Source organism: Triturus cristatus, chromosome 7 (genome assembly GCF_964204655.1).
Source record: "Triturus cristatus chromosome 7, aTriCri1.1, whole genome shotgun sequence".
NCBI classification, from domain to species: Eukaryota; Metazoa; Chordata; class Amphibia; order Caudata; family Salamandridae; genus Triturus; species Triturus cristatus.
In genome coordinates, this window is record NC_140590.1 from 167,173,812 (window position 1) to 167,462,169 (window position 288,358).

Sequence of the window (288,358 nt, forward strand, 5' to 3'; positions counted from 1 at the left end):
TTTCCTGCAGCCTTATCAGTATTGGATTACATTTGCATTATAATTAATGGCCCAGGCAGGGTTGGAGCACAGAATGCAGGCGGTTCGGACGGAAGTCAATTTGGGAAGGAGTCGGAAGAACACGGGGAGAAACTTTGTTTTTCGTTGACGTGTCTTTCCAGATCTCTGAGGGTATCCTGTGTTGAGGGAATATAACCTTTGACCCCTACCCTGAGATATTCTTTCTGTACCCGTACACTTTTGTTTCCCGCCTTGTTGATGCCTGAGGGTCGCACCTTCCACTCACCATTCTGGGGTTTCACACCTGGAGGGGCTGCCAGGACCCATGGAATCCCCCTAGGGCCCCACTGCTGGTAAGTCTCCAAGGCAGGTTGGCTTGGGACACTTTTTTCCACTGCTGATTTTACTTCCCACTCCGTCTAGACTCCTCCCTCTCACTTAACAGACCCTCCCTCTCTCTTCACAGACCCCTCCTCCTCTTCTCTCTTTACAGACCCCTCCCTCTCTCTTCACAGACCCCTCCCTTTCTCTCCACAGACCCCTCCCTCTCTTCACAGACCCCTCCCTTTCTGTTCACAGACCCATCACTCTCTCTTCACAGACCCCTCCTTTTCTCTTCACAGACCCCTCACTCTCTCTTCACAGACCCCTCCCTTTCTCTTCACAGACCCCTCACTCTCTCTTCACAGACCCCTTCCTCTCTCTTCACAGACCCCTCCCTCTTCCCCGCCCCAGATTCTCTATTCATTCCCTGCCTGCATGTCCAGAATTAACAAGCATTGGCATAGCCAATAGGTCTCGCCTTTGGGACTTTATAAGTGTATAGTTATCCAGCACAATATCCTTGGTGCAACAACATCAAGTGTGGCATGGCTAAACACTTATAAGGTCTCAAAGGCGAGACCTATTGGCTATGCCAATGCTTGTTAAGTTATTTGTATCTTTATTGTCATGCTGGTTTATTGTTGCACGTGTACCACATACGTTTGTCTGAGGAAAGCCTTCCTTCTTAATGCAAGTTACAAATGCTGATGGGGCGATTGATCACATAAACCAATCTACCTTTTGCAAGTCAGGTTTCTTAAGTCCACATCAAGAGCTCTGTGAATGTACTCTGCCTGTGTGCACCTGTGGGTGCGAGGCCTGCCTCTGTCATGGAGTAACATCCTTCCTTACATCTGGTCAGCAGTGGGGGACCCCCAGAAGGGATGGGGGCTTGGGGCTCCCTCTGCGCCTCAGGGGCCTGCTTTATGCCCTACCCTATGCTATGTGGCAGTGTGCTCTGTGAAAGTACTCTTCCTGTAACATCCTTCCTTACTTCTGGTCAGTTGTGGGGGGACCCCAGTAGGGTTGGAGACCCCTGAGCCTCATGAGGCCTCCGTTAAGCCCCTGCCCTCTGCTAGGTGGCAGCGTGCTCTGTGAGTGTACTCTTCCTGTGTGCTGCTGTGGGTGCAAGGCCTGCCTCGGTCACTGAGTAACATCCTCCCTTATTTCTGGTCAGCAGTGCGGGGCCCCAGTAGGGTTGGGGACCCCTGAGCCTCATGAGGCCTCTGTTAAGCCCCTGCCCTATGCTAGGTGGCAGTGTACTCTGTGAGTGTACTCTTCCTGTGTGCTGCTGTGGGTGCAAGACCTGCGTCTGTCAAGACCTGCTGGTCAGCAGTGGGGTTGGGGGCCCCAGCAGGGTTGGGGACCCCTGAGCCTCATGAGGCCTGTGTTAAGCCCCTGCCCTATGCTAGGTGGCAGTGTACTCTGTGAGTGTACTCTTCCTTTGTGCTGCTGTGGGTGCAAGACCTGCGTCTGTCAAGACCTGCTGGTCAGCAGTGGGGTTGGGGGCCCCAGTAGGGTTGGGTTCTCCTCCTGTGTGCTGCAGTGGCCTGCTTTGCGCCCTGTCATATGCTCTGTGTGTCTGCGGATGCAAGGCCTGCCTCGGTCATTGGGTAACATCCCTCCTCACTGCTAGTCAGCGGTGGGGGTCCCTTAGCGGGGATGGGGCCCCCCTGAGCCGCGTTACGTCCTCCCATATGCTTAGTGTCCGTGTGCGCCGTGAATGTTCTCTGCATGCGGATGCAAGGCCTGCCTCGGTCATTGTGCAACATCCCTCCTCAGTGCTGGTCAACGATGACATCAGCAGACTTCACTTCCTCAGTTTTAGCCGTCGAGCGGAGGAGCCGGACCTGGGCTAGAGAAAGAGAGCGAGATGAGAGAGAGAGACCTCAGCTGAGGAGACGGAGGCCCTGGAGGGCAGCGAGTGTTCTGACCGGACGGACGCGTTATATATATATATCCTGCACTCCATATCGGCACCTACAGAAACCCTCCAGAGGAAGGAACTATGGCGCGCGGCAGAGACACGGCCGTCACCTGCCTGCTGCTGTGCGTGCTGTGTGCGTGTGGTAAGTGCCTGCCCAACCCTGCACTCCCTGCCTGCTGCTTTCATGCCGTGTTCGTCTTTTACAGGTCACCAGCATAAGTTTTAGCACAGGGTTGTTAACTTTTTAACTCACAAAAACGATTGTGAAGTACAGAAAACACGCAGCACGACCCTGGTTGGGGGTGTAGGTCCAAACCTCCCTGCACCCAGCCACACTCCGGGGGTCAATGAGGTGAGAGAGTTTTACATGCATTGATGGCTGCCTTGCTGCTGGGTCAGTGCTGTCTGCTGGGAGCAGTGACCGGATTCATGCGTTCATTTTGTGATCAGTTGAGTACGAGAACAAGCTGCCGGCGGTGTAAACAGGGAAATGTGATTCACTGCCTTGCTTGTGATGGAAAGGAGAAGCAGAAGAAACAAGCACCACCAAAGCCAATAGGTCTGGGTATTTCACAACTGAGAGTGCTTCTTCTTTGACTGGTGAGCTTGTGGCCACATTGTCAAGAGCATCCATAGCTTATAAAAGGAGGCACACACCTAGCAAGCATTTGACAAATCAAGGTTTTACTGGAGTTCTTGTATTCCTTACTTTATTTTATTTCTGGTGTAATTAGGAGGAAATTGTGCAGGAAATGGAAAACTGATTTAGGTGGCAAAGTGAACAAGCACTGGCAAAGTCAATAGGCCTGGCCTTCACATGCTGGTGTCATAGTTCACTTTCTATTTTGCATTGCATTCATAGGCCACAATACTAAATGCAAGGTATAAAAGAACACCCGACCTTTCCTAAATTTGGTATTCATGGGCTTGCAAATAAAAAAATAACCCTAGCACATAATTGTAATAGATCAATGTGTGTGCTTCTTTAGAGGCATGTGAACATGGAATCCTTTTTAGTTTTAATCCATTAGAAATTACAATCCTTGTTGGTTCAAGGAAAATGTACTATTGTCTTTGGAATACTGTCACATGAAGATATATTTAAAACTCAAAAGAATAGCTAAAAAAGAAACCAAAATGACAAGACAAAAATACATTTATAATGTAGATTACAGGAACTCCTGTCCTGGCACTGGAGTGCACTTAATTTTAGGCAGATTTGCACGTGAGCAGGAAAAATGATGTCACACACTGCAAGTGAGTCAGTGGTTGACAAGGGTTGACCCTTTGCCAAATGTTGTGTGCTGTGGAGGGTGGAAACAAAATGTTAATGACAGTTGAACAGACCAATGAAAGACCAGGAGTGATGGAGAGCCCGTCTATGCCTGTCTGAATATACACATTTTAATTCATTACTTTTTATGACATGAGACTGGCGAGAGCGCTAATGCAGTCTCTAGGCCAGAAATGTGGATTGGCAGTTCAAATGACTGTTGCCTCACAGCTTTGCCCCATGCATTTCTGTTTCTTTCAGAAGGGCCTGACTCACCTATAAGAAAATAAACTTAACCACACTCCAAACTTGGGGTTGCTTTGGTGATTTCAGAAGCCATAGTGAAACATTAGATGGTATTTAGGCATAATATTGAGTTATAAAAATCAAGCAACACAAATATTGCAGAAATATAATCGACATGAATATCGATTTTTAGGTAAGTAATGTCTTTTGTAAGACTATCTGTGTTTTTAATATTGTTTGCAATAATATTGTTGTAAAAAAATCATTTTTAATTATTTATCTGTTTTAGTTCAAATTTTAATTGTATATGTTATATATACTGTTTTTATATATTGTTTGTATAATTATTGTTAATAATTTTAAATTATAGTTTTTAATTGTAAGTTTTTAAAATAATTTTTACTTGTTATTAGAACATTGGAATGTTGAGCGCTCCATTGAAGACAATGTAGTGCTCCGGGGTTCTAATGGCTGGTAGAAGCCTGGAGCATCAACATTCCAATGTTTGTTTACATCTCTTGCTGTGAACAACGGCCTCATGGAGCCTGAGGGGGTTGAATTCCCCTTGGTCTCCGTTAGGCCTTTGTTTTACAAACTAGAACATTCTGCCCTATAGGGGCAGAATTTTCTAATAGCCTTTATAAATTATTATTATAGCATTTGAGCCATTCATAGCAGGCTCTACTGGCCAGTAAAGGCCCGCTCCCTTCTCAAACGCTCAAGCTGGCCCATAGAACCCGCTACGTTGGGCTCTAAGGCTATAATAGTAATTTATAGTGTTGAAGTGGGCTGTGAAGTTTGCAGAGGTACAAGGTGGGAAGTTAATTAAGTATAATTAATTAATAATTATTATGAATCATTTAATTGATAATTATGTCATATAATATATTTTTAAGTGATATTTTAGGAGCAGGTTGTTTTGTTTGTAGGGGTATGGAGTGAGAAGTTAATTAAGTAATAATTGATACTTTATTCATCATTTATTTATTATTAGTTAGTTTAATTGATAATTGGGAAAATTTCACAGACTGGAGTGGGAATAGTACATTTTACCCCTCTGGTCTCCCAACGCTTTCCCTACTGTTGCACAGACTAGATTGGGAATAGTAAATTTTACCCCTTCGGCGTCCAACTCTTTCCCTACTGTTGCACAGACCTGAGTGGGAATATTACATTTTACACCACTGGAGTCCAATGCTTTCACTACTACTGCACAACTGAAATGTAAATAGTATGCCTGTTTTTAACAAAGTTTAATATATTTCTATTATTGTTTAAATGCATGTAATAATATTATTTATTTATGATTTCAATTTTATATTATCTGCATGTATATATAATATATATTATGGCTGTTTGCTGTCAATAAAATTAAATTAGCACTTACCTGAGGTCTGTGTCCTACGTTCGCTGATGTTTGGAGGATTCCTATAGTCTCGACGCGGTAAAAAAGATATATATAGATATATATGTATATATATATATTATCTACTGGCGGTCGCCAGTAGATAGTTATAGTTAGGACCGTGTTTCCATAGGAAATCTGAAAATTCTATTTTGAATAACTTTGGCGCCGGTTAACGAATCCTCGCGAACTTTTCAAAACTAATGGGGCGCTCCGCTCAGCTCCTACCCTGAAAGTCTCGGGGTGATTCGTCAAGCGGGGGCTGAGAAAAAAGGGGGGTCCCAAAACGCGTTTTCCCCATGCATTTTTCCATAGGACCTTTAGTTACAGCTACAGCCCGAACGGCTGAACAGAATTACTTGAAATTTGGCAGAGAGGTAGCCCTCAGGTCAGGGATGTGCCTTTTGAAGGTCTCGTGTAAATCTGTTCAGTATTTCCTGAGAAAATAGCATTTAAATCAATATAAATATCTATAGGCGCGCTCCGAGCGCGTACCGTAAGCTTACCGTACGCGCACGTCGCCGTGCACGAGCGCGATTCTGATTGGTTGTTAGATCTTAGTAAACATTCGAATCGGTCGAAACCAGGAAGTGTCAATCGCCATTTTGTCTCTCGCAGTCTGAGGGGGTGAAAAACAAAGGTGGATAACGTGAAAAGTGGGCAGGGTGGATAGTTCCTGACCCCTAGCCTTTGTCAGGGGGTCCCAGAAGGACCCCGAAGGGCAAAAATTAATTTTAATTTTTTTTCGAAAAATCGCGGAATGCGCGTAGCGTACGCGCACGGCGTAAACGGAAAAATTCCGCGAGAAAAATTCCGCGAACTTCGCGTAACTATTACGCGTACCGTACGCGCACGGCAAAAACATTTTTTCAAAAAGGAAAGCTTAAAAAAAAAAAAAAAAAAAAATTGTGAGGTAAGGTTGGCTCTTAAAAGAGCCGTTGGGTTAATACAGGGATAGAGGAAAAAAAGAATGGGAATATTATGAACGTCTACAAACGTGCTGGTCTATCTTATTGTTAATAAGGGAAACACTGGTCTCCCCAAAAACAATAAGACCACAACACGTTGTACACCTCATTGAAACCCTCCGAAATCGAGGGTTAATGTCCAGAGGAGCTGAAGAAGGTGATGCCCCCACCTCAGAGGAAGGGCTCAGCTGAGCTGCCGATGATGTACTCGGCTGAGCTTCTGAGGTTGGGCTCCGGTGACTTACTGAAGAGTTTTCTTCAGTATGTCGAGCAAAGGTCCTGGGATGTTTATCCCTAAGGTGTCTCATCATAGAGTGATTTCCAAAGGAATACTTCTTCCTTGGATCTCCTCTAGATAAAACACACTCACAAAGTCTGCAAGTGACCAATGGAGCATTGGTCACAGCGTGATATTTTAAAACTGTGCAAGTGGCTACTTTTTTAAAATTCATTGTGTGTTTTACCTGTTTCCTGACACTCACTTCATTGTTAACTCCCGCCCCGGTCCGCCGCGTCCATTCTGGGCGATTGATGCGGAGGGTGAGGAGGAGCCAGCACTTCCGGCTCGAGCGGCCAGGTTAGCGCTCTAGTGGTATTTTAAGGGAAGTGTATATAATTCTCTGTCTCTCGCAGTCGCGCTGTGGAGAAGAGTCTTGCCGGTGGCAGTGGCAGGCTCTATCCGCTCGCGCTGTGTCACTTTCGTATCTGTGAGTTTCACAATGCTAACGCTGCTTCACAGCGTGATATTTTAAAACTGTGCAAGTGGCTACTTTTTTAAAATTCATTGTGTGTTTTACCTGTTTCCTGACACTCACTTCATTGTTAACTCCCGCCCCGGTCCGCCGCGTCCATTCTGGGCGATTGATGCGGAGGGTGAGGAGGAGCCAGCACTTCCGGCTCGAGCGGCCAGGTTAGCGCTCTAGTGGTATTTTAAGGGAAGTGTATATAATTCTCTGTCTCTCGCAGTCGCGCTGTGGAGAAGAGTCTTGCCGGTGGCAGTGGCAGGCTCTATCCGCTCGCGCTGTGTCACTTTCGTATCTGTGAGTTTCACAATGCTAACGCTGCTTCACAGCGTGATATTTTAAAACTGTGCAAGTGGCTACTTTTTTAAAATTCATTGTGTGTTTTACCTGTCTCCTGACACTCACTTCATTGTTAACTCCCGCCCCGGTCCGCCGCGTCCATTCTGGGCGATTGATGCGGAGGGTGAGGAGGAGCCAGCACTTCCGGCTCGAGCGGCCAGGTTAGCGCTCTAGTGGTATTTTAAGGGAAGTGTATATAATTCTCTGTCTCTCGCAGTCGCGCTGTGGAGAAGAGTCTTGCCGGTGGCAGTGGCAGGCTCTATCCGCTCGCGCTGTGTCACTTTCGTATCTGTGAGTTTCACAATGCTAACGCTGCTTCACAGCGTGATATTTTAAAACTGTGCAAGTGGCTACTTTTTTAAAATTCATTGTGTGTTTTACCTGTTTCCTGACACTCACTTCATTGTTAACTCCCGCCCCGGTCCGCCGCGTCCATTCTGGGCGATTGATGCGGAGGGTGAGGAGGAGCCAGCACTTCCGGCTCGAGCGGCCAGGTTAGCGCTCTAGTGGTATTTTAAGGGAAGTGTATATAATTCTCTGTCTCTCGCAGTCGCGCTGTGGAGAAGAGTCTTGCCGGTGGCAGTGGCAGGCTCTATCCGCTCGCGCTGTGTCACTTTCGTATCTGTGAGTTTCACAATGCTAACGCTGCTTCACAGCGTGATATTTTAAAACTGTGCAAGTGGCTACTTTTTTAAAATTCATTGTGTGTTTTACCTGTCTCCTGACACTCACTTCATTGTTAACTCCCGCCCCGGTCCGCCGCGTCCATTCTGGGCGATTGATGCGGAGGGTGAGGAGGAGCCAGCACTTCCGGCTCGAGCGGCCAGGTTAGCGCTCTAGTGGCCCCTACTGCCTATAAATGTGTGTGGGCCAGCGACCGCGCAGCGGACGCGTGCAGCGGGCGCGCCGGAAGCGCGCCGAAGTCGAGCCAAAGTCAAGCCCGTCTGCGCCCGTCCGCGGCCGGACGGGGCACGGGGCCATACACCCTGGCCTACCTAATCCCCTCCACATACGGTATGATAAACAAACCTTGTTAAATCTCCGCCCCACTATACCATTACCATGCTTACATTCTATGCAGGCTTTATCACCACATAACTGCTCTATGTGCCCTTTTACTCTTGAAATGGGCTCCAAAACAGTCCCCCCAAAAAAATTGATAAAAGCCGCATTGCTTAACTGTAGGTCTCTCAGTAAGCACTGCAATCAGGTCTACAACCTACTTGAGGATGAGGCACTGGATATACTGCTGTTAACTGAGACCTGGCTTGGCGAATATTCTGACCCAGACATCATAGAGGCGTTGCCTCCAGGATATTCTCTCGCCAGGCTTGACAGGCAGGAAGGTAGGGGTGGTGGAATAGCTATTGCTGTTAGAGCCCCATTGGAGTGCTCCCTACTCCCCCTAACTATTGACCACTGCGAAGCTGCTTCGTTTAGTATTTCACTGGGGCCTCAACACTCCCTATCAGGCATTCTTATATATAGACCCCCAGGTAGACTATTTGATTTTACAGCTAGTCTAGTAGAGGCGACAGCACATCTCGCCTTGAGGAAATCCAAACTCCTGGTACTGGGCGACATGAACATTCATTTTGATGATGTCCAAGATAAGGATGCCTCCTATATAATGGATGAATTACTTTCCCTGCAGCTTACTCTTAAGAACCGAGAGCCTACTCACAGACAAGGTCATCTGATCGACCCCATATTTGGTAATTGGAATGGAGTAGAAACGCTTCCTCCAATACCTGTGCCTTGGTCAGACCATTTTGTCATTCCCTTACGAATTTGGCTGTCCGAGCCTGAAACTAGGAGTGATAGTACGCAGATGTACCAATGTCGTAAGTGGAAAAACTTCAACTTAGATACTTTCATCGACATTCTTGCTGCGGCTGGACCTCCTGGAGGGTCAGATTGTGAGGCTGCCTATTCATGCCTGAAGAACCATGTTATAACTGCCCTAGATAAGACTGCTCCTATCCGCAGATCACTAATCACTAGGCAAACCAGAAAACCTTCCCCATGGTTTACTTCGGAACTTCAGGTGGCAAAATCCGCTTGTAAAAAACTGGAACGAGAATGGCGCATTAACTTCTGCCCCAAAGCCAAGTCTCAATATAAAATAGCGCAAGCGGGATATTACAAACTTATTCGTTCCTCTAAAGCACGGTATTACAAGACCCGCATTGGAGAGGCTGAGAACTCCTCTAAGGAGCTCTTTAAAATCTTTAAAGAAATCTCGGTAGTATCTATTGAGAGTAATACCCAGAAGGACTCTGTTGAATCATGTAACGATATTGCTAGATATTTTGCTAGCAAAATTACTAACATCTATGCTAATTTTTCAAAGGATCTGCCCTCGGGCTCTGCTTTCGCTGAGAATTTGGAGATCACTCAAGATGAGGCATGCCTTGACTGCTTTACTGTTCCTTGTACTAATACCTTAATTAACATCTGTACAAGCATTAAGTCAGGGTCCCCTCGTGATCCTGCGCCTCCTAAGATCTTAGCAGCTAGCCTTACAGTCTTGGAACAACATTTCAGACATATTCTCCAACTCTCCTTTTCTACGGCCATCCTCCCCGTGGAGTGGAAGCAAGCCATTGTACTTCCTATAAAGAAGAAACCCAACTTAAGTCGGGATATCCTTGAAAACTTACGGCCTATCTCGCTGCTACCATATCTGGCGAAGGTGGCCGAAAAAATAGCTAACAGCCAACTCATGGCCCATCTAGAGTCGAATAAGGCCTTCCACAGCTCTCAATCTGGGTTCAGGGCAGGGTTTTCCACAGAAACCGCCCTTCTGAGAGCGACCGAAACTCTACGTGCAGGTGCGGATGAGGGCCAGACTATGGCTTTGATTATGCTTGACCTTAGTGCCGCGTTCGACACTGTGGCAATCTCCATCTTGCTGCAGTGTCTGAACAAAGCCGGGGTCACCCAGGAAGCGCTGGGCTGGCTTAAAGCCTTTCTCACCAACCGATGCTTCCAGGTTCAGAGAGGCATACATCGCTCTAATAGCATAACATTAGAACAGGGGGTACCTCAGGGCTCCGCCCTGAGCCCCACCCTGTTCAATCTCTATATGGCCCCTCTGGCGGAAGTGGTTGAATCGTACGGCATTGAATTAGTCTCATATGCCGACGATACCCAACTCCTGCTTTCTCTGTCTCAAGCACCCTCCACTGATGCTAACAATTTTAAAACCTGCATGCAGGCTCTAGCAGGCTGGATGACCCAGCATTGCCTGAAGCTTAATGGCTCAAAAACGGAGGTTCTGATAATTGGGGGAAGGGATGCGAGCTGGACCAAGGAGTGGTGGCCATCATGCCTGGGACCGCTACCTACTCCCTGCAAAGCAGCCAAGAATCTGGGCATCTGGGTTGATCCCAGACTTTCTTATGACAACCATGTACATAAAGTGGTTGGGAAATGCTTCGGGGTAATGAAGACCTTGAACCGCACCCTAGATCTTCTCCCTCTGGAAGCCAGGCGCATTATGACCCATGCTCTAGTGACCTCGAGGATAGACTATGGCAATGTGCTCCTGCTTGGAACCTCGCAAAAAAACTTCAGGAGACTTCAAGTACTCCAAAATACAGCAGCTCGCCTAGTCCTTAGACTTCCGAAAAGGTCAGCCTCTATGCCAGCCTTAGCCACTTTGCACTGGCTCCCCATAAAAAAGAGAGTCCTATTTAAAGCGCTGCTAACCTGCTATAGGATTATCTCTCACAAAGCTCCCTCTTATATGACAGATCTGGCTATTCCATACGAGCCTACTAGAATTCTTCGCTCGGGGGGAACTGGTTTGCTTAAAATTCCCCGCGTCAAGAAAGCCAGAATGGGCGGATGTTCCTTTCGTGTCATGGCTGCCAAAGCATGGAACTCTCTTCCCATGAATATCAGGCAAGCGGATTCAGAGCCCTTATTTAGGAAACTTTTAAAAACTTATCTGTTTTCCTCCTAAACTACCATATCTTGGCTCCGACTTTTCTCCACAGCGCGGGGACACGCCGAGATGGCGTCACCATGCGCTTTACAAGCTCCTTTATTATTATTATTATTATTGACCTTTTTCTGCCCCTCTGGAAAAGTAAAATACTCCCACACAAAAGAATCCTTTTGTTTCCTCCTTCTCTGTCTGATGATGGTGCTGCTAGGCTCACTCTCAGAAGAGGTCTGCTGCTCTGCCATTGTATCTCAATGTCAATTCAGCTCCTTCTCCTAGGGGATCTCAAGCAGTAATGAGGGGAATGGGTGTGGTGTGGGAAGTTTCTGGAACTGAAAGTACTTTCAACCAATGAAAAGTGTTCTTTGTGGATCACATGACCTACCGTGCGCGCTCCGTAAGCTTACGGTACGCGCTCGTAAACAAGTACGCATGCGCAAACGTGACGCTTACGGAGCGCTTACGGAGCGCGTACGTAGGACGCACTCGCGCATGCGCATTACACACCCCTGCGTAACCGCGACGTTGCTTCCGCGCAACGCGCATGCGTGTACGCGTACGTCACGTACGTATCACGTAAGCGCACCGTACTTATGACGTACGGAGCGCGTAGCGTCAGCTTACCGTACGCGCATCGTATCACGTAAGCGCACCGTACTTATGACGTACGGAGCGCGTAGCGTCAGCTTACCGTACGCGCACGGCAAAAAATGCATAAAAAAAAAAAATACAAGTTTCAAGAGTTGTAGAAGATAATAACTGTGATGTACAACTGTATGTAAACATTAATTTTTAAAAAATTAACCATTCCATAATGCAGGATATAGTACATATATTATTTTATACATAGGTTATTTATATATATATATCATGGGAGAGGGAGACAGGTAAAATCTGGATTTGAACATCACGCCATTGTCCCACTTAATAAGTATTATTTTATACATAGGTTGGATATTATTTTTTACCAAAAATCTCCCAAAAAAATTTGCGTTTAAAAAACCGTACAAATTCACTGAAAAAACCATAGGTTTCACACACGTTATAGTTAGGAATTAGCATTTAAAAAACCTTGCAAATTCACTGAAAAAACCATAGGTTTCACACATGTTATAGTTAGCAGGACATTTCACTCGTGAAAAACCAATGAAATTCCCCCGTTATAGTTAGTGCAGGCAACTATAACACACGCGACCGCAATCCTCTGCTGATGATGTCAAATATTACATCACTGATGACATATGTGTGTTTCTGAAAAAAAAATATTTGTAATATATGTATAGCTAAAAATTAATGGAAGAAGACATGGGTAAATAAGTGTCTAAATACAGTGATGTAATATTTGACATCATCAGCAGAGGATTGCGGTCGTGTGAGTTATAGTTGCCTGCACTAACTATAACGGGGGAAGTTCATTGGTTTTTCACGAGTGAAATGTCCTGCTAACTATAACTATAACATGTGTGAAACCTATGGTTTTTTCAGTGAATATATATATATGTATATATATATATTACCTACTGGCGGTCGCCAGTAGGTAGTTATAGTTAGGACCACGTTTCCATAGGAAATCCGCAACATTCTATTTTGAATAACTTTTGCGCCGGTCGACGAATCCTTGCGAATTTTTCAAAATAGGTGGAGCGCTACGCTCCGCTCCTACCCTGAAAGTCTCGGTGGGATTCGTCAAGCGGGGGCTGAGATAAAAGGGGGGTCCCAAAACGCGTTTTTCCCATGCATTTTTCCATAGGACCTTTAGACACAGCTACAGCCCGAACGGATGAACAGAATTACTTGAAATTTGGCAGAGAGGTAGTCCTCAGGTCAAGGAAGTGCCTTTTGTAGGTTTGGTGTAAATCTGTTCAGTAGATTCTGAGAAAATAGCCTTTAAATCAATATATGTATCTGAGCCAGCTTACGGTGCGCTTACGGTGTGCTCACCGTACGCGTACGGTGGCGTGCGCGAGCGCGATTCTGATTGGCCCTTAGATCTCAGTAAACATTCGAATCGGTCGAAACCAGGAAGCGGCGGCCGCCATTTTCTCTCTCGCACTCTGAGGGGGAGCTGATAAACAAATGCCAAAAACATATAAAGGGGCTGTTTAGACAGCGCCCATGCACATAACCATGTTAGTTGAGTCTTCAAAGATCCCCCAAGGCAAAAAACGGTAATTTTTAATTTTTCGAAAATTTCGCCGATTACGCTTACCGTACGCTTACGGTAAAAATTTAAAAAAAAAAAAAAAACACACTCTCTCCACCCCGTGTGCAAATGGTGGCCGAAGACCACCATTTGTGCATGGCATATAAGAGCACAGCATTTCCCCCAAAAATGTCAACAGATTACCTATCACAAGGAAGCGCATAATATGTCCTCCATGTGCGCACGGTGCGCGAAGCGCATCGCGCGTACATGGCCCATCTAGCATAACGTGGGCACGCGGTGCGCGTAGCGCACCGCGTGCCCACCGTGCGTGCACGGCACTAACTGCGTAAAGTGGGCGCGCGGTGCGCGAAGCGCACCGTGCGCGCACGGAACGAACTGCGTTAAGTGGGCGCGCACGCCACGAATGGCGTAAAGTAACTTAGCATTTAAAAAACCGTACAAATTCACTGAAAAAACCATAGGTTTCACACATGTTATAGTTAGGAATTAGCATTTAAAAAACCTTGCAAATTCACTGAAAAAAACATAGGTTTCACACATGTTATAGTTAGCGGAAATTTTACTGATAAAAAACCAATGAAATTCCCCCGTTATAGTTAGTGCAGAAAACTATAACTCACGCGACCGCAATCTTCTGCTGATGACATATGTGTCTTTATGGAAAAAAAATATTTGTAATATATGTATAGCTAAAAATTTATGGAAGAAGACATGGGCAAATAAGTGTCTAAATACAGTATTAGCATCAGCAGAAGATTGCGGTCGCGTGAGTTATATAGTTTCCTGCACTAACTATAACGGGGGAATTTCATTGGTTTTTTATCAGTAAAATTTCCGCTAACTATAACATGTGTGAAACCTATGGTTTTTTCAGTGAATATATATATATATATATATATACATATATATATATTCACTGAAAAAACCATAGGTTTCACACATGTTATAATTAGCTGGACATTTCGCTCGTAAAAAAACAATGAAATTCCCCCGTTATAGTTAGTTCAGCTAACTATAACTCGCGCGCCCGCAATCCACTGCTGATGACGTCACATATTACATCACTCATGACATGGTCAGTGACATCACTCATGACATCACTGATGACGTCATCCCTTGATTATGTGTTTCTGAACAATTTTAATATGTTTAATATATATAGGGAAAGGCCTGTTGAAGAATGAGTGGGTGTACAAGAGTGTAAATGGATGATTTTCTGTGGTGCGTAACTGACTCTATAAGTGAGTCATTAAATGTATCTTACTGCAGACTAGTGACTAAACTGTGTAAATGTTTGTATGTGTCTGTATGTTGGTGTATAAGTGGCTGCATGGTTTTGTGAACAGCTATATGAGTGTCTATATGGGTTATTGATTAGTTGTCTGAGTATCTGTATGGGTTCCTGAGTGTTTGTGTGGGTAGGGTGTGTGTGACTCTATGCATAGATGTGTGAGTGGGTGATTCTATGGGTGCATGGTTGTAAGAGTGCATCTGTGATGGACTGTATGGTTGAGTGAGTGTATGTATGAGTGTGTTAGGGATTGAATGTATATCTCAGTGGTACATTTGTGACTAACTACATATGTGAAAGGCAGTATATATGCGTGTAAGAGTATATAAGTGGGTAGATGTGATACTGTGTGATTGTGAGAGTGGCTGTATGGATGAGTGTGTGCTTGTATCAATGATTCTATAAGAGCGTAAGAATGTGATACTATTTTTATGAGTAAGTGAACTTGAGTGTGTATAACCGCATAGGTGAGTAAATGGGAGTGTAATTATTTGCATGACTGACTAGGTGTGAGAGTACCTCTATGGATGATTGGCGGTGTGTGAGTGTCTATATAGGTGTATAAATGCATATGATAGTTTTGTATGGAATGACTGTAAGTATGAGTGACTGTACATGTGAATGAGAGGAGGTGTATGTAGACCTAAGAGTTAATAAGTGGGTATGTAGTTATTGGTATTGTAGTATGTATGGTTTTGAGAATGGAACTCTTAAATTTTGAGTCGGTGTATCAAAGGTTATAATAGGGTGTGAGAAGATGTGGTAATTTATCACATGGATGACGTCATCAGTGATGTCATCAGTGATGTCATTTGAGATGTCATCAGTGATGTCATGAGTGATGTCACTGACCATGTCATGAGTGATGTAATATGTGACGTCATCAGCAGTGGATTGCGGGCGCGCGAGTTATAGTTAGCTGAACTAACTATAACGGGGGAATTTCATTGGTTTTTTGCGAGCGAAATGTCCAGCTAACTATAACATGTGTGAAACCTATAGTTTTTTCAGTGAATTTGCAAGGTTTTTTAAATGCTAATACTTAACTAGAATGTGTGTGAAACCTATGGTTTTTTCAGTGAATTTCAAAGGCTTTTTAAATGCTAATTCCTAACTATAACGTGTGTGAAACCTATGGTGTTTTCAGTGAAATTGCAAGGTTTTTAAAATGCTAATTCCTAACTATAACGTGTGTGAAACCTATGGTTTTTTTAGTGAATTTGCAAGGTTTTTTAAATGCTAATTTTTCATTCTTTTATTATATTTTTTATTTATTTATTTTACAATATGCTACCTATGTATATAATTATTGATTTACTGTATCCTGCAATATGGAATGGCTCAGCTTTTTTTAAAATTTTTAGATATAGTTGAACAGCATAGTTAATATCTTTTATAAATCTCGAAAAAAATACTAAAGGGTTTTTACAGTGCGCGCACCGTTCGCGTACGGTACGGTACGCGTACGGTGCGCGCACGTGGCTTGCTCCATGCTCCGTGTGCGCATGCGTACACGATTTACGTGTGCATGCGTACTTCGTTCGCGCATGCGCGCGTGTTCTTTTTGCGCATGCGCTCGTTCTCCGTACGCGCGTGCTCGGTACGCGCATGCGCGCGTGCTCCGAATGCGCATGCGCACGTGCGTCGTACGCGCGTGCTCCGTACGCGCATGCGTGCGTCTTACGTACGCACATGCGTACTTGTACTGTGCGCGCACCGTAAGCGTACGGTGCGCGCAAGGTAAGTCATGTGATCAAGAAACAACACTTTTCATTGGTTTATAGTAGTTTCAGTTCCAGAAACTTCCAACACCACACCCACTCCCCTCATTATTTCTTCTGATTCCCTGGGAGAAGGAGCTGAACTGTTTTTGTGATACAATGGCAGAGCAGCAGTCATCTTCTGGGAGTGAGCAGGAGACTCTTGTGAGACAGAGACAGAGGAAACAGAAAGATTCTTTTATCTGGCAATATTTCACATTTCCAGAGGGGCAGAAGAAGGTGAATGCTCCCAAAGTCACCTGCACTCTTTGTGGTCGTGTCTTATCTAGAGGAGATCCTAAAAAGAAGTACTCTTTTAGTATCTACACTATGATCAGGCACGTTAGGAATGTACATCCTGTGACTTATGCTCGAGCTACTAGAGAAAACCCTCCAGCAGCTCAGCCGAGCACATCCGCAGCAGCTCAGCCGAGTACATCATTGGCAGCTCAGCCGAGCACTTCATCTGCGGCGGCAGCTTCACCTTCTTCAACTCATCTGGATATACACCCTCTGTTTGAGAGGGTGCATATAAGGTGCAATACGTGTCATGCTCTTCTTGCTTTGTCGGAGACCAGCATTCCCCTAATACAGTGGTTCCCAAACTCTTGACTCCTGAGGACCCCCACTGAATCACTACTGGAGTCCGGGGACCCCCAAGCAATTTTTACAATTTAAATGTCAAAAAATTAAAACAGGCCGGCTTTAGTGCTGGTGGCGCCCTGTGCGACAATGTTTGTTGGCGCCCCATGACCACCTCCACCAGGGAGTCTCTCACTAGCACCCTTTAACAGTGACGAAGTCTCCATAACCACACTCCCTCAGATGCATTGAATTAGTTATATAGCGCCACTCATACTAGTGCAGGGTGTTCGAGCACTTTGCATCACACACACATTACACAGAGACAATCAATCATACGTGTGTAAATCAGTGTATAGGAAAGGTTACATAAGCCAAAAGACTAAAAGTGTAGGAGTCACATGTCATACATACTGGTAGGCAGTATAGTTTAAGAGTACTTGGTGTGGAGAAGCCCAAACTCAGAGTCGAAAAAGAAACTGCATAGTTGGGAGTTCTCTTTAATAATAAGAATCGATTTCTAGCCAAATTAATCCTTTTTGCAACATTAATCAATTTTCCAATAATGTATTCTTTGCAGTGTGTATGCAGTTCTGGGATGAAAGTCAATAGCTCACTATTCTATATTAGGAATTTAAGTTATAAATTGCAAGTAACAAAAGGAGGTTTCTTTTGAAAGCAGAAACCTGCTGATCTGTACATACGCACTCTGTAATCACTTGGTACACGTTCTTTGCAGAAGGCATATTAACCCTCTGCACTAACTTCACATAAGTCAAAACCTCAACTATGCAAAATGCTGATCTGTCTCGGACGATAATTGGGGAAAGAAACGCTGCAGCAGGTGCTTCAAAAGCGTAATAAACGTTCAAGCACGGCGCCCCCAGAAAGGTGGCACCGGTGGCACCACCCTAAAGCCGGCCCTGGCGCTCCATGCTTCTTAAAGTTATAAATTGCAAGTAATAAAAGGAGGTTTCTTTTGAAAGCAGTAACCTGCTGACCTGTACATACGCACTCTGTAATCACTTGGTACACGTTCTTTGCAGAAGGCATATTAACCCCCTTCACTAACTTCACATAAGTCAAAACCTCAACTATGCAAAATGCTAATCTCTCTCGGACGATAATTAATCACAGGAGTTATTGTGACATTTATGTGAGCCTGGTAATTGCCGGGGAAAGAAACGCTGCAGCAGGTGCTTCAAAAGCGTACTAAACGTTCAAGCACGGTGCCCCCAGGAAGGTGGCACCGGTCGCACCGCCCTAAAGCCGGCCCTGGCGCTCCATGCTTCTAACAGGTAAGAAAAACACGTGCATTTGCGTTTTAAATGTCCGATCCTGCAGCAACACACTTCCAAGGCCCATACGTGACAGTAACCCGATTCAAGGCCCCATTCTCCCGATTATTTTTACAGAATCGCCCACTTTGCTCTCCTGAAATGTTGGCATGTATGGGTAAGTACACCCGGCCTCAATAAACACGGCGTCCGAATTCCCTGGCCTGGCCTTACCCTTGCCCACTAGCTGTAAATGTAATTAAAAAATAAACACTCACATGCTCCTCGAGTGGTCCGAGATGCCGGAATGCGAAAGCAGAGACAGGGCGTTGGGTGGCAAAATGCTCCTGGGCTGGCCGCAAACGTGAGGGAAGACGCACTGCCGTGCGAACGTGCGCGCCTATAAAATAATAAGCCAATCACCCTTCAGCTTCCACCCCAAAGCTGAAATGGTGATTGGCCCGATTTTTTTTTGGTCCTGCGCTGTCATTCAGTGCTTGTAGCCGAAGTAGCGCATGGGCGCTTCAATATAATACGATCCAGCTCGCGGACCCCCTGGGAATGTGTCACGGACCCCTGGGGGTCCGCGGCCCACAGTTTGGGAAACGCTGCCCTAATAGACATCAAGATACAGCAGCACACGTGCGACACCCTATCATTTTTGCCATTCTTTCCTTCCTCTGTCCCTCAATTAACACAATGGCTCTTTTTAGAGCCACCTAATATCTAAACACTTTTCTTTTTTTTAACATCTTTTTTAAATTTTCTTCCCCAACGTGCGCGTACCCCTCGATTTTTTAAATAAAATACAGTTTTTTTCATCCTTCATGGTCCTTCAGGGACCTCCTGTCAAAAGGTAGGGGGTCAGGAACTCTGTACCTTGCTCCCTTTTCACGTTCTCCACTTTTTTGACTTCTGCCTGCTAGCATAGCATTAGATCATGTATCACTTGTGTGTGCAGAGACGTCAGAAGTTCAGCACATAATATTTCTAATCCAAAGAGCAAGAGTACATTTCACAGATGAAGGGAACATAGTCTTCCTTTTGATCTTTAGACTCTGCATAGATATTTACTTATAGGTACCAAAAAACACTCAATTAACACAATGGCTCTTTTTAGAGCCAACCAACATCCAAACACTTAAACTTTTTTATTATTTTTTTTTTTAACGATTTTTTTTTGTCGCATCTCTATGCTTCCCCTGTGCAGGCGTACAAACTGCAGCCATGCGCTGGCGCATGCTCCCTTGCACCATGGTACAAGGATGCCTGCGTTGTGGGGAGATTGTTCTTGTGCAGGAAGGGACACCTTCCTGCACAAAAATAATCACAAGAGGCTTTTTCCTCTTTCAATGCGTACTGTAGAATGGAGGACACACTAAAAGAGGAAAAAACGAGGAGAAATAAAAACATTTCTCCTCGTTGTGCCTCGCAACACCACCTCTAGGGTGGCGTAGCATTCACACGCATCTCCAGAGTTACGATTTCTCGTAAACCAGGAGATGTGTCTAGTTCTTTGTGTGTTAAGTGGGAACACCCACAACAACACCCATGGAACGCCCCTTCAACACACAGTGCTGCGTGTGAAGTGGCTGTATTTATGTGGAGAGGAAAAGTCACGCAGGGTGGCTTTTCCTCTCCTTGTAAATATGAAGGAGCTCCCTGCGCCACCAGTACGTTATGAAAAGTGACGTAGTGGTGGCGCAGAGGCCTTGTTAATCTGCTCCAGAGATGTTAAGGAAAATAAGGGTAAGACAGACAAAGGGAGAGAGACAGAAACAGAGAAAGAGAGCAAGGAACTGAGAAGGAGTAAGGCAGTTAGAATGACTGAGACACATGGAGACAGGGAGAGATACATGGTTGAAAAAGTAGTGATGGAGGCAGTAAACGTAGGGGAGTAGTATAGAAGGAGTAAGGGAGTTACGAAAGAGCAGTAAAGGAAGAAGGCAGAGAGAAGGGGAATGAGAAAAGCACAGTGAGGAGAACTGAAGAAAAGGGAGCATGAAAGTGAAGGGGTGAGAAATACAGATATTTCAAACTTACCTGACCAACAAAATAACTTAACTATCAATAAATGTTTTTTTTTAATTGCTAGAAAAAAGGATTACATTTCCTACATTTTCTTTCTCGATCTGAAAAAAAAGAAAAAAAGTATTAATATTTAAGAATACAATTTAGAATACAGTACACATATTTTCATATTTAACAAAGTAATGTTTTGCCCTTTTTTTGCTGTTTTCAGAATATATTGAATTTCACTACAAATTCTGAAATCAATTGCATTCATCACTTAACAGCGGGCAAAAAAATTAACAATCTGAAAGATTGTTTAAAAAAAACCCTGAATCTCTTCTCAGTAAAGCATACCTTGATAGAAATGTAACATATATATGAAAAATATCATCTAAGAACAATAACTATTTGCAATAAATAACGTCTAAATCTTATTGCTTAAGCTCATACACCAAAATAATATCTGTCAAAGAAGTCCACAATAGAAATTTTTACCTTTCCATGAGGCCAAATGATAATTTTAAAATTCTTTTTTGGTGAAATATCCAATGTTAATCCTATAAAATCGAAATAATGGTTTCTTCCGATACTGCAATTTGTATCTAAAATTTGGGTTTTAGAAAAATTAAGTAGGAATTTGGTAATTCTGCAGGCAAACGTTGCTTGAAAATCAATTTAGAATCATTACACAGTGTCCAGCCTCTTTCACATTTTAGATAAACTGTGTAATGACCAGAAGTTATAGAAGGTCCATCATGGAAAATTATTGCAACTGCAACAAAAGTTTTTCCTGATATTGATAATTGATGTCCTGTAAACTTCTTTATTAAAGTGTCCAATTTTGATCTATCAGCTCTACAACGTTGCATCATTAAAATTACATACTGTCCATATTTCTTTAAAAATAACGTTGATAACATGTCTGATTTACATTGAGAACATTCCAAGTTGTGATTTGCATCTTTAACTAATTTAGTAAAAGTCACTGATTTACTCTCTGGTAATGTTAAATATATGAACCTTTCAGAATCAACATTAGAGCTGCATGTGTTCAAACAGTTTTCACAACTATGCTCCCATTTATATGAGAGACCAAACATATTTTCTATTTCTACCCCTTCATCTTCCAGTACCATAAGCATATACATTAAGAATTCCTGTGCATCTTCCTGGACATTTTGAGTAAACTGTGTACATCCTAAACATACATCTAAAAGATTTCTAACATCAGAAGCACTTTCTATTTTAGTTTTATCATTACTCAGCTTCTCATAAAGAAAACTCAGCAGAGAACAGAATCTTTTTTCATGATTTAGTATTATCTGCTCTTGCAAACTTTCAAGATAAAATACAACATTCAGCACTACATTAGCGTAGCAGTTGACACCAGAGCTATTTTCAAAATGACAACCAACAACCTCTTCAACATTGTCCTTTTTCTTTTTGCATGGAATCACATCACTCTCCTTTTGTTTTCTCTTCTGTACATCCTCATTACAAATATTCTCAATTCTCCTTTTCTGACAAACAACACGTTTTTCAAACACAGGATACTGACCTAAATGAGGAGCAAGGCTTCTTCTTAATCTATTATATTCCTTTAAACAGTTTGCATCAGCACTAACTTTGGACTCATCAAAGTCTATCATGAATAAACCAGATATTTTTTTCACGCGTGACAAAGCAACATATGCCATACCTTCTTTAAACACAGTAGATCCAATGTTTACAAAAGCACTATCTACAGTTAATCCTTGTGATTTGTGAATAGTTACAGCATATGCTAGAGAAAACGGAAACTGCTTCCTACGTACATATAAGTCTTTCATAAGCAAGATACGAACTGAACAACGACTAATGTCTTTAACCTCTTCAATCTGATCAAATTATATCTTTAAAAATTCAATTCCAACTTTTTTCTGGTAATTAACAAAACCCACAACTTTACCCATAGCTCCATTCACTAAACCTTTTTCTACATCCAAATTACGTCTTAAAATTACTCGACAGTTCATACATACATAAAGATTCTTTTCTAAACCAGCTGTTTTCGAGATGTTTTTCTCTAGAGAATCCAATTTAGTTGTCAATTTGCTTGTCAATATAATAGTTATTCCTTCATGCTGTATTTTATCCACAGCTTCCAGTTTTATAATCTCTTCATTTTCCAATTTCAAAAGTTCTTGATTGAATATAGAGCATTCATGCAGTGTTGGCATTAAGCAGATTACAGTATCTTTTCCAGCAATTTTCTTGTATGTTTTCTCTGGAACTATTTGTTCTGTTGGAAACAAATTACATAGCATTCGACTCTGTAAAGCTTTTCTGCCATGTTCTGTGAGTAGTCCAATTCTGATATCTTTGAGAATACTTGCATAATCATCAGCATTTGCTTGCTGCATATTGGTAATGAGTTCTTTGTACTCAAAGTATGTCCAAATATTCACATTACCTATACTTCCTAACGACTTTTTCGTGTCTTCATGTGTAAAAGTATGAAATACTGGTTGTCCTTTAACTGGAGTGAGCTGCAGTAGATCCCCAAAAACTATAACATGTTTTCCTCCAAATAGCACGTCATAGTTTGTCTTTAGAATTTGCTGCATTCTTAAATGTACAAAGGCAAGCATTAAGTTTGATACCATGTTTACCTCATCAATAATGAGAACTTTCATTTTTTTCAATACTCTTGAAACTTCAAAACAAGCTTCTCCTGTTAGCTTGTGGTATTGTATTTTGTTCTCGTGCTCTACTGGTAACATTAGCAAACGATGGAGGGTAATTCCTTTTATGTTATATGCTGCTAACCCAGTTGGAGCAGTAACAACACAAGACAAAGTTGAATCCGTTTTTTTCTGTAGATAGCTTCTAATTACTTTAATCAAGAAACTTTTTCCGGTTCCAGCTTGTCCACTCACATACATTCTGATTGGTTCAAATGATGTGCATGAGCACTCTTTATTTTCATGTAGTAATCCATGATCAATTTGTTTTGTGACTTCTTCATAAATTTGTTGTTGTTCATCCTTCAGTTGCTGTTCCAAATTTGGTAAGTCTATTAAATCTTCCTGAGCTTGATTCATAGCTGTTTCCACTTCATTCATGGCTATTGCAGCTTCATTTTCTACGATTGGTTGTCCTAGGGGATCTTGACTGAGCGTCCCAGAGCTTTGACTGTCTTGAGAACTGTCTCTAGCTACTTCAGCTGCAATTGTTGCTTCTTGTTCAATTTCTTCATTTAACATTTGTACATAAGTTGTGAAAGTACTGCATTCAAAGGTATCTTTGCTTGCATTAAAGGAATCTTCACAGCTCTGAAAATGTCTAAGTAATTCATCCTCTGAGCGCCATGGTTTAAACAACTGTAAAAGTGCTAAGTGGTAAAATTCCTTCTTGTCAGTTGTGTCGCAACTCAGCTTCCTGTGATTAATCAAACTTCCTTTTGTTTGTTTTACCAAACATCTTTCCTCACCAATGACTTTATATTTTCCATTGTTGATGTCTTCTGTGGCATTCCATTTATAAATATAGTTCTGCAGCACTTCATAGAGACACATGTTCTCAAGATGATGACTTCTCTTTGGGTAATATGTGTCCAACATGTTTGTTCTTAAAATATCTGTACTTTCTGGTTCGTACTCTGCTAAATATTCAATTTCTCGAATTTCAGTACCCGATTTCGCATTCCTGCAAGGCCTAAACTTACCCAAATTATTCTTCTGGATTTGGAGTACAGACTTGCAGATGATAACCTATCTGAGCATTCGTAAGAGCCAATTTCTCGATGCGATAACATCTTTAAACTGAAACTGTATAGCTTTTTACTGACAGTCTTCTCGTGAGAAATCTCTTCCCACATTTCTTTCAATTCCGTTTTCTCAGATTTTGTGATGTAAGATGTGACATACTGAGCAACAGCAATAGAATTGTCAGCTAAGCTACATACTGAATATCCATGTTAGCATTCCACATGGATAAAATGACTGGGTTGTAGTCATTTATATATTTTGACTCTTCTTTTCTTCTTAGGTTGTAGGTATTCTTAGGTGATTTTCTTGTAATAGTATGTCGCACAGCTGACATAAAACTGTTTACTCTTCCTTTTGAACGAACAGGTCGTGGAAATCCAAATCGACATTTTGTGTAGAATTTATCTTTACTCCTGTACTTTCGTCGACAGTATTTTCCACACCGATGACTTTGGAAACGTAAATCTTGCTCTTTTAAGTTTTTTTCTTCTGTGCTTTTAGGTATAGCACATGTTGCATATTCTTCAATGAAAGATAAAACTGCATCATCAGAATCTGTTCTAAATTTTGGGGCATCCTTGATCCACAACAGCATATGAATATGTGGAGCACCTCTTGCTTGGTACTCTTTTCTCCAAAAGAAATCTACAACTTCTCCAAGAGGTGGATTTTTTTTATTGCAGATGAAGGACATCATAGCCTCAAATCTATGATTGAAATATCTGCAAACATTAACCGGATCCAATGAGCACAATTCTCCTGCTGTCTTGTATTGGATGTTTTCAATATTTGAATTTGCCTCTCAAAGAAAATCCAGTAAATCATCCCAAGCGTACTCTGCACAGCTTAGGGTAAGGAACCATGTAGGAGTTCCTAAATTCCGTAACATACATTTCAATTCTCCATGGCGTTGGTACCAATATTCATTAGTCCCACGCTGACAAGCCATGAGATTAATCAATTGAGATTCCAAATGATCATCTCGCTGTTACACTTTGTTCATAAAATCCTTTGCAGACACATTATGTAGATGTACTCCAGTTTTCAAAATGTGATTTACTGCATAAGATAAGGCTGATAAGTCACTTTCAAATAAAAGATGGAACAAATAAGGAATACTTTGACGAAATCTTGGATCTTCTGCATATAATCTTGTAGTCCGATACTCAGAAGCAGGAATCTGTACTGGACGTTCATCATATCGTCCACCTTTTCCTGTAAGAAACAGCTGGGGAAAACACCGAGCTTCCAAGCTCTCCTCTCATACACTCACGGGACTTCCTTTTGCTTTTTTCATCTGAAAGAGATCAATAGTGTTTCCCATAACTTCTTTAGAATGAAGAGGATGTATGCTGAAATGTTCATAAATTTCTTCTTCTTTTGACTTATCCACTTTTTCAATTTGCCCAGTTGGTATTTCTGAGTCTGCTAGTAAATCTTCTTCATCTTCTTCCATATAAATTGATTCATACCATTTATTATTTCTTTTCAAATATAAATTTGCTCTTTGTACTTTTTGTACATCCACCAGCTCCTGCCAAATTTTCTTGTTCTTTGTAGGTACACCATTAACCAGAATAACTAATGGTTCAATTTCCAAACTATCTGCATCAATTGTTTCAATATTTTTTTTCAAATCTAATGGCAAATAGACAACTCTTCCTTTTAAACCTCTTTGTAAATCTGTAGGAGGTAATTTGCCTGTTTTGGGCTCCATACGAACTATAGTCTGAAAAGGATGGACACATTGAATGAGTAGAGACTCATACGTATTTAAATCACTAAGTTCTGCAGGAATTTCAACCAATTCTAAATTATTATGTACAGCTCTAGCAGGCATTTTATTTTCTTCTAACTTGTTATAACAGTATTTACAAATACGGTGATATTCACCCAAATCAAAACAAATTTCCAAAAATAAATATGTAGCAAAATCCATCCACTTAGAATTAGTTTCTTTTTCACTTTTTTTATAGAGATCAACATTCCTTGTTTGATTTTTGTAATGGCTTCTCCAGCAACAAATACAAGTAATATTTGATCTTTCATTAGAGATGATAGTACATTTTGTCATTTGATCTTCAAATCTTTTACTAACAGTGAGTTCTACATTCTCTTCCACATTTTCTTCAATAACTGTGTCATTTCCTGCACTTTCTTGCTCTGGACCAAAGTAACAAAACTCAATATCCTCACAAACCTTCTTCACATCTGTTACAGATCCACGGAACAGAGCATTATTCAACTCATTTAACTTTAGTGCTGGACTTTCAGCAAAATACAATCTTCTCACAAACTTTCTCATTTCAGTATGATGAACAGCCAGCATCCTAAAATGGTGAAAAACACTTTGACAAACTTTCCTAGAAAGACAAGCCAGAGAATGTCCTTGCAAACCAGTATTCTCTCTCACTCTGCATGGATCTAGTCTTTGAAGCACCTTAATCTTCTGTTTAACACTTTTTTTTACTATATTCTCTTAGAAAATCACGAAATTTATCAATAGATTTCTGTCGTACAGTACAAATACTACTACAATTCCAAGTGTACACTGGGGCTTTAGGACGTCTCCCCATAACCTCATCAGCTAGCACTTCTTCCTCATTTCTTGGAACCATTTTCTCCTTTTCCATTACACAACCATCCTTAACTTCATAAGCTCGACCACTGGTGTCAACTGCATGCAGCAAACTATTACTTTGAAGATAACTCTCTTCATTAAAAAATGGTTCAGTACTTGAACTATGCTTCCATTCTCCTAAGAACACTTTACAAAAGTTTTTTTTTTTCACTTCTCTTTTTCTTTTGCAATTTGACTTCATTACATTCACTAATTTATCTAATGTACGGATCCTGTTCAAAATTAAAATGAATAGTTTTCTTTTAATTCCAAAGCCTTGCCAACAATTGATTCAATATGTTTTTTTTTCTTATAAAATTTGGCTTTCTTCCTATATTTTTTCACATCACTCTTCTCTCAAACATTTTTCTACAAATGTTTTTAAAATCTATTTTTCTTTTTAAGTCATTCTTTCTTACTGCTGTTTGTACATTAGCATTTAGTATATTCTGTCGATTGTCTTGTTGTTTTCTACTTGATACACTATTTCCAGTGGATATATTTTTTACATTTTTTCTTGGCTTGAGGATATTTTAAAAAAAATCCTTGGTCTGCTTACCAGAAGTCTTTTTCTTTTTTCCAACATGAGGTTCTTCAACTAATTTTTTTGGTCCAGTTGTTTTCAAATATAGATGTTGTTGCTGTTGTTTACTCTTTCTTGATTTTATAGGCATCTTTAATATATTTCAGTCTTGTTCAGCAATACCTGAAAGAAACTAAAAAAAAAATACCTTTATGTAATTTATATATATTACTATATTTTTTATGAGATTTTCAAAACATATCATATGAGCTATCCCTTTTTCTACGACTGCAAGTCTTACACAATAAAAGCTACACAAATTAAATCTCTGAAAACAATTCCTGTGTGCACACAGACTCATGGTGTGATTCTAGGCAGAAAACGATTTTTCATTTGCAATTTCAAAGCACATTTACCGCTGTGGTTTTGCAACTGATAATTACTGTAAGAGCCTGACACATGTTCCTTATAGTTTAGAGAGGCAGAAAAGAGCACATATCCTAACAGCTAATTGAGAGCATGAGCATGTGGAACCTCAGTGAGTGATTAGACTAGAGCAAAGGAAATGAGCCTTGCTGACATTGAATGTGTTAGCGTTACACACTACTATCTAAAATACCACACAGTGCTGAATACTTAGCATGGGAGTGCAGGAGAAGCTACTGCCTGTATGATAAGAGCGTGCTTCTGGAGACTGTGTATTGTCAGGTGCAAGAGAGATCTGCATGGACGCTTGCAGAACTGCATGAAGACTGCACAGATGTATGTAAGAGTACATGTGGGGTAAGGGTTAATTGCAGTTTTGAACATGTAGGATCTACCTCACCCATGGCAGGAGTGGAAGGAAAATCTACCCTGTTGTTTTCAAATGTGTTAGCATTTGCCTCTCATTTGTGTGATAGTGATTTCTACTGAATGCAAACCATCACAGTTCAAGAAAACAAGCTGCCCCTTTCCTACGAATGCAAGTCTTACAGAACCAGACCAACACAAATTAAATCTTGAAGACTGCACAGATGTATGTAAGAGTACATGTGGGGTAAGGGTTAATTGCAGTTTTGAACATGTAGGATCTACCTCACCCATGGCAGGAGTGGAAGGAAAATCTACCCTGTTGTTTTCAAATGTTTTAGCATTTGCCTCTCATTTGTGAGATAGTGATTTCTACTGAATGCAAACCATCACAGTTCAAGAAAACAAGCTGCCCCTTTCCTACGAATGCAAGTCTTACAGAACCAGACCAACACAAATTAAATCTCTGACAACAAATTCCTGTGTGCACACAGACTCATGGTGTGATTCTAGGCAGAAAACGATTTTTCATTGGCAATTTCAAAGCACTTTTACCACTGTGGTTTTGCAAGTGATAAATACTGTAAGAGCCTGACTCATTTTCCTTATAGTTTAGAGAGGCAGAAAAGAGCACATGTCCTAACAGCTACAGGAGAACATGAGCATGTGGAACCTGAGTGAGTGATTAGCCTAGAGCAAAGGAAATGAGCCTTGGTGACAGTGAATGTGTTACCGTTACACACTACTATCTAAAATACCACACAGTGCTGAATACTTAGCATGGGAGTGCAGGAGAAGCTACTACCTGTGTGATAAGAGCGTGCTTCTGGAGACTGTGTATTGTCAGGTGCAAGAGAGATCTGCATGGACGCTTGCAGCACTGCATGAAGACTGCATAGATGTATGTAAGAGCACATGTGGTAAGGGTTAATTGGGCTTTTGAACATGTAGGAACTACCTCACCCATGGCAGGAGTGGAAGGAAAATCTACCCTGTTGTTTTCAAATGTGTTACCATTTGCCTCTCATTTGTGAGATAGTGATTTCTCCTGAATGCAAACCATCACAGTTCAACAAAACAAGCTGCCCCTTTCCAACGAATGCAAGTCTTACAGAACCAGACCACCACGAATTAAATCTCTGACAACAATTCCTTTGTGCACACAGACTCATGGTTTGATTCTAGGCAGAAAAAAATATTCCTGGGTGATACCAGTACACCTTTACTTATGGTGAAGACATACTCCATAATATCTGACAACTTCAAGGCAGTTAAATATCTTCCAAAACATAAAATGTAAAACACAACTTTAAAACAAGAATCTCATGTTCATTTTTTTTTATCAAAATGAACCACATACATCCCCTCTCAAATTCATAACTCACCTTTAAAAGTAGTTAGTTGAGGAAGAAATGTGGCACTCACACAGCTGATTATCAGAGCCAGAATCTCTGAACTGTACACCTCTCAGCAGAACCAGTAAATGGCAATGTTTCTCTCTCTTTTTTCACACATATACATGTTAACTTCAAATCACAGTGCTTCCCACATTTTTTCAAATGGAAACACACATTTCTATTGGTTGCAAATTTCAACCCTTTCCAAATGATCCCTACCCCCAACATGACTTCTGCCTTCTACCATAGCAACAGGTCATGGAACACTGGTGTGAGCAGAGAGGTCAGAAGTTCAGCACACAATGTTTCTAATCCAAAGAGCAAGAGTGCTTGACTTTTCAAACCTAACAGCAAATCCAAAGTAATGTTCTGTGGAAACACATTTTTCTGAACCAATACAAAACATGCTTTTTGAAATTTAAACATACAGCCTAGTTTTTAGTGCAGAATGGTGTGAAACAGCCAATGAGTTCTTTTTATTAAAAAAACAGTATGTAAGCCTCCATTTTACAACTATCTTTGTTTTCATATTGCCATTCTACTGAAAGACACCTCTGAGTGCATCCAGATCTCCTTGAAAGATGTTCACAGTGTGGATTGTAGGTCATAGCTATGTCTTCTGGAGTGAAAAGTACGCAGAAAAAAGAGGTATTGTGAAAGACCTTGCTTTGCCAAATGTAGACATTAAATGGATTGATCAGAGAGGGTTAAAGTGGCACCAATTAATGCCTTTGGTGAAAACCTTTCCACATCTCCCACAGCAGGGGCGGCTGGTGACATTTGAAAGTGGTGAGGCGCAAACTTTGTGTCGGAGTGCACCGTGGCGAGCGAGTGGGTAAACGGTGCATTTTCAAGCAATTTTGAGAAGCAAGAAGGTTAATGAAGCAATTGTGAAAGTGCAGTTATGACATTAATAGACTAGACAACCACACTGCCAAAAGCATACTGTTGAGCAACTCTGGTACAAGGGACCAACCAACTCGCAGCAAATCTGGCTCTCATTCAAAACTGGCACTCCCAGGGGGCTGCAAATGTGAAGCACGCATCACCTGCACAATTTCCCTCCCCCACCCCGTCAGTCCCCCAGACCTTCAGCAACCAGAATAACCCCCACCCCCCAAAGTGCATTTCCACCTCCACCATTAAACACCACCAAGAGCAATGCAAAGGTCTCAGCGCATGCTCACGTCTGTCAGACACCAGTGGCATTCACGCTGCCGCCATTTACTTTGCACAGTCAATCTAGTGACGTACATGTGCGAATGTGTGTACTGCTAACACAGGCACACCACAAACTGACATGTACCCATACCCTGAAGAAATGTCTGCTTTACTTATTGCTGGCCTTGTTGCTTCACTATAAAACCTACACGTCTCTTAACATTCGAAAAATCCACATTACTAATTACGGACCAAAACAATTTCAAAGCTAAAACAAAAATTACATTTTTGCAGTCCTATATTATCACGATTTTTTGCAATTTTACTAAGGAACACAGCCTTTTAAAAAAACGTAAAACGTGTGAGTCAGAGGGCAAACATTTTATACACATGGGAATATTCATCTGCTAAATGCAAGCCTGTCCTACATACACACCAACCCCTGCACAGACCCTCCAAAGATGTGTGGAGGGGGTCTCGGTTACTTAATCGTGGGCCTGGTGTTGCGAACAATAAAGTTATTCCATTTGTTATTTATGATTGGCGAGCCCTCAAGCAACCTGTAAGATTATGCCTCCTGTAAAACCGAAACTTTGCCAGCAGCAAGCACATGCGATAATACCTGTGATCCAAAACCAAACTATAAACAAGCATTTGCAATGCAATAGGTCTCGCAGTTACGCGAGTTTCAGCTATTGACATTGTAAATAACAATGCCTTTTATTTATGTTTTTAAAACAAAAACAAAAATAACAGGCATTATTATTTGCAATGTGAATATCTCGCGTAAATGCGAGACTTATTGTATTGCAAATGCTTGTTTTTAAATAGCGCTTCATACCACACTTCTACACTTTCCAAGCAATGGAAATTCCCAATGTAATGGTAGACAATTTACCAACCACAAGAGGATGGAAAGCGCAGTCTGCCTTGCTAGGGATGTATACACGTATCTTTCAGGCCCCTGCTGAGGTCTACGGAGAGAATTATCTCTCGGGACACCGATTCACCAAACCAAGGGCCGCAGAAGGGAAATATCACACCTTCTAACTTGGGTTTGCATCACAATATGTGCCCAGCAGCCCGCTATTTCCTGCTGGGGGGGAGTCAGGGGAAGGGCATCGAGTGCAAACAACCGAAAGTAAACAGGGCTCACAGAGGCTGCTTCCTTTCTCTACTTGGTGCTCAATTGCTGTGGCAACGCCAGAAATGAAAGTGAATTTTGCTTCCCCACAGATTACAGTCAAGCCACGGCCCACGTGCTCTGAGATCCATTGTTCGCCTCTGAATATTTCAGCTGGTGCCTAAGCTTCAGTGCATATAAATCACTTCCTCACGAAAAGTTTCTCTTTCCGATGGGGTTTGCTATCTGTTTTCAAGTTGAAACATGATTTCATTGTCGCTTGGCGGTCTGGTATTTTCTTTCAGTCAGACACGGCAGGCTTCAATAACCCTACCTGTGTGACGAGTTCTATTGGATAGCCACGCTACCCCACTGAGAAGCGATATTAGAACTTGTGAAAGTATTAACACGCTTCGAAATCGCATATTTCTTTAATGATTCCTTTTTATTAGATAACCATGCTAATGTCGAAAGAAACGGCGGCAAGATATCAGATTTCTCAGAGCTGTGTTTTCCCTTAAGAGACTTTGAGACGCAGATAGCGCTTTCACATTAATAACTTTACAGAGTTGAGATTCGCGGAGGAGTCTATAAATCGCATTAACATCTCCATTAAAATGAATCGAAGATAAGAAACATACTTTGAAGACCATAAAACGGGCCGTCAAGAGTTGTAAAAAATGCAGGCAGAAGCAGTCGCAGCTTCCGGGGGGGGGGGGGGGGTTGGGGACGCGCACGGGGGGGGAAATGAAATATTTAATTAAAAAAAAAAATTACCTCACAGCCGGTCCCGTCCACGCCACCTCGCTCTCAGACCTCTGATCCCCTGGGCGCCTTCACTATTAACGGTACTGGAGGAGGGGCCTACCAACCCCTCTCAGCCAATCCTGGCGCTGCCAGCAGCGCCAGGATTGGCTGACGGCTCAGCTTACGCTACGCCCGCCGCCTGCCCATTAGGAGACCGAGGGGCTCCTAATGGGCATGCGCAAGGCAGTAAAATCACGAGTACGCAGGACTGGGCACGGAGTAAAAATTAATCTCCATGCCCACTCATGCGCACTTGTGCTGCCTTTCCCTAGCTTGTGACAATGCATGTCAGTCAACATGACGCCGGACCGCCCACGGTCCGACGTCATGCTGACTGACATGCATTGTCAGTTAGTTCTCCCCCACCCTCGGCGTCTCTGAACTTGCGGGCACGGGCAGGAGGGCTACGCCCCAACGCCCCAATGGACGATCCGCGCCTGTCCCACAGCCTGACCTTATAATTGTGCACTGTGGTGGAAATGACCTAGGCACTTTAACTGGGGTAGGTCTGGAAATGCTTGTTCAGGACACCTTTGTGCAATTGATGTCACTTTTTCCACAAACTACCTTTGTATTTTCTAATATATGCCAAAGGCAAAAGTGGAACTGGTCCAACCAATATTGTCCGCAGATTGACAAAGCAAGAAAGCACGTCAATAAGTCTGTTTCTGCTTTCCTCAGAGACTATGGTAAGAGTTCTATATACCACAACAACTTGCGTTACAACATGCAAGGCATTTATAGAGGAGACGGTGTTCATTTCACAGATGAAGGGAACAGAGTCTTCCTCTTGAACTTTAGACTCTGCATCGGTACTTACTTGTAGGTACCAAAAAACACTCAATGAACACAACGGGTCTTTATAGAGCCAACCAACATCTAAACACTTAGACTTGATTTTTTAATCTATTTTTTTAATGTTTTTTTTGCCACTGTGCACGCACCGTGCGCGCACCCTGCGATATTTTTTTTAAATTTTTTTTTTTTTAGACCTAAGAGGTCTTTCATGGTCCCCATGAGAAGGCCTAGGGGGTCAGGGACTCTCTCCCCTGCCCCCTTTTCACGTTCGCCACTTGCGTTTTTAGCTCTCTTCTACCTCTAAAACTCAAAATGGCGGCTGGGGGTGTGCGCACCGTGCGCGCACCCCGCGATTTTTTGAAAAAAAATAAAATGTTTTTTTCACCCTTCGGGGTCCTTCAGGGACCCCCTGACAAAGGCTAGGGGGGCAGGAACTCTCTACCCTGCCCCCTTTTCACGTTCTCCACCTTTCTTTTCCACTCTCGCACTGAAAACAAACAAAATGGCGGCCGACACTTCCTAATTTCGACCGATTCGAATGTTGACTGTCATGAATCCACCAATCAGAATTACGCTCGCGCACGTTAGGGTGCGTGCACCGTGCACGTACGGTGCGCAGACGGTGCACGCATATAGATATGTATGTGCTTTTAAATGCAATTTTCTCAGGAACTACTGAACAGATTGACACCATATATGCAAAAGGAACATGCCTGACCTGAGGACTACCTCTTTTCCAAATTTCAAGTAATTCTGTTCAGCCGTTCTGGCTGTACCTTCGACTAAAGGTCCTATGGGAAAATGCATGGGGAAAACGCATTTTGGGACCCCCTTTTTTTTGGCCCCCGCTTGACGAATCACCCCGAGACTTTCAGGGTAGGAGCTGAGCGGAGCACCCCATTAGTTTTGAAAATTTCGCGAGGATTCGTCAACCGGCGCCAAAGTTATTCAAAATAGAATTTTCAGATTTCCTATGGAAACACGGTCCTAACTATAACTATCTACTGGCGACCGCCAGTAGATAATATGTATATGTATGCATGTGTGTGTGTATAGTTTATTCTGTTAACATATTTAGTGATTGTGTTTTTTAATGTTTTTATTTGTTTTAATATTTTAATGTGTTATGTATTTATGTATATAGAAATATATATATTTATGTGTATATATGTTTTTATAATAATAAATGTAAAAGAAAACACAAAAAGTTAATATAATGTAAAATAGATATAGTTATTATTAGTTTTTTAGGTCTCGCCTGACCCAGCGCTTGCGCTGTCCTGGCGAGACTTTAAGTAAGGGCTTAGAAAAATGCTACCACCGGCCACAGCTTGCAGTGCATGTGCGCGGGCGCGCGCTTCACAAGAGGCGCCATATGGCGGCAGCACTCGCGCACATGCACTGCAAGCTGTGACAGGCGGTAGCATTTTTCCCCGCAATCACTTTCACTTTCCATAATCTTTCCATAATCACTTCTGACTCCACGTTATCCACAGTACTCTGTGAGCTAATTTAAAAAAATCTTTACGTCACACATTGATCCTGGACATCAGCGTTCGTCCCGCAGTTACACCAGCAACATGTGACTTCCGCCTCCCAGCTCAGGAGCAGTGACCTAAGGCTTTCCACTCTAAGGCATCTTTGTTCATGGCAGGTGGAAGTGAAGTCATTGCCATCGGCGCGTGCCGCACAAACTCACGCGGGGTCTGCAAATGGGAAGAGGTGATGTTCAGGAGGTCAAACCCACCCACGCGCATGCGCCTCTGACTTCACCCCAACAATTAGAATTAGGGAAATACGGTACTATCTCAGCACCCTGGCTTTCTGCTATCGACAGCTTATCTAAGAGCATGCAATAATATAATTGCAGTGTCAAAGTTCACAATATATTTTTTTCTGTGGTACCCACATCCTTCAGTTTGCAGTAAAAATTGTTTAAAATATTTTTTGAGCCAGCGTTCTCTGTACAATTGTAACGTCTGTGTCCATTGAATTATAGCATTTCAGTGTCTTTTTTGATAATTTGAAACTGTGGGAACCTAAAGTAATTTTTGTATCCAAGGTTTTCTTACCCAAAATAACCGCTTTCAGTTTTATGTCAATACTTTTTAAATATTTCCATCTATAGTTATAAATTGTTTGTCCATCTTGTCTGTATTTGTCCTATTTTTATTTTCCATAATTGATTTACGTGTTGTAAAAGATTGTCACTACTTACATAATTCCACTTTATTTAACCAGTAAACGTACGCGCACACTTACGCTGCCTGTTGTTCTGATTGCTAGGGTCATCTATATATAGCCCAATGCAACACTCACCTGAAAACATTACCGCAAACGTCCATGCAATCGCAGAAGCAGAACTAAAACAAGCCTTGGCATAGCCAATAGGTCTCGTATTTGGGACCTTATAAGTGTTTAGCCATGCAACAGTTGGTGTTGTTGAACCAAGGATATTTGCTGCATAACAAAATACTTATACGGTCCAAAAAGCAAGACCTATTGGCTATGCCAATGCTTGTTTTAGATATGTATATATGAACATACACACACGTTTTCATGTGTGTATATTTATGTTTAATATTAAATGTTACTTACATTGATATAATATAAATATTATAGTTAAATATTATAATGTTTGAGTTTTACTATTTTTTAAACTGTATATTTATTGAAAAACAATATTTTGTCATATTTATAATGATATTAGTATAAACTGCTGACTGTGATGGAGTGCAGGTCAGATATTAGATTTTACCTTCGCTGAGTCCAAGTCCATGGAGGTAGATGCAGCAGAGTATCACACTGACGGTCGATGTAAGGAGATTGTTGTTGGCGCACGGAAGAGATCAGGAGTCATAGACGGTCGCTGTTCGGTGCGAAGAGTCGGACGTGGCTGGAGCCTCACGTTAGTGCTCGACGCAGAATGCTGCGGCTGGTGCTTGTTTACGTAAAAAAATGCAAACAGCAAGTTGTTGCTTGAGATTTGCATCAGCGCCCATCGTGGTTGGTTCTTGGGCAATGCGAAGAGCCCAAAAACATCTAGATCTTCCCCTGGAACTCAGGACTTGTGATTTCGAGGCAGGAGGAGTACACTCTGGTGCCAGTCGTAGTTCAGGAACTGGAGGGGCACCTCTTGGGGATCAGGGCTCACTCTAGCAGAGCCCAGCAGCAGGGCTCAGGCAGATCCAGTTGGTGCTGGGCAGCTGGGCATATGCAGGGAGGCCTCTGGAAGCTTGTTGGGTCCCTGTAGCTCAAACAGAAGGTCAGCAAACTGACACTTGGATTCACTTCTGGAAAACCTGGGTTCAAGGCAAGAAGGTATTGTCTTTCTTCTTCAAACGGCACAACAGTCCATCTTTTGAATCTTCCCCAGGTTCAGGAGTGTTCTGATGAGATGTTCTAAAGGTGCCACCTTTATCCCCAGTGCCAGCATGTGGGTGATGGATGCTCCCTTTGTCTAACCCTCCCCATTTCTGGGTATGGATCCAAATTGTCTAGAGTAATAAGGGAAAAGCAGGCCTAGGTGTGAGCTGTATTTGTCAGTAGCATGGCAGCCCTTAGAAATCACAAAGGGGGTGGGCAAACCCAGAGTCTACTCTTTGAAGTTCAGGATGGCTGTGTAAACCCCCCAGGACATCCTGCTCAGGAGGTAAATATCCTCCACACACCAAGGTCCTTCTGTCCTCATGTCTGGAAGGAATACACAAACCAGCACATGAGCCATTTACAGTCATGTGACCCTGGACACTGACAGGAAGGCACATTTGGTTTAGGCAGAAAAATGCAACTTTCTAAAAGTGTCATTTTCAGAATATTCACTTAAATCCAACTATACAATTAAAGAGGATTTTAAATTATAGTTAATTTGAGTGGAAGCAACATTTTTCTATCTAATCCCAAATGGAAGTTATCACGTATTAAATGTAATAAGGTAACCCAGTGTTAGTCTATGGGAGAGATAACATTACAACAGTGAAAAACAACTTTAGGAGTTTTTCACTCTCAGGACATATAAAACTTAAACACACACGTTTCACCTTTTACATACCATACACCCTGCCATATGAGTCTTTAGGGCATACTTCCGGGTTGAATTCTGTGTATTAAAAAGATTAAAAAGGAAGGTTTAGGACTGACAAGAGGGTTAATGTTGCCGGATCTAAATGGTAGTTAAAACTGCACTCCAGGTTGCATTGGCAGGTCAAAGACATGTTTTGCAGTCTACTTTAGTGGGTGGCAAAATGGGTGCTGCTGCCCACTAGTAGCATTTAATTTACAGGCTCTGGTTACAGGTAGTACCACATACTATTGATTTACAAGTAAATTAAATGTACCATCCAGTGTATACCCACAGAGCAAGTTACTTACCTTTACTAACTCCTTATGCATATTCCTTAACTTAGAATTATTACCAGGCATCAAATTGGCTTGGAAACTGTTTCACAAGAAGTACCCCTGTCCACTGGTAGGTGGCATCGTTCAGCTTCACATGGTGTCAACCGCGCTGTGGGTGATGTGTGCAATGCCTGTATAAGCACCACTCCAGCCATCTGACGTCAGTTTCTTTTCGTGACTTTCCACGCCAGGAGCGTGGAGCAGGCGTGGCCGCTGCAGGTAAGAGCGGTTTGGCAGTGGGGCCTGGTGGGGGGAATTCGACAGACAATAATGAGGGAAAATTACATAAATAATTCATTTTCCCTTGTCATCGTCCATCGAAACCCCCCCACTGGGCCCTACCCCTCTTACCTGCAGCGGCCGTGGCTGGTGTGGAGCCACAAAGAATACTAACTACTGGTGTGGAAGACTACTGCCCTGAAGGGGGACAGCCATGACTATAGAAATCTGTTCACAAAGTGGGAAGGATGGGTGGGTCGGTAAGGAATCTGCGGCTAGATAGAGTCTCTAACAGATAAGGTGTTACCGAAGGTAAGTAACTTGTTCATCTGATAGAGACTTCTAGCCGCTGATTCCTTACCTTAGAATAGATACCCAAGCAATACCTCCCCGGAGGTGAGTGTGCATGACAAATTTACAGTAGAATGTCCTGCAGGACCGAACGGGCAAAGTGCTGATGGACCTGACTGTCCTGGCAGTAGTGCTTGGTTAACGTGTACAGAGAAGCCCACGTTGCTGCCTGGCAGATCTCCAGGATTGGAACTCCACGTGCTAACGCAGTGGTCGCAGCCTTAGCTCTGGTGGAGTTAGCAAACAAACCCACAGTGGTTTGCCCCTTGGCCAGTGTGTAGCAGAATTTATTGCAGAGGACGATCCATTGAGAGATGGTTCATTTCTGCACATTCTTCCGCTTTTTGGCTCCAACATACCCCACGAAGAGTAGGCCTTCCACCTAGAAATCTTTTGTGTAGTCAAGGTAGAATGACAATGCTCTTTTTGGGTCCAGTTGATGGAGTTGCTCCTCTTCCTTAGAGGGATGCTTCGGAGCATAAAGGTAGGTACGATGATGAACTAGCTTACATGAAAGGAAGTGACAACTTTCGGCAGAAAGGAAGTTCGAGTGCGAAGAACCAGCTTGTCTGGAAAGATGGTCAGGTATGGAGGCATAGATAGCAAAGCCTGAAGCTCACTGACCCTCCGGGCAGTTGTTATCACCACTAGGAAGGCCGTATTGGTGGTAAGGAGCCTGATAGGATAGTTATGTAGTGGCTCAAAGGGAGAGCACATAAGAAATCTAAGTACCAGATTGAGGTCCCACTAAGGCATGATAAAAGGTAAAGATGGAAATATATATTGGAGACCTTTCGAAAAACCTATTTACAACTGGAAATCTGAACAGGGATGACTGATCTGGCAACCGCAGAAAGGCTGAGATGGCAGAAAGATAACATTTTAAGAGCCCTGCTGGGCAAGAGAAAGAATAAACAAATGGACCTGAGTAAGGGTAGCAGAAAGAGGGTCCACATGCTTTTCTGCACACCATGCCACAAACTTGCCCCAGCGACAGGCATATGCTATCTTGGTGGAGGGACGTTTGGCTAACAAAATGACATTGCAGACTTCAGGCGGAAGGTCAAAAGCTGTCAACTGTCACCGCTGTATCTCCATGCACGAAGGCAAAGTGTTGGCAGGCTTCGATGGAAACCCTTCCAATGCTGCTGCAACAGAAGATCCTCCTTGAGAGGCAGCATGTGCGGATGATCGATGGTCATGCTCAACAGCTCATGATACCAAACTCTCCGAGCACAGTCCAGAACTACAAGGATGACTGAAGCCCAGTCATTCTTGATCTTCTTGGGAACTCTGGGCAGAAGTGGTATGGGCGGAAAGGCATACAGGAGAACTGAGTTCCACTCTAGACAAAAAGCGTCTCCAAGCGAGAGCTGCCTTGGAAACTCCAATGGGCAGAAGTTCTGATTTTGCGCATTCTCGGTGGTAGCAAACAGATCTAACAAAGGCTTTCCCCACTGCTGAAAGAGACCTTGCACCACCTCCAGATGGAGACACCATTTGTGATCCACTAGACACCTTAAGCTGAATTTGTTTGCCCCGCGTTCAGAGAGCCCACCAGGTGTTGAACCTCCAGGAAAATGCCCTGACATGACCAGACAGGTCCAGAGGCACAGCGCCTCCTGACAAAGGGTCCATGACCCCACCCCTCCTTGTTTGTTTCAGTACCACATGGCGGTGGTGTTGTCCTTGAACACCTGCACTAACCTCCCTTTGATGGAGGGTAGAAAGGTTTTCAATGGCAGCTGGATTGCTCAGAGCTCTGGTAGGTTGATGTGGAGTTCGAATCCTGCCGGAAACCAGAGGGCCTTTGCTCTCCACCTCTCCAAGATGTCCGTCTCATCCCAGGAGTGATGCATCTGTCACCACTGTCAGATCTGTTTGGGAGAGGGGTCTGCCGCTGACACAATCGCTGTTCTTTAACCACCACTGCAGATCTTTTGCAGTTCCCTCTGAGATCTGGACTATGTCGGAAAGATCCCCCTGGTGCTGCACCTCCTGGAAACTTCAGGTCCCACTACAGAGCCCGCAAATGCCAATGAGTAAGTGTCACAGGCAGTGTGCAGGAGGCCATGAGGCCCAGCAGCCTCACGAAAACCCAGGATAGTGGCTGAAACAACGTTATCATAGCCTGAATATCCTGGGCTCGCCTTTCGAGAGGATAAGCCCAAAACTGCACTGTGTCCAGAACAACTCACATGAAAGGGAGTGTCTCAGACGGAGTCAGGTGGGACTTGGGCACATTGATAGTGAACCCCAGTGAGTGTAGGAGGGTCATCATAGTCTGGAGGTGGGAGACAAATGCCTGGGGCAAGTCAGCCTCAAACAGCTAGTCATCGAGATAGGAAAAGACTGGTACCGCTGATTTCTGCAGATGAACTGCAACCACCACAATCACCTTGGTGAGCACCTGAGGGGCACTGGAAAGGCCAAAAGGGAGAATAGTGAACTGAAAGTGCTTGTGGCCCACCACGAACCGCAGGTAACATCTGTGTGCCCGTGGGATGGGAATGTGGAAATATGAGTCCTGCAAGTCCAATGCTACCATTCAGTCTTGCTGGTCCAGGGCAGGCAGGACTTGAGCGAGCTTAGCATTTCGAATTTCTCCTTTCTAAGGAAGAAATTAGGAGGGTGCAGCTCTAGGATAGGACAAAGACCTCCATCCTTTTTGGGTACCAGAAAGTAACGGGAATATTAATCAGAACCAACTTCTGGCGTCAGCAACCTTTCTAAGGGTCCCTTGGCCAAGAGAGTCGCCGACTAAGAAACCGCTCTGCCTTGCAAGTCGGTTGTATACAGTGCACAGCTGACCGTAAACTTGGCTGCATCTCTCCTGTCTGCCATACACTGGGGGAGTATGTGCAGCACCTGCGTAACCAAATCCCACAGTGCATGGGAGTAACAGTCCAAAAGCCACACGATGTTCATGGACCACAGGATCAGCTTGGTAGAAGAAAAAATGTCCTTATCTAAGGTGTCCAGCCTCTTGGATTCCCTATCAGGTGGGGTGGTAGAGAATGTGTCAGGTTTTACATGGGAAGTGGAGGCTTGGACCACTAAGCTCTCTGGGGTAGGGTATTGCATGAGGAAATTGGGGTCCTCGTGGGCAGAGTGAGGGTGGTGGGCAATTGTCCTGTTCACAGGAACCTCTCTGCATTGCTTGAACGCAAGCAGAACGCCCATAATGGCTTCATTAATTGGGAGAAGAGGTTTTTGCGGAGGTCACTCCTGGCTGAAGCCCATCTGTTAAGACTCACCTCTGGGTCTATGTCAGAGTTGGGGATGAGAATGTGCACGGCAGCATCGGAGGCTGCCGACTGCACTGGGAACTTCAACATTGGGACCAGCATCAGGGAAGGTCGAGGTGGTACGACCGGTGCCGGTCCAGATCCTTCCGTGGATCCAAGGAACCCGACTGGTGCCATGGGTGGGCACACTGGCAGGGAACCAGTAGGAGCCCCTCCCAAACCTGTTAGCTCCAAAAGTTGGTTGCTCAAATATGAGGTGGATGGCCTCATAAAACTTGTGGAGTTGGGCGGGAGTCCCTCTGGTTTCTGAAAACTAGGGAAGATTCGGAGCCGGCCCAGGCTCAACCGCAGAGCCAGACCTTGAATGATGATGCTTCCTTATCTCGTCGGAAGACTTTGATGGACGCGGTGAAGGCGAAGATCTCTTTTATTTCTTACTCCTATTGTGGGACTTACTAAAATGCCTGGATGACTTTGACTGTGACAAAGATCGATGGGTCCATGACTGATCCTGGGACCTTCCTCTGATTGGGATTGGGACAGTCGTGACGTTGCATGTTGAGTGGCAAGAAGCATGAGGGGCCACTCCCTCAATGTCTTGGGGTGCATGGCGCAGCAGTCGGCACATGTCTTCGCATCGTGGTCATGCTCAAGACACCAGAGGCAAACAAGATGGGGTTCCGTCCCCCACATCTGTCTGTGATAGGCCCTGCAGGGCTTTAAGTCAGCTTTCCTAGTGGAAATCCCTGCTACCCAGGAGAAAGATCTAAAAAAACTTCAACAAAAAGTCAAAAAAGGTCAGTCAAAAAATGACTGGAGGCAGCTCTCTCCAGATCTGCGCTGACTGGCATTGAAAGAAAAGAACTGATGTCAGTGCGTTGGGGTGGCATCTATATAAGCATCGCACATGTCACTTCCGGCACGGACAACGCCACAAGGAGCTAAACAATGCCATCTATCAGCGCGCAAGGTTACTGTTCACGGAAAAAAATCCTGATCCAATCTGATGCCTGGGATAATTCTATGGTAAGGAATTTGTGGCTAGAACTCTCTATCAGACTTACCATGTTTTTAAGGAAGGAAGAGCACAAACACGGATTCAGGCAGGCAAAAATCTGGGATCACCCTGCAGAATGCATCAGACCCAACACACAGTATACAACAAAAATGTAATTATTTCTTGACACTCAACAAGTGTTTATTACTCAATTATTACTCAATCAATCAAGTCGTATTACTACACCAATGAATGTTACTTAATTTATCACCCTCAAAGTGCAAGATTGAGTTACCCGTGCAATGACTGAAACCAATGCCTTATTGTTTTGAGCAGGTTTTTGCACTGTGTGAAAAACATACTCAGCTACCTTACTAGAAACTAAGCAATACCCTTTTATGATTTTGGCATCAAAAGATGATTTACATATCAGGAGTGTACTTTATAAGAGCATAAGAATAACCCCTTATAGAAGCACCGATTTTGCTCAGTAACAGGTTACATACATATGAACCTATGCCCAACTTCAAGTATACTTCCTACAGAGATGTAACTGAGCAGATGCAACAACACTGCAAGCTTCGCTCACCCACAGAACACACAGAATGGATGACCTGCAGACAATGTTTTCTTGAACACAACACAGATACATCACCAAATAGTTCAGATCCAAACTCTTCTTAAACACATATGCACATAAACAGTTATAGGTACAACATGAATGCTAATTTACCAAACCTCACATAAGCAGAACAGCACAGACAGAGGAACAAGACAGTTATTTTCCAACGCCAGCGTAAACCCCTAATTGTTCAGGGGTTGGAATTATAAGTTGTTATTAATGCATCCGATAATTATTGGATGTGTCAAATACCTCAACCTTTGTTACATTTCTGCGGGCAAACCTGCTGAAATTTAACACTGGAAAAGCATGCAGTATTTACTGTATCGTGCAGATTTTGGTGTGTTAAACACCAACAAATGCATTTTTTCCCCGGAAACTCGTAATATATGTTATTTATTGCATGCAATAAACATACCCCATAGAATTGTTATATATTAGGTGCGATACATATCACCAATACTCAGAATCAGGCCCTTGGTCAGACACAAAACAGGAACAGCACAAACAACAGGCACACCAGTTTCATGCATGTAAATAAGAATACAGGCAGCAGTACTGCAAGCTTCTCTCAAACATATAATAGATGAAGCTCGCCTAGCAACAGTGCAGGGTGCCATCACCACACGAAACAGCCACACTTCCGGCTACTACAATTCAGGTTTACACACATCAAATAATGCACCGGCTGTAACTGTGAAACTCCCTTTCTCTCTCTCTCTTTCAGTACTATCGCAGCAACCGAAATGCAAGCTTCCCTCACGCACAAACCAGGAACAGAAAATTTAACATGCCAAACCTACGATACCACGAGCAGAGTCAGCATAAGGGAAGCAGCTCTAGATTCAATCTCATCTTTCTCAGGAAGCCCTGCATGTGGCTGCGTGTTACTGAGACCTGGGCCCTGATGCTCGAAATTTCCATTAATAAAAAGTGGAAGCAAATTGCACACCAACTTTTTGCAAATGGAAATATGAACGAATAAGTCAGTACACGGAATTTCGAATCATACTGGGTTGTTATCCGACCTAACTCATCAATATTCATGAGGCAGGTCGCAAACTGCCACTCACTATGATTGGATGACATCATAGGGATATCTGTGATCACATTTAAATAAAGTAAGTATTCCCTATAGGGAACAGGACTGCATTTAAAAAGAAACGTTTAGTATTTTTAAAGTTTGTTTGACTGTTGGCAGTGATCCTACTCCCAAACAAACTTGCTTGGACCGTCACAAAGAGAACCTCCTTCCTTTTTGTGAATGTGTTAATACCCCAACTCTTGAGTCTGTAACTTTTTTTCTACTGGATGTTGTTTGTATTAAAACATTGGTACATCCCTTAATAAATCGCTTATTTGAATGACTTATTTGATAACACGCACAAGTCATCCCCACAGGCGTATCTTGGTGGATGGTCAGTACAACAGGTTGAAATAGAGTTTAAAGAGCATTGTTTTTAGTGCTTTGGTAAATTTATTGTAGTCAGGGCTAGGTCTGAAATGAAATGGCAGTTTGTTCCGAAGGGTTGGAGCCAGATAGGAGAAAGATCTCCCACCCCATCTGCCTCGTCGAATGCGGGGGGCTACCATTAGGTCCTTCTCACTGGAATGTAGGTTCCTTGTCCATCTAGGCTTTATAGGTTAAACAGCACATTTTGAACATCATCTTGCTTTTTTACTGGTAGCCAGTGAAGGGATTTTAGGAGGGGGTGCAGAAGCTGATCTGGATGGTTGATTACAGATCAACCACTGCTACTGTGTTTTGGATGGCCTGTAGTTTCGAGACTCATTTGCAGAGGCGAGTAACGCGTTTCTGTAATCCAGGCGACTCATTAAAAGAGCCTATGCCGAGAAGTCGGTCATATTCATTCTCCACGGTCCCCCCCCTGCGCCTGCCCAAGGGAGTAAAAATTCAACTCGGAAAGGACTAATTTAAATACCTGGGCATTCGCATCACTCCAAATCACACTCAATTCTACGAGCGTAACCTCATACCCCCTCTCAGGAGACTTAGAAGCGATGTGAAACATTGGCACTCACTACCCCTGACACTGTTGGTCCCTGTTTAAAATGATGGCCCTCCCAGGTTTTTGTATGCCCTCCACAACACTCCAATTCCAGTCCCCGACTCATATTTCAAATCCATCGAGGCGGAGGTGAGCCTCCTCCTCTGGAACGGACGATCCCCCCGCTTAGCAATGACCAAACTCACCAGGGGCTGGTACGATGGCGGAATTGCCCTGCCAAATGTACAATGGTACTATTGGGCCTCTCAAATTATAGTAGTGAATCGGTGGCTTCACGCCCCGCAGGAGGAACCAGCCCTACGACCCGACAGACACACCCTTGGCATGGACAGACTCTTGGGAGCAATCTATAGCAAGGCCAAGATACGCACACTGTTCGACCCCACAGTGCATACTTGGTTCACAGCACAGCGGGCGCTCGGATGGGAGGGAACACTCACCCAACACATGCCATTTTGGGACACTCCAAAATGGGGTATGCTTCGAAATAGCAAAGGTTTTGCTCTTTGGGACCTTATTGGAATCTCTAGGGTAGGGGACCTGTAGAAGAAGGGAGAGATTGTAAGATTTGCCCAACTGCGTAAAACATATCAAATAGCTGACTCGGAACAATTCCGATATCTGCAAATCAAGCACACACTCACCAAAGCCATACCCCGAGGTGACGACCTCCCCGAATCATCACCACTAGAGAACCGCCTCCTAACAGACCACCTCACCAAAAAAGCGATCTCTCTTACATATCGTAAACTGGTGAATAATCAGAAAGATCCCACACATACCCTCCAGCTAAGGATTCCGACCCAGATCTAAGTGACTAATTCACACAAGTTGTCACAGAGCCACAGGGGCAGCCTCAGAGCAGAAATTCTAAAATCTGTTGTTTGAGGAGTTGGAAGATCAATCATGTCTGTAATCTGTACCATTTAACACGCTGCCTTGTAACTGTACACAATAAGAATCGCAAATGTCATATGATAGCAGCAAGTTTGTCACTATATTTCAATAAAAAAATTTTAAAAAATTAAAAAAGAGCCTACGCCAGGGTCTTCCTAGAAGATAATGGAAGAAATTGAAAGACTGTTTTCAATAGACACACCATGTAGAAACACGTGCCCGTTGAAGACTGGACTTGATTTTTCATGTTGAGTTCCTGATCAATATTGATTCTTAGGTTTTTCACTACCTTGCTAGGGATGGAGGACCTTGCCTTGTTCTGGTGGCCACCAGACCGGGGTTCACAAGGATTGAGCTTTTCAAAACAGAGTAATCTCCTTTTTCCCAGGGTTAAGTTGTAGAATCTGATCTGACATCCACTTTACAATCACTTTCATGCCCTCCGAGAAGGGACCCTTTACTTTGTCAAAGCCCATGTCAAAGGACAAGACCAGCTGCATATTGTCTGTGTATGAGAGGATCTCAAAGCCATATGCTCTGATAACTTTTGCGAGGGGAACCATATAAATGTTAAACAGGTTGGGGCTCAAACATGACCCTTGAGGGACCCCTTTATCTGCCTGCCTGGGCTTGGCATGGAAGGTTTCCAGCGAGACGCACTGCATTCTGTCTTTCAGGAAGTCCTAGAACTTGGACAGGAAAGGCCCTTCAATCCCGACATCTTGGAGTCTTTGGAGTAGCTTAACATGGGACACAGTGTCAAATGCTGCGGATAGGTCTAAGAGCATGAGCATAGTAGGTGTACCCACATCTTGGGAGCACCTGATAATGTCTGTCATGGCCGCTAGTGCTGATTCTCTGCTCTAAGACCTGATTGTGAGGGATCCAAGATTTTGTTTACTTCCAGATAGTCAGTTGTTTATTGATTAGACTTTCCAACAGCTTGCCCAAGCACGGAAGGGGTAAAATGGGTCTGAGAGAATGGATGTGTACATAATGCTCTTTTTTTGGATTTTGGATTGGCGTGATCTGTGTCCATTTCCAGGGTAAGGGCAAAAATTCCTGACTTAATGGACAAATTGAATAGGGGGCATATGTATCAAGCGATTTTTTACTCGCAAACGCTGCGATTCGCAAAAAACAGCGCTTGCGAATAAAAAATCGCTAAACGGTATGTATGAGCCATTTTTCAGCGCAAATTTAAAGAATCGCTAATATTGCGATTTCCTAACTTTTCGTAAGCATTTAGGAAATCGCAAATTGCGATTTCTTAAATGAAATGTAACAGGCAACAAAGTTTTGCGAAAAATCCGTAAGAAATCGCAAATTACCACCAACTTCTAGTTGGTGGTAATTTGCGAAATCTTTTAAAAATGCACTATTTTTAATTTTAATAAGTGCCACGTGGCGCACATACATGCCCTTAGGGCATGTATGTGCGCCATATGTCCACACATGCTGATTTCAGGGGTGCATCAGGGTGTCATCTTGACACCCTTGCACCTTTGAAATTATTCTCAAATTGCGATTAGCAAATTGCGAATCGCAATTTGAGAATTACTTCCCATTCATTCCTATGGGTCTCCTGGCCCATAGAAATGAATGGGCAGGTATTCCTTAATTGCGATTTCGCAATTTGCTAATCGCAATTAAGGAATTTTAAGAAATCGCTAAATATTAGCGATATTTTAAATACATCCCATTTTGCGATTCTCAAATAGCGATTCTCAAAAAATCGCTATTTGAGATTCGCAAATTCGGGTTTTGATACTTATGCCCCTAGGGCACTAACTGCAGGAGCAATTTGTCTCGCCAGTAATGCTATAATCCTGAGTGGGCAGGGGTCCATTGGCGAACCGGATTTCACCCTTTCGAGCCCTTGTTGAACTTGTTCCAGAGTAAAGGTTTTGAAATTGTTCAGCCTGAAACCCTTGGTATTCGAAGAGGTTGTGCTGACGAATTCATCAGTGGATTGGAGGTTTGATGATAAACTCTTGATAGATCAGTTTGATCTTATTATCAAAGTAGTCTGCAATGAAGTCACATAATTCCTGCATTGCCTGAAGTGGCTGTGAGCAAGCAGAGAGATGAGTAAAATCTTTAAGGATTTTAAACAGTTCCTTAAATGAGTTATCTGCTTGATCAATTTGTTTGCAGATGTATTTTTTGCCGGCTTTTTAATGTTACGATGGTAACCAGAGAGTGCCTCCTTATAGGCAGGTTTGTCGTCTAATTCATAGTTGCGATGCCAGCCTCTCTCCAACCTTTTACATAAAGCTTTCTCGGCTTTCAGCTCTGCCGTATACCAGGGGTCCAAAGGTTGAAGGGGAGTGTTAGGCCACTTTCTTAGTGGTGCAATTTTATCCAAGGATAGGTTCATGGCAGACTGACAGTCTTCCAACGTTTGGTTGACTTCAGGGAGTTGCCTGATGGTGAGGATATGATTTTGGTAATGACCCAAGTCTCTAAGTCAGCTAACAGCTGGGACGTGTCTATTTCTAAAGGGTCATCAAATTCATAATTGAAGTCCCCTAAAAGAATAAACGTTTGAGCAGATTTCACATGGGTGGTGTTGCTTTCGGTAAGATGGTGACTAAAGTCTATTTTTGGCCCTGGAGAGCGGTAGATCAAGGCTCCTTTTCAGTGGTATGTTGCGAAGAATTCTACTTTGAAGACCCACATTTCTCCTCATTCTGAATTAAGGGAGTCTATGAGTGAGACTTTAATGGTGTCTTTAAACAGAATGGTAATGCCTCCCCCTAGTCTCCCTACTCGAGCTCCTTTGATCGCTCGATAGTTGTCTGGGAGAGCTTGCGTTATAGCAGGTGTAGAGCTAGGATTCAGCCAGGACCCACCTCAGGTCTGAGCGAAGAGAGAAGCACCCAGCATCCTGTGTCATGCTTTGGTAAGGACTTAACATTGCAGAGAAGATTGTTAATGACATGAGGGGACATTTGGAAGAGGCACCCTAAATACACCCCTTCTTTATGGGTTTCTAAACCCATTTGGGGGTTCGGTAACCCGCTTGGGATGTATTGTGGAAGGGAAGAGCCCATCTTAGAGAAAATCATCCTACTCAGTTCCCACAATCAGCTTATGCCTGTACGCTAACTAAACTGACTGCTCTTTTGAAGACACTGCAGTGATAAAAGGAGGGCAGCTCACTGGACAGCAAAAGGTAAGACAATCTGAACGTCATCATTAATTGCAGTGGGCTAGAGGAGAACAAGGGCAAAGCTGCTAACAACACAGACCTTACCATCAGTCACTGCTCCCATTCCCCTCTCCAGGAAAGACCTGGCAAAAGATGATGTGTATGTTTCAATAGAAATAGCAGAATAGCAGACAAACTGAAAAGAAATAAATATGGTCACAACCAATAGGTCTGTTTTTTTTATTTTTTGTGTTATATGTTTAAGATTATTGTTGAGAGAGCTTAATATGAGAACTGATTGAGTTATGGGAGGCTTGAGCTTTTTATGAATTTTAGTAAAGTTGCCTTTAAGATAATTTTTTGTCTTAGATTGTTAAATAGGCTGAGGATTTGTAATATTCTGTGAATCTTTTTTTTTTGTGTTGTGATATAATATCATGTGTTTACTCCGGCTGCAATAAATAAATAAATAAATAAATAAAAAAAATTAAAAAAAGAGAGAGCTTAATACGACCGAGAGAGGAATAAAATGATGCATTTTTATGTAGTTGCCAGTATTGCCAATAAGCAATTGGGGTTCAGCTGCACTTTTTCATTTAATAGGAATTTTCCTAATGCATTTGACCCTCATGGATGGATTTAAACAACATTTGGCAATCTTTTGGTGTAGTCAGCTAAGCCCCCACATGCCTTTTTCCATGTAGATCCGCGCAGAAGAAAAACAAAGTTAAAGGAGTGCGGTGAAAAAAGTTATGATTTCCCATTTCAGCTCACATAGGAAATTTGGTAGGCGCTTACCGCCAGCCCAAACTGCTGCACGGAGTCACACCACACTTGTCATGAAATTATAATTTGAACTTTACCAACAAGCATGCTTTTGTTGGTTTTGTGTAAATCTGTTGCTGAGCAGGCTTTAAAAAGTTTTATATCTGTGCTGTTTTGGATTCATGATAATTATTAAACTACTATACAAACCTGAGCATGTGTACAGCACATTAAGATGATTAGAGTATTGCCAGTGGGCTGTGACTAATTAATACAATTTATATGGAGAATAGCAGTAAATGTTATTTACACTTCTTAAAATGCCACAAAACATGTCAAGAAATAATAAACAATATATGTTCTAATGATTGCACACGGCACGCAACGGAGGACAAATAATAACACACATCCACGACATAGGGGCAGATTTATGAGGCCCGTTGCGCCATCGGAACGTCACTTTTTGTGACGTTCCGTGGCGCAGAAGCCTGCGTGATATTTATCAGGCAGCACTGAGCCACTTTTTGTGGCTTAATGATGCCTGATAAATATCAGTCCCTTTAACGCAGTGTTCTGCGTTAAAGGGACGTGCAATGGGTGTTGCTGGGGGCGTTCCCAGCAACATCCATGGCCTTTTGACACTGCCCCAGATTTACGAGAAATCGTAAATCTGAGGCAGCACCAAAAGCTTACGCCTCCCCAGGGCAGGCGTAAGGGAGGCGAACCGGGGAGAAATATCTTTATTTCTCCTCGTTTTTCCTTTTTCTAAAAGGAAAAACCTCTTGTGATTATTTTTGTACAGAAAGGTTTCCCTTCCTGTACAAAAATATTCATCTCCGCAACGCAGGCACCATGGTGCAGAGGTGCCTGCGTTGGCGCAGGCAGCCCATTGTGCGCCGGCGCAGGGGAAAAGGACAGGAATGCGCAGCATTTTATAGATATGGCGCATCCCTGCCCTTTTCTTTTGACGTAGGGAAGCGCAGCAGGAAGGCCTGCTGCGCTTCCCTACGGCAAAACCTCATAAATCTGCCCCATAATGTTTACCTGATCCTGTATAATACAACAGGTGCAAAGGAATATCTAAACTAGTTCAACATGAGAAAAATTGGGTTTAATACTTTTGATGCCACTTTAATGCAGTAACATCTAACAAACCAACATTCTTCGGCATGCAAAACCTTGTATTTATTTAATTCCTTTGCACACCAGATCAGGACTGTGTAGTCCCTACCAGACTTTGGTGGTCCCCGCTGGATCCATACTACTGATATAGGCAACCTACCCGCGCAAGAAGAACATAGCATGCACAGCAATACAATAAACACACAAGACATGTTTGTTAGGAAACATTTTGCTGCAGGTTTATTTCAAACAAGAAATATATGCCAACGTGGTGGGTTAATTTATGGGCGATCCAAGGGCAGGCAGTGGTGACTAACCTAAGCTATCCTGCCCATCTGATGAGCCAACAGCACTGTGGCCAACCCAACCGGTGCTACTATTTTGTGGGGAATATCCCCCTTAAAAACCGTGGACCACCAGTCCATTCCTTTACTCATGCCTTTTTAGGGGCGCAGCGTGTCCAGGCAAGCCCCCGGTTGCTCAGGCTTACAACCACCCGAAGGACTAGCGGGGTGCCGTCGCTTTCCTCCAGGGTTCTGCCGTAAAGACTCCTGGGGTTGTTTGGCTTCTGCACCCCTATTGTGCTCCTGAAGAGGGTACCCCTATGTACCATTCACCCTCTGGATCGCCCTGTAACTCCGCCTGCAACACAAATTAAAAAGTTAACATGTTCGCTCCCTGGCTGAGCACTCCAGCCAGCACGCCGGGTTTGCGGTAGGGAGGGAGACGGCGTGTGCATGAGGAACCAAAAGGATGGCCAGATGGGCGGGAGCAGGTATAAATACCTTGCCCCCCCCCTCCGCGAGCCGGAAGAGACGCGTAATCTGTGCCAGACTTCAGGGACTCCCCGGGGGCCCCACAGCTAGACGGGGGCTGTGCCTAATGTGGCACTAAGGTGGCCGCCCTATTGAGTGTGAACACTAAGGGGCAGATTTACTAGCCCCTTGAGCCACTTTTGCGTCACTTTTCCCATGTTAAAAGTGACACAAAAGTGGCGCAAGGGGCTTGTAAATCTGCCCCTAAGTGTGTTGCGGGCAGCCTCATTCCTCTTAATTAGATAATATATGGGAACAGCTAGCAGAGCAAATCATTTTTCATAAGGATGACAGAAAGAGTCTTGGTTTAAAGCTTTTCTAAATAAATGCAATTAGAAATACAGAAAGATGGACCATCAGAGTTGTCATAATTAAGCATTAAATAAATAAGCATATGGCTCAGAAAAGTTCAAAAACAAATCTAGCATAGATTCACCTCCATGGAATGGGGAAAGGGTCTCCTCCTTTCGTGGAGGATTCACATTCTCAAATAGAAATTTTGACAAAGACTTTACATATTAATTATATTAGCATAAAGCTCTCAGGCTTATAACCTGTTGTCCTTTTTGAAACCAATAGGAATCAAGCAAGAAGAAACAGTTGCAACAAAATACATTCAACAGTATCCTTGTGATTCAAATACAGGGGGTTTGAGTGTTCTCAGCATCTGTTCTCAGCAGACAAAAGGTTACTCAGTAAACCATACAGTCTGGGACAAGCTCTCTTGTCCTTGAATTGGTACATTCTTCTCATGCAGCTACTACAGTTTAATTCTCCAGCTAGTAAGATGTAGGAGCCTTTATTATGATACAGAATAGACAGAAGCTTGGATCACGTGTTAGACTGAGACATCACTGTAAAGATGGCTGCTAGGCCTAAATTATCCTAAGCCAGCAAACCACAGGTTATATTGCGAACAATATAAAATCAGAGCAGTTCTCCTGAGTCATCACAGAACTGCCGTCAACAGTCTCGGGCTCTTTGATTTGGACCCTTCCAGTTCTGTCATCCCAGTATAGAAATCCTATTGCAATGATCAGTTAGTTGTCCTAAGCTAGCATACCACAGGTGGTAATGTGAAAAATGTACAATCATAACAATACACGTCCACACTGATTAAAGATGACGCTCCTCAATGCACAGAAATCCTGCCAAAACTCAAATGAACATTGACTGTGATCCTGATGTGAAATAATTATGGGGCAGATTTACAAGCCCCTAGCGCTGCCAGTACGTCGCTTTTTGTGACGCACTGGCAGCGCCTTTCCCTGCCCCATATTTACAAGGACAGGAAAAGCCACCGTGCGTAGCTTTTCCTGTCCTTGTAAATACGGCCCCTTTACACGCAGTATTTTGCATGAAAGGGGCATTCCATGGGGGTTGCTGTGGATGTTCCCACGCAACACCCATGGAACCAGACACATTTCCAGATTTACGAGGAATCGTAAACCTGGAAATGCGTCAGTAGGCTATGCCACAGTAGGGGTTGCGTAGCGAGGCGCAACAAGGAGAAATGTTTTAATTTCTCGTCGCTGTTTTCCTCTTTCAATGTGTGCTGCCTTCAACAGCCCGCATTGAAAGAGGAAAATGCCTGTAGTGATTGTTTTCATGCAGGAAGGTGCCCTTTCCTGCACAAAAACAATCTCCCCATGACGCAGGCATCCTTGCACCAGTGACAGCGCCGGCGTATGGCAGTTGTTTGTGCACCAGTGCAGGGGAGAGCACAGGAATGCAACATATCATTGTAATATGTCGCATTCCTGTGCTCTGAAAGTGACGCAGCGTGGCCTAGCCAAAGGGCTAAATCTACCCCTAAATTTAAAGTAGTTAACTAAACAAACAGGATGAAGTACCAAAACCTTCGTAGTAGACACACATTAGAGAAACACACTAACGTATATTTAAAATAAGGAATTACTGCATTCCTAAGGGATTCAAACTCACACTTAATTCGAACTGATATTTACTGAACAAAAGAAAATCGCAGCACACCTGAAATTATCTGTGTCTAAGAACTGCTTGAAATGGAATGGCTCCAGTTGATCAGAAAACACAAAGAAAGAGGGAAAAAAGGTGCCAGCAACTCAGTTTAAGCGATGGTTATCGAAAAGTTTATTATTTTGAAGATGGCCACCACATCTCATCACACAATAACGCATTGTGTCCTCACTTTGACAGCCATCTTGATTGTAATGAAAACCTTGCTTTCTATACTTTTCTTACAGCTGCTGCGTTGTATTGCCAGGTTCTATCACGCAATGTGACAGCCATCTTGAAACTATAAAAAACAATGTTTTATATACTTTTCAGATGGTTGTCATGTTGCATCACACCCCGTGTTGCTATTTTGAAAGTATAGAAAACATTTTTTTCCTTAGTTTTAGAATGACTGGTTGTTAACATTGGCTTTGCCAATGCCGGCGAGGAGCAGCATTGGTAAAGTCATCGGTGAAGGCCACCAAGGGGGCAGGGGAGGGGAGGGAAAGAAGATGGGGACTCCAAGCGGGGCCGCAGGGAAGCATCAGAAAGCAAGCGGGAGGGGTAGTAGAAACAACAGAAGAGCTGGTGGGGGAAGCAACACTGAGAGCGAGAGGGATGGTGGAAGTGAAGCGGACTGCTGCTCAAATGGAAGAGAGCAAGAAACACTCCTATGAAGCAAGCAGTAGTAGCAGTGTAAGGAGACAAATCAAACAGTCAGAACAGAGAGCGACCAAAATCATTCTGGGAGTGACAAACAAAAGGATAGTGCGAAATACCATCAAATCTGAAGCAGGGAAGTGAGATAGACAACAATATCATTCAATCATGTACAAAGGGCTGACCGAATGCCCGCTCTGTAATTTGGAAGCAACAGTTCTGCCTAGCAGACAGCTAAAGCTGCCTGCAGCTGAGACATAAAAAGCATACACATCCTGTGCTTCTCAGACTCAGTCAAGGTCACAGCTGGCAGAGAAAATGGACAGATCTGACCTGCCTGTATTCTTTCCAATCCAGTTGTAAGGGGTCTCTACCAGTTGGGGTTCCACCTCACACTTACAAGGATTACACGCTATTAGGAAGGGAATCAAAGAAATGTTGGCCCACTGTTTTTGGCACCCCTTGGACCTTTGCATTCCTTGCGTGTTCTTACTAGCCTCAGACAGCATAGGTCTGCTCTTACAACCCTTTGTTGTAGCTTCAAACCTGATGTGAGGACTTAAGCTCTGGTCCTATTACCTTTTTTTTTAGTTTAAAGAAGTTTATTTGACACGAAAATAAGACGCAATTCAATAACCAAGAATTATACATATGCATAGAATGATACCATAAAAATAAGAGGGGGAAGGGAGAGGGTAGTAAAGAAAGGGGGGGGAGGAAAGAAAATAAGAGGAAGGGGATAGAGTATCCATATCAAGCATTATTAGTGAGAAAGCAGTACATTAAGTTGAAAAGTTTCTACTTACAATGAAATATACTATTACTGTAAGGTAAACTCAAATTAGCATAGTAATACATGTAAAATCAAGTAACACAATAGTAATTGCAGACTCAAGGGGGTTTGGGTACTTCTTCAACATAGGGGTCATGTGCAGATAACTCTGCTGAAGCATTTAAGAATTAAGTAACAGGCATCCAAAGTATCTCTCTTTTAATAGCAAGTGAGATTGGATGTACATAGGCTCTATCTAGTCTATGATTATAGCAAACGCTGCTTGATAGACATAGTAAAAGTATCTTTCCATTACTTAGTAATCTGCTGAAATGGGACATCTATGAGTAAATCAATAATTTGAAAATTGGGAGAAGAGGAGGACCAAGCATCAGAAATGTTACGTAGAAAAATATGTACAAAGGAAAAAGGAATGTGGGAATGACAGATGGAATTAATCTGCTGCCAGACTTTGGTCCAGAAAATATGTATTGCTGGGCAGTCAAAAAGGATATGTTTGAGATCCGCTAATGGAGAACTACATGACCAACAAGTAGGGGAAATGGTAGGGTCAATCTTATGTAGTTTATCTGGTGTGATTAGGAGTCTAGTGTAAATAAAAAATAAAGTTTGAGTAGTATTAGCTGCTCTAGAAGATTTCCTTATTTTAGCCCAGATTTTATTCCACATTTGAATAGGAAAATATTCACCCAAATCAGATTCCCAATTACATTCCACGTCAGATTTGTCGCGAGAAATAGGAATATCCATCAACTTTTTGGAAATTAGAGAGGCTGAAGGAGAGTCATTTAAAAAAGATGTGGTAAGGGAAGTTGAAGGGAAGGAAGTGTGAGAGGTGGATAAAGAATTGTAAGAATTCTGAGCAACTGTTATTAAAGATATATATTTAGAATAATATGAAGACGGAAGGGAAAAATGGGATTGTAATAGTGAGAAAGGTATGCAACTACCATCTTGAAAGAGTTGGTGAGTCCATTTATGACCATAGGATAACCACTCTTTCCAAAAGATATATTTATTATTAAGTTTAATATGTTTATTGTACCAAATTGATGAATTTAAAAATTGTTCACGCTCATCCAAAACAGATAAAAAAAAGAGGTTGAAAGAGTTTTTGAGCATTTTTAGGAATAGGGAGAGACAATGATGAGGGGACATGGGAAAGAAAAATATATTCTTCAAAGGAAAAATGGTCTTTCAACGTCTGCCTACAATGGGTAAAGCATAGACTCAGTCCCATTCTCAGACAATAAAAAGGAAGAGTGCTTAAGAAAAAATGAAGTGTGGTAAGAGTAAAAATCTGGAAAGTTAACACCACACATATGTTTACTTTTTATTATGCCATAAAAATTTGGAAAAATGCTATTTATAGTTTTATAGAAAGACTAAGGAATATTAATGGGAAGATTAGATAAGTAGAACAGTATCACAGGGACAAGCATCATTTGTATGGAGTCTAATCTACCCCACAAGGATAAAAATAAGGTATGTCAACGTGAAGTGGAAGCGGTTAAGGATGTTTGTAGTTCCTTTAGATTTAAAGCAACAGTCTCTTTAATAGAGGAAGTAAACCAAATCCCAAGATATTTTATTTTAACTGGATTCCAATGAAAAGTAGAAAATAAAAAGTCAGCATGAAAACAGAACTTGTTCAGAGGGAGAATCTCGCATTTGTCGGTATTGACTTTATACCCTGAAACAAGAGCGAATTCAGTTAATTCTGATAAGAACGCTGGTAAGGAAGATTGTGGATTGGAAATAAATATTAAAATGTCATCTGCGTATACTGAGAGTTTTAACTGATTAATTCCGTAAGAAATACCAGTAATGTCTGTGTTCGACCAAATTTTTTTATTAAAAAAGGCTCTAGGGAAAGGATAATTAAAAGTGGAGACAGAGGACAGCCTTGCCGAACTCCTCTATGAAGAGGGAAAGAAGGGGATACAAGACCATTAGCTAGTATAAAGGATTTAGGAGAGGAATAAAGGAAAGAAACATAATTATTACATTTTGGACCGAAACAGAACCAAAAAGGGTTGAAAAAATGAAGGACCAACTGACCCTATCAAAAGCCTTCTCGGCATCCAATGCGATTGCTGCTAACGATTTGTTATAAGATTTCAATTTACTTAAGACATTAAAAAACAATCTAGTATTGTCCGATAACTGATGTCCTTTAATAAAACCACATTGTTCCTTCCCAATCAATTGAGGTAAAAAAGAATCTAAACGAAGCACAAGGATATTTGCAAATATTTTATAATCTAAATTAATTAAAGAAATAGGTCTATAATTCTTACAGAGTGTGTGATCTTTGTCGTCTTTTGGGAGCAGACAAATCAACGCTTCTTGAAAGGATCTTTCCGATTTTTGATTTGAAGTAAAATGTGCAAATGATTGATGCAATTTGGGTGAAGGAGTTGGGAAAAGTGGGAATAAAATTCAATGGTAAAGCCATCAGGGCCGGGAGCTTTACCTTTCCTAATAGCTTGCATAGCAGTAAGAATATCAGTAGTTTGAATATCTTCTTCTAAAGAAGAAAAATCTACATTAAGAGATGAAGGTGGAGGGATAGAAGCTAAATATCAAGTAATATTAGACTGCTGAGAGGGAGATTCAGGAGTGTAAAGTTGTTGATAAAAGTTTGAAAGTTCTAAAAGAATATCATCATTCTTATGGTTTGGGCGGATGCCCTCTGCTTTTGAGCTACAAATGAAATATTGAAATCCCTAGAAGCAGCTTTGAAAGTGTCCCAAATAAGAGGAGGAGAGATATGAGGGGATTCATTTTCTAAAAAGAAAGTGCGTGCAAAATTTTTAAAAGCAGGATTGAAGTTAGGGTCTAATAGAAGGGCATTATTAAATCTTCATCTCCTAGTACCTTCAATGGGGGAAAGTAAGTCTAAGTCCAAGGTCACAGGGGCATGGTCTGAAATTAATATAGATCCTAAGTGTGAATGGGAAATATGTTGTGAAAGGGCTTTTGAAAAAAATAAATAATCTAAACGGGATTGTGAGGAGTGAACGGGTGAAAAGAACATATATTCTTGGAGAGTGGGGTGACATAGTCTCCAGGAATCAATAAGAGCTTTCTGATTTATAGTAGATGTAAATTGAGTGAGCATAGAGGAAGGGATACATTTAGATTTGGAGCATCTATCCAGGAAGGGGTCCATAAATATATTACAATCACCACCCAAAATTAAGTAATCCTCAGTGTATAACATCAATTTAGATAAAATCTGAGGCCAAAAAAAGCCTATCTGGAGCAGTAGGTGCATATAAATTAAAAATGGTCAAAGGAATTGTATTAACTAGTAACGAAACTGAAACCCATCTACCCTCAGAATCAGCATCTTGATGTATGAGTTGAATATCTAAACGCTTATGACAGAGGATGGGTACACCATTACGTTTACCTGAACCCGGTGATGCATAGACTTGACCCACCCATTGACGTTGAAGTTTGGAAATTTCTTTACTTGTTACGTGAATCTCTTGCAATAAAACGATATCACCTTTTAATCCAGCAAGTTGTCATAAAACCCCCTTACATTTTATGGGGAAGCCAAACCTTTAACATTCCAGGATATAACCTTTAATGACATTTATACAAATAATATGTTAGAGAAAAAACTTAATATGAAGTACAAATAATAAAATACAGCAATGCATCATAAATAAAGCGACCAATAAGAAGAACCCAAGCAGAAAAGCATTGTGCAGAGGAGAGAAAGGAAGTAGGAAAGAGTATCATAATGAGATAAAAAATAAGTAATAATAGAAGAAAAGAAGACAGCCAATCAATGAAATGAAGCGGAAAAGGTGGATGAGAAAAGAACTTAGGGGCATATTTACAACGAGGCGAAAAGCGGCGATAATTTTATCGCTATATTAGCAAGGTCACGCTAACGCGTGAAACCTTGCTTTAGCGTGGGGATTTCTAACACCCAGCTTTGCATCTCTAATGAGATGCAAAGTGGGCGTTCCTGACCTGACATGATAGGAGAAATGTCGCTAAGCGACATTTCTCCTATCATCAAGCCCCACGCTATGAAGCATAGCATCAGGAAAAGTAGCGATAACACCTGTTATCGCTACTTTCCTAACACCTGCTTCAGGACTGACTTAGCCATGATATCCTATGGAAGGAGGATATCATGGCTAAGTTTGTGAGTCCCTATCAACAAGCTAACGTGAGATTATCGCTGGGTTTCCAGCGATAATCTCACGTTGGCCAGTTAGCGCCAGGATTTTTATCGCTATTGAGATAAGCGTTGCTAATAGCACACTATCTCAGTGATAAAAATCGGCGCTAGCCGGCGATAATTATTCGAGCGCTAAGTGCGCTCAGCGATAATTATCGCCGGTTGTTGTTGATATGCCCCTTAGAATCTGTGTGAAAAGAGGTGAAAACATAGGAGAGGAGAAGACAAAGCAAAGAAGGAAGAGGAAATAATGGAAATACAATGGACAAAAGTCAATACAAAAAGAGAGTGATATGAAAACAGAAACAAAAAGACATACCACGAACATATAATGAATATTGGGGTAGTGGAACAACATGAGGAAGATGGTACGCTCCAGCGGGAAACTCCAAGACAAAGACGAGGAAGGGAGACACCTCCAGGTGTAAAAAGGGTAATCAAATAACGGAGGACCACGATAAACTGCACCTAACATTAAAGAAGAAAGAACTGATTATAAGAAACATAGCAACAGCAATAACAACAAAACATCAATACAAATGAAATGCATAAATGCAAATATGCAATAGATTACATGTAAAACCATCACAACATCGATGAACGAGGGATTTCCATGTTCTCTTCTCTATAGGTATCCAAGAACTGTTGCAGGCGAGCTGGATCCTCATAGGACGTGGTTTTGTTATTATAAGTTACTTTCATAAGGCAAGGATGGAACAGTCCATATCTTGCGTTCATGTTTCTAAGAGCGGGTCTCATGTCCAAAAATGTCCTACGTTGATCTACTGTTGCATTAGCATAGTCCTGAGCGAAGAACAGACTGCAACCTTGCCATGAGATTTTCCCTTTAAGTCTGGCAGCTTGTAGAATTTTAAGTAAGTCAGTGTATTCTAGAAAATATAAGATAACGCCTCTTGGTTTGGCTGAGGAAGATGATGATCTTGGGTTTGGACCCAAACGATGAGCTCTTTGAATATTTAATTTTGGAGTCTCAGGAAGACCCAGAAGATTCGGAAGGAAGGATTGGAAAAAGGAGAGGGGTTCTGTACCTTCAAGTCCTTCAGCAAGACAATAAATACACAGGTTATTGCGCCTATTACGGTTATCCAAATTCTCCAGTTGCTGTTTAAGGAGGGAAATTTCCAACTGTAAATAGGGGACTTGAGTAGTAACATTTTGAATAGAGTCCACCCGCTGTTCCAGATGAGTAATTTTCTGATCGGTGTCAGACCATTTATTCTCAAGACTTTGTAGACGGGTATTTGTGTCTTCCATATAAGGCTTGAGAGCACGTATTTCCTCCGAAAGCAATTCCATAGAAAGTGCAGTCAAAGAGTTGGAAGGAGAAGGTGGGTCTTTTTTGACACGTTTGCCTGTTACGGATGTTGAGGCAGCGGGTATTTTAGAGTTCTGTTTAGGTGTAGTGCGAGGCATAGTGGGCGTCATATTTTCGATAACTGCAGAGCTAGTATCTATTTCTTCCATATTTTCCTGTAAAATACTGAAGGGGTTATAATCCTCCAGCGAGGAAGAACTAGCAGAAATGACACCACCACGAGAAGAGCGCAATTTTTGCATATGATAAACCCAGCAGGAGCACTTTATATCAAAGGAGGCTGTTTGAGGTAAATAACACTGACCAAAATTGTCAGAAACTGGGAAGGAAAAATGCTCTGTGGAAAAATATTACTTCAGTAAGGCCAAGTGCTGTATAACATACATGGAAAAAGCACCTTGTGAAGGCATGCACAATGTTTATCAACCAGCAGAGGGCAGAAGGCACATTCCGACGGAGAAGTTTCAATAAAAATTAGTGCCAGAGGAGCTTGAGCGGTAAAAAGTAGATATGTGGCCTGAAAACAACATGAGGAGAAAGTCCGGTCGGCAATAATAAAACAAAATGGTGGCCGCGAGCATCAGAGCGGGCCGTCTGATGAGGTTAAAAGAATGCCAGCGCTCATGGTTTGTTTGAATAGAACTGCTCACAACATGCCGCTGGGATTCCTAAACAGGAATATGAAGTTGGAAGGTCCCGGGAGCAGGAAATACCGCCAGAGAAGAAATCATTTCCTCACATCATCGCAGAGTTCCACGACAGAGCGGCCATCATCACCGGCGCGTAAGCCATGCCCCCCGGTCCTATTACCTGAAAAAAAAAGACTTTTGCAGACCAGAAAGATCCTGACAACTATCTTCCGATTTGTCTTCTATCCCTACCTTTTTACTTCTTAGATAAATAAGTTAATAAGTCGCTTTTAGGGTATCTTGAAGGCAACTTTTTTCTTGAATTTTCAGCCAGCTTTCATCTCGCTCAGCTCTAGAGACTGCTGTGCTTTTCTTTGCTCCTGGACCAGGGTGGTTCAGCCTCCCTGGCTCTATTTGACCTTCCAGACATGATAACACTCTCTGTTTTTATTTTTTGCTTTTTATTTGTCAGAATCTGCAACCAAGCCCTTAAATGGCTGCGCGTCATTCTTTCAACAAGAACTCAAACCATCTCCCTCCCCCCTTTTCAGTCGTCTATAGAACATATTTCCTTTGCAGTGCCTCAGGATCCTGAGTCCAACTCTTTTTCATGTATATTTCTCCCTGACACAAAACCTGTTTGTTCTTTTGGCTTTGGATAATTTCCTATGCAGAAAATACTCAACTCATTGTCTTCATATAAACAAAAATCTGATACCCAAGCAATATTCAGTTTTTGCTCTGTAATTGACAAGGATTAAGTCGAAATGACTGAAGTTAAATAGCAACAAAACAGTATTTTTCATAAATGTCACTTTGTCTGCACTTATTCACCCTGATGGTGACCATCAGAGCTAGGACCTCGCCAGGCCCCTGTAACTTCTACCAAGAACTTAGGTGTTCTTCTTGTCTATCCATGACACAGTGACGTAATGAAACTTGAGAGGGTTCCCCTGTAAGGTGCAGGAAGGGCCCCCCACTGCGGATTTAATCAGGAGCTCTCAGGCCAGAGTACTCTGCTGAAGGGGCCCCCTGCAACTCAGACCACACCCACACCGCGGGGGCTGTGAGGGCCTGTGTTACAACACTGACATGACATGACACTCCACTCGGAGGATGCTGAGACCATCAAAAAAACGCCACGATTCAAGCGCACAGATATCTCCACTTCCCGCCCGCAACTGGGTCCATTCACTACCAAGATACCACAAGTCCACTACAGAACTGATTCTTCCTCTTGTTTCTGCAGTAATGCAGTCACACATAGGTCCTGATGAGGATCTCCACATGAAGGGGATCTGAAACGCGTCGACCTTTAGTCTGAGGCCAATCTTCGAGTTAAACTAAAATAGAGTTTTCCGTGATTGTTATTTATGTAGTATTGATGGCATTTACAATGTATTTTGTAATATTGAAATTTGTACAGATATGAGTGGTATGAATGGGTATGACTGACGTATTTAATGTTTTTTGTACAAAAAGTTCTTTGTTGCGTCTTCTCTAAAAAAAGTGAATTTTGTACACAAAAAATGTTTATCACTTTAAGTTGAGTCTTTTGTTTGGGGCACAATGTAGTGTTATGTGTGTTTTATAATTCAAATCATTGAAGATTAAATCTGACAGAAAAAGTAGTCATCAGTGTGATTTTTTATTGATCACACTTTGAATGTGAGTATGAGATAAATAATGGGCAGCACTGGCAGCTCTCTTTGTTTTGTTGAGACTATTACTCAGCACTTATTACCTCTCAACCTGATGACTGCAACTCCCCATACTTAGGAATCATGGCTTATCGTCTCCATTTGTAGGTACACAACTCAACGGCCCACCGTATACTCAATCTTTTGCGAGATGCTCAGATATCTTCACATCTTCAGGATTTGCACTGGCCCCCAATTCACACACTAGCACTTTTCAAGATCTTATGTTTTGCTCACAATGCCTTTTATGATCAAGTCTCACAATATCTGAAAAAGAAGCTATTGGACTACTGCTTTGCCCTTAACCTACGTTTTGGCTCTGTGCTGGCCACTGTTTACTGTATCCATCGATATTGCAGTGGTAGCTACTCTTTCTCATACTTCACAGCTAAAAATGTGAATGCTCTTTAATTTTACATATGTCAAAATACCAACTCCTCTCAGTTTAAAACGAAATTTAAAACCTGGTTCTTCCATCAGCCATGAACGTTTTATCAGTTATTATAGCAGAAGGACGTCTCCTTTTGGGGTATCATAACATAACACTGCCATTAAAATTAGTCAATTATAGTGAAAAAATAATATTATGAAAGGAAGGAATCAAGTTGGTATCAGAAAGGAAAAAACTGTGTTTTGGAATATGCTGTATGTTGGATCCCACCATATTAGATATAATTTAAAAGTAAAACCAGAGACACAGTGGTTGTCTTTGTAGTTGCACAAATAATTAATTTCAACAAAAAGGAGCATACACTCAAACCTGTCAATGTTCAGTATATATGCGCTTGCACGTTGCTTCTAAAGTATAAAAGGTAGCTTTATGTATTCAAAATGAGATGAATCAAAACAGTTACTAAGAGGCTTGGGTGTGCAGATACCTCATAATCCTAAAGCCATGGACTTAGAAGCAGTTCATTAGAAGAATGCATTCCTGTAAAAGGTTAGAGAGACCCTGAATCTGTTCCGGAGATTTTGATAACTTCTGCTAACCTTCAGCAGGTACACAGGGAATACGGATTTATTGTCAATGAGAAGAGGACGGGTAATCAAGAATCGTCCTTTAATGACACCACCTGTCACAAGTGACTTCAGTTCTGCATTATTTTTCTTGACTGAGATTAAGATGCAAAAAGACAGAAAACACACCAAGTTCAATTTTTTTTTTTTTACAGAAGTTCTATAGAATGTAGCTGAAAAACCCATCAATCTATGAGAAGATCCGTAACTATAAGAAAGAACATTATCAAAGTAAATAGCCTACTCTTCTAATAAACATTCCTTACTACTGCTTCCTCATTGTGAGATACTCTCCAAGCATCATCACATAATACGGAAGGATGAGGTTGTACAACAATCATGTATAAAGACACCTTTAAGAACAGTAGATCCGAACTGTTACCACATCATCTATACAAATGCACTGTCGTGCTTAACAAAGGTTTGGTGTGATCAGTTGACCAGTGGCTGCTTGTCAAGAGGATCAGCAGGGAGAAGCATTGATGTAGTAAGTGCCTTTATCTTAATTCTGATGGGACCGGTAGTTACGAAATCTGTGGTAACACCGCAGATCTCTTTACTTTCACCTGTAGATTTCAATTGGTGAAAACAGCTAAAATGTCACTATAAAAGTACTTGAGAAAATGAGGAATTACCAGAGGATTGGACCTAAAATTAACAAATCTTCCGGTATTTCCCCATTTCTAAGTGGTCCTTTAGGATCCAACTTGTACTGGATGAGCTTGTCCCCACCCCGGAGTTACCAGTAACTCCAGGTTGGTGAAAAATCTGGCCCATTTACCAGGCCACTCATATTGAGGGCCACGTTTTATTTTATTTTATTTGCAGTGATTTATAGAGCGCAAACTTGACCCGATTAGGGTATCAGAGCGCTTTACAGGGATCATAGCAGTGTACAACAGGCATTAGTGGGTGTTCAAGCCTCTTGGGGTTTTGTTCTACACGAACATGTCCTAATGGGCATCATCAGTCATTGGGCAAGGGATTCTTTTGTGTGGTTTGCCTCTTTGCTCCAAAAGAGTCAATGAACAACTGAGCATCTAGAATAAAGTACTGTATCCTCTATAAATAAAAGCTAAAGGCTGTAGCTGGATCAGGTCTGTGATGACCCTCTTCATTAATGGATGTGTCAGAGGAAAGAAGGGTGGAAGCATAAATATGATAAGTCGGATATCACCATTGAAACCAAAGCGAGCCTAACTCTCAAAACCACCATGGTCCTGTAGAAAGATGTGTATGGTGGGAAGTTAATTAACTTTTTTACTCAATCTCCTAGCATTTGCAATGGAAACTAAAGACTGGTTTTCATAGTAAGGAAGGGCAACACGCAAGTATGCACACCATAGATCTGGGAATTGTCGGTATAAGATCAAAATAGCATGAATGAACTGCAAAAGGTGTGAAAGGAAGTACGTTGTTTAGATGTTTGACACTTCCAGGCAATCAAATTGAGAAAGAAACCTTGACCCAAAGGACAAGTGAATGCTGAAATGGCAGACAAATAGGCCTTGACTGTAGAAACGTTGATGCCTTTTGTGGCTAATGAACACCACAAGGAGAAAACTTACCATATGTTAGAACATGCAGTTTTGCTAAAACGAAGTCAGGCTGCTGAAGCAATGTTTACAACATGACAAAGAAGGAAGTTTTCTATGAGAAATCTTCATTCAATTCACAGGATGTGTAAGTTTAGCACATTCATAGTTTTTTGCAGAATCATCTCCCATTGTTGTCTTATACGATTTCCATTAATTGCAGATGATGGCGATTCTCAACTGAACTGTAGATAATCTGGAAACCACAGCCTCCTCACCCATCCTCACTTGGGATGAAAGGTGTCTGAATTTCTGTACAATCATAAAAATCCAGTTGGTCACAAAAATATTTCTCAATGTTGCCTTCCTATTGCTCTTGCAATGAGTTCCACTTACGACAGTTCCCATACTACAAAGATGCGGCTTAGGCACGCTTGTCCTGCTTCCATTCATTACTTTCTGAATTTAGTCTGATCACTCCTCTTTTATGAGGATTTCGACCCTAGTGGGTGGACCGCCATCCATCAGCTGGGCATAGGTCAGCTTCACTGTCGCCTCGACAGGACTGTTAGCAGCCAAATTAAGAGCGCAGCGCTCGCCCTGCGGTGCTCTCTGTCGTCAAAAGAGCCAAACGAGCCACTGTGGCACTGAAAAGTTCCTGCATGGCTGCCTTTAAAGCAGCTGCGTACCATTTTTTTTCTTTTTTAGAAACAATGTCCCAAAGAGTTTTTTTCAGAAAAACAAACAAAATAATGACCCCACAATGTGAAGGAAAAAAGAAAGGTGGCATCAGACTATCTCCTCTAAATACGGTGGGCAGTAGGATGCCCTTACTTTGACTGCTGTTACTCCCACAGGCTGTTGGAGTAGGATTTCCGATGATGGAGCCGACAGGGGGACCGCCATAGGACAACTGACTGTCAGCTCAACTCATAGTTGAGTGGGCCCGCTGAGGATCTGGAGAACAGGATAGGTCATCATATTTGTGACGGAATACCCTGTCTGCCAAACTCTAAATTAGAAGTTATTAACAGGTGTGGACCTGTTTAAACTGTGCACTGTGCACTGGTGTTAATATTAACACCACAAATGTATCTAAATCATACTCTTCAAACAATTTTTCAAATAAATTGTATGACATTTACTTTACAGTCATGTTTGTCTTGTTACTTTTCAACATCAAATAAAGTTTCCCAAGTTAAACCATTCGAAAAAAACATACACATCAATTTTACATGTGTTCCATGTCAATTTACAAATATGTTAAAAGTTCACATAATTGCAGTGAAATTAGGAGTGCTTCCTTAACCTCATAACAATATTCAAAACTCTAAATTAGGCCTCTTCACTAGAAAAGCTGCTGACAGACCAATTTCTCTGTTTCTGCCCAAATTCATAGGGCAGGAGCCTTGGACCTAATATATCTTGGCCAATGCTCCATCCACCGTCTTCACCCTATAGTGGTAAAACGTGGCTGTCAGCGTGGAACAGATGGTGCTGGTGATGGCTTCATGCCAGTGAACCGCTGGGAGAGGTGGGTAGATGGTCCTTTCAGGGAAATACAGATGATCCAAGTTCTTACAGAATAGAGCCCGATCCTTAGTTGATGGCAATAAGGCGGGAGTGCATTCCCGTCTCTGACCATTAAGACTGAGGACACGTGACTGCCAGGCAAGGCAGGAGCGATGTCTGCAATGGACCATACATAGGTACGCTGGCACTTGAGTATGGGGTGATTGGCAATAGGTATCCAAAGAAACAAGACCAGATATAAGGTTATGTTAATATGTCCACTGAGGATAAAAATGAAGTAGGTTTATAAATAAATAAATGCAGTTGAAATAAAATGAAAGAAACAGGCTGCATCATTTTGCATCACATAAAATATGGATAGAAAGTATTTTGGAAAACCTAACTAGGGGGTGTTGCAGTAGTGTAAGTGGGACATAATTGTGGCCTGAATGATGCTTTTATGAAAGGATATGGGGAGAAAGAAAAGTGCCTTCAAGAGGTAAAAGCAGATGGATGTGATTTTGCTTATTTGTGAGAATGAAAATTAAAGCCCAAATTACAGGCAATCATGAGATTATGGGGAACAGAACCAAGGCCCGTAGGCCACCCGTCTATGACTGTGCCATTTGAATGATTGGAAGGGCCCCAGAGAGCAGTCATATCATAATTCAACCAGAGAGTCTGAGAGTTCTGATAAAAGACAGTATTTGAAGCACTTCTCTGTGGATGAGGTGTCTCTGCTCAAGCAAGCAACCGCAAGAGCTTTGTATAGAGAGGCAAGGCCATGACACTGGTTAAAGAAGTCAAGATTAGCCATCTAAGTAATGAAGAAGGAAGGCCTGGACTTTGCAGGGGATGGTGCTAAAGAGAATTTGAAAGGCAGTGGAAAATAGCCTAAGTGTGGTCTGTCTTAATTGAATGGAGCTCATTGAGAGCAGAGTGACTCCTTCCAGTCTCAAGGAGAAGTTCCATGAAGATGGAGTGGGACACCTAGTCCAAACCATGAGAGCTTCTACCGTTTCCTATCTAGCGTGAGACCAAGGAAGATGATGAGCTGGGGCCATATCTTACTCATGCTTCTGCTGCTGAGATGCGTTTTTGAACCTAAAGTGTTTCTATACTCCGGCTGATGTTCCACCAGGCTGCAGGTTTATACTGAAATGCAATTGTACATATAAATGCTTTTTTGCTTGTAAAGTTGAATTATGTGTTTCCATGCTCCTGGTGATGTGGCACAAAGGATGATTTGTTACTAGATGTGATAATACAATCCTGCATGCATTGCGTAAATTGTGATTTTTCACCTGAAAGTGGTTTTGCACATTATGCACATATTATTGTGAATAATTAGAATTGAAAAGTTTGAATTCTGAAAATATGAGACTGAAGTAAATATTAAAAAGGTCTGGGCAAGGGGAATTGTCCCAGTGATTCCTGCACCCCCTTCACAGCACTTTGATCTGCAGTCTCTCTCTCTCTGTTAGTCGCATCCTTTTTTCTCCCCACACATCTCTTTCAGCTATCCCTCTATTTGCATATTTCACACTCCATCTCTTTCCTCATCATCTCTGCATGTGCTTCCATATGTCTCCTCCTCTTCATCACAGTGCGTCTACGCATGGGCATGCTGGGCAGTTGCCCGGGGGCCCCAGGCAGGCCAGAATTTAACAGTAATGTTCTGTTAAATATTTGTATTCCTGGGAGTGAGCGGGTGTGTGGGCAGGGCCCAGTGCACTGCTTTGCCCAGGAGCCTATAATGCTGTGAAGAAGGCTCTGCTTCACCATCCTCTTCTTCCCTCCCTCGCTCTCTCATGCACAGATTCCGCTCACTGTGAACACCACAGTTTCTTTTCCTTTGGCTCATTCAACTTTTCAAAGGCTAAGTCTACCCCTTCACACACTTTCCCGTAGAGTGGTAAGTACAAGTGGTATACGTGCAACCATCCCTTTGTTCCTTCTGCAGGGAGGTCAAGGATTCCATGAGCATGAACTCTGAACAATTTATGACCCACTTTATAAAAAACTCACACTGCCCCCAGCCTTAACTCACGCCCTGTCAATCATGCACCTCAAGAACACCCACCCACAACCCAAACTCATTTAGGGGCATATCAGCGAGGGCTGGCGATAATTATCGCTCAACGCTCTTAGCGTAGCGTGAGGATAATTATCGCTGGCCAACTCTGAATTTTATCGCGGAGATAGCGTGCCACGCTTATCTCCAAAGCGCTAAAATTCAGAGCGCAAGCTGCCAATAGTGAGGTTATCGCTGGAAATACAGCGATAATCCCACAAGGTTTGGCAATAGCTTGCTGATAGGGATAGACATACTTAGCCATGATATCCACCTTACATAGGATATCATGGCTAAGTCAGAAAAATACCAGACGTAAAAAAGCAGCGTTAACCGTGGTTAGTGCTGCTTTTTTTTATCTCTAACAGGGTTAGCGATATCCTTGATAATAGGAGAAATGTCGCTTAATGACATTTCTCCTATTATTTTATTCTGGAACGCCCCCTTTGCATCTCATTAGAGATGCAAGGGGAAGCGTAGAGTAAAAGGGAGCTAACATGCAAATTTGCGTGTTAGCACCCTGTTGCTGATAGGGCGCTAGTTTATCTTAAAAGCCAAAAAAGCTGAGATAAAGCCCTTTTTGATATGCCCCTTAGACACCTAGAGCTGACGCAGTTACTCTATGCACAATACCAGAGTCATACGTTGTATGGAACACAAATGGACTAAAACACAGCCTGGAAACAGCAAGTACTCTTAGGGCAAACAAGGTGAAGGAAAACATGTGAAATGTACATAAGGATTATTCTGCTGACATGGATTGCTTTAAGGGTTTTTACAGTCATTGTTATACAGAGATCACTATCTTGCTTGACCCATTTCAAAGTCAGTTTTTAAGTACTACCTATGCAAGGCCACATCTTGCAGCGAGGACCAACTTTCCCGCGGAGTGTGGGAAGGTCAGAAAGAGTCCCGGTCACACAGAATAAGTGGAGGTGGGGTCCACTGGCACAAATACAGCATTATTTAAATGTAGCAATATGAGAAAATGTTTGTATGCCCTGGCTTGACAGCCCAGCAGTCTGCAGGAGTTACTGTTATCATGTGTTTAAATATACATAGAGAGGGATCTGGCTTCATCCCAAGGTGTACTTTCTTTCTCACCTCATGATATTGGCTGCTTGTTGCATTCTATGGAGTGTTTGCTTTGTAATGCACGAGGGCCTGTTTTACATCTGAAAAATATACTCAGTCATCACAAATTTAATTCTCAATCTCCTACATGATTTTTGTACAGAGAGCCATACCTTGTTATATTTGTTGACTGCAAGGGCTTTTTATGTGTTTGTCCTTCAATGCAGCCCTTATGGTTACTACTTTTACTACCACTACAGCTAAACACCACTACATCCAGCACCCCTACTTCTATTACTGCCACCACCAGCTTTACCACCACAACGCCTTCTGTGCATTTCACTGTTTGCATGTTTCACTGCATGAAAGTCGTGTCGACTGTCAATGCTTGTTTCTCCTTCCTCTCTCTCTTAAAATGCAGCATTGTGCAGGGTTCTCAGGTCTTACTTATACATTTCTATAGGATCTATGGTACACTCACTCGCTCAGCACTTTGGGCTGCACTGGCACTCGCTCGGCTGTTGAAGTATCTCAACAGCTTAGAAGTTGAAGGATGGGCTGCTTGCAACTGACCACTCTGGTCTAGCCAAGGCCAGCCTGCCCAGGTTACCCTCACAAAACCTCCAGGCTCACAACCTAGCATCGTTGATATGTCTCTGATACACCATGAACGGAATACCTAGAAAAATTGCTTTTGGCAGTTGGGGATTCTGATAAATATCTTCTAATTGTTTGGTAAAAGGATAGAAGACTGAAGACTGTCATCTGCATCACCTGAAGACAGATCAGAATCCACAGGATGGTTGGCAGAGGGGCAAAGAAATCCTCATTTGCTCAGAGATCTTTGCATTTTCTACTTGTCACGGCTTGGACCTGCACTGCGCCAGTGGTCCAGAACTCCAAAGGTCAGATTTCTAGGTGACTCCTGCCAAGCATGTTCCAACAAGAACCTTAGAACCACAGGCGAGATTATTCATATTCCAAACTCTGATGGGAACGGGCAACGTCCAAGCCCAGTTTACCTTTAATGGAATCCATCACCACTTTCTGTTTCTGGGGAGACACAGATAAAAAGAACCTACTCGCTTCGGGATTCCCTAAAAACTCCTCAAATTCCTGTTTGTTTGAAGCCGTCCGGGACCCGCACAGTCAGGGGATCAACAACAATAGTGGCTTCTTTGGTAAAAATCGAGGTATTCACACTCTGACATTCATTGTACTTAGAACATGTACACCAAAGGCAGCAGGCTTATAGGTTTGGCCCACACAGAACATAACCAGCAAGACCAGCAGGAGACCATGCATTCCTGCCGCAAAGAGCAGGGTGGGAAACAGGAACATGCCTAGTGGAGTCCACGACACGAAGAGCAGCTTTTTCTGCAGACTGCAGCAGTCCAAGCTTCTTCCACAGCAAAGCAGGTCAAATATCCCCCAAGAACACAAAACTGTTACACTGTTACAGTCCAGGAATGACCTGGCCTGGCAGTTTGGGCTGGAATGTACCTGTACTTCAGTTCCACACCCAAAGTGGAACGGGCATGCCCAGATGTGAGTCCCGTCCACACCATGCCACTGGAACCAAGCTACACCTGACTGATGAGCCCCACTAAGGGTGAGACCAGTCCTGGGTTGCTTGTGTTCCGGTTGAGGGAGGCCCTTGCCTGCTAGTTCAGGCTGGACAGTCCCTTTTGGAGCAAGGTCAAGCCGGATTTGTATATGGCTGGGTCCAAACTGAAGTGGCATGGTCTGCAAAATAACAGTGGACTGGGATGCAACCATAGTAATTACCAGTTGCATCACTTTTTTGTATACTTCAGTGCAATGCCATAAGTAGGACAGGTGTGCCCTGACATGGTTCCCTTACACACTTTGCAACTGGAACCAAGCTAAACTTAATGGAAGAGCCCTAATAAACATGAAACTAGTCTTTGGCTATTTGTGTTCCAACTTGGGGAGGACCTGGCCTGGCAGTTTGGTCTGGACTGTCTTTACTGAAGCATGATCAAGACTGATAGGCATATGAACGGGTTAAAACTGAGTTGGCATTGTGTGCAAAATAACAATGGACTAGGATGTGGCCCGAGTAATTGCCAGTGGCTGATATTAATTCAAGCATTCCATCCATCGCTTTATGTTTACTCCACCCACTATTCATACATGTATGCCCTACACTTAATCCACCCAACTCCACCACCTTTGATGCCACTATTATAGGATGCCCACATGCCATTGTCACTGCTCTCACTTTGAAGACGCCTGCAGCCCATGCCTTGATTGCCCATGCTATCCAGTGGAATGGTCTCTTAACCACAATGGCCCTCATTACAATGGGAGTCGGAAAGCCTCCGTCCTCAGGTTGGAGGCTTTCAGAGTCTCATTGCAGTTTCAGTTTCGGCCACCACTTTATGATGCAGGCGGTCAAAAGTGAAACTGTCCGGTCATTCTGGCTGGATTACGACAGGCTCTTTGAGCCCGTCAGCTAGTCGGACACCAGTATGTAATCCTATGGATGGCGTTTCCACCGTAGGGATTCTGATGTCAGGTTCCGATGTCGGTTTCTGAGAGGCTTTCCCCTTCAGCCAGTCGGACACCGGCATGTAATCCCTATGGATGGTGTTTCCACCTTAGGGATTCCTATGGCAGTTTCTGACAGGCTTTCCGACATGGAAAACCTGTCGGAATGACATTGGGGGCCCCTAGCAGGGCCCCCTTCACCCTGCAGCCTCCGGTTTGAGACCCTGAGGTGTCTGCCACGCGGTGCAGGGATGACCAGGTTCTTCCATTTGTCTATGTTGAGCTTGTGCTACGGCCGGTTTAAGGCCGCAGCACAAGCTCCCATAGACAAATGGGAGTATGTGCATTAGAATTGCTGTGTCTGTCGGACTTAAGTCTGCCTGACATCGTAATTAAGCCCAATATGTTTTAGGTTTCCAGTTACACTAGTGTCTGTGAAGTGATAGTAACATGAGCTAGTGCAGCATAGAGCCAAGAAAGGCTTCAACAGGGCACAGTGAACACCATAGAACATAATTTTGAGCTGAGACCAACAGGTTTGTTAGATAGTTAAAGAGTATTCCTTTTGGCAGGTCAGTGACCTCTTCATGTTAAAATTATGCAAGGGGACAGCAGCAGTTTTGAGCACGTCCTGAAGGGACAACACAAGGAGAGGTTAATTTAAAACAACTTGGAGGGAGAAGACAAGGCCAAAATGTTAATTCTTCTGGAAGTGTTAACTAACAAGCAGAGAGATCTGGCAAGATATGAAGATCCCTGAGGAGATAGATCCTGAAAAACTACACAATAGCATTTATTAGATAGAAACATTATTGTGTTCCAATCAGACATCATACAGAGTAGAGTGTATGTCCTTATCATACTTGAACACTTGTACATCAAAATTAGGTGCATCGATGTAAAATATGTGCCCTTGCGCAAAGGGCCTGTATTTACAAAAAGTATAATATATTTGAACATCCTCAAACACAATTTATTAAACATTTACAATGTGGAAATAATGGTTGGGCTTTGGACAGATAAATGAATTGGTAAATACAGCGCCTCTGAAGCCATCTTAAGGTGTAGGACTTGCAGACAGGAGTTAGACCTCACCCCAGCTGAATGCGAAAGTATCAACAGATCTGGTTCATGTGTTATTATGAGAATGGACTCTAAGCCACCGGCTGTGTGGTTTTCTAGAGCAGGAAGCAGCAGACCACACATCTAACAGCTTTCAAGGGCAGACTGCAGAAACAAGAAGAGATATATTTTATGGTGATTTGAACAGGATACATATTTCATGCCCTGGTCATTTCAAAGCACTATGCGAGACGGCAGTGAGCTAGATAGTACACTCAGATCCAACCCCAGATATTTGCAAAGGGTGCTGACAGAAGACCACTGGGGCCACCGAACCCCATGCCTTAAGAGATTCCATTTGGACTGGAGCTTGGTCTATCAGCTCTTATGACCCAGAGACCTATCTTGTAAATACAACAATGATAAAGAGCAAGTGGCTTGAGCATGAAGACAGTAGGTGAGGACCATACTTGTGAGATGCCTGCATCCGATCATGAGGGAGCAGATGAACCATCTTGAAACCTGTGGACAGAGTAGCGGTAGCGCTGCCCTTCAAATACTAGTCTGGGGGCTGTGAACGAGCTTGGAACCTGAGCAGGGGTCAATCCTGCAAAGTTCTTCTTGGTTCCAGGATATTTTCTATTTCGCAATCCCACACTTTTTTGGGACTGGAATATCCTACACCCGCCACAAATGCTGCTGTTCAGAACGCAGTTAAAGTAGGACCCAGTAACAGCCCATGGAAAGGTCTCTGTTAGGATAATGAATCTAAATGTGGCACCAAAGGCTAGATTGATCAATAATACAAGAAACACAGAAAGACATCTTGATGTGCTGAGTAAAATGGAGAGGGCATGAGCTCACCATATTTAACATTATATGGTGTATTCCTGTCCTCTTCTTGCACTGCCACACTTTTGGTTGCCTAGCTACAATGCAGGCACCATTGCATCATGGGGCAAGGGTGCCTGCCTACCTTCCTGCACAAAAACAATTCCTCTTTTTATGAGTGCTGCTGAATGCAGCCCATGTAGTAAGGGGGGAAAAAGAAGAGAAATAATGATATTTCTCCTCGTTACACCTCTCCTGAGAAGGCATAACATTTTGGCACATTCCCAGGTCTAGCACTCATGGTAAATCTGGGAATGCACCAAAATCCATGGGTGGATGCGTGGGAACAACCACACTCTACTGATGGAACACCTCCCCGGGGCAGAGTAACAGAAGGCCGTCACTTGCACTGCATTGTGTTACACCCAATTTGTCAAGCACTGCAAGGCCATGCAGGTGGACTTGCGTGGCTTGGTAAATCTGACTTTAGTGTCGCGCTGCACTTGTAGTACCTTGCGTGCCGCAAGGGCAACACAACACTTTGATAAATCTGTCCCCAAGTCTGTGATGGACAAGGTGTGACTTGCAAGGAGTCAATGGAGACTGCATATGACCGAGTCAATGGAGACTGTACTTGACCAAAGATTCTAGTATTGTCTAGTAATAAAGAGGTGTAATAGAATTTAACTTGTGAATAGATGTTAATGACTGCACGAGCTTCCACAAGGATTCTCTTGTGCTGTTTATTTCAGAAACATGTGCTTATGGGTAACTCTGAAGAAGTTTGTGGTAGTTTCATGGATGTATGAGACATGATTTGTTAGAAGAGTCAGGCTTCCTATTTATTGGCATATACATGTTATTCAGTTTCTAACCGTAAGTTGTCCATACAGTTGCAGAGGTTTGATTGCTTGGGTGGAATTTGTGCAACTTATAATTCAGGCGCACACAATTTTAAATTGGTATTTGCAAACAGGAAGGGGGGAGCTCAGTGCATCCAAAGACGATAGGCGTGTGTGGGTGGAAGTTGGGTGGTCCAGCACATGTCCCCCCTTTCTTTGCTCAATTATCTTTGCGAGTGTGCTGTTCTCTAGGTATATCAACAAGTCATTGGTGTTGATACTACAGGTCTAACACTGGAAGCATCCTCTTTAGGAGTCACATGCCCTCACCCACAGAAGTGGTTTGCATCATCATCAGGCCGTGCTCCTTGCTTGACGAGCGCTGTAATGCTCAGCGGGCTCCATCGAGGGTGCTCTTTGCAGAGATGTTTAGAATTCAAACTGCTCAGGAGGTAGATAGTTGAGTTAGGCCTAACTCTGAAAGGGATGTGGTAGATTGGGAGAGTAAAATAAAAGTAGAAATGCAGACACAGTAATCAAAGAGAAGAAATGAGTAGGGCCACTAAAGAGAAAGGTAGAAATATCACTGAGGACATCTGAGGAAAAAAAGAGTGAGGTCAGAGGATGGGACATTGAGAAAGGAATAGCAAGGAAGAAGAGAAGAAAACACCATCCTTATGGATGTCAATTTGGACTAGGTGAGTTTTGAGAGTTTTGAAAGCTACACCATGCAATAATTTGCCTGGAAGGCCTTGTCCAGGAAGATATTGAACCCCAGTATAAGATCCATAGGGCAGCAGAATGTGAAAGGGTGTACCCCTGAAACAGATTATCCACTACGTCAATCTTCCATTAGATGCCACTTACATTGAAATTACCACCAGTGAGCATGCTACTGCATCAAATGGAATTTGTAAGGGTGGGCATAAAAAGCTGTTAGGTTTAGGACTAAGGTAAGGAGTAGTGATGGGTGTAAGGTAAGGAGTAGTGATGGGTGTAAGGTAAGGAGTAGTGATGGGTGTAAGGTAAGGGGTAGGATTGGGGTTTGAATTAGGAATGGAGCTAGGCTCGAGGTTAGAGTTGGGTTTAAGGTTAGTATACATTCCTTTGTACTTGGCTTATATGATGCAGTTGTAGTGACATACAACATGTAACATCGTGTAAGTGGGGCGAGAGGTTATCTAGCGGGTGCATGTTGTAAGATTTCTCAAGGCTCATGATTCCAACAGGTAACAGTTCTAATATTCCAGAATAGGACATGCTGGTAGGAGATGATCTTTGGTATATATGTAAGGCAGGTAATAAACCATAGTGTGCCTGTAGGGCAGTATTGTCCTTGGGTACAGGGAAGAGGGGCAGTGTTGTCCTGGGGCACTGGGAAGAGGGCACACTCCTGTGTGTAGATGCTGAGTAAGAAATGTATCTCTGTATGTAATGTTGGAGCTTGTTGGAAGACAGAATCTGGCCACTCACCACAAAAATCTGAGACACTTAAATTGTGTGTCATGTGTAATATTAAAATGTGCTCTGACTGTAGCAACTCTTATGCAATAATATTGCAGAACCAGGGGAAGTTTCTAAAGTGAACAATATTCCATGGAAATAAGCACTCCTCTCTGCCAGACAGTATTACTCATTCAGTCAGTCACATACTTTTATTCGATAATTTAAGATCATAAAAAGACACAAATACAGTATTTATCACAATTGTACAAATCCATAATTAAAATAATACATTAAAATTTCCTTTAAAATCAATTCTACGTACTACACATAAAAGTAGTGAGCAATTCCATATACAATAAGCTAAAAATAAGTCACAGCAATAATCATAAACAAACTACAGCACCCATAGGGCCTGCTCTTTTCTTCGTATTATTAATCCGCATGGCTGCCACTAGGAAATTTGCAACATGAAAAATATTCCGGGCACTACTCAACAGTTGCAGATAAATAAGTGCCGGCCTAACCTGGACACACCCTGCTCCCCTTAAGACTGGGATCAAATACTTTTCCCTAATGTCTGCGTAATACTCGCAGAACATGACAAAATGCAGAGTATCTTGTATTGAAAAATTGTCAAACTTACAGGGCTCAGCATTATCTGGTATTCCCCATTTAGGGAAATCTCCCAATGTAAGGTGAATTATGTTAAATCGGAATCTGACTAACAGGTACCGATGAAAAGGGCGTGTGACTATCTTAAGGTAATGTTCCAATCCTGGTGAGCTCACTAGCCCATAATGCGATCTTACCATAGGTTTTTTCAGCTCTATTTCCTCCCTTTCAGTAAATAGGAGGTTTGCCATGGCAATTTTTATCAAATCTACATCTACTTTCTTAATAGTTTCCGGGGCCGAAAAAAGCCCAGGACGTCCCAGTTTTCTAACGGTAGATTCGATATATGCTCTCCATGGGATTTTACCTGCCTTATCTAGTGCTAGGCAGTCTTTTAAAATCATATGGTTCAATGTGATCTCCTGGTTAAGCCAGGTCTTAAGCCAACATATTAGCGGGGCTGTTTTCAATATATCAGAGACATAACCCAGCCCCGTCTCTGCATGGATCGAAAAAGTAGGGGTTGACTGTGGTACGGATAGCAAGGTTCTTAGAAATATATTTTCTACCACTTGAATTTGATGATCTTGTATTACTCATAAGTTAATACACGAGCCATGAACATTTCACACAAAGGCGTTGTAAATGTCACATTTAACTTGCACCTCAGTGGCTCTGTTAGTTCCCTCTTTCTGAGTCAGCATGTCTTCCTTTCTTGTGCTGATTTGAACTGCCAACTTCCTTCACAGAGGCACACTCAATGAGCAAAAATAGAATCCCAGTGCCAGTCATCAGGTAGAAGTGTGTATTTTGAAGGACGGTTGGGCAGGGCCGGGTCAGTCAGGTCTCAGACACATGTTTCTAAAATGATGATAGGTCTGTGAGGCTTGTAGGACTGAGTCTTTAGCAGAGTCTGTAACATTTTAGACATGTGCTTCTAGGTGGCCGTTAGGGTGAGACCTGTACCCACAAAAAACAGGTAGAGATGGTAATATTTAAGTCAAGTAAGGTTTGTTGCTCAATACATCTAGCAGGGATGAGCAGAGTGCTTAATATTCCAGGCTGGGCATCTAGATAGAAAGCAGAACTTCTACGTGTTCTTCTGACAGTCTGGAAAAGCCGGATAGGGTCAGTAAAACCTCATCCGTGGTACTATAAACAAGCATTTGCAATGCAATAGGTCTCGCATTATAAAAGTGTGAGCAGTTGGCATTGCTAATAATAATGCAACATTAGCTATTGGCATTGTAAATGATAATGACATTTATTTATGTGTTTGTTTTATAAAATAGATAAAAATGCATTGTCATGAACAATGCTAATAGCTTAAACTTTTGCAAATGCAAGACCTATTGCACTTGTTTCAGTACTGAAGGTTTTTTTAAAGTTTTAGTCACTACTCAAATTGAAATCCAGTTTATCAGCGTTGCCAGTGCTCCTTTATGTTTAATGCCATAAATGAAACACAGTGTTCTAAGCAGATTGCTAAATAGCATCTCCAGCCCCGATCACAATGTCTCACTTCATGCTGGACAGTGGGCACCCTGTTTACATGCAGCGCCAAGTCGGGGTGAACTAATGCACAGGCTGAAGTCTGTCAGCCTCCGAGGCTCAAAGCATTCCTTGCAACAGTCCGCTGTGTCAAGGTATTGCCATGTGTACAGCACACACTCTGCAACAGCAAGTGGTTTCAAAGTTGAGGGTGACTTCCTAAACTTTCCCGAGGTGTTCATCGTGTTTGGTGACAGCCTATTTATGCTGACAGCCCAAAAAACTGTTTGTGGTTGTGTGTTGTGTGTGTGTGTGGTTGTGTGTGGTTTTGTGCATGTGTGGTTGTGTGTGTGGTTGTGGTTGTGTGTGGTTGTTTGTGTGGTTGTTTGTGTGGTTATGTGGTTGTGTGTGTATGGTTGTGTGTGTGTGTGTGGTTGTGTGTGGTTGTGTGTGTGTGGTTGTGTGTGGTTGTGAGTGTGTGTGTGGTTGTGTGCATGTGTGGTTGTGTGTGGCTGTGGTTGTGTGTGTGTGTGGTTGTGTGTGTGGTTGTGTGTGTGGTTGTGTGTGTTTGGTTGTGTGTGTGTGGTTCTGTGTGAGTGTGGTTGTGTGTGGTTTGGTGTGGTTGGGTGTGATTGGGGGTGTGGTTGTGGTTGTGTTGTTGTGGTTGTGTGTGTGTGATTGGTTGTGTATGGTTGTGTGTGTGTGGTTGTGTGGTTGGCTATGTGTGTGGTTGTGTGTGTGGTTGTGTGTGGTTGTGTGGTTGGTTGTGTGTGTGGTTGTGTGGTTGGTTGTGGTTGGTTGTGGTTGGTTGTGTGTGTGGTTGTGTGTGTGGTTGTGTGTGTGGTTGTGTATGTGTGGTTGTGTGAGTGTGTGTGGTTGAGTGTGTGTGTTTGTGTGTGTGGTTGTGTGTGTGGTTGTATGTGTGGTTGTATGTATGGTTGTGTGCATGGTTGTGTGTGTGGTTGTGTGCTTGGTTGTGTGTGTGTTGTTGTGTGTTAGTTTGTGTGTTGTGTGGTTGTTTGTGTGATTGTGTGTGTGTTGTTGTGTGGTTGTTTGTGTGTGGTTGTGTGTGTGTGGTTGTGTGTGTGGTTGTGTGTGTGTTTGAGGTTGCGTTTAAGATTGTGTGTGTGGTTGTGTGTGTGTGTGTGTGGTTGTGTGTGTGTTTGGTTGTGTGTGTGATTGTGGTTGTGTGTGTGTGTGGTTGGGTGTGTGTGTGTGGTTGGGTGTGGTTGTGTGTGTGGTTGTGTGTGTGGTTGTATGTGTGGTTGTGTGTGTGTGGTTGGTTGTGGTTGGTTGTGGTTGGTTGTGTGTCTTGACCTTATTCTGGAGGACCATACTATGGTTAAGTGTTTCGTGGCAGCTAAAGATCTGGTAATTTACACAAACATTATGGGATGTAATACTTAACAAATTGCACTATTTTTACCAGACCTCTGCAGAATGGAAAGTAAATAGGACTGGGAACTTGGTGTGGTGAGATGATAGCACCAGCCAAAAGGGCATAATTAGAAATGATGCCTATTTGACTTGTCACTTATGCAGATTTTTGGGACTGGTGATATTTCAAGAGTATTTAAAGTGCCACATGATCTTTTTCCATAGTTAATAGCAAAAATGATCAATAGGTGAGGTGTCACAGTAGATTTTAACCGCAGATGCATCCCAAATGGTGACATGCATGTTTAGCCTAGATGTACCTAAAAGACAAGCCAAGTGGATGTGTGTATGAGCTAGTTGCCACAATATGCTATGCTTTCTATACGGATTTAAAGTGTGCCAGTGTATGAATGACTTGCAGAAGTATATTAAGTATGCAGAAGTAGGATTCAGTGCGGGGTGCAGTGTGCTATGGACAGTGCTTCAGATGTGTCAGTCTGATGGTTCAAGAGAACGAACAGTGGGGCTCTTGGTGTGTTGGTTTCACAACGGTAGTTTCTTAGAAATCTGATTTGGGTGCTACACAAATGTGAATCTGTTTATTTTGTTAATAAATAACAGAAATTAGTGCTACTGCGGAGCACTAATTTGTAGAGCTTCCTTGCGGCCATTTCAGACATCTTAACACATGGATACATTTTCAAAAGTAACGGGAAGAGCACGCATATAATGTGCTTATCCACAAGCAGTGAAGGCTACAGAATTCGCACAGGCCTCCTTTATTGCCATAATCACTCTTCCTTATCAGCCCTATCAGTGCCCACATGCAACAGTCAGACGTTTAGGCTCATGTTTCAGGGAAATTCTTGCAGCTGAAAACAGAGTACACATCTAGCATTTGATTGAAATGGCTCCCGTGAAACATCCATGGAGAGGGCTACAACAATAAAACCTGGTAGAGAGCTTTATCTAATGACCAGACTGGACTTGCATTTATTTTATTTTCAGCTATGAGGCATGTCTGTGGCCTGTTATCTTGGTGCCAAGTCTGATTCCGGGGCGAAGTGCACGCAATTTCTGTGGAAAAACGGCGCCCCCTTTAAATCGGCTTCTCTGTGCTGTGGACTGAGGGAAGAGTTGGATGTGCTGAGCTGGGAGTGAGCAGAGAGTGTTTCCAAGGGTCAGTGATCGGGACTGGCCAGAAACAGAACCGTTCTTGTAATTTGAAGTGCGCCCGAGTTTTTATTTATAAAGCTTTATATAGCGCTGGCGAGACCCGTGGGTATCAGAGCGCTTTGCAAACAAATAAAAGAGGGTGCGAAATGAAAGCACAAGGACAGACGAAAACTCAAGCATTCTTACACTTTAAATGTACTCGTGCTGCCTTTCACCATCACATTTCCCTAACTACGAAAGAGAAGAAAACAAAACAAGTGTATAACAAGCAATGGCCGAATGTGAAAGTAATTAGGCCTAATAAATAATTTGACTCAGGTACGGACACTGCATTAAAACATTGGAAGAAACGTCCATTATAGCACCTTAACTAGCTCAGAACAAAACATTCTTAAGTCACACGCCCTGCATTCTTTCCATTAGGAAAAGCCCTCTCCCCGGTCTCCCCCTGAAAGAAGGAAAACACGCAGGAAGATCGGCAAGAATGTGAAAAGAAAAGCATCAGATAGATCATCTTCCTCAACTCACAAACCAACAAATAAATAAGCTGCGAGGGGTTAGGGACGGAAAGCGATGCTATTCTGAAATGTCCAGGCTGCAGGAAAGCAAGGCTTCACTTGCAAAATAAAACAAGAAGACAAAGAAATAGAACAAGCTTTCGCCACTTTCCTTGGCCACGAAAGTGAAAGTGATCGCGATTGCGATCGCGTGCTGCCGAGGAAAGACACATGGCGCTGCGCGCGTGCACGTTCACGTGCACTGAGGCTTTAGGCCACGGCAGCACTTTGAAAATACCAACTATAAAATGTCTCTCCGAGCCAGCGCAAGCGCTGGGGCTCAGCGAGACCTAAAAGGCAAGGAGCACTGAGGCAGAGTGAATCACGTTAGCCTTCTGCCTCCTAAAACGAGCCATTCATTTGTTAGGTATGTGGCTCAGAAAAGTAGATACAAATTTGGCTAAGTGTTGCCTAAGTGAGCCACATTCTCCGTAAAAGTAGGCCGGGTTAAATGTTTGATTAAAGACAGGCAGGTTAGGCTTAGGCCTCTGAGGGTCTGTTAAAGCTGGAGAGGTTAAGTAGCAGCTCAGGTCTATGCTTCTAAGAGGCAGATCCGCATGTGGTTGACTCACTCAAGGCTATAAGGGCTGGACAGAGTCAGTAACTTCTAAGACGTATGCCTTTAAAATCCAGGTTGGAAACTAGGGGGCTAATTTACAAGCCCTGTGTGCTGCCGGAACGTCACATTTTTTGACATTCGGGACGTGCTGAATACAGAGCTGTGTGGCTTTTCATGGCCTCGTAGATATAGTGTAAGGCAAAGCAAAGTAAGTGGCTGTGTTGACTCACACTGCATCGTGAAGGCATGCCTTAGGCGTTGCATTGGGTGTTCCCACTCTTCGCCCATGGTATTTGACATATTCACAGATTTACAACACAGCGTACATCTGGGAATGTGTCAATACTGTGTGCCTCCCCAGTGGAGGTGTAACAAATATTTTTTTGCAGGAATATTCCCCTTCCTGCACGAAACAAATTATGCCAACATCGCAGACACCCTTGCACCATGGTGCAAGGGTGCCTGAGTTGGCGCTAGGCAGCCATTTGTGCACCTGCAAAGTGGAAGAGGACATTAATGAGCCGTATCTCAGAGATACAGAGCATTCCTGCCCTTTTCTTTTGACGCCTGGCAGCACAGCTCTTGTATCTTAATAATGGGTTGCCATCTCCACTGGATTCTAGATTGTGGATTCTAGTGGTCAGAGAGCAGGCAGTTGCTGAGGTCAGAGGATATGAACATGGGTTGTTGCTCTGCACTTAATAAACCTGCTGACATCCTTCTACTGCATTTGTGGCGACTTCAAAATGGTGACAAGGATGGGATCCTGATTGCAAGGAAATGTACTGCCAGGAGGATTTTGGAAGTGTTGGTGTTGATCTGCATTGATAATTGAACAACCCCTGGTTCTCGAATAGCTGTTGCCAGCTTAAGGAACAGACAGGACCTGAGGTGCTGCGGTCCTTTTGAAGTGAGTAGCCTGATAAGGAATGGTGGAAATCTGTGATCTGTTGTGCACTAGGAATCACAGAAGAGCGTTGCGTTCGGGCGGCAGGTTAGTGCATTAAGCGGAGGCAAGCATCGAGCCTCATCGCGAGGAGTCACGTCGGGCATGCCATAACCAGAGGCAAGCATCGAGCCTCAGTGCGAGGAGTCATACCATGCTATGTTGTGTTTGTTTTTTTAAATGTGCTAATGCGTGTCTAACCAAGGCAGTAGTTGTACCTCATTGATGTGCTGCACGAGGAACTTTTTCTTGCGTGCAACAGTGAGCACGGAAGTGTTCCAGCAGTCGGCTGGCGATCAAGGAGGGTGACGTACTGTGAGGCGCTGGCACATCGTGCGCTGTGTGTATGTGCTGGAGGTTTGGTTGATGTGGCAACCTGGAGCATAGTGAGCCTGTAATGTTATGTCTTACTCGTGTAGGTGATGGCTTGTGCTCCTTTCTCCATTCTGTTCTAGATGGTGTTATGCACGTGCCATCAACCATGTTATAAACATGTTTACAATTGAATACGGGCCCGTGGTGGTTTGTCTGTTTGCTGCCATCCGATCACCACTGTTAGAACAGTTGGACTCGGAATAGCAGCGAAGCAGGCCACACTCCTGTGGGCACTGAAGTCAATGAATTAAACCTGGATTTATTTCAACTTCATGTCTCTTGTTCGCATCATTTGGATGGTTGTATCAATCTTTCACATTTGGGGACGACTGGCATTATTTTTGCTTTCTGCTGCTCACCAAGATTTGTGCACGCCTCCTCCGCTCCACTTATCTTCTGGATTGACTGCCGGTTCTCATTGGTTCCTGGATTGCCTGTCTTCTTCCTACTACCGTTCGGCTTCGGAGCTTGGGGCATTTTAGATCGCTTTTCACACTTTCGGCACCTCCGCTTCTCCTTGCACCTCGTGCAGCCGGACGCGCATACACTCTTGTGCTGCCTGGCTGCACACGTGAATGCGTCATTTGTATCATTTGTATTTTGAATTGGTTTGCAAACACCAATTTAAGTGATTTGCACAACAACAACAAAAAGGATTGATTCTTACGACGACTTCGCCTGCCATTATCTGCAAATTGACCAAATCGGATCAGTTTTACTTCCTCCTTTAAGACATCCTCCTAACGGCCGCAGCCCCAAATTCATTGATAATCTCATCTCTCGCTACACTCCCCCACGAAACCTCCGCTCAGCCCAACTCCACCTCCTCCGCTCAGCCCAACTCCACCTTCTGACTGTGCCTACCTTCAAGCTGAAGTGCCAAGGGGGATGTAGGTTTGCAACCCAAGCCCCACGCTTGTGGAACTCCATCCCCCTGGAAATCAAACTAAGCACCAATCTACTAGACTTTAGAAAATCTCTCAAAACCTGGCTATTCACACAAGCTTCGAATGATCTGCTTTTGTCTGGCTACCCCCTAGTTATCTCAGCGCCAAGAAACCAACCGGCGTACAAGTGTTTTATTGTACCTTCCATTTTGGTTTCATTCAAATTTCAAGGCTTCTCTACAGCTAGTTTAACCTTTCCTTCAACTGTGCTATTTGTCTACTAAAGCAAGGTAATCAACCTGTAGTCTGGTAAGACTCTTCTTATTGTGTTCTACAATGGCTAACCTCATTTTCTACCATTACCTGGCAAGCTCAAGACTTCTTGGAGAATATGGTTCAGATCTTTTGAAAACTTTGTAGTTGCCATAGACGCAGAAAATTATTCTCCAAGAAGGAAACTGGCTCTTTTGTGAGGTTACCTGGGGTCTGAAGGACAACAGATCTTTGATAATTTGCCAGTCGTAATTCCACACCCAGGGAGACAGATTGTTGGAATGTGGATACCGAGGCTGTTCAAAGACTTAACAAAAAATTCTTGGAACAACTCTGCGTCATGTTAGAAAGGTTTAACTTTATGAAGAGAAAACAGGAGCCAGAGGAAACAGTAGAAGAATATATTTCTGCTTTGAGAAATTTAGCTGCAAATTGCAACTTTGGAGCTGCCTTAGATATCTACATTAGAGATCAATTTGTCTATAGCTGTAACTCAAAGAAGATTGAGGAGCGCATTTTGAGCTGTAGAGACCCATCTCTCTCAGATGTAATTAACATGGCTAAAAGCATAGAAAGGGCAATAGTTTCCTCCAAATGTATTTCACAAGACAAAGTTTCTGTTTCTGTTAATCTTGTGCATGATCAGGATGCCACTAATGCTGTTTCTGTTATAAACAAAGCTATTTAGCCCTTCAAAAAAAAAGGTTCTACCATATATTACAGATGTGTTCACGCACATATTTAGATAATAGCCCCTTTGGGTAAAAGGTGTGTCAAATGTCACAAAAATTGACATTTTCAATCTGTATGTAAAAGCAAAAGTATAGGTCAGGTCAGTAATGTACAGATGTATGAGTATTCTGACCATGATAGAATTCTTCCCATGATAGTATTCTTCATGAAGATCTTCAAAATGTAATTTTAGCTATAGATTCTGTTTCAGATGAACCCCAGTTTCCCAAAACCAAGGGACCTTTGTGTCAAGTCACCGTTGGCAATCTTGATTTGGAAATGATGGCTAATTCTGGGGCCACTGTAACCATTATTTCAGATCAAATTTATTCTATTCACTGGTCCCAAAATGTGGTACTCCGTTAGCCTGATATTATTACAAAGGCTTCTGGAGATAACGCCATAGACATGCTTGGATATTATTGGGAACATGTAACTTGTTTGGAAAGATGTATTCACACAAAGTTTATGCAGCAAAAAATATTGTTGGCTGGCAAAATTTGGCCAGAATGGGTCTCAAGCTTGTCCCTGGTGTGGATAACCCAATTCAGATCAATGATGTACCTATATCCTTAGTCTATAATGCTGAGGAAGAAAAAGACGTGCAACCTATTTTAGCAGCTTACCCGCAAGTCTTTAATGATAAAATTGGAAAAATCAGAAAATGTCAACATTGTATTAAGTTAAAAAAAATGCCATACCGGTAGCTCATAAACCCAGGCCCAGTCCATTGAGTGTAAGATCTGATTTAAAGAAACTTTTAGATGAATTGGTAACAGGAGGTATCATACAAACCACTGATTTACTGATTACTCAAAAAAGGTGTTTTGTTTGCTTGGCCCATGGAAGCTGACATTGCTTTTCAAGACATCAAGAAACTCATAATTGACTCGCCGGTATCGTCTTCTTTTAATCATGGACAAAAATGTTCACTGACAGTTGATGCCAGTCAACGTGGTCTAGGTGCTGTGCTTTTTCAATCGGTGTCGGGAAAATAAAACAGTATTGGTTTCTCATCCAGGTCTCTCAACAGTACCAAATGCAATTACAGTACTATTGAGAGAGAGAAGCCTTGGCTTGTACCTGGGCTGTGGAAAAATGTAAAACATTTCTTTGGGGAACCAACTTTGCCATTTTTATAGACCACAAACCATTGTTGCATCTCTTAAATGGAAATGGCACGGGAAAAGCCTCAGCCAGATTAGTTTGTATTCTCTCTCGATTGCATGAGTATAATTTGTCATCAAATATTTTGCAGGAGGTCGCAATGTTAGAGAAGATTGCCTTTCCAGACTTCCCTCACAGCACACTCCAGCTGAGGTTTCTCAAGATGAAGTTGTAATCAGCATGGAAACATGCCTCTGATAATGATGAAACCCTTCAGGCAGTGAAAAACATGGTTACCATTGGCTGGGCTAAAGAAAGACCACTTCCAGCCTCTCTAAGATCCTTTTCCCAGGTTGCTAGTCAGTTGTCCATTGTTGAAGGCACTCTTCTGTGCTGCTCATATCTTGTTATTGCACCTGCTTCTTTACGTAATGACCTTGTCAAAGTTGCCCATGAAGGACACCTATGCACTGGGGCAACTTGCAGAACACTTAAAGAACATTTCTGGTGGCTTGCCATGGACAGTAACAGACCTTATTGGTAATTGTCAAACTTGCTTCCTATCTGATAAACATTGGAGAACGGTGAAACCCCTGTTACATGTGGTTCCTTTTCCAGAGGAATCCTGGTCCAATCTTGCTTTAGATTTCTCTGGACCTTTTGATCTCCTTCCCAGAAACATGAGGTATATTATGGTCCTTATCGATTGTCACTCAAAATGGGTGGAGTTTGAGTTCTCTGATTCTCCCAACACATCAGCAGTGATCAACTTTCTAACTAAAATTTTTAACTCTGAAGGAAATCCTAAGGAGTTAGTAACAGATAATGGTACTCACTTTGTTTCCTATAAAATGAAAGAGTTTCTTTCTGCTCGACAAATTAAGCATCTCAGAGTTGCTTTGTATTCCCCTTCTTCTAATGGCCTGGTGGAAAGGATGAATACGTGTGTGAAAGAGGGGATACAATCAGCTCTGGCATGCAACCTAGATGTGTATGTTTTCTAATGCACGAAAATGTGGGCATATTTAACAACTCCTCATTGAACTACTGGAATATCTCCTTTTCACTTACTAAGGAAAAGAGATCCCAGGGGAAAGGTATTTCCTGATTGGTTAAGAGAGTTAAATGTCCCCAAAAATCCATGTGTTTCATGTCATGATAAAGAAAAGCTAAAAAGTTCAGTTTTGTCTCAACAAGGCCTTCAAATGAAATATTTTGATTCAAAGTGTAAACTGAGAGAACAAGATTTTGGTATTGGTGATTGGGTTTTAGTTAAAAAAAATCCCATGTTAGTCCAAAAGGGGTTGTCTAGATATTGTCTGCTAGTTCAAGTTCTTAAGGTATCCAATGGTTCTGTTTTCTTTGATAAAAAGGGGTGGTGGAACAGAAGAGCAGTTGTCAAGCTCACTAATAACCAGGCTCACATGATCTTGTCTTCTTCACACAATGCTGATGTTGACTCAGGTAATGTCTTTCAATTCTTAGATGTTTTCAGTTCCAGTGAAATGAGTGTTGGTTGTAATGTCTCTGTGAATTCCACTTCCAGAGATAATGTTAGTACTTGTGCTTCAGGTTTGCAGAGAAATCCAAAGGTTCCCTCCTCTGCTAGGGATGTGAACAGACTTTCACGCAATTGTACTTTACCTATAAAGTTCAGAGATTATTTTATGTACTAATTTTCTTTATGTAAATAGGGAGATGATGTAATGTTATGTCTCACTCGTGTAGATGATGGCGCGTGCTCCTTTGTCCATTCTGCTCTAGATGTTGTTAAGCACGTGCCATCAACCATGTTATAAACATGTTTACAATTGAATATGGGCCTGTGGTGGTTCCCCTGTTCACTGCTGTCTGATCTCCACTGTTAGGACAGTGTCTCGGAACAGCAGCGAAGCAGGTCACACTCCCGTGGGCACTGGAGTCATTGAAATAAACCTGGATTTATTTGAACTTCACGTCTCTTGTTCACATAATTTGGATGGTTGTATCAATCTTTCACGGAGCCACATATTGTTTCGTGCACATGCACGTGTGTTGCTCGTTGTGTGCGCGTATTTGGATAATTTTGTTGCAGTGGCAATTGAAGCGCATTAAACTTGGTTCTAGACACACGTTGTCATGGTGTCGGTAAGGCTGCATGGGGTCTGCTGGTTGTGTAGGGAACATATCGCCAAGTGGCACATTGTTGGAGAATACTGATGTTAGAATATAAATATTTTCGTTTATCTAGTATCATATGTAAGCATTTGCTGCACCATTTTCTACTTGGGCTCCATTTTGAATCGTGATAGAAACAAATTCATTGCTATTTCTGAGAAAAGGTCTTTGCTGAGTTGTGTTTCTCCAAGGTTGAGTTTTGCTTCACTAATTAATACCCTGTTCTTTTTCGCGCATACCTTTCCCACCAGATAGATGACTTCTCCCACTTGTCTAGTGGTAGGGACGGGCAGAACGACCTTGAATAGCAGATAATGTGTGCCCAGTCCTAGAATCAAAACTTACTCTTCCTATTTCACTGTTTAGCTACATCTGCTTGGAAAATTCCATGATGGGCGTGCCTTCATTGATTCTGAAATGTACATAATGTATCTTTATGCTTGCAGAAGTGAGTCCCTCTGCAACACTCCTAGCAACTGGGCAGTTCGGACTCCGCACTGAGTGTACTTTGAATAAACAGTTATTGGTTTATATTCTCTACTGTCTGACCGACTCTTCATTTTGTATGGAAGGCTTAGAGGTGGTCATTAGTGACACGGGTGACCCTAAATGGGTAACTTCCTGCACTGAGGACCAGCCATGAATCGGAAAGAAAAGTAGGAAGTGTCTCAAATTCCATGGAAGCACTTTGGGGGGGGAAGCTTTTGTAGAATCTTGCAAAGTAGAACTATTAAAGCATAATTTAGGTGTTGAGGGCAGGAAGGTTTTAAAAAACCTTACCCATGACCACAAGAGCCAACTCTAATAACCAAGGGGGAACGGTGAAGAACAGTCAGAGTTGGAGAAAGTAACGTCAGATGAGTATATGATTGTTATGATAGCACAATTATGGTAAGAAAACTAGCATAGTGGTTGAAAGGCATACATTCTTTTACAGGGCCCAATTGCCAGGTGTAGGAAAGCAGGATCTCAGCATCTGTACTCTCTCTCCCAAAATGTCTTTGGTAAGTACTTTTGTACTTTCACAATTGGCTACTGGGGTACCCTTATATGGTACTAAGGTACCCAGGGCATAGGTACCCCAGGGGTCTCCCATGGGCTGCAGCATGTATTGTGCCACCCATGTGAGTCCTCTTCAACTCAGGCTACAGGCATGCCATTCCAGCCTGTGTGAGGTGGTGCATTCACCTTTCACGACAGATATAAATTTCCTTATATCTGAGGTCACAACACTTAAAACACTTAAGACCTATAAGTCACCCCTCTGGTAGGCCCTTCAGTCATGAGAGCAGGGAGCTTGGTTGTATGTGTGAGGGTGCCCCCGCATGAGTAGGACACCCCTACAAACCCCGTAGTCAATTCTCCAGGCGTTGTAAGTGCGGTCAGCCATTTAAAGATATATAGTAGACATCAGTCATTACGAGATGTCTAACTATATAATGGCTGTGTCAAACCTGGTCATGTTTGGTATCAAACATTTTGGAATCATATCCTATTGGGGTGTAAGTTGTACTAGGATGTCCTTGGCGCTCATAAAATTATGTAATTCTGCTGAAAATAGGCCATGGTCCTCAGCGGTGCTAAAGGGGAGGGGAATCACTCTAACCCTCCAATCTCTGACCCTTAGGTCATTCCCAAAATTATGAACAATCCTCAGCACACGTAAATAGTAACACAGTAATACCATATAATCATTGCATAAGAAAGAGTAATTCGTTGTATTCTGTTCTTTGTCTTTATTTCACAACGCCCAGCCAAAATGTGTTTCGTCGATAGAGGATTACACCGCGACTTCTTCTTCTCTTGCTTCTCTTCACCTCTCCGCCAGTTCTACTTCTGACCCAGCTGAGTCTCAGTCCTCCTGAAATTGGAGTGAAGAGGCTCCTGTATTGTTATCCCCTGCTTAGAGGGCTGTGTGTACACCGACTGCCGTTCAGTCCGATGTGAGATGCTATTTCGTCACAAAATTTCCTGTCAATTCCTGTAAGCGAGAACGCTTGCAGACTCCAATTCATAAAGCGGCTGTGTCGTAACCGGATAGAAGGAGGATTGTAAATACCGTTGGAATCATACCCCAATTCGGATTCCGATGGTGGAGGTATGCTCACATGTACTGTGGGCCCCCTTAGGGGAGCCCTCTGTACTCCCAGTTACAGCCTTTGAGCGTCTGTCAGAAAGCTAGTGCTGCTGCTGACCACAGACACAATTTTGCCCTCCTGCTGCTGAGCTGAGCTTGAGGAGGTGAAGGTAGAACAATAGGTTTACTGTCACAGAGAGGTGTGACCATCTCCCAGACTGGACTTAGTGTATTGGGTTGATGTGGGGGGCACTAGCTAGTGCCACTCTTTGCATGCTCTGGTTTGAGCCAGTTCAGGAACCCTGGGTTCCCGCATTGGCACGAAACTGGACTAAAGGACAGGGAAGTATTCTCCCCTCTGTCCAGTCACTCCTCCGGAAAGGACCCCTGAGTCGTTCCAACCCTTTCCTTGGGTCTTTAAGTGCTCCCTGTAGGAAGGTGGAATCTGACTGCATGGTTGCCCCCACTTTTTTCCTGGTGTTTTGCCGGTTTTTGACTTAGTCTGGCTGGGATCCTACTATTTAGGACCCCAGCCTATCTGCTTTCTCCCTTAAATTGATTACAAGTACTTTAGGTGCACGCCAGATTGGATTCTGGGGTATCCTTATAAGTCCCTAGTATATGGTATACTATGTACCCAGGGCATAGGTACCCCAGAGGCCTACCAGGGGCTGCACAATGTATTATGCCACCCTTGGGAAGCCATCCAAAAGGAACCCACAGGACTGCTACAGCAGCCTGTGTAAGGTGGTGCACGCACCCCTTACTGAGATATGGGTTCACTATATCTCTCCATATCACTGCACATATAAACCTATCAGTCACCCCTATGGCAGGCCTTACTAATCCTGAAGGCAGGGTGTTGGGTTTTATGTGAGAGGGTGCCCATGCATGAGCAGAGCCCCTCTGCAGCCTTCAGAACCTTTATACCGGGGTTGTTTGTGATGCAGCCAAACCACATACTCTTAAGAGCATTATAACCTTGCGGTAAATGCTAACTTTGGGATGGCTGCACAGAAACATGTTGTATTTGGTGTCAAACACATTGGAATCATACCCCCAGTATGACCCCACCCTTCTAGAGGGAGAGACATGACAGCTCCACTATACCCGGTACCAGCTAACAGTGCCCTGGCATCACAAAATGGATGTTGCCAGCCACAGACACGAGTCTGGCCTCCTGCTGCTGACCGAAACTCCGGCAGGGGAGGCCTGGACAATAGGTTTCCTGTCACAGGGAGGTGTAACCACCTCCCAGACAGGATGATGTGTATTGGGGCTGGGTGGGAGCACTCTCAGAGTGCTTTGAAGTCCTGCACTGGGGGCACATTTGGTGTCCCTGTGCATAGTCCAGCTCAAACCGGTTCAGGGCCTTCCAGCCCCTGCTCTGGCATGAAACTGGACAAAGGAAATGGGTGTAGCCACCCCTCTTTCCAAACCCTCCCATAGGTGGGTCCCCAGAGCTAGTCTAACCCCTTCCTTAGGTATAAGTAAGGAACCCCTGGCAACAGGACTATAGATATCCCTGGATGAAACTCTGACGCTGAATCCTGGAACTTTGATGCTCTACTAAAGACTAGAGGTCTGAAGAAATCTCCCTTGGGGTCAAGGAGTAACTCCCCTGCTTGGCAGGCACCAACGAAACATTTTGCCGGTCTGCATCTCTGAAGCTCCCACCGGACTCCTAAGTATTTGCAGCCCACAAAGAGAATTTCCAGACATCTCAGAGGCCGATCCGAGTCCCCAGCAAAGCTGAGACCCGCAGCCCTTGTGAGTAGTGTCGAACCGGAACTCCTGGTCATCATGCACCTTTGCAAGTGCATTGACTTCTCAACGTCTCTTGAAGTCGTACTTGGGGTTACTTGTAGTCCCCACCTCGAGCACCATCTGCACTGAAGATTGTGGGCCTACACTCCACGAGTGTTCAGTAAGCCCACTTTCTGTATATCAGCTTGAGGCTCCTTCTCGATCCCTGGTTCGTCGACTGGTGGGTCCCTGTGAAGGCAACTTTGATTTTTCTTTGGCTTCCCTGGTTGCTCCAGACGTGCCCTGACTCCCCACTGTGTGGTGAGCCCCTCAGACCTTGCTGGTCTGCACCGAAGCATCTTTTTCTTTTCTGCGTGGGTTGCTATTGCCAAGGCTTGTTGTGTCCAATCCGGGCACCGACGCTGCAGCACTCGGCATCCTTTGTGGGACAGCTCAAATCCAGCTCCTGGTCATCCTCGACACCTCCCGGTCCTCGTGGCTGAAGAGTCAAGCTTCACCTTCTTCACCTGAAACACCCAACATCAGTGGGAATTTGTCTATCGTGCCCCTGGTCACTGGCAGGTGACCCAGAGTCTGTCCCCTCTGCTTTCAGGTTCTTCACATCGTCAATCCAGGCTTGGATCTCTTCGGACACTTCGCATCTTCCCGGCAGCAGTACTTCTTTGCCAGCTCCCATTGAAAACAACGACGCAACCCAACACCATTTGACACCTATGCACCCGGCTTCCCTGTGTGAGGTAACACGAGTACTCTGGTGCTCCCGTGGGTGTTGACCCTAGAACTTCCTAAGTCTCAAAGGGTTTGGTCCTGACTCATTTCTAAGTGTCCCTAATCTTTAAAAATCTAACCGAGACTTTCCCCCATAGAAGCTAACGGGAGCTCGCGGCTGTGTTCTCACACTGCACACGGCCCACTTGGCTCCCCTGTGTCACTACCTTGGGTGGTTCCTTGGGGTCCCAGCAATTCTACAGGCTCTAGGCTTTGCGACTAGTTAAGTCATGGTTCTTATACCAGTATTTTAGTAAATGGTTTGGCTCGCCCTTAGGGCCTGACGTGTATTTGTGCTATTTTACTGTAATATTTGAAGTGTAACTTATGTGTTTTGACCTCTAGCCTCAAGAAGAGACTAGGAGGGTGTGTTTAGAAATAAATACATATATTTTATATATATACCTGGTGTCGTTGTCTTTCATTTAGCCATTCAAGAGATTATAGACAGGTAAAACAAGCTGCTTTACATTCCTTCAAGACTTAGCCTGAAGGCTGCTCTCCATAGCTACCACTAGGATAGCTTTCAATAAAGGTTGTCTTTAACCTATCATCAATAAGGGGTTGTTTGGACTGGTACAAGGTGCCCACTATAATTAGTGGACAGCATATACCAGGGTAACTTCTCACATTGGTGTGCAGCATGTGGGATTCCAGATTGCTATTGTTTTACCAGATAATCTCAATTGAGTGACTAACTGAAAACCACTAAAGGTACCCTAGGTACATATAATACAATCTTTAGATTACAGTAAATTTGACTGAACTTAGAGTTGTGTGTTAAGGGCTTAGCACATGCATTCTACAACTCAAGAGAGTTTAGTAGGCCACACTAGAGTAGGTAGTACAATACACCACACCTCACTAGTAATGTCTTCAAGGTCAGGAACCAGTGGGTCCCTGCCAGAAGCCAATGGGCTTCTTCCCTCCAAGTATGATAACCTCCCATTCATGGAATTGAGAGCATTATGCACTACTAGGAAACTGAAGACAGGCAAAAGCCCAACCATCCAGCATCTCATAGAGTTACTCAGGCTGGATGATCTCAGAAGACCCATAGGGTCCGAAGGGGTAGGCAGAGTGGGTGGGACAGAATATGAGGAAGGGCCTACCGGTGAAATTCCCCATGACCTGACCAGGAAGATGACAATGATCTTGACCTGGAAAATCCAGCTCCCCTGGAAGATGAGGGGGAGGGCCATACTGGCCCCCTCTTTGTCCCCTAAGGAAGAGTTGGTGGTGGGCCTAGAAGGTCTAGATCTCCCTCAGTGGAGTCTAACCATTCTGGTTCATCTATAGGGACCTCTATTTCTTCTCATAGGATGGAAACCTCTCAGGAGAGGAGGGAGAGACTGCTGAAGTATGAGGAAGCACAGCTCAAAATCAGAAAGCAGCAGGTAGCCCTAGATAAGGAGGCCCTAGAGCTCTACAGAGCTAGGGAAAAGATGGGACTAGAGTGCCATGGTGGCAGCAACTTCCCTAGAGATAGGGAGAGGTCTCATGACCATAGAAAACTGAATAAGATTGTCCCTCCTACCAGAGTGGGGATAACATCCACAAATGGAAAACTGCACTGGAAAAGGCCTGTAAAGTTCAAAGGGTCCCCCAGGAGCAGTGGGCAGCAATCTTATGGCTCTCCTTTGCAGACAAAGGCAGAGATAAGTTCATCACTGTTAGAGAAGAGGAGGCAGATGATTATAACAGTCTGAAAAGTGCATTGTTTGAAGGGTTTGGCCTAACCACTGAGCAATACAGGTTAAAGTTCAGAGATACGCAAAAGGCACAGAATCAAGACTGGGTAGACTTTGTAGATTATGCTACTCTGGAGGGTTGGTTACTTGGCAGCATGACTTTCAAGGATTGTACAATTTGATTATGAGGGAGTAGATCCTTAATAACTGTCAAAATCAGCTGTTGCACCAGTACCTGGTGGACTCAGATCTGACCTCCATGAATTGGGAAAGAAGGCAGACAATGGGTCAGAACCAGGGTGAGGCAGAAGGTTCAGAACCAAGGTGGTGACCAGAAGAAGCAAGATCCTAAATACTCTAACAAGGGTGGGGAGTAGGGTAAAGACCAGAAGTCTACACAAGCTCCCCAAAAATCTTCTTCAGGGGGTGAATTCCAATCTAATAAAGGTAAAGGCCAAAAGAAACCATGGTGCAAAATCTGTAAAGAGAAGACTCATTGGACAAGTGATTGCACCAAGTCCAAAGACTCAACTCCAGCCACCATTGTTCCTAAGGCAACTGTTCCCCCTAGTACAGCTACAATTGGTGGTGGTAATGTTCAGAATAAGGGTGTAGTAGTGTTGACCCTGGGTTCTGAGATGGACTCTGGCCTAGTCAGAGTTCCAACTCAGGCTGTCCTGACCTGTAATGGGGGCATGGATATTTGTGAGTCCCAGTAACTTGGGAAAATACAGACAGCAGCCTTTGATAAATGGACATTCAGGGACACAGGAGCAAGTGTCACAATGGTGACAAAAGATCTTGTGGATCTTGGGTTAGATTATACTTGGTGAAATGTACCAAGTGACCAATGCTAGCAATGTCAGAACAGACCGTTCTCTGGCAGTTGTTAACTTCTCCTGGGGAGGGGTAACTGGCCTTAAGAAGGTTGTGGTAAGTTTAGACCTACCAGTAGAATGCTTGCTTGGCAATGATTTGGAAACGTCAGCTTGGGCTGAAGTGGAGCTCAGGACACATGCAGAAATGCTAGGGATACCTGCTCATGTCTTTGCTGTGACTAGGTCACAGGGAAAATTGTCTAACACTGGACAGGCCTTGGATTCCGAAGGAATAGACCAGGTGCCTCCCAAGAGAAGGAGCAGTAGGGTTAAGGCAGTGCCTTCCCCCCTGACTCAGAATGCAGATCAGCCTCCTAAGGGAGATGATCTTGAGCCTGAAGAAGGAACTGTCCCAGAAGAGCTTTAACCTGACCAGGTTGAGTTCTTGGGGACAGGGGGCCCTTCCAGGGAAGATCCAGGAACAGAAAACCTGCCCCTCTCTTGAACCCCTCAGAAAGCAAGCTGCTGATGAGGCTGCTGGGAATGCTAATGGCACCCATAAAATGTATTGGGATAATGGACTTTGTTTATTCAGAGTGTAGAGACCCCAAGCCTGGTGCTTCCAGGAGGTTGGTTATACCTCTGAAGTTTAGGGGCTTCCTATTGACACTAGCCCATGAGATTCCCCAAGCAGGACACCTGGGTCAGAACAAGACTTGGGACAGAATTGTCCCTCACTTTCAGTGGCCCCACATGTCTGAAGACACTAAGGAGTTTTGTCGCTCCTGTGTGACCTGCCAAGCCAGTGGCAAGGCAGGTGCAACTACAAAGGCCCCCCTGATACCACTACCTGTGGTGAGGATTCCCTTTGAGAGGGTTGGGATTGACATAGTTGGTCCCATGGAGCCTCAAACTGCATCTGGGCACAGAGTTATCCTGGTGGTAGTGGACCATGCCACTAGGTACCCAGAGGCCATTCCACTTAGGACCACTACAGCACCTGTGGTGGCAAGAGCCATCTTGGATGTATTTTCAAGAGTGGGCTTTCCTAAGGAGGTAGTATCTGACAGAGATGCAAACTTTAGAATTGTGAGTCTCCTGAGGCGGAAGCCGGGAGTGAACCCTACGCTTTTTAAAAAACTTGATTGTGTGTTTTTAACTAAAGACCTACTCACCCCTGCTCTTGAACAGCGTTCTCAGCGCTGCAACGATTCCTTCATCGCCATCACAGAGGGCGAGGCGCGTCCTTAGACACGCCTCCTCAGCTGGCCGCGCCCCCTGATATCACTTTAAATAGCGCGCACAGCTGACAGCGCGGCATTATAGAATTGTGAGTCTCCTGAGGCGGAAGCCGGGAGTGAACCCTACGCTTTTTAAAAAACTTGATTGTGTGTTTTTAACTAAAGACCTACTCACCCCTGCTCTTGAACAGCGTTCTCAGCGCTGCAACGATTCCTTCATCGCCATCACAGAGGGCGAGGCGCGTCCTTAGACACGCCCCCTCAGCTGGCCACGCCCCCTGATATCACTTTAAATAGCGCGCACAGCTGACAGCGCGGCATTATAGAATTGTGAGTCTCCTGAGGCGGAAGCCGGGAGTGAACCCTACGCTTTTTAAAAAACTTGATTGTGTGTTTTTAACTAAAGACCTACTCACCCCTGCTCTTGAACAGCGTTCTCAGCGCTGCAACGATTCCTTCATCGCCATCACAGAGGGCGAGGCGCGTCCTTAGACACGCCCCCTCAGCTGGCCACGCCCCCTGATATCACTTTAAATAGCGCGCACAGCTGACAGCGCGGCATTATAGAATTGTGAGTCTCCTGAGGCGGAAGCCGGGAGTGAACCCTACGCTTTTTAAAAAACTTGATTGTGTGTTTTTAACTAAAGACCTACTCACCCCTGCTCTTGAACAGCGTTCTCAGCGCTGCAACGATTCCTTCATCGCCATCACAGAGGGCGAGGCGCGTCCTTAGACACGCCCCTTCAGCTGGCCACGCCCCCTGATATCACTTTAAATAGCGCGCACAGCTGACAGCGCGGCATTATAGAATTGTGAGTCTCCTGAGGCGGAAGCCGGGAGTGAACCCTACGCTTTTTAAAAAACTTGATTGTGTGTTTTTAACTAAAGACCTACTCACCCCTGCTCTTGAACAGCGTTCTCAGCGCTGCAACGATTCCTTCATCGCCATCACAGAGGGCGAGGCGCGTCCTTAGACACGCCCCCTCAGCTGGCCACGCCCCCGTGACGCCCTCCCTCTTAGGTATAATTCATGTGCCTCGCCAGGAAGCGCAGCGGACGGGCGCAGCGGGCGCGCCGTCTGCGCGCCGAAGGCGCGCCAAAGGCAAGCCCGTCTGGGCCCGTCCGGGCCTGGACCGGGCCCAGGGCCTGTCCCCCTGTCCATGCTGCTGATTCCGCACGTATGTGCTGGACCAACTCCCAGCTCCACTCTCTTAATCCTTCCCTCTGTGCGGCCACTACCCCCTGCAACCCTATCCATCTTGAATCAGCTCCATTTCATTGCCCTCAATGCAACTTCACTCTCCCTCCCTTCCTTTCCCATTCGCTACCTTTTCCCATGCCGCAGCTCTCAACCCCTAATCATCGGACGCTGAAAGCAGGCTTAGTCAACTGCCGGTCTCTCCCCCGTCATGCCAACGACATCTGGTTGTTGATTTCCTCCGAGGAGTGGGACATTTTATTCCTCACTGAGTCTTGGATGACTGACTCCTCCTCTCCGGACATCTATTTAGCCATTCCATCAGGCTATGACATAAAATGTGTTAATCGTGCAGGGGGAAAATCGGGAGGCGGATTAGCAATCATCTTTAAATCTTATTTTCAGCTGACCATTACCAAACTTACCAACATTGGTATCATTGAAGCCCTCTATTTCTCAGTATCCGATTCCGCAGCTGTTATTCTTGCTGGATCTCTAGTCTACAACCCCCCCTCGGCGGCTTCTCTTTCTCTTACCGCTCTCACTCACCAGTTAGCTGATCTAGCCTTGAAACATCAATACTTTTTAGCTTTAGGTGATTTTAACCTTCATGTCGATAATTCCCTCTGCTCAAAAGCGAATAATTTACTGGAAATCATGGACAGCCTTAATTTTACTCAACTTGTCACTGGTCCTACTCATGTGGCGGGTCACACCCTGGACCTTATTTTCGCTAATTTCCCCACTATCACCGTCTCCCCCTCCCTTCCTCTTACCTGGTCCGATCATTACCTTATCCCTTTTTCTTTGGCCTTAGACCGTAAATCTATCCCTCCTGTGCCCAGGAAAGAGCTGGGAAGGAAGTGGCACAAAGTCACTTGCGCTTCCCTGGACCCGATCTTTCATTTCCAGACGGACCATCTATCCCCGGATATCGACTCTAATATCGCCAGGCTCAACTCCGCCCTCATCAACGCTATTGACCACATTGCCCCCCAGAAACTCATCACTTCCACTAGATCCCGTCCTTCCGCTCCCTGGTTCTCCACCTCCCTCCGCGAGGAAAAAAGTAGCTGTAAAGCACTTGAACGGAAGTGGAGACTAAATTACGATCTTGAAGCTAAGCTTGCCTATAAGGCGGCCTTGAAAAAATTTCTCAAACATAAAAAAACAGCCATGAAAGATCACTTTTCGCTCCAAATTACCAAAGCCAAAAACTCTTCAAAAACTCTCTTCTCCATCGTTAAAGATTTCATTACCCCTCCGGCCAGGACCACTCAGGTCGCAGCTAGCCAGAAACTATGTGAAGGACTCTCGGACTTTTTCCTCGATAAGATCAATAAACTCTGTGTTCCCTTCCCTAAAGGGCCAATGCCTCGGCCTCCTTCTACCGATCCCCCTACCTCTCCGTCCCTCCTTGCCTTCAATAAACTTGCCCAGGAGGATGCTATCAGACTACTCATTCATTGCAAGTCTGGTGCACCCTCTGACCCCGTTCCGGCCAAAATTATGGGTGAACTGGCCCCCCTGCTAGCCGACCCTTTCCTCTCCGTCTGGAATGCCTCTCTGCACCATGGCTTTTTCCCTACCACCTGGAAGGAAGCCTTGGTGATCCCAATTCTAAAAAAGGCAGATGCCGATCCCACTGTTTTCTCCAACTACCGCCCTATTTCCCTCCTCCCCAAACCTGCTAAGGTTTTGGAAAAAGCCGTGCAGTTGCAACTCTCGGAGTACTTGGAGAACAACTTACTACTGCACGACTCGCAATCTGGATTTCGGGCGGGATACAGTACGGAGACGGCTCTGCTGGAGGTCTCGGAGACCATTCGGGAGTGCGTGGACAGAGGCGAGGAGGCCATGTTGGTCCTCCTCGACCTGTCCGCGGCATTCGATACGGTATCCCACTCCATCCTCCTTGACCGACTACGGCATATGGGCATTGGCGGCACTGCCATCAGTTGGATCGAGTCCTTCCTCTCTGGAAGAAGTCAAAGGGTGCTGTTGCGACCTTTCAGATCGGAGGAAAAACCCTTATCTTGCGGTGTGCCACAGGGCTCGGCCCTCAGCCCTCTGTTTTTCAACATATATCTTGCCCCACTGGCCGGCGTGGTGGAGTCCTACGGAGTCAGGGTGGTCTCTTATGCTGATGATACTCAGCTAGTGTTCTCCTTTAGAGGCCACTCTGACTCCGCGTTCTCTAACTTCCGCCGGTGCCTTAACAACATCAGTGATTGGATGTCTGAAAACCATCTAAGACTCAACGCAGACAAAACAGAGGTGCTGTTTTTTAACCAGAAAAATTCCATCCCCTCCTCCTGGTGGTGGCCCACGGCACTCGTTCCCGCTCCCTTTCCCGTCCATTCGGCCCGTAACCTGGGCTTCCATTTCAATGACTCCCTATCATGTAAGACTCAGATTCAAAAAGTGACCTCTGCCTGCTTCCTGAAGCTACGCATGATCAGGAAAATCCTCCCCTACCTCCCTTTGGATTCCCGCCGGACAGTTACCCACGCTCTCATCACGTCCCACCTGGACTATGCTAATAGCCTCTATGCCGAAGCTCCCCAATACCTGATTGACCGGCTGCAGATTGTCCAGAATGCGGCGGCGAGGCTGATTGGCAATATTTCTTATCGTCAGCCAGTTGCCGCATATCGCAAGGAACTGCACTGGCTACCTGTGGCCAGCCGTATTCAGTTTAAGATCCTCACTCTGACTCACCGAGCCATTAATGATCGCGGACCAAACTACCTAAAAAAACGAGTTTCAATATCCCGGTCCATCAGATCTCTGAGATCCAATGACCTACGCCTTCTGATCTCTCCCCGCTTTAGACTATCTAGAATGGGTGGCAGAGGATTCAGTGTCATTGCTGCAAAACTATGGAACTCCCTGCCAGTCGATCTCAGATTCTGCCCTTCCGAATCCATCTTCCGGGCCAGACTCAAAACCTGGCTCTTTTCCAGACTCTGATTTATCATGCCACTTCCCCTGTTGTTCCTTCTCTCCCCTCTAAGACTCAGGTTCTAGCGCCGGGACACCCCTCCGGGGGTAGCTGTGCGCTTTATAAGCTACATAAATAAATAAATAAATAAGTTACTTAACTGCAATGTGGAAGGAGTGTAGAGTCAATTACAAATTCACCACACCCTATCACCCACAATGCAATGGTTTAGTTGAGAGATTCAACAAAACCTTAAAGGGCATGATCAAAGGTCTCCCAGAAAAGCTTAGGCGCAGATGGGACATCCTTTTGCCCTACCTTTTGTCTGCCTACAGGAAGGTGCCACAAAAGGGGGTTGGTTACAGCCCTTTTGAACTTTTGTTTGGCCATCCCGTTAGGGGTCCTTTGTGTCTGGTGAAGGAGGGATGGGAGCCACCTCTAAAACCCCCTAAACAGGACATAGTGGACTTTGTACTTGGTCTCTGCTCCAGGATGACTGAATACATGAAAAGGCAATTAAAAACCTTGAGGCTAGCCAAGAATTACAAAAGTCCTGGCATGACCAAAAGACTGTACTGACTGTTTACCAGCCAGGACAGAAAGTGTGGGTATTGGAGCCTGTGACCCCAGCAACCCTCCAGGACAAATGGAGTGGCCCCCATATAATTGTTGAACAGAAAGGGGGGGTAACCCACTTGGTAGACCTTGGAACCCCTAGGAGTCCCCATAGGGTACTTCATGTCAACAGACTTAAACCATATGTTGACAGGGCAGACATGGGCTTGCTCATGGCTACAGATGAGGGACAGGAGGAAGAGAGTGACCCACTCCCTGACCTGCTCTCTCAGAACCCTGATGATGGATCAGTAGATGGTGTAGCCTTGGCAGGCAGCCTCACTGTCCAGCAACAAACTGACTGCAGAAAACTTCTCAGCCAGTTTAGACATATGTTTTCTCTGACTCCAAGTCAGACCACCTGGTGCACTCATGAAGTGGACACTGGGGACAGTCTGCCTGTGAAGAATAAGATCTACAGGCAACCTGATCATGTCAGGGACTGTATAAGGACAGAAGTCCAAAAGATGTTGGATTTGGGAGTCATTGAAACCTCAGATAGCCCTTGGGCTAGTCCAGTAGTCCTGTACCTAAACCTCACCCCAAAGAAGGCAAGCGAGAGATGAGGTTTTGTGTGGATTACAGGGGTCTCAATGCAGTCACTAGGACTGATGCCCATCCCAAGGGCAGATGAGCTAATAGATACTTTGGCCTCAGCCAAATTTCTAAGCACATTTGACTTGACAGCTGGCTACTGGCAGATCAGACTAGCTAATGATGCAAAGCCAAAGACAGCATTTTCTACCCCTAGTGGGCACTATCAATTTGTGGTAATGCACTTTGGTTTGAAGAATGCACCTGCCACTTTCCAAAGGTTGGTGAATCAAGTCCTTACAGACCTGGAAGACTATGGTGCAGCATATCTAGGTGATATTGCTGTCTTTAGCTCCACCTGCGAGGATCACCTGGTCCACCTGAGGAATGTTTTGGAGGCCCTGCAAAAAGCAGACCTAACTATCAAGGCTATTAATTGCCAGATAGGGCAGAGTCAGGTTGTGTACCTGGACCACCTTGTAGGTGGAGGCCAGGTTCAACAATTGCAGAACAAAATCCAGACCATAATGGACTGGATTGCTCCCACTTCCCAGACTCAGGTGAGAGCCTTCTTAGGCCTGACTGGGTATTACAGAAGATTTGTCAAGGGGTATGGATCAATAGTGACACACCTGAATGACTTAACCTCTAAGAAAATGCCCAAAAAGGTTCAGTGGACAGTCAGCTGTCAAAAGGCATTTGATGACCTTAAGCAGGCCATGTGCACTGCTCCCATTCTGCAAAGTCCTGATTATTCCAAAAGGTTCAACGTACAAACAGATGCATCTGAGTTGGGGGTAGGGACTGTATTGTCACAGTTGAATGATGAAGGTCAGGATCAACCTGTAGCTTTCATAAGCAGAAGGTTGACCCCCAGAGGCAGGCCTTTGCTGTGGTTTGGGATCTGAAGAAGTTGAGACCATACATGTTTGGTACTCACTTCATTGTTCAGACAGACCATAAGCCCCTCTTATGGCTAAAACAGATGAAGGGTGAAAACCCCAAACTTCTCAGGTGGTCCATTTTCCTACAGGAGAGGGACTATACAGTGGAACACAGACCTGTGAGTAACCATGCCAATGCAGATGGACTCTCAAGATATTTCCACTTAGATCATGAAGATTCAACTGGCCAATGTTAGTTTAATGTCCCTGCGTGAGGGGGGGTTGTGTAGGAGAGTAGGATCAGCTTCACATGGTTACCCCCACGTTTCGCTGGTGTTTCACTGTTTTTCGACTTTAGTCTGGCTGGGACCCTGCTACTCAGGGCCCCAGCCTAGCTGCTTCCTCTCTAAATCGATTCCATGTACTTTAGGTACACTCCAGATTGGATTCTGGGGTACCCTTGTGAGTCCATAGTATATGGTATACTATGTAACCAGGGCATAGGTACCCCAGAGGCCTACCAGGGGCTGAAGCATGTATTATGCCACGCCTGGGAAGCCCTTCAAAATGACACCACAGGTTCGCTACTGCAGCCTGGGAAAGGTGGTGCATGCACACCTTACTGAGGTATAAGTTCACTATACCTCACCTATCATTACACATAGAAACCTATCAGTCACCCCTATGGCAGGCCTTATCAATCCTGAAGGCAGGGTGCTTGGTTATATGCAAGAGGGTGCCCAGCATGAGCTGAGCCCCTCTGCAGCCTTCGGAATCTCAGGTACAGCCTGACCATATACTCTTAAGTGCATTATAACAAAATGGTAAATGCTAACTTTGGTCTGGCTGCACGGAAACATGTCGTGTTTGGTGTCAAACACCTTGGAATCACACCAGTAACTGGTGTGGGAGTTATGATCCCACCCTTCTAGAGGGAGAGACGTGGCAGTACTGGTATACCCGGTAGAAACTTAACAGAGCCCTAGCATCACAAAATGGATGCTGCAGCCACAGACACGGGTTTGGCCTCCTGCTGCTGACCGAAACTCCGGCAGGGGAGGACTGAATAATAGGTTTCCTGTCACAGGGAGGTGTAACCACCTCCCAGACATGATGAAGTCCTGCACTGGGGGCACATTTGGTGTCCCTGCGCATAGTCCAGTGCAAACCGGTTCAGGTGTTTCCAGCCCCTGCTCTGGTGCGAAACTGGACAAAGGAAATGGGTGTAGCCACCTCTCTTTCCAAACCCTCCCATAGATGGGTCCCCAGAGCTAGTCCAACCCCTTCCTTAGGTATAAGTAAGGAACCCCTGGCAACAGGACTTTAGATATCCCTGGACAAAACTCTGAAGCTGAATCCTGGATCTTCGACACTCTGCTAAAGACTAGAGAACTAAATAAATCTCCCTTGGGGTCAAGGAGTGACTCCCCTGCTTGGCAGGCACCAATGAAGCTTTTTGCCGGTCTGCATCTCCGAAGCTCCCGCCAGACTCCAATGTATTTGCAGCCCAGGAAGGGGATTTCCAGACATCTCAGAGGCCGACCCAAGTCCCTTGCAAAGCTGAGACCCGCAGCCCTCGTGAGTAGCGGGGAACTGGAACGCCTGGTCACCGTGCACTTTTGCAAGTGCATTGACATCTCGACGTTTCTTGAAGTTGTGCTTGGGGATACTTGTAGCCCCCACCTCGAGCACCATCTGCACGAAAGATTGTGGGCCTACGCTCCATGAGTGTCCTGTGAGCTTGCATTCTGCATTTCAGCTCAAGGCTCCTTTGCGATCCCTGGTCCGTCGACTGGTGGGTCCCTGTGAAGGCAACTTTGATTTCCCTTGGGCTTCCCTGGTTGTTCTAGACGTGCCCTGACTCCCCACCACGTGGTGAGTCCCTCAGACCTTGCTGGTCTGCACCAAAGCATCTTTCTCCTTTCTGCGTGGGTTGCTCTTGCCAAGGTTTGTTGTGTCCAGTCTGGGCACCAACACTGCAGTACTTGACATCCTTCATGGTACAGCTCGAATTCAGCTCCTGGTTGTCCTCGACGCCTCCTGGTACTTGTGGCTGAAGAGTCAAGCTTTACCTTATTCACCTGAAACACCCGACATCGGTGGGCATTTGTCTATCGTGCCCCTGGTCACTGGCAAGTGACCGAGACTCTGCCCCCTCTGCTTTCAGGTTCTTCACATCTTTGATCCAGGCTTGGATCTCTTCGGACACTTCACATCTTCCCGGAAGCAGCACTTCTTTGCCAGCTCCCATTGAAAACGACGCGACCCGACACCATTTGACACCTATGCACCCAACTTCCCTGGGTGAGGTAACACGAGTACTTCGGTGCTCCCGTGGGTGTTGACCCTAGAACTTCCTAAGTCCCAATGGGTATGGTCCTGACTCATTTCTAAGTGTTCCTAATCTTTAAAAATCTAACCGCGACTTTCCCCATAGAAGCTAACGGGAGCTCGCAGCTGTGTTCTCACACTGCACACGGCCCCCGTGGGTCCCCTGTGTCACTACCTTGGGTGGTTCCTTGGGGTCCCAGCAATTCTACAGGCTATATGCCTTGTGTCTAGTTAAGTCGTGGTTCTTATACCACTATTTTAGTATATGGTTTGGTTCGCCCCTAGGGCCTGACGTGTGTTTGTGCTATTTTACTGTAATATTTGAAGAGTAACTTATGTGTTTTGACCTCTAGCCTCATGACGAGACTAGGAGGGTGTGTTTAGAAATAAATACATATATTTTATATATATACCTGGTGTGGTTGTCTTTCATTTAGCCATTCAAGAGAATATAGACTGGTAAAACAAGCTGCTTTACATTCCTTCAAGACTTAGCCTGAAGGCTGCTCTCCATAGCTACCACTAGGATAGCTTTCAATAGAGGTTGTCTTTAACCTATCATCAATAAGGGGTTGTTTGGATTGGTACAAGGTGCCCACTATAATTAGTGGACAGCATATACCAGGCCAACTTCTTACAACAAGAACGAGTGGTAGCATTTGCTCTGTGTACTCTTTAGGGAGCAGAAGCTACGTATTCTGTCATAGAAAGAGAAGCACTGGTGTGATGGTGGGGAGTTAGTTATTCTAAAATCTATGTGTGGGGGAATAATTTCAAATTGAGGACTGACCACAGACCTTTGGATGACAAGTTCCCAACCACGGGTGCAGGCATGACAAAGCCGAGAATCTCAAAGTGGTTATACCGTCTGCAAGGGTACAAATTTGTGTTAAAGTATATTCCAGGGAATAGGAACACAAATGCTGATTGCTTCTCTCACGTGCCATTGAAGGCACATGATGAGGACATTTAGGATAAGGACGGTGTGTGGGCGGTAGCCAATGTGGAGGAATCTTGTGTCAGGCCATAAGCGAGGAGGAGTGGAAACAAGCAGTTCTGGAGGACAATGTCATGAAGGAACAGTTATGTGGTTTGGCTATGTCTACTGGTACAGTTATGTGTGAGGAAGAATTATGGCAAATTCAGAACGGGGTGCTCAGAGCTTTCGGATGTGGATGATGTTGTGAGGAAAGATGGAAGACTAGTGGTGCCTGTGGGATTGCGAACCAGGTTACTTGAGCTACTGAACGAAGGGCACAGTGGAATGTCGGGCATAAAGAGGAGAGCAAGAGTAAATGTCTGGTGGCCGGGCATGGACAAAGAGGTTGAGAGGTGTGTGCGGAATTGTGTCAAGTTTATGTGCGGCAACAAGTCCCACCGTTCAGAAGAATCTCTCATTACTTCCACTAGGTTACCAGATAAACCATGTCAGAGGGTAGCTATGGACATCTGTGGGACGTTTTCCGCCAAAGGGATAGAGAACAAGTATGGCATTTTGATGGAAGATTATTTTTCCAAATGGCCAGAGGTAGCTTTTACCAGGGTGAAAAAGGCATCCAACATCATTGAGTTTTGTGATGAGGTACTCCGTAGAGAGGGATGCCCTGAATGTTTGGTCACAGACAATGGGCCTCAATTCATTGCAAGGGGAGTTTGAAAAGTATATGGGAAAAATGGGAGTGTCGCATCATACAAAATCAGTTTATCATCCTAGAGAAAATAGTTGAGACATTCAACCATGTGTTAAAGGAGTGTGTACAATCGTCTTATGAGAGTGGAATAGAGAGTAAGGAGGCGGTCAAGGAGATGTTATGAAGCTATCGTAGTACACCCCATTTGGTTATGCTGGAAAACTCCATTTAGACTCGTCAAAGGGAGACTAGCTGGTACAAAGGTTGCACCTCCATGGATGATCAAATCTGGCATGAGTGGTGTTAATGCGAAGGAGTTGGAACATAGGGTGAAGAAATATCAGGATGGATATGTGTGTAGGCACAACGACAAAATGAAGAACAAGAGGCACAAGTTTGTGTGTGGGGATTGGGTAAGGACATGTCTTATTGGTGCTCAGAAGGTGGGTATGTCCAAATGGTCCAAGCCCAAGCAAATTAAGAAAGTTTTGGGAAACAATGTTTGGTTGGACGATAGTAGGAGGTGGGACATACATACGGTAACTTTGTGCAATGATCTCGAACACAGTGTCTGGTTAAAAGATTCTGGTGGCAGTAACTGAGGTGTTCACCGGGCACCAGAAGCCATAAACAGCAAGGTTAAACAAATAAAACCTTGTTGGCAAAAAGGTTATATTTGCTCATCAAGTTTATAATTGCTCATAAAATGTGGGGTGTACCTAGTACATTCACATTACATTTTGAATTAATTCATTGTTGTTGTTATAATTTGTTTAGTGAAGCATTTACATGTAAAGTGTTTTGTAGCATTTGATGTGTTTTGCCTTAAGCATTTTACGCAATTTTAGGTGTCATGTTCTTGTAAAATTATAAAGAGGGGAGATGTGTTGTATCTTAGCAACTGGTTGCCATCTCCACTGGATTCTAGATTGAGGAATCCAGCAGTCAGAGAGCAGAAAGTTGCTGAGGTGAGAGGACATGAACCGGGGTTGTTGCTCTGCACTTAATAAACCTGCTTACATTCTTCTACTGCATTTTTGGTGACTTAAAAGCAGCAAAGTGACATGCAGCGCTTCCCAGCATGAAATTGTAGTAAAGGAGGCCCTATGGGGCTTATTTACAAGCCCTTTGTGCTGCCGGCACGTCACTTTTTTTGACGCCCTGGCGGCACAGAATGCAGACCCATATCTATGAGGCCACGCAAAGCCACTTAGCGTGGCTTTTCATGCCCTCATAGAAATGGAGTAAAGCAAAGCAGCACAGGTTGCTGCATTGCCTTACTATGGGCCAAAGAGGTGTTCAATGGGCCTGCAACACCCACAGATTTCGATGCTTTCCCAGATTGACAAGGACTTGTAAACCTGGGACTGTGCCAAAAGCCTACGACTCCCCAGGGGAGGCGTAACAAGGAGTAATAACTGTATTTCTCCTTGTTCTTTCCTCTTTCTCTGGGTGCTGCATTCTGCAAATGCCTCCATTGATTGTTTTTGCACAGGAAGATGTTTCTTCCTGCACAAAAACAATCATTCTTAAAACGCTGACACCCTTGCACCATGCATGCAGCTAAAATGGCACTAGTGCACTGGGAAAGGACAGGAATGCACTGTATATCAGAAATATAATGCATTCCTGCCCTTTACTTTTGACGCAGGACAGGGCAGCACAGCAAAGTGACTTACAGCGCTGCCCTGCGTCAAAAGCTTGTAATTGATGCCCAGGCCTCTCATTCATATCTATGAGGCGATGCAAAGCCGCCCTCCATGACCTTCCTTGGCCTCACAGACATGTGGTAGGCAAGGCAGTGCAAAGCGCTGTGTTGCCTTACTCTACATCAAGGAGGCGTTCAATGGGCATTGTTGTGGTCTTTCCCATACAACACAAAGAGACTTGTGCTGCTGTCCTACGCCAAAAAGAAGGAAATGAGGCCTTTGGACTGCAGCAGGGCCAGTCACACCGATGTGTGACAGGCTGCTAAGGGTGTATAAAGCCACTGGAGCTGCTACTTGGTGTAACGTGCTAGTCTTTCCCCCAAACAAGCGCCATCAGCCTCTTCTCCAAAGCCACCCATCTCCGTCCAGGTCTCAGTCTGACAGTTCTCATTGAGTTTTGTATTGGTCTTGTTTTGTTGTGTTCTATGTTTTCATGCTCCTGATGCTCAAATGAGTGTACCTGCCTCTTGCTCTAGCTGTGGGTGCCTGATTTCAGTTTCTTAATTCACAAAGCATGCGAACAGTCTCTGCTGGTCTATGGGTCTGGTAATCCAGGCCTTCCCAGGAGGCACCATCTTGCAGCGGATGGCTTGCATTTTGACTGAAGACTCAATTAAGATGCAGCTACTATCTGTGTGTAGATCTCAAGCTTGTTGAACTTCATCATTACTGAGCTTGGATTCTCAATCTTTGGAATATATTAACCATGTACCAATGCAGTAAGAAAGACCACTAGTGTCAGACAAATTATGAATGAAACCAGTTTCAGAGCTATCTAGACATACGTCCAGAGAGCCTAGTGTAAGTCTTGATTGCATGTCTTAACTCCACTCATCTCGTTTACCAATCTGGCTAATCCAAAACAGTCATTTCATATCTATAGTTTTACTCATCAATGATTAATGGAACAATATAAATTTTGCATGTTAGTGGTTTTCCAATACTTTCATTCACTAGGTGTTCAGAGCCAGGTGTTAGTGACGATGTAGATGTTGTTGTAACAACATTTCAAGCTTTAAATTTGTTACTGCTTGTTGATCTGTGCTAGAAGTTTTTTTAATTGTTTTTAACACAGCACGGTCTGGGCCCGAAAGTATTGGTGCGCTTTACATGACCACCACTTACATTACACAAGGACACATTCATTTTTGTATGCACAGGGATATAAGAGATTTGTCCAGAAACATGGGATGTTGAGTCGATGCCAAGGCTCGAACTTGGTTCCCCAACTCCAAAGTCGGGAGCTCTGGCCATTATGCCACATCCTTTCTCCACTTGGACCTGGTTGATTTTCATCTGGAGGGTGTTCCGACAGCAGCATGCTGTCACACTCTTTTCAATTGCACAGTTTGCGTTATTCCGAGCCGTTGCACCAGTGGACTGTACTGGATGGATCAATGGTGCAGCTTTACTGAGGTGATAGACACCTATGACAGCACTGCTGTTCTTGTTCCTATCATTGCTGTGACTATCACAGATACTCTGCAGGTGGGATCAAATCACTCTCTTTCTCCTAACTTCTAAGCCAAAAGTTCTCCAACCTTGGGCGACTAGCCAATTACAGCAAGCAATGTTGATGGTACTGCAGCTACTTGTGCATCATCCAAACTTTGCCATGTGAGCTGCAACTCCTGACAGATCAATGCATGATTGATCATAAGGATTATCCCCTCCTGGAAGATCAGGTGTATGCACATTTATCCTGAACAGCATCTCATAAAGTGTACGGTTCATCTGAACATGTCTTGCCGCATTATTCAGACCTCTCTGTGTGCTTTACAAGTTTTTTAGCAAAGGTGTATCATTGCTTAAGACCGTCACATTCAAGGCTTGTGTAGGAAAACTCTGACAAAATGAGCGGTGGCTGGATACTGCAGTCACACCCGTATAAACTGAGTACAGTAATCTGCAGCTACCAATATATATTTATGTTTATTTATTGGCTAAAGAGGACCGACGTGATTCAGATAATGGATTTGGAATGGTTGTGTTTTTTTCATCTGGAAGCCTGTGGTAGCCTCTGTAGGAAAGTGCCCCTTTTTGACATGTCACCGCCACTTTTTGCCTGGTAAATTATGTGATTTTGACCGAAAGTGCACTGGATTCCAGCTAACCAGGTCCCCAGTGCCAGAGTTCTTTCCCAAAACTGTACAATAGTTCCCCCAATTAGCAAAACCTTTAGCACCCCCTTAAAGTCCCTAGTAAATGGTACCCTGGTACCTAGGGCTTGAGGTACTAAAGAAGGTCCCTATGGGCTGCAGCACAAATTGTACCACCCTAAAAGACCCCTCTCTAAGCACATGAAAGACTGCCATTGCAGGCTGCGTGGCATGGTGCAAACAAAAAAAGTGAAAACACGACATGTCACACATTCCTGTGTGCCATCTCTCCTACCATTGCATGTGGTGCTTGTAAGTCACCCCTACAGCAGGTCTGACAGCCACAAAGCAGGATGCCTAGTACTACATGTGAAAGCATACCTGCATGAGCAGATATGCCCCAGTGCTGGTCAGTTCCATTAGTGTCAGTACAAGTGATCAGGGGAGCCATTTTAGAACAACTTCTGAACACTGGTGAAAACAAGTTCCCCAGCTGCATGATGTCTTCAATGAAAATAGGGATGTTTGGTATCAAACATCTCATATTGGTAAACCCACACTGATGCCAGTGTTGGATTTACCAATACATTCACTCGGAGGGCATCTTAGAGGTGCCCCCTGAAAATCTACCTTTTTCTGCCAGCCTGCCACCTGAGACACTGTTCTGACCTCTAAAGCCTTTGCTCTCAGGGGGACAAAGAACAAAAGCAGGCCTGGGAAGAGGGTATACCACCCCCTCTCACAGGATGACCTGCTGATTAGCCTCCTTTGCCGGTGAGCTGCAAAGACGCTGCTGCCTGTGGAATTCAAATCTGGGTCCCCTCAAAGGATAGGAACCCACCCCCGTCTAGAACCCTCTTGGCACCTAGTCAGGCATGAAAATTAGCTAGTCAGGTAGGTGTGCCACCTCCAGGCTAGTACCACCACTAAGGTGGGCTACAGTGAGGTGGACACAATTTTTCAGAATTAGACAGCTTTGTGATGGCATACTTAGGAATTTTGGGACAGGGTTATGCTCACTTCCCACAGGAAGTAGTCATATAGGCGGCGTAGTAACCCCAAGGGTCAGTAGCCCATTGACTACTACCCTACACTCCCCTAGAACGCATACATTAATTATTTAGGGGAGTCCCTGGAACCAGAGAAGCAGATCCTGATGACCTACAAAGAAGAAGGACACGAAGAGCCGCAAAAGCAGAAGACTGAAGAGAGCAACTGACGTGGCCCCAGCCTGACTGTCCTGTCAGCAATTCTCTGTCGACCCTTCACCAAAGGCGACTCATCCTGCATTTGTATGCCTCCAAAACCTGGGAGGACTGCCTGCCTTTAATAAAGACCAAGACCTCCCATTAACAGCAGACATGTTCCAAAGAACTACAAAGGAGAAGATTCTGAGGCCTCCAGAACAGCCAAAACCCGACACCTAAAGCAACCACTGCACCCGTCGCCTCCGGCCCTAGTTAAAGTGGACCATATGGTGCCAACACGGTTCCCCAGCCCTCCAGAGCTTGAGTCCATCGTGGCTTCACTCCTCGTGGACTCCCCAACATTGCCTGCGCCAACTGCACGCAGGTCCCCTCGACCAGGACTGCTCCCTGTAAGAGAAACTCGACACCTAAAAACACCTCTGCATCCGTTGTACCTAAGGGCTTGACATGTATCTGCTTTACTTTGAATACACTATCCGCGAGCACTTGCTCTATTGCTCCACATGCGTCAGAGCCCAATGCTTTGTGCCCACCAAAGGCTAGGCTAAACCATCCATATAAAAAAAGAGTCTGATATTCAGTCACTGCTTCTACTGAAGGGTGTCTGAAATTGCTAGGTGATATTGAAGGAATTCCAATGGTTTAGTGACAGGTCACACTGAAATACCAACTAGCATGACTCGCAACACATTGCACCCAGCAGATATGTATGCTTCTTGAATTCTATATAATTGTTTCAGTAGCTCCCTCCATTGATGGTATGGGCATCATCATTTTTTTGTGCTTAATTCATGCGACAGTCGTCATTGATGTGCTCTTCTGCTGTACAGTAAGTGATATGTGTGCAGTTGGTGTTGTCTGGACTTAACTGTACATCATGAAAGTAAATCCTGCCTGACTAGGGGCAATTTGTATTACTAGATTGAATGAGCACAATGTTTGTAATAATATCTATCTTTCAATCTATGAGGCTTTGAATGCTTTCTTCCTTCCAGCCTTTCCCTTTAATTGTATGGGTTACCAACTAGGGCAATGGCTTCACTCTCTCTGTATAATGTGGGCGATATAGTCATCTGAAATTGAAAAATCCCAATAATGCATGCAATATTTTGAGGGGCTCAGGGTCCAGTGTGCCACATTTCTCCAAGAACTCTAGTGTGAGGCTTTTCTTTTCACTGGATAGCTCATATCCTAAGGTAAGTTACATTCGAGTAGCAGAATATGGATTTTAAAAAACTTTTGTTTGTGATCTGCCTCTTCATCTACTTATGATTATTCTGTATCCATTTTGGAGGAAATTATCTAAGTCGTCATCAACAGTGTATATGTCCGCTACACAAGAGACCAACCAAAATCGTCCTGCGACAATTCAGTCCTGGGGACTGAGAAAACCTGGGCTATATTTGTTGTAAATAATAACTCCAAGCCGGTAGAGTACAGGAGAAGGAGTTTATTCCAACGGATCCTTCAGCCTCTCGTTCTCAACCCCAACATTCTAACCCAGGCTTCAGCCCCAACGTTCTACAGCTGGGCAATCCCATACGGCGAGGAAAGGAGGGGGGGAAGAAGGGAAAAGGAAAAAAAGGGAACGGGACAGGTTACAACACATCTCCCTGCTAGAAGGAGAAATTTAAAAAACATGCATAAATAGTTTTGGATAGACAATTCCAAATACCTAAAAGTATAAAACAAGAAATACAGGATAAACGCAATATCATAACATATCATATCACGGAGCAACCCTCCACAACGATAGAACATGAGCATAAAGGACAAAAGAATTGACTAGAGTTACACCTTGTAATCAGCTTGCCAACATGGGGGTCTACGTACCCTTGCAACTTTGTGCTTATCTCTAAGGGACGTTGTGATGCTTTGATCGTCTCCACTGGTGGGCTTGGATCCAGTGATGCTTGGACAACCAGCTATGTTGTCCATGCTCCACGTGCCTCCATCTTCTAACGTTACTGAATTGTTGTGAACACGAGTTATCCTCAGTGGTTTGGAAAATGAGGAGATCTTGGATTTAGACAGAGCGGGTTTCTTAACGACCACCCATTGGCCTTCTTTCCACCATTTTTTGGAAGCTCCCCAACGTCTGTCGTACCTGTGCTTGTATTCTTGTTGATGTTTTTGAGATTTCCCCAGCACAGAATCTCTGTCCACCCAAACAGGAGATCCACCATTTAGCCAGTTGGGAGTGAGTTTAGAACCAGGGTTCCTACCTTTGAGTGAAACAAATGGGGAAACTCCTGAGACAGCATTGGGAGTCGTATGATACGACCACAGCATTTTCCTAATGGCCTCCTCCACCGGTACCTGTGAGCTCGATGCAAGCTGAATAGTGTCTTTTATCACACTGTTTGCCCTTTCAACCAGTCGATTAGCTTTGGGGCAGTAGAGCGGGGACCTAAGATGTGTGATGGATAGTGTGGACATAAACTGCTTCATTTCTTCTGAGGCGAATTGGACCCCATTGTCAGTTATTATAACTCCTGGTATACCCTCTTTAGAAATGGTATCTCTCAAAAAGTTTATCAACGAAGCAGTAGTGATGGAAGATACCATTCTCGTTACAATCCAATGGGAATGGTAGTCAATGAGAAGGAACATGAACCTATGAGAATGGTTCAGAAGATTCAGGGGACCAATTATATCTAAACCCAATTTGTCCCAAGGTATGGTGGAGAATTCTACTGGGAAAAGTGGTGATTTGAGGACAACTTTGGTTTTGTCACTGGAACCACAGGCAACGCAACTCTTTACTTGATCCTCCACTAGTGAATCCATACCGGGGAACCAGTAGTTCTGCCTGATCTTGCTTTTCGTCATGCTTCTACCTGGGTGGCCCTCATGTGCGATCTGAATTATACGTTCATACATATTTTTTGGAGGAATGATTTTACTTCCTCTACAAATTAGGTCTTTTACAATGGACAATTCATCTTTCAAGGACCAGAATTGACAGATAGATTCCGGCACCTCAGACTTGTTTACTGGCCATCCTCTGCAAATCATGTTTCTTAATGCACCGAAGTCACTGTCTTCACTTAAGGATTTCTCCCATTCCTCACGATTGATGGCCGGAATTTCAACCAAAAGGATGGTCTCCTCCGGTGGGTTTTGCATAGGATCACCTCTGGTCACAGGTAGTCTCGAGAGACAATCAGCTATCCCATTGTCAATTCCTGGAACATATATCATGGAGTAGTTGAACCCTTGTAGACTCAGTACCCATTTAGATATGCGTGGAGTAGCATTTTCCAGGCGTTTAGTGGAGAATAACGGAAGTAATGGTTTGTGGTCCGTTCTCAAAGAAAATGGGATACCCCATAAGTAATACTTAAAGTGGTTTATAGCCCAATAGCAAGCCAAGGCTTCTTTTTCTATTGTAGAGTAGTTTAGTTCGGCATCTCTCAATGTTCTAGAAGCGAAAGCTATCACTGTTTCTTGTCCATTTGTTCTCTGCGTAAGTGAAGCTCCTAACCCCTTCATGCTAGCATCTTTGGTCAGAGTGGTTTTGGCATTGGGGTCAAAAGCACCCAGAATAGGTGCATCACCGATGGCCTCCTTGATGAGTTGGAAAGCTGATTGACACTGTTGATTCCACTCAAAATGAGATCCTTTCTTCAACAACTCTCTGAGAGGACGCACCTGATCCGCAAAGTTTTTGACGAATTTGGACATATATTCCGCTAAACCCAGAAATGATTTAAGCTCATCCTTGTTGTTGGGCGCTGGGGCTAGTTTAACAGAGTCCCCCAAATTGGATTTGGGTTTGATTCCCTCACTCTTGTGACCGAGATAGACCACAGATTCCACTCCGATTTTGCATTTGTCTTTCTGAGTGGTGAAACCAGCTTTGCTGAGTCTGGACAACACTGCTTCCAGAGTTTTATTATGCTCTTCTGCTGATGAACCATGAATCAGGATTTCGTCTTGGAAACAGAGTACTTTACCAAGACCTTGCAGTATGTGTTGCATGACGTGCTGGAATACTGCCGCCGCAGATGCCAGACCAAAAGGCAACCTGGAAAACTGATAAGCCCCGTGCGGGGTTATGAAAGAAGTGAGAGGTTTAGATTCCGGATGGAGAGCGACCTGGTGATATGCTGAGGATAGGTCTAGAACTGTAAAGACTTTAGCCCCATGGATGGCAGATAGCATTTCGTTGATGTTGGGGAGAGGGTGTCTGTCCACCCAAATATTAGAGTTCAAATCCCTAAGGTCAACACATAGACGGATACCTTCGCTACCACCCTTAGCGGCTACAACAATGGGTGCCAACCATTCTGAACTCTCAATTCTCTCTATGATACTGCCCTCTTCCAATCTGTCCAGCTCTTTCTTGAGTGGTTCTCTTATCAAAAGTGGGAAGGACCTTGGTTTGTGGACGATTGGTTTGGCATTATCTTTAAGTTTGATTTTGTGAAGGAAACCTTTTAGGAGTCCCAGTTTGTCTGTGAATACCTCTGGAAATTTATTGCAAATTTCCATCACAATGTTGGACCTGTCAATCAGGTGCACGGGTTCAGGTGCATTGGGGTCTAGTTTGATTCCTAAATCCTTTTGATGTTTCCATCCAAGTAGATTAGAACCATTTTTTGTGATGTAAACCTTCCCCACGGTCGATCTGTCTTTAAAGTCAATGTTCATGAGTAGCATCCCCAAAAGTGGTATGGGATCTTGATTATACCCCCCTGGTTTGATGTCTGGAGGCAAACTCAACTCAACAGCGCCAGGATTACAGGCTACGGAGTAGAATTTCCTCACAGGAGATGACGATCGCCGCCTCAAAACAGTCACAAAATAACTCGCACCCAGGGATCCCATCCTCGTCGCCAAAAAAAGATGTTGTAAATAATAACTCCAAGCCGGTAGAGTACAGGAGAAGGAGTTTATTCCAACGGATCCTTCAGCCTCTCGTTCTCAACCCCAACATTCTAACCCAGGCTTCAGCCCCAACGTTTTACAGCTGGGCAATCCCCTATGGCGAGAAAAGGAGGGGGGGAAGAAGGGAAAAGGGAAAAGGGGAACGGGACAGGTTACAACACTATTTATACCCTTGAGGTGATCGAGATAAACCATTTGGAATTGTTGCCTTGCTTTTACAAGGGAGGTTTGTGGTGGTATTTCACTATAGTGGAATGTGTTCTCTGATTCTAGGCCTTTTACTTGCACCACACAAACACAATGCCAAAGCACTGTTAAGCAAGCATTTTACTTTGGTTTTATCGGGCAATTGTATGTATTACAGTATTTCAGAGGAGGGGCTTGCCATTTTTGTATATAATATTTGAAGATTGAGCATTTGGCATTACCTTTTGTTGTATAAATTAGTGGGGACATATTTTCTCCTGTCGGCACCAAAGGAGTATTTTCTTAGTTTTATCTTTAACGGCAGCCATTTTGGGTGTAGAAGCAGCTTTACCTGGTCTGCTTGCTAGTTTCTTCTGTGCTCAATGTGCTGCCACGTCTATTCAAACCACTCTGCAGCGAATATGCGCAGTCTTTGATGGAAGGTCGGCTCTGTGTGTCTTTTATAGCATTTGAAAAAGTTTATGACTCACACACCTCTTTCATCAAGTTTGTCAAAGGTATTCATTAAGGAGAGCTATTATAGCATTTGCACATTATTTATCAAGGACTCTTATATGTATATAAGAGGGGGTTTCACATATGTATTGCACATTATTTGAGGATTATTTGAATTAGTGGGGTGCATACTTTCTTATGTGGTGGTAGTGTTGGCAACACAAGAGTATTTTATTTGTTTTCACTCTGTGCTGCCATTTCTATTCAAGCCACGCAACACCATGACCATATAACGCACATATATAACAGGTATGGACCAGAGAAGCCATGAATCCTAATGCTTCTAACCTTGTGGTGAAATTTATGGACATAGTCTTCGAATTCAGGACCTGAATCCATCCCTCAATTAAGATGAAGCCAATACCACAATGTCATAACATTCTCAAACTTGAATATTCTGGGTGACTTAAGTCAAAATTTAGAAATTCTCAAGTGCTCCTCTATTGCAATCCTGACTAACCATTTGGAAGATTTCTACAATGGGTTAATGACCCCACGCATGAAGCCAGCCACACTCTAGATTCGGTGTTTTCCAACTTAACTAATCATACAGTAGACTGACCTCTCCATCTTACATGGTCTGACCAATATACCATACCTATTTCCCTTTCTGTGTGCGTTTCCACCACCCTCAGTATTATGGCACCTGCCCTCGTGAGACATTGGTCTAAACTTATGCCCAAGAAGGGATACACTAGAGAATGGCAGTGTTTTAAAGGGGGGGTTGTCTCCTTTCCAAAGCTGCCCCTCCCATGATGATTGGTGCTCAGGGCAGAGTTATGCCCCCTGACACTGATTAAAAGTGAAAGTAGACCACACTATTAGCAAGTCTGCTTTCACGATTGTTGTGCTGTTATGTTATCACACTGTACGCACTTGCGTTACAGCAGAACAATAAATCTCACTCTGGAAGAGAGGGAAGCTGTTCCCCCACACCGATTTTGAAAAAGAAAATGCTCCATGTTGGAAATTGCCCTATCCGAAGAGTTACCCCCAAACATTTTGCCTTCCTCCTCCTCTTTTTCTGACCTTGTTTTTGCTGGCTTTTGGAATTTGGGCACTTTACCCCTGCTAATCAGTGCTAAAGTGCATGTGCTCTATGCTTGGGTTATTAACAATTGACATATTTGATGTACTATTAAGTCCCCAGTAAAGTGCACTACATGTGCCCAGGGCCTGTAAATCAAATGTTACTAGTGGGCATGCAGCACTGATTGTGCCACACACTTAAGGAGCCCTCTAAACATGGCTCTGGACTGCCACTGTGAAACCTGCGTGGGCAGTTTTAAACTGCCATGTTGACCAGGCAAGTAACCCTCTTGTCAGGCCCAAAACTTCCTTTTTAATACATATAAGTCACCTCTAAGATAATCCTTGGACAGCCCAAGAGCACGGTGCAGTATATTTTAAAAGTAGTACATGAACCTTTAGGTTTTATGTGTCCTATCCTAATAGTGGAAAACTCTTAAATTCCTTTTACACTTCTGCAAGGCCTATCTCTCCTGTAAGATAACATTGGGATTACCTTATTTCATTTTATGAGTTTCATTTCCAAATGGGAAGAAATGGAATCCCCAAATATAGTGTCTCCCAAATCACAATTTTAAAACACAACTTATGGTGAAGTTGAATTTCAAATTGCAATTCTAAAATTGCACTTTTGGAAAGTTGAAAAGGGATTCAGCTAAGACACTATCACAACGCAAGACTTATTGGATACGGTTCCTAGACACCCTTACTCCAAAAGGTTTAAATGACAAGGTAGAATTTTAATGTTTTCTATAACTTCATTACTACTCATCTTTTAGTCTCTGCAATGTTGTTGGCACATATAGAAATGTTCTTACGATTTTGACATCTCAATTTATTCATTTAAATTCTCTGTTTTGTAACATATTTGTTGACAAGTCCGCCACTGCTTTTCTCAAACTTGAGCAAATGTGTAAGTTGACATTGAAGATATATGTGTTTTTTATCTGTAATTTACATGCTACTATCAGATACTTCATTTTTGTATCAGTCATTGATTAGTTTCAGTCATTCAAGTGTGATAAGACTTATAGCATTATTACACTTATTTCATATAGCTCGAGTTTGTTACAATACCACTGCCTGCATAGTTGAACGTTTACTGTTAAGGCTATTCAGATGCGATTGTTGCATGTTTTCTGTTGCATTTTAATTTTGTATTGTAAACCTGCAACCATTACAAGACGCCTTGAGGCCTTTTTATGCGGTCACTTTTTCACTCACTTGCCCTGTTTTTGCTCTCCTAACTTTTTTCACTCACCTAACTTTATTGTTTTAGCTTGTCCGCACGGGCGTGTGGTGTTTTTTCTATTTCTTTCACAGAAGACGGTACTCTCAATAGTCCCATTTCTTTTTCTACAAAAGCCATTGGGCAGATGCCAATCTCGCCTAACGTACCATATCTTGGCACAGAGAGTTGTAGTTGGTGGTAACCGATATGACCAAATTCGGGTAAGCCAAAAGCTGTTGCAGATTTGGCCATATTTAGTGAGTTGGTTTTCAGTTGTGCGTACTTTGATCCATTTCTGTTTTTTTCCTTTTTTTGGGAAAGTTTGATCCTCGCTTCCATCGAGAACAGTGTGTCAATTTCCCGGGATTCTCCTTTGGTAAGACAGGTTTCATTTCTACTCTAGCTGGCAGGACACAGTATTAGTATCACTGTTTAAGTCTTTATTATGGTTGATTTGAAGAATTACAATCAGATGTATTGATATTGGCTGCTGGCGTTCACCACTGTTACTATGACAGTGCAGGAAAGCCTGTGAGGTATTTCTTCATACAGCAAACTTGAATATCCACGATTTATTCACAAATTAGCCTGGGCATTTACCCAGTTCATATTCAGGGAATGAGTTTTCTTACTTCTGGATTAACATTGCATGCTCATGGTTTATATTTTAGGAAATACGAGGTCAGTTTTTCACGATGGGTAACCTTTACCATTTTGGTTTGTTTGAATCACGAGCACGCACATCACCTCTTGATGGGATTTTGATTCCATGACCGATAATATTGTTTATCTTTGGGCACTTCTTTCCTTTTGGCTCTTACTCTGGGTGATGGGTATTCGTATCGAGGAATGTCCGTCAAGGCATGGGGCTGTGTGAGATTTCTTTTTAAATAATTCCCAATAATTGGTTACACAATTGTTGTACATATTTGTCCATAGATACCCCTGACGAAGGGATACCAATAGAGCCCGAAATGCATTGGGATTCAGCTTGAAGCTAGTTTTTGGATAATGACAAGACTAGCCGTCAAAACGACAATCAATTGAAGAATTGCTCTTTTGAGATTAAATTGATGTGATTTAAGTTGTTGTATTGTGTGATTCTAGATCCGGTGTTTTCCAACTTAACTAATCATACAGTACATCCCAGAACCAAAGTATCTCCAAGTACCTGTTTGCTTGCCTCCTGTTTCTGAAGTCTGAGGAATATCAAAGACTTCTCTCTTCAACCTGCAAACAGCACCTGGACTCTGTCTGTCCTGCTGTGCCAAGTGGTGCCAATCCAACCCTGGGCCCTTGGAAGTGAGCTCAAAGTGCTGCATCTGCCAGAACACATGCATTGACATCATTGTGCCGATCGGGACCGACGCATCCCTGCTGTTGCGGGAACCAGATGGTCGCCTTGCACTAGGAACTGCCACTTCGCCTCCAGAACCTCTGCATCGGAATCGCCACCACTATGTGGAGAAGATCGACACATCACTTCTACAACGTGGAGAAACCCAGTATATCGAATTTGGAAATGCTGCACCCCGGAACCGGCACATTGCTCTCAACTAGGATCAAGTTACGTTTGCTCAGCGGGCCATTGGTGGGTGCTCTATCCAGCCCGTGCTCCATTGAATTCGGCTTGATCTCTTGACTTTGTCCCGGTTCAGTCCAATCAATCACCTCATTAAGGGCTTACTGCTTCTAAGCGCGATTTTTGTATTTAAACTTTAAAAATTAATATCTCGACTTCTACGGATTGGATTTTGTTATTTGGTCTTGTTTTATTTAAACAAATAATCTCTATTTTTCCAACCTGGTGTGGAGCCTTTTTGTGGTGTTTTCACTGGGTTAATGTTTGAAGTGCTGCACAAATACTTTACACATTTCCTCGTATGTTAAGCCTTACTGCTCTGTGCCAAGCTACCAGAGGGTGAGCGCAGGTTAATTTAGTGTATGAATCTGACTTACCCTGGCTAGGATTGTGGTTCCTGCTTCGACAGGGTGCATACCTCTGACAAGCAGAAATCCAATTTCAAACACTTCTAATTTAAAACACTGAAGCATTTTCTTTTTCAGTTCTGAGGATGGCCTGTTGACATTGATAAAATGAAATACACCAAAGGGCAAATTTACTAAAAAGTCAGCAATGTTTTGTTGCATCAGAGGGGGAGAGCAGGACAGCACCTTTTCTGCTAAGATATAGTGCTGTTTCACTCGCCCTCTGCGCTGGTGAACTTTAGCTACCATGTGCCGCACACACATCCTTGCACCATAGTGTAAGGGTGTGTTTGTGTGTGAAGTTTAGCATAGGTAATTTTCCCAAAGGGTGCACTTCCAGTACTAAATATTATGCTTAGAAATAGATGAAAACTTTTCTCACTTTATATGTGTCTTGGGCAGTTAAAAAAAACGTTTTGTCAATTGTTACGCCTTCGATGAGGAAGCGAACATTGTAACGGCAAGGGCTGCACCATTTGTTACCTTTTTTTTAGTAGCTACAGCTTTTCATCAAAATTCATGAGTGGTTGCATGGGAACGCCCATGTAAAATGTCCCTTGACATACAGCAGGGCAGAGCACAGCTTTGCATTAATTTAGGGCTTCTTTCCAGCAAAAATGAAGATTTGCCCTGGAATGTAAATCTCAATTCAAGAATTTGTTCTGATTTGCATAACTTTTTGTGACACTACACCAGCACAAAGCCTTGATAAAGCTGGCCCTAATTTGCACAGATAGGTCTCCCACACTGGACTCTTTCCTTGTAATTCATTTATTTAGCCATCCCCTGGGAAGCCATGTCACACCTTCTGTCATCCATTCATGCTTTTTAAAAAACATTTATGAGCCCACACTCATTGCATGAAATTCTAAACTGCAAGTCCCAGTAGGAAGTGTTCTGCAATTTTACAAATCATTACTGGCTGAAACAACTACATATAAGATGGGGGCCACTTGACAGCTATGCACCACAGCAGCTGACTTGTCTTGTCATGACGTAGCATAACAAAACAAGCAGCCAACGTCATAGAATAGGAACTCCCTGCAGCACTAGTGAGTCCTCACAAGTCATCCTCACATCACTGTTATATCTTAATGTTTCTGTGTTGAGCACTAGCTCGTGACACCTCCGTTCCGTGTCGCTTGTGGCTGATAGTTAGGTTGAAAGGCTGTTGAGCAAGCGAGAAATTATTGGAGGTGGCAAAGAGCTTCTAGGGTCGGTGAGTGGCTGCCTGCGATATTTATGAACTTTTATTAATCAACTCTGAGATATGCCGGCGTATGACTTCCCTGTAACATTGGCGACGAGGATGGGATAACGAATTTGCCATGAGTAATACGATATATTGATGTTAGCATGACCTGCAATTTGAAAAAATGCATAATAGAACAATTTATAATATATGAAGTTGCTTCAGTTTGAGAATCAGGGGCATTATTATTATCCTTGTTAACATTGCAATGCAAACAGCAACCTTGCTCAGGCACGAGGTCCAGCATAATCCTTTAATACACTGATGTATCGTCACCATATGGATTTTATATTATGATGGTTGCACAGATGTTTCTAGGACTATGATGTTAGAAAAGTTATTTAGATTAATCGTCTAGGATAAGCACTAGGAGCCAGATGCATGAGCGGTTTTATCGGTTACAAATGGAGAATTGGGCCGTTTGCAACCACTAAAGAGCCTTCTGCAATGTACTAACCCTATTTTGCAAGTCGGTAACCTATTACCGACTCGCAAAATAGGGTTTTGAGAGTCGGTATTAAGAAGGGGCGTTTCAAGGGCTTCCCTAACTAATCGCAGGGGGGTGTATGAATGTTTTGCAACCGGAATGCGATCACAAAACATTCATATTTTACCGACTCCATGAAGGAGATGGTAACCCTTTCGCAAACAAAAAGGGGTCACTAAGGGACCCTTTCCCCTTTGTGAAGGTGGGCCCTAACATTTTTTAGGAGCAGGCAGTGGAAAAAAGAAAAGTACATTTTCATATATTTTTTTTTTATATGCATCCCATTTTCCTTTAAGGTAAAAGGGCTGCTTTTCCTAAATAAATTGCTTCCTTTAAAAAGCAATCAAAGACATGATGGTCAAAGGCTATTCCCAATGGGTCGTAAACTGCAACCTACTTCATGAATATTGATTATGTAGGTTATTTGCGACCCTATTGTAAATCACTAAATGTGTCTGAGTCACATTGGTACATCACATTTTGCGAGTCCCTAATTGCGAGCCGCGAAATAGCACAATAACGGACTCGCAAAATGAAATGGTCATACATCTGGCCCTAGGTCTGCATATTGGATACTCCGCACTGTACCTCTCTGATGCACACACTTAAGTGTCTCACATTCTGTTGCAGGTGCGGCCCGTACAGGTAAGATTGGTGGGTCAGACGGGGGGAAGACGACAGATGATGGGATAGAACAAAAAAAGGAATAAAACTACTTACTTTGCACTCGCCGCATCGCCAACTTGGCGATTGGCAAGCTCATGGTAAGTTGTTTTTTTTGTTTCCCTATCCTATCATCTGTCGACTCCTCCCCGCACCGCACCGCCCCGCCCCGCCGCTCTAACCTGCTAGTCACTGCAAAGAAATAAAAAATAATCACTGGTAGTTATATCAACAAGTGGGCAAAAACCTATTGCTCACGGTTCTTTTGGGAGGCACATTGACCAACTGAGTTGGCTTAAGACAGTGAGAAGAACTCATATGTTACCATACCTTGTAGACATGATGGTAACAAAATGAAATTATAGTGACCATGATGCACTAAAAGGCCAAATTCCATTCTAGTTCCATTATAAACTTGGATGTACTTGGAACCACTACCCCCATAAGCAGACTTAGTGTTTCTAACAACAGAATGGGGTAATAAAACCACTCCTGACAAAGGAAAGACGCTGGGGTGATTCTAGCCAAAACATCCCTGGATTGTATACAAGGGATTGTAGAGTAGCCAGAACAGTTGTCTTAAAAGCATTAAAACATGGGGAACGAAAAGGGATCACTACTGCCTGAAAAATCTATAAAAAGACAATATCACAGACGAAAATGGGGTGGGAGGTTGACCATTGGGAAAGAGTTACCCAATCACTACACCACCGGAACATTAAAGAATTTTGGCGCCTAATAGCATCAGGGCCGCAGACCGTTAGCAATAATTTGGTCACAGCAGTATTACCTGAGGTCTGGGAAGCCCATTTTACAGAGCTATACAAGGTTAAGGCACTAGATGGGACTGACTGCACTGTGAGAAGCAGCCCATACCAGAAGGGACAAAATTGTAGGACAGAGGCAAATGAAGGTGTAGTTCTATGGTACACTGAAACAGCATGTGCACTGCATCAACTAAAAAAGGAAGAAGCTGCAGGTCCTGATGGCATCTCAGGAGAACTATATTCGTCTCATCCCAAGATGTGGTGCCCTATTTGAATGCCCTTAGTATCAGTGGCCAGGCCATTCCATCCTCCTGGCATGGGGTTACTATTGTGCCCATCTACAAGAAAGGGAGGAAAGATAGTGCGTCCAACGACAGACCAATTAGCTTAATTGACATAAGCGAAAAAGTATTTGCTAGGCAGATTTGATTTAAGCTTCGTGAATGGATCATGGAGTGTAATATACTAGAGGACTGCCAGGCAGGCTTTAGGTACCCTGGACCAGGTCTTTTGCTTCAGTGCGTTTTGCTGGAAGTGTGTCACCCTGAAAAGGGATCATCTTTACGTCGCCTTCATTGATCTGAGGGCGGCTTTTGACCTGGTCCCGAGGGAGAACCTCTGGGTCGTACTTGAGGACGATGGCATCCAGGAGAACCTCTTAAAAATCCTAAAAACATTACAATCTGAAACATATGCACAGGTCAGATGGAATGCGGAAGGAGACCTCACACCCAGGATATGCATTAACCGTGGTGTCAGCAAGGTTGTGTGCTGGCACTGACTCTTTTTAGCCTTTATATAAATGGAGCTTTAAAATGGCTAGTGAAATGTAACCATGATGCACCAAAAATGCCAGGCACTAGTGTTTCTATTTTAATATTTGCTGACGACAAGCTTTTAATTTACCGAACGTTGCGTAGGCTTCAGCTGCTGCTTGATGGTTCTCTTCCTTTTGCTGCACAAGAGGCCTTGAGATACACCCAGAGAAGTCAAAATTCATGGTTTCAAACCCTCACCGTTCATATAAGGGCAAGATGAGGATTGAAGGGGTCCCTAAAGAGCATGTACATTTTTTAGATCACTTGGGAGTGATGCTCTCAGACAATATTTCATGGGACCAACAACTAAAGAAAAGTAAACTGACCTTGCTCCAAAGGGCAATGGCCATTGGGAAGCAATATAAGAATAGAACATGTTATCACACTAAAACTTTTAACTTTCTAGTTTCGCATGTGGTCTACTCCTGAATTAGCCATGCACAGGAAATCCCTAGAGGAGATTATCAGGCTTGACAATAAGATCCAAATTCCCTGGTTAAGGAAAATAAAAGCATTATGTCGGAACCTCAGGTGTCATGTCTTTTAGGCTAGTCATGTCTTTTAGGCTAGTCCTGTCATGTTTGCCCCCTTTTTACATACATTGTCCCATCCACACGACAATAACGGTTCTAAACAGGTGACCTTTTACCTAGTAGCTTGCTCGTGTCTCTTCGACACCAGGCTCTTACTAGTCTATCTTAATCCCTGTATACTGAAGTACATAAACATGCCCTCAGGCAATGCATAATTATTCTGTATAAGGGTCACCACATTTTTCATCCTTGGCTCCTTGGCCAACAGCCCGCAGTGCATGATCTCTTTGTTTCAGAAAACATTTAGGATTGTTTCCAAAACATTTAGGATTGTTTTTAAAACATACCAATTCTAAAAGAAATCCTGGAGTGACCACTCTAGTATATAAGACCCTCCCCCCGCCCCCTGCAAATTAGAGGAGAATTCCTTCCATGCTGACAGGGGTTCCTGCATGCTGAATCTTCGACACGCAGCACTCTGACATCCCTTGCGGGGTGTCATCCTCAGAGCAGAGACGGGTTCCTTCATTCCCTACCATCAGGTTATGGGGTTGGTTCTTCTCTAGGGGATTCTTGGCTATATACATATACACCTATACAGATATACATGCTACACCTACATATCTAGGCTATGTACATTTAGACAAATTATGTAAGGCGTGCATTATAGGAGTGTGCAAATGCTACTGTTTTATCTGAACTGTCTATGTTCATCTTCTTAGCACTATGGTAGACATGTATCTAATGTATCTACTGTTTACCATATTAGTACTTGTGATTTGTTTCGTATGCTTCTGTCTCATGATCGTCGCAGCCAATACGTTTTACACAAGAATGACGCTGGACCAATAAATACTTATTGAAACGTCCTAATCGCCATCCTGTGTATTTTCTGAGAGGAAGCAAGCACGAGTACCTGAGCGAAAAGTACTGTACTGTTTTCCAAGATCCCCGAGGAATCAGGGTTGTCATGTTCAGTAGTTGCCAGAAACTACCTACAGTCACCGCTGTAAGATACAGGGGGGTGGTAGCGGCACCGTAGAGCAAGCTGGTCTAACGGCTGACTTATCCTGCGGGGGTGTCCAGAAGCAGTTTGGAAACAAAGCCCTCAGTTTAGGTCATCCAAAACTAGCAGGTCCTGGGGATTCCTGGGAACTACACGACACAGGATGGAAGAGGTGTGGTTACAGAATATCCCCTGCCCAGAATAAAACACTGTACATAAAATGTAGGTCTGGCATCTTACTACTTAATTCTTTCACCTCCAGGTGGAACAAAAATGGATTGCCTATCTCTCATTGTCCCTTTTGGGTGCGGATGGAATAGCTATTGATCACTTTTTGTTCTTCTGCTCAATTTACAACAGACCACGTAAGAAATGGATTGTCCCATTGTGTAAACTGTTGGCCATTGCACACGACTGGGAAGCATCCAGACTCTTTAGATACAAAACTAGGGAGGCAATCATGTTTAGTGTGTCTCGATTTTTAGTATGGGTTTGGAGAATTTGAAATTGCAAGCTGAAAAAGAAATTGTAGCATACTGCCTATACGTACAAGTTGCTTAAAAGTAAAATTGCGCTTGCACCGTACACCGATACAACACTTTTTTGCATTATTGGTGTGAGACCCAGAGCCTGCAAGCCAAAGGCGACACCATGGTGGAAAGTCTGCCCACTCTAGGCATAACTAAACACAAATGTATTCGCACTTTATAGAACATATGAAGGAAATGGTCTAACGTTTGACTGTAATGTTTATCTGCTCTAACATTATGCTAGTCACATGCTAACTGTGCCTAACAAACTAATAGTAGGATTGTGTTGTAAATCCAGTGTAGGTTGGGTAGCAGGTGCTGCCTAAACTGGTTGGTGTATGAGAACCGAACCAAGTATTAATATGGGGTACAGAGGCAAAAGATCTAATTTGTATGGCAAGAACACAGAACCTGTGAACCAGCTATTTTAACTCGGTGTAACAATGTGTCGTTTTAGGCTTAACTAGTAGGGCTCGGGTTGCATGATCAGAAAGGCTCTTAGTTGTGACCTCTGAGTTTGTTAAGGATACCTTTGGTGTCTTATGTATAATTTTTAAACTTTGTATTGTTTTTATTTTTTAAATCCTATGAATAGTCTACTTAAAAGAATTATGTGTATTAGAATAATGGCATCTATGGACTTGTTATCCTATATGATGGTCCCCTTGAGCTATGTTAGGATCCCTGGAGACGTAGGCTGTGCATATTCTAATTAAACACATCTCTTAATTACAGGATATCAAATAAGATCAAATGGATGTCTATTGATCCTATGACTTTAATCTTATGATTATCACATTTCTTTTATGTATTTATTTATTGCACTTGCACTTTTTTGGTCATTTGACCGAAATAAAGTACTTTTTGACTTTGACTTACATGCTGCTCACTGTAAAGAAATAAAAACCGAATAATCACTGGTATTTATTTTAACAAGTGGGCAAAAACCTATTGCTCACGGTTATTTTTAGGAGGCACATTGACCAACTGAGCTGGCTAAAACAGTGGGAAGAACTCTGTTGGCCTCCTGTTTGCACCATGTCGAGGTTTTAGAATTCTTAATTGCCCCTGTCAATCAGGTACAGGTGAAACGGGTTGAAAAAGGGTGCAATGCGGGATGACAGTGCCCAGAGATCAGGTGAATGAAAAGGAAAACCGAGATGAACTGTGACGGTATGCTGTGCACCAAGGGACAAATTAAGCAGTGTCATGCACCTGCACGCCGAGAGTCATACCACACTCATTGCCTGCAACAGCTCAGTCGGCCCTTGTGTACATATGCCAGCCTCAGTGTTCTTCCGGTTCCCTGGTTGTGCTGAAGGGGCCCTCTCAGGGTGCCAGGGGCGTCCTCTGAGGGTGGGTGTATGCAGGGCCGGTGAAGTGAAGGGCGTAGTGCTTTAAGTGGGGTTGGTGAAAAATAGGGTTAATGTGGATTGGCAAAGACAGAAATCGACTTCTCAACAATGATAAACACCTTTAGTATGATGAATGCAGCAAGGCATGTTTACATTTCACATGTTTGCCTTAACCTCGTATTCCCTGAGATTATTTGCTTTTCCCAGATGTGCTATTTGCGTAACATGCTACTATTGAACCGTGCATACTGGGAGCTGAGTGGCCTCAAGTTGTCTGGTGAGTTCAGGCTGTGTGAGGGTTTAAGATGAGGCATGACTTAGCACGCTGAAGCTGAAGTTTAAGGCGGTGTGAGCCAGGGCCGGACTGGGAACACAAACCTACCCAGGCAATTCAGCAGGACCGGCCCCCGAGGGAGGGGGTGGAGTGTGAGACGTGGGGCTATTCGGTCCTGCTGCATTGCCAGGGCTGGTTTGTGTTCCCAGTCCGGCCTTGCTCTGCTGCCTCTTTTGTTACAAGGGGCCGATATTGCAGCACTGCTGCAAAACAGGCGATCACTGTTCGATAACCTCCCCCCACCCTTCCGGCCCTCCGGGAAAACACCCGGTGCCCACTACGGCCAGTCCGGCCCTGGGGTGAGCTTCTCACAGTGTCTGTCAGTGGGTCGCAAAGGTGGTCTTACTACATGTACATCCAGTCCTTGGCCACTCTGCAGAGCGCACAGAGAATATCAGTTGCAAAGAAAAAGAAAATACAATGCTCAAAGATGACTGGGTAGTCTGTATGCTTGGGGGGTGGTGAAGCGGAGCAGAGGAAAGGAAATAGTGCAGAAGGAAAAAGTGAAATGACAGTGCACAGGAGAAGCCCTTATGTTTGAAGTATGCAGATGAAGGATTTCAGTTCAATGTGGGGAAGAGAAACGGTTGTGCAGGCACATGCATCAAACATTTTTGCGAGCCCAAATGGTGCGATTCGCAAAAATCGTCCATTTGCACCCGCAAAAAGGGCTTCTGAAATGCATCAACCTGTCACCCCCTCGTAATTTAAGAAATCAATTTTGCTAATAGGGAGCGCAAATTACCATCAATTTTAACTTGATGGTAATTTGCAAGAACTTTGAAAAATGCACTAAAGTGCATTTTTCCAAGTTGTAGGTTACACAACACACATGCCCTTGGGGCATATGTGTGTGCAACATGTGTGCACAGATCAATTTCAGGGGTGCAACAGGGTGTCCTTTTGACGCCCTTGCACCCTTGAAATTGCATGCGCAATTTGCGAGTACCTATTGGTACTCGCAAATTGCGCATGCAAACTCCCATTTATTCCTATGGGCCTGTAGGCTATAGGAATGAATGGGAAGGCATTCCTTAATTGCGACTCGCAATTTACGACTCGCAATTAAGGAATGTTTGGGAATCGCTAATTTCATAGCGTTTCCTACATGCATAGGCTTTTGCAATTCCTTAATAATCGCAATTAAGGAATCGCAAAAGCCTACATTGATTCATGTACCTGTATGTGTCTAACAGAAGGAGAGACTGTACAGAAAAGTGGTGGGAATGGGAGAGCAAAAATGATTGAGATACTCCAAAGGCCACTACTTCTAACAGGAGTGATCAAGATACTCCGAGGGGCACTACTTCTCCCACAGACCTTAGTAATGTTTAATTCACAGTCTCAGATGTTCAGAATGGAAAATGTTTTCAATTTTAAATATGAAACACAAAATCACCGCTGTCACTCATTTACTTCATACATCTCCCAAACATCAGCAAAGCTGATGGGTCTGGCTAGCTCTATGTATCAATCCATTGTATCTGTCAATCAATCAATCAATCAATCAATCAATCAATCAATCAATCAGGTGTCTTGTAAAGCGTGACTACTCACCTGTAAGAGTGTCAAGGTGCTGGGAAGGGGGTGTGGGGAGGTAAACAGCTAGTCCGCCAGAGGCGCTGTGGTTCGGTCGAAGAGCCAGGTCTTGAGGTGCTTCCTGAAGTGAGGCAGTGACGGTGATTGCCTGAGGTGGAGAGACAGGGTGTTCCAGGTATTTGCTGTGAGGTAGGAGAAGGATCTTCTTCCAGCTGTGGTCTTGCAGATATGTGGGACGGTAGCCAGGGCCAGTTGGGTGGAGCGGAGCTCTCTGGTGGGTGCGTAAAAATGCGAGGCAGTGGTTGAGGTACGCAGGTCCTGCGTTGTATAGGGCGTTGTAGGTGTGTTAGAGGAGCTTGAAGGTGATTCTTTTGTTGACTGGGAGCCAGTGGTGGTCTCTCAGGTGGCCGGTGATGTGGCTGCAGCGGGGGATATTGAGGATGGGTCTGATGAAGGCGTTCTGAATGTTCTGCAGTTTCTCGAGGAGTTTCTGGGTGATGCCAGTGTAGAGTGAGTTGACGTAGTCAATTCTGCTACTGGTGAGTGCGTGAGTGACAGTCTTTCTGGACTCTGTGGGGATCCACTTGAAAAGCTTTGAGAGCAGGTGAAGCGTGTGGAAACAGTATGATGAGACAGTGTTGTCTCTCCCCCACCTTTTATGTCACACTGAAAGCTCTGGCAAGAGGCTCCAGACCAGTCGGGCACCCTCTAATTCAAAACTGTGTGCTAATGCCATGGGTCTTGCCCTCCACTTCCTGTCCACCATAGCCAGAGTAACCCCAGTAACCTGCTGCCCAAGGAGGTGAACTCTACACACCAATCTTTGCCATGGTGGTTGGGTCTTGAGAAACACTGCTCTAGAAGTTGAAATTAGGTCTTTCATTCTCTGCCACAGCAGACGTATCACCTTTTCACTTCTCGCCTGCATGTGTAAGAGGAATTGTATGTCGAAATTGTTAGTGATCTTTTTGGAGCTCTTGTCCAGCCACATCCCTTGCATTCAGCAAGTTGTTAGCAGGTTTTAGTTAGGACAGGCCCCAAAGCACTATGGTGAACAACCTTTACAACGCAACTGTTACAACGCACTACACTTACAACGAAATTTTTACAACGCAACATCCACTACAACGCATTCCATTACATAGCATGACACTACAACGCATGTTTAAAAACTACCTTTACAACGCATTCCATTACATCGCATACTACCTTTACAACGCATACCATTACAACGCAATCCAACACTTACCCTACTGTTGCACCCCCTGGAGTTAGAATAGTAATTTTTACCCCTATACTATGCGTTGTAATGGTATGCGTTGTAAAGGTAGTATGCGATGTAATGGAATGCGTTGTAAAGGTAGTTTTTAAACATGCGTTGTAGTGCCATGCTATGTAATGGAATGCGTTGTAGTGGATGTTGCGTTGTAAAAAATGCGTTGTAAGTGCATGCGTTGTAAAAGTGTGCGTTGTAACGACATACATCCAGCACTATACCACATGGTTTCCTCAGGTGTCACCGATCTGCCCCTGTTTTTGTGAAAATGAAGGGGCCTGTGCGGTAATGCCAGCCATGGATATAATCTCAGCGCAACGTTGGTGAAACTGATCTCACCTAGAGGCAGGTACGCTGTATTCAGAAGCCAATGCATGAATGATTGCTCCTTAAAGTAGCGCTTCATGATGTGGCATTCTGCTGTGAATAATGGAGGTTTCGTAGTGCTAGATACCTCTGGTAGGTAACACACTTGCTGGAGGCAGAATTCTCTGCAATCTTTCGTCCAAGGTTTGAAGACTCTAAAAAATAACTTGGAGGTTTAATTTGCCTGCTCACAAGCAATGTTTGAAGTGTTATGTCATAGACGTCTACTCCATGTAAGATAGCTCAATGGGTAAATGGTTTTGATGCTGAGATCCTGGTGTACTCTGTAGTTCACAAGTTATAGTCCTGGTAACATGCCTCTGAGTTACGCACATCGGATGGTAATAAAGACTTAAAGAGCTGCCAATCAATCGGTGTGTTTTGTGCTGTATAAAAAGTTATTAGTGAAATAGCCCACACACATGTTTCTAGTACCAGCGGGACAGGTTCCCTTGCCAGCCAGCTTCTGCCTTGTGCATGCACTCTCTCTGCTCTTGCCTGCAAAGGGAGGCATAGAAGTGCCTGATTGTGCTGCCGTGGCACTGAGTGCAAGCCAAACCCATGTGTAGCTTACTCTTAGTCTAATTGTTCAATAAGGGCCTCATATATAAGCCCATTGTGTCACTGGTGCGTCACTTTTTTAGACGCACTGGCGGCGCAGTGTGACTGCTTATATTTACAAGGCCTCCACAGCGACCATGCGTGACTTTTCATGGTCTTGTACATATGAGCCCCTTTCTAGCATTACTCTGCATGAAAGGGGCGTTCAATGGGTGTTCTGTAGGTGTTCCCACGCAACACCCATGGATTCTGATTCATTCCCAAATTTACAAGGTTTTATAAAATGGAGAATGCGTCAGAATCCTACGCTAGGATTGGCACAACGAGGAGAAATACTTTTATTTTGCCTTGTTTTTTGCACTTTCTATGTGTGCTGTATTCTGCAGCACTCATAGAAGGACCAAAACGCCATAATGTTTTTTTAGTGCAGGAAGTTGACCCTTCCTGCACATTAACAATCATTTCTGCAACGCAGGCACCCTTGCCTCATTGCACAAGGGTGACTGCGTTGGCACACAGCTGTTTGTGCACCGGCATAGGGGAGAAGGACAGGAATGCACCGTGTCTTGTAGATATGACACATTCCTGCTCTTTTATTTTTATGCACGGCAGCGTAGCAGGAAGGCTTGCTGCAGTGCTGTACGTCAAAATATAGTAAATGAGGTCCTGAGTTTGGTGGTGGGGGATATTTGATCCTGTTGAAGTGTGGGCAAGCATGCAGTTCTCAAACAATGTTGCAGGTTGAATTGAGTCCCCTTCTTTAGGTCTTACTTTTGATCCCTCTTGTCTCCTCAGTTCGTGTCTACCTAAGGGTCCTTTATTATCCTGCGCATGGGGTGCAGCGTCCATGGCCATTCTTGGTTTTGATTCAATGACTTGCATCTTCCTCTCTCAGCCAGGTCATGTCTATGCTGCATATTGTCAGCTCCCTTTCGGCCATGCACTTATGAATAATAAATCAAGGCTGCCTATTAAATAACTGTTCCATTGCTAGTGAACTGAGGTACATTATATCATGCAAATTTGGTTTGGATACGCTGTTAGAGAGTGTGTATTACTATCTGTTTAAGAAGTTCAGGTGTAAGTATCCGTGTGTACATACTTGCCAAAATCCTATGACCACAGAAGATAGTTTCTCCTTTTTAGCTTTAAAAAAAAATCCAATTAGCATAATGTTACATCGCCTGCGATGACATTACACAACCTCAGGACTAGTGATTTCATCACTTGACATTGACCAGATCAGAATTGTTTTTAGGACCTATTCAAAATGCCCCTAAAAAATAATCAACATGAAATAAATGAGTGACTCGGAGCATTGTAACTAGCCTTAACCTCACTAACATCTCACTTTGACATATCTTTTCAGTGATGTAAGCAACCCAATAGCTGGTGAGGTAGGTGTGCATTTAAATCTATTAGGTCAGCTTTAAAAGGATATTAGTAAATTCCCTTTCTTCTGGGGACTTTGTGGCGGTATCACCTTAAGCAAATTCATGCATAGCTTTCTGAAAACAGTAGTATATGTCCATGATATAGAGTTTGGCGGACCAGGTTACTTTGTCACAAACGTGACGCATATTCCGTCTGCCGTATTACGAGTCCATTATGTCCTATGGCACTTGTAATACGGCGGAGGGGATATCCGTCACGCTTGTAACAGATTAACCCATCCATCAAACTCTAAATCAGGTCCTGAATCTTGCTTGATGCCCATTTCTGATTTGCCATCTCTAGTTGGCTGTTATCTGGGGAGGGAGGGAGTGACCTATTCTTTCAGCAGGGTGACAAGATCACAAAATTCAGGCTTTCATATCTATCAACTTTCCTAGAAACTTAGCAATGACGCTTTGGAGCTAGTAGAGCTAAGGACCAGCTGTGCTCCTGGAGGACAGGGCTTTTTGGCATCTCTGTGTTCCATGGTGGTCCCACATGCAGGGCTGTCTTAACAGCATTATAGGCCCCTGGGCAAAGCAGTGCACTGGGTCCTGCCTACACAACCACTCACAGAAATGATAATGTTTAACAGAAAATTAGTGTTAGATTCTGGTCTGCATGGGGTCCCCTATGTTCGTGGGGCCCCCGGGCACCTGCCCAGTGTGCCCATGCATTAAGACTGCACTGCCCACGTGTCAAGTTTCACTCATTTGCATACAATTCAATCAAAAGGAGGACAATTAATGTCACTTTATTTTTTCTGTGATTGCTAATGCCTGGATCCTAACCAAAGGATTGATCTGGGATCTATGCATTTCTTATAGAAGAGATTGTTCCTCTTCTAATGCTTCTTGCCACAGTATAATCCAACATCCTGCAGATCTTCACCTTGTAAGGTCCTTTGAATTTCAATAACCCACGTCCAGCTACTCCTGGGTTGACTTTTACCCAATCCGCTTTGCTTGTCAAGCGATGCAGCTGTTTCGTCTTGTGGACATGATCATTGGGATGTGCTTTCACATTTCCCAACCAAGAGGTAACACGTTATGTTCAAGGAGACCTTCCCTTCGTCATCTCAAAAGGGGAATTTCCTGTTGCAAGATTAGGAGTTGCAGGGGTAGCCTAGAATACATTCTTCACTGCACCTTGTACATTCAACCCTGATCTGACTGCCAATTCAAAGGTCCCTTTCAGTAACCTATAGATCCTCTCAGCATTACCATTATTCTGGGTATAGAGAAGTACAAATGTGCTTTTCCCATTGCCTTGCAAAAAGTCACACATCTCCCTCGAAGTGAGCTGAGTGCCGTTGTCTGTAACTAGAACCGATGGAATTCCTTCCCTGTGAAAAACGTCTCCAAGTACTGCAATAGTGAAGGTTGTTAAGTTCCTGATGAACACCACCTCATCCCAATACAATCTGGCATCAACCATTCCTGCTTCCTCTACCAACATTCTTGTTCAGGTAAAGTCAAGAAAGGGACAATTAAATCTAAACAGACTTTTTCCCACACCTGTGTGGCATCACACAAATGTTGATCCTTCAGTGAAGTGCCAAAACAGACTTTTAAATGTTTTTCAGCTTGCTTGCACACACTACACTCGGTAAATCGATTTCTCACCTGATCATCCTTAGCTGGCCACCAAAATCTTTATTTCAACCTCTTAGTTCAGCCTATGTGTCCCTGATGGGCTAGGGTGATAGGTTTGACTCTCACCGCCTATGGAGGCACAAATCTGCTGTCCTTCATCGCCACATGGTCTCTATGCACAGACAACTCATCAACCACATAAGCGTAGAGATGAGCACCAGGAGAAACCACTCTTTCTCTGCACAATTCCCTTTAATGAGCTTGATAATGATAACAGCCTTCAGGGTGCTATCCTCATTCAGCGCAAACATCCAATCTTCCTTAGATAAGCAGTCTTCCAACCCTTCCATGGCATCATATACAATAGCAACAATTTCTTCAGTCTCTAGGATATAGTCCTCACTTGCACCATCAGGCACATGGAATAAACAGGCAGCCACACCGTTTCTCCATCCTGGCACATACTCCACCACACAATCATACTCTTTGAACTTGACCACCAACCTGCCTAACCTACATGAACAGTTTCTGTTACCACCAGGACCTAACACTAGTGGCTTGTGATCTTTTTATAAGATTACGTTGTTACCCCAAAAAGAAGTTCAGAAACAATCCATGGCCCATGCTGAAGCCTTTGCCTTTTGCTCTATCACAGTGTAGTTCCTTCCTGCACTAGACAAGGAGTGAGAGATGAATGCCACCATTTTCTCTACACTTCTATTAACTGGGACAACACAGCTCTCACACCCACACCACTGGCATCCAACGTGACAATAGTCTTCAACTCCATCTGAAACTGAACCTTGACACCTATCAGATTTTATCGATATGAATGCTTTTTGCTGGGCAGGCCCCCACTCACTTTTTTCCTTTCCTCACCAGAATTCTTACATTCTCAGTCTTGTCTGCAAAATTCTTAACACCCTTGGAGTAATATTTACCTAACTCCAGGACTGCTTGGGCTTGTCCTAATGACCAGTTACAGCTACATTTGTAATGGCACGTACAGCAATAATTTTCGGCTTGACACCTTCACCAGGTATAAGATACCCTAGACATTCAACTTCTCATAGCAAAAACCAATACCTGTCTTTTCGGAGCGTGAGTGATAGTGACTCTATTACTTGTGGTGGACGGAAATCCCTCCCAACTATTAAGCGACTTTCTCACATTAACCTTCCCCACAACAGAATGAAAGAGGTGTCTCCAGCCCATGAATATGTAATATGATCATATGCCAGCAATGGACAGCATAATGTTAATAAAGCCCACAATATGACTGCCAAAAATGCCTACCATTATCAGATGGGTGCACAAAATAAAGTCTAGGATGCATAAAATATGCCAACAATGCCAACCATTATACAATGGACACCAATGTTCTAGGGATGGAAACTGATGCATAGCATGCTCACAATATGTTGAGATAGAGAATGGTCATTATTATAACAGAGATGGCTGTCACTGTGCACGGGTGTCACTGTTTGACCAAAGATGGCCTAAAGTTGACTGACCCACCATATGTCAAGGATGGCCACCAGCATGGCAGGACTGACCCCGGTTATGCTCATGGTACCCACATCGTTTTACCTCGAGTGAACATGAGCCAACACCATTTTTCCATTGAAGGCTACACTAAGGCCAAGGATGCTTAAGGTATGTCAGAAAGAGTCACCATCATTATGCAAGTGTGGCAATGTTTATGGTTGGAATTCCCTCCAGTGTACTACAGATGGCAGGGATTGCCACCAGCCAGGGTCAATCATTCACTCACTAATACAGGCACCTACACACACACAAACACTCCCACTGACTGAACTGAAACACCCATCACTTACAATTAGTGAGGCACAATCATGTCTCCATATTGGCCAGTGCTTTCCTCTATTTTTTGGCTTCTCCCACACCTAGCTCCAACACTTCTGCCTCGGCTCCCAAAGTCCAACTCTTGTGCGCCCCTCTCTCTCTCTCTCTCTCTCATTCTCTCTCTCTCTCTCTCTCTCTCTCTCTCTCTCTCTCTCTCTCTGTCTCTTTCTCTCTCTCTCCCCCCTTTCCCCTCACTCTCTGTCTCTCTCTCTCCCTCTCTCCTCTCTCTCTCTCACATTCCTCAGCTCTTCAAGCCTGTGAACTGATAAACCACCATAGGATAACCTTCTTTCAAAGAAACATCAGCCAACAACTTAATAATATCCACAGTCCTTGTTCACAAATTGAAATTTTGGTCACATTCCGGCTCAGGAAAGACCTGGCTTGGCAGTTCGGGCTGGACTGTTCCCATGAGTCACAGGGTCAAGACTGATTTGCATATAGCTGGGTCTAAAATGGGGTGGCGAAGTGAGCTAAACAATGATGATGGACTTAACCCAGATCTGTGACTGGGGGTGAGTGTCTGAAAAGTTTCAGCGCTCCATCCATCATCTCTTTGTGTTTATGTTACAAAATATTCATCAAACTTATGTCATCTTTGAGTGGCTCTCCTTTTATACTGTATGACTTTGTAATAACCAAAATATTTTTCTGACACTACCTCTGGAATACTCTAAAGGAAGTAAAAGTCTCTCCTTAATCACCTTCATCGTGTCACTATCGATAGATGAATAGCAATCACTGACACACCGGTCATTCACTTTCTCCATCCTGGACCACCAAAAGTTAGCCCAGACCTTCTTCTTCAGCCTTTTACAGCCTTCTTGCCCCCCCGGGGGGGGCCAAAAGCCCACTAGACGCCAGGAATTTTTTTGGGCAAATTTTAATTGGGGTGTGGGCATTGGCATGCCTGTTTTGGGCAGCCCTCATCCTAATTAAAATTTGCCCAAAAAACTCCCTGGCATCTAGTGGACTTTCTGCCCCCTCCGGGGGGCACATGGGGCCATTAGCCCCAATCTGCCCCGCCGGGGGGGGCAAAAAGCCCACTAGACGCCAGGGATTTTTGGGGGGCAAATGTGAATTGGGGAGGGGACTCCCTAAATGGTCATGCCCATGCCCCCACCCTCTCCCCCGCAAAAATTACAGCCTTCCTGCCCCCCATGGGGGGCATATGAGGCAGTAGCCCCCAATCTGCCCCGCTGGGGGGGGGCAAAAAGCCCACTAGCCGCTAGGGATTTTTTGGGGCAAATTTTAATTAGGGTGGGGGCATTGGCATGCCCGTTTTGGGCAGTAGCCCCCAATCTGCACCCCCGAGCGGGCAAAATGGCCACTAGACGCCAACGATTACGGTGGATTTTTTATGTGTGGGGGTGGGGGCTGGCCAGAATGGGCATACCAATGCCTCCACCTCCCTTGACTCCCCCGGTGTCTAGTTTCCAGAAATGTGTGGGTTAGGTAGGTTTCCCTAGATGTCCGCCGAGCCCCAGGCCAAAAACTCATGGGACCCCCCCTTGCAAAACCAGGTTGGTTTGTGATAGGTAATTTTGATGTTGCTTCAATAGGTTTTGGGCCCTTGCCTGTCGCGGGTCCTTGACCCACCCGCGCAAGTGAAGTACCATTTTTATCGGGAGACTTGGGGGAATGCTGGGTGGGAGGAAATTTGTGGATCCACGCAGATTCCAGAACTTTCTACCACAGAAATGTGGGGAAAATATGTTTTTTTTGGACAATTTATTTTAGGTTTGCAAGGGATTCTGGGTAACAGAACCTGGTGGGAGGCAGTCAAGTCACCCCATCCTGGATTTCCCTGTGTGTCTAGTTTTCAAAAATTTATAGGTTTGCTGGGTTTCCCTAGGTGCTGGCAGAGCTAGGGTTCAAAAACTACAACTAGGCACTTTGCAAAAAAAGGGTAATTTTTCATTGTGAAAATGTGGTGTGTTCACGTTGGGTTTTGAGTAATTTCCTGTCGTGGGCACTATGCCTACCCGCCCAAGTGAGGTACCATTTTTATTGGGAGACTTAGGGTAATTCAGATTTGTAAGGCAACTATTATTACCTATTGACTTTCGATTCATTTCTGCCTTCCAAATGAAAGACATTATGTAAAAAAGAAGTCATTTTGAAAAATTACCAATAATTCTCATGCTAGTATGAGTATTCCCCATTTCGGAAATGTGCAACTATCTACTGTTTCTAAACTCTATATTTTGTTCGCATTTCAGAAATACATAGGTGTCTTTCAGACCGATTTTTCCATGTATACATTTTCCCACAATAATTGCTATATACCCGGTACATAATAAAAAGTCATTGCAAATTGCTGCTCAGTTATTGACTCTGGGTTCGTCGGGTTCTTGGTGAACCTACAAGTCCTATATATCCCTACAACCAGTAAGGTCCGGCGGATGTAACGGTATATTGATTTCAAAGAGCTGTCATAAATAGAAGAAGTTACAGGTGAAAACGTTGACACAAAAGGCTGTTTTTTTCAACTAATTTTCATTTTTTCCAATATTTAACTGTTAGTTTCAATAATTAAACCTTGATGGATCTACACAAAAGACCCCTTGCTGAATTCAGAATTTTGTCTACTTTTCTAAAATGTATAGCTTTCCATGATCCATTATTGCTTTCATACCCATTTCTACCTTAACTGGAAGTAGGTTAAAAGCACAAAAAATTGCAAAAATAGGCTATGTCCCAGAAAAATGCCAAAACTGTGTAAAAAATGTTGGTTTTCTGACAAAAGTCTGCCATTCCCTAAAAGCTGAGGAAATTGTGATTTCAGCCCCACAAACCCTTTTTTGATGCCATTTGCAGGTAAAAACCCAGACGCTTTCATTTGCAGCACTTTTTTCGCATTTTTCCCCCCAAAAAAGTAAATTTAGCTGTATTTAGGCTAATTTCTGGGACCCCTCCAGGGGAATCCACAAACACTGGGTACCTTTAGAATCTCCATGATGATGGAAGAAAAGGACGCAAATTTGACGTGGATACCTTATGTGGTTAAAAAGTTACAGGGGCCCTAAGCGCGCACTACCCCAAATAGTCAAAAAAAGGCTTAGCACAGGGGGGGGGGAAGGTCTAGCAGCGAAGAGATTAACATATTTAACCTATAATACAATTAAGTGATCACAAACCAGTAAATATATTAACCAGCGGGATTCGGCCTCTGAGTAGCTGCTTAAGGGGCCCTTCATTACAATGCAAAAGGGGAAACTTCTTAGAATGAACGCAGTTTCTACTTTCGCAACATTAACCATTTGAATATAGTATTCTTGGAACGAGAAAGCACATTTAAGATATTTAATATGTCTCTATTACGGCTAATTTATCAAATTTAGGTGTATCTAGCACAGATACATGCTAATCTTCCCAAAACTTTACTAATTATAGATTACCCCTGCATACTCTAATTTGTACCGCTAGGCGGCAGCATATGATTCTTTGGTATAGACTATAGAGCAAATTCAAGTGGTATCTGATTTCAGAAACAGAAACGGTTTACATTTCGGGTCAAGCTATTGTTAACGAATGCGCGTGGCTTTCATGTTTGTCAACATTTGTTTCAATACTGTGAGTTTGAAGAGCTTTATTTGTTCTTCTTCTTTTTGATGTTCTTAGCTTTATCATTCTAGTCTCAATAAAAAAACAGATTCTGCAACAGGATGTTAACCTCAAAAGTCATTGGAGGTGACTTCAATATTTTGTTATGTTATGTTATTTACTTTTATTACGCGCGCAGATACTCGGAGGAGTGTCCCGGCGCGGCTTAAGGAAGGACAGAATTAGAGCTGAACCCTACGAGAAGAGGTAAGTTTTTAGCCGTTTCTTAAAAACCCCAGTGTCTTCGACAATTCGAAGCGGGAGGGGGAGCGCATTCCAGGCGCGAGCAGCAAACACAACCAAAGAAGCGCCACCTAGTCTATGGCGCTGGAAGCAAGGCACCTTCATAAGCCTGAGAGAGGAAGACCTCAAGTGTCGCCCCGGCACATAAAAAGAGAACCGTTTCTGAAGGTAGCCCGGCCCCCGTCTATGCAGGGCACGGTGAGCAAGGGTGAGAGACTTGAAAGCAATCCGGGACCTGACCGGTAGCCAGTGAAGAGAACGACGATAACCATGCACACTCTGCCTGGGACCCAACCCACCCAGCATGCGGACAGCCGCATTCTGGGTAACTTGAAGCTTATTGAGTACATAGGCTGGGAGCCCAGCATAGAGGGCATTGGCATAGTCCAACGGGACAGGATAAGAGCTGATGCGTTTAGTGGTAATTGCCACCATTTCACCTGAAAGGCTGCAGAATAGTTTTCTACAGTTACTAGAAAAATAGAAAGTTGCCTTACAAAAGGTGTGAGTTCTTTCAGATGACATCTAAAACAATGGACTGGAATGCGTCTTAGAGTGATCGCCAGCATCTCATATTATTTCAGTCGCTTCAGACACCACTATTTTGTGTTAAATTAGAGATGTTGACGTTGTTTCACCTAATGGCTGCGAAAACCTGCCTGGTGAAATCACATTTTGGCAGACCGTCGATCACATGACGTCAATCACACCAGCATCAGGCCTCGACAGTACTGCTCTAGGCCAAAGCCATTGTCTTTGTCAGGCAAATTTAGAACAAGCATTGGCATAGCCAATAGGTCTCTCCTTTGGGACATTATAAGTGTTTAGCAACAGTTGCATAACTAAATACTTATAAGGTCCCAAAAGCGAGACCTATTGGCTATGCCAAGTGGCCGTGCGGCCACAAAAGTGATCGCGATCAAACATCAAAGCGGCCGTGCGGCCGCGAAAATGAAAGTAATCTCGGTTAAGAGCGGCACACACGTCCGCGCACATGCACTGTAGCTCTAGGCTGGCCTGGTAGCACTTTTTGGAGCCCTCTCAATAAGTCTCGCCAGACCAGCGCATCATCGCCGCTTTAGCGGCAGTTCTCTGCCGCTAAAGCGGCGATAATTTTAACGCAGTTTCTTGATAATATGCCCCTAGGAATCCAGCGCCGGTGTTGAGGGCTCGGCCTTTCTCGTCCTCTCTACTAAAATCCGTTATGGACACGAGAGAAGCCCATAACAAGATGGGTGAGGGGGCAAATAGAGTTTTAGGTTATGCCAGGGCAAATGGGTATGTACTCAAATGCAATTTATTCTCATTTCCCCTACACGCGCTACTAGTTTCATAATCACTATCGACAAGAGATTCGAGAGTCTCCTATTAGTCTTTGTCAAAATGTAGATTTTCCATGTGTCAGCTGGGAAAATTCTTTCATTTAGATTGACCAGATATCTAATGACCTGGAGAGTAGATTAAAAAAGCTATGGACAGCATATGTAGAAAGCAGACGGTTAATTGTAAGCAGTGTGAGTTAAAATGTTTCATGCCATGAACAGGAAGTGACAGAAACCACGAGGTGATACGCTGCCTTCTGAGAGTCGTGAGCTCTGAAGCAGGGCTGTGGTCATGCAAGGTCGGACTCCACCACCTATAGATTTCAGAATCATATTTGAAATTATTTTTAAAAGCTCTTTTATAGTATCGAGCATTCTGTTAGGTTTGGCTCTGTCTGTAGTATAGATTCTTCATTACAGCCCAATAGGAGACAAGGAGCTTCTATGAGCTTTAGATCAGCCCCTTGTATCAATTGGCTCTTACGTGTTATTCGTGATTTCCACTATTAGGGTGGGGGGTCTGTCTATGCCGTGGCATTTCGTGGATGGTTACGTTGTGACATTTGTGTTCTTACAAGTCTTTGTGATGGGGCCTGATACACAATTCATGTACGTTGGCATTATGTGTTACATTTAGAAAGAGACCCATTTTAAGATCTTTCCCATATCTTTGTTGCAGCAGATGCCAGGTATGTTCTCTTTCCACACACCCCAAAGATGTCCAACCACACCATCTCAAGAGAGGTACAGTAGGGAGTTATCTGACAAAATATTATCACCCAAAATATCAAAAGACAAAAATATCATGTCAAAAATATAGATAATAATGATATTGTGTTTCTATACTTATATAATGGCAAAAACTAAAATATTGTGGAAGAGAATATCTACCAAAAGATAGGTAAGAATATTGTTTTTTTATCTTAATAAATATTGACTTTAAAGTAATTTATTTTAAATAGTTAATTTACATATAATATAATGTAAAATAAATAGTTTTATTCATTTATTTAATTTTTTTTTATATATATATATATGTTGTTGGACTTGGCTCCTTCTGCAGGGTCATACCCAAACGTTTTGCCTTCAAACCTCCATTTTTGCTTAATCTGTTTTTGTTGGCTTTGAGGACTCTGTGCCCTTTACTACTGCTAACCAGTACTAAGGTGCTCCTGCTCTCTCCTTAAAACATGGCACATGTGATTTACTTTTAATTTCCTAGTAAAGTGGCACCACCTGTGCTTTAACCGGCCCTCCAGCGTTCCCTTTTTTCATTGAATTTATCGACGCTGCACGGCAGCTTGGGACACGTGAGAGCAACCTCCCGGGCCTCATGTAAACCTGATGCCAATTTGGCTTGAACAGTATACTGACTGCAAATTCGGCATCCGGTCAGCCAGGACTTTGTACAGTGTGTCAGCCGCAATCACGGGCTGACACTGACCATCTACACGTACGCTCCTGCAGGGCACTTCACCAAATACAGTTATCTCATCACCTGTGGTCCTGCTCCATAGCATTATATCTGGATTGTTCCCATCATAGGATTTGGTCTCTGGACCACGTGCGATCAACATTCTGCGCAACGCTCAAGTGCAAGGTTCCAAATCTTCATGGCTTCCTGACGAAGGCTGTATAGCCGAAACGCGCGTATGACACAATAGATAAGCCAAGATATGTAAATTTTCTTAAGCTATGTAATATATACTGGAGGTTCCTGGTGGGCTAGTTGGCCCCCAGGGACCCTCAGGATTGAAGGGGACTTAATCCCCTAACTTAAAATGCACCACAGGGAGCGTTTGCACACTTGTCACATCAGGCCCCGCCCCCTCCCTGCACCACTGTGCAAACGCGCCCTGTAGCACATTTTAAGTTGGAGGATTAATTCCCCTTCAATCCTGAGGGTCCCTGGGAGCCAACTATGCCACGCCCCTTTTTACACCTCTCTGCAACGCAGCTCTGTGGTTTTTACTGGAGGTACCTGGTGGGCTAGCTGGACCCCAGGGACCCTCAGGATTCAAGGAGACTTAATCCCCCAACTTAAAAGGCGCCACGGGGCGCGTTCGCACAGTGGTGAAGGGAGGGGGCAGGGCCTGATGTGACAAGTGTGCAAACGCACTCCGTCAGTTCGTTGTCCTTATCTAATCAATAACCCATAGACACTCATGTAGCTACAACACCAACCCATGCAGCCGCTTACATACCAGCTGACAGACTAATACAGACATTCACACAGTGGTAGGCCATAGGTCTGCCTTTCAGTAATTTCATTGTATTTTGTATTTTGTCTACTTTTCTGTGACTGTTTTTTCCCTCCTGTTATCTCTGTGCCCTTCTGCCTTTCTGTAATTGTATTGCATTTTGTATTTTGCTTACTTGCTCTGTGACCGTTCTTATCCCTGCTACTTCTTTGCACTTTTGCCCTCTGTTTCTCTTTCGCCCGTTCTCCCTGCCGCTGCATCCCCTGCAGCCCCGCCCCCCTGCTCGCCATGGGTTTGCCTTTCTGTAACTGTATTGTTTTTGGTATTTTGTTTACTTCTTTCTGTGACCGTTTTCCCCTCCTGTTATTTCTTTACCCTTTTGCCTTCTGTTTTCCCTTCGCCGTCCCTTCCTCCCGTTCTTCTCGCGGCTTCTTCCCCTGTGGCCCCGCCCCCCCGCTCACCCATTCGTCGTTCCCCCCTCCAAGCTGCTCCTCCCTCCCACCTCCCCTTCTTATGGCGGCCGCTGCTCGGCAGTGAGAACGACCCTTGACCCTGTTCCAGGCAGCTCGCTCCCCATGCCGTGCAGCTCCACCTGACAGCGCTCTTGCTCCTGTGCCCAGCTGCTGCCGAGTGCCGAGTTCGAGGCCTGCCTCCACCCGCAGGCTACCACCTGCGCCTCATCCCTGGTGGCCAGTGGTAGGCCGTAGGTCTGCCTTTCAGTAATCTCATTGTATTTTGTATTTTGTCTATTTTTCTGTGACCGTTCTTTTCGCTCCTGTTATCTCTGTGCCCTTCTGCCTTTCTGTAATTGTATTGCATTTTGTATGTTGCTTACTTGCTCTGTGACCGTTCTTATCCCTGCTTTTTCTTTGCACTTTTGCCCTCTGTTTCCCTTTCGCCCGTTCTCTCCGCCGGTGCATCTCCTGCGGCCCCGCCCCCCTGCTGGCCGTAGGTTTGCCTTTCTGTAACTGTGTTGTATTTGGTATTTTATTTACTTGTTCTGTGACCGTTTTTCCCTCCTGTTATTTCTTTGCCCTTTTGCCTTCTGTTTTCCCTTTGCCGTCCCTTCCTCCCGTTCGTCCCACCGTTGCATCCGCTGTGGCCCTGCCCCCCCCTGGCCCCCCGCTCGCCCATTCGTCGTTCCCCCCTCCTGCGCCTAAGGCAAGTCCGTCTGCGCCCGTACGCGCCTGGACCGCGCCCAGCGCCAGAACCCCTGGCCCCAGCGAACGCCACGTCGCCCGACTCCGCTACGATGCCAGCACCCTCCACGCACTCAACTCCGTACGAGAACACACCTGCTACCGGGCCACCCCGAAGTGCACCCAAGGACCCTTCACCTGCCGGGACTGCAGCTTCACCAGCATCCGCCCCGCCATACCTCCGCCCAGGAAAGAACCCAACTACCTCAGATGCATTCTCCTCAACACCCGCTCCTCCTGCAAACACGCAGTTGAACTCTGGGACCTTCTCGACTCAACATCCCCAGACGTCGCCTTCCTGACGGAGACCTGGCTGAACCCCGCCTCAGCACCCGACATCGCCATAGCCATCCCGAAAGGCTACAAGATCACCCGCAGGGATCACACCAACGGAGTAGGAGGAGGAATCGCCACCGTCCACAAGAACACCCTCAGAGTCTCGACCAACACCGACGACACCCTCAACACTGCCGAACACCTGCACTTCCAGATCCACACCGACCCCAACACCACCCTCAGAGGAACCCTCGTCTACAGACCCCCCCGGACACTGACCACAGTTCAGCGACTCCATTGCCGACTTCATCAGCACACACTCCCTTGCCTCCACGGACTACATCCTCCTCGGGGACCTGAACTTTCACCTCAAGAACAACAACGACACCAACTCCACCACCCTGATCGACAACCTCGCCAACCTCGGACTCAGACAGCTCGTGACAACACCCACCCACGCCACCGGCCACACGCTTGACCCCATCTTCTCCGCAAGCTCCCACGTCTCCTTCAACCACACCACCAAACTCCACTGGACCGACCATCACTGCATCCACTTCGCCTTCAGGAAGCCCACCATGCACCACCACATCCAACAGATGCCTCGCCGCTGCTGGAGCAAAGTCACCGAAACCCAGCTAACCACCACCCTCACCCAGAGCCCACCCTCCGACCCCACCAGCCCCGACACCGCCGCCTGCAACTTCACTTCAGACAGTGGATTGACGACTGCGCCAACTCCCTCGCCCCGCTCAAGGAACGCTCCAACAGCCACACCAGCAAGAAAGCCACCTGGTTCACCGAAGACCTCCAGGCCTCCAAACGAACATGCCGAAAACTGTAGAAGAACTGGATCCGCGAACCAACACCGGACAGCTACGCAACCCACAAGAACACCACCGCAGACACCATCACCTCATCAGATCCGCCAAAAGGGCCTCACTCAAAGACTGCCTAGATAACAACGCACACAACAGCAAAGAGCTCTTCAACATTGTGAAGGAACTCTCCAACTCCAACTCCAACATCAATGACATCCCACCTTCGCAAGACCTGTGCTACTCGCTGGCCACCTTCTTCCACCACAAGATCGTCGATATCCATGACAGCTTCAACACCACGACCGCCCCGAAAACCACTGAGACCTCCGCCCCCACGACCACCACCCGCACCAACCGCCTGCTCTCCTGGACCAACATCAATGACGAGGACACCAGCAAGATTATGAACACCATCCACTCTGGATCACCATTAGACCCATGCCCACACCACATCTTCCACAAAGCCAGCACAGCCATCGCACCCCATCTCCGGAAAGTAATCAATATCTCCTTCGAGACAGCAACCTTCCCGGAAAGCTAGAAGCACGCCGAGATCAACGCCCTACTCAAGAAACCCAAGGCGAACCCCAAGGACCTCAAACTTCCGGCCCATCTCCCTGCTCCCGTTCCCGGCAAAGGTCATCGAGAAGACCATCAACAAACAACTGACCCGCTACCTCGAGGAGAGAACAGCATCCTGGACGCGTCACAGTCCGGGTTCCACAGCAACCACAGCACCGAAACTGCCCTCATCGCTGCCACCGATGACATCAGGACCCTGCTAGACAACGGAGAAACAGCGGCCCTCATCCTCAGCCGCCTTCGACACAGTCTGCCACCGCACACTACGAACACGCCTACACGACACCGGAATCCAAGAGAAGGCCCTTGACTGGATCACCTCCTTCCTCACTGGCAGGAAACAGAGCGTCCGCCTCCCCCCCCTCCGCTCCAATGCCACCGAGATCATCTGCGGCGTAGCCCAGGGCTTATCCCTCAGCCCAACGCTGTTCAACATCCACATGGCAACTCTCACCCATGTCCCCTGACAGCACAACCTCAACATCATCTCCTACGCCAATGACACCCAGCTGATCCTCTTCCTCACCAAAGACCATCACACTGCCAAAACCAACCTCCACGAAGGACTGAAGGCCGTCGCCGAATGGATGAGGAACAGCCGACTGAAGCTGAACTCGGACAAGACGGAGGTCCTCATCCTCGGTTCCACCCCTTCGGCCTGGGACGACTCCTAGTGGCTGACCACACTGGGAACATCTCCAACACCCACCAACCATGCACGCAACCTAGGGGTCATCCTCGACTCCACCCTCTCCATGAGTAAGCAGCTCCTCCTCCTACTTCAACACCCTCCGCAGGATCTCCAAGTGGATCCCCACCGAAACGAGAAGAACGGTCACCCAGGCCCTCGTCAGCAGCAGGTTGGACTACGGAAACACCCTCTACGCAGGAACTTCGGCCAAACTCCTGAGACGGCTGCAACGCATCCAGAACGCCTCGGCACATCTGATCCTCGACATCCCCCAGCGCAGCCACATCACACCCCACCTGAGAGACCTGCACTGGCTCCCCGTCAACAAGAGGATAACCTTCAAGCTCCTCACCCAAGCACACAAAGCACTCCACAACACCGGACCTGCATACCTCAACAGACGACTCAGCTTCTACACCCCCACCCGCCAGCTCCGCTCCAATGGCCTCGCCCTCGCCGCAGTCCCCTGCATCAAAAGAACAACTGTCGGCAGCAGGTCTTTCTCCCACCTCGCCGCCAAGACCTGGAACACCCTCTCCACCTACCTACGGCAGACACAAGACCTACTAACCTTCAGAAGACTCTTTATGAACTGGCTCTTCGAGCAGTAGCAGCACCCCCTCACCCCCAGCGCCTTGAGACCCTCACGGGTAAGTAGTGCGCTTTACAAGTGATATGATTGATTGATTGATTGATTGATTGATTTATTGATTGATTGATTGATTGATTGATTGATTGATTGATTGATTGATTGATCCGGTCTGTAAATCATAGGGACCTAGTAAAGATAATGTTTGAGAGTCTTTATCAGTGAAGATTCTAGATTATTAAATATATTTAAATACAGAATGTATATATAGAATAATGGATCTACCTGCAAAAGAATTGTACATCCATAGACAAGGAAATTAATTCTTGTTTTGGTGTATTGATTTCTGTACTAAAGGCACTATGAATTAATCTGAAACCTGATGAATGTGGGAGTGTGAATGAGCATTTAAACTATACTATTTGTACTGTAGGTGTCAACACAGAAATGTTGTTTTATTTATTAAAAAATGTAAAACATACACAGACATCAATGCCAAAAATGTATTTATTGATTATAGATTTATGATATATTTGTATTAATAAATGTTTTGCATAGGAAATTCAATCTGGGTTTTGCACATTTTCTCATTCAGTAGGCCCTCAGTCCTAACAAGTTTCCTAAGTGTTCTTCTTTACGATTTTTGTTTATGCTCTAACTCCGGAACATATCTGTTTTCAGGGGAACACCCATTTTGTACAATTGTTACCACTTGTGCCCAGGGCTTGGAAATTAAATGCTACTTGTGGGCCTGCAGCAGTGATTTAGCCACCCACTTAAGTAGCACTTTTAACATGTCTCAGGCCTGCCATTGCAGCATGTGTGTGCAGTTAACCTTTTGCCATGTCAAAACCTCCCTTTTAAATACATACAAGTCCTCCCTAGAGTAGGCCCGCGAAAGGCCAGAGGGCAGGATGCAGTGTATTTAAAACTTTGGAGGTGTATTTTTAAGTTTTAATATCTGAAATAGACTGACTAACTGGCTGCCATAGACAACCAGTTGCCATGATGGGAACGGACTGGTGCCACAATATTCAAGGGCGAGAATCCTTCATAGATTAACCCAGTAACAGGGGTTCGGTGGATTTCCTAGAATTTTCCACTCCCTTTTTAAATATTATTAGGGAGACCCAAGACGAACCTGAAAATTATTCTCTGTCCCTTAATTTAATCCCAAGTGATACCATGGTAGGGAGGAGCCGGCTCTGCCTACCATCGTAGCTGAACAAGCCATAAATAATGAAATTCTGGAACTGGCAAATCAGGGTCATGTCAAGTCTCTACTTAATCTCATCTCATGGAACATAGCAGGAATTCGCTCCAAATTGACTGATGAGGCATGGCTAAATTATATAATAGGTTTTGACATTATTTATCTTCAGAAGACGTGGTACAAGGAAGACATTATGCTGAATGGTGATTTTTCTTACACGGTCCACGCTACACCCTCGTTAGGCGGGAGGGCTAAAGGAGGGATGGTACTGCTAATTTTAGTTAAATATGAGGCTGTTAAAATTACAGTTCTTGAGACATCTCCTTGGTTTCAATTAATCCTGATCTCCAATATGTTTCAGGCCAAGCTACTAGTGGTAAACTGATATTATAATATTTTTATTCCTAATAGCTGCCAGGTTATTGAGGCTCTGCAGGTGGAAATCAATAATATCTCTGAGAAATGACAACCATTATGCATCCTTTGGGTGGGCAATTTTAATTGTTCTTCCTGCCCCCATAGCTCTAAGGATGTCTGTGGGCTGCTAAATACTGAAGGGCAGCCCCTTCCGCATTTTATTCACCACCCTCAGGGTGAGGCTCTAAACGTTATTATTAAGAATGATTTGGGTCTCATAAATGATTTAGCTAATAATCCTGTAACACAGAGCCCTACTTATGTTGGAGGAGGTAGGGAAAGTTTCATTGATGTTATGTTTATCTCAAAGAAGTTTTTGTCTCTTATTAGATATTTTGAGGTTGCCAGCCTGAGGCAATTAGCGGGGATTTGCCTTTAGACCTAACATCTGCTTCACACTTAAGTGCATCAATTTCAGTAGCTGAGGTTGAGGAAGCCATAGCAAAAGGAATCAACATGAAAGCTCCAGGTCCGGATGGAGTGCCATTAGATCTTTTTAAAAGTAATCCTCATTTATGGGCTCCATTATTAACTATTTTTAAAGCAGTGGTCATTTGCCCTATTCTAGCAACCTGGAAGGAGGCAGTCTTGGTCCCTCTTTTCAAAAAAGGTAACAGGAGCGACCCAGCCTGCTATAGGCCAATCTCCCTCATCATTGCCACAGTGAATCTGTTTGGGAGGGTAGTCCTCGGCCAACTCGAATCCTGGCCGACTGATACAAGGGTTATGGCAAGAACGCAGTATGGTTTTAGAAGAGGGATAGGCACCATGGAACAATGCCTCAACTTGTCACTGATTATGGGCAAGTACATGAGGGCCAGGAATTGATCTATCCACCTGGCACTCATGGACTTGTCCAGCGCTTTTGATACTGTAAATCGGGAGAAGTTGTGGGCACTCATGGGGAAAATGGAAGTCCAGGAGGCTTTGATCTCTCTTCTTCTTAAGCTCCATGCGTCCACCTCTGTTATTATAAGATATGGTCCACAGGGGGAAAAATCCAGGCCTAACAGAAGGTGTTCGGCATGGATGTATTTTAGCCCCTTTTTTTTTTTAATTTATACTAATGGGCTAGAGGCCTTTTAACAGATGAAGAAATTGACTGTCCACGCATCGCGGGCACACAGGTCCCTCTACTCTCATATGCGGACGACACCATGTTAATGGCCCTGACAGCTAGCGGCCTTAAAAAATTACGTAATTACTTAATGCGTTTACAGATTTTATGCTGGCACTTGATTTAAAAGTTAATTATATCAAATCTTATATTATGGTGTGTGTCCCTAAAATGATCAAAACTAGAATATTAGCTGTAGTACACAAGAGAATTGACAAACAATAATTTTAATTATTTCGGGAATATTTTTAAATAACAATATGAATTGGGAATCGCTTGTCACTTCAAGGGTGCAACAAATGGGCAGAGTTGTTGAAGGGATTTTCTGCTTTGCTTGTAAGCTGGGCCACAAACCAGTGAATGAGATGACTACACTTTATAAAGCCAAATGTGTGCCTGTTGCAACACATGGAGCAGGTGTTTGGCGATACCATAATAGCCGCCAGCTACAGATTATGGAAAATACATTTATAAAAAGGTTACTGATGGCTCCAAATAGTGCCCCCACAATCTTCTGTCATCATGAGCGGGGGCTTGACTTTGTAGAGGATCAGTGGAGGTTCCCAGCCTGAGGCAACAGGCCTCCCTTGCTTAGCCCATCAACCAAAAAGGGAGTAGAAGAGGCAAAGTAGCCAGGTTGCCCTCCACTCATGAAACCACAAAACACAAGACCTGGTTACTAGAGCACACTATTCTTCTTTAAGATAACTGGGGCAGTCTAAACCTGATTCTGCCCCAAAAAAGGTGGTTTCTTCAGAATGCCAGTCATATCTCATTCACAGTGCTCAATTTTTAAATGTTTGACAAAACACTAAAGGAAACTGAAAACAAATAAAAAAAGGTGTGAAAGGTCAGAAAGTACCTCACGTGAGCATCACCAAGGGAGCTGCCGGTTGGTACTCACCAGATTGCTCACTCTATCATGACCGTGATAAAGAACTAAAGACAGTGTCCTGATTTTAAAGGTGAAAGGGAAATAAAAGATAAGAGATGAAGAGTGAGAGAGAATGCAGTATTGTTATTACTGTCATTCTTAATTAATCAGACCCCATAGTGAAAAAGAAAGAGTTGCTTCTCCAAGCTAAAATGAGTTGTGACTCACTTGCAGGTATGCATACTTTATTGATCGCAGTGATCACACTCAGATTAAAAGAACGGCATGTGTTAGACCATTTCACTTAGAAAGGCCGACATGATTCATAGCCACACATTTCTGGCAATTTCACCACATACATCCAATCCACACCACAAAATTAAACTCCACAAAATACCACTACACCACACAAAATGACATTCCACATAATTACACTCAGATACATAATCCTAATCTACATAATTACAGTACACTCAATACCACATAATTACTATCCACATATTTCTATTACACACTATGCCACAAATTTCCACTACACAAATCCACACCACAATATTCCATCACACACCATTCCACAGCTAACACTTCCAAGGCACATAAATCCACTCCACATCACATAGATACGCTCCAATCCAAAACACATGGGTACAAGACATTCTCATTTACAACGCCAATACTTCTAACTCTCAACAAATGCGAGGCCAATTTGCATTGCAAATGTTTGTTTGGCTATATTTTGACAAATCTTTTAAATTGCATATCATTTAGGATTGGCTTGTGCTTCGCCCTGACAATGATTGTGGTTACTGCTTGACCAGGGCTCACACCAACAAGCCAATTTCTTACATATTTGTTGGGATTGGTGAATACGATGCCAGCGAATGTCATGATGTATGCAGGCCCGACAACGGCAATGTCAGTAAATACAATGTGAACGTATGCCACTGCTTGTACCCGCACAATGCCCGTCAATGCAATGTCAATGTATACTGTAATTTGTGCCCGCACAGCAGCGCTGACATCAGCAATAATAATACCAATGTAGTCAGTTATCCATGCTCATACAATAATATTATTGTTTTGAATCAGCACCATGCCAACGTGTGTTCAGACAAGCGCAAACCTAATCTCAGTAATAGCAGTACAAACGATTTCAATGTAAAAGATGACAACTGTATTGTTAATACCCGTACAAACAATTTCAATATACAAAATAACAACTGTATGCACAGTGATAATAATGTCGGTAAGCATGATACCAGTGGCTGACATATTAATTGGGGTCCACTCGCCTTAGCTCTGCTGGGGACTCACAATGGCCATCGAGAAGTCAGGAAATCCACTTCCGGGGCTGCAGGGACTTCGGACTCCGGTGGGAGCGGGAAAGTTTGCGACCGTTGATTCAAGTTTTTGGTGCCTGCCAAGCAGGGGAGTCACTCCTTGACTCCAAGGGAGATTCTTCAGTCTTCCAAAGGTAGTGGAACGTCGAAGGGCCAGGATTCTTCTTGTAGAGCGTCGCCCAGGGATATCTGATTTGCAATGGCAAGGTTTCCCTAACTTATACCAAAAGAAAGGGAGGGACTAGCTCTAGGATCACTCCTCTGGGAAGGTCAGGGGAGTGGGTGGTTACACCCACTTCCATTTGTCCAGTTTCGCACCAGAGCAGGGGCAGGGGCAGGTAGCCCCTGAACCGGTTTGAGCTGGCATATGCACAGAGGAGCCTACTGCTCCCCCAGTGAAGGACTTCAAAGCACTCTAGGAGTACACCCACCCAGCCCCAATACACTAAATCCTGTCTGGAAGGTGGTGACACCTCCCTGTGACAGGATGCCTATTGTTGGGCCTCCTCCACTGCGAGTTTCAGTCAGCAGCAGGAGGACAGCCCAGTGTCTGTGCTGGTGGCATCCATTTTGTGATGCCAGGGCTCGTTCAGATTTCTACCGTGTTTCCACAGTAGGTACATGTCGTCCCCTCTAGAAGGGTGGGATCATACTCCCACACCAGGAACTGATGTGGGGGTATGATTCCAAGTTGTTTGACACCAAACACGACATGTTTTGTTGCAGTCATTCCAAAGTTAGCATTTACCGGTAGGTTATAATGCACTTAAGAGTATATGGTTTAACCGCATCCACAAACAGCCACAGAGAATAGACTCTGCCAGCTGCAGAGGGGCCCTGCTCAGGCAGAGGCACCCCCTCACATTGTAAACCAAGCACCCTGCCCTCAGGATTGATAGGGCTTGCCTTAGGGGTGACTGATAGGTTTATATGTGTGTGTAAGGTGAGATATAGGAACCTATACCTCAGTGAGGAGTGCTAACACTACCTCATCGAGGCTGCAATAGCAGGCCTGTGGTGTCAGATTTAGTCTGCTTCCCAGGGGTGGCATAATACATGCTTCAGCCCCTGGAAGGACTGTGAAGTACTTATGCCTTTGGTACCTAAGGTACCATATACTAGGGGCTCATAAGGTACCACAGTATCCAATCACTAGTGCATCTAATATGCACTCCAAGTTGTTTAGAGAGAACAGAGAGACTGGGGCCCTGATTAGCAGGGACCCAGCCAGACTATTGCCAGAAACCAGTGTTAACATCAGAAAAAAAGTGGGGGCAACATAAGTGCAGATCCTACTCTCCTACACTCGGGGACATAAAAGACTTCCAACCACCCTGCTCTTGCACCTAGACTTGCCTGCTTCTTACCCTGACGAGGATTGTGGCCGTTGCTTTACTAGGGCTCATACCCCAGTCAACCTCCAACCCAATTTCTAACAAGAAGGATTTGGCAAAAAGGGTTGTGTTCTTGAAATACTTTCCGAAGAAATGGTTGTATTTTGCTTTCTGCTAAAATCTGGAGCAGCTCCACTTTAGTTGTCATTGCACTCGAGCCCTCTTTTAAAGATCACTGTCAGTAGCCTGCAAACTAGCAAATCTATAAAAACCATGGGGCAGATTTACAAGCCCCTTGCGCCACTTTTGCATCACTTTTCCCATGTTAAAAGTGATGCAAAAGTGGCGCAAGGGGCTTGTAAATCTGCCCCCTAGCTTGTTCTCATTTTATCGGTGTCCTCTAATATTATTTAAAATTAAACAATCTGTTAAGACCTTTTCATGCAATGTTTTCGAATTGTTTATGCGTGCCATTTTCGGGGTGTCAGTTTGTGTAAGAGTTACATTCCATTGCCACATGTGTGACACTTTGAGTGACCCTTTTCATTGCCAAATGTGTGACACTTTGAGTGACACTTTAACATGAGTAAAACCAAGCAATGACGTTCATGTAGAGAGATAAACAGCTAAAATCTCCCTCTTTTTAGCATTTTTTGCTGTCTCAGTCTGAAATACAAATTAAGACATCATGCCACTGGCTTATTTTAAACTAAATGGAATTGTGACCTGATACTGTTCAAGCACCTGCCATAGAAATCAGAATGAACTTCAGTGCAGAGTCGTGTGATTGACCTGACTGACCTATGTTGTGCATTCCATGCTTGACGCCAAATCTGTAATAAACATAACTCACAGGTATACCTGAGCCGAGCTTTGTTTTGTAATCCTGGTACAATACATGCAGACGCCTCCTCCCTTCACCCGTCCAAATAACGAACTGCCGTTCCATCCTGTAGTGCTTTTGCATCTCCTAGTTAAATTCCACCCATGGTAGCATTCTACGTTCACAACAGACCAGTCTGCTATTCCACAAGTGCCTGTGGGCGTGTGGCTGCCACGCTGAGCGCTTTGATTGCTTGTGCGTGTTCTTCGCCCGTGGTTGCTGAATGGGGAGCTGTCACGGGCTACACTGTGGCTGGTGAGGGTCTATTAGGGTCAGTGAGGGTTCAATGAATAAGGAAAGGCTCAGCGCACACACACACACACACTCCCCCCTCCTAAGCCTGGGTGGAGACCCCCTATGAGGAACAGTGCAACGAGCCAAAAAAACAACGGCTGCGCTACCTGGAGTTGCGCGAGTGGCGAAGTGCATTAGGGTCATGCCATTCGCAGTGATTTCAAGCGCTGGGTGTTTGTCCCGCGCTGTAAAATCACTGTGAGCGGTACCATGTGCAACGCAAGAGGGCGTAGCTTCCTTTCGGCTGCTCGAGTAGATTTTCTACTTGGGTGGTAACTTTCTCAACGCAAACTAAAGGTTTTGTCAATGCGAGTAGTCGCGACCTGCCGCGTCCACTCGCATTGAGGAGTCCGACCACCCGCATTGAGAAATCTCACCAGGAGGTTGATTTTCCTCGCTCACGCTCGTTTAACTTGATGTTGACGAGCACGAGCGAAGAAAAAAACTCCTATCCGTGGAGTGGAGCTTTTAGGAACTCCGCATGCTCGGGGAGCGCGGAGTGAGTAAAACTATTCAAACTCCACGAACGGAGCGGAGTTACCGCCCAGGGTTACTCCTAACAGTGATTGACTAATGTGCTGCAGACAAATGCTGTCACTCAAACTGACACGCTTTATAATAGGCATTGCAGTGAGGGAATATGTATCCAGTTGCACCTGTGCTCAGGCTGCGTGGCCTCGGTGCATGTGCTAATAAGTAAATGTGTGGGCAGGGCTGATGGAAACATTACTCTACTACGATGGAGGCTATTTTCATGTCTGTTTAGCAGTAGTCATGGAACTCAGCTGCCTGCTGCTAGTCTACAGGTGAATCCCCTGGCACCGTGTTGGCCATTCCCAGCTGACTACTGTGCATGAGTAGAGATAATTGTTAATGAGGATGCTTAATTTAGCATAATCCATGGTTTGAGGTGTATTGGGATATTTCGTAGAGTTGTAATGCCTTGTATTAAATTAGAAAGGATTAAATTGAGGTTTGGTTTGGAGAACATTTATATGAAGAAGCATAGAACCTGGTGTTCAGGAAGCTTCGGCGTCAGTGCGCTTTACAAATTGCACCTAAGATAAGATAAAATAAGGTAAATTACTCTTAGTCATAGCTTACACATGTTTGCCTGGTTTACAGACTTTTGATAAACATGTGCATACATTACTCAGGCCATAATTTGCCTGCATTAGTGAATTCACACTAATTCCAGATATTAAGATTAAAATTAAGATACAGTTTTAAGATACCAGATATTCCCTCACCCAGGGCTAGTGGGACAGGGGTGGCACAGGAAGAGAGGACGCAAGTAGAAAGTTGTAATGGAGGGGAAGATGCTGAGTGATGTGTAGATGAGCGCGTGGGCGAGACGGTGCTAATCAGAGATTTATCGAACTTATTGTATGCGTTTAATGTACCAAAACTTACATGCACAATTGCACATTCTTATTTCCTGGCAGGATGCTTCAGGAGTATGAAACATATTAACAATACTAACAGAAACTTAATATAAAAATAATAATAAATTGCGCATATTATGTTACCCTGACATATTTATCCAATATTTACTAACCCTAGTATCCTTTTTTTGCAGATGGTGTCCAAGGGCAGAAAGGTAGGTGATCTAATTCTACTTTTGTTCGGTGTATATTTACATTTACAGAGTTGTCCATTTAAAAACAGACAAAACCAACAAGGAGAAATAGGGGACAATGTTGTGTGACTGTATGCTGAGTTCTACTTCTTAATCAGATGGGTTTGTGGACTAGAGGGGGAGGTAACACTGGTGCTACCTAAGGATAAAGCAGCTCTCCCACATTACCAGGCATTTCTAACTGGTACTGGTAAATCCAGGATTTTGGGCTTTTCTGCCGGTGTGTGTTGTGTAATGTACAGAGGTTAGCATTGGTGAAGAGTATATGGACGAGTACTTTGGGGTCATGTGTTCCAGTGTTTCTGTGGTGTTGCATGGATTTGTTGTGGATACATGTATGGTTGGAATATTCTAAAACAGGCATCACAGTGTCATAGTATTAGTATCATTTCTGAAAAAAACAAATTAATCACTACTTCCTTATTATACAATTATTTACCTCACTCTAAAATGTCTTCATCGTATCTGGCTTTAAATTTCCAAAATGCAGTGTTGGCCAATCTAAGGGGCAGATGTACAAGCAAGTGGCGGAGCGCAGCCTTCTTGGCTTAATGCCGCATCCTTCCACTTCTGAAGAATATATCTCTTAACTACGCATGTGTTACATCACGAACCATTACATCGCAAGTCGTTTTAACTACTTGCTATAGGGGGCGCCCTGGATTTAAGAATAGTATGATTTACTATTCCCACTCTAGTTTGTGCAACAGCAGGGAAGGTGTTGAATTGTAAATCCAACACCTTCTGCACTCGACAGCAAGTCGTTGTAACGTCTTGCGATGTAATGGTTCGCGATGTAACAACGTGGTTGTTGTAACGACCGCGTTGTAATGGCATGCGATGTATCACATGCGATCTAAACGTTGGTTCCCCTTCTGAAACGCAGGACTGCACCATATTTACAACAGTACGGTGCAGCCCTGTGTTTCCCCCTGCACTGGTGCTAAATTTAACTGCCTAGCGCCAATGCAGGCACCCTTGCAGCATAGTGCAAGGGTGCCTGCATTGTGGGAATGATTGTTCATGTGCAGGAAAGTATCCTTCCTGCACATAAACAATCTTAAATGGCGATTTGGAACTTCTATGTGTGCTGCTTTGTGCAGCACACATAGAAGTTGCAACTTGTTATTTTTTAAATGATTGTTTATGTGCAAGAAGGCAAACCTTCCTGCACATAAACAATCATGCATGGTGTTTTGTTATTTTTATGTATGCTGCACAATGCAGCACACCTGAAAAAAAGCAAAAAGAATTAGAAATAATGCATTTCCATTCTTTGCACCCTGTTAAGACCAGGTTTTCCCTGGTCTTAATTTTGGCGCTGCCCCATATGTACGCTACCCTTGTAAATAGGAGGCAGCGTCATAATAAGTGGGTGTTGCTGCAGAACCCCCACCCAAACACCCATTGCCTACCCCTTTCACGCTAAGTGTAGCGTGAAAGGGGGCCTCATTTACAAGAGAGCATTCAGCCACTTTAAGTGGCTTAACGCTGCCTTGTAAATAAGGCAATGCCCATATCGCCACCACAATGTCAAAAACGTGATGTTATGGTGACTTTAGGAGCTTGTAAATATGCCCCTAAGAGACATAATACAATACTTTCTTAGGATAGCACCAGACTTCCATAGCTCAGGGGTGCTTTAAAGTAGGACCCATATACAAAAGTCTTGTTGAGACATCCAACACTTCTTCCCCACCACACTGTGTTCCTCCCCCTTATGCAAAGACCAGAAGAAGAAAAATCCAGTTAAGTCCTGATTATTTGAATCCTCAGGTATTATACCTAGTACTAACTCATGACAGCTGGTGAAATTTGAAAGAGGTGAGGTGTAACAATTTTAATCTAAGGCCAAAACACAATAAAAAATGATGCAGAAAGAAATGTTCCAATGTTAAAGCCAACACAATAAGTTGATGGACGGAGTGACCCCCAGTCACAGATCTGGGTTGAATCCATTATTGTTCTTCTGCTCAGTAAGCCACACCAGTTTGGACCCAGCTATATGGAAATCAATCTTGACCCTGCTCCTAATGGGAACGGTCCAGCCGGAACTGCCAGGCTAGGTCCTCCATGGACCGGAAAAAAGCACCCTGATATAGGTTCCGGGGCATCACCCCTCATCAGCCAGGCTAACTTGAATCCGGTGGCAAAGTGGCAAAGTTAAGGCAGACAATCTATTTCTGTAGTGCTCGGGTTTCACAGCACTGTACCAAGACAAAGGACTGGCAGAACTGTAACTGTAAAATTATGTTTGGGCCTGGTTTGGCCAGGCACCCCTTTGAAAAGGCTATCCTGTTTAATCCAACCTTTCCTTCCCCTAGCAGAAGCGGCTGCCAACCCTCTTCTTTTCTGATTCAATATCATTAGCGGGGAAAACTGTTCCTTCATTTCAGTAATATCGAATAATGAATCACTTCTCATAAGGTCACTTTGTGGAATTAACACCTAGCAAATTAGACACCCACATTCAGCTTGAAAGTACCCGAAATCCCGATCCCTGGGCATTTTATTATTCTCCAAATAGCCATGCCAGTTCTTCCCTTGCTTTGCAGTACTTCTGTCAGGAGTTCCTTTAGTACAAGTGTGGAGTGCATTGGGGAACATTGACACATGAGTGTTTGAGCTGTTGTTGCTCTTCCTGTATTTGGAAGAACACTCTGTTGTTGCTAGTGCTGTACCTATTCACAGTGAGATGGTAGCTTGCAATATTGGCCCTTCCTCTGCATCTGAGGCTGTGTGGCGGCACTAAGGGTTGGGCCTGGTCACAGGGTAATATGTTTGTCCCTTGCCTTGGGGCTGTGTATAGCCATTGAGTGCAGCGTTTTGTCACTTAGGGCAGTGCCTGGGTATTTGGGCATATAATGCTGTTCTTTTAAAATGTGGGGATTTGGCTATGCATGTCAGGCTATGCTTGGGCATTTGCAACTGTGCCTGGGATATAGGATGGCTATTTGATATATGATGGCTTTATTTGGGTAGGACATTACTGTATACCCCGACATGCGAAGGCACCCCAGGTATACATATCCTGTGCTCATGTCACATATTAACATCAAGCTTGTTGATATATGGTTGGTCGTTAAAACAGACTCTGGCCTACTTTACCAGTTGGGTTATTTAACATAACTTGTTCGTATAGCTTAATCTTGCTTTAACTGCAGTATATGTAAATCTTTAATGTCACTTCCTGTTATGCTATTGGACCAAAGTTCATGTGAAACCACTTCCTTTGTTGTCTTCATAGTTAATTGTTCATTTGATGACACTTCCTGGGATGTTATTGGTGGTTCAAGTGGTGAGTAATGTCACGTCTGCTGCCCCTGACATTTTGGTGATCCAACTTCCACATCTTTCCCACAACCCTGAACAACATTTAAGCCTATGGTTGTAATTTAAGGCACCAAATTACCATTGTTCACTGAACCAAGATGTGTGTTGTTGAATAAACTGAGTCTATGGCTCAGCTCTACAAGGTTTGCTTTCACACTCGTGGGTAACACGAGAGAACTTAGTTCAATGCATCAATGCTTGAATGTGAGAGATATGTTTTAATAGCCAAGGAGAATTCATCCCAATTCATAGTTGCATTGGCATCCATGACAGGAATTGAGGGACACCCTGGTGATCAGAAAAAAAACGTTTTCATTCTCTTCAATCACACACACACACACAAAATGCACTAAGAAATAGATACTTTAACTAAATATTGTGTTTGTTGGACTTGGCCCTTTTTGGCAGGTTCACCCCTAAACTTTTTACCTTAGTTATGACATGATGTTGGTGGTTTTAGGCCTCTGGGCACTTTAGCACTGTGGTCCAGTGTAAAGTGCGTGTGCTCTCTGTGTGCCTTTGGTAAGGTTGGCCTGCCCTCCCATAGGAATGCATTGGGGATTTCCTGACTAAGAGTGTCAGTGGTAATTCCTGGAATGGGAGGAGCAGCGTGGTCAAGTTTAGTATGCATGAAATTGTGAGAATAAATGCTGCATAATGGTGTGCGCAGATTTATTATGACTGTTGGAGAAATGCCACTTTGAGAAGTTGGCATTTCTGTGTGCTATGTGTCTGCCTGCCTGATGTGAATTGCATGTCTGGCTTGTGAGTGACAGGGGCTGGGGGGTGTGTGTGGCTCCAGGAGGGGCAGTGTGAGTCAGCACTAGGCTGAATAGGACATCTGTGCTGGGAGTAATCCCCTAACCCTGAATAGGCCTGTGCCCAGCCTGCACAATGCTGGCTCCGCCCCCTGTGGTGCATCTGATCACCTAGCCCCCACCTGACAAAGGGGAAGAGGAGCTTGCAAAACAAAGTGCTCCAAATCCCCACTGAACCAGTTGCATCTGGTTCCACCATGCCCTGCACTACAGACAAAGGGAATGTTGGTGTAAATATAGGGGCTTTGACCCCATGAAAATGTTCAGTTCTGGTGCTGGTCCTGATACTGTAAGAGGAATAAGAGAGCGGGTGCCCACCCTACATGGCCGCTTTATGTTTATGGGTTATTGCTGATGCCCACCCCGCGTCCTTTTGCTTATTTGCCAGGAGCGGGAGCCCACCCCGCTCTCAGGCACCTTTTGCGGGTGCCCACCCCGTATTCTGTGGTGGAGAAATCACCGCCGCTGCCAGAGCAAGTAAGGCTGCCGAACAAGAAGTCAGGCACTGGCGGGGTCTGTCGGAGGAAGAGCGGCTGGAAGTGAGCTGCGGGCGGGAAGGAGGTTGGGAGCCTACCCCACCTCCACAAGCTCGGAAACAAAGTCCCGGGTCCCAGGAGGGGGTCCGGGTGAAGTGAGGGGGAGAGAGCCCCGCAATGTCAGTTGACATGAGGAGAGAGGGTCCCCCGGTCGGCGGGACCCGCGAGGCACATTGTCGGTGCCTGGGAACCGCCGGGTGAACAGTGAAGTAAGGGGAGACTCCAGGCGGGAGCCCACCCCGCGTGGGACAGTGCCAGGAGAAGTCCCGGCCACAGGAGAGGGACCGGGTGAAACGGGCAGAGTCGTCTGCCTGGAGTAGAGTCGGGAGCGGCCCAAGAGGAGACCAGCGAGTCCCCAGAGCCCTGGTGAGTGTGGGGCTTCCTTCTTTGTTCTTGGTGCTCACGAGGCACCTGGGCAGTCATGTGTGGATTCTGAGCGGCCCAGCCTGACAATGGGCCTCTCCAACGAGGGGGCATGTTTGTTTTAGAGGCCCATAAAATCCCCAAGGGCCAGTAGTGCCCGTGCCCTACAGTTTTGGCGATAATACCAGCTGTCCTGCGAGAGCGCAGGCAGCTGAAACATTTTGGGTGATGTTCCTTCTAGAAGCCCCAGTGGGGCCCCGAGGGCACAGAGGTGTCCGGGCCCCTTCACTTTGGTTATCTTAGCTGCCCTGCTTGCAGAGGGCAGCTGCACAGAAGTGGGAATTTCATTTAAAGAGGCCCAGTGGGGTTGAAGGGGCACAGAGGTGCCAGGGCCCCTGTACTGATTCCCGGCTGCACCGCACTAGCGCGGCCAGCTGCAACGTTCTGGGCATACTGTTCAGAGGGCACAGTGAGTGCCAGGCCTTATTGGACTCACAGCTGCACGGCAATTAGCGTCAGCTGCTATGTTTAGGCCACAGTTCTGTGGGGGCATCTTTGAGAGAGATAGGAGTGAGATGCACTCCTCTGCCCCAGCGCAATGGCGCACTTTGGATTCCGCTGCATTGGCAGTCGCCCTGATATTTGAGACATAGAGCATTTGAGCCCCTTTGAGAAGGCCAGTTGGCCAGGGGGACTGTTGGGTTTGTAGGGTGCCAGTCCCTAATGTGATTTATGTGGTGCTAGGAAAGGTGATTCATGTACTATGATTTACACACCCTGTTTTATGCCTCTAATGTGGTTTATGTTTATGAGGTAATGTGCATTCTATGATTTATGTTAAGGGGGTTGTTCCCTAATCTGGGATTTATGCTGATGAGGTTACTGCATAACGTGTTTATGCTAGTGAGATTATTCTCTACTGTGAGTCATGCATAATGTACTGATGCGGTGGAGGTTATGGTCTAATGTGTTTAGACTTGTGAGATGATTGCATAATGTGTTTCTGCTGGTGAGGTTGGCGCAGAATGTATTTCACGCCTAAATGTGATACTGTGCATAATATGGTTTATGTTGCAGGATAATGCTGAGTACAGTGTTTGCCAGTAGATACTGGTTGTGTTCTACGTTTATGATGTGTCCTACATTTACTGAGTTCACTTTGTGATGGTACTGACAGTAGTCCAGTTGGCCCTGTCAGTTGTATATAATCCCTTGTAGATATTACCTAGTGCCAGAGGGCACAATGTATATTATGTGATTACTATTCTAATGTGTTATGAGAATACAAAGGCTATTTTTGATATAACCTAGTGTGGAGTTCCTTTTGCGGTGTGCCTGGTATGTTGTTGCTGTGTGCGCGCGCAAACGCTTTACACATTGCCTTCGGGGTAAGCCTGACAGCTCGTGCCAAGCTACCAAAGGGGTGAGCAGGGGTTATCTTCGGCATGTAACTCCCTTGCCCTAACTAGAGTGGTGGTCTTTGCCTGGCTTTGGCGCAACCCTTAGCCAACCAGAGATCCCATTTCTAACAGTGTTTATTTGAAAAGGTGCACCCTGCTGCTTGACACATCTAAAATAATCACAGAATATGATTAAAATAGCACAAGTGCATGTTGCAAACATCGAGAAACTGAAGCTTAAAACATCCAAAGCTAACTTTATGGACCGTGAGGGGAATTCCCTTCCGTACAGAATGCTAGAGCTTTTCTGAGATGACGATCTGACAGCACTCGTCTGTAAACTGCTTGAACCTTATTAGTGCCATTAAAACATAGGTGCGGTTTTGTAAAATGGTACTGACATACCGTTGGATGTTTAGCTTTCCTGCTGGTAGGAATCAATACTAGCCAATTAGATTTATATTATCCTGCCAGGACACACTGGTACTGTCCATTTCAGAGTAAAACAGCACAGTTGATCGATGTATTGAGGCTCAGCCAAAAAGCCCATGTGCTGTCTCAGTAGGGTATAGCTTTCTTGCTAGAATGCAGTAGTGTTGTCATGATAACAGTGTATCTAAGACTATTGTCAAATTCAGCGTTTTGTGAGATTTTGACCACAATCCACTCCTGCCACAGCTGTAGAAACTCCACTAAAGAAAAACATCATTGCCTATGTGTACTGTCCAATTAAACTAATAGTGGGGAAGTGCTGGAAAAATACTACATGCATGTGAGATGCTAGTCCCAATACAAGCAGGTGTTTCCTCTTTCAAGGTTCAAAAGATCTTCAACATATCTGAAGAATCAGACCAGGGGTGAAGTCTTGTCACCGGCCAGAGAATAGCATGCAGTGGGAACCCCAGCACCAAGTTTATTTACACCCCCTTCTGCTATGAATCCTTCTTGCTGGAAAGGATCTACAAGGTATGGATTCCCAACTTTGCTGCTCTGACTCTGCGCAGCTTGCAAATTTCAACTGGTGGGTCACACCCGGGACATGTTGAGGTCTCCCACCACAAACATAAGGAGATGATGGACGGAGCTCTGAAACTTTTCAGACACTCACCCCCAGTCACAGATCTGTGTTGAATCCACCATCATTCTTTAGCTCACGTCGCCACTCCAGTTCCGACACTGCTATATGCAAATCAGTCTTGACCTTGTGCCTCATGAGAACAGTCCAGCCCGAACTGCGAAGCCATGTCTTCCCTGGACTAGAAACAAGCATCCTGGGACCGGTTTCGGGGGAACACCCCTCATCAGCTAGTCTGGCGGAAAGCAGTTGCAAAGTAAGCAAGGGACCCATGTCTAGGCATACCCTGCTACTTAGGGCAAACAAAGCAAACACTAGGAGATGATGAACGGAGCGCTGAAACTTTTCAGACACTCATCCCCAGTCACAGAACTGGGTTGAATCCCTAATCGTTCTAGAGCTCACTTCGCCACCCCAGTTCAGACACAGCTATATGCAAGTCAGTCTTGACCCTGTGCCTCATGGGAACAGTCCCGCCCGAAATGCCAAGCCATGTCTACCCTAGACCGCAAACACGCATCTTGGGACCGGTTTTGGAGTAACACTCTGTTGTAATGTCTTTCTTTCTTTCTCTTTCTCATGATGGGATGCTTGGTGTTCTGGAATGTCAGGCGAAGCCAGCTGTAGAATGTTAGAGGGCAGTGAGATCATTATCTTACTGACAGTTGGGTGGATGAGCTGTTTATACCTATCTCTAAGAATAAACTTAAGACTTCATACTTCAAGCCTCAGCATCTTTCTTCACCTCAGAGATCACATCTGTAACACTGGCGACGACTGGGATTATTATCAGCTCAACTCCAACTCTCAACCTTTCTGGTGAAATCAACAAATTTCATCTTTTATCTTCAAGAGGACTAATACATCAAGTAAGAACTTTCCTTACTTAATATTTCACTCAAAAGACATTTATTACTATTCCTGCCTCGGCTCTACATAGCGCTACTAATTTAAAACTACCCTGATTACTTTAGTGAAAAAACTGGCAACTCTAAACTCTAAATTCAAGTTTTGGGCTTCAGAGACAACAGTGGTAGCATTTTGTTATTTTTTCTTCCTACCACAGATTTAAGGGTGAATAATATTTACGTGTTGTGCTCTCATTTGTAATATCTTCGAGTTTCTTTTTTAATAAGGTGAAGAAGGAAAACTCACGTTAACCCTCGCGCTGCTACGCACACTTCTTTCATTTCTCTGCTGCGCATTCTCCTACGATGTTGCCATGACTCTCTAACGTTCCGAAACCTCTCTCGTCACTCGCCAGAGATAATCATCTGGATTGCATAGTGACCACAACGAAGCATGGAACGCATCCTTACTTGTTTGTGCTTGTGCCCGATTGGATACTAAACAAGCTGTGCCCTGATTGGCTAGAAGTCTGAATATCAAGCTCTGATTCGCTGAGACGCATAGTGAATGCGGCAACAATGGATTGTGGCCGTTGCTGGGCAATGTTGTCATAATAATTCAGGCAGTGACTTCAAAGGCAGAACAGCGCTAAGTATCCTTCGTGTTTTGCAACCTCAAGAACAACCAACGCTGACAAACTCGGATGTAAATTTAAAGGCATCTTTTCACTTTTAGACACAATTTACTTCACAGCGCTGACACACACAGCACAGCGCTGCCTTTCACAACCATTCATCTGAAGGTTTTGTGTGTCAATTCTCTTCGATTTAGCAGCGCTGACACACACAGCTGTTTGCCATAAAGTATAGTCAGCGCTGACATGCACAGCCAATTCTCGTAAAGTTTGCATGTCAACTCCTAATTTCCTTTACAGCGCTGCCGCGCACAGCACGGCGCTGTCATTCACAGTCATTCATCACAAAGTTTTGCGTGTCTACTGTTTTCAATTCTAACAGCGCTGACTCGCTCAGCTGTTTGCCATAAAGTGTAGTGCATTTACACTTATTTTTATTTTGACGAATTTTTACAAGAGACAGTATATTGTGTTTGTGCTAGTGATACGTTCAGAGATCCTATAGTATATTATCTTGATTGTACACTTACTCAATCAACATAATAGCTTTATGTGGTTTCCGCATTAATACTGTTGTTTTGACGTACTGTTTTATAATTCTTTAAGGTTGTTTCATTTGAGTTGGTTGGATCTTGCTCAAGTCTTCAGTCTTTTTACCATGCAAAACGTCACGGCAGCTCCATTCTTTCTACAATCCCCAGGTGACCCTCCCATCAAATGGTCAAAATGGAAGAAGGTTTTCGAGCGTTATGCTCGTGTTTGTGGCACCTCTCTAAGCGTTGAGAGGAAGACAGCTTTGTTAATGCATTGTCTTGGGTCTGAGGGACAAGACGTCTTTGACCATTTGCCTGACGTCCCCAATGGTACCAGTTCTAGTCTTAATGAGTACGAGCAATGTATTTATAAACTTGATGCTCATTACTTACCAAAGGTTAGCACTATTTTGGAGCGTTATCACTTTGGTAAGCGCATGCAAAAAGAGGAGGAGAGCATAGAAAATTACATAACTGAGCTTAGACGTTTAGCGTCTACTTGTAAGTTTGATGCCCTAATGGATGAAAGGATACAAGATCAGTTTATGCTTGGGTGTGAGTCTGAGAAAGTACGTGATGAGCTCTGGCTGAAAGACTAACCATCTCTGGATGAGGTGTTAGTAGTAGCAAAGAGAATAGAACACTCTCTCCAATGTGTAAAAGTAATCAAAAAAGATCTCAATAAAGAAGTGTCGGTAGTTAATACCAGTAGTAATTCAAAAAAGGAAACAAGTAGTAGTGACAATCAAGCAAAGTCACAGCTTAAAGAGAAGAGTTCTAGCAATTCTCGTAACACTTTTAACAAAGGTGGCAAGTGTTATAGGTGCAATAGCACTTCACACTGGGCTAATGACAAGTCGTGTCCTGCTTTGAAAATTACGTGCTCTCATTGTAAGAAGAAAGGACATTTTGTGAGTGCTTGCAGGTTCAAAACTACTAAGAAAAAAGTGAATGAAATTTCTGATGGTAACTTGTCTGATCACCATGATTTTGAGTGTGGACAAATTGTTGTCCAGGTTGGTGGTGAGGGACCCCTTGATTTCATTTCTGTAGAAGGACACAAAACTAAAGTGTTGTTTGATTCTGGGGCTAAGATTACCATTGTTTCCAGCAAATTCTTTGATGATAAATTGTCTGGTAAAGTCAAATTATTAAAACCAGACATTCGTCCCACTGCTTATGGTGGGGATCCCATTGAATTAAGGGGGTATTTTAATGGGCTGATTGAGTTTGGGGAGCGTTACACTCCTGGGAAAGTTTATGTTTCTAAAAAAGGTGATAGCATTATCAGCTGGTGGCACTAAAGAGATCTTGGAGTCATGTTAGACCCAAACAGTACTCCTCCAATCATTATCAAGGAGAGGAAAAGTGTAGAGACTGTAGTAGAGAGTTCTTCGCTGCAAAGTCTTTTAATAAGTGAATATCCACAAGTGTTTGGCGATAAGCTAGGCTGTCTTAAGGGCTACTGTCATAGGATTAAACTTGCTCCTGGTTCAATTCCAGTATCCTGTAAACTCCGAAATGTACTGTTTACTGTCAAAAAGGATATGCTCAAAGAAATAAACAAATTAAAGTCCCAAGGAATCATTGAGGAAGTTGAAGGAACATCATGGCTCGCCCCGGTGGTGGCCGCGAGGAAGCCTGATGGTTCCTTGAGGCTCTGTGTTGATCTAAGACAGCTCAATAAATGTGTGCTAGTAGACAAGTATCCTCTTCCAAATATATCAGAGTTGTTGAGTATGGTGGGGGAGGCGAAAATATTCAGTACCATTGATCTGACTTCAGCATATCACCAAATTTTACTTGATGAGTCCTCAAGGGATCTGACGGCTTTTATCACGCCGTTTGGAACTTTTCGATTCATTAGACTCCCATTTGGGTTGGTTTCCGCTGCCTCAGTTTTTCAACGTGTAATGGACAAGGTTTTAATCAACATTCCTGGGGTTTGTGTGTACCAGGATGACATCTTGATATATGGGCCTAGTGTGGCTGAACATGGAACAAGAGTTAGACAAGTGCTGGATAGGCTTACTACTCACAATTTAACTATCAAAAGAGAGAAATGTAGATTTGGTCTCAGTAAAATTGATTATTTGGGTCATACCATAAGTGCTGATGGGGTTGTTCCTAAAGCTGATCTTGTAAACACCATTAAAGATCTTGTGGTTCCTTCTTCCAAGGAGGAGCTCATGCGTTTTTTGGGAATGGCCGAGTACTACAATAAGTTCATAAAGAATTTTGCTGAGGTCACGTTCAATATGAGAAGCTTGCTAAAGAAGGGAGAGAGATTTATTTGGGATGATTTGTGTGACAGAGAATTTAATGACATAAAAATTAAATTACAGAATGCACCTAATCTAAAGAGTTTTGACCCGTGCAAAAGCTCTATCATTTCTACAGATGCAAGTCTGAAGGGGATTAGTGCGATCCTGTATCAAGGGGGTGTTTTGCCTGATAACACTATTATGTTTATTTCTAGGTGTTTAAAGGGCACGGAATGTCGTTATTCTGTAATTGAACGTGAAGACCTTGCTATATATTGGGCTATCAAGAAATTAAAAAAATTCTTATGGGGCACGTCATTTGTCATAAGAACTGATCACAAACCTCTTTGTGAAGTACTAACTAATAAGGGCATTGACTCTGTATCTCCTAGGATATCCAAGTGGGTGGTTGGTTTACAGGGGTTTAATTTTATTGTTAAACATGTTCCTGGTTCAGATAACATTGTTGCAGATACTCTGTCGAGATTAGTCCCAACTAATCAATCAGACCTAGACATAAATTCAGACCCATCTTTTGATCATCCTCATGATTTTGTTTGTGGAGTAGATTACAAAGTAATTTCTCGTGAGCGGTGGTTGGATGCTTGTAAAAGTGATTCTATCATTCGGGATGTCGCTAAATTGATTTGTGAAGGTTGGCACCATAAAGGACAAGGTGGTGATTCAGTGAGGGATTTCTGGTTAGTTAAAGATCAACTTTCAACTTGTGATGGGTTTTTGTTGAGAGGACACATGCTAGTACCTCCAGTTTCTTTGAGGAAAGAGATTTTAGATTTGGCACATGAGGCACATTTAGGCATATCAAAAACTAAGGAGAGAGTACGCTCTAGTTATTGGTGGCCAGGACTTGATGCACAGATCGAACATTTGGTTAGGGAGTGCATTCAATGTTCTTTTAGTGAGAAAGTTTTGAAAACTAGGACACAGCCCATGGAGAAAAGGACACGTCCGGGTGGTCCCTGGAAGGACACTGCTCTTGATATTTTGGGGCCTATTCATGGAGAAGGTTCAGACACATTTATTATTGTTGTTATGGATTTATTCTCGAGGTGGCCAGAGGTAGTTTTTTGTTAAAAGTATAAATACCAATACAGTCATTAGTTGCTTAAAAGACATCATTGCCAGGGAAGGTATTCCTGAGACCTTGCTCACAGATAATGGAGTCCAACTTGTTTCTAGAGACATGGAGACCTTTCTCAGTGATTGTGGTATTATTCATAAAAGATGTGCTTTATATCACCCAGAATCAAATGGGACTGTTGAAAGGTTTAATAGAGTCTTGAAGGAAACTGTATCTTTAGCAAAAGCAAATGGGCTCAATTGGCAAGATAAAGTTCTAAAAAGGGTGTGTGTGTATCGTTTAGCTCCGCATACAACTACAGGAAAGTCTCCTTTTCTGTTGTTTCGAGGAGGAGACCCTGATACCTTCTTAGAACCCCCATGGGTAAATAAATTACTGTCTAACAGGTATCAAGATTTCGATTCTATGTCATGGAAGGAGAAAGAGGATATGAAATGTTCTAAAAGTAAAGAGAACTATGATGTTCGTCATGCTGTCAAGTCTACAAAGGTTAAGGTGGGTGATTTGGTTCGAATCAAAAGGCCGGGTTTTGCTGTTTCTGGATCTAAATTTACTGAACCTTTAAGGGTCACTAGAGTGTTCAACAATGCTATAGGAACGAGTGATCACAGAGTATGGAATCTGGGTCGTGTTGCCCTATGCAATACAAATGTTGGAACAGGTTTCTCTCATAACATAATGGAGGGAAAAGTGGTTCCTGAAGTCATAAAGAAGCCCACGAGGCCCAAGAGACTTTCATGTCTTCCCTCTCATTTGAAGGATTATGTCACATGAAGTCAGATGTATATTTAGAGGATTTGTTCATAGATGTTATATGCATTGATGCGTTGTATAAAGGAGGAAGATGTGTTGTAATGTCTTTCTTTCTCTTTCTCATGATGGGATGCTTGGTGTTCTGGAATGTCAGGCCAAGCCAGCTGTAGAATGTTAGAGGGCAGTGAGATCATTATCTTACTGACAGTTGGGTGGATGAGCTGTTTATACCTATCTCTAAGAATAAACTTAAGACTTCATACGTCAAGCCTCAGCATCTTTCTTCACCTCAAGAGATCACATCTGTAACACACTCCTCATCAGCCAGGCTGGCCTGAATTCAGTGGCAAAGTGAGCAAGGGACCCACCTCTGAACATCCCCTGCCAACTGAGGACGAACAAAGCAAACACAAGGAGATGATGGACGGAGCGCTGGAACTTTTCAGACACTCACCACCAGTTACAGATCTGGGTTGAATGCACCATTTTTCTTTAGCTCACTTTGCCACCCCAGTTCAGACACAGCTATATGCAAATCAGTCCTGACCCTGTGCCTCATGTGAACAGTCCAGCCCGAACTGCCAAGCCATGTCTTCCATGGACCTGAAACAAGCATCCTGGGACCGGTTTCGGAGTAACACCCCTCATCATCCAGGCTGGCTTGAATCCAGTGGGAAAGTGAGCAGGGACCCACGTCTGGGCATTCCCTACCAACTTAGGGCAAACAAAGCAGACACAAGGAGATGATGGACGAAGCATTGAAACTTGTCAGACACTCACCCCCAGTTACAGATCTGGGTTGAATCCACAATTGTTCTTTAGTTCACTGGCCAATCCAGTTCAGACGCACCTATATGCAAATCAGTCTTTACCCTATGCCTCATGGGAACATTCCAGCCTGAACTGCCAAGCCATGTCTTTCCTGGACCGGAAACAAGAATCCTCTGACCGGTTTCAGGGATTCACCCCTCGTCAGCTAGGCTGGCTTGAATCCAGTGGCAAAGTGAGCAAGGGACCCACGCCTGGGCATATCCTGTCAACTTAGGGTGAACAAAGCAAACACAAGGAGATTGTGGACGGAGCACAGAAACTTTCAGACACTCACCCCCAGTTACAGATCTGAGTTGAATGCACCATTGTTCTTAAGGTCACTTCGCCACCCCAGTTCAGACACAGCTATATGCTGTGCTCTCCATGCCACTGGATTCAAGCTATCCTGGCTGATGAGGGGTGAAACACTGAAATTGGTCCTAGGATGCTTGTTTACAGTCCAGGGAGGACCTGGCCTGGCAGTTCGGACTGGACTTTTTCCCTTGCTTGCAGGGTCAAGTCTGATTTGCATATGGCTGGTTCCAAACTTAAGTGGCATGGTGAGAAAAAAAGCATAGGAAATAGGCTCAGATCTCTGTACTGGGGTGAATGTATGACATTGTTCTGCATTCTGTCCATCAATTGTTCTTCTCGCAGAGGTCTCCCACTACCTCTCTCTCCATGCCCAGAGCAGATACAAGATGGCTCACCGTCACTTCCGTGGGGCGCGGGGGGCGGCGGTCTGGTTCTTGAAGAGGAAGCTGAGAGGAAGAGGCAAGGCAATTCATTCTCATTAAATATTCCCCCTGTAGTACACAGTGAGTGCCCCTGGGAATTAACCTACCAGAACACTATTAATAGTCAATAGTTAGCACCCATGTGAAACTCAACGGGGATATGGTTTCAATAAGCTCTTGATGTTGTGCCATCAAAAGGCAGCATACTGGAGTCACATTTATAAATTAAAACAGTGAGCCTCCATTGTAATGCTGAATGAAACTTTCTTCAAGCAACGACTGAAGGTGGGTTATACAAACAAAACAATCACTGTAAGGGGAGTGACTCCAGGAGCCCAGGCAACAGCTAGCTCTGTCTGTAACCACACCTAACACACAGGCAGAAAGCACAATGTAGAGCTGGCTTTTGAAAACAAATGTTTACAATAGAAGACAGGCAGATAACGCCATTTGCCCGGATGGCACAATTTCGGTCAAATGCCAAAGTTGAAGTTAGAAATCAAGTCTGTAGGCTAAAAAATAAACATCACCACGCCACATCTGTTTACATCTTTTCCTGTTTCGCAAGGCTGCCTACAAACGGGGAACTAGAATATTGAGAAAAAATGTATGTCTCCTTTATCCAAGGTTGATGGGACAGTCATATAAAGACACCCAAATTCAGATTACAGGGATGGACTGGGGAAAGAAGGAGTGAACCCCTCAATGTAGACACACATTTAAATGCCAATGAGCTTGCCTATGACGCCTTTATGCAGTGGTGAAATCAATATGAAAAAAATCAATGAAAAGGTATTTTTTCTTAAACCTAGAGGTGAATGACATCACATTGCACGTAATCTGCAGCAGGCACACAACACACACTGAAGTGTAGCTGTTTGTGATGCAGAGAGACACAGTTGCAGATGTGCTGTAGACGCTGACCTGCAGCATGTTTTGTAAAGTGCACGGTGGTCTGTAGTTATAATCCCCATGCAGAGTTGTATGCACACTAAATTACAGGTCTACTGTGCACGTTTTCTGTATGGCATGTGCGATGCACATATGTCGTTCTGGTGATGCTTGCAGTGTTCTAGCGCACTGACCTGCTTTTGACCTGCATGGCAGTGCTCGTTGCTTCCCAGCTAAGGTCGTGCTATGAAAATAGCTATACACACATACGCAAGGACACTGACCAGAAAGTTTTGTGTACACTGACCTGTAGTTGTTGTGATGTGCTCAGTCATGAGGAGATGTCTCGTACCGGCCAGAGCTCTCCACTACCTTCGAAAAATTAACCCGATTTTGTGTAATATAATCTCTGGTGCTCGTGTAAAGCGCTGTAAAGCCCTTGACCCAAGTTCGTGCTCTATAAAACTGCAACAGCAAAAAAGACTTGGATATATTTACTGGGGTTCTGGTGGTCTCCTTTCTCACTGCTTAGAGTTTTCTTCAGTTATAAATTGTTTGAGTTTAACAGACTCGTGGGAGCTTTGCACACGTGGGAATACAAAATACGTGATTTGGACACCTGGTGAGATTGTTTATTGGCCTGCGTGTCAGAGTCTAGTCCCAAAGCATGCGCTGGGTACCCGTGCGTCATGAGCTGCGTGCCCCTGAAGCCCTGGCCTTTGCTTTGCTAACAGGCCGTGACAACTTGTGAACGCTTGTGAGCTGCGGTGACTTGTACCTCCTAATTCCATCTGCTTGTCTGCCGGTTTTTTCTCACTTTACTTCTGAAGTGTCTATCGACTGGTCCAATGCATGATACACATAGCACCACCATTGGCAACACTACCCACCCCACCACACCTAGCATGCATGCTAATAAATAAACACACTACACAATTTTGTTTGGGTGAAACTGCTGCAGGTTTATTACATACACCGTTATGTAATATGGTGGGTTATCTTACGGGTGATCCAAGGGCAGGCAACCATCTGGGCCGCCTGCCAGCCTGATGAGCCAAGCAGTACTGGGGCGAACCCCATCTGTGCTTCCCCTTCTGGTGATCCTCTTCCTGGATCATGTGACACCTGGTCCCTTATGATTCACGGTCCTTTCAGGGCAGAGCGTAGCAAGGCAAGCCCCCGGTTGTTCAGGCCCACAACCACCCGAAGGACTAACAGGGTGCCAACACGGTTCTCCAGGAACCTCCCATGAGGCTCCTGGGCTTTGGCTCTGGCACCCCCTATGGTGCCGCACAGAGGTAGTGTAATAATGAAAGATGTCTCGTAGACAGGCCGCTTAGAACAAGTTGTAGGTTTATTTAATACGTTACAAAGTCCATGTAAAGTTCAAGTAAAGCCTCTGTTAAGTCCCCATGAGAGCCCCACCAGGAGCAGCCTCCCTGCTGCTCAGCCCCATCTCTTCCAACTGCCAACTCCCCAGTCCCTCACACCCAACATTCTAAGTGACATCACTCATGGCTGAGCAGCAAGGGACAGAATAGCAATGAGGAAGATGCACACAACACAACAGGTTATAACACATCTCCCTTCCTTACGAAAACAAAGCATAAAGATACAAATGCATAAAATCAAGATATAACCAAAATACCATTGCATACATAAACAGAAAATTCATTATGCAAGTAAACATACAACAGATCAGAAAATACTTGCAAGAAAATCCATAACAACCCCATCCCCCTCCCTAGGGAAAAAAAATTAGATGGCAAACACCACCAACAAACGAACAGCAATGGGGTAAACACACCACCCCATAGGGGAAAACACCTCCCATAAACTTGGAAATAGGGAAAATAAACTTCCCTATGATACAAATTACAGAAATAGGGCAACAACTACACCCTATAGGGGAAAAATACCTCCCATAGACACAGAAATAGGGAAAATAAACTTCCCTATGATACAAATTACAGAAATAGGGCAACAACTACACCCTATAGGGGAAAAATACCTCCCATAGACACAGAAATAGGGAAAATAAACTTCCCTATGATACAAATTACAGAAATAGGGCAACAACTGCACCCTATAGGGGAAAAACACCTCCCATAAACTCAGAAATAGGGGAACAACGTCACCCTATAGGGGAAAAACACCTCCCTTAAACTCGGAAATAGGGGAACAACGTCACCCTATAGGGGAAAAACACCTCCCTCAGACACAGAAATAGGGAAAATAAACCTCCCTATGATACCAATCACCCTTCTGTACCCATTTGCTTCCAGATTGCCCTGTAACTCCAGATTGCCCTGTAACTCCGCCACAGCTCTGGAGGTGGCCACCGTCACCGCCAGAGCCCCCCACCCAACAGCTATAGCCTTACCCGCAAACTTTCCTGTCTAGAGCCTCCTGCAAATCTAGACGAAAGAGAACATCCCTACTGGTCATAGATGCCCCATCTATATCCCAATAGCCCTTGACGTTTGCCTGGTTTAGCTAGTGTCTGATGAAACAAAAGGCCCTTTTGGCCTGTGAAGATGTGCCAAGAACTATTCACCCTGTGCGGGAAAGTTCCACTGCATCGCATGACTCAGCTCCGTGCCAACTCTGGGCGGGACGATTGCAGACACCATGGCTCACATTGCCCCATCTATTTGCTGATCTCACCTAGCTGCCGTCCTTCAAGCACCGTGTGTGCCTGAACCTCTGCGTGCCCCATCTATGGGACAGCCGCCCACTTGCTAGGTGACCGCTCCCCCAACCCGCCTGCCTACTTTGGCTGTTATGGCGAGAAGGATTATACTTAACTTTTGAACAGTCCCTTTGCTTGCTAAATCATGACACACAGGAGTGTTCATAACTAGAAGTGTGTAACAATGGGCAAGGGGCCACCCTGCCCTTGCCATGTATCCCTTATTCCTTATGGGAATTTGACCGTTCAGTTCCCCCTGTGGTGGAACCCCCTAGGCATACGGGTTAGAGAATCTGTCTGATTTAAGCGGTACACCCTTGACGCTAGCTTGGATCAGCTAGTGTCTGATGAAACAAAACGCCCTTTTGGCCTGTGAAGTTGTGCCAAGCACTATTCACCTCACGCGGGAGAGTTCCACTGCGTCACATGACTCAGCCCCGTCCCAAGTCTGTGCGGGACAGTTTCAGATACCCTGGCTCACGATGCCCCACCTATTTGCCGATCACTCTGGCTGCCGCCCTTCTAGCACCGTGTGTGTCTGGACACATGTGTCTCCCATCTCAGGGACAGCAGCTCACAGTTAGGAGACCGTTCCTACCCCCGCTTGCCAACTTAGGCTATTAGGGCGAGAAGGATTATACTTAACCTTGGCACAGTCCCTTTACTTGCTAAATCAATGTGCACAGGAATGTCCATAACTAGGCGTATGAACAATGAGCACAGCTGCCCTCCATGACTTGCCCTGTATCCCTTATTCTTTATGGGAATTTCAACCGCTCATCTACCTCTGGTGAAGCCCACTAGGCTTACCCGCTTAGAGAATCTGTCTGATTCGATGCAGGGCGCACTGTCTGTAATCTGTATCTGTTACCCACTTGCTGTTACTTATTCTATCGCCAACTGCCCTTACTTGGATTGAAGCAATGCTGGATGCTTCCTAAGGGATGTAGAATTAATGCTCCAACCTAATTGGCCACAAAACATAGGGAAACCCAAGTAATAATCAAGCCCTTCATGGTACATCTACCCCAGCGTTGACTATCAACGTATCTGGGACACCGGAACAGAAGATGCCCCTTCGAATCTCTGGTACTAGTCCATAGAAGAATAACCCAGGGGGCAGGCAAGTCTGTGGAAACCAGAGTGGAATATTCTGTGCTACTACCTGCCCTTATCCTGAATAAAGGGAATGCCAAGGTCAATAATCCCCTGTCGCCATTTGGCTCTAACGCAGTGTTTACCCAACTTTTCATGCACCGCAGCACACTTGTTGGATGACAACTACCACCACCCACCTGCTGCCCTGGCTAAAGTGCGGGTGAATATGTCTTACTGAAGTGACCTGAAACCTGCCCATGGTTGCAGAGGGCTGCCTACCCAGAGTACCTGGTACCTGTCTATATATGGTGCCAGCAGATGTTCCTCATAAAGGATTTTTTTTTTTATAGAAACGGTGACCATCACGACCCCCAATAGGGTGATAGCCTGCAGACCCGTCCGTCATCTGCACTGACGGGTGCTGTGTAGCCATGCTGGCGTCCCTCACCCAGCATATGTATCCCATACCGACTTTGCTAAGGTATCCCAGCGTGCCAAAAGGTTAAAATAATGTATTTGGATATGAGGATGGAGCAATGCTCCAATATGTAGTATATTTACTACCAAAGGAGCACTACACCTACAACAAGCCCATCGGCTTAGTCAATGCCGGGTCTAGTGGCTCAGTGGACTAACGCGTCTACTGCCAGAGCCTGTGTTTGACTTCATGGTCACGGGTTCAAATCCCGGCGGGTCCACTCAGCCTTTCATCCATCTGAGGTAGATAAAATGAGTGCCATTGAGTTGGGTAAAAACAAACATCTGTTATTCAGCGCCAAGATACCCGTAGTGGTGAACGTGCACTTTGCAAATACACATGTTAGGTTGTGTTTTATTTGCATCAGATAAATAAGCCATAATTATAGCACAGTTGCCTAGCCAACCAAGAGCTAGCCGCCCCCATTCATAGCTGCAAAGGTTTCAGCTTGCAATGTGTGACATGTTCGTCATTTCACTGCAACTGTGAGTGACATGTAAAGAACTATGACTGACACTTTCTTTCGGGCAAAATCAAACAATGAAGATGAGGGAGACATATCGATATCAGTAACAACCCCCATTATACCAACGAGAAACTTTGAGACCACCAAGGTTTAAGGCTGCCTTTGTGTGCATTACCGGGCTTAGAGGCGCCTTGAGCGACGTACACATGTTACATAACCCCTGGTGGCACAAGGACCTTGTCGGCCAAGCAGTGAAGTCTTCACTCAATGCAATAAAACAGAACCGATTGCTCTAGCGCACGGCCCCCACAGCTCCCCCCAGACGCCAACGGGACAAGCCGAAGTTTGTACCGAGCTCTGGGGACTTAAATCTCAGCACTTACTCCATTACGTGTGTGAGAAATGACACTAGTTAGCACCGTGCAAACTTGCAATCTTGCAAAACAAGTACGTAATATGTAACGGGTCATGCGCATCGTGCTCCCCATCAAAGTGCAATAATAATACAATTGACTCCCTGTACTATACAGACCTGTACAACATTACCTACATATAAACCGGTCCAACACGTAGTTCTCAATAACAATGTTCAAACTTAATACAATTGACGCCGTGCCTATTCGCAAGCGTATAAACAAGACAACTTCTTCCGAGGAGAACATGTGAAATGCATGCTGAAAGCAGTGCATGAATATTCAGCTTATGAGTTACCTTGAAGACAATGGCAGAATTTGAACCCTTGTCTTGTGGGAGCGTGCTCCACCAGAGGCACAAGAATTACCATTGAGCTTGCGAAAAACAGAGCGCAAACGCGGTCCCAAAATCATCAGCCGGCGAGACCTGCAAGAACAATCATTCTCCCCTTTGTACGTTAACACCCCAACTAGGTTGGATTTAATACCAGTTGGGATGTGTGTATAACATTAATAATTACTTGACTTTAAGCCATCCCGAATGAGGTCGGCTTCGTGCTTAATGGAGACTTGCCTTCCCTGTAGAACAACTCATGATACTACTTTGTCGGCAATAATAGCTCGGGAACAGTGTAGCAATGCCCTCGAGTGGCTTGAATGCGTAACTAGTTAACCTGCGGTGGGCTCCGTGCTTTTTGTGAAAACATTTAAATGGTTTCCACATAAACCTTGAGCCTCAAGTGCTGCAAAAGCATCGGGACAGCTGTAGAAAGTATTAATTATGGCGAAAGTGCTGGTAACCGACAGCAAAGAAAGACCGAACCCGGGCATAAGATCCCAGTTTCCTAGAGCCAAACAATTATCCTGTACCATTATCAGGGATAGGCCCAGGGATACCCAAGGCAACACTTCAATTCTTGAATGATGGGCTGTGCAAGAACTGTACTAAGCCTTCGCCTACCTAAGTCACCCAACAAACCAGTTGGCCCTGACTAACCTGGTGTCATGGTGCCAGATTTGGAAAAGCATTTCCCATGTTAGGTCAACTCCTGTGCTGTTCTGCGCTCACTCTTCTGAGGTCATATAAGTTGCACAACTTAAACTGCACAGGTTCGCTTGTCCATCATTCAACCTATGCCCCTTTTAAAACAACATTTGCCCAACTTGCACCAGTGGTCATGGCAGGAAGCCCATAGGATCTGGCTGCGACTAGGAGTTGGGAGCTACCTCACTGTGAGGGTCCCAATTTTGGAGAAGTTAGAACACATGGCCTGCCGCCAGGAGGGTTTCTGCGCTTAATCAGCTGGCCATTAGTCCTTAAAGGAATTCCCCATGAGTTCTGCAGAAATTCTGGCCCTAATTCTGTCCTAGCCTAAATCTTAAACAGATTGGTCAGATGTGTCCAGAAGGAGGCAGTGCCTTGCCGTCGCCTAGTATTTGCCGCTATGTTAATGCATCCCTATATATATATTACAAAAGGAGCACTACACCTCCAACAAGTCCATCTATTGGCTTTGACAATTCTTATTAGTTGCATATGATAAATAAGCTACACTTATAGCTTTGGTGCATCGCATATTGAAAGTGCATCCATTTTGGGATGGTGAGACTGACGCATTTGCGTTTGTAATCTTGGGGGTTCACCTTACTAAACACATGCAGCAGGGCGCCTATCATAATTACCGCCTGCTCCACTTAGGCATGTGGAGGTCCCCATGAAGGGACTAAGCTGCAGCTTCTACACCCTCTCGTCAACCTCTCACTGGTAATAATTTCCACTGCATGGAGCACAGAAGCATATGGGCCTCTTATACGGGAATGCTCTATTTACCGCTCCGGACCAAGCTGCAAGTGGTGAAGCAAAGGGGATTATCTTTACTCCCCGAGCAATCAGCGCGATACATAATTGCACCTGGAAGCCAAAGGGTTTATCAACTAGTGGCACGCAGACCCCATGCAGCCAGCCACGCATGAGAAATGCAATCCTGGGCCCCAAAATCAGCTCGTATCGTCCACTGCCAAACGTAGGGCATGACGCGCAAAGGCCTTGCTGTCGTGCCGCCACTGATCGGTGGGGTTAAAGCTAGGCTGGCTGACTCAGCCTCTAGTAGTAGCCGCAATGTGCACCAGCTGCGGCCATAACCGCACCATCCCACTCCTCAAAGTGACCAACTATCCATACCGCAATCCATCAGAATGAGAGCAATGAGGACCTTTGGACCTTTTTGTGGAAAGGGGTTGGCGCTGCCAATTATCCCCGCAAGAGCTTGTACCGGGAAAAAGCACCCCGCCCGGGCATAAACAGGAGCCCCCCCTCTCCCGCCGCTACGCTGCCGGAGGCCCTATGTTACCATCCAAAGCAAAGTTAATATCCCCGGCACAATCATCTACCAAACAACTAGAGATTAGCGGGTGCATCGGGAGTGCAGCTTAAGGAACTCAGCCCCATGCTGCCCATGTAACATACCGTTGCCTATGCGGCATTCGTACCCAAATACTTTACCATGAAGCCGTATACACATTGACTTGCGGTCGCCCTTTGCCATCAAGCCCTGCTCAAATAAAACGATTGTGCATTGCGGCGAGAAGACCGCCATTGTAAGCAACAGAACATATGCTCTGGTAAACAATGTAAAGCGCCTACTATTCACGCAAGGGTTTTCCGCATAACATTGCGCCGCGGCCCAGCCTGTGAGCCCCCTTGTTACCGTGCGCCAGACGACAGGCGTCACCACCCCAAAGCAGCCAAAAAAGCCAAGTTCTCCAACATAACACAAGGCTGTGCGGCCATGCAATCGGGACCGCATTAAGCACCGCTGCATGCCCGGGCATTCAGATGGATCCCCCTCCCCGAGCCGTCCTGCACATACTGCCTGCTGGGAGATATGTGAAAGGTGCTCTTGTAGGAGCACTTTTTTCAAGAATTCCCCGTTGCATTACCAGAGAACTCAAAGTTGTAACAAATCCTTTCAGAGAGCCAACCGCCCAGGTTTACATGAGCCCCTGCTAGAGGTCTTTTCATGTGTATTTTACGATTCTTATACAGGCAGCTGCTTATGGCTAACAGTAGAAACTGCCAGGGCAATGTTCTGGCAGATGATCATTTGTGGACACCAATGCTGCCCAGGGCACCCAGTTCCCCTCAGACATTCCGAGCCACTGACACCCAGTCAGTGCTTTTGAATGTCACATGTTCCTAAAGGATGAGCAGTAATGCTCCTCATCAAGGTGTTCCTCCATTCAAAGCACCACAGAACGAAATTCTAACACACCATGCACCTGCCCACAGAGGTTGTGTTGTGTTTTACTTCCACAGGTCTCTGCTTCTAATCCTTAGCGCATTGCGCCTCCCGCCCTCAAGATCCAACGCCCTCTCCACTTAGCCCCGCCCCCTACCAGACTCCCGCCCACCTCCGCCTCGATCCCGCCCCCCTACCCTTCATTACGGCGACCACTGCGGGGGAGCGTGTGTGCTGACCTGACCTTGATCTAGGCAGCACTCTCCCCGGCAGCTCCGCCAGACGGTCACCGCCTACAGCAGCCCCAGCAGCAGAGTTCGAGCCTCGCGTCCGACTCTGCCACAGGTTATGCTTTATTTTGGGACATCGTGCTCTGACCAGCGCTGTGTGTAACTTTTGTAACTCCCGCCCTCAAGCTCCAACGCCCTCTCCACTTAGCCCCGCCCCCCTACCAGACTCCCGCCCGCCTCCGCCTCGATCCCGCCCCCTCCCCTTCATTACGATGGCCGCTGCGCGGTCGCGCGCAGCGGGTGTGCCGCTGGTACGCCGCTAGCGTGCCTAAGGCAAGCCTGTCTGCACCCGTCCGTGCCTGGACCGCGCCCAGCGCCAGGAACCCTGGCTCTCCAAGCCTCCACCGCTACACCTCTGCAAGCCTCCTCGCACTCAAGCCCAAGCACCTCATGGACTGCGTACAAGCCTCGCCCGACAACACTCAAGGAACCTTCTTGTACGTTCACTGCCGGAGCTCCTTCTCCATAGACGCTACGCCTACAGACACTAAAGCACCGCCTGCCACCAGACCCTCCAATACTATTAACTGCATCCTTCTCAACGTACGATCCCTTCACCGGCACGCCATAGAGATATGGGACATGCTCGACACACTCGCTCCAGACGTCGCCTTTATCACTGAGACCTGGACTAACGCCACCTCCAGACCAGACATCGCCTCGGCTATACCAGACGGCTACAAGCTCTAGAGAAAAGACCACCCAAACTGCCCGGGCGGAGGCCTCGCCATCGTACACAAAACCTCCCTCTATCTCTCCACCTCCACCCCAAGCAGCACTCTTCCCAACATAGAACACCTCCACTTCCAGATCCATACCAACCCCAGGACAATGCTACGGGGCACGCTCATCTACAGACCACCAGGACCTCGTGCCCAGCCCACTAACACAATCACAGTACTCGCCGCATCCCACGCCATCACCTCCAGGGACTACATCTTGCTCAGAGATCTAAATTTCCACCTCGAGAACCGCCAGGACCCCGACTCCAACGCACTCCTCGAGAATCTTGCCAACCTGGGACTAAATCAACTGGTAAGCACACCCACCCACATTGCAGGACAGACTCTGGACCCCATCTTCGCGGAAGGATCAAACATCCGGTTCACCCACACCACCCGGCCCTCCTGGATAGACCACCACTGCATCCACTTCACTTTCACATTCAGCATCGCACCCAAACCAGCCCCGCACCCGCCTCGACAGAACTGGAGTAAGATCACCGAAGAACTTCTTACCGCCACCCTCCTCCACGACCCTCCCTCAGCCACCACCGACACCAACGCCGCAGCAAAGGAACTCCACCGGTGGATCGCCAACTGTGCCGACAAACTAGCACCTCTCCGGCAGACATCCACTAAACGCCCTCCTAAGGCTGCCTGGTTCACCACCGAACTCCTAGAGGCCAGACGCGCCTGCAGACACCTCGAAAAAAGGTGGAGGAACCAGAAGACCACTGAAGCCCACACCGACCACAAGATCGCCATTAAGAACTACCACCAGCTGATAAGGGACACCAAAAGAACCTTCATCAGGGAAAAAATCAACACCAACTTATCCAACACAAGGGAACTTTTCAACGTCGTCAAGCAGCTCACCAAACCCTCATGCGAAGCCACTGACATCACACCCTCCCAAGATCTCTGCAACAAGCTCAGCGCCTACTTCCACCAGAAGATCATGGCCCTTTACAACAAATTCAGCGAGCCAACTATTGCCTTCACCCCTCCACCCACCACCACCGACTCGCCAACCATCACCATCTGGAACCCAGCATCCATCGAACTTATCACCACCACCATGAAGAAAACTCACTCAGGAGCCCCTGCGAACCTGTGCCCCCCGCAAACTTCCACAGAGCCTCCACGGCCATCGCCCCAGAGCTAGCCCATACCATCAACTCATCCCTGGCCTCCGGCACCTGCCCCATGAACTGGAAAGGCGCGGAAGTGAAGCCCCTCCTCAAAAAAACATCGGCTGACCCAACTGACCTCAAGAACTACCGACCCATCTCCCTCCTCCCATTCGCTGCCAAAGTCACAGAAAGGCTTGTGAACGCCCAACTGACCACCTTCATCGAAGATAACTGCATCCTGGACCCCTCCCAATCTGGTATCCGCAGCAACCACAGCACCGAGACATCCCTGCTCGCCGCCACCGACGACATCCGCATGCTGCTTGACCAGGGCCACACCGCAGCCCTCATCCTCCTGGACCTCTCCGCAACCTTCGACACCGTCTCACACCACACACTAACCACCAGGCTCCACAAAGCGGGAATTCTGGGGGACGCCCTCAACTGGATACGATCCTTCCTCTCTGGCAGAATACAGAGGGTCATGCTCCCCCCTTTCCTCTCCGAACCCACCGACATCATCTGCGGAGTTCCCCAAGGATCTTCTCTGAGCCTGACTCTATTCAACATCTACATGGCCCCCATCGCCGCCATCATCAGGCAGCACGGGCTCAGCATCATATCCAACGCCGACGACACCCAGCTCATCCTCTCCCTCACCAAGAACCCAGAAGACACTAGACTCAGCTTCCAGGAAGGAATGAGAAACGTGGCCACCTGGATGAAGGACAGCTGCCTCAAACTCAACTCCGAAAAGATTTTTCATCTTCGGACCCTGCCCCTCCGCCTGGAGCAACTCCTGGTGGCCTCCTGCCCTTGGGGCCCCACCCACCCCGACAGACCACGCTCGGAACCTCGGCATAATCCTCAACTCCACTCTCTCCATGAACCGCCAAATCAACGCTATTTCTTTCGCCAGTTTCAACTGCGTCTGGATCCTGCGAAAAACCTTCAAGTGGGTCCCCCCAGACTTCAGAAGGACCATCACCCACACACTCATCACAAGCAGGCTCGACTACGGCAACACCCTCTACGCCGAAATCAACAAATCCCTACTACGCAAGCTCCAAACCATCTAAAACGCGGTCGCCAGGCTCATCCTAGGGATACCGCGCCACGAACATAATACTCCGCATCTGTGAGAACTCCACTGGCTCCCCGTCGATAAGAGGATCACCTACAAACTACTCACACACGCCTACAAATCCCTCAACAACATTGGACCCAAATACCTGAACAACCGAATGAGTTTCCACGCACCCAAGAGGAACCTCCGCTCAGCCGACCTCGCCCTAGCAGAGGTCCCCCGCATCCGCAGAAGCAGAGCTGGAGGGAGAGCTTTCTCCTACACTGCATACACAGCTTGGAACACTCTCCCAGTCGAACTGAGACGCTCTCCAACCCTGAACACTTTCAGATGGGCTCTCAAGACCTGGCTTTTCGACTGACCGGAGCTGCCCCGCTTTTCCTCCCCCAGCGCCTTGAGACCCTCACGGCTGAGTAGCGCGCTTTACCAACCCCTGATTGATTGATTGATTGATTGAGGGCATAGGGCCCCTCTCGCCCAAGCCGTACGGCTTTCTCTGAGGACAAGATCGTAAAGGCCACTCACGATGCCTCCTCGGCCCCTGGCCCGGCCACGGCAACACCCAGCACAACCATCTTGGGTAGGTGGGGGCATACAACCCCCAGGAAATCTACACAAGGGGCGGAAAACAGGACGGCGGATGCCGGTGAGCTAGCGCAGGGGAGGGGAGCCATGCGCTCGCAGCCCTCCCCCCCCCGCTAGCCCGCAACACAACAGCCGGGGTCAGGTGAGGGAGCACGGGCGTCCTGCTGGTCCCTCCCCCTGCTAAATCCGACCACCGCTCATACTGTCACCACGACAGCGGGCGCCAGAACAGAGTCCGGTGACTAGGCATCCTGCCCAGCACGAACCGCAATATCACCCTCCGGCCCAAAGCAGGGCCGCTACTCTTTAATCCCCCGTGAGCTGACTTTTCCCCCACCCCCAAAGTCAGACTACAGCCGAGGCGATGGCCGGGCTCAGCAACCCTACCTAATGGGACATGGTGGGGGGTGGTGAACACTCACTGCAAGTTCAGCTTCTGAGCTCATCGGGGCATGCGAGACGGCGCAACAACGGCGTGTCCGGCGCGCAAAAGAGGACGTTCAGATGGTGGGGGAGGCATATATACACCTCCCCCTGTCCTCGCGCACAGGAAGTGATGCTGGCATAGCGCGCTGCAACATGGCTGGGGAGGACTCCTCCCTGAGTCCCTGACCATAAGAGGGGTGAGGGGTGCCCGGTGGCACTAGAGGGCTGCCTGCTTTAGTGGCCACCTGTGAGGGCCTCGGGCAGCCTCCTTTCCAATAGCAGACAACAACTTAAATGCAATGGTTCATAAAGTGCCCCCTCCCACGCATATGATGTTTTTTGCCGCCCTCCCCCTTTTGCCGCCCTAGGCGGCCGCCTAGGCTTACCTAATGGTAGAAACGGCCCTGGGTTGTTGTTCTCTACAAAGGGAACAGATGTAGAAGATCTTTTGCGGTTGCAAACGCTGTGGTACACAAAATTGCAGGAAGTGCTTTTAATGTACAGAAGCACTTTGATGGGTTGTTCCTCTGGCTTGTAAACAGGCTTTTGCAACCATTTCTGAATTGCAAACAGGAAGTAGCGTGCACGACGCTTCCTGTGTTATTTGTGAATCAGAAAGGGATGTGTCAACAGTTTGTGACAACTTCGGTTTGCAAACCATTCACCAGTTACGACCTCATGGCTCTGGGGTGGGAAGCAACACGCAAAGCTGTCCACATTGGACCTCTTTCGGGCAGCAGACTCTCTCAGAGCTTTGCTCTTGGTAACACCAGGGTGACACAGGAACTGTGCACACACAGTCACTCAGCGCTTTACTGATAACACAGGTTTATTCAGAGATGTGTTCAACATAGTACAGCGCCTATAACACCCAGATTCACACAGATGTTATCTGGGTAATTACCAGATTCACTGACCTCTCTGCTCTTGCTGATACCTAAATTCACTCATAGCTCTGATGTTGATAATATCCAGGCTGCTTCTAATCTCTGCTCAAGATAATTCTCACACTTCTCCATATACTGAACCTTGTTAAGAGTTCTTCTATGCACACACACAGTTCCTCTCCTGATAATATGGGCTCTACTCCGGATAATATATTGACTCATTTGAAGGCCTTCTAATAATACACAGGCTCATTCACAGCCCTGCTCTCTATAATACATAGACTCTCTCAGAGCATCGCTCATAATTATAACCCTACTCAGAGCTCTGCTGCTGATGACAACAAATGAGATTCTGCTTTTAGCATCACATCCTTACCTTAGGTCTTAGTAATAACCTGGGTCACCCACAGGTCGCTTCCTGATAATACTCAGACTTATTCAGCACTCTGCTCTAGGAAACCCCCATATTCACATAGAGTTCTAATCTTATAAAAACTTTCAGATCCATGCTGTGCTCCTGCTAATACACAGATCCATCAACAATCCTTGAAAACATGCAAGCTCACAAGGGGATCCGATGATACAGAAATGAACTCAGAGCTCACCATCTGATAATGGGCAGCCTCATTCAGAGCTCTGGGCCTGCATATACAGGCTTCCTCATAGCTCTGCTCCTGGTATTGTACCACAGGCACACTAATAGCTCTGCTCTTCATAATGCCCAAGCTCCCTGGAGCATTGTCCCACACTCGACCATAACTTTGCTCTTAATCAAACACATACTACTCATATCCCTCGAATATGCTTTCTTGATACTCTCTGTCCTAACAAAGAGCCCTGCTGTGCACAATATCCAGACTTTTAGGTCCCTTCTCTTTATAAAAGCGGCACTTTCTCAGAGTATTGCTCCTTGTAAGAGCTCTGTTTCTGTAGATACCGAGACACACTTCTCGCCTCGCTGGCTATTCGCCCCTTTTCTGTTGGGCCTTTTTCACCCCAGTGCTGAGTCATATTTTTACTATTTGGGGTAGTTCCTGCTTAAGCTTCCATAACATTTTGTCCACATAAGGTATCCATGCCAAATTTGTGTTCTTTTTTTGAATATCTTTGGGATCCTCAAGGTACCCAGGTTTTGTGGATTCCCCAGGAGGCGCCCGGGGAAATAGCCAAAATCTAGCTACATTTAGAGTTTTGGGGGACAAATAGGAAAAAAGTGCTCCTGATAAAAGTTTCTGTTTTTTTTATAAAATAGCATCAACGAAAGGTTTGCTGTGCTAAAGTCACCATCTTCCCAGCTTTCGGAAACTGCAGCTTTGAATAAAAAAAAACCTCGTTTTTTTACCAAAGTTTTGGCATTTTTCAAGGAGGTAGCCCATTTTTCCTTTTTTTGTGTTTTCAACCTGCTTCCAGTTTGCAGTGGAAACCAGTGTGAAACCCATGGGTGATCCAGTAAAGTTATATATTTTAAACCAAGGTCAATGCAAGCCCCTGCATGGGGACTACTCCCATTGACTGCAGTTTGATTCTTTCTTGTTGCGGGCACTAGGTCTAACCACACAAGTGGCACAATGTTTTTATTGACACATGTGGGGCAATGCTGGGCGTTAGGAATTTTGTGGATGTCTGCAGATTTCAGAAGTTTCCATCACAGAAATGTAAGGAAAATGCGTGATTTCAGGCTAAGGTTGAGGTTTGCAGGCCATTGTGGGTAATAAAACCTTGTGGGTTTCATGCAAAGCACACCACCCTGAAATTCCCTGCCTCTCCACTTTAAAAAAATGTCTATTGTTGATAGGTTTTCATGGGTGGCAGCCAAGCACAGCAACAAATCCCACAGCTACCCCTATTGCTGATCTTTCCACGTAGCACTTCAAGACCTTTTGTGTCAAGGCCTCTTGATGTCTCGGATGTCTAGGCCTGGTAGGTTTTTCCAGATGGCAGCCTACCCAAGCCCAAAAAAGTGCAGCCGTTCACTATTGCAAGTCAAATGATATTGGGAGTTAGCACACTTTCCTGGCCCATATGTAAAAACAACACCCAAATGAATGAAATGTCTTCTTGATTGCCATTGGGATGGCATGCTTTAGTCCGCAGGAGAGCACAAAGACTGGTCAGGTTTTAGGGGGGCATGGCTATGCACATGCTGGGTAGCCCCACCCTACTTTTATATTTGTAAAAATCCTTGGTGTCTTTTGGGCTTTCTGATCCCCGATTGGGGGGAAGAGTGGGGGGAATTACCCCATCCTCCCCCATGGGGGGCAGAAAGACTGTTATAGCAATGCCCATGGTGAGCACCCCCACCCCATAAAAAACAATCCTGTGCCTCTAGTGTCTTTCTGCCCTCCTTGGGGGACAGATAGAGGGTACTGTTGCCCCATTTATTTGGGGTGGGGGCATGGTCATGTCACCAATGCTGGGCAGGCCTCACACTTACATTAAAAAAATCCCTGGCATCTGGTGGGTTTTCTGCCCCTTGGGGGATCAGATTGGAGGTAATTGCCCAATCTGTCCTGGGGCAGAAATACTGTTGCCCCATTTACTTGGGATGGGGGCATGGCCATTCCCATGCTGGGCAGCCCCCACCCCTATGCCTATACAATTAAAAAAATACCTGGTGTCTAGCGGTCTTGCTGTCTTCCCGGGGTGGAGCAAATCAGGGCAAATTGCCCACATCTGAAAGACAGGAATATAAAAATTGCCAAGGGGGAGCACAAACCTTTGTACAAGAGGCCGTTCTCCCTATCTCTGGGGGCTAGTGGGTGGATCTCTGCTTGAGGAATGCTCTTCTGTGGCGATCATCAGGCAGGGATCCACTGGGAAGAGGTACCTTTGGAAAGGGGAGATGCTCCCTTTCCCAACGATACCCTTCCCATGAGAATCAGTGATCAGGGAGTTGAGATACGTCCCCGAACATGAACTCAGTGAAAGTAAAACAAACCCATCGGCTCAGTTTACTTTCACTGCACTGACGTCAGCACTCCCTGCGCGCCGATCTTCACTGCACTAAAAACAAGCAATGCAATCGGTCTCACATTTGTGAAAGTTAGACCTATTGACGTTGTAAATGACAATGTTTTTTACTTATTTTTATTTTTGCGGTGACGTGGTTATTTAGAAAATGAGAGTTGCGGTTGGTGCAAATATATTTTACTTGTGTTATGGAGTGGAGTGGATGTATGTAGTGTGTATTGAAATTATGTGGTTCAAATCAAGATAATGTGAGCATTTAAGAGGCAGAGGTGTACTTTAGGATGAATGGTTGGTGGAATGATAGATGTTTGTATATATGCTTGAATGTATGGATACATGTATGAGTACATGGATGGATGTCTGGCTTCCTTAACCCCTTCGCTGTGGCGCGAATTCCGCCGCAGCGCTGGGGGGGTTTGGGGGCAGCACGGTGGCGCGGTGCTCATGACGGAACCGCGCCGTCATGAGTCACGGGCGAGCTGTGCTCATGACGGCGTGGTTCCGTCACGACTCCGCCCACTCTCTAATTCGCCCGCACAGGCGGGGAATTCGAGCCGCGTGGGAGGAGCGGCCGCTCCATGACGGAACCACGCCGTCATGAGCACACGGTGCCCGTGGCTCATGACGGCGTGGTTCCGTCAAGGGCACACAAGGGGTTAAGGGGGACTGGGTCTTGCTCCACCCACAGTAGTAAAAACACAAGTAGGCGATTTCCCTAAGATATGACTTTATCCACAAGGACAATGTTTGTTTTAGACCTGGGCCTTTCTGTTGCAAATAGTTATGAAGTACCAGACTACAGTTCCCAAAATGTACTAGGAAGGAAAGGACAGAGCAGAAACATGCATTGATTACATGGAGCACAACAACCCTTTTTGAGATTAAAGTTTTTTTTGATTGCGAAATGTCACTATCTTGTTCCTTTTACACTAGCCTCGGAAGATCAAGCAACACATTCGACCAACCAAGACTGTCAAGAGTTTAAAAGCCTGTGTTTCATTTTATCACATACAAAACAGCCTCCTTGTTGTGTGGCACAAAGGAAATTGAATAGTTTGTTGTACACAAAGTGCTACAAGTAGGTTGGTGGGTACTTCCTGTATATTACTCAGCAGCCTGCTAGCACAGGTCACATTAATTGAAGGAAATGGGGAGGGACAGTCTATAAATCCAAAGCTTGGGGCAGATTAAAGTGATTACTCACATCTGTGCAAGCAGTCAGTGTAAAATTATATTGTAAGCTCTCTGGAGTGAAAGGAATACAGCAGTCAGAATGAGCAACTATCTGAGAAAATTACAAAAATGCAAGAGTTTTTAATAATCCATTTTAAGATAAAGAGCTTGATGAAGCTTACAGCACAAATAATAATTAAACCAGACTGATGTGCTTTCTGCTGTAGCAGCAGCTGTGTTTTCTGAGGAAACAAAGCTTGTTCTTTTAGTTAGGCTCAATGGTTTTTTTCATTCTTTTTTTTCTAAGAGACTACGTGCAGGAGAGGGGAGCGAAGAGAGCTGCGATCAAACAACTCCATGCAGGGCCGAACTGGAAACCAAAACCGGCCCTGGCAAAATGCTTGGCCAGCCCCCCCCAGGGGGGGATCTGTTTCGGACTATTTTGTTACACAGGCAGATATTGCAGCTATGCTATAAAAACGGCCCCCCAGGACCCAAAACCGGCCCCCACCCTGACGGCCCACCGGGAAAATGCCCAGTGCCCGCTACGGCCAGTCCGGCTCTGACTCCCCGGCTTCTGAAGGGGGAGGGTGGAGAGAGAACAGGAGTAGCCTGCTGGGAATTTTTCTTGCACTTTGCACTTTGTACCAGCATTTCTTGTGAATCGAAAGACGTTTTAAAGCATGCTTTACCTCGTTGGTCCTGGGAAACACAGGAGAAGCAGCAGTTAAAGTAAGGCAAAAGTACGAATCACTCTCACATCTCTCACCTTGGCATGCGATCCGATTGGATACACACACGCAAACAAGGTGGGAGGGAGAGTGAAAATGGCCCTTCGGCCATGTTGTCAGCCAGGCTGTCTGCTCAGAAGTGGTGCTGTGCGCTGTGTCCCCTCGTCTTGCATGCTACCTGCTTTGAAAGCCCCAGGTCTCATACTAAAAGGCACTTTCCCTGCTCTGGGCTTGGTTGCCAGCCATATTTCGGTCGCAATGCACCTATAAGTATTTACCTGAGGGGGTGGCAGATGCGCAGCATGTAATAAGAGTCCACTGTAAGCGCAGTGCAGCTTGGTCTGCCATCCAGCGTGTTAAAAACAGAAGCGCAACTGCTGTGGGAGAGAGGGAGTGATCGACAGGCTGCAGACAGTGACGCAGAGTTAATTAAGTTTTAAGAACTCCGCATGTCCTGCGGAGATGTAGAAGTGAAAGTGCGGCATCCATGAAGCCGGCTGGACCCCTGCGCAGGTCTACCCCACCGGGTCAGGTGGTTGCGTGGTCTGACTTAGCTGATCTGCATCTAGCTGTAACGCTGCCAGGATTGGTGTGCCAGTACGTGGAGATAGGTATTTTCCTGAGGTCTATGACTTACTCCCGACGTATCGCTACACTTTCGGCTCTAGCCCACGCGAGTACAGAGTGCCTCCAAGCTTGTGTGTGCGGGGGTCTGATGCTTTCCACCTCTTTGTGATCAGCCGCTTTGCCGCCGCTATACCCAGGTCGAGGAATCTAGAAGTGACTTTAGTGTTACGTGTTCTACGAAACATATGCAGCAAGTACGTAGGCCAATCAAAGGGTGTCTCTCTTGCTGTGCAGGTTTAAAGCATGTCCGCCACCCATCTCTAGAACACACACTTATGCTGGAGCAGTCCCAGAACATGTGCACCAAGTCTGCTTCTGTGGTGGCGCATCTGAATGAATGAAAGGAGACTTGTAAACGCGCAACTTAGCCCGAAGGCGTCAAGGCGCCTAACCAAAGACAATGCAAAAAGTATGGCAGATCATGTCTAAGCGTAGGCCTTGGCGAAAAGCCATGTCTTAAGAGCCTTCCTAAAAGCAAGCGCCGAGGGAAGAGATTTTATCTCCGAGGGCAAGGTGTTCCAAAGCCTTGGAGCAAGAGTAGAAAAGGCTCTACCTCCCCAGTTGGCCTTACGTATCCTGGGAACTTGGAGCAAGAGCTTATTGGACGACCGGAGGGTCCTAGAGGGTGTATAGGGGACTAACAGGTCCCTAACACCTCCGGACCGATTAGTGGCCAGGGCTCTATAAATCAAGATCAGGGACTTGAAGGAAATCCTGGCCTCCATTGGGAGCCAGTGTAGAGTCCTTCTTGCCAAGTGAGCTGAGGCCCGTTTGGGCAGGTCCAAAACCAGTCTAGCGGCGGCATTCTGCACCATTTGGAGACGGGTTACCAGACCCTTGTTAATGCCTAAATAAAGAGCATTACAGTAATCGAGTCTGGAACCTATCAATGCCAGGACTATATGTTTCCTGGCCTGGAAGGACAGATAGTGCCTGATCCTTCGTAAGATGTTTATAAGGCCCCAGCAGGTTGAGATGGTCCTCTTTACCTGCTGATCCATCCTCAAGAGGGGATCGATCAGTACACCCAAGTTTTTAGCCAGAGTAGTCGGTGAAGGGCACACCCCCATAGTGGAAGGCCACCAATCAGCCGACCAAAAATCCTCCTTTCCCCCGAACACCAGAATCTCTGTCTTTTCTCCATTAAGCTTCAATGAATTACAGACCATCCATTGAGCGACCGCCTTCATACAGTTTTTAAATTTAGAGGCGGCCAAGATAGCGGGTTGGGTAAAAGACAGCAGAATCTGTGTATCGTCGGCATAAGAGATTACCTCCATCCCAAAAGATCTAATAAGCCTGGCAAGTGGGGTGACATAGATGTTGAAAAGGGTCGGACTTAATGCCGACCCCTGAGGGACCCCACAATGCACAGGAAGGGATGGAGATAAGAACTCCCCCAGCTTTACTCTCTGTTCCCTCTGGTTCAGGAAGGATGCCAGCAAACTAAGAGCCGTTCCTTCCACCCCTATCTCTCTCAGCCTTGATGTTAGAACAGAGGGAGACAGGGTATCAAACGCAGCCGAAAGATCCAAGAGGATGAGGAGAGTGGTCAGTCCCTTGTCGACCCTGGTGCGGATGGTATCAAGCACGATGGTAAGGGCAGATTCGGTGCTGTGTTCTCTCCTAAATCCGTGCTGCGAGTGATCTAACCTGTCATGGGTTTCCAGAAAGTCGACAAGATGCTTATTTAGATGAATTTCCAGCATCTTGGCGGGAGCTGGGAGCAACGAAATAGGGCGAAAGTTTTTGAGCACACCCGGGTCCAGTGTGGATTTTTTTAAAAGAGGTTTGACCACCGCTTTCTTCCACTGTGGGGGAAAGGACCCTTCCTTCATTGCCCCGTTCATCACACCCAGTAGGGGTGGGAGGAGACAGTCCTTGCACTGTTTAAGGAGTTTAAGAGGGCAAGGGTCTAAGGGGGACCCTGACCTAACCTTGGCCAAGAGAGCTTCCAGTTCCAGTAGGGAAAGGGAAGGAAAACTAGACAGACTCCCATGGGACACCTCCTCAGAAAGAGGCAACAGGGTGATGGGAGAAACTGTGGATATAGATAGAGCAGCCTTTTGTAGCTCCAGTGCTGAATGAATATCTACAATCTTGGTGTTAAAGAATTGTGCAATATCATTACATAGCTGTTGAGAGCTAACCACAGGATCTGGCATCTTTAATGAGATGAGCGTGTCCACGATTTTGAAGAGGTCTTTGGGTGAGGAAAGGGAAGCGGTGAGGGAGGTAAAGTATTCCTGCTTGGTTTTGATTACCTCCTTCTTATAGGACTTCAAAAGAGTTTTATGTTTGTCCCTCTCGCACAAGGCTCCACTAGACCGCCAACGACGTTCCTGTCTCCGTAATCCCTGCCTAAGCAGTCTAAGTGATTCGGAGAACCATGGGGCCGAGGGGGTTTTTCTGGCAGAGTAACACAAGGTGGCCGGTGCAAGTTCATCCAGAACTGATATAACACCCTTCTCCAACCTCTCCACTGCCGCAGTTACGTCCTCCCCAGGAGTGATCAAAAGCCCTGTAAATTTGGGGGCGAGTAGATTATTAGTCAGGGTCTTTAAATTACGTCTCCGTTCGAATTTACTAGGCTTATTGCCCCTATTACTTGACAAGGAGGTCGTTAAGACCAGGGGAATGGCATAATGGTCTGACCATGAGAGGGGCAGAGGTGATTCAACGACCAACCTAGTGTCGTTGGAGAATACCCCGTCAAGCGTGTGGCCCGCCGAGTGGGTGGGTCCTCTGACTAACTGTATCAGCCCACACCCAGAGAAGGTGTCCAAAAGAGATTGGGATTCCGACGAGTCCGCCTTCTCCAAATGGAAGTTTACATCCCCCAGGACAGTGAAATGGTCACAGCCAAAGTGTGACTCTAAGATCTTAAGCATTTGACTACAAAAGTCAGTTTTAGTCCCGGGGGGTCTGTAGATGAGAAGGCCCTTAAACGGCACTCCGTAGGCATCGTTGATAGAGAATTGGAGAGCCTGAAAGGACTCCTGAAAATCGTCTAGCGGAATAATATGGCAGGACATGTGGTCCCTATATAGGATACCAATCCCACCCCCCATCCGCCCCACTCTATCCAATCTCACTAAGTTATAACCATCCGGGACAGCCTCCACTAGATCGGGACCGGAGGAATCCCTAGCCCAGGTTTCAGTAATGAAGACCCAGTCCGGGCCCCTAGACAATACGAAATCCTTAAAGGCTAAGTTATTTTTAATCAGGGACCTCGCATTAACAAGGAAGCCCGTGTTGCTCCTCACCTTAGAGTCCGAGTTAGGCCTAGGAAAAGCAGCTGATGCGATCGATCCATGGGAAGGGGATCCGAAGCAAAGGCAGGTGGGAGAGGTCAAAAATCCCTCAGGAACATACCCGTGATGGCAAGGGAGTTTGGGCGGTTTTAAAGCAGTGAAATCCAGCCTGGTATATACTAGCCTCGGATCCTTCCGAATGATGTGATCTATCCTGGCGCCCTCCAGCCCGTCCTTAGCGCGGACGGGCGCAGACGGGCACAGACGGGCGCAGACGGGCGCAGACGGGCTGGACTCTGGCGGGACTCCGGCGGGAGAACGGCGACCTCGCTGCGTGACCCCGCTGCGCGTCAGCATGGTGAGGATATATAGGGCACTAATCAGGGCCCACCTGTGAGCTGGAGCGCTGCAACGCAAGAGAAAATCCCGAGCTCCCCTATCCAAGATGGCGCCTAAAGTCCAGTTACGGGCGCCTAACGCGCTGGGAATGACCCGCTAAGCAGCGGTGGGGGACCAATTTAAAGTGCAGGTAAGGGGGCAGGTTAAAAACAAGGTAGAATGAACAAAGAAAGCCTAAAACAAATAAAAAACGGGTACTATTAAAATTATGGTCAAACACTACGCTTGGTCATAAGCAGCCTAAAAGCATGTCCAACCTAAGAGGGCACCTTTTAAAGCCTTCCTCGGTAATTGCCTCTAATCAGGGCCCACCTGGGGCAGGTTGCGTCGGTGCGGTGAAAATAACTGCTGAAAATATCTATTGACATTAGCTGGCATGAGGTACGCTCTGTGTGTGATACAGTATTGTATCTGACTAAATCGAGTGTTTCTGGGGATCTGGACTGGGCTGGCCAACACTTTTTCCCTTTCTTTATCTGAAAATTGTCGGTCCAGGTCCTGTTCCAACTTTCGTCTGAGGGGGTCTAAACTGAACGCTGCATGTGAAGCATGTGAAGCCGCAAACCACCTCGTTAGGTGTTTGCCCCGTCCCATAACATGTAAATATTGCACAGTTAGGTGCGTTTGTGGTTCAGAGGCAAGGCCTCCCCATCTCAACGAGAGTGTGGCAACCAGAGATCTGTGCAGGAGGAACTGTCCAGTTGGAGCCCATCACTTTTTACCAGTGTTGTGTAGGGGATGAGGGAGCCGTCGCTATATAGGTCTCCTAGCGCCTCATGCCAATGTTGCAGTTCGGTGGTCGTGAGTGTAGTCTGTCCTCTAGGGGTACCGTCAAGTGGGAACGCAGGAGGATAGGGTGTTGTGTCTCGAGTTAGGTAGAGGCTTCTGCGGTAGCACCTGTGGGCCACATTTAGTAATTGGGATTCCGGGGGTCGTGTCCGTGCGCCAGGGTGGAATAGCGCAAAGATCTGGGATAGTGTGTAAGCTCGGTGTTTGGTTGCTGTGTCATCACGCTGGCGATTCGCCATCCATCGGGCGATCCATTGCAGCTGCAACGCCAGGTAATAGTGCTCAAAGCAGGGCATCACCAGGCCTCCCTGGTTAGTGGGCAAGTACAATTTTTTAACTACCACCCTGTGGCAGTTGGGGCCCCAGATGAAATCTCCGGCTGTTTTTTCCAGCGCCGTGAAGAAGGCAGTAGGTACATAGATAGGCAGATTGGCAAAGTAGTACAGAAATCTCAGGAGGGCTACCATTTTAACCAACGCCACTCTACCCACCACTGCGAGGGGGAGTGTGCTCCAGATCTTCATCTGGGATTTCACTGCCACTAGCGCCCTGCCTAGATTACCATCAAAGAGGTCTAGTGGTTGGCGGTACACTGGTATGCCTAAGTAGCGGAATGTGTCCTCACACATCTGCACTCGCATGCCGTTGAGTGTAAGTGCTGGGTCGCGGCATCCCTCTCGAAAGGCGTGTAGCTTAGATTTGGCTACGTTCGCTTTCAATCCTGAAATGGACGTAAATTCCCACAGAATGTGGGCCAAACGCTCAGGCACCTGGTTGACGTCTCTTAGGTATATTAACAGGTCATCGGCGTACAATTATACTTTGCGTGTGCCATCGCCCAGTGGTATGCCATCTTGCAGCTGCGTTCTCAACGCCTCAGCCACTTGCTCCATCGTGAGCACGAAAAAGAGGGGGGACAACGGGCAGCCCTGTCTCATCCCACGCCGCACTTGAATCGCACCGGAGACGTATGATCCTACCTTCACCCTTACCACTAGGTTGGAGTAAAGTAGACGGGTCAGCTGTAGGAAAACAGGGTCCAGCTTGGGGGTTGCGAACATGTAGCCCTAATTCGAGAGCTTCACCCACTCTATTAAGAGTGGGGCAACACATGATTAGTTTTCGCTTTCACATATTGCCATACAAAAGGTGGGGAAACAGCCTAGCCATCATCAACAAGTCACAGACATGGAGAGGGCTGATTTTGAGAAGGTATTTGAAAGCCATGATTTTGGGAGGGCTCTTTAAAAACAATGACTTGGAGAGGACATTTTATCTCCACTTCCCATGGGAGGGCTCTCTATCTAAAGTGGCCTTGAGGTAACACTGATTATGGTCATTTGTACAAAGTGACCATAAGGGTTTAATATATGTACATTGATCTTACTCTTTCTTGACTGACATAGCATGGGCCATTTCTACACAGGTAGGTTCAGAGAGGGAACTCTATTTCTGCTCACCTCGCGTGCTCTCTTTATGATTATTGACTTGGGGAGTCCATTTGTGCTCGCTGACATGGAAAGTCTCTGTTTGCACGCTGACCTGGCCACGAAAGAGCATGCTGTCTCCATTGACCTCACGAGGGCTAGTTATACACACTGATCTCGAGAGCACACTTTGTACATGGTGGCAGCGTGAGTACTTCCTCTCCACTGACCTGGCAAGGTACTTTTACAACACTGAGATGGAGGGGGCACTTAGGGGTTGTTTAGAGTTTGGTAGATGTTCTGTCTGCCCAATTTAGAGTGCATACCAGTGTGGGAAAGTAAAAAAGCATTGACAAAGCCAATTAGTGTGTGCAACAGTATAACATGCAAGACCTCTTGGCTTTATCAACGATTGCTTAGTTTGTATACTGCAGTGAAAAAGGCCAATATTAGATTGTCGCTAGGGTTCCAAGATACTTGGCATCTGAGCTTTAGTTAACTTTACACAAGAACCGATTGTAAAATTCCAGGCAAGTTAGTGCACTGGTTAGACATTTTTTATAACATAAAAATAAGAAACAAAACAGGTCTCTGCCTAAAGGTGTCAGCATATGCTTGCAACAAAAACATAAATAAACAAGCATATGCAATGCAATAGGTCTCGCATTTGTGAGAGTTTGAGCTATTAGCATTGTAACTGACAATGCCTTTTATTTATGTGTTTTGAAAACCTGCAAGCAGTACGTAAACATGCACTTTGTACTTATAGTCGTTGCTTACAAGAAGAAAGGCTTGCAGTAACTGCGCCTCTTACTGCCAGCATGGCTCATCGTAAGCAAGTATTATAAGTACAAAGTGTGTGTTTATGCACCCCTTGCAGGTTTTCAAAACACAAATAAAAGGGTGCCAAAAGCTGAAACTCTTGCAAATGAGAGACATATTGCATTGCAAATGCTTGTTGTAATATGGAGTCTTTGTCTGTGAGGGGGATGGGTGCCTGTGCAGGCCTATTTTGTGGGTGTTGCCGTTATGGTCCATTAGCATCCACGGTATGTGCAGACACACAATCCTATTTCTATGTCTGGGCCGTTTTGGTTTCGGGTTGGGTGGATTAGTGGTGAGGGTGAGAGGAGGCGTGAGGAGGCAGGAGGGTGACCGCTGGCTCCATGCCCGATAGGTCGAGAGACCACTTGACAACTCATAGGTAGCAAGAGCTACATAACTTAAAGGGTTATGTGTGAAGCGCACCTACACTCTTGGCACTGAAATAATGGGTGTTTACTGTTACCCAGCTTCATGCTACTCATGTTATCGACCTCGGACGGCTGAAATATATAAAAGAGCAGTGGTTCATCCGGCACTCATTTTCTTATAATATTATTTTGGCAAATAAAAACAAAATCAGTGCATACACTTAATGTAATGAACATTATCAAGGTCTAGCTTCACAAGAAAAAACTTGTTAGTGTGTATTTTAACAGACAGCACTTTTGTCGGTTATTTATTCAAGCCAGTTAAGCTTGTGTGCAGTGGGTTCAAGGGCATTTCCAACTCGCTCGTAGCACCGAGTTCTCATCAGGACAAAGCTTTATGGGGACCCCTGAGGGACTAAAACAGCCTCACAGACACATACGTGACGCGGGGGAACCCTCGGAAGGATGAACACATTCCACCCCGGTCTGATTGGACTTTTTCATTCTGAACACAAACCAACGAGCTATGTATGCACTTGCCGTTGGTTCTGGTTCACGTATTCTTTGTGCATATTAAAACCACCCATGTGGCTAGACGGTGAACATTTTCACTACATTAAGTATGTGTACTGATCTTTTTTTTTGCCTAAACCACATTATAAGAAAAGGTAATGCAGATGACCCACTGTTCCGTATATTTGGCCAGGCTCACAGCGTCTGCTTCTGGTTTGTGTACCTCGGAAGGATGAAAGGCCGAATTGACCCGTGACCGACTCCTGGCGTGGATGCGTTAGTCCACCAGTCGGTTCTTCTTGTTAGTCCAAAGGGTTTAATACCTGTTAATGACATGTAAGGGATGTATTAACACCGGACCGGTGTAAGGAAAACACACGTAATTATGTGTTTTGAGGGAATGCTTACCCTCGCCAAGAAGAAGCCACTTCAGGCTTCTGGTATTTTTCAGGGTAACCAATGGTTGCTGTAGGTCCTACTGGTAAAAAATGGAATAGTCTAGTGGTTGGGTATTGTGAAGAGAGATGATGTTTAAAGGACTGTATGGTCACCAGTACTTGCGGTGAATGAGAATCCAATTCTTGAATAAACATAACCATGTACAGTGTGATTAGGCACTGTAGCAATGCATATGGGCAATGGAAATAGATAAGAGAATAATTAGGTAAGAGACCCTACTCACCAATTTGGAAGAGTGGTGAGATGTAATTAAATTACTCTAGGCCGACAGGATTCTATCATGAAGAACTGGGATAGTCAGGTCAGTCCTTTTCATTCCTAATCAGTCAAAACCTTGCAGAATAATGCCCCGTAGCGTTCTTATCTGGTAGTAATATTCGAGGACGGAGTGAATCCTATCTATCCTTCGGGACGTGATCGGAAGGCCGGTAAGTATACCTGCAGCCGATACGCGTGCTTGTACAGGCACAGCCGGACAGCGCATGGCATGGAGCGATATAGAAGGCTGTCCAGATGCAGCCGTTACAGAGTGGTACCCCATTCATGGACAGAATCTGTCTCTAAGTGGGGAATCAGTCTCAGGTCATTACTGAGAAGTCTGAATCATGATGAGACAGTTGTTTATATGAAGGTAAAGTGTATTCATTTGTAGTATTTACGGGAAAGATTAAGCTTTCTCAGCCTTAGTTACTAGAGCACCGCAATGCCTAGCCAGTAAACACTATGCATTAATGGCCATTTGACGCTCGTTTGACACAAAAGTGGAAAATCAGCGTTTGTTCATTTCTGATAATAAAACAATCTATGTCGTGAGACTGTTCTGTTTTGTGAAGGTTTAGTGAATTCACGAGGAAGATAATTATTATAATTACTTTGTGCACAGTTGTCACTGGAGCGCCGCACATGACTAGCCAGTGACCACTTCCGTACTGATAGCCATTTGAGACTCGTTTCGCATACGGCTCAATGGTACAGTAATTAGCAAGATTTTAACATGGATAATATAATGTGGTTCAGCACTAAAAACGTGAACAATGCAGTAGACGGTGTCATTTCACAAGGGTTGCATTGGTAATGTGGCTTGTAGCGTAAGTGTCAGCAAGTATGGCAGAATTAACAAGTTAAAAGAATGCTTTTCTCCAAGATCGATCAGCAGCTGCGGGAAGCGGCAGACTCCGACTTCGGAGGGCTGGGGTGGGAAGGGGTTAATGCAAAGGGAAACGGCTCACGCTAAAAGTGGGAGGGGCGGGGGGAGGGGCGGGGGGAGTGTCGCCCAGAGCACACACAGCCTTTCCATTGCGGGAGAGAGCCAGGGGCCCCATGTAAGTTAATTACAAACATATGGTGTCAAGCTCACTCCCGCAAGTGAATCGCCAGATGTGCACGCGTTGCCATTGAAGGCAATGCAACGTGTGCACGCTTTTGGGGCCAAAACTGCATCAATGCCTAAAGGTCTTTTTCCATGCAGCGCGTGCGCGCTGCTAGGCGAGACCTAAAAAATAACCATGATAGATAATTTTAATAAAATATGCGTGCTTTTAAGCAGGCAGCTGTACTCAGAACAAGTACAAAAACCCCTTTAGTATAATGCCTATCTCAGAAAAATATGATTCTTATTGTTGCATTGAAAAAGTACCATTAGCTTTTAATTACAGAAACGCAAAGACACATTTTCAACACACAAGGATGATTTACAAAAACTCAACCAAAGGGTAAAAAACGGTAAAAAATGGAAAGAAAAATGCACTGACAAAATAAAATACTGATACGATTCTTTTTAGTGGGATGTGCATAGGTGATCAAGAAAAAATTATATCAGTCACAGTGCAAAAGAGGCAGTGGCTGAAGTGGGCTGAGCCATTGCCTCATGCTGTATGCTCTGGTGGCTGGATGCAAAATCCCAATGACAGTTGAAAAGACCAAAGGATGTAGAGGGCTGCCCCAAAGGCTTTCTATGTATGCATACATGTGTATATTTTTATTTACGATTCATTATACATTGTTATATATTGTCTTTTTATTGTATATTAACTTATGAAACAGCTACATCTGTCTCTAGGTGTCAAACCTAAAAAGAGTAGTCAAATGTTATGCTAAGTTCTAGGCTGAATCATCCATGCATTCAGCGTGAACCAATGGCAGAGCAGAATTCCACCCTTGACTTAAGGGGCGGAATACAGGGAAAACGTGTCTGTGATACACTCTATGAATGTTTCTGAAGGTCTAGTGCCAGCACAGGCATTATTATTTTGAAAACAATGCAACATGTGGAATTCCTTGGCGTCATTCTCTATGTTTTGGGCTTGTTCAGGATTTAAAACCATCGAAGAAGGACAGATTTATGCCATATATGTGAGGTATTATGCTTAAGAAACACATGGAATTGACCATGGAGAACCTCTGGGTCCTTAACCTCTTTCTTCTCTCTTCCAGATTGCACAGAGTGCTTGCAAATGAACATTGGCACCATTGCTGGCATCATAATAGGTGACATCATTGTCACAATGCTGATTGCCCTGGCGGTCTTCTTCCTCGCCAGCAAGATCAACAAGAAGCCCCAGAAAGCTGGAGCTGGTGAGTGAACCGCAGAACCTTCCCACAGCAAGGTGTAGAATAGATGGAGATTTGGAAGAGTGTGGGAAAGGGGGTTCGCTTGAAGGAAAGGAGAAGGACAACCACATTGAAATGTTTTATCCTTTTAGAAATTAAGTGCAATAGCAATTATAAGATGATGTGTTTTTGGGATGAAAGTAGTGGTAGAAATTAGGCGAGGAATTTCCGTATTGACTATTTACACTGTGGCAATCACAAATGGTATTGACGATTTAATAATAAGGGTTAATATACTCCAGGCCATTGGTCTAAAGGCTGGCTAGCCTCTGTCAGGATTTATGTGGAATGCACATAACCCATTGAACTAACATAAGGTTGCAAGTCTGAGAGAATTCAAGTGCAAGAAAAGGAAGCTGTGGGAGATCCAGTGGGGATGTGCCTCTTGCAAGAATAAAAGTACAAAGATCAGAAGAAAAACGAGAAGTTGTTGCAAAGAAAGATCATTATTTGAATTTAATTCAGTAGGTAGAGAAATCTTATGCAAGCTGGAGCGCAAAGTAGAAGATTACAAAACAATTCTATTAATAGTGTTGCAATTGTGAAGTTAGAAAGACCTGAAAAGAGAGAAGTGTAAATATTATGGTATTCTGTACGCATAAAGCTTAGTCTGTCAATGTACCAAGTGCATTACTCCAACTCCTAGTTACAATTTTTTTGTCACAGTCATTACCTAAAAGGGGGAATACACCTCCAAGGTAGGAAATTCTACTAATGCAAAACAAATCGCCCGAAGGCGAAGAGCCACGCACCATGTTAGGGTACCAACAAATACACAAGCATCGTTTACAGCAACTGACCTTACATTCAAACACACTCAATGGCCAAAAACCAGAACATGCCTGGTAGGCAGTGTGGGATGTGTGGGACTGTGAGGAGAAAGAGGAGGGTTAGGACAAGCAAAGATTACCTACAGGTAATTTGTGGATAACTTGTATGTCCCCTTTCTCTTTCCAGTCCAGGCAGACCAAAGAAAGGACAATGAAACACAATATTTAATTGGTTATATATGCTGCCAAAATAAACAGCATATTTTATGTAAATAGTTCATAACACCCAAATGCAATTGTTTTCATTCTAGACCACAATGCTGTGCTAAGGTAGGAAATACTTTCCAATTAACTGCCTAGCAGATGTCAATCAATGGACACCATGAACATCTCCCTTACATTGATCCTAATCCTCCACAGAAATCTCCAGCATCCCATTCAGGAGCTTGACACAAAGAGTAGGCTGTGGGCATATGGCAGTATGGGCTGAATGTTCTAATTATATCCAGAGGGGAATAAGAACATCAACACATTGTAAAAAGACCTGTGCCTGGAAGACAGCCATGGAAAGAAAGAAGACAAAAAATGTTCTGACACCTATAAAAGATGAGACAATCTTAGATTGAAGGAGGACCAGAAAAGGCTCAGTGTACATCATTGGATACAGGTTCACATGATGTAATATTTACCAGAAGTAACACCATCGCAGCCAGTGGTGTAATTTCTATTCACTCTTTAGATTTAAATATATGTGGCTATAGTGTATCTATCCAGAGGCAGCTCAGGGTAGGAGCCAACTGCTTATAAAGTGTCTCCAGTCGATTGTGAGCTACTGGTAGCTCACAGACATATTCAGAGTACCTCACAGCCTTAAATCCATTTTAAATAAACACAAGGTCACATTTTCCTTTTAAAGTTAAGGGAAGGCTGTGTTTATTTCACATCTTTATCATTAGGCTGCTGATAGCAGGGCCTGGCAATGATCACTGCTCAGTCAGATTTATGACCCAGCCTGGGGCACTGAGGTATATAACTCTTAAATAAAAGTCAGCGATAACTCAATATTGCAGTCTGATATTTCTAAATGGTTTTAAATGAGAGAAAATTAAACTGAAAAGTTACTTTAATGATTATGTCCATCATCATCCATTGAGAAACATAGTATTCAGGAATGCTTGAGACCACACTGCTGTACGCATCAGGGAGCGATCTTCCAGATCTCTAGCAAAGTGAATCCTGCCTGATTTCTTCCACTCACTAAATTTCGTAACCCTCACTTCTGGCAGCAAATGAAAACTGTCTTGTTTAGGCATCTTGCATTATCACACAGACCTAAAACTATCAACAGGATCCAAAACCTAAGTCATAATGTCCTTCAGGCAATACTATCTTATTTTCTAATCTCTGTGTCCCCCTCCTCATAATGTGAATAGGACCAGGAAAGTGTGGGGGCCCCAGTACTCCCAGCTTGCATCCTTTATGGTTCTTGGCCCTGGTAACTGGTAAAATCTTTAGATCAACTATTGCAGCTGGTGGGTTAGAGTTGGGATAGACTGAGCACTCCTTGCTTGTTTTCTCTTTGTAGCACTTCACATGAGGGTTTCTGTTACAAGAAAGGTCTGTACTACTGAAGATCAATTTCCAGAATATCGGAGCAAGAGGCGGCCTGCCACAAGTATGCAGCTCTATTGGGCGCAGAGACATTTTAAGGCATGGGCAAAGTGGGCAATTGACCAGGTCTCTCAACCTCCAAGGGACCCCTGGGAAATTGAACTTTGTCTCCATCTCACCTCTCCGGCTATGTCTCTCTTCACCCAGTTTCATGTTAAGGATTTTTGGAGGCACTAAAACAAGGGCCCCAAGGTATGTTTTGCAGGGGGCCCCATAAATCCATAATTTGACACTGATTGGATGTGCACTCTATTTTAGAGAGGAGAGGGTCGATATTCACAATCCACTTAGACTCTGCCAACAGGCATGGGAAGAGAACAGTTCCTTTTTATTTCCTTGTAGCACTCAGGGTGCATGTTCTAGGAGGTGCCTGGCGCCTGAATCTCACGCCGCCATATTGGAATGGTCTTTACCCTATTTTATTCGTTTTATGATTTTTAGCTTTCCTCAGTTTTAAGTTGCCTTAACCTTGGTTACCAGTAGCTCTCCCTCGGAGGGGAGCCTACGAGTGGACTGAAGGGGTATCTGGACCCCAGTTTCGTTTTTGTTTTACCCACCTCTTAGCTCCAGACACACGCTGCAAAGCATCCAATATGGGCCACGCCTCCTTCCTATGGAGGGATATTTAAATCTGCAGCAAGGGTGTCCATGCCACTGGCGTGCCAAAGGCACTACTTACCTGTGAGGGTCTCAAGGCGCTGGGAAGGAGGGCGGGGGTGCTGCTACTGCTCAAACAGCCAGGTCTTGAGGTGTCTCCTGAAGGCCAGCATGTCCTGGGTCTGTCATAAGCGGATGGGGAGGGTGTTCAAGGTTTTTGCGGCAAGGTGGGAGAATGATCTGCCGCCGGCGGTCGCTCAACGGATGCGGGGGATGGTGTTGAGGCCGAGGTCAGCGGAGCGAAGCTGGCGGTTCGGGGTGTAGGAGGTGAGTCGTTCGTTGATGTACGCTGGTCCGGTGTTGTTGAGAGCTTTGTGAGCGTGGGTGAGGAGTTTGAAGGTGATCCTCTTGTTGACGGGGAGCCAGTGCAGGTCTTTCAGGTGGGCTGTGATGTGGCTGTGGTGAGGGACGTCAAGGATAAGACGTGCAGAGGCATTCTGTATGTGTAGTAGTCGTTTCTGGCTGAGGTTCCTGCGTAAAGAGCATTGCCGTAGTCCAGTCTGCTGCTGACAAGAGCCTGGCTGACTGTCCTTCCGGAACCGGTGGGGATCCATCTGTAGATCTTGCGGAGCAAGTGGAGGGTGTTGAAGCAGGAGGAGGAGATGGCGTTCACTTGCTGGGTCATTGACAATGCGGAGTCCAAGATGACTCTCAGGTTTCGTGCGTGGTTAGTGGGCGTCGGTGCAGCTCCCAGTGCGGCCGGCCACCATGAGTCGTCCTAGGTGGAGGGGGTGGATCCGATGATGAGGACCTCTGTCTTGTCTGAGTTCAGTTTCAGATGGCTGCTCATCATCCATTCGGCGATGGCCTTCATTTCTTCGTGGAGGTTGGATTTGGTGGTGGTGGGGGCCTTGGTGAGGGAGAGGATCAGCTGGGTGTCGTCGACATATGAGACAATGTTGAGGTCGTACAATCGGGCGATGTTGGCGAGCGGTGCCAAGTAGATTTTGAAGAGTGTCGGGCTGAGGGACGATCCTTGGGGTACGCTGCAGATGATCTTGGTGTCTTTAGATGAGAATGGGGGAGGTGGACACTCTGGATTCTGCCGGTGAGAAAGGAGGTGGTCCAGTCCAGTGCCTTGTCGTGGATCCCTGCGCTGTGGAGGCGTGTGCGGAGACTGTGGAGGTAGACAGTGTCGAAGGCAGCCGAGAGGTCCAGGAGGATGAAGGCCGCGGTTTCTCAGTTGTCCATCATGGCCCTGATGTCGTCGGTGGCGGCGATGAGGGCAGTTTCGGTGCTGTGGTTGCTGCGGAATCCGGATTGAGACGGGTCCAGAATGATGTTCTTTTCGAGGAAGGAGGTAAGTTGCCTGTTGACAATCTTCTTGATGACTTTCGCCGGGAACGGGAGGAGGGAGATGAGCCGGAAGTTCTTGAGGTCCTTGGGGTCTGCTTTGGGTTTCTTGAGTAGGGCGTTGATCTCAGCGTGCTTCCAGCTCTTCGGGAAGGTGGCAGTCTCGAAGGAGCTGTTGATGACCTTGCGGCGGTGGGGTGCAATGGTGGAGCTTGCTTTGTTGAAGATATGGTGTGGGCAGGGGTCGGATGGTGAACCGGAGTGGATGGTGTTCATGATTTTGATGGTGTCTTCGTCGTTGACGTGGGTCCAGGAGAGCATAGGGTCGATGTGGCTGGGGGGCGCTGAGACTGAGGTGTCTGTGTCTGTCGGGGGGGCCTGGTAGCTGAAGCTGTCGTGGATGTCTGCGATCTTGCGGTGGAAGAAGGTGGCTATGGAGTCGCAGAGTTCTTGTGATGGCGGAATGTCGTTGGAGTTGGAGCTGGGGTTGGAAAGTTCCTACACGATGTTGAAGAGCTCTTTGCTGTTGTGTGCGTTGTTGTCAATGTGTTCTCTGAAGGAGGTCCTTTTGGATGAGTTGATGGTGTCTGTGGATGGCGCTCTTGTAGGCTGTGTTGCTGTCCGGGGTCTGTTCGTGGTGCCACTTCTTCTCGAGCCTACGGCAGGCCTGCTTGGATGCCTGGAGGTCGGTGGTGACCCAGATGGCTTTTCTGTCGGTGCGTCTGATCGAGGGTTTCATGATCGGGGCGAGAGTGTTGGTGTAGTCCTCAATCCATTGCCTGAGGTTGATGACGGTGGAGTCAGTGTTGGTAGTGTCCATTGGTGGGTTTCGGGCAAGGGTGGTGACTAGCTGGTCTTTGTTGACTTTGCTCCAGCTGCAGTGGGGGGCCCGTTGTGTGAGGTGGTGTGTGGTAGGCTTCTCGAAGGTGAAGTGCACGCAGCGGTGGTCGGTACAGTGGAGTTCAGTGATGTGGCTGAAGGTGACGTGGTTGCTGGCGGAGAAGATGGGGTCGAGCGTGTGTCCGGCAGAGTGGGTGGTAGTCATGACGAGCGGTTTGAGTCCGAGGTTGTCGAGGTTGTCGAGCAGGGTGGTGGAGTTGCCGTCGTTGGTGTTCTTGAGGTGGAAGTTCAGGTCTCCGAGGAGGATGTAGTCCGTGGAAGCAAGGGCGTGCGTGCTGACGAAGTCGGCGATGGAGTCGCTGAATTGCGGTTGGGGACCAGGGGGTCTGTAGATGAGAGTTCCTCTGAGGGTAGTGTTGGGATCAATGTGGATCTGGAAGTGCAGGTGTTTGGCGCCGCTCACGGTGTCGTCAGTGCTGGTCGAGATTTTGAGGGTGTTTCTGTGGACAATGGCGATTCCTCCTCCTGTTCCATTGGTGCGGTCCCTGCGGGTGATCTTGTAGCCGTCAGGGATGGCTATGGCGATGTCGGGTGCCGATGAGGGATTCATCCATGTCTCCGTCAGGAAGGCTACGTCTGGGGAGGTGGAGTCAAGTAGGTCCCAGAGTTCAATGGCGTGTCTGCGGGCGGAGCTGGTGTTGAGTAGAATGCATCGGAGGTTGTTGCGTCCTGCTCCGGTGGACGTGGTGGTGGTTTGGAGGCTGGTGTACCTGCAGTTCCGGCAGGAGAAGGGTCCTTGGGTGCGCTTTGGGGTGGCCCAGAAGCAGGTGTGTAGTCGGCTGGCGTTGAGAGCGTGGAAAGTGCTGGCATCGTAGCGGTGTCGGGCGTCGTGGTCTTCGCCAGGGCCAGGGGGTCTGGCGCTGGGCACGGTCCAAGCGCGGACGGGTGCAGACGGGCTTGCCTTTGGCCGCCATGATAAGGGGAGTTGGGAGGGAGGAGCAGCTCGGAGGGGGAGCGGGACGAATGGGCCAGAATGGGGGCGGGGACGCAGCGGTGGGAAAACGGGCGAAGAGCAGGGCACAGAAGGCAAAAAGGTAAAGGGGCAGAAAAGGCAAAAAAGGGGCACAAAGGAGGAAAGGGGCACAAAGGGCAGAGACAGTAGAACAACAACAATTTGGCAAAAACGGTAACAACAATTTAGCAGAGAACACAACTGAGGCAGAGGGGCCTCGAACTTGCGGCGGTGGCAGTGAGCACAGGGACACGGACACACGGGTAGTGCAGTGCGGCGTGGAGGAGCGACCTGCCTGAGAACAGGTAAAAAATATGCTTGATTTTGCGGAATTTATAGACAACAAACAAATTGATACAGCCTTCGTGACTGAAACCTGGGCAGACCAGATTTCTGGCCCGGACCTAGTAACAGCTTTATCCCCACACTATGTCATGTTTCGGCTAGACAGACCTATTGAGTGAGGTGGCGGGTTAGCAGTAATATACAGGGATTCCCTCACAGCCATTTTTGAGCTAGCCTCCAGGACGGACTGTGAGGCTCTGACATTTAATACAGAACTTGCCAAAACCCAGTCCTTTAAAGGGCTCTTAATTTACCCACCCCAGGCAGTAGAAACACTTTTGTGCCAACGTTTAGCTGGCTGTTAAAATCCAGCCTATCTACTAACAACGTCACCATTCTAGGAGACTTCAACTATCATTTGGAAATCCTAGATGTCAAAGACACAGAGGATCTTAACAATACACTAACATGCTTTGGATTGTCTCAGCTGATAGATGGCCCAACTCATAATGCTGGTTACTTGTCGGATGGGACGTATTCAAATAATCCACCCTTATCCCTGTTGAAACATCGCCCATTAACGTGAACTGATCATCAGGCAGTTTTATTTGAGCTCAAACTGCAACATACCCTCCAACCAGGACAAAATCCTGATAATGCAAAAATGCACCCCCATTAAACACCATCCACACGAAAAGGGGCAAACTCTCTGCACCCTGGTTTTCTCTGGATCTCAAATTGATGAGGCAAACGTGTAGGAGTCAAGAACTTAGGTGGCGAAGGAGTATTGGAAGACAGAAAAAACTGAATATAAATCTGCATAAATCCTTAATTTTCAAAGAAAAATCGAACTATTTCACCAGAACTTTCGAGTTAACTAGAACTCAACTAAAGAACTCTATCAAGTAGTCTCCAAGTATACAGTATTAGGAAACAAGAAGATCAATAGTAATCAAAGCATTTGTAACACTCTGGCAAACTTTTTCAGAGAAAAAGTCGATCAGATTTATAATAAATTTGAGCACAACTATAATGATGGTCAGAAAGCATATACCCAGCCTACTGGGGAGTCAGACCAAGCCACTCTATCTGAGTTCTCCTCTATGACTAAGTCTTGGGTATTAATCAGACACAAGGAGATGATGGACACTCACACCCAGTCCCAAATCTGGGTTGAATCCATCATCGTTTCTTTAGCTCACTTCTCCATCCTTGTTCAGACACAGCTATATGCAAATCAGTCTTGACCCTGTGCCTCATGGGAACAGTCCAGCCCGAACGTCGCTGGACCGGAAACAAGCATCCTGGGACCAGATACGGGGTAACACCCCTCACCAGCCAGGCCAGCTTGAATTCGGTCACAATGTGAGCAAGGGACCCACGTCTGAGCATACCCTTAGGGGTATTACCCTGAAACCATCCCAGGATGCTTGTTTCCAGTCGAGGGAAGGCTTGGCTTGGCAGTTTGGGCTGAGGGACAGGGTCAAGACTGATTTGCATATGGCTGGGTCTGAACTAGGGTGGCGAAGTGAGCTAAAGAACGATTATGGATTCAACCCAGATCTGTGATTGGGGGTGAGTGTCTGAAAAGTTTCAGCACTCCGTCCGTCATCTCTGTATTTGGAAGAGTTGTTTGCAGATGCCGGAGTAGAGTGCACTGCTGTAGTCTGCTGGTTATGAGGACTTGGATGACTGTTCATGTTGTGTTCGTGGGGAGCCCCTTGCAGATCTTGCAGAGCATTCTTAGTATGAGGACACAGCGTTAATCTCCTTGGTTATCTCGAGTTTGTTGCCTAGGATGATTCTGAGGTTTCTTGCCTGGCCTGTAGGTGTGGGTGTGGGTTCTAGTTCTGCTGGCCACCAGGGAGAGTCACCTGGGGAGCACTTGTTTCAGAATATCAGGATTTCTGTCTAGTTCGTGCTGAGTTTCAGGCAGTTCTCCTTCATCCGGTTGGCCACAAATTGCTTCTGGTGGTGCTGTTTTTGTAGGTGAGAAAGAGGATAAGCTGGGAGTCATCAGTGTAGGAGACCATGTTGATCTCATGGGCTTTGATTATGATGCTTGCAAGGGCGTCATGTAGACTTTGAAGAGGGTCCGGCTGAGGGAAGATCCTTGGGGGACGCTGCAGATGAGCTGCTTGGGTTCAGAAGTGTATGGGGGAGTCTGATCCGCTGGGTTCCATTGGAAAGGAGGGAGGCGATCAGTCTGAGGTCAGGGCCTTGAATTCTGGAGTCTTGAGATTATGGTGGCATGAGATATAGTGTCAAATGCTGCAGAGAGGTAGAGGAGGATGAGGACAGAAGTTCTCTGTTCTGATGTCGTCAGCACCTGTTATGAGGGTGACTGCCGTGCTGCATGAAAGACATCGTGTCTTGTTAATCTCCAAAACTTGGTGGCTACTAGCCTCTTAAAATTGAATCAGAAAAACACAGAATACATTCTGATTCTGTGATCTCATAAGTCAAATTTGGACATGGTTTCACTAAATGAACTGTGGCATTAAACCTTCACTCCTTCACTGACTAATGACGTTAAATCCCAAGATCTATGGATCAACTAAAATGCAGAAGATTGTTTAGGTAAGAAAACTGGAAAATGTATAGAATGAGTTATGTGAAAGCCCACACCATTTTCAGTAAAACCGAGTGAGGGGCCAGGACTTCTGCCATTTTGTAAAGAACTGAAAACACACATGTTCAAACTGTATTTCACTAACTAATAACTAAACATCAACCTCTCCTTCATTTTCGCTTCTGTGTTCATCCTCTATGTCCTGTAATATGTTATATGTAAGGCATTGTTATCTCTTTATTAGATGATAATTATGTTATATGTAAAGTGCTGTGTGCACTAGGGATTGATTCACTCTACATTAATACTACAAATAAAAAATAAAATATTCAGTATTTAATACTATAAGCAAATATTCTATGATGAAAACATACAAGAGGCAAATATGCAAATGTTGTACAAGGTAAGAGGTTTAGTAATGAGTGCGATTACAAGGGAGAAGAATAAAATAAACGAGGGAAAGAACAGACACATTGGTATCAATGCTAACTGTAATTCACTTTTCTTGTTTCCCATAAAGGGGGTAACAGTCAGAAAATGACCACATCTTATGCAGAAGGGATTGAGCCCACGTACCAGGTGAGTGCAAGGAACATGCAGGTGTGGTCATACATTAAGAAGCTAAAATGTGCACCTGATATCAGTAAAACACGCCCTGCACAGATAATTTTACGAGTGTCAAGATAGGAGACCTTGTTTAAATTCAAGGAGGACTCATAGGAGTGCACCGGTGTTCCTATGTAAGTGAGTTTAAAGCCTGGAAAGCAACTGGATGTGCATCACCTTGATTGAAACACCTGTTTTCCAGGGCTCAATGTAGCCTGGTGTTCTGGTCTGGTTGAGCAACACTGGCCCAGTAGGGTGCAGTGGAGCAATTACCTATTGATGAAGCGCAGGTCATGGTCCCAACAATCTCTGGATGCTGTCCTGCTCATGGCAGAAGCTCTAGACTTTGAATAGAATTGTTGAACAAGTGCTTAAATGCATTCTATTGTTATACCTAAAGTATTTCTAGGAAACTAGGGTTTGGGTAGGCTCAAATCGTTCTCAGGTTAATTGCATTCCAATTCAGAGGGTACGTGTCTTTTCAGGTTGTGCTATAATGTCCTTTTTGGAGCTGGGCCAAGACAGATTTGAATGTGGTTGGCCTGTGGAGAAGTGTGGCTCAATGGTTAGAGCGACAGACCCTGATGCAGAGATCTGGCCCTGGACCAGGGTTCAATTCCCGCCTCGGCTGGGCTTGGGCTCAATTTCCTCGGACCTGATAATTCTCGCTTCGGTGCCTACTCTAATCATGGGACCCACTCTGCAACTCTGGGCAATAGCTTGCTTAATCTCCACAACGACCCCAACAGTGCTGGGGATGCCTGGCTTCACCTTGGGGGTGCCCAGGAGTGGACATTTCACAGGGAAAGCCAGGAAGGGTTCCACAGCGGTATGAGTACAGCGCCAGGACGCCCCGTCGCTGGGGTAGCAGTGTGCTATACAAGTACAACATTTCATTTCATCTCTAATGACACAAACGAGATAGAAAATTATAGATTGAAATGTGGGCAATTGTTACGATCATTTCAAGCATTCTACCCATGACAATTGGTGCCATAAACCAATCCTGCCATCTACTTACTTGTCACTTGCGATCTTGTATACCTGTTTATCAAGAAACTAAGGAGCCCATTTAGTGTGGAATCATGTTTTAGGCTTGATATTTGTCCTTCCACTATGATACCTACATCCGAGATGCTGTTCTCAGGTTTCCTTTAGCCTTCCTTCAGTGGTTAACTCTTTGAAACTAATTATTGTTGAGTTATTGAAGAGTGTGTTTGAATATATAAATAAGAAGGAAATGGGCAATGACCAGAACATTTTACCTGTCAGAAATGTCACCAAGGAGATATTTAGGGTCATCAATGGCCTAGCAGATCCTGCCATGAGTAAGCAGTCAATTACTCCTTCGGTGCAGTGCTGGGAAGATATTCCCTCCTTCATTTTGTCCTCCCTGTGTTCTAGTGGGGTTTTTGCCACCTTTCAAACTATTGAATTGGAAATATTATTTTAGGTCATTAAATCTGGATATTTTATTTGCATCTTATGTGAATTTAGTTCCCTTATTCCAAAGTCTTGAAGATAGGGTGAAGTTCGAAATTCTAGGGGCTTTTTAAAGGGTGTTTCGCAACTTATCACCTTAATTTCTGTGCAAATGCCATAGCTTGGGTCAACCGAGTAGGCATGTTTTCTCTTATTTAGCCAATCAATTGGTAATTCCTCGCTTTATGGATGTCAGTGTCGTAGGATGTGCCTTCTCAGCGTTGGCACATTTACTTTGAAACTCTTGAGTTCCAGTTCCTCCCATTCACAAGCTTCTGCAAGAAGCTTAAAAATAACTCCTGGACTAAATCTTTCCTGGTCCTGCTTCAACATTTCAGTTAGTCAACTTCAAATTAGCAGAAATGCTGTGCACAAATACACAATGTTCAAATCTGGGATGTAAACTGGAGGAGATGTTTGCCAGACTAAATGATGTATTTAGACTTTGGCAGATGGGCTACTCTTCAACTGACGGGGTGTGCATTGTAGCCTATGGCACTTGTAATACGGGAGACGGACATCTGCCACTAACGGCCTCATGTAGGTAGCCCAATACCGGTCGGTAACGGCCGATTTTCGGTAAATATACCGTTACCGACCGGTATTTAGGCTTTTGATATGTAGGGGGATCATTTCTGTATTCGGTAATTTACCGAATCGGTAAAATTACCGAATCGGTAATTTTACCGATTCGGTAAATACCGAATACAGAAATGAAACTGAAAGTTGGTGGTAAATGACGAATGTCTCAGTTAAGGCATTATTTGGCCCTTAGATGTGTGCAATGTGGCAGACACACATGCCCTCAGGGCATGTATGTGTGCCACATGTGCACACATGCAGGAATCAGGGGTGCAACAGGGTGTCAATGTGACACCCTGCCACCCTTGATTGAGCTCCCCCCATTACCGATTCGGTATTTACCGATTCGGTAATGGTAACTGGCTTCCCATTGGCCTCCTGGCCCATAGGAATCAATGAGATACAGGTTACCATTACCGAATCGGTAAATACCGATTCTAAAATACCGACACTTACCGAATCGGTATTTTTTTACCTACATTACATTTACCGATTCATAAATACCGAATCGGTAAAATTCGGTATTTAAGAATCGGTAAATGTAATTTACCTACATAAGGCCCTAAGTGACAGAGTATCCCTTCCAACACACTGTAAACAAGATGCTAAAATCTGAACAGGGTAACATGCTTAAAAGCCCATTTTGTACCCATGCCAGAATTTTAATGTTTAAAGTTTTGTGGATTACACTTTTGTTCCGAACTAGAAAGTCACAATATGCAAATAAATAAGCATGACAAAATCAGTGTAAGTAGATAATAGCAGTAATCAGGTTAGATCGAGATGTAGACTGGTGTGCTAGAGAAGGATGCAAGTGAAAAAATTGCTTTAATCTCCAGTAGGTAGGTTATTTCAAAATCCTGTTTACACACATGCTTGATCAATCTTGTTAGATGCATGTCTGATCTCCAACTGCGCATTTTCTTCTGTGTGGTTACTGAGTAAAATCATTTTCCTCTCCGAGTTTTTGGAAATTGTTATATTAGTCATTTGAACAACAAGCCTAGTATTTCTGTTTGAAGAGCAGCCAGATATTGATGTTCCTCTGGAGGTGGCTGATATGGGTCTTGAAATAAACAATCAATGGGTCAATGAAAAAGCAGCAAAATCAGTAAAGGTTTCTTTATTGACAAGGATGCATCAATGAAGAAGTTGCTGACCAAGGCGATTTAGTCTATCCTGGAGGATGAGATCTCAGCCATGATGTTATAGTTCAATTAAACCTACAAAGATATCAGCTGGAAAGAAGGTTTTGCAATCAAGTCAGATTGAACATTTGAAGAAGAATTCTCAGTCAGCCTTGAGGCATCGGCATTTTATACCACAAAAATCCTACCTTCATGTTCCCTTTTCTTACTGCACCATTAGCTACGCTAGGGATGTGATTGTGCGGATGTGGTTTAAGACTTGAAGATCCTACATATGAAGATGGCCAAGCGTACCATGACACTAAACTAGTTTAGAAACATCTTTGTTGACCTCTGAAAATGCCACCTTCTTTCAGCACTGCATATGAAGATGGGTGACTGTACCGGAACGGTGTTAATCTAAGATCCGCCTATGATCAGCATTTTAGAATATTTCATCACCAGCTGTATTTACCAGAGATCAATATTCATGTTTATGCAAAGGTTAAATATTAGGAGCTGATATCCGCCCTACATCTCTGGAGAGTTTGTCGTCCTTCTTGACTTACCAAGTATTATTAGGTACTGGAATTCTGCAATTCAGCAACTGCACCGTTTTCCACATAATTAGGGATTTGATGAATTTGCCACCTACTCCATCATCTATTATATAATTTGCAGATTTTAACAACAACATTTTGGGTTTTTCCTTAAACAGACCAAAAGTTAGTAAGACCGCTACCACACGTGTTGCTGTGCAGGAGGCAGTTCACCTTTCCTTTGCTGATTGCTGCATTTAAGTGTTAAACAGATATTCATGAGGTTCAACCTCTGCCCAGTTAGAGATAACATTGTAAAGATGACAAAATAGTGAATTAAAACTGCGGCAAGATGGGCCACATTAGGCTGTGTAATGTGTCCTCTATTGCCACAGAATTTTGTTAGCCTTGCTGCAAATTTTGTTCCTCCTCTGCTGCATAGTTCAAGTGGCCTCTCTTGAATGTACAAGTAAAGATAAGCAATTGCTATTAATATAAATATTTAAAATAAAGTGGAAATTTTGGCTGTCCCATAATATGAGGCAAAAGTGAGGTTTTCATCATACTTGATTTTGAACTATGCCTGAGCTGTAGAAAAAGATTATAAATGTGTTGTCTTGAAGAAGGTAAAAATTAAATAAATCCACTGAAATATGACGTTGATGACAAGTTGTAACCCACGTACACTTCATTTGATATTGACAAGAAATTGAGTCAAGGAAGAGGAATAGGATGTATATAAAAGTTGGAGATACAGACTCTTTTGTGATTAAACCAAACAGCAGACTCCAACATTTTTTGTCTGGTTTATGGTATGAGTAGCGCACGGGTTTTATGAATATTGATATTTATGTACATAGCTATATTTGTGTATATAAAAAGCAATAAACCATTATGACATGACTGAGACTTTCAACGGGTAACTAATATCTATTTTTTGTTATGGAGAATGACTTGCAATGTTGTTTAACCCAATGTGGGATTCATTTTTAAAAAGAGGATTTCTTGGTAATAAGTGGGACTTTGAAAAGGCCTTTCCTGAGGACCGACTCGCCAGTTTTCTTTGCAGATTCTTACAAATCTCACATATGGTCTGCGATAAACGTGCAGTTAGTAAATACTTTGTACTTGAGTGTAAGCCTGATAAATGTCACACGGCTCAAAAAGAGTTTTTTTCATCCATGGTGAAGACAGAATTTCGAAACAAGCATTGGCAAAGCCAAGAGGTCTTACCTATGTGAGAGCTATTGGCTTTGGGAAATATTTCAGCCATGTTGTACACCTGTGTGACTGTTGATTAGCATGGCTAAAAGTTAGTGCCGTGGGTCGAGGTGGAGTGGAGTAGAAGGGGGTAGACCAGAGTTTGGCAGATTGGGGTAGATTGGAGTGGAATAGAGTGGGGTAGATTGGAGTGGGGTAGCATGAAGTAGACTGGAGTGGAGTAGAGTGAAGTAGATTGAAGTTAAGTGTTGTAGATTGGAGTGGGCTGGGATGGGGTGGGGTACAGTGGAGTGGGGTAAACTGGTGTAGTAGATTGGGGCAGATTTGAGTGGAGTTGGGTACATTGGGTCAGCCTGGAAAAGAGTGTGGTAGATTGGAGTGGAGTGGGTTAGATTGATTTAGATTGGAGTGGATTGGGGTAGACTGGAGTGGGGTAAAGTGGAGTGAGGTAGATTGGAATAGAGTAGAGTGGAGTAGATTGTAATAGAGTGGGGTGGTGTGGGGCAGAGTGGAGTGAAGTGGGGTAGACTGTGGGACACCCCCGCGCCGCACGGCCACCTGCTGCTGCGTGTGCCCCTTGCTTCCTTGTGCCTCGCTGCTGCCTCGTTCCGGACTGCCGCCGCTGCGGTTGTTTTGACCTTTGTTTAACGCGAATTTGTGCCTGATTGTCTTTAACCCGTTTTTTCCCTTGTTTTGACCAATCTTTGTGCCTGTTTCGCTGTATTCCGTTTCCCCGTGTTTTGCCTCCTTCCCTGGTTGCCCGCCGCCCTCCGCCCTCCCTTCCCGCCAAACGCCGCTTTTCCCCGCCCTTTCTTGTATTCTGTACCCTCCCCGCTCCCGCCTCCCAGCTGCTCCGCCCACCCGCGCACTTCGCCTCAAATGGCGACCGTGCGAACGCGCAGCGGTCACGCGCAGCGGGCGCGCCGATTGTGCGCCGAAGGCGCGCCAAAGGTAAGCCCGTCTGCGCCCGTCCGCGACCGGATCGCGACCAGCGCCAGGACCCCTGGCCCACGAGGACCCCGACCGACCCGCCTGACGTACTCCGCCGCCACCCTCACCGCACTCAACACCGGCCGACTCCCTGATTGCCACCAAGCCACTCCAGAACGCACCCACGGACCCTTCAGCTGCCACGCCTGCAAGTTCTCCAGCACCCGGACCAGCCCCGTACCAGCACCCGCCAAGTCGAATACCAGCAGCACCCACCTCAAGTGCATCCTGCTCAACACCCGCTCCGTCCACAGACACGCCATCGAACTCTGGAACCTCCTAGACGCCACAGCCCCTGACGTTGCCTTCCTCACGGAGACCTGGATGAACGCCTCTTCAGCTCCCGACATCGCCATCGCTATCCCAGAGGGCTACAAGATCGTCCGGAGGGACCGAAACGCCAACCAGATGGGAGGAGGCATCGCCATCATCCACAGGAACACCATCCGTCTCACGACCAGCACCGACAACACCCTGACCACCGCCGAACACCTGCATTTCCAGATCCACACCGACCCGAAGACCACCCTCAGAGGCACCCTGATCTACCGACCCCCTGGACCACGCACGCAATTCAGCGAGGACATCGCCGACTTCGTCAGCCCGCATGCCCTCCCCTCCGCTGACTACATCCTCCTGGGAGACCTCAACTTCCATCTGGAGAACAACAACGACCACAACACCAGCGCCCTGCTCGACAACCTCGCCAACCTGGGACTCAAGCAACTGGTGTCCACCCCCACCCACCTCGCCGGACACACACTCGACGCCGTCTTCTCATCCAGCACAGACATCGACTTCAGCCACGCCACAGAGCTTCATTGGACGGACCACAGCTGCGTCCACTTCACCTTCAAGAGAACGACGACCCACCAACACCAGCAACACACCGCCCGCAGAAGCTGGAACAAGATCACAGCAGACCAGCTCGCAACCTCCCTGAGCCAACACCCTCCGGCCAGCTCAGCGAACCCCAGCCAGGCCGCCGATAACATCACGAAGTGGATCAGCAACTGCGCGGACGAGCTCGCCCCGCTGAGGACCCCGCCCAACAGACCCGGCAGCAAGAAGGCCCCATGGTTCACCGACGAACTCAAGAGCTCCAAGAAGAACTGCCGAGCCCTCGAGAAAGTCTGGAAAAGGGACCCGACACCGGACAACAGGACCTCCTACAAACTGGCCACCCGGAAACACCACCAGCTGATCCGCGCCGCCAAAAGAACAGCATTCAAGGACCGGCTGGACAACAACGCACACAACAGCAAGGAACTCTTCAACATCGTGAAAGAGCTCTCCAACCCCAACGCAGGAAACAACGACATCACCCCATCACAAGACCTCTGCAACTCCCTCGCCTCATACTTCCACAACAAGATCACGGACATACACAGCAGTTTCAACAACCAACCAACGCACACCACGGCCGACCAGCCACCCCCCCCCACCACCACCCTCCACGCCTGGACCCCGATCAGCACAGAAGACACCATCCGCACGATGAACTCCATCCACTCCGGATCACCAACCGACCCCTGCCCTCACCACGTCTTCAACAAGGCCGACGCTGTCATCGCACCCCACCTGAGAGACATCATCAACACATCCTTCGACACCGCCATCTTCCCTGAAAGCTGGAAACACGCCGAACTCAGCGCTCTACTCAAGAAACCAACAGCGGACCCCACCGACCTCAAGAACTACCGCCCCATCTCGCTTCTCCCGTTTCCAGCCAAAGTCATCGAGAAGACCGTCAACAAGCAGATGGCCGCCTTCCTCGAGACGAACGGATCCCTCGACCCCTCACAGTCCGGCTTCCGAGCCAAACACAGCACCGAGACCGCCCTCATCGCCGCCACAGATGACATCCGAGCCCTGATGGACAACGGAGAAACAGCGGCCCTCATCCTCCTAGACCTCTCCGCGGCATTCGACACGGTCTGCCACCGCACCCTAATACGGCGCCTCAGCAACATCGGAATCCAGGACAAGGCGCTGGAATGGATCATCTCCTTCCTCAACGGAAGAACACAGCGAGTCCGCCTACCACCGTACAAGTCAGAGGCCTCCGAAGTCATCTGCGGCGTCCCCCAAGGATCATCCCTGAGCCCCACCCTCTTCAACGTCTACATGAGCCCCCTCGCGGCCATCGTACGCAAACACCACCTCAGCATCATCTCCTACGCCGACGACACACAGCTGATCCTCTCCCTGACCAACGACCCCGCCGCCGCCAGAGCCAACCTGCACGAAGGGATGAAAGAGGTAGCCGAGTGGATGACGACCAGCCGCCTGAAACTGAACTCGGACAAGACGGAAGTCCTCATCCTGGGCCCTTCACCCTCCGCCTGGGACGACTCCTGGTGGCCCCCCGCCCTGGGCACCGCACCCAAACCAACTGACCATGCACGAAACCTGGGCTTCATCCTGGACTCCTCCCTCTCCATGACCAGACAAGTCAACAGCGTCTCCTCGGCGTGCTTCAACATCCTACGCATGCTACGGAAGATCTTCTGGTGGATCCCCACAGAGACCAGGAAGACCGTCACCCAGGCCCTCGTCACCAGCCGACTGGACTACGGCAACGCCCTCTACGCCGGGACCACCGCCAAGCTCCAGAAGAGACTCCAGCGGATCCAAAACGCCTCAGCCAGACTCATCCTCGACATCCCACGATCCAGCCACATCTCCGGACATCTGAGAGGCCTTCACTGGCTCCCCGTCAACAAGAGAATCACATTCCGCCTCCTCACCCACGCACACAAAGCCCTACACGACCAAGGCCCGAGCTACCTCAACAGCCGAGTCAACTTCTACGCTCCCAAACGCCACCTCCGATCAGCTAACCACGCCCTCGCCGCTGTCCCCCGCATCCGAAGAGCGACTACAGGAGGAAGATCCTTCTCCTACCTGGCCGCCAAGACCTGGAACTCCCTCCCGTCCGACCTGCGCCTGACCCAAGACCACCTCTCCTTCAGGAAGAAGCTGAAGACCTGGCTGTTCGAGCAGTAGCGGCACCACCCCTCCCCAGCGCCTTGAGACCCTACGGGTATGTAGCGCGCTCTATAAGTGTCACTGATTGATTGATTGATAGACTGGAGTTTAGCAAGGGAGATTGGAGTGTGGTGGAGTCGGGTAGATTAGGGTGAAGTGGAGTAGGTAGATTGGGCTGGAGGGGTGTGGGGTAGAATGGAGTAGAGTAGGGTAGAGTGGGTGGATTTGAGTGTTGCATATTGGAATAGAGTGTGGGTAGATTGGGGTAGATTTGATTGGACTGGGGTAGATCGGAGTCAGGTAGAATGGAGAGAGGTAAACTGCAGTGGGGTAGATTGGGGTAGAGTGAAGGGGGTTTATTGAGGTAGAGTGCATTGGGGTAGGTTGGAATGGGGCAGAGTGGAGTCAGGTGGATTAGGGTAGAATGGAGTGGGCTATATTGGGTGAATTGGACTGTGGTAGATTGAAATGGAGTGGGGTAGATTGGTGTAGATTTGAGTGGAGTGGGGTAGATTGGAAGTGGGTAGACTGGGATAGAGTGGAGTCGGGTAGAGTGGAGTGAGGTAAATTTGGGTAGATTGAAGCGGAGTGGAGAAAATTTGGATAGACTGTAGACTGGAGTGGAGTGGGAAAGAGTAAGGTAGATTAAAGTGGAGTTGAGTCTAGTAGATTAGAGTGGAGTGGGTTGTATTGGCGTGGTGTGGGGTGGATTGGGATAGATTGGAGTGGAGTGGATTGGAGTGGATTGGAGTGAAGTGGAGTGAGGTGGATTACGATGGAGTGAAGTGGGATGTTTTGGGGTGGCGTGGTATAAATTGGAGTGAAGTGGTGTGGAGTTGAGAGGGTAGATTATGGTAGATTGGGGTAGAATGGTGTTTGGTAGATTAGGGTAAAAGGGAAGGGGTAGATGGAGTGGGGTAAATTGAAGAGTGGGGTAGATTATGGTGAGTGTGATAATTAGGAGGGAAGTGGGATAGATTGGAGTGGAGTGGGATAGATTGGAGTGGAGTGGGGTAGATTGGTGTGGAGTGGGGTAGATTGGAGTGAAGTGAAGTGGGTAAGATTGGTGTGAAGAATGGTGGATTGGGGTAGACTATGATGCAGTGGAGTTGGGTAGTTTGAAGTGGATTGGGATACATTAGGGTAGAGTGGAGTTGAGTAGTGGGAAGTGGAGTACATTGGAATAGAGAGGAGTGTGATACATTGGAGTGGAGTGGGGTAGATTGGAGTGGAGTAGTGTAGATCAGGGTAGATTGTAGTGAAACTAAGTTTGGTAGATTGGGGTGGAATGGAGTGGAGAGGGCAAGATTGGAGTGGGTTAGATTGGGTAGAGTGAGGTGCACTTGTGATATGGGAGACGGACATCTGCCACTAAGTGACAGAGTATCCCTTCTGCCACACTCCAAACAAGGGGAGTACCTTTGCCCCAGTCTGGCCTGTCTATACATGCCCAATATTGAATCAAAGTACATACTCTCCCCCTCCCATCCACTTCAGACAAATATCATCTCATGGAAGCGCTACATAGATGACATCCTCATCTTTTGGAATGGAGAAGAGAACAGCTGTGAGGTATTTGGGAACTGGATTAACTCCCTTGACCCATTTCTACATTTTACAAGGTTGATCTCTGACACAGAGAATCCATTCCTGGACCTTCTAATCTGCATTAATTAAGGCCAAGTACACAAAAGAACGTACAAAAAAAACACTGACTGCAATAGCCTATTATCTTTCGATAGTCACCTCCCAAAAGCACTCCATGAGAATCTCTCCTATTGTCAGAACCACACAGCCATCCAATCCTAAAGGTCTCTCCATGGGTCTAAATAGATTATGAGGTCCATTCAGAATGAGAAGGGGCCATTACTTACCTAGAACAAGAGTTCTGAAGAAATTGAAGATGGCCACCACAGAGCGACCATCAAGTCAGCAGTCTAGTGATTCTGAGATGGAAGGCAATCTAGAATGTCCAGGTGAAGCGCCCGCCGAAGTGCGCACTTCACCTGAAGAACCCGAGGGAGAAGACACTTCAGCAAACTCCGGCACAAAAGATAGGGAATTGGCGTCACGTACCTCTTCAAAGTTTTCTCAGTATATATCCTGATTTCTGGACTGGCAGTTAGTGTACGTGAGCCACTCATGTCTGAGCCATTGTTCTGGGAGTGTTTTGTTGCAGAGGAACAATGGACGCACGCTCTCTCTCTCTCTCTCATTAGCAACACCCCAAGCCTTAAATAGAGTAGTGTTGCTCAAAGAGGGGTAGAGCCAGCACAAGTACGCGTGCTTTTCCGTTATTGTATAGACGAGGAGTTCCTTAGTTTTCTGTTTAGTACATTAGTCGAGAGCACACGCTCGTGCTTAAAAAATTAGTTTGCTATTTCAGCCCATAGTCTAGTATCCGTGGTTTTAGAAGTACAGTTAATGCGAGAAGAGCAAGCTTATTTTCTAGTTCCTGAGAGTCTAAGTTTCAGTGGAAATTCACCTACCTTGTATATAGACCCTCCATTATAAAAGTAATTAGGGAAGAATTTTCCCATGTTATTTCCTTCATTATTTGAAAAGCCAATAACAGTGGTTGCTAGAATACAAGCCATAAAAGAGAATCATTAACAATTGGCAGTGTCTAATTATTGAGAGAAAGAGTATTAGAATAAGAAGAGATTACTTACCAGTACCCAAATAGAAGTTTTCATAAGTGCCACCTGTACAAGAAAAGGTGAGAGCCTGTAAGAAAGAGAAAAAGAATACTTAAACATAGATATATAGACAATATATATATTGCACTTACAGTTACAGATAGGCAGAAGTCACAACTACGAAGAAAGAAGAGAGGCATAGGTCACCAAAACTCAGGGTAGGTGTGGTTTGCCTGATTTAAATAAATAATACAAAGGTCAATGTTTTTTAAAGAATAAAGAGAGATTAAAATAATAAACTTTTGATACAGTTCCAACACACACAACACAGCAAGGCAACCTATAAGAAGCTCAGAAGTAGTGTGGCTGTCTCTTTGCTGGTCCATCCCCTTTCCCCCCTGTGGGTTCCTCAGAGTTCAAGTGCTTGCAAATATGTTGCTGGGAAACTGCAGTGGGGCATTGGGAACTGACGTCGTTCTGCTCCTGTGCATCTTGGGCAAAAGCCTTCCTGACACCTATAGCCAGCACCAACGTCTTCAGAGGGATTGTTACACCCTTGGAGATTATGATAAACAGGCTAAACACCTCAATAAGAACTTACTTGAAAGAAACTACCCTAAAAGATTAATCAGACAGGCTGAAAAGAGAACCCGCAACAACAACCAAGAGGCCTTACTGAGAAACACGATACGCCCAATGGAAGACATCATAACATTTATAACTATATTCACACCTCTTTGTAAGAAGGTTAAAAACATTGTTACAAAACATTGGAAAATCCTCAATACAGGTGACTTGGAGCTAGAGCGTTCACGCTTTGCTAGCAAGAGAACATCTAGTTTGAAGGATCAGCTAGTACACACTAGGCCATGGGCTAAGAAGTCCACGACTCACTGGCATAATATTGATGTTAAAAATATTGATGACAAAAATATTAATGAAAAATTATAGAATGCAAAAATATTGACTCCCTATACTTAAACGGGTAAGTACAACAATACTGAATCAAAAATATCGAAGTAAAAAATATAGATGTAAAAAATATCGATTTAAAAATATATATAAATAAAATATATTAAATATATTAAATGCTAATATTATATTTAACAGAATAAATTAAATGTAATATACATTTTAACTAAATATAACAAATAAACTTAATTTAAAATAATATAAATACACAAACATTAATTTACACATGTACATATATTTAACTTTTTTTAACTTTAAAATTATATACAAATTAAATATATATATATATATCAATAATTTTAAATTGAAAAAAATCTATGAAAATTAAAATATTAAATTATTTACAAAAGTTAAAACTGACATTTCGCAATACAATAAACGCAACAGTAGGGAACATGTTGGATAGCAAAATAATACAATTTACTATTCAAACTCCAGTGAGTGCAACACTAGGGAAAGTGTTGGACGGCAGAGAGGAAAAAATTACTATTCCCACTCCAAAAAGTGCAACAGTAGGGAAAGTATTGGATAGCGAAGGGGTAAAAATTACTATTCCCACTCCAGTGAGTGCAACAGTAGGGAAAGTGTTGGATAGCGAAGGGGCAAAAATTACTATTCCCTCTCCAAATAGTGCAACAGTAGGGAAAGTGTTGGATAGCTGAGAGGTAAAAATTACTATTACCACTCCAGTGAGTGCAAAAGTAGGGTAAGTGTTCGATAGCGGAGGAATACAATTTACTATTCCAACTCCAGTGAGTGCAACAGTAGGGAAAATGTTGGATAGCGGAGGGGTAAAAATTACCATTCTTACTCCAGTGAGTGCAACAGCAGGGAAAGTATCGGATAGCGCAGGGGTAAAAATTACTATTCCCACTCCAGTGAGTGCAGCAGTAGGGAAAGTGCTGGATAGCAGAGGGGTAAAAATTACTATTCCCACTCCTGCAAGTAGGGAAAGTATTGGATAGCACAGGGGTAAAAATTACTTTTACCACTCCAGTGAGTGCAACAGTGAGGAAAGTGTTAGATAGCAGAGGGGTAAAAATTACTTTTCCCACTCCAGTGAGGGCAACAGTAGAGAAAGTGTTAGATAGCGGAGGGGTAACAATTACTATTCCCACTCCAGTGAGTGCAACAATAGGGAAAGTGCTGGATAGCGGAGGGGTAAAAATTACTATTCCCACTCCAGTGAGTGCAACATTTGGGAAAGTGCTGGATAGCAGAGAAACACAAATTACTAATAACATTAAAACAATAGATTTTTTTTTTTAAATCATAAAATAAATAAACAATATAAAAATATACTATTAAATATATTAAACATATGAAAAGCACACATTATATTATAAATTACATATAACAAAAAGCTACAAATATATAAAATAAATTAATAAATACATTTAGAAACAATAATTATTTAAAAGGAGCAAATATTAACAAACAAAAACATTCTTTAAAACATAAATGTATTTATTTTATTTCCTACCCTATAACACCACACCAATAAAAACAATTCAAAAGTTTTATATACATGTATTTCCATAATTAACAAAATTAATAATCAATTAAAAAATATTATTAATACAAAAATGATAAACAATGTATTAAATACACATGCTTTAACACTATAATATCCACAACACACACCTAAAAGTAATTACACAATTACCATAATTAATAATTAATTAATTAATTTAAATTAACAACTAATTATCAATTCATTAATTACAAATAAATTACTTCCCACCCTTCCCACCATTTACACCTATAAACACCACAACACACACCTAAAACTAATTACACAATGACCATAATTAATTACTAATTAATTATTTAAAATTAATAAAAAACTAATTATTAATTCATCAATTAAAAATAAATTACTTCCCAACATTTACACCTATAGACACCACAACACACACCTAAAACTAATTACACAATTCCCATAATTATTTGCCAATTAATTAATTAAAGTTAATTAACCACAAATTATTGATTATTTTTTAATAAATTACTTTACACATTTACCACAATAAAATCCCAATTAAATAAATATGAATAAATAAAAAATATTCAATACGTTTAATATAAATAAATCACTTCCTACCCTATTCCCCTATAAACCCACAACCCACCACGGAACTAATAACAACTAAAATAATGTATATATTTTATATAATTAAATTACTTCCCACCCTATTCCCCTATAAACCCACACCCCGCTACAGAACTAAAAACACAAAATTCAAATTAAAACAAATTAATAACTACTCAAATTTTAACACAAATGATAAAAATATAAACAATTCTTATACCTAAAAAATACATCACATAAATATAAAAGATATACTAAAATACAAAACATTAATAAAAAATCGATATTTTTAACAACCATATTTTGGCAAACGATATTGAACACTTCAATATTTTAAACATCGATATTACTTACCTAAAATCGATATTCTTGACCACGATATTTTGTCTGTCGATATTTCTGACCCACAATATTGTTACCTCGATATTTGTGCAAGTCAATATTTTTGCATCGATATGCTGTCCCTGCACCGAAGTCCACGCCCCAAACCACCCATTGGAACTTACCTCCTGTAAGCGGGCATCATCCCTGTGGGAACTATACCCCATGTACTTCAACTAAGCACTCTAGGACACTACATCTGGGCGAATTTACATGGATCCAGAAAATGGTCGGGTCGTGCACAGACCAAGCGAAGTGAACAAATTGACAAATTTGTAGGGTGCCTCTGAGGTATCACTCTCATAACCCAGGGAGTGTGAAAGGACAAAATAGATTCTCATGCGTTGGCTGAAAGCAGGCAACGTCCCTCTGGGCACACCTCTGCAAGCAAAAGCTTATGGCATATTTACACCGTCTAGATATGACGTTGAATGAAGAGGTAGTAGATACTTGAAGTCGAAATATTTATTGATCGCTGATTAATCCAAAAATGCTTCATGCACTTTTAATGCAGTGATAATGAAATTGTATGTATTCCATATCATCTGATAGCCATGTTCCCAATGCATTTCGGGCCCATTTGGCCCTTCATCAGGGGATTCTAAACAAAAAGATACATGTGTATAACTCAACAGTTTCAATGAGTGATTGCGCCATAAAACAAAAGTCAATGGAGGTCCCTGCCAAAACGTTAACAAACGGTACCTTGATGCTGTTATTACCACATTGTCATGCGCTGCAATACTTAATTAAACACATTCAAAAACGAAAGAAAACATGCCGTGTGAAGCTAGAATCGCAGTGATAGGGAAACAGAGAACCTGTATTACCAACAATGGTCGAAGAGGTAAACCCAGAAAAAGCCACTTTCAGTGCTCGGAAAAAATACGGGGAGACGGACAAAAAATAGGTATTTACAGCTACTTAGCGCCATGAGAAAATCAATCATAAGCACACTCCAAGCGGAAAAGTGAAACGCGTAACGTTACTAAGTTAATGAAGTGTGAGCTCGCGTGCGAAAAATTAAACACGCAAGTGCTCCTATTTGAATCAAGCATTTACCTTGAGGTGAAAAATCAGCGGTTCGGGCTGTGAAACAGCAGTGCCGGTCTACGGTCACAGGATACGTGTGGAGCCGCTCAACATGCAGCGCGTATAAAAAGCAAAAGGAAGCCAGTGCAGACCGGAAATGAGCGCTTGTTAGACCGCGTAACCATTTGGGATTAGTGAGGAAAAAACGACGCCATGTTGGATGTGTTAATGCGGGGACGGTGTGAATGAAATAATCCATGGATTGGGTGAAACATAATCCCGTCGTGCTTTACAAATGAAAAGGAAACAGAATGTGATAAGAACAAACTACAAGAAATGTGTGAGAAAATAATAATAAATGGTGAAAAAATAAATCGAAAGAAAGGTTGCAAGCATGCACATGCAAGTGTTTATAAATAGCAAGCGAATTTCAAGCGGTCATTGAGACCCTTCGGTTTCAGAGAGTCCAGTTTGTAAATCCAGTGGTTTTCACGTTGCAGTAGAAAGGTGTCATTATCTCTGCCCTCCGTTTTCATCACAATTTCCAGAACCATAAATTTCAGTTGCGAGATGTTATGATGTTTCTCTAAAAAATGAGTGGCCACAGTTGATTTCAAATTGCCTGTGCGTATGTTGCTTTTGTGCTCAAGTATGCGTGCCTTGATCTTCCTTATGGTTTTGCCAACATATACCAGGCCACAAGGGCATTTTAGTAGATAAATGACATTGTTGGTGTCGCAAGTGGCATTGACATGCAATTTGATGGGAGTACCTCTCATTGGGTGTGCAACTGAATTGCCCTTGATGATACTGTTGCAGTTACTGCAGTTTAAACAGGGGACTGTTCCTCGAAAAGGTGTGATGGGTGCAACAATCCTGGGACGGATTAGTTCCTGGATGTTCTTACTCCTCGTGTATGCAAACATCGGTGGATTGCTGAAAATGCCATTAAAATCAGTCTCAAAAGTCAACATTGGCCAATGTTTTCTGATTGTTTGTTTGAACTTATGACTCATGGTGGAAAACCGGGAAACCATCATGGACACAGAAACAACACACAAACTGCAATACCAAGAATTGCATCTATCTCAACACATTCCTGTGTCAAATGTTCTATATAAGGATGACAACCAGGCCAGTCAAAATAAGAATAGGGGGAAACAAGAGCGCTATAAGATATGGACACAATGCCACAAAGATGTGTAACCACTTCAAATAATTGAGACATTCAACTGAAGACTTGAAGTGGACGATTTTGGAAGCAAACCCTACATGGAACCCCACCACACTGTTCATACGAGAACAACGATGGCTGTTCCATCTCCACACTAATTACAATGGTCTAAACAATGCAATTCCTTGGATGGAAGTGTAGATACAGCAGTATGGTACCTAATTCTGAACAGTGCAATGAAAATGGAAAATGTTTAATAATCACATCGAACCATCATGATCAGCAGCCAATTACGGGGGTCTATCTACCAGACGTGCTCAGGAGTCATTAATTATACATCGGTATAGGAGTAAGAGCCAAACCTACTATAAGCCAGCTGTATCATGGCATAACCACAACTTCATGTGCCCAGTGGCCCTGTCATGACCTCTTGCTAGAAAATATACACGTCTTTCTCCTCCGCCAATGGAATCAAAAGGGAGCGCCAGATCTCGTTGGAGAACTACTGTGCCAAAATAATTAACATAATCCTCTAATAGAGGAGGAAAACTCACTTTGCACTCTGTAAAAACGCAACATAGAAATGGATTTTATTAATACCTATGTCCATGGGGATTCATAATATACACATATGATTCCGGCCATTGTATTTGATACATCACTGATATCTAGCAACTAGACAACAGCAAGTACCCACTCCATCATGGTCACCAGACATGCCTATTGAGACACCTCTGGGTTTCCCTCGGCAGTCCGGCCAGATGCCGCGGTGTAAGCGTCTCTACCGCCCTTCGGAATCTTTCGGGAGAGTGGAGTAGCAGGGTAGGTGCAGCAAGAAGCTCCCACTCAAAAAACGAGTATTGGGGAGGACACTAATTTGATGAGACGAAACCGAGCCGAGAGTTGATGCTCGGCTACAAACCTATTTGGAAAGTTAACTTACAAGGTCCATTTCTCCCCGTTATTCAGTTGAGCACGCTAGTACACAGCACCTCTGCCTCCTCCTATGGGGCACTATAGCACCAATTTTGGTAATGCAGTTTCTCTTATACCAATGCCATGAAGTATGGGAAAAACGGCCAGTCTCACAATATAGGCATGCCCCGATTTCTTGTATACATTCACTCACCCACTAAGGTGGCATGTGGCTATCATCGCCAATCTGTGATTTACTTGTTAGCATTTGTGAGTCAGCAAAGTAATATCTCTTAAATGACAAGGGCTGACACGGGTTGGGATTAGATACTGTGAGATGATACAGAGGTAAATCTAACGCGTATGATATCACATGCCAGTATGCATATTCAGGATTTTATATATTGTGTGCGTGTCTCTGTTTGTCTGTCTACATCTGGTGGCCACTTCAGCTCCAGACACACACATTGGTCCACAATATGGGACATTCTGGTCAATAAGAAGGTCTTATGCCACAAGTGTTATAATTATACTGCCATCACTATTTGCATTGTTTTCCCTGTTTCTATCTAGGTTGAATATTTAATGATAAGAAAAGTAGGTACCCCTATTAGGATACTACTTTTTTACGCAAGTGTGGGGTAGGAAACTCATCAATTTTTAATGTCCTGAAGAAGCGCCAGAAGTCATTTTGGACCACCAGGGGTGTCATACATGTTGACCAAAGTTTGACCTCAATAAGGGTAACAAAGCCAGACTACGATGGCACAGCATAACCCCTGAAGTAGCCCTAATCTATAACGTTTTTTAACCTGACAGGGCAATCCATATATTAAAAGTTTAAGCGATATCCCCTAATCAGTTTTAGATCACTCCACACCAACACTTCACCCCACCCCACCAAGACATCCTTTGCACACATCAAGTGGCATAAGCAAAAGATCTCTGCTAAAGTGACCCATCGGGGTACCCGTCAGGCCTTGCAGCGCCGGCCTGACGAGGAGCAGCTGCCCTATGATGAAGCATGACATCCTTTGGGATGTGTGAGGGCAACATGAAACTGTCTCGTTGACTGTCCCTCACAGACTGCCCAACTCTAATATACTCCTTCTTTCCTTCCTCTCTAGCAAGGACATTGGCCTGAAGTTGCTCAGACAGAGGGGATCATGATTGGGTATTTTAAGAAGTGGCTTGACTATTACATGTTTCCACTGCTAGTGAACCTGCCCACAAGAGAGGGAGAGGTTTAACAGCTTTGTCAGGATGGGGGCAATGCATTCCAAACCTTGCCTGAGGATATGAGGAGGGGCAGGGTCCAGAGGAGTGCCAGATTCTAATGTATTTAGGAGATCATTTACCAGGTTCACAGTGAGCTTAGGAAATACTGAGAGGACCCTCTAAACGTCAAGGAAGGATTCTCTACAAGGGGAATCCACCAGATTGGGTGGATCCGGGAAAGAGGAATATAGGTCCATGACTTTCTTCTGGAAAAAAGAACCACATCATTACTAAGCTCAACAGAAGTGACTGGAGAAGAGAGTTAGTTGTTGTAGGCTCAGTAATGTCTTTGAGGCTCTTAAAGATGTCTTTTCGAGGAGATGGAGAAATTGGCTGTTTTAGTGGAGACAAAAGCTACTTGAGCAGCTTTTATCGCAGCTTGGTAGAGCCTAATAGATTTCCTAAATGTGGATTTACTACTCTCAGCAAACACTAAGGCGAATATTTATGAGAGGCTTGCAACACGTTATCACCACGCAAAGTGGTACATGCGTGACGCATGTCTCTAAGTCAGATTTATGAAGCCACGCAAAGCTACCTTGCTTGGCTTTGAAATAGCTACATAAATCTGGAGTAAGGCAATGCAGTGCAAATCGCTGCATTGCCTTACTCTGCGCAAGAGAGGTCATCCATGGGCGTTGCAGTATGCGTTCCATGGGTGTTGCAGTGGGTGTTTCCACGCATCTCCCATGGTTTTTGATGCATTCCCAGATTTAACAAGGACTTTAAACCTGGCAATACGCCAAAATCTTACGCCTCACCAGGCGAGGAGAAATATCTTTATTTCTCCTAATGTTTTCCTTTTTCTGCATGTGCTGCATTCTGCAGCACACATAGAAAGAGGAAAAAGCCTCTGAGGATTGTTTTTGTGCAGGAAGGTTGCCCTTCCTGCACAAAAACAATCTTCCATGCAACGGAGACAACTTTGCACGATGGTGCAAGGATACCTGCATTGGTGCTAGGCGTCCAAAAAGGCTCCAGCACAAGATGTGGTGTATTGGATGAATATGATGCATTCCTGCCCTTTCCGAGTGATGCAGGGCAGCACAGCAAGGTGACTTGCTGCCCTGTGCCACTAATCTCGTAAACATGCCCCTAAGCAGCTCCACCGGCCTCACACTGGGCAGATGTATTGACACAAAAGATGTGTAAGCAACTGGGAAAGGCCTCCACCCTTTGCCCTTAAGCACCCAGCTCAAACCCTGCAACTCGATGAATAAGACGTAATTATCAGCTAACCAAATACAGCACTAGAACACACTATTTGTAAAACATCATTGTACACAAAAGAAGACGCCTGTCTCCAGTGATAGCACAAGAATCATGTGAAAAAACACAAGACGCCAAAAAGCTGAAAAGGACCTTCCATGGGCAGAATGTGCTGCATGCAGCTGGCAAATCATACCCGGATATCCCATGAGATAACATAATATCACACAAATGGCACTTATGCATAAACAAATGCCTACTTTTTAGGGAAAATGAAAGACTTCTGCATAGGGAAACTCCAAATTCAAACAGAGCACACAGTCAAAAGATCTTCAGCTGTTTAAAACCACACACAACGGCGTTCACGCCTAATTGTGTGGGTTTTGGTACAAGGCAAGAATTAAAAACTATACAAAAAAGGCAGAGCCAACAGATTACTAGTTACTACAGCATCATTGGTGGCTCAACAACACACTAGGAGTTGGGCAGCACTCTGTCGACCAGTAGCATGAGAGACACTCACAAACTCTTAGCAGCAGCGCAGAAAGCTAACCCTTTCTGGACTGCTGCTGAACCATGATGCCTGGTAATGTCTACAGGTTTGTATACATGAGTAAGTGTGACAACCTCATGTTTGATGTAAGGGGGGAATGACACCCCCTTAAGTAGGCAGTACTAACAGCTCCCATGCCCTTACCAATGCCCTGAGCCACGTGCCCCAGGCCTGTTCTCATGAGCCCTTCTTTCTCCTCTTCCCATAGGAGCTGCAGGACCACAGACCGGATGTTTACAGCGACTTGAGCCACAAGTGAGGTTCCAGCTCATCGAGAGCCTGGATGATGGGCAGTTCCATCATGTTGTCAACAGCCTCATTGTCACATCTCGGCTTCAGCCTTGTCTGGGCTCATACTGTGTTTTCATAATTTTACCCACTGGAACTTTGTTTTAATTTTTCAACATTTGAGCCCTTTGTTGTTTACTAAGTATTATATTATTTTTGTTAACATTCAAGCTTACAGCATCCCATTAAATGTAGCTCATAAATAAACTTACATATATATGTTGCCACCACACATTTTCAATGACGTGATCTCATTGTAGTTTCTGATTCACAGAAGCAGGTGTAAATTACTTCATGTGTAAGTTATGTGCTTTTTTTGGTTGTGAGTTTACACTGATTTTTTTTAAATGACCGAAACTTTCAACTACTGCATGGCAGACCTCAGGTGTTACTCATGCTGGCAAACGGATGGACGCCTGTTTTGTAACCAAGGGTGTGTATTCTATGCAGTGTATGAAGTACACATTTGGAGGGTCAGGAAACTTGCAAAGCAAACCTTCCTCCGAAATCTTCTTTCTTTAAGTTCTACTCAGACTTTCACTCCCATGCCTTGATTTTATCGCTAAGGAGGGCTTGTAAAGGAAATTTCAAGGCCTCCAATACCTGATCGTCTGCCACCGAGCCTATCTCTCCAACTTCTTACAGCAGAAAGGTAGCCAGCCTCTCTACAGGTCCATCATAATTACAGTCACGTCCCACAGGAGAAAAACTTAAAATTGTATGGCGCGTTCTAGATCAAACTCCTAACAATGTTTTTTTCTGCTGAGTTTTTTACTTTTAGTTTTTAGAAACAACTGCTATACATTTTAAGATTACAGTTTAAAAAAAATTATTTTTGCATTATGGGTGCTTGAACAATTTTTATGTTAACCCTAGCATCCACTGTAAATATTTATGGTGAAGTTCAGCATCAAAATATCTTTAGAAGGATATAGGGCCACGTGTATTACCTTCAGGTGCTCTGACTTTCAAATTGCGATTTTTAGAGACTCGCAATTTGCGAGTTGCAGAACCTGACTCAGACAGTGTTTGCGATTCCCAAATGGGTCATAAAGATACTGCTTCATTAATAATCATGCAGCAGGTCTGAATTTGCGACCCATTGGCAATAGCCGGCAATCACAAGGATGGTGGCCAGCTGGGGTCAGCATACCACCATGCCTGTGACTGCTTTTTAAATAAAGCAGTGTTTTTTAATGCCGCTCGTTTTCCTTAAATTGAAAACCGGATGCATTTAAAAAAAAAAAATGAAAAGGTTTCTTTTTATTTTTTTACAGTGGGCAGTGGTCCGTGGACCACTGCCTGCTCTGAAAAACTGTTGGAGGCCCCATTCACAAGGGTTGAGGACCCCTTCCTCCTCGTGCATGGCTTACCATCAATTTGAAATTGGTGGTAATCTGCCAATGTTTTGCGACCACATTCCTGGTTGCAAAACATTCATACATACCAGTGCGACTCGTTGTTTGGAAGGGACGCTCTTTAGACACCTCTTCCCAATAGCGACTTGCAAACCATATTTTGTGAATAGGTAGTAGGTTACCGACTCGCAAAATAGGGATGGTACATCGGAAAATGCATTTTACTGGTTATAAATGGCCCGATGGGCCATTTGCGTGCAGTAAAATGTGTCATACATCTGGCCTTCAGTGATATCGAACTGCGTTAGCAAAATAGTGTAAATTTATATGGAAATTCACATCAGCAAAAGTTATAAAGTAGAATTTCACAACAGGGGATGGCCTGGCAGTTTAGTGCCATGGGAGGAACTATAAACCTTTGTGGGTAAAAAAGCCCATTAAAGGATCACGTCTTGTGGGCCATTAGAAACAGCACACATGAAAGAAAAACTATCTGTAAACAAACCACATAATTAAAGAGTTTGACTCAGTTGGAACTGGTCGATAAAACCCTGAGATACTCGAAGAATTATTTATGAAGAGTCTCCTGCTTTTATGGTGGAATGTATGACATTACTACGCCATCCATTACCCCGCAGTAGGTTACAACGCGGACGTTACATCGTCCGCATTTTTACCACGCATGGCTTTACGTCGCAAGTCGTTTCTATGACTTGCGCTAGATGGCGCACTGGACCTAGGAATAGTATAAATTACTATTCCTACTCCAGTTAGCGCAACAGCAGGGAATGTGTTGGATTTAAAATACAACATATTCCCTGGTGTTGCGCGCCATCTAGCACAAGTCGTAGAAACGACTTGCGATGTAATGCTATGCGTGGTAACAACGGGGACGATGTAACGTCCGCGTTGTAACCTACACGCGTGGTATTACCAGCGTTGTAAACGCTGTTTCCCTTGATGGTGTCTATCTTGCTAAATGCAGCAAAGTGACTATAATGAAACGACTTGCGATGTAATGCCATGCGTGGTAACAACAGGGACGATGTAACGTCCGCGTTGTAACCTACCCGCGTGGTTTTACCCGCGTTGTAAACGCTGTTTCCCTTGATGGTGTCTATCTTGCTAAATGCAGCAAAGTGACTATAAAGGGAGACTTCAACACCACGCCAATGTTATTGATGACCAAATGGGGCTGTCCATGGTTTACAAGCATATAGGGGCCATCCAATTTATTATGTCACAATATATCTCAAAACCCAAGCTGACATCATTCAACAAGCAACATTCTAGAATGGCTATTGTGGGTGGTAGTTAGAGATGCTGGACTGCAGGACTGTTTTTTATCTCTACTGGAAGGCCCCTTTAAATTCACACAGCACATTAGTAGGGTCAGGCACCACATGGGTCATCCGTTGCCTCGGTTGTGTACAAATTGAAATATAGCTCTGCTGCTACCAATGACCTCAGTTTATTTCAAGGTCAAGGTACTCCCAGTTTTTCGCGATTTGAAACCCCAAAAGAATGGCTGATACTTCCTAGATGGACCAATATTCACACAGACTTGTCACACAAAAGGGACACTGTTAGGACTGTTTTCGGGGTCCCAGAGCAGAAAGGGGTTATTGGGCTCAAACTGTAACAAGCAGAGCTTTTTATCACTGGTTCTGGGGCATTATTCCACAATTTAGCTCAGAACTGAGCACCAAGTACAGCCCTTTAACATTTGACCCTCAGGATATTGAAGTCGAGAAGACTAGGCCTGCTCAGGGAGGTGTTGTGGATTGAAACTCAAAATGCAATGCAGCAAAATAACAGTCAATAATGCAATGTTTTGCCAATGGTTTTAATTAAAAGAAGAAAATTCCGTAGTGCTAGCATACACAGAAATATTCTCCATATAAAATTCAGAAGAAGGAATATTAGCATACATGTATTCTGACGCGACACTTCCCCAGTTAAGATATTGTGTCAGAAGAGAATACAATCAGTGTCACAACTGGAATTTAGCCCTCTTGAACAAATAATGTGGTCTGTTTCCCTGGCCCTCCAAGTTCCCGCCCTACCCTTCCTAAAGCCAGTTCTGGATATTTACTGGGGCATGCATCACACAGGTTCCCCAAATTCACTGTCCTCCATGACTGTCGAGCTGGATCACCGTACCCTGTGCAGTCCGTCGGGGGTTGGCCTGCTTTTACCTGTTGAGGGCAAGGGTGGCACAGCTCCTGGGGTATGCGGTCTGCATGGACCAGGAATAGATGCATGGATTTGGCCTTAGCCAGCAGAGGTCATCGGCTTCCCCTGCCTCCGCACAGGCCCCCCAGCTCGAGCTGAAGAGCTGGAGTGAACGTGGCCGCTCTCAGTCACAAGCGCTCAGTTTCAGGCGGTGCTTTGCTGATGAGCCTTCCTCGGGCCCAACACCAAAGCCAATGTCCAAAGTGAAGACCCAAACCGAGGTTTCTACGGCGATCAATTGTCGATGAGTGAAATCCACTGACGGGAAACGCAATCCATCTGTCTGACGTTTTGGGCTTCTGTGTGTGTGTCCATTGAGAACTTCACAATCAGGTGCTTAATCTTATTGCAGGAAGGAGGGAGAATGTGGAAGACGCTCCCCTTTAGTGCTAAACCGTCACCTGCACTTTAACTTAAACTTCAGGGCATGCTGTAGAGGCTGTGCAGTCACAAGGTCTCACCAGCCATCCGATTAGCTCAGATGGTAGCAGGCTGCATTCTGCCCCGCCTGTTGTAGCTCCTAGAAGTCCTCCTTTTTTAAGCCCTGTCGTCTTTATGGAAGGAGTACACCAACACCCCTCCTTAGCAGTCAGTCAGCGCCTTCCGTCAATGTAGCTTTTACCCAGCTTTGTCCTGGCAGGTTGCAGAACATTCCAGGTTCCAGGGCTGCATTCTGCCCCACCTGTTGTAGCTCCTAGAAGTCCTCCTTTTTTAAGCCCTGTCGACTTTATGGAAGGAGTACTCCAACACCCCTCCTTAGCAGTAAGTCAGCACCTTCCGTCAATGTAGCTTTTACCCAGCTTTGTCCTGGCTGGTTGCAGCACATTCCAGGTTCCAGGGCTGCATTCTGCCCCACCTGTTGTAGCTCCTAGGAGTCCTCCTTTTTTAAGCCGTGTCTTCTTTATGAAAGGAGTACTCCAACACCCCTTCTTAGCAGTCAGTCAGAGCCTTCCGTCAATGTAGCTTTTACCCAGCTTTGTCCTGGCAGGTTGCAGAACATTCCAGGTTCCAGGGCTGCATTCTGCCCCACCTGTTGTAGCTCCTAGAAGTCCTCCTTTTTTAAGCCCTGTCTTCTTTATGAAAGGAGTACTCCAACACCCCTCCTCAGCAGTCAGTCAGCGCCTTCCGTCAATGTAGCTTTTACCCAGCTTTGTCCTGGCTGGTTGCAGAACATTAATCACAACACTGAGACAACCTGGGTCTAGGGCTGAGTAAAGAAAGTACACAAATTAGCCAAGGTAAAACCCCATTCTAAATGTGACAGCTCTATAAGAGAGCAACTCCTTAACCAGGACCCATCAATCACTTAAGGTGGTTAATTGTTATTATCATCTGGGTCTGTATGCTCCAACCTGCTGGACCAGTTCATGAAACAGCGATCCGGTCACTAGCATAGAAGAAGCAACAAAGGAGGATTGTCACCTGATCCCTCACGGGTATTGTCTGGGATGAAATCCTTCCCAAAGAGCAAAACGGGAAATCCTAAAATCAGCAGTAAAAATTATAATGGTGTGAATTTAAAAATGGCTAAGGGTGCTCAAAGGTTCTTTATTGGTAGAGGACCCTTGTCAAGATTAAAAAGCAAAATGGCAATATGGCATAAATAGTTTTGGCATTATGCTATTGTCCATAGCAAGATCGGTCAACATGTTTCTGCCCGTAGTAGATCAAATAGTATCAGGGCTTTCGTCAGGACCTAAATTACTGCTGTGGTTCAATGTGAAAACGTGTCAACAAAACATTCAAAAAAGGGGGTGTGTGAATGAACTACTCCTACCGCACCGGTCAGGTCAGGAACAATCAAAACCGGATACCTGTGGAAGAAAGTAGAAAGATACAATGGCCCATTGTGTACAAACATACTTAGTCAGAGGTCATTAATCCTAAATGACCTTAAATCACGCATATACTAATGCTGAATGGCATTCAATGTAGTAAATTGAATTGCACTTACCCATATTAAGTGGGTGCTGCCCTCACCTCAACCTGGTCTCAACTCAGGGAAAGGGGCCCCGCTCTAAACACAAAAAAACAGTAGGAGAGAGAGAGAAAAACAGGTAGCAACTGGTAATACCTGAAAAAACTCTCCTCTAAAAAGCATGGCTTAAAACATGAGAGATGCACCCAAGCAGCGCAATGAATGGCAAAAGATGGTCAAACAAAACGTTAACAAACTAATAGTAATCGAGGAAGTGGAAGGACCTGGACAGAGGTGCCATATATGTGAAAACGGTTAGGTATTTACTACCGTACTGACTCTTATGGTGCTTCTAGGCAAGTGGAAGGGCCACATAGAGATGTAGCCTAGAGAGACAAGCCTCTAAACAAGATCCCCAGATCTCTAAAGGTGTAGAGGTCAGGCCAGGTGGGCAAACTGAGGTAGAATAAGGAGGAAAAACAAAGGTGATCTCTCTACCCTCCCGGCGCTACAAAATGTGCAAGACCAACAAGAAAACAACTAAAATTAAAGATCGCAACCAAAGTGCCTAGCACATTCGAAACAAGGTCGAAGGGCTGAAAGGAGTACTCCAACACCCCTTCTTAGCAGTCAGTCAGAGCCTTCCGTCAATGTAGCTTTTACCCAGCTTTGTCCTGGCAGGTTGCAGAACATTCCAGGTTCTGAATCAGGTGAAGGGGTATTGGAGTGGAGACCCCAATCGTACCACACAAAAAAGATTGTTGGTCACCACTAATGTGTGATCCTGGCATTCTGGTAGAGATATCTTGACTCAGGGGCTGATAGTTTTATCCCATCTTTATACTGTGGTGGCACACAGCGTTTGCGTATTACAATTGTCCACTCTGGCACCAGTTTCAGGCAGTTCTTGCCTTTTGCCATTTCATCCTAGACTGGTCCAGCAGTAGCCTTTGTCTTGAAGTGTTGGCAGCATGATGGGGTGGAAATAAGCCCTGCCAGGGGAAACCCAAAGCAAGAGCACAGAGAAGGAAGGGGCTGCCCCACTTAACTACCCGGGACCCTGTAGGGATAGCGTTATCGGTAACAAGGAAGAGGCAGAAGAATTTCCCTACACTTCAAAAGAACCCCTTATCTCCTATCCTGCACCCCTAGAATCTGGTCCACTACATATTGTGGTAAAGAACCTTCATCTTGCGTACCATTTTAGTTCAGGAATTCAAAATGTATTGCGGTGCAGCTACAGTCAAACGTACCAGACACACTCTAAACATAATCAAACACACTACCAGATAGATGGAGAAAAGGACACACGTGCAAGGAACGTGCAGATCAAGCTTAAAACACAAGCGAGGCCTGTATGTGACTCTTCCTGGCAGCTGACAGGTAAGCAAGGCAAGCCCTGCCCTGCCACCCTGGCCTGGTGCTGCCACACACGTCAGCCCTCTACAGACCGCTCAGCTCATGGTCCTTACGTTCAGTGGAGGAGGGAACTCGTGGCGGGCGCTCTATGAAACAGGGTCTCATTCCTTGTCACTGGAAGCCCTCAGCACCCATGCAGGGTCCATGTGTGTGCATAGGCAAAAATCAAACAACATACATACCTCGCTATGGGGAGCTCGATGTAGGGCCACGACGAGGCCCTTCCATCCTAACCCTTACGATCAGAAGGATGAAGTGGGTTCGGTTGTTGTCCAGAAGGCAAAAGTTTAAATCTACTCTGGGGAACGCTGTTGACATGAGGGCCATGAACTTTTGTAAAATGACGATACATTACCAAGAAGGCAACTCATTCAAAGCGCACCTCAAACACTCGCAGCCGTAGTGAGAAAAGACAGAGGGGCATATTATCAATTATCAAGACAGGCGATACAATTATCGCCGCTTTAGCGCAGAAAACTGCCACTAAAGCGGCGATAATGGGCTTGATAATATGCCCTGGAGAATTCCCATAGAAGCCCCTGTTCTGGTGTCAACATGGGCTTCTATGGGAATTCTCTGCGGCATATTATCAAGCCCATTATCGCCGCTTTAGCGGCAGTTTCCTGCCGCTAAAGCGGCGATAATTTTAACGCCGTCCTTGATAATATGCCCCCTAGATGGGTTCGGAATAAGGATTTAATTCAGAGCCACAAAACATTGCTATACCAAAAATGGCGATTCTCTTGCATTGTAAAAAACAACTTTATCCAATAGCCCTGGAGACAGAAAAAAGTAATCAATAATGGTATCTTTAGTATTGGATTTGAAAGTCGGGCACCGCTCAAGCTTATTAGCGAAGCCCGGTTCAAAAAGATCAGCATCAGACAGGAGGGACTCTAAGGCCTCCCCCTCCCCAGTGTGTTCAAAATGAGGCGATGAGGCATAATTATGGCCAAGATCATCGACAATAAGGCAATTTTGTTGGCAAGGATGAATATTAAAATCGCCCATGAGTACGACATAGAACGCAGTAGTTTGCGAAGCCCTATATTTTTCTAAAAACAAATTCAAATTAATCAAGTGTTGATGCCTAAAATTAGCTTCCCCAGAATTATAAAAGTTCACCAAAAGTATCTTAGGTTGAGAGGTAGAGCAGATTTCAATTGCCAAACAGTTGAAAGAATCTACATTAATCCTATTAATAGGTCCCTGTATATTTAGAGATAAAAGTAACAAAAGCCCACCTTTTGCTCTACCGGCTACGGTGGCTTGAGCTGGGAGAAAAAAAGAACTGAAACCATCCACCCAGAAATTCTCCTCCTTATCCCAAGATTCCTGGATGGCGATTATATCAAAAGTTTTTAAAAACGCTAGCCACTGAGGATTATCTCTTTTACTTCTTAAGCCCGCAATGTTCCAGCTAACAGCTCTACAAATTGCGGCATTTACCACGCCAATGTCTATTTCCAAATTAATTGGACGGGGGCTAACAGATAGACAGTTGATACTCTCCAAGCCTAATCCCTCCAAATCATTGGGAGCAGAAGGAGGCAAAATTACATCTCGTTCCATATTAATTGTGCAGGGGGTAACAGATAGGCAATTATTATTCACGAGGCCTAGACCCTCCACATCATTGGAAACAGAGAGAGACGGTGTGGTGTCAGGTTCAAAGAGTCAATCATTTGAGTCCAACGTGTTTAAAGGAGAAAATCTATTAGTCAGTGGTAGGCCCACCTCCTCACCCCCTGACTGGGCAGTTATAGTATTAACGGATAGAGAACCAACTCCTCCCGATCTATTTCTAGGCCAATACTGGGGTGGATAAAACTTAATATTAGCATGTGGCCTGCTAGAGGTCACCCCCAGATTTGGGGGAGGGTAAAAATAGCCCAATGGTACAGCCCTTATACCTTCTGAATTAAGGGCAGAAGTATCCCAAAACAACCTATCTGCTATGTCAGGTTTGTTAAAATTTACAATTATGCAGTCCCCTACAATATTTTTAGGTTGGTTGCCCACCCACGACAATCGTCTAGCCATAATAATGTGGTCTGAAATATCATGCGGACCCGTACAATAGTGGCTACACCAATTTCTTGTTTTACGTAACAAACCATCTGTAGATTCCTGAACGGTGTGGTCAAGGGAGGGAACCCCAACAAGGACCACAACAAGAGGGGTAGCTTTAGGGGGGAGATCAATCCTGTTATAGTTATTAGAGGTAGAACTATTGTGTGACACAGGACTCTCCCTTGTTACAGAACCCAAACCTCTAGGTTGCATTGGAACGGCGCCATGAGGGGCTATGGATACATTTTGCCTTATAATAGGGGAAGGAACCATCCTACCCTCCAAATTCATATGACCAGCCGGCCCGATGAATTCGACTGGACACATGTTTGAATAGACCCTCTGGTAACTGATCCAGTCACTACTCGTGTCGCATTGCTAGTGTTAGTAAACGGCGGACAGAGATTGTCTTTTAAGCAGGAATCCAAAATGGAGTGTAAATGATCACACTTTTTTTTAAGGTCAGCGACACAGCAGTTCATAGTGTCAATAATATCCTTTGCAATGGAGGACAGCATGGATTCAAGTCTTGTGCTAAAAATATCCTCAATGAGGAGCTGTAAGGACTGCTGGATAGAAACATCAATTCCTGGGAAAGTACTAATTGGACCAGCCTTAGGTCCTTTGCCACGCTTTACTGGATTTTTCTTTTGTGACCGTTTTACATCAGCCGGCCCAACCCTAGGGACCCCTGGACACAAGGGGCTATGATGTCTCTGTGGGCTGGTCTGGTCACCCAGGTTGTCCATAACAGGTACTGGGACATCCTGAGGTAAATCTGGGGCAATGATCACTACCTCGGGTTCCAAAGGGATAGGAGCCGCAACCAGATCCGCCAGCTCAACTCTGGGCACAACATCTGTGTCCAATCCTAGCTCTTTTTCGGCATTAGCGATTTCTTTATTCAAAGCACCCACAGCAGAGGTCAAATAAGAGATAATAGAGGGGGATTGTCTAGGTATTTTCGCTTTTAAACCCCCTTTATCAGCGTCCCCCATGAGCTTACGCTTACCCATCTTAAGGCGTTAGAGGGGAGGCCCAGTCCAGTCTTCGACGGGCTTTGACGGGTGCGGACGGGCCCGCCCTTGGCCCGGGCTTCGCCCGCGCGCGTCCCGCGCTGCGAGAGGTCACTGCTGGTTAAATGGACCTCCGGCGCCCTCTAATGATGCTGGTAGAAGGCGCCTTGCAGGGAACTCTGGGAAGTGTAGTCCCTTCGCTACCCGGTACCGTTTCCCTCACGGCGGGAGCAGGGAGTCTTGTTGCCGTTATGCCGTTCCCCTCACGGCAGTGGAAACTCAGGAAGTGACAGAAGGCAGCCCAAAATGTAATAGTGCCGCAGTAGAGCGTCCCGCGCTGCGAGAGGTCACTGCTGGTTAAATGGACCTCCGGCGCCCTCTGATGATGCTGGTAGAAGGCGCCTTGCAGGGAACTCTGGGAAGTGTAGTCCCTTCGCTACCCGGTACCGTTTCCCTCACGGCGGGAACAGGGAGTCTTGTTGCCGTTATGCCGTTCCCCTCACGGTAGTGGAAACTCAGGGAGTGACAGAAGGCCGCCCAAAAGGTAATAGTGCCGCAGTAGAGCGTCCCGCGCTGCGAGAGGTCACTGCTGGTTAAATGGACCTCCGGGGCCCTTTGATGATGCTGGTAGAAGGCGCCTTGCAGGGAACTCTGGGAAGTGAAGTCCCTTCGCTACCCGGTACCGTTTCCCTCACGGCGGGAGCAGGGAGTCTTGTTGCCATTATGCCGTTCCCCTCACGGCAGTGGAAACTCAGGAAGTGACAGAAGGCAGCCCAAAAGGTAATAGTGCCGCAGTAGAGCAAGCAGGTCAATAGATAACACGCTTCAGACCCCATGGCTCCAAGTCTTCTGCCACCCTCCTTTTCACCCCCACTGTCATAGACACCCCAGATGGAAATCTACCAGCCCCTCTCTCCAGCCACAAGGTCGCTCACTGCTAAGGTCCCACCTCATCTGGGTCCCTGGAACGCAGGTAGGGATTGACATTAAACAAGAGGTGGATGCAAACAAAGGGGGCCTTGGCACCAATCAGGACGTTCACGAACAAGTTGTGAAGCAGAAACGGGCCAAGAGCAACAAACAGCAGTCCACAAGGGCCTACTGTCACCTGCCCAGTTCTACGAAGCACAGGAGGTCACGCAGCCTCTTGACCTGCTCCCAAACCTTCTTGGAAGCATCCCTCCAGTCTAGTCAATTCCTCTCACTTCTACCTGGTGCCACACATTTTTCGGAAGGGCCAGATGGGAAGAGGGCTGCTTGTGCTCAGTGAGGTAGCAAGCAGTGAATGGGTAACAACACACAGGAAAGTCTCTTAGCTTTAGGAGGCACCCCATCTGGTACACGTTGATCCAAGTGGTGCCCCGGCAATCCAGGCACAGGGTCTGGTGCACAACGAGATGACTCGCACCAGACACTTCAGGTTACATGAAGTAGAGCTGCAATTACGTATCTCCCTGGAAATAAGGCACTAGGTCTGACACACCTTGATGTTGGTTGCACCAGACGATTCTGGACACACACACAGGCACAAGTTCAGCAGTGCCTCACAAGGTAGAATGAGACTTTGCAATGGGTGCGTCTCCCACCTGCAAGGGTCGTAGCCTGTGAAGCAGACACTGCATGCAATGAGCATGAAGCTGGTGTGGCACACAAGAGAAATGTGGCACAGAGACGAAGCGGGCCACTTTGGATCCCGCAACTGGTGAATCCGCTCACCACCAACATGATGCTTATGCGTGCCAGAGTCCCTGCAGTACAGAAACCACTGCGTAGATACAGGTAACGTCTTGAGCTCTGTGCCTGGCACTCCGGTCTCCAGACATGATTCTGTAATTCCAAGCTCACAACATGTTGTCCATCTTTCAGCAGGCGATGTGGACACACAGAGGGCACTGCTCTCCAACTCTCACCGGTAGATGGTGTGGGCCTTTCATAGGAGATGTTTGATGTCCCTGTGACCTCTCAGAGAACAGGAGACCAGCCAACTGGTCCTTGGGGGCCCACATCAGGGTGCTACACGTCAGCAGGTCATTGTCCCAAGCCAGCCACTATTCAGGAAGGAATGCTGTCCTCTCTACGGGCAGTTATCCTCCATGTGCACAACATAGTCCTCTTGCACCACGAAGTCCAGTTTTTCCAGTCATGCATCCTGAGAAGCAGTTTTCCCCCTCTGTGGGGTGGCACTGAGTAGTTATACCCTAGTAGGCCTTTGAAGTTGGGGGAAGGTTTAAAGAGCATTCCTTTGAACCACAGATGTTTCCCCTAAATTTTCTGTCCTGTCTGCCATAAAGCCATGGAATGCAGATCTCTTTTTTTTATGGGGGCCATGATATGGCCCTCAAGGCCAGGCGTCACAATCTCTGCCCCCCACATATTCTGCCAGGGTGCAAATGGCAGAGGTCAGCCACCTCAACTGCATGCCCAATGGTTTATGGATGTTGCTGTGAAATGCCCAGATGTGCTCCCCTGGCCACCAGTGTTGACTGGTGCCAAACACCATGCCACACAAAGAGTTTGATGCATAAAAATAACTTTCCATACAGGGCATTTCCACACAAGATATGCCAAGCCCACCGTTACCACTGGAATGGGTTTGGCCTAGCAAATTAATTGATAGGAAACATTACGAGGCTGCGCCACTGCAATCCATTATTGCAGCTTGAAATAATGGCAACCCCTTTCCTATGCTTGTTGCAGGGATTACACTCAGGAATAGAACCATGCTTGGGAACATATAACGTCACTAGGCAGGAACTGAGTCACCATACCACCTCAGTAACCATGAGCCTGTTCGACTAGCTATAGTATCTCACCTGCCCTACTAACCATATCCAGAGACAAAAGTGAATTGAGACCCCAGAACACAACACTCACAACCCTCTCAGGGATCACAGTAACAGGACACCCCCTTTTGCTCACACACTCGTACTCATCCACAATAAGTTATACCAAAGACATGAAGGAAGTTTGAAATGTTTATTGAAACTATTGTACACTATTCATGCCACTAGAAAACAAATGCCTAACAACAATACAGTCAGCATAGTCAGTAAACCATCTGTTATTAAAAGCCCTGTCATATTATAAGACAGATAAGCCCAACCCTCCTCCTTTCCTACAGAAGCACAATGATTATACAACAAAGATCTCTGGGATATGTAGCGGACCCCATACCTTATCATACACAGATGGACGTTCTATATCTCAGGTAGAGCCATGATCTCCTTTTAAGAAAATCTCTGTTTCTGTGTGTATAACATTACTGTGCATACCTATAAGACAAGGCTCATATGCTCACAAACAACGGCTGCACTTGTGTTGTGTCTAGGTGCTAGTGCCTGACGAGAATTAAATAGCAAGGGGCATTGTTGCTTGACCTTGTCTTCTGTGTTCAGAATAAATCCCAGGAAAGAACATAAGACGAAAACAGCTGCAAGTTCTGTGTGAAAGTACAGTGTGGCAAAAAGATAAGCATGTGTATATAGCAACGTGTGCAACGCAAATGCAGCCTGTATTGTGCATAGTTAGGCTAACATAGGGAAACCTACAATGTGTCATGCACTGAACACGACACCCTCCCCTTGGCCAGGAAGTTAGCACAGAAAGTGGTAACAGAATTAGGAAGATAAATTCAAAGCATGTTCAGACAAACTAATTATCAAGTGTGGCATATAAAGACAATTTGATAAAAAAATACCCAATCAATCTTTGTCGGACGCATCCAGTATGTGATCAGCCATTTCGAAGGCAAAGGACTCTATGACGGAGTCTGACTTTGCATAGGAGGACAGGGCCAGTGCCCAATTCAGAAGTTCTAAAGAGCATACATGATCCTCAGTATCAGCTAACACAAAGAAACTCACCGGGCAATCTGCATTAATCTAGATGAAACTTTAATCCAGTAATCACTATGCCATTGCAAAGAAATCCTCATTGGCCATTGGCTCCAGACTCTGCTGGCATAGAAGTCACAAACCCAATGAACACTCCTGATAATGGGCATCTAAGGGACTCATCAGCAGTTAAAAATCCAGGGCAGCGGGCATCTGCAAAGCCAGGCATATGTCCAATGCCCATTGAAAGGGGCACAAGATACAGTAAACACATGTTGCACTCAGGTTACATAAACATACCGAAATGTTAGCACCAATCCTCATCCCATACTTATATTGTATGTATTCCAAAGATCTGAAGCATATGCGCAAGGTAGTGTTGGAGCGATGCCAGCTCCCGGGTGTCCACAGAAGGAGCATCTATTACAGAACAGCAGCAACATAACGTGAATGCCTCCAATGAGCAACAGTAGCAACTGGAACCCACCAAACACGCTTGTGTAAAAAAGCTGGAATTTTTCCAAATATATCTGGAAAGATGTCACGAGGCTGGAGCTTACAAGTTTAAAAAAGTGGGCAAGTCCTACTGTATCAGAGGCATTAAATATTTGATGTATCAGTTCTCCGAAATGCAGGTAAAGATTTGTATTACACAATGAATGCATTTAACACCTGCAAGTCGAAGGTCTTGCTGGCAAATGTGAGAGCCACTTCTTGTTGGAACAATAATGCTTTGAGTCTGCTTAACTTGTTAAATTCTGCTTTCAAAGTATGCATTAAAGGCCACAATGAGCTATCTACAATCCCATGTGGAGGGGGAAAGAAGATGTTGTTGCAACAAGTGACTAACTGGGAAACAGATAAAATATACAGGACTCATGCCCGCATACCACAACTGCTTTGAATATTTAGTATGAGATAGCTTCCATTTGAAACTACTGTAAGGAATGGGAAAAAATTCCGGGAACCGGAGTTCCTTTTACACAACAAGCCAAATTTGTGCTGAAACATTACATGCGCCATAAATTGTGACGTGCTGATAAACAAGTGACTATCCGGCAGTAGAGTCACACTCCTCTCCCATAAGAAAAACTTCCCTATCAGCATGTTTACAGCAATAGGTAAATGGCAGGGACCACAACTCATGTATGTAGCTGCTCTTAAGGGGTTCATATCTACCTACTGAAAATGTTTCATGCAAGCTGTAAACTGAAAAGAGTGGAGATGGGTAATAAAATGACATTGTGTATTAACCACACGGCTGAAGGCATTTCGGCTATAGCAAACGCCTGAAACAAAGCAGTACAGTTCAGGTAATGACTAGGAACGCGTCCATTTTTGAGTGTTTAAAGCCGGGGTCTCCAACCTTTTCTGTAGTGAGAGCTACTGCTGATCAGTGAAAATCATCGTGAGCTACTAAAGGCCAAGCAACTCGCGCATTTTTTGGAGACACCTCCCACGCCCTGCTTCATTGTCTTTAAGCCTAATTTCTTTGTGGCCCATACTATGGTTTGAATAAAATACATAGTAGACCTATAGAGCCGTTCAAAACTATCAGCAAACTGAAAATCATAACATAGTAAACTGTATATCTGTCTCACGCCTCATTCACCACACTGCTACACACTGCTTCCCATAACATGATAATGATAACTGCACCTTGGTGTTCATCAGGCAAGACAAAGAAACACTTCCCACATAGGCTCAAAAACCAAAGACAAACTCTTCGAACCACCAACCCTACACTTGCCATAGCTTGCTAACCATGTAGATAAGTGCATCAGTTCCACACATAAGTAAGCGCTATAAAAATGCTGCAACAGAAGGCTTCCCCTTTCTTCATTATCAAAAAAAGTAAAACAAAGGGAGAAAAGTTATGTTACAAATGAATACATATGATTTTCATTCATATCGGGGCTTTTGCAGACTATTGGAACAACAAATGGCCGATACTTGGAAAGGCTGCTACCTTACTGTCATTATAAAGCACTTTACTCAGGTCTGTAACACGTGCTTTAATTCTGCAAAATCCATTTTCAGAAAATGCATATCTCTCCAATGGTCAGCAACAGACTGTCTGCTAAGCCTTGCATTTGCTGCACAGTCCTCTTCTACTTCCAGTATTAATATAGTAGCATGAAACATATGGCAATGTCCCTCAGCCATACCTCAATAAACAGAAAGCTCCATTGTCAGATCAATAACAGGTTCAAGCCAGGAACGACCCTTGTAATGCATTAAAAAAGGAATACAATACATTCATCTAGTTCAGCCTTATCACACTTCTGTTGAGCAGGACTCACCTTCAAACAATACGAACACATGCAAAAACAGATAGTTGGATTATTTTTATATAAAACATAACTTTCTGAAAATACGCATTTAAAATAAATAGCGCACTGGTAGAACGCTTTATTCTCATGGTATTTCCAATGGGCGCTCATCTCCCACCCAGACCATGGGGAAAGCCGATATTTCTCAGACATTTCTGTGACTATGCATAAAGAGGGCCTCATTATAGCTCCTATTTGCTTTAATTGAAAATGTCATTGAAGCAGAAGGCCCCTCGTGTAACCTTACATATTATTGAAATATTAGGAACAAAGCGTACTTATACATTAACAAATCTAATATACAGATCATAATTATTCAAACTCTTACACATCATGAAATACTGAAAATGCTTCAAACGAGTGAGCATGAATTTGTTCCTTAAAAACAAATGTTAAATCTGATCACACCTTGTTCACGAACACACACTCCTGATGTCTATTGCACTCACCAGCCTGCTTTCCTCCTACATAGGCCATGAGTTTCTAAATCAGTGTAAAGGAGTCCTTCATTCAACATTCTCCTATGTAACACCTCAAGAACCGTGCTATATAAAGACAGAACATCAATGGAATCAAAGTGCATGGGTAAAATCAGGACTAATGAGCCTTGCTCAGAAAAATCCCACACAAGAAGAAATTGCATCACCTCAGACTCAGCCACTAAAATTGTAAACAGAAGCTGCCTGTATTAAACGCATACTAGTATAGAAGTACTTAAGTTAACTAATCAAATTGTTTGCCGTAGCTGTGGTGCAGCAAAACTCTGTGTCACACAAGCAGAGCTGCCTTGGCACAAAGGAAGACTGTGGGAGACAGAGACTGGGAGTGACAGGACAGAGGTGAAGGGCCAGTTTTGGGAGGCTATGGTCAGTGCATGTCAAGCACTTTGATTTCAACATCGGCTGCCACCACGCTTTAAAATTAAAAGAAGCTATAATAAGGCACAGTGATAGCCGATGTTAAAATCGATGGGCCTTGCATGCACTGAGCTGCTTTCACTCACTACAACACAAAGGCAAATTTAAAACGTGCTTTAGTCAGTGAAAGCACTTAAGTGCAGGCAAGAATCTTTGACATCAACATTGCCTGTCACCGCGGCAGCTTCTCAGTGCCTGCAAGGACCTTGAATTTTAAGGTCAGCTGCCACTGTACTTTATTACCAAAAGCAGATATAAGGCACGGTGGCAGCTGATGTTAAAATCGAAGGGCCTTGCATGGACTGAGCCGCTTTCACTGACTTCCACACGAAGGCAAATTTAAAGCGTGTGGAAGTCAGTGAAAGCACTTCAGGGCAGGCAAGGTCTTTTGATTTTAACATTGGCCTCCACCGTGGTAGCAGCTCTGTGCCTGCAAGGACCTTGGATTTTAAGGTAGGCTGCCACCGCACTTTATTATCGAAGGCTGATGTAAAGCACGGAGGCAGCCGACCTTAAAATCAGAGGTTCTTGCATTCACTGAGCAGCTTTCACTGACTATCACGCATAGGCAAATTTAAAGCGTACTGTAGTCAGTGAAAGCAGTTTATGCAGGCAAGGATTTTGGATTTTTACATTGGCTGCGACCGCGGTAGCAGCTCTGTGCCTGCAAGGAGCTTGGATTTTAATATCGGCTGCCACTGCGCTTTGTTACTGAGGGCAGATGTAAAGCGTGGTGGCAGCCGATGTTAAAATTAAACACCTTAAAATGAACTTAGCCAGTTTTACCAACTATGCTGATATGAATCCACGGGCACACTTACCAGTCCTGCGCAGCTTCCCAGGAGGATGAGCCTGCAATTATGAACTGCGGTGGCAGCCTGGAAAAGGCAGGTGGCGCGTGACTTACAGAAAAACGTCATGTTGTTTGACCCGCCCCATCTAAGCTCATTTCAGGACAGCTGGTTGGTGTAAAGACAACGAACTGATACAAAATAAAATGCTGAAATTATGTCTCTAGACTCTATCATTAGAAAGCAGCACGAGCTACTCCCAGAGGGTCGGCGAGCTACCGGTAGCTCGCGATCGACCTGTTGGAGACCCCTGGTCGAGCTGGATCACCGTACCCTGTGCAGTCCGTCGGGGGTTGGCCTGCTTTTACCTGTTGAGGGCAAGGGTGGCACAGCTCCTGGGGTATGCGGTCTGCATGGACCAGGAATAGGTGCATGGATTTGGCCTTACCCAGCAGAGGTCACCGGCTTCCCCTGCCTCCGCACAGGCCCGCGCTCGAGCTGAAGAGCTGGAGTGAACGTGGCCGCTCTCAGTCACAAGCGCTCAGTGTCAGGCGGTGCTTTGCTGATGAGCCTTCCTCGGGCCCAACACCAAAGCCAATGTCCAAAGTGAAGACCCAAACCGAGGTTTCTACGGCGATCAATTGTCGATGAGTGAAATCCACTGACGGGAAACGCAATCCATCTGTCTGACGTTTTGGGCTTCTGTGTGTGTGTCCATTGAGAACTTCACAATCAGGTGCTTAATCTTATTGCAGGAAGGAGGGAGAATGTGGAAGACGCTCCCCTTTAGTGCTAAACCATCACCTGCACTTTAACTTAAACTTCAGGGCATGCTGTAGAGGCTGTGCAGTCACAAGGTCTCACCAGCCATCCGATTAGCACAGATGGTAGCAGGCTGCATTCTGCCCCGCCTGTTGTAGCTCCTAGAAGTCCTCCTTTTTAAAGCCCTGTCGTCTTTATGGAAGGAGTACTCCAACACCCCTCCTTAGCAGTCAGTCAGCGCCTTCCATCAATGTAGCTTTTGCCCAGCTTTGTCCTGGCAGGTTGCAGAACATTCCAGGTTCCAGAGCTGCATTCTTCCCCGCCTGTTGTAGCTCCTAGAAGTCCTCCTTTTTTAAGCCGTGTCTTCTTTATGAAAGGAGTACACCAACACCCCTCCTTAGCAGTCAGTCAGCGCCTTAAGTCAATGTAGCTTTTACCCAGCTTTGTCCTGGCAGGTTGCAGAACATTCCAGGTTCCAGGGCTGCATTCTGCCCCACCTGTTGTAGCTCCTAGAAGTCCTCCTTTTTTAAGCCCTGTCGACTTTATGGAAGGAGTACTCCAACACCCCTCCTTAGCAGTAAGTCAGCACCTTCCGTCAATGTAGCTTTTACCCAGCTTTGTCCTGGCTGGTTGCAGCACATTCCAGGTTCCAGGGCTGCATTCTGCCCCACCTGTTGTAGCTCCTAGAAGTCCTCCTTTTTTAAGCCGTGTCTTCTTTATGAAAGGAGTACTCCAACACCCCTTCTTAGCAGTCAGTCAGAGCCTTCCGTCAATGTAGCTTTTACCCAGCTTTGTCCTGGCAGGTTGCAGAACATTCCAGGTTCCAGGGCTGCATTCTGCCCCACCTGTTGTAGCTCCTAGAAGTCCTCCTTTTTTAAGCCCTGTCTTCTTTATGAAAGGAGTACTCCAACACCCCTCCTCAGCAGTCAGTCAGCGCCTTCCGTCAATGTAGCTTTTACCCAGCTTTGTCCTGGCTGGTTGCAGAACATTCCAGGTTCCAGGGCTGCATTCTGCCCCACCTGTTGTAGCTCCTAGAAGTCCTCCTTTTTTAAGCCGTGTCTTCTTTATGAAAGGAGTACTCCAACACCCCTTCTTAGCAGTCAGTCAGAGCCTTCCGTCAATGTAGCTTTTACCCAGCTTTGTCCTGGCAGGTTGCAGAACATTCCAGGTTCTGAATCAGGTGAAGGGGTATTGGAGTGGAGACCCCAATCGTACCACACAAAAAAGATTGTTGGTCACCACTAATGTGTGATCCTGGCATTCTGGTAGAGATATCTTGACTCAGGGGCTGATAGTTTTATCCCATCTTTATACTGTGGTGGCACACAGCGTTTGCGTATTACAATTGTCCACTCTGGCACCAGTTTCAGGCAGTTCTTGCCTTTTGCCATTTCATCCTAGACTGGTCCAGCAGTAGCCTTTGTCTTGAAGTGTTGGCAGCATGATGGGGTGGAAATAAGCCCTGCCAGGGGAAACCCAAAGCAAGAGCACAGAGAAGGAAGGGGCTGCCCCACTTAACTACCCGGGACCCTGTAGGGATAGCATTATCGGTAACAAGGAAGAGGCAGAAGAATTTCCCTACACTTCAAAAGGACCCCTTATCTCCTATCCTGCACCCCTAGAATCTGGTCCACTACATATTGTGGTAAAGAACCTTCATCTTGCGTACCATTTTAGTTCAGGAATTCAAAATGTATTGCGGTGCAGCTACAGTCAAACGTACCAGACACACTCTAAACATAATCAAACACACACTACCAGATAGATGGAGAAAAGGACACACGTGCAAGGAACGTGCAGATCAAGCTTAAAACACAAGCGAGGCCTGTATGTGACTCTTCCTGGCAGCTGACAGGTAAGCAAGGCAAGCCCTGCCCTGCCACCCTGGCCTGGTGCTGCCACACACGTCAGCCCTCTACAGACCGCTCATCTCATGGTCCTTACGTTCAGTGGAGGAGGGAACTCGTGGTGGGCGCTCTATGAAACAGGGTCTCATTCCTTGTCACTGGAAGCCCTCAGCACCCATGCAGGGTCCATGTGTGTGCAGAGGCAAAAATCAAACAACATACATACCTCGCTATGGGGAGCTCGATGTAGGGCCACGACGAGGCCCTTCCATCCTAACCCTTACGATCAGAAGGATGAAGTGGGTTCGGTTGTTGTCCAGAAGGCAAAAGTTTAAATCTACTCTGGGGAACGCTGTTGACATGAGGGCCATGAACTTTTGTAAAATGACGATACATTACCAAGAAGGCAACTCATTCACAGCGCACCTCAAATACTCGCAGCCGTAGTGAGAAAAGACAGAGGGGCATATTATCAATTATCAAGACAGGCGATACAATTATCGCCGCTTTAGCGGCAGGAAACTGCCCTGGAGAATTCCCATAGAAGCCCCTGTTCTGGTGTCAACATGGGCTTCTATGGGAATTCTCTGCGGCATATTGTCAAGCCCATTATCGCCGCTTTAGCGGCAGTTTCCTGCCGCTAAAGCGGCGATAATTTTAACGCCGTCCTTGATAATATGCCCCCTAGATGGGTTCGGAATAAGGATTTAATTCAGAGCCACAAAACATTGCTATACCAAAAATGGCGATTCTCTTGCATTGTAAAAAACAACTTTATCCAATAGCCCTGGAGACAGAAAAAAGTAATCAATAATGGTATCTTTAGTATTGGATTTGAAAGTCGGGCACCGCTCAAGCTTATTAGCGAAGCCCGGTTCAAAAAGATCAGCATCAGACAGGAGGGACTCTAAGGCCTCCCCCTCCCCAGTGTGTTCAAAATGAGGCGATGAGGCATAATTATGGCCAAGATCATCGACAATAAGGCAATTTTGTTGGCAAGGATGAATATTAAAATCGCCCATGAGTACGACATAGAACGCAGTAGTTTGCGAAGCCCTATATTTTTCTAAAAACAAATTCAAATTAATCAAGTGTTGATGCCTAAAATTAGCTTCCCCAGAATTATAAAAGTTCACCAAAAGTATCTTAGGTTGAGAGGTAGAGCAGATTTCAATTGCCAAACAGTTGAAAGAATCTACATGAATCCTATTAATAGGTCCCTGTATATTTAGAGATAAAAGTAACAAAAGCCCACCTTTTGCTCTACCGGCTACGGTGGCTTGAGCTGGGAGAAAAAAAGAACTGAAACCATCCACCCAGAAATTCTCCTCCTTATCCCAAGATTCCTGGATGGCGATTATATCAAAAGTTTTTAAAAACGCTAGCCACTGAGGATTATCTCTTTTACTTCTTAAGCCCGCAATGTTCCAGCTAACAGCTCTACAAATTGCGGCATTTACCACGCCAATGTCTATTTCCAAATTAATTGGACGGGGTCTAACAGATAGACAGTTGATACTCTCCAAGCCTAATCCCTCCAAATCATTGGGAGCAGAAGGAGGCAAAATTACATCTCGTTCCATATTAATTGTGCAGGGGGTAACAGATAGGCAATTATTATTCACGAGGCCTAGACCCTCCACATCATTGGAAACAGAGAGAGACGGTGTGGTGTCAGGTTCAAAGAGTCAATCATTTGAGTCCAACGTGTTTAAAGGAGAAAATCGATTAGTCAGTGGTAGGCCCACCTCCTCACCCCCTGACTGGGCAGTTATAGTATTAACGGATAGAGAACCAACTCCTCCCGATCTATTTCTATGCCAATACTGGGGTGGATAAAACTTAATATTAGCATGTGGCCTGCTAGAGGTCACGCCCAGATTTGGGGGAGGGTAAACATAGCCCAATGGTACAGCCCTTATACCTTCTGAATTAAGGGCAGAAGTATCCCAAAACAACCTATCTGCTATGTCAGGTTTGTTAAAATTTACAATTATGCAGTCCCCTACAATATTTTTAGGCTGGTTGCCCACCCACGACAATCGTCTAGCCATAATAATGTGGTCTGAAATATCATGCGGACCCGTACAATAGTGGCTACACCAATTTCTTGTTTTACGTAACAAACCATCTGTAGATTCCTGAACGGTGTGGTCAAGGGAGGGAACCCCAACAAGGACCACAACAAGAGGGGTAGCTTCAGGGGGGAGATCAATCCTGTTATAGTTGTTAGAGGTAGAACTATTGTGTGACACAGGACTCTCCCTTGTTACAGAACCCAAACCTCTAGGTTGCATTGGAACGGCGCCATGAGGGGCTATGGATACATTTTGCCTTATAATAGGGGAAGGAACCATCCTACCCTCCAAATTCATATGACCACCCGGCCCCAATGAATTCGACTGGACACATGTTTGAATAGACCCTCTGGTAACTGATCCAGTCACTACTGGTGTCGCATTGCTAGTGTTAGTAAACGGCGGACAGAGATTGTCTTTTAAGCGGGAATCCAAAATGGAGTGTAAATGATCACACTTTTTTTTAAGGTCAGCGACACAGCAGTTCATAGTGTCAATAATATCCTTTGCAATGGAGGACAGCATGGATTCAAGTCTTGTGCTAAAAATATCCTCAATGAGGAGCCGTAAGGACTGCTGGATAGAAACATTAATTCCTGGGAAAGTACTAATTGGACCAGCCTTAGGTCCTTTGCCACGCTTTACTGGATTTTTCTTTTGTGACCGTTTTACATCAGCCGGCCCAACCCTAGGGACCCCTGGACACAAGGGGCTATGATGTCTCTGTGGGCTGGTCTGGTCACCCAGGTTGTCCATACAGGTACTGGGACATCCTGAGGTAAATCTGGGGCAATGATCACTACCTCGGGTTCCAAAGGGATAGGAGCCGCAACCAGATCCGCCAGCTCAACTCTGGGCACAACATCTGTGTCCAATCCTAGCTCTTTTTCGGCATTAGCGATTTCTTTATTCAAAGCACCCACAGCAGAGGTCAAATAAGAGATAATAGAGGGGGATTGTCTAGGTATTTTCGCTTTTAAACCCCCTTTATCAGCGTCCCCCATGAGCTTACGCTTACCCATCTTAAGGCGTTAGAGGGGAGGCCCAGTCCAGTCTTCGACGGGCTTTGACGGGCGCGGACGGGCAAGCCCTTGGCCCGGGCTTCGCCCGGGCAGCGCCCGGGCATGACGCGCGCGTCCCGCGCTGCGAGAGGTCACTGCTGGTTAAATGGACCTCCGGCGCCCTCTAATGATGCTGGTAGAAGGCGCCTTGCAGGGAACTCTGGGAAGTGTAGTCCCTTCGCTACCCGGTACCGTTTCCCTCACGGCGGGATCAGGGAGTCTTGTTGCCGTTATGCCGTTCCCCTCACGGCAGTGGAAACTCAGGAAGTGACAGAAGGCAGCCCAAAATGTAATAGTGCCGCAGTAGAGCGTCCCGCGCTGCGAGAGGTCACTGCTGGTTAAATGGACCCCCGGCGCCCTCTGATGATGCTGGTAGAAGGCGCCTTGCAGGGAACTCTGGGAAGTGTAGTCCCTTCGCTACCCGGTACCGTTTCCCTCACGGCGGGAACAGGGAGTCTTGTTGCCGTTATGCTGTTCCCCTCATGGCAGTGGAAACTCAGGGAGTGACAGAAGGCCGCCCAAAAGGTAATAGTGCCGCAGTAGAGCGCCCCGCGCTGCGAGAGGTCACTGCTGGTTAAATGGACCTCCGGGGCACTCTGATGATGCTGGTAGAAGGCGCCTTGCAGGGAACTCTGGGAAGTGAAGTCCCTTCGCTACCCAGTACCGTTTCCCTCACGGCGGGAGCAGGGAGTCTTGTTGCCGTTATGCCATTCCCCTCACGGCAGTGGAAACTCAGGAAGTGACAGAAGGCAGCCCAAAAGGTAATAGTGCCACAGTAGAGCAAGCAGGTCAATAGATAACACGCTTCGGACCCCATGGCTCCAAGTCTTCTGCCACCCTCCTATTCACCCCCACTGTCATAGACACCCCAGATAGAAATCTACCAGCCCCTCTCTCCAGCCACAAGGTCGCTCACTGCTAAGGTCCCACCTCATCTGGGTCCCTGGAAAGCAGGTAGGGATTGACATTAAACAAGAGGTGGATGCAAACAAAGGGGGCCTTGGCACCAATCAGGACGTTCACGAACAAGTTGTGAAGCAGAAACGGGCCAAGAGCAACAAACAGCAGTCCACAAGGGCCTACTGTCACCTGCCCAGTTCTACGAAGCACAGGAGGTCACGCAGCCTCTTGACCTGCTCCCAAACCTTCTTGGAAGCATCCCTCCAGTCTAGTCAATTCCTCTCACTTCTACCTGGTGCCACACATTTTTCGGAAGGGCCAGATGGGAAGAGGGCTGCTTGTGCTCAGTGAGGTAGCAAGCAGTGAATGGGTAACAACACACAGGAAAGTCTCTTAGCTTTAGGAGGCACCCCATCTGGTACACGTTGATCCAAGTGGTGCCCCGGCAATCCAGGCACAGGGTCTGGTGCACAACGAGATGACTCGCACCAGACACTTCAGGTTACATGAAGTAGAGCTGCAATTACGTATCTCCCTGGAAATAAGGCACTAGGTCTGACACACCTTGATGTTGGTTGCACCAGACGATTCTGGACACACACACAGGCACAAGTTCAGCAGTGCCTCACAAGGTAGAATGAGACTTTGCAATGGGTGCGTCTCCCACCTGCAAGGGTCGTAGCCTGTGAAGCAGACACCGCATGCAATGAGCATGAAGCTGGTGTGGCACACAAGAGAAATGTGGCACAGAGACGAAGCGGGCCACTTTGGATCCCGCAACTGGTGAATCCGCTCACCACCAACATGATGCTTATGCGTGCCAGAGTCCCTGCAGTACAGAAACCACTGCGTAGATACAGGTAACGTCTTGAGCTCTGTGCCTGGCACTCCGGTCTCCAGACATGATTCTGTAATTCCAAGCTCACAACATGTTGTCCATCTTTCAGCAGGTGATGTGGACACACAGAGGGCACTGCTCTCCAACTCTCACCGGTAGATGGTGTGGGCCTTTCATAGGAGATGTTTGATGTCCCTGAGACCTCTCAGAGAACAGGAGACCAGACAACTGGTCCTTGGGGGCCCACATCAGGGTGCTACACGTCAGCAGGTCGTTGTCCCAAGCCAGCCACTATTCAGGAAGGAATGCTGTCCTCTCTACGGGCAGTTATCCTCCATGTGCACAACATAGTCCTCTTGCACCACGAAGTCCAGTTTTTCCAGTCATGCATCCTGAGAAGCAGTTTTCCCCCCTCTGTGGGGTGGCACTGAGTAGTTATACCCTAGTAGGCCTTTGAAGTTGGGGGAAGGTTTAAAGAGCATTCCTTTGAACCACAGATGTTTCCCCTAAATTTTCTGTCCTGTCTGCCATAAAGCCATGGAATGCAGATCTCTTTTTTTTATGGGGACCATGATATGGCCATCAAGGCCAGGCGTCACAATCTCTGCCCCCCACATATTCTGCCAGGGTGCAAATGGCAGAGGTCAGCCACCTCAACTGCATGCCCAATGGTTTATGGATGTTGCTGTGAAATGCCCAGATGTGCTCCCTGGCCACCAGTGTTGACTGGTGCCAAACACCATGCCACACAAAGAGTTTGATGCATAAAAATAACTTTCCATACAGGGCATTTCCACACAAGATATGCCAAGCCCACCGTTACCACTGGAATGGGTTTGGCCTAGCAAATTCATTGATAGGAAACATTACGAGGCTGCACCACTGCAATCCATTATTGCAGCTTGAAATAATGGCAACCCCTTTCCTATGCTTGTTGCAGGGATTACACTCAGGAATAGAACCATGCTTGGGAACATATAACGTCACTAGGCAGGAACTGAGTCACCATACCACCTCAGTAACCATGAGCCTGTTCGACTAGCTATAGTATCTCACCTGCCCTACTAACCATATCCAGAGACAAAAGTGAATTGAGACCCCAGAACACAACACTCACAACCCTCTCAGGGATCACAGTAACAGGACACCCCCTTTTGCTCACACACTCGTACTCATCCACAATAAGTTATACCAAAGACATGAAGGAAGTTTGAAATGTTTATTGAAACTATTGTACACTATTCATGCCACTAGAAAACAAATGCCTAACAACAATACAGTCAGCATAGTCAGTAAACCATCTGTTATTAAAAGCCCTGTCATATTATAAGACAGATAAACCCAACCCTCCTCCTTTCCTACAGAAGCACAATGATTATACAACAAAGATCTCTGGGATATGTAGCGGACCCCATACCTTATCATACACAGATGGACGTTCTATATCTCAGGTAGAGCCATGATCTCCTTTTAAGAAAATCTCTGTTTCTGTGTGTATAACATTACTGTGCATACCTATAAGACAAGGCTCATATGCTCACAAACAACGGCTGCACTTGTGTTGTGTCTAGGTGCTAGTGCCTGACGAGAATTAAATAGCAAGGGGCATTGTTGCTTGACCTTGTCTTCTGTGTTCAGAATAAATCCCAGGAAAGAACATAAGACGAAAACAGCTGCAAGTTCTGTGTGAAAGTACAGTGTGGCAAAAAGATAAGCGTGTGTATATAGCAACGTGTGCAACGCAAATGCAGCCTGTATTGTGCATAGTTAGGCTAACATAGGGAAACCTACAATGTGTCATGCACTGAACACGACACCCTCCCCTTGGCCAGGAAGTTAGCACAGAAAGTGGTAACAGAATTAGGAAGATAAATTCAAAGCATGTTCAGACAAACTAATTATCAAGTGTGGCATATAAAGACAATTTGATAAAAAAATACCCAATCAATCTTTATCGGACGCATCCAGTATGTGATCAGCCATTTCGAAGGCAAAGGACTCTATGACGGAGTCTGACTTTGCATAGGAGGACAGGGCCAGTGCCCAATTCAGAAGTTCTAAAGAGCATACATGATCCTCAGTATCAGCTAACACAAAGAAACTCACCGGGCAATCTGCATTAATCTAGATGAAACTTTAATCCAGTAATCACTATGCCATTGCAAAGAAATCCTCATTGGCCATTGGCTCCAGACTCTGCTGGCATAGAAGTCACAAACCCAATGAACACTCCTGATAACGGGCATCTAAGGGACTCATCAGCAGTTAAAAATCCAGGGCAGCGGGCATCTGCAAAGCCAGGCATATGTCCAATGCCCATTGAAAGGGGCACAAGATACAGTAAACACATGTTGCACTCAGGTTACATAAACATACCGAAATGTTAGCACCAATCCTCATCCCATACTTATATCGTATGTATTCCAAAGATCTGAAGCATACGCGCAAGGTAGTGTTGGAGCGATGCCAGCTCCCGGGTGTCCACAGAAGGAGCATCTATTACAGAACAGCAGCAACAGAACGTGAATGCCTCCAATGAGCAACTGTAGCAACTGGAACCCACCAAACACGCTTGTGTATAAAAAGCTGGAATTTTTCCAAATATATCTGGAAAGATGTCACGAGGCTGGAGCCTACAAGTTTAAAAAAGTGGGCAAGTCCTACTCTATCAGAGGCATTAAATATTTGATGTATCAATTCTCCGAAATGCAGGTAAAGATTTGTATTACACAATGAATGCATTTAACACCTGCAAGTCGAAGGTCTTGCTGGCAAATGTGAGAGCCACTTCTTGTTGGAACAATAATGCTTTGAGTCTGCTTAACTTGTTAAATTCTGCTTTCAAAGTATGCATTAAAGGCCACAATGAGCTATCTACAATCCCATGTGTAGGGGGAAAGAAGATGTTGTTGCAACAAGTGACTAACTGGGAAACAGATAAAATATACAGGACTCATGCCCGCATACCACAACTGCTTTGAATATTTAGTATGAGATAGCTTCCATTTGAAACTACTGTAAGGAATGGGAAAAAATTCCGGGAACCGGAGTTCCTTTTACACAACAAGCCAAATTTGTGCTGAAACATTACATGCGCCATAAATTGTGACGTGCTGATAAACAAGTGACTATCCGGCAGTAGAGTCACACTCCTCTCCCATAAGAAAAACTTCCCTATCAGCATGTTTACAGCAATAGGTAAATGGCAGGGACCACAACTCATGTATGTAGCTGCTCTTAAGGGGTTCATATCTACCTACTGAAAATGTTTCATGCAAGCTGTAAACTGAAAAGAGTGGAGATGGGTAATAAAATGACATTGTGTATTAACCACACAGCTGAAGGCATTTCGGCTATAGCAAACGCCTGAAACAAAGCAGTACAGTTCAGGTAATGACTAGGAACGCGTCCATTTTTGAGTGTTTAAAGCAGGGGTCTCCAACCTTTTCTGTAGTGAGAGCTACTTCTGATCAGTGAAAATCATCGTGAGCTACTAAAGGCCAAGCAACTCGCGCATTTTTTGGAGACACCTCCCACGCCCTGCTTCATTGTCTTTAAGCCTAATTTCTTTGTGGCCCATACTATGGTTTGAATAAAATACATAGTAGACCTATAGAGCCGTTCAAAGCTATCAGCAAACTGAAAATCATAACATAGTAAACTGTATATCTGTCTCACGCCTCATTCACCACACTGCTACACACTGCTTCCCATAACATGATAATGATAACTGCACCTTGGTGTTCATCAGGCAAGACAAAGAAACACTTCCCACATAGGCTCAAAAACCAAAGACAAACTCTTCGAACCACCAACCCTACACTTGCCATAGCTTGCTAACCATGTAGATAAGTGCATCAGTTCCACACATAAGTAAGCGCTATAAAAATGCTGCAACAGAAGGCTTCCCCTTTCTTCATTATCAAAAAAAGTAAAACAAAGGGAGAAAAGTTATGTTACAAATGAATACATATGATTTTCATTCATATCGGGGCTTTTGCAGACTATTGGAACAACAAATGGCCGATACTTGGAAAGGCTGCTACCTTACTGTCATTATAAAGCACTTCACTCAGGTCTGTAACACGTGCTTTAACTCTGCAAAATCCATTTTCAGAAAATGCATATCTCTCCAATGGTCAGCAACAGACTGTCTGCTAAGCCTTGCATTTGCTGCACAGTCCTCTTCTACTTCCAGTATTAATATAGTAGCATGAAACATATGGCAATGTCCCTCAGCCATACCTCAATAAACAGAAAGCTCCATTGTCAGATCAATAACAGGTTCAAGCCAGGAACGACCCTTGTAATGCATTAAAAAAGGAATACAATACATTCATCTAGTTCAGCCTTATCACACTTCTGTTGAGCAGGACTCACCTTCAAACAATACGAACACATGCAAAAACAGATAGTTGGATTATTTTTATATAAAACATAACTTTCTGAAAATACGCATTTAAAATAAATAGCACACTGGTAGAATGCTTTATTCTCATGGTATTTCCAATGGGCGCTCATCTCCCACCCAGACCATGGGGAAAGCCGATATTTCTCAGACATTTCTGTGACTATGCATAAAGAGGGCCTCATTATAGCTCCTATTTGCTTTAATTGAAAATGTCATTGAAGCAGAAGGCCCCTCGTGTAACCTTACATATTATTGAAATAATAGGAACAAAGCGTACTTACACATTAACAAATCTAATATAGAGATCATAATTATTAAAACTCTTACACATCATGAAATACTGAAAATGCTTCAAACGAGTGAGCATGAATTTGTTCCTTAAAAACAAATGTTAAATCTGATCACACCTTGTTCACGAACACACACTCCTGATGTCTATTGCACTCACCAGCCTGCTTTCCTCCTACATAGGCCATGAGTTTCTAAATCAGTGTAAAGGAGTCCTTCATTCAACATTCTCCTATGTAACACCTCAAGAACCGTGCTATATAAAGACAGAACATCAATGGAATCAAAGTGCATGGGTAAAATCAGGACTAATGAGCCTTGCTCAGAAAAATCCCACACAAGAAGAAATTGCATCACCTCAGACTCAGCCACTAAAATTGTAAACAGAAGCTGCCTGTATTAAACGCATACTAGTATAGAAGTACTTAAGTTAACTAATCAAATTGTTTGCCGTAGCTGTGGTGCAGCAAAACTCTGTGTCACACAAGCAGAGCTGCCTTGGCACAAAGGAAGACTGTGGGAGACAGAGACTGGGAGAGACAGAGACTGGGAGTGACAGGACAGAGGTGAAGGGCCAGTTTTGGGAGGCTATGGTCAGTGCATGTCAAGCACTTTGATTTCAACATCGGCTGCCACCGCGCTTTAAAATTAAAAGAAGCTATAATAAGGCACAGTGATAGCCGATGTTAAAATCGATGGGCCTTGCATGCACTGAGCTGCTTTCACTTACTACAACACGAAGGCAAATTTAAAACGTGCTTTAGTCAGTGAAAGCACTTAAGTGCAGGCAAGAATCTTTGACATCAACATTGCCTGTCACCGCGGCAGCTTCTCAGTGCCTGCAAGGACCTTGAATTTTAAGGTCAGCTGCCACTGTACTTTATTACCAAAAGCAGATATAAGGCACGGTGGCAGCTGATGTTAAAATCAAAGGGCCTTGCATGGACTGAGCCGCTTTCACTGACTTCCACACGAAGGCAAATTTAAAGCGTGTGGAAGTCAGTGAAAGCACTTCAGGGCAGGCAAGGTCTTTTGATTTTAACATTGGCCTCCACCGTGGTAGCAGCTCTGTGCCTGCAAGGACCTTGGATTTTAAGGTCGGCTGCCACCGCACTTTATTATCGAAGGCTGATGTAAAGCATGGAGGCAGCCGACCTTAAAATCAGAGGTTCTTGCATTCACTGAGCAGCTTTCACTGACTATCACGCATAGGCAAATTTAAAGCGTACTGTAGTCAGTGAAAGCAGTTTATGCAGGCAAGGATTTTGGATTTTTACATTGGCTGCGACCGCGGTAGCAGCTCTGTGCCTGCAAGGAGCTTGGATTTTAATATCGGCTGCCACTGCGCTTTGTTACTGAGGGCAGATGTAAAGCGTGGTGGCAGCCGATGTTAAAATTAAACACCTTAAAATGAACTTAGCCAGTTTTACCAACTATGCTGATATGAATCCACGGGCACACTTACCAGTCCTGCGCAGCTTCCCAGGAGGATGAGCCTGCAATTATGAACTGCGGTGGCAGCCTGGAAAAGGCAGGTGGCGCGTGACTTACAGAAAAACGTCACGTTGTTTGACCCGCCCCATCTAAGCTCATTTCAGGACAGCTGGTTGGTGTAAAGACAATGAACGGATACAAAATAAAATGCTGAAATTGTCTCTAGACTCTATCATTAGAAAGCAGCACGAGCTACTCCCAGAGGGTCGGCGAGCTATCGGTAGCTCGCGATCGACCGGTTGGAGACCCCTGGTCGAGCTGGATCACCGTACCCTGTGCAGTCCGTCGGGGGTTGGCCTGCTTTTACCTGTTGAGGGCAAGGGTGGCACAGCTCCTGGGGTATGCGGTCTGCATGGACCAGGAATAGGTGCATGGATTTGGCCTTACCCAGCAGAGGTCACCGGCTTCCCCTGCCTCCGCACAGGCCCGCGCTCGAGCTGAAGAGCTGGAGTGAACGTGGCCGCTCTCAGTCACAAGCGCTCAGTGTCAGGCGGTGCTTTGCTGATGAGCCTTCCTCGGGCCCAACACCAAAGCCAATGTCCAAAGTGAAGACCCAAACCGAGGTTTCTACGGCGATCAATTGTCGATGAGTGAAATCCACTGACGGGAAACGCAATCCATCTGTCTGACGTTTTGGGCTTCTGTGTGTGTGTCCATTGAGAACTTCACAATCAGGTGCTTAATCTTATTGCAGGAAGGAGGGAGAATGTGGAAGACGCTCCCCTTTAGTGCTAAACCGTCACCTGCACTTTAACTTAAACTTGAGGGCATGCTGTAGAGGCTGTGCAGTCACAAGGTCTCACCAGCCATCCGATTAGCACAGATGGTAGCAGGCTGCATTCTGCTCCGCCTGTTGTAGCTCCTAGAAGTCCTCCTTTTTTAAGCCCTGTCGTCTTTATGGAAGGAGTACTCCAACACCCCTCCTTAGCAGTCAGTCAGCGCCTTCCGTCAATGTAGCTTTTGCCCAGCTTTGTCCTGACAGGTTGCAGAACATTCCAGGTTTCAGAGCTGCATTCTGCCCCGCCTGTTGTAGCTCCTAGAAGTCCTCCTTTTTTAAGCTGTGTCTTCTTTATGAAAGGAGTACACCAACACCCCTCCTTAGCAGTCAGTCAGCGCCTTCCGTCAATGTAGCTTTTACCCAGCTTTGTCCTGGCAGGTTGCAGAACATTCCAGGTTCCAGGGCTGCATTCTGCCCCACCTGTTGTAGCTCCTAGAAGTCCTCCTTTTTTAAGCCCTGTCGACTTTATGGAAGGAGTACTCCAACACCCCTCCTTAGCAGTAAGTCAGCACCTTCCGTCAATGTAGCTTTTACCCAGCTTTGTCCTGGCTGGTCGCAGCACATTCCAGGTTCCAGGGCTGCATTCTGCCCCACCTGTTGTAGCTCCTAGAAGTCCTCCTTTTTTAAGCCGTGTCTTCTTTATGAAAGGAGTACTCCAACACCCCTTCTTAGCAGTCAGTCAGAGCCTTCCGTCAATGTAGCTTTTACCCAGCTTTGTCCTGGCAGGTTGCAGAACATTCCAGGTTCCAGGGCTGCATTCTGCCCCACCTGTTGTAGCTCCTAGAAGTCCTCCTTTTTTAAGCCCTGTCTTCTTTATGAAAGGAGTACTTCAACACCCCTCCTCAGCAGTCAGTCAGCGCCTTCCGTCAATGTAGCTTTTACCCAGCTTTGTCCTGGCTGGTTGCAGAACATTCCAGGTTCCAGGGCTGCATTCTGCCCCACCTGTTGTAGCTCCTAGAAGTCCTCCTTTTTTAAGCCGTGTCTTCTTTATGAAAGGAGTACTCCAACACCCCTTCTTAGCAGTCAGTCAGAGCCTTCCGTCAATGTAGCTTTTACCCAGCTTTGTCCTGGCAGGTTGCAGAACATTCCAGGTTCTGAATCAGGTGAAGGGGTATTGGAGTGGAGACCCCAATCGTACCACACAAAAAAGATTGTTGGTCACCACTAATGTGTGATCTTGGCATTCTGGTAGAGATATCTTGACTCAGGGGCTGATAGTTTTATCCCATCTTTATACTGTGGTGGCACACAGCGTTTGCGTATTACAATTGTCCACTCTGGCACCAGTTTCAGGCAGTTCTTGCCTTTTGCCATTTCATCCTAGACTGGTCCAGCAGTAGCCTTTGTCTTGAAGTGTTGGCAGCATGATGGGGTGGAAATAAGCCCTGCCAGGGGAAACCCAAAGCAAGAGCACAGAGAAGGAAGGGGCTGCCCCACTTAACTACCCGGGACCCTGTAGGGATAGCATTATCGGTAACAAGGAAGAGGCAGAAGAATTTCCCTACACTTCAAAAGGACCCCTTATCTCCTATCCTGCACCCCTAGAATCTGGTCCACTACATATTGTGGTAAAGAACCTTCATCTTGCGTACCATTTTAGTTCAGGAATTCAAAATGTATTGCGGTGCAGCTACAGTCAAACGTACCAGACACACTCTAAACATAATCAAACACACACTACCAGATAGATGGAGAAAAGGACACACGTGCAAGGAACGTGCAGATCAAGCTTAAAACACAAGCGAGGCCTGTATGTGACTCTTCCTGGCAGCTGACAGGTAAGCAAGGCAAGCCCTGCCCTGCCACCCTGGCCTGGTGCTGCCACACACGTCAGCCCTCTACAGACCGCTCAGCTCATGGTCCTTACGTTCAGTGGAGGAGGGAACTCGTGGTGGGCGCTCTATGAAACAGGGTCTCATTCCTTGTCACTGGAAGCCCTCAGCACCCATGCAGGGTCCATGTGTGTGCAGAGGCAAAAATCAAACAACATACATACCTCGCTATGGGGAGCTCGATGTAGGGCCACGACGAGGCCCTTCCATCCTAAGCCTTACGATCAGAAGGATGAAGTGGGTTCGGTTGTTGTCCAGAAGGCAAAAGTTTAAATCTACTCTGGGGAACGCTGTTGACATGAGGGCCATGAACTTTTGTAAAATGACGATACATTACCAAGAAGGCAACTCATTCACAGCGCACCTCAAACACTCGCAGCCGTAGTGAGAAAAGACAGAGGGGCATATTATCAATTATCAAGACAGGCGATACAATTATCGCCGCTTTAGCGGCAGGAAACTGCCACTAAAGCGGCGATAATGGGCTTGATAATATGCCCTGGAGAATTCCCATAGAAGCCCCTGTTCTGGTGTCAACATGGGCTTCTATGGGAATTCTCTGCGGCATATTATCAAGCCCATTATCGCCGCTTTAGCGGCAGTTTCCTGCCGCTAAAGCGGCGATAATTTTAACGCCGTCCTTGATAATATGCCCCCTAGATGGGTTCGGAATAAGGATTTAATTCAGAGCCACAAAACATTGCTATACCAAAAATGGCGATTCTCTTGCATTGTAAAAAACAACTTTATCCAATAGCCCTGGAGACAGAAAAAAGTAATCAATAATGGTATCTTTAGTATTGGATTTGAAAGTCGGGCACCGCTCAAGCTTATTAGCGAAGCCCGGTTCAAAAAGATCAGCATCAGACAGGAGGGACTCTAAGGCCTCCCCCTCCCCAGTGTGTTCAAAATGAGGCGATGAGGCATAATTATGGCCAAGATCATCGACAATAAGGCAATTTTGTTGGCAAGGATGAATATTAAAATCGCCCATGAGTACGACATAGAACGCAGTAGTTTGCGAAGCCCTATATTTTTCTAAAAACAAATTCAAATTAATCAAGTGTTGATGCCTAAAATTAGCTTCCCCAGAATTATAAAAGTTCACCAAAAGTATCTTAGGTTGAGAGGTAGAGCAGATTTCAATTGCCAAACAGTTGAAAGAATCTACATGAATCCTATTAATAGGTCCCTGTATATTTAGAGATAAAAGTAACAAAAGCCCACCTTTTGCTCTACCGGCTACGGTGGCTTGAGCTGGGAGAAAAAAAGAACTGAAACCATCCACCCAGAAATTCTCCTCCTTATCCCAAGATTCCTGGATGGCGATTATATCAAAAGTTTTTAAAAACGCTAGCCACTGAGGATTATCTCTTTTACTTCTTAAGCCCGCAATGTTCCAGCTAACAGCTCTACAAATTGCGGCATTTACCACGCCAATGTCTATTTCCAAATTAATTGGACGGGGGCTAACAGATAGACAGTTGATACTCTCCAAGCCTAATCCCTCCAAATCATTGGGAGCAGAAGGAGGCAAAATTACATCTCGTTCCATATTAATTGTGCAGGGGGTAACAGATAGGCAATTATTATTCACGAGGCCTAGACCCTCCACATCATTGGAAACAGAGAGAGACGGTGTGGTGTCAGGTTCAAAGAGTCAATCATTTGAGTCCAACGTGTTTAAAGGAGAAAATCTATTAGTCAGTGGTAGGCCCACCTCCTCACCCCCTGACTGGGCAGTTATAGTATTAACGAATAGAGAACCAACTCCTCCCGATCTATTTCTATGCCAATACTGGGGTGGATAAAACTTAATATTAGCATGTGGCCTGCTAGAGGTCACCCCCAGATTTGGGGAGGGTAAAAATAGCCCAATGGTACAGCCCTTATACCTTCTGAATTAAGGGCTGAAGTATCCCAAAACAACCTATCTGCTATGTCAGGTTTGTTAAAATTTACAATTATGCAGTCCCCTACAATATTTTTAGGCTGGTTGCCCACCCACGACAATCGTCTAGCCATAATAATGTGGTCTGAAATATCATGCGGACCCGTACAATAGTGGCTACACCAATTTCTTGTTTTACGTAACAAACCATCTGTAGATTCCTGAACGGTGTGGTCAAGGGAGGGAACCCCAACAAGGACCACAACAAGAGGGGTAGCTTCAGGGGGGAGATCAATCCTGTTATAGTTGTTGGAGGTAGAACTATTGTGTGACACAGGACTCTCCCTTGTTACAGAACCCAAACCTCTAGGTTGCATTGGAACGGCGCCATGAGGGGCTATGGATACATTTTGCCTTATAATAGGGGAAGGAACCATCCTACCCTCCAAATTCATATGACCACCCGGCCCCGATGAATTCGACTGGACACATGTTTGAATAGACCCTCTGGTAACTGATCCAGTCACTACTGGTGTCGCATTGCTAGTGTTAGTAAACGGCGGACAGAGATTGTCTTTTAAGCGGGAATCCAAAATGGAGTGTAAATGATCACACTTTTTTTTAAGGTCAGCGACACAGCAGTTCATAGTGTCAATAATATCCTTTGCAATGGAGGACAGCATGGATTCAAGTCTTGTGCTAAAAATATCCTCAATGAGGAGCCGTAAGGACTGCTGGATAGAAACATCAATTCCTGGGAAAGTACTAATTGGACCAGCCTTAGGTCCTTTGCCACGCTTTACTGGATTTTTCTTTTGTGACCGTTTTACATCAGCCGGCCCAACCCTAGGGACCCCTGGACACAAGGGGCTATGATGTCTCTGTGGGCTGGTCTGGTCACCCAGGTTGTCCATAACAGGTACTGGGACATCCTGAGGTAAATCTGGGGCAATGATCACTACCTCGGGTTCCAAAGGGATAGGAGCCGCAACCAGATCCGCCAGCTCAACTCTGGGCACAACATCTGTGTCCAATCCTAGCTCTTTTTCGGCATTAGCGATTTCTTTATTCAAAGCACCCACAGCAGAGGTCAAATAAGAGATAATAGAGGGGGATTGTCTAGGTATTTTCGCTTTTAAACCCCCTTTATCAGCGTCCCCCATGAGCTTACGCTTACCCATCTTAAGGCGTTAGAGGGGAGGCCCAGTCCAGTCTTCGACGGGCTTTGACGGGCGCGGACGGGCACGCCCTTGGCCCGGGCTTCGCCCGGGCAGCGCCCGCGCGCGTCCCGTGCTGCGAGAGGTCACTGCTGGTTAAATGGACCTCCGGCGCCCTCTAATGATGCTGGTAGAAGGCGCCTTGCAGGGAACTCTGGGAAGTGTAGTCCCTTCGCTACCCGGTACCGTTTCCCTCACGGCGGGAGCAGGGAGTCTTGTTGCCGTTATGCCGTTCCCCTCACGGCAGTGGAAACTCAGGAAGTGACAGAAGGCAGCCCAAAATGTAATAGTGCCGCAGTAGAGCGTCCCGCGCTGCGAGAGGTCACTGCTGGTTAAATGGACCTCCGGCGCCCTCTGATGATGCTGGTAGAAGGCGCCTTGCAGGGAACTCTGGGAAGTGTAGTCCCTTCGCTACCCGGTACCGTTTCCCTCACGGCGGGAACAGGGAGTCTTGTTGCCGTTATGCCGTTCCCCTCACGGCAGTGGAAACTCAGGGAGTGACAGAAGGCCGCCCAAAAGGTAATAATGCCGCAGTAGAGCGTCCCGCGCTGCGAGAGGTCACTGCTGGTTAAATGGACCTCCGGGGCCCTCTGATGATGCTGGTAGAAGGCGCCTTGCAGGGAACTCTGGGAAGTGAAGTCCCTTCGCTACCCGGTACCGTTTCCCTCACGGCGGGAGCAGGGAGTCTTGTTGCCGTTATGCCGTTCCCCTCACGGCAGTGGAAACTCAGGAAGTGACAGAAGGCAGCCCAAAAGGTAATAGTGCCGCAGTAGAGCAAGCAGGTCAATAGATAACACGCTTCGGACCCCATGGCTCCAAGTCTTCTGCCACCCTCCTATTCACCCCCACTGCCATAGACACCCCAGATGGAAATCTACCAGCCCCTCTCTCCAGCCACAAGGTCGCTCACTGCTAAGGTCCCACCTCATCTGGGTCCCTGGAACGCAGGTAGGGATTGACATTAAACAAGAGGTGGATGCAAATAAAGGGGGCCTTGGCACCAATCAGGACGTTCACGAACAAGTTGTGAAGCAGAAACGGGCCAAGAGCAACAAACAGCAGTCCACAAGGGCCTACTGTCACCTGCCCAGTTCTACGAAGCACAGGAGGTCACGCAGCCTCTTGACCTGCTCCCAAACCTTCTTGGAAGCATCCCTCCAGTCTAGTCAATTCCTCTCACTTCTACCTGGTGCCACACATTTTTCGGAAGGGCCAGATGGGAAGAGGGCTGCTTGTGCTCAGTGAGGTAGCAAGCAGTGAATGGGTAACAACACACAGGAAAGTCTCTTAGCTTTAGGAGGCACCCCATCTGGTACACGTTGATCCAAGTGGTGCCCCGGCAATCCAGGCACAGGGTCTGGTGCACAACGAGATGACTCGCACCAGACACTTCAGGTTACATGAAGTAGAGCTGCAATTACGTATCTCCCTGGAATTAAGGCACTAGGTCTGACACACCTTGATGTTGGTTGCACCAGACGATTCTGGACACACACACAGGCACAAGTTCAGCAGTGCCTCACAAGGTAGAATGAGACTTTGCAATGGGTGAGTCTCCCACCTGCAAGGGTCGTAGCCTGTGAAGCAGACACCGCATGGAATGAGCATGAAGCTGGTGTGGCACACAAGAGAAATGTGGCACAGAGACGAAGCGGGCCACTTTGGATCCCGCAACTGGTGAATCCGCTCACCACCAACATGATGCTTATGCGTGCCAGAGTCCCTGCAGTACAGAAACCACTGCGTAGATGCAGGTAACGTCTTGAGCTCTGTGCCTGGCACTCCGGTCTCCAGACATGATTCTGTCATTCCAAGCTCACAACATGTTGTCCATCTTTCAGCAGGCGATGTGGACACACAGAGGGCACTGCTCTCCAACTCTCACCGGTAGATGGTGTGGGCCTTTCATAGGAGATGTTTGATGTCCCTGAGACCTCTCAGAGAACAGGAGACCAGCCAACTGGTCCTTGCGGGCCCACATCAGGGTGCTACACGTCAGCAGGTCATTGTCCCAAGCCAGCCACTATTCAGGAAGGAATGCTGTCCTCTCTACGGGCAGTTATCCTCCATGTGCACAACATAGTCCTCTTGCACCACGAAGTCCAGTTTTTCCAGTCATGCATCCTGAGAAGCAGTTTTCCCCCCTCTGTGGGGTGGCACTGAGTAGTTATACCCTAGTAGGCCTTTGAAGTTGGGGGAAGGTTTAAAGAGCATTCCTTTGAACCACAGATGTTTCCCCTAAATTTTCTGTCCTGTCTGCCATAAAGCCATGGAATGCAGATCTCTTTTTTTTATGGGGGCCATGATATGGCCCTCAAGGCCAGGCGTCACAATCTCTGCCCCCCACATATTCTGCCAGGGTGCAAATGGCAGAGGTCAGCCACCTCAACTGCATGCCCAATGGTTTATGGATGTTGCTGTGAAATGCCCAGATGTGCTCCCTGGCCACCAGTGTTGACTGGTGCCAAACACCATGCCACACAAAGAGTTTGATGCGTAAAAATATTTTTCCATACAGGGCATTTCCACACAAGATATGCCAAGCCCACCGTTACCACTGGAATGGGTTTGGCCTAGCAAATTCATTGATAGGAAACATTACGAGGCTGCGCCACTGCAATCCATTATTGCAGCTTGAAATAATGGCAACCCCTTTCCTATGCTTGTTGCAGGGATTACACTCAGGAATAGAACCATGCTTGGGAACATATAACGTCACTAGGAAGGAACTGAGTCACCATACCACCTCAGTAACCATGAGCCTGTTCGACTAGCTATAGTATCTCACCTGCCCTACTAACCATATCCAGAGACAAAAGTGAATTGAGACCCCAGAACACAACACTCACAACCCTCTCAGGGATCACAGTAACAGGACACCCCCTTTTGCTCACACACTCGTACTCATCCACAATAAGTTATACCAAAGACATGAAGGAAGTTTGAAATGTTTATTGAAACTATTGTACACTATTCATGCCACTAGAAAACAAATGCCTAACAACAATACAGTCAGCATAGTCAGTAAACCATCTGCTATTAAAAGCCCTGTCATATTATAAGACAGATAAGCCCAACCCTCCTCCTTTCCTACAGAAGCACAATGATTATACAACAAAGATCTCTGGGATATGTAGCGGACCCCATACCTTATCATACACAGATGGACGTTCTATATCTCAGGTAGAGCCATGATCTCCTTTTAAGAAAATCTCTGTTTCTGTGTGTATAACATTACTGTGCATACCTATAAGACAAGGCTCATATGCTCACAAACAACGGCTGCACTTGTGTTGTGTCTAGGTGCTAGTGCCTGACGAGAATTAAATAGCAAGGGGCATTGTTGCTTGACCTTGTCTTCTGTGTTCAGAATAAATCCCAGGAAAGAACATAAGACGAAAACAGCTGCAAGTTCTGTGTGAAAGTACAGTGTGGCAAAAAGATAAGCGTGTGTATATAGCAACGTGTGCAACGCAAATGCAGCCTGTATTGTGCATAGTTAGGCTAACATAGGGAAACCTACATGTGTCATGCACTGAACACGACACCCTCCCCTTGGCCAGGAAGTTAGCACAGAAAGTGGTAATAGAATTAGGAAGATAAATTCAAAGCATGTTCAGACAAACTAATTATCAAGTGTGGCATATAAAGACAATTTGATAAAAAAATACCCAATCAATCTTTGTCGGACGCATCCAGTATGTGATCAGCCATTTCGAAGGCAAAGGACTCTATGACGGAGTCTGACTTTGCTTAGGAGGACAGGGCCAGTGCCCAATTCAGAAGTTCTAAAGAGCATACATGATCCTCAGTATCAGCTAACACAAAGAAACTCACCGGGCAATCTGCATTAATCTAGATGAAACTTTAATCCAGTAATCACTATGCCATTGCAAAGAAATCCTCATTGGCCATTGGCTCCAGACTCTGCTGGCATAGAAGTCACAAACCCAATGAACACTCCTGATAACGGGCATCTAAGGGACTCATCAGCAGTTAAAAATCCAGGGCAGCGGGCATCTGCAAAGCCAGGCATATGTCCAATGCCCATTGAAAGGGGCACAAGATACAGTAAACACATGTTGCACTCAGGTTACATAAACATACCGAAATGTTAGCACCAATCCTCATCCCATACTTATATCGTATGTATTCCAAAGATCTGAAGCATACGCGCAAGGTAGTGTTGGAGCGATGCCAGCTCCCGGGTGTCCACAGAAGGAGCATCTATTACAGAACAGCAGCAACAGAACGTGAATGCCTCCAATGAGCAACAGTAGCAACTGGAACCCACCAAACACGCTTGTGTATAAAAAGCTGGAATTTTTCCAAATATATCTGGAAAGATGTCACGAGGCTGGAGCCTACAAGTTTAAAAAAGTGGGCAAGTCCTACTCTATCAGAGGCATTAAATATTTGATGTATCAGTTCTCCGAAATGCAGGTAAAGATTTGTATTACACAATGAATGCATTTAACACCTGCAAGTCGAAGGTCTTGCTGGCAAATGTGAGAGCCACTTCTTGTTGGAACAATAATGCTTTGAGTCTGCTTAACTTGTTAAATTCTGCTTTCAAAGTATGCATTAAAGGCCACAATGAGCTATCTACAATCCCATGTGGAGGGGGAAAGAAGATGTTGTTGCAACAAGTGACTAACTGGGAAACAGATAAAATATACAGGACTCATGCCCGCATACCACAACTGCTTTGAATATTTAGTATGAGATAGCTTCCATTTCAAACTACTGTAAGGAATGGGAAAAAATTCCGGGAACCGGAGTTCCTTTTACACAACAAGCCAAATTTGTGCTGAAACATTACATGCGCCATAAATTGTGACGTGCTGATAAACAAGTGACTATCCGGCAGTAGAGTCACACTCCTCTCCCATAAGAAAAACTTCCCTATCAGCATGTTTACAGCAATAGGTAAATGGCAGGGACCACAACTCATGTATGTAGCTGCTCTTAAGGGGTTCATATCTACCTACTGAAAATGTTTCATGCAAGCTGTAAACTGAAAAGAGTGGAGATGGGTAATAAAATGACATTGTGTATTAACCACACAGCTGAAGGCATTTCGGCTATAGCAAACGCCTGAAACAAAGCAGTACAGTTCAGGTAATGACTAGGAACGCGTCCATTTTTGAGTGTTTAAAGCAGGGGTCTCCAACCTTTTCTGTAGTGAGAGCTACTTCTGATCAGTGAAAATCATCGTGAGCTACTAAAGGCCAAGCAACTCGCGCATTTTTTGGAGACACCTCCCACGCCCTGCTTCATTGTCTTTAAGCCTAATTTCTTTGTGGCCCATACTATGGTTTGAATAAAATACATAGTAGACCTATAGAGCCGTTCAAAGCTATCAGCAAACTGAAAATCATAACATAGTAAACTGTATATCTGTCTCACGCCTCATTCACCACACTGCTACACACTGCTTCCCATAACATGATAATGATAACTGCACCTTGGTGTTCATCAGGCAAGACAAAGAAACACTTCCCACATAGGCTCAAAAACCAAAGACAAACTCTTCGAACCACCAACCCTACACTTGCCATAGCTTGCTAACCATGTAGATAAGTGCATCAGTTCCACACATAAGTAAGCGCTATAAAAATGCTGCAACAGAAGGCTTCCCCTTTCTTCATTATCAAAAAAAGTAAAACAAAGGGAGAAAAGTTATGTTACAAATGAATACATATGATTTTCATTCATATCGGGGCTTTTGCAGACTATTGGAACAACAAATGGCCGATACTTGGAAAGGCTGCTACCTTACTGTCATTATAAAGCACTTCACTCAGGTCTGTAACACGTGCTTTAACTCTGCAAAATCCATTTTCAGAAAATGCATATCTCTCCAATGGTCAGCAACAGACTGTCTGCTAAGCCTTGCATTTGCTGCACAGTCCTCTTCTACTTCCAGTATTAATATAGTAGCATGAAACATATGGCAATGTCCCTCAGCCATACCTCAATAAACAGAAAGCTCCATTGTCAGATCAATAACAGGTTCAAGCCAGGAACGACCCTTGTAATGCATTAAAAAAGGAATACAATACATTCATCTAGTTCAGCCTTATCACACTTCTGTTGAGCAGGACTCACCTTCAAACAATACGAACACATGCAAAAACAGATAGTTGGATTATTTTTATATAAAACATAACTTTCTGAAAATACGCATTTAAAATAAATAGCACACTGGTAGAACACTTTATTCTCATGGTATTTCCAATGGGCGCTCATCTCCCACCCAGACCATGGGGAAAGCCGATATTTCTCAGACATTTCTGTGACTATGCATAAAGTGGGCCTCATTATACCTCCTATTTGCTTTAATTGAAAATGTCATTGAAGCAGAAGGCCCCTCGTGTAACAAAGCGTACTTACACATTAACAAATCTAATATACAGATCATAATTATTCAAACTCTTACACATCATGAAATACTGAAAATGCTTCAAACGAGTGAGCATGAATTTGTTCCTTAAAAACAAATGTTAAATCTGATCACACCTTGTTCACGAACACACACTCCTGATGTCTATTGCACTCACCAGCCTGCTTTCCTCCTACATAGGCCATGAGTTTCTAAATCAGTGTAAAGGAGTCCTTCATTCAACATTCTCCTATGTAACACCTCAAGAACCGTGCTATATAAAGACAGAACATCAATGGAATCAAAGTGCATGGGTAAAATCAGGACTAATGAGCCTTGCTCAGAAAAATCCCACACAAGAAGAAATTGCATCACCTCAGACTCAGCCACTAAAATTGTAAACAGAAGCTGCCTGTATTAAACGCATACTAGTATAGAAGTACTTAAGTTAACTAATCAAATTGTTTGCCGTAGCTGTGGTGCAGCAAAACTCTGTGTCACACAAGCAGAGCTGCCTTGGCACAAAGGAAGACTGTGGGAGACAGAGACTGGGAGTGACAGGACAGAGGTGAAGGGCCAGTTTTGGGAGGCTATGGTCAGTGCATGTCAAGCACTTTGATTTCAACATCGGCTGCCACCGCGCTTTAAAATTAAAAGAAGCTATAATAAGGCACAGTGACAGCCGATGTTAAAATCGATGGGCCTTGCATGCACTGAGCTGCTTTCACTCACTACAACACGAAGGCAAATTTAAAACGTGCTTTAGTCAGTGAAAGCACTTCAGTGCAGGCAAGAATCTTTGACATCAACATTGCCTGTCACCGCGGCAGCTTCTCAGTGCCTGCAAGGACCTTGAATTTTAAGGTCAGCTGCCACTGTACTTTATTACCAAAAGCAGATATAAGGCACGGTGGCAGCTGATGTTAAAATCAAAGGGCCTTGCATGGACTGAGCCGCTTTCACTGACTTCCACACAAAGGCAAATTTAAAGCGTGTGGAAGTCAGTGAAAGCACTTCAGGGCAGGCAAGGTCTTTTGATTTTAACATTGGCCTCCACCGTGGTAGCAGCTCTGTGCCTGCAAGGACCTTGGATTTTAAGGTCGGCTGCCACCGCACTTTATTATCGAAGGCTGATGTAAAGCATGGAGGCAGCCGACCTTAAAATCAGAGGTTCTTGCATTCACTGAGCAGCTTTCACTGACTATCACGCATAGGCAAATTTAAAGCGTACTGTAGTCAGTGAAAGCAGTTTATGCAGGCAAGGATTTTGGATTTTTACATTGGCTGCGACCGCGGTAGCAGCTCTGTGCCTGCAAGGAGCTTGGATTTTAATATCGGCTGCCACTGCGCTTTGTAACTGAGGGCAGATGTAAAGCGTGGTGGCAGCCGATGATAAAATTAAACACCTTAAAATGAACTTAGCCAGTTTTACCAACTATGCTGATATGAATCCACGGGCACCCTTACCAGTCCTGCGCAGCTTCCCAGGAGGATGAGCCTGCAATTATGACTTACAGAAAAACGTCATGTTGTTTGACCCGCCCCATCTAAGCTCATTTCAGGACAGCTGGTTGGTGTAAAGACAACGAACGGATACAAAATAAAATGCTGAAATTACGTCTCTAGACTCTATCATTAGAAAGCAGCACGAGCTACTCCCAGAGGGTCGGCGAGCTACCGGTAGCTCGCGATCGACCGGTTGGAGACCCCTGGTTTAAAGCATCCATCTAAACTGAGCTGACTTTGATCATGATACTGTGTTGAAATATCACTCTGCACAATATCAATAACAGACGACACAATGTTATTCAGATTATAAATACGGGATGACAATGGGTTAATACTGTTGTCTACTACAGCAAGTACTTTTTCCAAATTATCTTGATCAATTTGTATGAGATGTACAGCAGCTTCTATTGGTAATAGTTTCCAAATGTATTTGTAAGCTGCATATATAAATCTTTTAGAACGAGGGGACTTAGAACCCACTAAAAAAGCAGAAAGATTAATGTCCTTGGACAAAAGAGAAAGGCGTTGTTTCTCTGCAGATAACGTAGAATGCTTTAACCATTACTGGCTTAGCTTACCCACTGAATAGTTGGCAATAGTGTCTGAATGGAGTGGCTGTGTATACAGTGGATCAGGTCTACTTGATTTGAACCGGGTGTGCAGTTAAGGAAACGGGCAAGGCAACCATTGTCCACTGGCCACAATAACCACCCACCAAGATTAAAAAATGACGAGTTAATGTACCGTTGTGTATCATACCATTTAACTGGGTTTCAGAATAGTTTGTGTAGATCTGCCAATCATCAAAGCAGGCGATGGAAGGGATGGTTTTATTTTTGCCAATCCCTGACAAGTAGGCTGTTGGATCATTTTGTTTAAGAAAACAATTTGTATGGGGATGAGACACTCTCAAAATAAAGTTTCTGTGCCCTGGACCTAGTACCTCAAATGATCTCAGGTCAATATTGTCTTTCCAATAATCATGGCCTTTAAAGGCCAGCTGAACAACAAATGAAGCCGCATATATCATCTTGGTCTGAGTAAGCATATATTTTTTCGGTGGGTTGGAACCAATTTAAATTGTGTGATCTCGGGTCTGAAATGTTATAGCTCATAAAATATGTATATTTTTCTATCTCTGTTTTTGAACTTACTTGTGCGGGAGTTGGACAATGTTCCCATCATGAATAATTGTAATGGGGACGCTTTTGACTTGTCTTATGTAGTAAACAATGTCCATAATGGTAGTAGAAGAACAAAGCTTAATTAGCAGAATTATTCTGATGCAAACACAGTATAATATTCTAACTCAGAAATCTATGAATTCACAATATCAACATCCCATTCATCTGGCGGTAACTCCGGTACTATTACATTACCCATAGAACCTTTTAACACTCCGGAGGACTGAATATATCAAAAGGAACTTTATCCCAAACAATTCCAACAGTTGCTGGAACGGCTACAATGTTGACATGGGACACATCTCTTTTTATTTTATGTGAAGAGGAATGAGGGGCCAACACCCTGTCGACCATTTCTGTGGCAGAATGTTTTGTGAGGTAACGTCCATTAAACAAAAGAAGAAAAACTGTCACAAATCCAATCCACATTAAATTTTAAAAAATCAATTAAAATACGATCCAGACATATATCCAAGGAGGGACCAGATATGTGTGTTTCATCCAAGGAATAAAAACACAAATCCGTGCTGGAGGTGGATGCAAAACCGAAGACACTGAGGAACTGTCAGAAGAAAAATGGCTTTGATCCATGTGGTACCCAGAGGAACTCATCTGGGAAAGAGGAGGCTGTGATTCAACAGGCAAATTTGACAAATGTAACTCAGACGGGGTATCCAACAGCGGATCAGTATAAACAACCTCCATTGTAGAAGATGGAAAAGTAGAAACAGGTATTATGTCAAGTGTGGTTTCGGTTTCCCCTCCCTCCGACAGCCAGACAGAAGCAAGAGCAGAGGTGCTCAGGGGCTGCACAGTAAAGTCTTGTGGAGGACCACTCCTGGGCATACCGTGGAGAATTGCCCATATTGTGTAGTTTGACATGTTCAATCGAGGCAAAGTAATTTTCTTTAGATCCTGAAAGTGGCGGTAATATCACAGTTCGTGTACCCTGGATTCCAAGAACTGGAACAGGAGCACAGTACGTTGGTCCGAATTCCTTCTTGATGGACACTTTTTTGCGAACAAGGTCTCCACCTTTAGGAAGCCAACCAGAAACAGGAATTTGAGTCTCAGGACTCCACGAGATAGCTGCAGACAAATGTGTACAAGACAGGGAGTCACAGCCGTTTTCTAGATCCTGTAAGACAGTACAGTGGTTATATATGTCAAAGGTAATGTCAGCCGCCCCAACGTCTGGACCATCAAGGTCTGGAACATACAACTGGATGCCAAAGAGCATTTTGTATGGGTCCGCCCACCCAGAAATCTTTTAGGGAGACTATTTTATACTCGGGGAACCCCAAAGAGATGTTCCAACGAACCACGCCCTGTACCTAAAACTCTAGTTGTTAAGGACTGCTTTAAGTCACGGTTAACTCTCTCCATAGCAGAACTGCCCTCTGGCCTATACGGAGAAGAAAATTGGACTTTCACACCCATGGACTTCATAGAATCTCGGTACACTTTAGAAGCGAAAGCTGGACCTTGGTCCGAGTGGAATGCACAACAGCCATAAGTCCTGATGAAGACTTGCAAGTCTTTAATAACAGTTTGAGCATCAGCCGAGCACTGTAGCCAAACCCAGAGGAGCCTGGAGCAACAATCAACTGCAACCAAAATAAACTTGAAAGCAGTATCAGAGATCAAGGGACGGCAATGATCTAGGTAAGTACAGCCGAAAATCTGATTAGAAATAAACAGACGTGTCTATGGTGGACAAGATACAGTAGAACTTTTAATATGTTGACAAATGTCACATCATAAGACATATTTTCTGGATTGCTGGTTCAACCCCTGCCACTAATAACACTGTTGTAAAAGAGAAATAGTGGCACCCACTTCTGCATGTGCGGAAGCGATGCTTTCATGCGCGGCAATTTTTAAAGAACATCTGCGGTCAAGGTTGGGGATATTGCAATCGCCAACCCCTGGAATAGTCACAAATACAACATTTTACTCATTCAGATCATAAGTCAATGTGCTATCCGGCGGACAATGGCAGTCCGGATTGAAGCTAAGCCCTTCATTGCTGCCAACACGTACACCAGCCTGCCTTGGCAGGATGGTGGTGGGGGTTCTATAAACATCACTTGCGCAAAGGCTCGTGCCGACCGGCACTATCAGGCCGGACCTAGGCCTAGCATAAACTTGGTGTTGTGCACCCACCGCTTGTCATGACAGGTGGACAATCCGTATCACACAAGAGGTAGGAAGGGTATGTGTTCTTCCACACTGCACCACCAGTGGGGAATTGCTCCGGCCCTAAAGCTGCAAAGGGGCCTTGGCAACTTTGGGAGGTGTCCCATGGAAGGGAACTGACCTCTGAGGTAAGGGGATCCCACCTAGGGGCTCTCCCCTGTTCAGGCAGCGGTCGCGCTCGGGCCCCCCACCCGGCTACTCACCAACCCCTATCTTCACCCTGCAGGATGTATACTAGGGCCGCTCCGGTGGTAGGGCAGGCCCTCTACATGTTGGCTCACCAATGGTGACACCAACCTGAACAGGGGACATACTGGGTGGGTAAGTCTCACAGGGCATGATCAGTGCCACGTCCCACTACTCGCCAATGCCGTACCCGCACTGGGTATAAGGTGTACTGTTTCATAGGGCACTACCGCTCCTTCCCCCTGCAGTACTGCGGGAACATGCCCCGAGTTCTAGAGTCATGAATGGAGAGAGCCCAACAGGAACTCAAAAATAATTGCATTGCTTCTAAAAGAGGAAGTCAGTAGAATCACGCCTTGCACAGATTCCTATTATTGTTTTTGGAACACGTATGATATTACACTATTGATTAGAGCAAGTATATGATTGCTAAATGTGTAGGAGAACCGCATATTAATGAATGCTTTTCACATTCCAGTTGCAATTCAATATAACCAGAATCACAAAAGGTTGTTACATAACATTAAAAGTACATCTCTTTAGCAAATAACCTATGCTAAATTCTTGTTTGCAGTTATTCTATCAACTTTACATATATTACAGCTCAGGAAAAATATTGAGTTGCATTTCAGTACAGAGAGTGGAAAATACACAGAGGTTTATCAGGTAGTTCATTACTGTCCATTCAAGAAATATTACTAAATTATACTCCTATAATTTTTAAATCTTCTTTTTAATTACTTTTTAAACTTTGTTTGTACGTGGAACAGCTAACACATGTTTATAGAAAGCCTACTATGAATTTGAACCTCCTCTAGGACACAATTGACTGAATACATACCCCTGAGGTTTGGTGTTGGAGATAAAGGCATTGTGATATTTATCTCAGCACAGTTTTAAGATTGAATGTGATTTCTGAGAAGCGTGGAAACTCTCATCCCTCCTTTTAGATCTGTATTGCAAGGCTAGTGCTTCTTGACTCTAGTACGAGGTGTGGTATGCACTTCCAATCGTCCATTGAGGTGAACTTGGCCTACCTACGTTCAGGAAGGGTTTAAAAATGGCTTCTTAATGAGCAATATGTCTAATCATTTAAGGAGAAGTTGCTAACCTGGATAATTGCAGTATACTGGTGCCTACAACAGGTCACACACAGTAGGTGGTGCTGTGTCCAAAAATGATTTAACATAACAGAATTTCACAGAAGAAGATGTATAGGCCACGTGGAGGGGGTCCTGTTGTTTTTTCCACATGGCCCCCAAAGCGCATACTGACCGGCCAACAGCAACTGTGCTCCAGATGAACAGTTTCAGCTCTAGCACAATGCAGCTAGGGCTCTTGCAGTGAGAGGGATTACTGCCAGACAGCCACAATGAGCAGGATCAATCGATTTAGTTCAAGCAATGTGAAGCTAGCCCTCTGGAAGGGAGTGTCCACTAATCCTTAACTTTGGATGGAGCTGCACTTGGAAAAATTAAGAAGCATTGGTAATGGCCATATTTTGCACCTTTTAAATGCAGGTTAAGATCTGTTGGCTTGCTAATGTTTCTTGGCATAGTTTATCACCAAAATGATTCCACGGTGGCTGCACATGCATTCGCAATCATGCATATGCAAAGTCAGATACCTTGGAATTTTTTTTCCAAGTATAAGAAAAATAATTCCAAAATGGTCTTCAGCGCAAGCATATGCATGCTCACACATGGTGACAATCGTGGAATTTTAAAAGTACTTTGGGGAAAATTTAAAAGCCCCTTGCAACACTTTTGCGCTTCCATTGTTTCACTTTTGTGACGTAGCGGCGGTGTAAACTATGTCCCATGTTCCGACACATTTACAATGTGATGCTTCTAAAGAGATGCGTCACGTTGTAAAGCCCTGCGCCACATTATAGCTGCACATCCCGCACATCCGACGCATGCAAATGGTTAAATCAGCTCTGGGGCACTTTCAGTGATTTTCCTAATATTTGTACTGGCTGGGACAATAAAATGCTGGTTATGCTGGTAAAAAAGACGGTCAATGGCAAGCCTAGCTGAACCAAGTGTGCAGTTTCTGACTAGACTGAGAGCAGTAATGGGAACTAAACTCATTCTCTATACCGAAGGAGGCAGCATCAGCTTGTTTGGAGATCGTGTAAGCTGAGGAGCAAATGAACACAACTATGCATATATGGACTTGGCAAGGTGCAATTCTGTTGTTCTTTTTAATTAGCTTGCTGTTAATGCTTAACTGGTTTCAGTCCATGGTGCTGTGACATAGGTTATGCATTCTTGGTCCCCAGATGTTAACCCTGTATGCTGTTGAAGGGATTACTGAGATTACTTTTAATATTTTGCCCATTGCTCCTGCTTTCACTTCTGTGAAATTTACATTTGGGAAGTGGTTATTTATCCAGCTGCTGGCCAAATAGTACAACATCTCTGCTAGTTACACAATAGTACTTATTTTTTACTATTTAGCCATCGGCTAGCTAAATATCTTAAACATCAATGTTTATCCACCTGCAGATTAAATTGTAGGGATCATGTACTGTTTGACTGGCAGTCAAGTAAATAGTGTTAAAGGTGTCTTTATTTAGCCAGACATAAAGAAAAAAGGGACTCCATGTAATAAGGGTGATGGTCATCTTGTAATGGGGATGCCGCATGCGTGGAGCATTTGAAAGTCGGTGCATATACAAAAATAAAAAAGCATGTATGAATTTAAATGCATGAATTAAGCAAAGTTGTTTACAGATTTTTTTTAAAACCTGTAAAATCAATTTTGAATAAAAACATTCATGCTAATTATAATATTAAAAAATAAATGTAGGAATCATCTTCTGTTTCTGAAACCTGAGGATATGACACACAGCTGTTTGTGATGCTGTCTAGGAGTGTTTGTCAGCAAAGAGTAATGAGTATGGCTGTAATGCACATTACATAAATGTTTTCTTCACTTATGAACATACATTGTTTTTGTAAATGGTGCTCCT

General features: G+C 44.9%; 1 protein-coding gene across 1 annotated transcript; it reads left to right on the plus strand.

Moving 5' to 3' along the window:
* Positions 1–2,139: 2,139 nt before the first annotated feature.
* On the plus strand, positions 2,140–236,860 carry TYROBP (transmembrane immune signaling adaptor TYROBP). The gene is made up of 5 exons (XM_085614298.1): positions 2,140–2,393; positions 159,636–159,656; positions 205,281–205,421; positions 215,078–215,136; positions 236,549–236,860. The coding sequence occupies exons 1-5, from the start codon at positions 2,333–2,335 to the stop codon at positions 236,597–236,599; spliced, it is 333 nt and encodes a 110-aa protein (XP_085470424.1). The 5' UTR covers positions 2,140–2,332; the 3' UTR covers positions 236,600–236,860.
* The last annotated feature ends 51,498 nt before the right edge of the window (positions 236,861–288,358 follow it).

Excerpts from the sequence above, each read along its gene's own strand:
- TYROBP (XM_085614298.1), top strand. The coding sequence starts at position 2,333 with ATGGCGCGCGGCAGAGACACGGCCGTCACCTGCCTGCTGCTGTGCGTG. Across the intron at positions 2,394-159,635 it reads GTGCGTGCTGTGTGCGTGTG|ATGGTGTCCAAGGGCAGAAA; the intron begins GTAAGTGCCTGC and ends CTTTTTTTGCAG. Across the intron at positions 159,657-205,280 it reads TGGTGTCCAAGGGCAGAAAG|ATTGCACAGAGTGCTTGCAA; the intron begins GTAGGTGATCTA and ends TCTCTCTTCCAG.